Source organism: Rhinopithecus roxellana, chromosome 9 (assembly GCF_007565055.1).
Source record: "Rhinopithecus roxellana isolate Shanxi Qingling chromosome 9, ASM756505v1, whole genome shotgun sequence".
Taxonomy (NCBI): domain Eukaryota; kingdom Metazoa; phylum Chordata; class Mammalia; order Primates; family Cercopithecidae; genus Rhinopithecus; species Rhinopithecus roxellana.
The window spans coordinates 5,081,812-5,370,169 of record NC_044557.1 but is presented as its reverse complement, the minus strand read 5'-3'; positions in this window follow the sequence as shown (position 1 = coordinate 5,370,169).

Sequence of the window (288,358 nt, the reverse complement as noted above, 5' to 3'; positions counted from 1 at the left end):
GCTTTTTGAGAGATTGCTTTCTGATGTGTGACTTCATCACACAGAGTTCTACCCTTCCCTTCTTGGAACAGTTTGTTAACACTGTTGTCATTTGATTCTGCAAAGTGATATTTGGGAGCCCATAAGGGCCCATGGTGGAAAAGGAGATATCCTCACTTACTAACTAGAGAGAAGCTTTCTTTGAAACTGCACTGCCATGTGTGAATGCAACTCACAGAGTTACACGTTTCTCTTCAGTGATCAGTTTGTTAACACAGTTTTCTAGAAATCTGCAATTAGATACTTCATAGCGCATGGAAGCCTACGGTGACAAAGGAAATATTCTCAGATGAAAACTAGAAAGAAGCTTTCTTAGAAACTTCTTGGTGATGTGTGAATTCATCTCACAGAGTTACACTTATGTTTCGTGGAGCAGTCCATTAACACTGTCTTTGAGGAACCTGACAAGGGCTTCTTTGATTCGCATTGAGGTCTACGCTGATAAAGGAAATTTCATCAGTTCAAAACGTGAAAGAAGCTTTCTGAGAAACTTCTTTCTGATCAGTGAGTTCATGTCACAGACTTACAACGTACAGCTCAGGAAGCAGTTTGCTAAAACTCTTTTCGTGGACACTGCAAAGTGATACTTGCTAGCCCTTAGGGGCACATGGTGAAAAAGGAGGTATCCTCACATAATAACTAGAGAGAAGCTTTTTGAGAGATTGCTTTCTGATGTGTGACTTCATCACCCAGATTTCCACCCTTCCCTTCTTGGAACACTTTGATCACAGTGTTCTCGTGGATTCACCAAAGTGATATTTGGGAGCTCATTGAGGGCTATGGTGAAAAAGGAGATATCCTCACATAATAACTAGAGAGAAGCTTTCTGAGAAACTGCACTGCCATATGTGAATGCAACTCACAGAGTTACACGTTTCTCTTTAGTGATCAGTTTGTTAACACAGTTTTCTGGAAATCTGCAATTGGATACTTCATAGCGCAATGAAGGTTATGCTGACAAAGGAAATATTCTCAGATGAAAAGTAGAAAGAAGCTTTCTTAGAAACTTCTTGGTGATGTGTGAATTCATCTCACTGAGTTACACTTATGTTTCGTGGAGCAGTCCATTAACACTGTTTTTGAGGAACCTGAGAAGGGCTTCTTTGGATGGCATTGAGGGCTACGGTGATAAAGGAAATTTCATCAGTTCAAAACGTGAAAGAAGCTTTCTGAGAAACTTCTTTCTGATCAGTGAGTTCATGTCACAGACTTACAACGTACACCTCAGGAAGCAGTTTGCTCACACTCTTTTCGTGGAAACTGCAAAGTGATATTTGGTAGCCCATAGGGGCCCATGGTGAGAAAGGATATATCCTCACATAATAACTAGAGAGAAGATTTCTGAGAAGCTGCACTGCCATGTGTGAATGCAACTCACAGAGTTACACGTTCCTCTTCAGTGATCAGTTTGTTAACACAGTTTTCTAGAAATCTGCAAATAGATACTTCATAGCGCAATGAAGCTTATGGTGACAAAGGAAATATTCTCAGATGAAAACTAGAAAGAAGCTTTCTTAGAAACTTCTTGGTGATGTGTGAATTCATCTCACAGAATTACACTTATGTTTCGTGGAGCAGTCCATTAACACTGTTTTTGAATAACCTGAGAAGGGCTTCTTTGGATGGCATTGAGGCCTACGCTGATAAAGGAAATTTCATCAGTTGAAAACGTGAAAGAAGCTTTCTGAGAAACTTCTTTCTGATCAGTGAGTTCATCTCACAGACTTACAACTTAAATCTCAGGACGCAGTTTACTCACACTCTTTTCGTGGAAACTGCAAAGTGATATTTGGGAGCCCATGGGGCCCATGGTGAAAAAGGAAATATCCTCACATAATAACTAGAGAGAAGCTTTTTGAGAGATTGCTATCTGATGTGTGACTTCATCACATAGAGTTCCACCCTTCCCTTCTTGGAACAGATTGCTAACACTGTTGTCGTTTGATTCTGCAAAGTGATGTTTGGGATCCCTGAAGGGGCCATGGTGAAAAAGGAGATATCCTCACATAATAACCAGAGAGAATCTTTCGGAGAAACTGCACAGCCATGTGTGAATGCAACTCCCAGAGATACACGTTTCTCTTCAGTGATCAGTTTGTTAACACAGTTTTCTGGAAATCTGCAATTAGATACTTCATAGCGCAATGAAGCCTACAGTGACAAAGGCAATATCTTCCGATGAAAACTAGAAAGAAGCTTTCTTAGAAACTTCTTGGTGATGTGTGAATTCATCTCACAGAGTCACACTTCTGTTTCGTGGAGCAGTCCATTAACACTGTCTTTGAGGAATCTGACAAGGGCTGCTTTGAATGGCATTGAGGTCTACGCTGATAAAGGAAATTTCATCAGTTCAAAACGTGAAAGAATCTTTCTGAGAAACTTCTTTCTGATCAGTGAGTTCATGTCACAGACTTACAACCTAAACCTCAGGAAGCAGTTTGCTCACACTCTTTTCGTGGAAACTGCAAAGTGATATTTGGGAGCCCTTAGGGGCCCATGGTGAAAAAGGAGATATCCTCACATAATAACTAGAGAGAAGATTTTTGAGAGATTGCTATCTGATATGTGACTTCATCACCCAGATTTCCACCCTTCCCTTCTTGGAACACTTTGATAACTGTGTTCTCGTGGATTCAGCAAAGTGATATTTGGAAACTCTTTGAGGGCTATGGTGAAAACGGAGATATCCTCACATAATAACGAGAGAGAAGCTTTCTGAGAAACTGCACTGCCATGTGTGAATGCAACTCACAGAGTTACACGTTTCTCTTCAGTGATCAGTTTCTGAAAACAGATTTCTGGAAATCTGCAATTAGATACTTCATAGCGCAATGAAGCTTATGGTGACAAAGGAAATATCCTCAGATGAAAACTAGAAAGAAGCTTTCTTAGAAACTTCTTGGTGATGTGTGAATTCATCTCACAGAGTTACACTTATGTTTTGTGGAGCAGTCCATTAACCCTTTTTTTGAGGAATCTGAGAAGGGCTTCTTTGGATGGCATTGAGGCCTACGCTGATAAAGGAAGTTTCATCAGTTCAAAACGTGAAAGAAGCTTTCTGAGAAACTTCTTTCTGATCAGTGAGTTCATCTCACAGACTTACAACTTAAACCTCAGGAAGCATTTTGCACACTCTTTTCGTGGAAACTGCAAAGTGATATTTGGGAGCCCATAGGGGCCCATGGTGAAAAAGGAAATATCCTCACACAATAACTAGAGAGAAGCCTTTTGAGAGATTGCTTTCTGATGTGTGACTTCATCACACAGAATTCCACCCTTCCCTTCTTGGAACAGTTTGCTAACACTGTTGTCTTTTGATTCTGCAACGTGATATTTGGGAGCCCATAAGGGCCGATGGTGAAAAAGAAGATATACTAACATAAAAACTAGTGAGAAGCTTTCTGAGAAACTGCACTGCCATGTGAGAATGCAACTCACAGAGTTACACGTTTCTCTTCAGTGATCAGTTTGTTAACACAGTTTTCTGGAAATCTGCAATTAGATACTTCATAGCGCAGTGAAGCTAATGGTGACAAAGCAAATATTCTCAGATGAAAACTAGAAAGAAGCTTTCTTAGAAACTTCTTGGTGATGTGTGAATTCATCTCACAGAGTTACACTTATGTTTTGTGGAGCAGTCCATTCACACTGTGTTTGAGGAACCTGACAAGGGCTTCTTTGAATCGCATTGAGGTCTACGCTGATAAAGGAAATTTCATCAGTTCAAAACGTGAAAGAAGCTTTCTGAGAAACTTCTTTCTGATCAGTGAGTTCATGTCACAGACTTACAACGTACACCTCAGGAAGCAGTTTGCTAACACTCTTTTCGTGGAAACTGCAAAGTGATATTTGGGAGCCCATAGGGGCCCATGGTGAAAAAGGAGATATCCTTACATAATAACTAGAGAGAAGCTTTTTGAGAGATTGCTTTCTGATGTGTGTCTTCATCACCCAGATTTCCACCCTTCCCTTCTTGGAACACTTTGATAACAGTGTTCTCTTGGATTCAGCAAAGTGATATTTGGGAGCTCATTGAGGGCTATGGTGAAAAAGGAGATATCCTCACATCATAACTAGAGAGAAGGTTTCTGAGAAACTGCACTGCTATGTGTGAATGCAACTCACAGAGTTACACGATTCTCTTCAGTGATCAGTTTGTTAACACAGTTTTCTGGAAATCTGCAATTAGATACTTCATAGCGCAATGAAGCATATGCTGACAAACGAAATATTCTCAGATGAAAACTAGAAAGAAGCTTTCTTAGAAACTTCTTGGTGGTGTGTGAATTCATCTCAAAGAGTTACACTTATGTTTCGTGGAGCAGTCCATTCACACTGTTTTTGAGGAACCTGAGAAGGGCTTCTTTGGATGGCATTGAGGCCTACGCGGATAAAGAAAAATTTCATCAGTTCAAAACGTGAAAGAAGCTTTCTGAGAAACTTCTTTCTGATCAATGAGTTCATCTCACAGACTTACAACTTAAACCTTTCGTGGAAACTGCAAAGTGATATTTGGGAGCCCTTAGGGGCCCATGGTGAAAAAGGAAATATTCTCACAAAATAACTAGAGAGAAGCCTTTTGAGAGATTGCTTTCTGATGTGTGACTTCATCACACAGAGTTCCACCCTTCCCTTCTTGGAACAGTTTGCTAACACTGTTGTCGTTTGATTCTGCAAAGTGATATTTGGGAGCCCATAAGGGCCCCTGGAGAAATAGGGGATATACTCACATAATAACTAGAGAGAAGCTTTCGGAGAAATTGCATTGCCATGTGTGAATGCAACTCACAAAGTTACACGTTGCTCTTCAGTGAACACTTTGTTAACACAGTTTTCTGGAAATCTGCAATTAGATACTTCATAGCGGAATGAAGCCTACGGTGAGAAAGGAAATATCTTCAGATGAAAACTAGAAAGAAGCTTTCTTAGAAACTTCTTGGTGATGTGTGAATTCATCTCACAGAGTTACACTTATGTTTCGTGGAGCAGTCCATTAACACTGTCTTTGAGGTACCTGACAAGAGCTTCCTTGAATCACATTGAGGTCTACGCTGATAAAGGAAATTTCATCACTTCAAAACGTGAAAGAAGCTTTCTGAGAAACTTCTTTCTGATCAGTGAGTTCATGTCACGGACTTACAACTTAAACCTCAGGAAGCAGTTTGCTCACACTCTTCGTGGAAACTGCAGTGTGATATTTGGGACCCCATAGGGGCCCATGGTGAAAAAGGAAATATCCTCACATAATAACTAGAGAGAGGCTTTTTGAGAGATTGCTTTCTGATGTGTGACTTCATCACACAGACTTCCACCCTTTCCTTCTTGGAACAGTTTGCAAATACTGTTGTCGTTTGATTCTGAAAAGTGATATTTGGGAGCCCTTAAGGGCCCATGGTGGAAAAGGAGATATACTCACATAATAACTAGAGAGAAGCTTTTGGAGAAATTGCATTGCCATGTGTGAATGCAACTCACAGAGTTACACGTTTCTCTTCAGTGATCATTTTGTTAACACAGTTTTCTGGAAATCTGCAATTAGATAATTCATAGCGCAATGAAGCCTACTGTGACAATGGAAATATCTTCAGATGAAAACTAGAAAGAAGCTTTCGTAGAAACTTCTTGGTGATGTGTGAATTCATCTCACAGAGTTACACTTATGTTTCGTGGAGCAGTCCATTATCACTGTTTTTGAGGAACCTGAGAAGGGCTTCTTAGGATGGCATTGAGGCCTACGCTGATAAAGAAAACTTCATCAGTTCAAAACGTGAAAGAAGCTTTCGGAGAAACTTCTTTCTGATCAGTGAGTTCATCTCACAGACTTACAACTTAAACCTCAGGAAGCAGTTTGGTCACAATCTTATCGTGGAAACTGCAAAGTGATATTTGTTAGCCCATAGGGCCGCATGGTGAAAAAGGAGATATCCTCACTTAATAACTATAGAGAGGTTTTGAGAGATTGCTTTCTGATGTGTGACTTCATCACCCAGATTTCCACCCTTCCCTTCTTGGAAAACTTTGATAACAGCGTTCTTGTGGATTCAGAAAACTGATATTTGCGAGCTCATTGAGGGCTATGGTGAAAAAGGAAATATCCTCACATAATAACTAGAGAGAAGCTTTCTGAGAAACTGCACTGCCATGTGTGAATGCAACTCACAGAGTTACACGTTTCTCTTCAGTGATCAGTTTGTTAACACAGTTTTCTTGAAATCTGCAATTAGATACTTCATAGTGCCATGAAGCCTACGGTGAGAAAGGAAATATCTTCAGATGAAAACTAGAAAGAAGCTTTCTTAGATACTTCTTGGTGATGGGTGAATTCATCTCACAGAGTTACACTTATGTTTCGTGGAGCAGTTCATTAACACTGTCTTTGAGGAACCTGACAAGGACTTCTTTGGATGGCATTGAGGCCAACGCTGATAAAGGAAATTTCATCAGTTCAAAACGTGAAAGAAGCTTTCTGAGAAACTTCTTTCAGATAAGTGGGTTCATCTCACAGACTTACAACTTAAACCTCAGGAAGCAGTTTGCTCACACTCTTTTCGTGGAAACTGCAAAGTGATATTTGGGAGCCCATAGGGGCCCATGGTGAAAAAGGAAATATCCTCACATAATAACTAGAGAGAAGCTTTTTGAGAGATTGCTTCCTGATGTGTGGCTTCATCACAGAGAGTTCCACCCTTCCCTTCTTGCAACAGTTTGCTTACACTGTTGTCGTTTGATTCTGCAAAGTGATATTTGGGAGCCCATAAAGGTCCATGGTGAAAAAGGAAATATCCTCACATAATAACTAGAGAGAAGCTTTTTGAGAGACTGCTTTCTGATGTGTGACTTCATCACCCTGATTTCCACCCTTCCCTTCTTGGAACACTTTGATAACAGTGTTCTCGTGGATTCAGCAAAGTGATATTTGGGAGCTCTTTGAGGGCTATGGTGAAAAAGGAGATATCCTCACATAATAACTAGAGAGAAGCTTTTGGAGAAATTGCATTGCCATGTGTGAATGCAACTCACAGAGTTACACGTTTCTCTCCAGTGATCAGTTTGTTAACACAGTTTTCTGGAAATCGGCAATTAGATACTTCATAGCGCAATGAAGCCTACGGTGACAAAGTAAATATCTTCAGATGAAAACTAGAAAAAGCTTTTTTAGAAACTTCTTCGTGATGTGTGAATTCAGCTCACAGAGTTACACTTATGTTTCGTGGAGCAGTCCATACACACTGTCTTTGAGGAACCTGACAAGGGCTTCTTTGAATCGCCTTGAGGTTACGCTGATAAAGGAACTTTCATCAGTTGAAAACGTGAAAGAAGCTTTCTGAGAAACTTCTTTCTGATCAGTGAGTTCATCTCACAGACTTACAACTTACACCTCAGGAAGCAGTTTGCTAAAACTCTTTTCGTGGAAAATTCAAAGTGATATTTGGGAGCCCATAGGGGCCCATGGTGAAAAGGGAAATATCCTCACATAAAAAGTAGACAGAAGCTTTTTGAGAGATTGCTTTCTGTTGTGTGACTTCATCACAAAGATTTCCACCCTTCCCTTCTTGGAACACTTTGATAACAGTGTTCTCGTGGATTCAGCAAACTGATATTTGAGAGCTCATGGAGGGCTATGGTGAAACAGGAAATATCCTCATATAATAACTAGAGTGAAGCTTTCTGAGAAACTGCACTGCCATGTGAGAATGCAACTCACAGAGTTACACGTTTCTCTTCAGTGATCAGTTTGTTAACACAGTTTTCTGGAAATCTACAATTAGATACTTCATAGCGCAATGAAGGTTATGGTGACAAAGGAAATATTCTCAGATGAAAACTAGAAAGAAGCTTTCTTAGAAACTTCTTGGTGATGTGTGAATCCATCTCACAGAGTTACACTTATGTTACGTGGAACAGTCCATTAACACTGTCTTTGACTAACCTCAGAAGGGCTTCTTTGGATGGCATTGAGGCCTATGCTGATAAAGGAAATTTCATCAGTTCAAAACGTGAAAGAAGATTTCAGAGAAACTTCTTTCTAATCAGTGAGTTCATCTCACAGACTTACAACTTAAACCTCAGGAAGCAGTTTGCTCACACTCTTTTCGTGAAACTTCAAAGTGATATTTGGGAGCCCATAGGGGCCAAAGGTGAAAAAGGAAATATCCTCACATAATAACTAGAGAGAAGCTTTTTGAGAGATTGCTTTCTGATATGGGACTTCATCACCCAGATTTCCACCCTTCCAATCTTGGAACACTTTGATAACAGTGTTCTCTTGGATTCAGCAAAGTGATATTTGGGAGCTCACTGAGGGCTATGGTGAAAAAGGAAATATCCTCACATAATAACTAGAGAGAAGCTTTTTTAGAGATTGTTTTCTGATGGGTGACTTCATCACACAGAATTCTACCCTTTCCTTCTTGGAACAGTTTGCTAACACTGTTGTCGTGGATTCTGCAAAGTGATATTTGGGAGCTCATTGAGTTCTATGGTGAAAAAGGAAATATCCTCATATAATAACTAGAGAGAAGCTCTCTGAGAAACTGCATTGCCATGTGTGAATGCAACTCACAGTGTTACACGTTTCTCTTCAGTGATCAGTTTGTTAACACAGATTTCTTTAAATCTGCAATTAGATACTTCATAGCGCAATGAAGCTTACGGTGAAAAAGGAAACATCCTCAGAAGAAAACTAGAAAGAAGCTTTCTTAGTAACTTCTTTGTGATGTGTGAATTCATCTCACAGAGTTACCCTTATGTTTCGTGGAGAATTCCATTAACACTGTCTTTGAGGAACCTGAGAAGGGCTTCCTTTGATAGCTTTGAGGCCTACGCTGATAAAGGAAATTTCATCCGTTCAAAACGTGAAAGAAGCTTTCTGAGGAACTTCTTTCTGATCAGAGAGTTCATCTCTCAGACTTACTATTTAAACCTCAGGAAGCAGTTTGCTAACAATCTTTTCGTGGAAACTGCCAAGTGATATCTGGGAGCCCATAGGGGTCCATGGTGAAAAAGGAAGTATCCTCACATAATAACTAGGGAAAAGCTTTTTGAGAGATTGTTTCTGATGTGTGACTATATCACACAGGGTTCCACCCTTTCCTCCTTGGAACACTTTGCTAACACTGTTCTGCTGAATTCAGCACGTGATATTTGGGACCTCATTGCGGGCTATGCTGAAAAAGGAAATATCCTCACATAATAACTAGAGAGAAGCTTTCTGAAAGATTGCTTTCGGATGTGTGACTTCATCACACAGAGTTCCACCCTTCCCTTCTTGGAACAGTTTCCTAACACTGTTGTCGTGGATTCTGCAAAATGATGTTTGGGAGATCATTGAGGGCTATGGTGAAAAAGGAATTATCCTCACATATTAACTGGAGAGAAGCTTTCTGAGAAACTGCATTGCCGTATGTGAATGCAACTCACAGAGTTACACGTTTCTCTTCAGTGATCAGTTTGTTAACACAGATTTCTGGAAATCTGCAATTAGATACTTCATAGCGCAATGAAGCCTACGGTGACAAAGGACATATCCTCAGATGAAAACTAGAAGGAAGCTTTCATAGAAACTTTTTGGTGATGTGTGAATTCATCTCACAGAGTTACACTTATGTTTCGTGGAGAAGTCCATTAACACTGTCTTTGAGGAACATGAGAAGGGCTTCTTTGGATGGCATTGAGGCCTACGCTGATAAAGGAAATTTCATCAGTTCAAAACGTGAAAGAAGCTTTCTGAGAAACTTCTTTCTGATCAGTGAGTTTATGTCACAGACTTACAACTTACACCTCAGGAAGCAGTTTGCTAACACTCTTTTCGTGGAAACTGCAAAGTGATATTGGGAGCCCATAGGGGCCCATGGTGAAAAAGGAAATATCCTCACATAATAACTAGAGAGAAGCTTTCTGAAAGATTGCTTTCGGATGTGTGACTTCATCACACAGAGTTCCACCCTTCCCTTCTTGGAACAGGTTGCTAACACTGTTCTCGTGGATTCGGCAAAGTGATATTTCGGAGCTCATGGAGGGCTATGGTGATAAATCAAATATCCTCACATAACAACTAGAGAGAAGCTTTCTGAGAAACTGCACTGCCATGTGTGAATGCAACTCACAGAGTTAAACGTAACTCTTCAGTGATCAGTTTGTTATCACAGTTTTCTGGAAATCTGCAGTTAGGTACTTCATAGTGCAATGAAGCTTATGGTGACAAAGGAAATATTCTCAGATGAAAACTAGAAAGAAGCTTTCTTAGAAACTTCTTGGTGATACGTGAATTCATCTCAAAGAGTTACACTTGTGTTTCGTGGAGCAGTCCATTAACAATGTTTTTGAGGAACCTGAGAACTTCTTCTTTGGATAGCATTGAGGCCTACGCTGATAAAGGAAATTTCATGAGTTCAAAACCTGAAAGAAGCTTTCTGAGACACTTCTTTCTGATCAGTGAGTTCATCTCACAGACTTACAGCTTAACCCTCAGGAAGCTGTTTGCTGACACTCATTTCGTGGAAACTGCAAAGTGATATTTGGGAGCCCAGAGGGGCCCATGGTGATAAAGGAAATATCCACACAGAATATCTAGAGAGAGGCTTTTTGAGGGATTGCTTTCTGATGTGTGGCTTCATCACACAGAATTCCACCCTTCCCTTCTTGGAACAGTTTGCTAACACTGTTGTCGTGGATTCTGCAAAGTGATATTTGGGAGCCCATAGGGGCCCATGGTGAAAAAGGAAATATCCTCACATAACAACTAGAGAGAAGCTTTCTGAGAAACTGCACTGCCATGTGTGAATGCAATTCACAGTTACACGTTTCTCTTCAGTGATCACTTTGTTAACACGGTTTTCTGGAATACGGCAATTACATAATTCATAGTGCAATGAAGCTTACGGTGACAAAGAAAATATCCTAAGATGAAAATTAGAAGGAAGCATTCTTAGAAATTTCTTGCTGATGTTTTAATTCATCTCACAGAGTTACACTTATGTTTTATGGAGTAGTCCATTAACACTGTATTTGAGGAACCTGAGAAGGGCTTCTTTGGATGGCATTGAGGCCTATGCTGATAAAGGAAATTTCATCAGTTCAAAACGTGAAAGAAGCTTTCTGAGAAACTTCTTTCTTATCAGTGAGTTCATCTCCAGGCACACAACTGAAACCTAGGAAACAGTTTGCTAACATTCTTTTCGTGGAAACTGCAAAGTGATATTTGGGATCCCTTAGGGGCCCATGGTGAAAAAGGAAATATCCTCACATAATAACTAGAGAGAAGCTTTTTGAGAGATTGCTTTCTGATGTGTGACTTCATCTCCCAGATTTCCACCCTTCCCTTCTTGGAACAGTTTGCTAACACTGTTGTCGTTTGATTCTGCAAAGTGATATTTGGGAGCCCATAAGGGCCCATGGTGAAAAAGGAAATATCCTCACAAAATTACTAGAGAGAAGCTTTCTGAGAAACTGCACTGCCATGTGTGAATGCAACTCACAGAGTTACATGTTTCTCTTCAGTGATCGGTTTGTTAACACTGTTTTCTGGAAATCTGCAATTAGATACTTCATAGCGCAATGAAGCTTATGCTGACGAAGGAAATATTCTCAGATGAAAAATACAAAGAAGCTTTTTTAGAAACTTCTTGGTGATGCGTGAATTCATCTCACAGAGTTCCACTTATGTTACGTGGAGCAGTCCATTAACACTGTTTTTGAGGAACCTGACAAGTGCTTCTTTGGATGACATTGAGGCCTACGCTCATAAAGGAAATTTCATCAGTTCAAAACGTCAAAGAAGCTTTCTGAGAAATTTCTTTCTGATCAGTGAGTTCATCCCACAGACTTACAACTTAAACCTCAGGAAGCAGTTTGCTCACACTCTTTTCGTGGAAACTGCAAAGTGATATTTGGGAGCCCATAGGGGCCCATGGTGAAAAAGGAAATATCCTCACATAATAACTAGAGAGAAGCTTTTTGAGAGATTGCTTTCTGATGTGTGACTCCATCACCCAGATTTCCACCCTTCCCTTCTTGGAACACTTTGATAACAGTGTTCTCGTGGATTCAGCAAAGTGATATTTGAGAGCTGATTGAGGGCTATGGTGAAAAAGGAAATATCCTCACATAATAACTAGAGAGAAGCTTTCTGTGATTCTGCACTGCCATGAAAAATGCAACTCACAGAGTTACACGTTTCTCTTCAGTGATCAGTTTGTTAACACAGATTTCTGGAAATCTGCAATTAGACACTTCATAACGCAATGAAGCCTACGTTGACAAAGGACATATCCTCAGATGAAAACTAGAAGGAAGCTTTCATAGAAACTTTTTCGTGATGTGTGAATTCATCTCACAGAGTTAAACTTATGTTTCGTGGAGAAGTCCATTAACACTGTCTTTGAGGAACATGAGAAGGGCTTCTTTGGATGGCATTGAGGCCTACGCTGATAAAGGATAATTTCATCAGTTCAAAACGTGAAAGAAGCTTTCTGAGAAACTTCTTTCTGATCAGTGAGTTCATCTCACAGACTTACAACTTAGACCTCAGGAAGCAGTTTGCTAACACTCTTTTCGTGGAAACTGCAAAGTGATATTGGGAGCCCATAGGGGCCAATGGTGAAAAAGGAAATATCCTCACATAATAACTAGAGAGAAGCTTTTTGAGAGACTGCTTTCTGAGGTGTGACTTCATCACCCAGATTTCCAATGTTCCCTTCTTGGAACACTTTGATAACAGTGTTCTCGTGGATTCAGCAAAGTGATGTTTGGGATCTCATTGAGGGCTACGGTTAAATAGGAAATATCCTCACATAATAATTAGAAAGAAGCTTTCTGAGAAAATGCATTGCCATGTGTGAATGCAACTCACAGAGTTACACGTTTCTCTTCAGTGATCAGTTTGTTAACACAGTTTTCTGGAAATCTGCAATTAGATACTTCATAGCGCAATGAAGCCTACGGGGACAAAGGAAATGTCCTCAGTTGAAAACTAGAAAGAAGGTTTCCTAGAAACATCTTAGTAATGTGTGAATTCATCTCACAGAGTTACACTTATGTTTCGTGGAGCAGTCCATTAACACTGTCTTAGAGGAACCTGACAAGGGCTTCTTTGAATCGCATTGAGGCCTACGCTGATAAACGAAATTTCATCAGTTCAAAACGTGAAAGAAGCTTTCTGAGAAACTTCTTTCTGATCTGTGAGTTCATGTCACAGACTTACAACTTACACCTCTGGAAGCAGTTTGCTAACACTCTTTTCGTGAAAACTGCAAAGTGATATTTGGGAGCCCAAAGGGGACCATGGTGAAAAAGGAAATATCCTCACATAATAACTAGAGAGAAGCTTTTTGAGAGATTGCTTTCTGATGTGTGACTTCATCACACAGAGTTCCACCCTTCCCTTCTTGGAACAGTTTGCTAACACTGTTGTCGTTTGATTCTGCAAAGTGATATTTGGGAGCCCATAAGGGCCCATGGTGAAAAAGGAAATATCCTCACAAAATTACTAGAGAGAAGCTTTCTGAGAAACTGCACTGCCATGTGTGAATGCAACTCACAGAGTTACATGTTTCTCTTCAGTGATCGGTTTGTTAACACTGTTTTCTGGAAAACTGCAATTAGATACTTCATAGCGCAATGAAGCTTATGGTGACGAAGGAAATATTCTCAGATGAAAACTACTAAGAAGCTTTTTTAGAAACTTCTTGGTGATGCGTGAATTCATCTCACAGAGTTCCACTTATGTTACGTGTAGCAGTCCATTAACACTGTTTTTGAGGAACCTGAGAAGGGCTTCTTTGGATGACATTGAGGCCTACGCTTATAAAGGAAATTTCATCAGTTCAAAACGTCAAAGAAGCTTTCTGAGAAATTTCTTTCTGATCAGTGAGTTCATCTCACAGACTTACAACTTAAACCTCAGGAAGCAGTTTGCTCACACTCTTTTCGTGGAAACTGCAAAGTGATATTTTGGAGCCCATTGGGGCCCATGGTGAAAAAGGAAATATCCTCACATAATAACTAGAGAGAAGCTTTTTGAGAGATTGCTTTCTGATGTGTGACTCCATCACCCAGATTTCCACCCTTCCCTTCTTTGAACACTTTGATAACAGTGTTCTCGTGGATTCAGCAAGGTGATATTTGAGAGCTGATTGAGGGCTATGGTGAAAAAGGAAATATCCTCATATAATTACTAGAGAGAAGCTTTCTGTGATACTGCACTGCCATGAAAAATGCAACTGACAGAGTTACACCTTTCTCTTCAGTGATCAGTTTGTTAACACAGAATTCTTTAAATCTGCAATTAGATACTTCATAGCGTAATGAAGCTTACGGTGAAAAAGGAAACATCTTCAGAAGAAAACTAGAAAGAAGCTTTCTTAGAAACTTCTTGGTGATGTGTGAATTCATCTCACAGAGTTACACTTATGTTTCGTGGAGAATTCCATTAACACTGTCTTTGAGGAACCTGAGAAGGGCTTCCTTAGATAGCTTTGAGGCCTACGCTGATAAAGGAAATTTCATCCGTTCAAAACGTGAAAGAAGCTTTCTGAGGAACTTCTTTCTGATCAGTGAGTTCATCTCACAGACTTACTACTTAAACCTCAGGAAGCAGTTTGCTAACACTCTTTTCGTGGAAACTGCAAAGTGATATCTGGGAGCCCATAGGGGTCCATGGTGAAAAAGGAAGTATCCTCACATAATAACTAGGGAGAAGCTTTTTAAGAGATTGTTTCTGATGTGTGACTTCATCACACAGAGTTCCACCCTTTCCTCCTTGGAACATTTTGCTAACACTGTTCTGCTGGATTCAGCACGTGATATTTGGGACCTCATGGCGGGCTATGGTGAAAAAGGAAATATCCTCACATAATAACTAGAGAGAAGCTTTCTGAAAGATTCCTTTCGGATGTGTGACTTCATCACACAGAGTTCCACCCTTCCCTTCTTGGAACAGTTTCCTAACACTGTTGTCGTGGATTCTGCAAAATGATGTTTGGGAGCCCATAAGGGCCCATGGTGAAAAAGGAGTTATACTCACATAATAACTAGAGAGAAGCTTTCTGAGAGATTGCTCTCTGTGTGTGACTTCATCACACAGAATTCTACCCTTTCCTTCTTGGAACAGTTTGCTAACACTGTTGTCGTGGATTCTACACAGTGATATTTGGGACCTCATTGAGGGCTATGGTGAAAAAGGAAATAACCTCAAATAATAACCAGAGAGAAGCTTTTTTAGAGACTGCTTTCTGATGTGTTACTTCATCACACAGAATTCTACCCTTTCCTTCTTGGAACAGTTTGCTAACACTGTTCTCGTGGATTCGGCAAAGTGATATTTGGGAGCTCATTGAGGTCTATGGTGAAAAAGTAAATATCCTCACATAACAACTAGAGAGAAGCTTTCTGAGAAACTGCACTGCCATGTGTGAATGCAACTCACAGAGTTAAACGTAACTCTTCAGTGATCAGTTTGTTATCACAGTTTTCTGGAAATCTGCAGTTAGGTACTTCACAGCGCAATGAAGCTTATGGTGACAAAGGAAATATTCTCAGATGAAAACTAGAAAGAAGCTTTCTTAGAAACTTCTTGGTTATGTGTGAATTCATCTCACAGAGTTACACATATGTTTCGTGGAGCAGTCCATTAACACTGTCTTTGAAGAACCTGAGAAGGGCTTTTTTGGATCGCACTGGGGCCTACGCTGATAAAGGAAATTTCATCAGTTCAAAACGTGAAAGAAGCTTTATGGGAAACTTCTTCCTGATCAGTGAGTTCATCTCACAGACACACAACTTAAACCTCAGGAAGCAGTTTGCTAACACTCTTTTCGTGGAAACTGCAAAGTGATATTTGGGAGCCCATAGGGGCCCATGGTGAAAAAGGAAATATCCACACATAATACCTAGAGAGAAGCTTTTTCAGAGATTGCTTTCTGATATGTGACTTCACCACACAGAGTTCCACAATTCCCTCCTTGGAACAGTTTTCTAACACTGTTGTCGTGGATTCTCCAAAGCGATATTTGGGAGCCCATAGGGGCCCATGGTGAAAAAGAAAATATCCTCACATAATAACTAGAGAGAAGCTTTTTGAGAGATTGCTTGCTGATGTGTGACTTCATCACAAATAGATCCACACTTCCCTTCTTGGAACAGTTTGTTAACACTGTTGTCGTTTGATTCTGCAAAGTGATATTTGGGAGCCCATAGGGTCCCATATTGAAAAAGGAAATATCCTCACATAGTAACTAGAGGGAAGCTTTCTCAGAGATTGCTTTCTGATTTGTGACTTCATCACACAGAGTTCCACCCTTCCATACTTGGAACAGTTTGCTAACACTGTTGTCGTGGATTCCGCAAGGTGATATTTGGGAGCTCATTGAGGGCTATGGTGAAAAAGGAAATGTCCTCACGTATTAACTAGAGAGAAGTTTTCTGAGAAACTGCATTGCCATGTGTGAATGAAACTCACAGAGTTACACGTTTCTCTTCAGTGATCATTTTGTGAAAACAGTTTTCTGGAAATCTGCAATTAGATACTTCATAGCGCAATGAAGCTTACGGTGACAAAGGAAATATCCTCAGATGAAAACTAGAAAGAAGCTTTTTTCAAAACTTCTTGGAGATGTGTGAATTCATCTCACACAGTTACAGTTATGTTTCGCGGAGCAGTCAATTAACACTGTCTTTGAGGAACCTGAGAAGGGCTTCTTTGGATCGCATTGAGGCCTACGCTGATAAACGAAATTTCATGAGTTCAAAACGTGAAAGAAGCTTTCTGAGAAACTTCTTTCTGATCAGTGAGTTCATCTCACAGACTTACAACTTATACCTCAGGAAGCAGTTTGCTAACTCTCTTTTTGTGGAAACTGCAAAGTGATATATGGGAGCCCATATTGCCCATGGTGAAAAAGGAAATATCCTCACATAATAAGTAGAGAGAAGCTTTTTGAGAGATTGCTTTCTCATGTGTGACTTCATCACACAGAGTTCCACACTTCCCTTTTTGGAACAGTTTGCTATCACAGTTGTCGTGGATTCTGCAATGTGATATTTGGGATCCCTTATGGGCCCATGGTGAAAAAGGAAATATCCTCACATAATAACCAGAGAGAAGCTTTCTGAGAAACTGCATTGCCATGTGTGAATGCAACTCACTGGGGTACAGTGGCCGGATCTCAGCTCATTGGAAGCTCCGCCTCCCGGGTTCACGCCATTCTTCTGCCTCAGCCTCCCGAGTAGCTGGGACTACAGGCGCCCACCACCTCACCCGGCTATCTTTTTGTACTTTTTTTTTAGTAAAGACGGGGTTTCACCATGTTAGCCAGGATGGTCTTGATCTCCTGACCTCGTGATCCACCCGTCTCGGCCTCCCAAAGTGCTGGGATAACAGGCTTGAGCCACCGCACCCGGCCCGGAGGAGTCCATTAACATTGTCTCTGAGGATCCTGAGAAGGGCTTCTTTGGATCGCATTGAGGCCTATACTGATAAAGGAAATTTCATCAGTTCAAAACGTGAAAGAAGCTTTCTGAGAAACTTCTTTCTGATCTGTGAGTTCATCTCACAGACTTACAACTTAAACCTCAGGAAGCAGTTTGCTAACACTCTTTTCGTGGAAACTGCAAAGTGATATTTGGGAGCCCATAGGGGCTCATGGTGAAAAAGGAAATATCCTCACATAACAACTAGAGAGAAGCATTCTGAGAGTTTGCTTTATGATGTGTGACTTCATCACACAGAGTTTCACCCTTCCCTTCTTGGAACAGTTTGCTAACACTGTTGTCGTGGATTCTGCAAAGTGATATTTGGGAGCTCATTGAGGCCTATGGTGAAAAAGGAAATAACCTCACATAATAACTAGAGAGAAGCTTTCCTTGAAACTGCATTGATATGTGCGAATGCAACTCACAGAGTTACACGTTTCTCCTCAGTGATCAGTTTGTTAACACAGTTTTCTGGAAATCTGCAATTAGATACTTCATAGCGCAATGAAGCTTTCGGTGACAAAGGAAATATCCTCAGATGAAAAAAAGAAAGAAGCTTTCTGAGAAACTTCTTGGTGATGTGTGAATTCATCTCACAGAGTTACACTTATGTTTCGTGGAGCAGTCCATTAACACTGTCTTTGAGGAACCTGAGAATGGCTTCTTTGGATCGCATTGAGGAATACGCTGATAAAGGAAATTTCATCAGTTCAAAACTTGAAAGAAGCTTTCTGAGGAACTTCTTTCTGATCAGTGAGTTCGTCTCACAGACTTAAAACTTAAACTTCAGGAAGCAGTTTGCTTACACTCTTTTCGTGGAAACTGCTATGTGATATTTGGGAGCCCGTAGGGCCCCATGGTGAAAAAGGAAATATCCTCACATTATAACAAGAGAGAACCTTTCTGAGAGATTGCTTTCTGATGTGTGAATTCTACACAGGGTTCCACCCTTCCCTTCTTGGAACAGTTTGCTAACACTGGTGTCGTGGATTCTGCAAAGTGATATTTGGGAGCCCATAGGGGCCCATGGTGAAAAAGGAAATATCCTCACATAATAACTAGAGAGAAGCTTTCTGAGAGATTGCCTTCTGATGTGTGACTTCATCACACAGAGTTCCACCCTTCCCTACTTGGAACAGTTTGCTAACACTGTTGTCGTGGATTCTGCAAAGTGATATTTGGGAGCTCTTTGAGGGCTATGGTGAAAGAGGAAATATCTTCAGATAAAAACTGGAAAGAAGACCTCTGGGAAAATGCACTTCGATGTATGAATTGAACTCACAGAGTTACACGTTTCTCTTCAGTGATCAGTTTGCTAACACAGTTTTCTTGAAATCACAATGCGATAATTCTTTGCGCAGTGAAGCCTACGGTGACAAGGAAATATCCTCAGATGAAAACTAGAAAGAACCTTTCTTAGAAACTTCTTGGTGATGTGTGAATTCATCTCACAGGGTTACACTTATGTTTCGTGGAGCAGTCCATTAACACTGTCTTTGAGGAACCTGACAAGGGCTTCTTTGGATGGCATTGAGGCCTACGCTGAGAAAGGAAATATCATCAGTTCAAAACGTGAAAGAAGCGTTCTGAGAAACTTCTTTGTGATCTGTGAATTCACACAGATTTACAACCTAGTCCTAAGGAAGCAGTTTGCTCACACCCTTTTCGTGGAATATGCAAGGTGATATTTGGGAGCCCATTGGGGCCCATGGTGAAAGAGGAAATATCCTCAGAGAATAACCAGAGAGAAACTTTCTGAGAGATTGCTTTCTGATGTGTGACTTCATCACACAGAGTTCCACCCTTCCCTTCTTGGAACAGTTTGCTAACGCTGTTGTCGTGGATTCTGCAAAGTGATATTTGGGAGTTCATTGGGGGCTATGGTTAAAAAGGAATTATCCTCAGAAAAAAACTGGAAAGAAGCCTTCTGAGAAACTGCATTGCGATGTGTGAATTCAACTCACAGAGTTACAGGTTTCTGTTCAGTGTCAGTTTGCTAACACAGTTTTCTGGAAATATGCAATGGGATACTTCTTAGCGCAATGAAGCTTATGGTGACAAAGGAAATATCCTCAGATGAAAACTAGAAAGAAGCTTTCTAAGAAACTTCTTGGTGATGGGTGAATTCATCTCACAGAGTTACACTTTCGTTTCATGGAGCAGTTCAGTAACACTGTCTTTGAGGACCCTGGGAAAGGTTATATTGGGTCGCATTGAGGCCTACGATGATAAAGGAAATATCATCAGTTCAAACCTGAAAGAAGCTTTCTGAGAAACTTCTTTGTGACCTGTGAATTAATCTCACAGAGTTACACTGACATTTCCTGGAGCAGTCCATTCACGCTCTCTTTGAGGAACCTGAGAAGGGCTACTTTCCATCGCATTGAGGCCTACGCTGAGAAATGAAATATCATCCGTTCAAAACGTGAAAGAAGCATTCTGAGAAACTTCTTTATGATCTGTGAATTCATCTCACCGAGTTACCACTTAGTCCTCATGAAGCAGTTTGCTAACAGTCTTTTCGTGGAATCTGCAAAGTGATATTTGGGAGCCCATTGGGGCCCATTGTGAAAAAGGAAATATCATCAGAGAGTAACTAGAGAGAAGCTTTCTGAGAGATTGCTTTCTGATGTGTGACTTCATCACACAGAGTTCCACCCTTCCCTTCTTGGAACAGTTTGCAAACACTGTTGTCGCGGATTCAGCAAAGTGATATTTGGGAGCTCATTGAGGGCTACGGTGAAAAAGGAAATATCTTCAGATAAAAACTGGAAAGAAGCCTTCTGGGAAAATGCACTTCGATGTATGAATGCAACTCACAGAGTTACACGTTTCTCCACAGTGATCAGTTTGCTAACACAGTTTTCTTGAAATCTGCAATGCGATACTTCTTAGCGCAGTGAAGCCTACGGTGACAAGGAAATATCCTCAGATGAAAACTAGAAAGAAGCTTTCTTAGAAACTTCTTGGTGATGTGTGAATTCATCTCACAGAGTTACACTTATGCTTCGTGGAGCAGTCCATTAACACTGTCTTTGAGGAACGTGAGAAGGGCTTCTCTCCATCGCATTGAGGCCTACGCTGAGATAGGAAATATCACTTCAAAACGTGAAAGAAGCTTTCTGAGAAACTTCTTTGTGATCTCTGAATTCATCTCACAGAGTTACAACCTAGTACTCAGGAAGCAGTTTGCTAACACGCTTTCGTGGAATCTGCAAAATGATATTTGGGAGCCATAGGGGCCCATTGTGAAAAGGAAATATCCTCAGAGAATAACTAGAGAGAAGCTTTCTGAGAGATTGCTTTCTGATGTGTGACTTCATCACACAGAGTTCCACCTCTCCCTTCTTGAAACAGTTTGCTAACACTGTTGTCGTGGATTCTGCAAAGTGATATTTGTGAGCTCATGGAGGGCTATGGTGAAAAAGGAAATATCCTCAGATCAAAACTGGAAAGAAGCCTTCTGAGAAACTGCATTGAGATGTGTGAATGTAAGTCACATAATTACACGTTTCTCTTCAGTAATCAGTTTTCTAACACAGTTTTTTGGAAATCTGCCATGGGATACTTCTTATTGCAATGAAGCTTACGGTGACAAAGAAAATATCCTCACATGAAAACTACTAAGAAGCTTCCTTAGAAACTTCTTGTTGATGTGTGAATTCATCTCACAGAGTTACACTTATGTTTCATGGAGAAGTCCATTAACACTTTCTTTGAGGAACCTGAGAAGGGCTTCTTTCGACCTCATTGAGGCCTATGCTAATGTAGGAAATATCATCAGTTCAAGAGTTGAAAGAAGCTTTCTGAGAAACTTCTTTGTGATCGTTGAGATCATCTCACAGAGTTACAGCTTAGCACTCAGGAAGCAGTTTGCTAACACGCTTTCGTGGAATCTGCAAAGTGATATTTGGGAGCCCATAGGGGCCCATGGTGAAAAAGGAAATATCCTCAGATAATAACTTGATAGAAGCTTTCTGAGAGATTGCTTTCTGATGTGTGACTTCATCACACAGAGTTCCAACCTTCCCTTCTTGGAACAGTTTGCAAACACTGTGGCTGTGGATTCTGCACAGTGATATTTGGTAGATCATTGAGGGCTATGGTGAAAAAGGAAATATCCTCAGATCAAAACTGGAAAGAAGCCTTCGGAGAAACTGCATTGCGATGTGTGAATGCAACTCACAGAATTACAGGTTTCTCTTCAGTGATCAGTTTGCTAACACAGTTATCTGGAAATCTGCAATGGGATACTTTTAGCGCATGAAGCTACGGTGAAAGAGAAAATATCCTCACATGAAAACTATTAAGAAGCCTTCTTAGAAACTTCTTGGTGATGTGTGAATTCATCTCAAAGAGTTACACTTATATTTCATGGAGCAGTCCATTAACACTGTCTTAGAGGAGTCTCAGAAGGGCTTCTATGGATCGCATTGAGGCCTACGCTCATGAAGGAAATATCATCAGTTCAAAAGGTGAAAGAAGCTTTCTGAGAAACATCTTTGTGATCTGTGAATTCATCTCACAGAGTTACAGTTTAGTCCTCAGGAAGCAGTTTGCTAACACTCTTTCGTGGAATCTGCAAAGTGATATTGGGCAGCCCATAGGGGCCCATGGTGACAAAGGAAATATCCTCAGATGAAAACTAGAAAGAAGCTTTCTTAGAAACTTCTTGGTGTTAGCAAACTGCTTCCTTAGGACTAAGTTGTAACACTGTGAGATGAATTCAAAGATCACAAAGCAGTGTCTGAGAAAGCTTCTTTCACCTTTTGAACTGATGACATTTCCTTTATCAACGTACGCCTCAATGAGATCCTAAGAAGCCCTTCTCAGGTTCCTCAAAGATAGTGTTAATGGACTCCTCCACGAAACATAAATGTAACTCTGTGAGATGAATTCACCTATCACCAAGAAGTTTCTCAGAAAGCTTCTTTCTAGTTTTCATCTCAGGATATTTCCTTTGTCACCGTAAGCTTCATTGCGCTAAGAAGTATCCCATTGCAGATTTCCAGAAAACTGTTTTAGCAAACTGATCACTGAAGAGAAACGTGTAACTCTGTGAGTTGCATTCACACATCGCAATGCAGTTTCTCAGAAGGCTTGTTTCCAGTTTTGATCTGAGGATATTCCCTTTTTCACCACAGCCCTCCATTAGCTACCAAATGTCACTTTGCAGAATCCACGACAACAGTGTTAGCAAACTGTTCCAAGAAGGGAAGGGTGGACCTCTGTGTGATGAAATCACACATCAGAAAGCAATCTCTCAGAAAGCTTCTCTCTAGTTATTGTTTGAGGATATTTCCATTTTCACCATGGGCCCTATGCACTCCCCAATATCACTTTGCGTATTCCACGAAAAGAGGGTTAGCACACTGCTTCCTGAGGACTAAGCTGTAACTCTGTGAGATGAATTCACAGATCACAAAGCAGTTTCTCAGAAGGCTTCTTTAACCTTTTGAACTGATGATATTTCCCTTATCAGCGTAGGCCTCAATGAGATCCAAAGAAGCCCTTGTCTGGTTCCTCAAAGACAGTGTTAATGGATTGCTCCATGAAACATAAATGTAACTCTGTGAGATGAATTCACATATCACCAAGAAGTTTCTCAGAAAGCTTCTTTCTAGTTTTCATCTGAGGATATTTCCTTTGTCACCGTAATCTTCCTTGCGCTAAGAAGTATCCCATTGCAGATGTAACTCTGTAAGATGAATTCACACATCACCAAGAAGTTTCTTAATAGTTTTCATGTGAGGATATTTTCTTTGTCACCGTCAGCTTCATTGCGATAGGAAGTATCCCATTGCCGACTTCCAGAAAACTGTGTTAGCAAACTGATTACTGAAGAGAAACGTGTAATTATGTGAGTTGCATGCACACATCGCAATGCAGTTTCTCAGAAGGCTTCTTTACAGTTTTGATCTGAGGATATTTCCTTTTTCAACATAGCCCTCCATGAGCTACCAAATGTCACTCTGCAGAATCCACGACAACAGTGTTAGAAAACTGTTCCAAGAAGGGAAGGGTGGAACTCTGTGTGATGAAATCACACATCAGAAAGCAATCTCTCAGAAAGCTTCTCTCTAGTTATTGTCTGAGGATATTTCTTCTTTCAACATGGGCCCCTATCGGCTCCCCAATATCACTTTGCAGATTCCACGAAAAGAGTGTTAGCAACTTGCTTCTGAGGACTAAGCTGTAACTCTGTGAGATGAATTCACAGATTACAAAGAAGTCTGTCACAAAGCTTCTTTCACGTTTTGAACTGATGGTATTTCCTTTACCAGGGTAGGCCTCAATGTGTTCCGAAGAAGCCCTTCTCAGGTTCTCAAAGACAGTGTTAATGGACCGCTCCAGAAAACATAAATGTAACTCTGTGAGATGAATTCACATATCACCAAGATGTTTCCAAGAAAGCTTCTTTCTTGTTTTCATATGAGGATATTTCCTTTGTCACCGTAAGCTTCATTGCACTAAGAACTGTCCCATTGCAGATTTCCAGAAAACTGTGTTAGCAAACTGAACACTGAAGAGAAACGTATAACTCTGTGAGTTGCATTCACACATCGCAATGAAGTTTCTCAGAAGGCTTCTTTCCAGTTTTGATCTGAGGATATTTCCTTTTTCAAAATAGCCCTTCATGAATGCCCAAATATCACTGTGCAGAATCCACGACAAAAGTGTTAGCAAACTGTTCCAAGAAGGGAAGGGTTGAACTCTGTGTGATGAAATCACACATCAGAAAGCAATCTTTCAGAAAGCTTCTCTCTAGTTTTTGTCTGAGGATAGTTCCTTTTTCACCATGGGCCTCTATGTGCTCCCCAATATCACTTTGCAGATTCCAAGAAGAGTGTGTTAGCAAGCTGCTTCCTGAGGAGTAAGCTGTAACTCTGTGAGATGAATTCACAGATCACAAAGAAGTTTCTCAGAACGCTTCTTTCACCTTTTGAATTGATTATATATCCTTTATTAGCGTAGGCCTCAATGTGTTCCGAAGAAGCCCTTCTCAGGTTCCTCAAAGACAGTGTTAATGGAATGCTCCACGAAATATAAATGTAACTCTGTGAGATGAATTCACACATCAAGAAGAAGTTTCTAAGAAAGCTTCTTTCTAGTTTTCATCTCAGGATATTTACTTTGTCACCGTAACTTCATTGCGCTAAGAACTATCCCATTGCAGATTTCCAGAAAACTGTGTTAGCAAACTGAACATGAAAAAGAAACGTGTAACTCTGTGAGTTGCATTCACACATCACAAAGAAGTTTCTCAGAAGGCTGGTTTCAGGTTTTGATCTGAGGATATTTCCGTTTTCACCATAGCCCTCCATGAGCTCCCAAATATCACTTTGCAGAATCCATGACAAAAGTGTTAGCAAACTGTTCTAAGATGGGAAGGATTGAACTCTGTGTGATGAAGTCCCACATAAGAAAGCAATCTCTCAGAAAGCTTCTCTCTAGTTATTGTCTGAGGATATTTCCATTTTCACCATGGGCCCCTATGGGCTCCTCAATATCACTTTGCACATTCCACTAAAGAGTGTTAGCAAACGGTTTCCTGAGGACTAAGCTGTAACTCTGTGAGATGAATTCACAGATCACAAAGAAGTTTCTCAGAAAGCTTCTTTCACCTTTTGAACTGATGATATTTCCTTTATCAGCGTAGGCCTCAATGTGTTCCCAAGAAGCCCATCTCTGTTTCCTCAAAGACAGTGTTAATGGACTGCTCCACGAAACATAAATGTAATCTGTGAGATGAATTCACATATCACCAAGAAGTTTCTCAGAAAGCTTCTTTCTAGTTTTCATCTGAGGATATTTCCTTTGTCACCGTAATCTTCCTTGCGCTAAGAAGTATCCCATTGCAGATGTAACCTTGTAAGATGAATTCACACATCACCAAGAAGTTTCTTAATAGTTTTCATGTGAGGATATTTTCTTTGTCACCGTCAGCTTCATTGCGATAGGAAGTATCCCATTGCCGACTTCCAGAAAAATGTGTTAGCAAACTGATCACTGAAGAGAAACGTGTAACTCTGTGAGTTGCATTCACACATCGCCATGCAGTTTCTCAGAAGGCTTCTTTCCAGTTCTGACCTGAGGATATTTCCTTTTTCAGCATAGCACTCCATGAGATCCCAAGTATCATTTTGCAAAATCTACGACAACAGTGTTAGGAAACTGTTTCACGTAGGAAAGGTGGAACTCTGTTTGATGACGTCACACATCAGAAAGCAATCTCTCAGAAAGCTTCTCTCTAGTTCTTATCTGAGGATATTTCCTTTTTCACCATGGGCCCCTATTGGCTCGCCCTTCTCAGCTTCCTCAAAGACAGTGTTAATGGACTGATCCATGAAACATAAATGTAACTCTGTGAGATGAAATCACACATCATCAAGAAGTTTCTTTTTTTTTTCTTTATTATACTTTAAGTTCTAGGGTACATGTGCATAACGTGCAGGTTTGTTACATATGTATACTTATGCCATGTTGGTGTGCTTCACCCATAAACTTGTCAGCTCCCATCAATTCATCATTTATATCATGTATAACTCCCCACTGCAATCCCTCCCTCCTCCCCCCTCCCCATGATAGGCCCAGTGTGTGATGTTCCCCTTCCCAAGTCCAAGTGATCTCATTGTTCAGTTCCCACCTATGAGTGAGAACATGCGGTGTTTGGTTTTCTCGTCTTGCGACAGTTTGCTAAGAATGATGGTTTCCAGCTGAATCCATGTCCCTACAAAGGACGCAAACTCCTCTTTTTTTATGGATGCATAGTATTCCATGGTGTATATGTGCCACATTTTCTTAATCCAGTCTGTCACAGATGGACATTTGGGTTGATTCCAAGTCTTTGCTATTGTGAGTAGTGCTGCAATAAACATACGTGTGCATGTGTCTTTGAAGTAGAATAATAAGTGTAACTCTGTGAGATGAATTCACACATCACCAAGAAGTTTCTAAGAAAGCTTCTTTCTAGTTTTCATCTGAGGATATTTCCTCTGTCACCGTAAGCTTCATTGCGCTAAGAAGTATCCCATTGCAGATTTCCAGAAAACTGTGTTAGCAGACTGATCAGTGAAGAGAAATGCTTAGCCTTCATGAAGCAGTTTGCTAACACTCTTTTCGTGGAATCTGCAAAGTGATATTGGAGAGTCCGTAGGGGCCCATTTTGAAAAAGGAAATATCCTCAGATAATAACTAGACAGAAGCTTTCTGAGAGATTACTTTCTGATGTGTAACTTCATCACACAGAGTTCCACCCTTCCCTTCTTGGAACAGTATGCTAACACTGTTGTCGTCGATTCTGCAAGGTGACATTTGTTAGCTCATGGAGGGCTATGGTGAAAAAGGAAATATCCTCAGATCAAAACTGGAAAGAAGACTTCTGAGAAACTGCATTCCGATGTGTGAATGCAACTCACAGAATTACACGTTTCTCTTCAGTGATCAGTTTGCAAACACAGTTTTCTGGAAATCTGCAATGGGATACTTCTTAGTGCATTGAAGCTTACGGTTACAAAGCAAATATCCTCAGAAGAAAATTAGAAAGAACCTTTCTGAGAAACTTCATTGTGATCTGTTAATTCATCTCACAAAGTTGAACCTTAGTCCTCAGGAAGCAGTTTGCTAACACTCTTTTCGTGGAATCTGCAAAGTGATATTTGGGAGCCCATAGGGGCCCATGGTGAAAAAGGAAATATCCTCAGATAATAATCAGAGAGAAGCTTTCTGACAGATTGCGTTCTGATGTGTGACTTCATCACACAGAGTTCCACCCTTCCCTTCTTGGAACAGTTTGCTAACACTGTTGTCGTGGGTTCGGCAATGTTATATTTGGGATCTCATTGAGGGCTCTGGTGAAAAAGGAAATATCCTCAGATCAAAACTTATAAGAAGCCGTCTGAGAAACTACACTGCGCTATGTGAATGCAATGCACAGATTTACAGGTTTCTCTTCAATGATGAGGTTGCTAACAGTTTTCTTGAAATCTGCAATGGGATACTTCTCAGCGCAATGAAGCTTATGGTGACAAAGGAAATATCTTCAGAAGAAAACTAGATAGAAGCTTTCTTAGAAATTCCTTGGTGATGTGTGAATTCAACTCACAGAGTTACACTGGTTTTTCCTGAAGCAGTACATTAACACTGTCTTTGAGGAACCTGAGAAGGGCTACATTGGATCACATTGAGGCCTACGCTGATAAGGGAAATATCATTAGTTCAAAACGGGGAAGAATCTTTCTGAGAAACTTCTATGTGATCTGTGAATTCATCTCTCAGTGTTACAACTCAGTCCTCATGAAGCAGTTTGCTAACACTCTTCTCGTGGAATCTACAATGTGATATTTGGGAGTCCTTTGTGGCCCACAGTGAAAAAAAGGAAATCTCCTCAGATTATAACTAGAGAGAAACCTTCTGAGAGATTGGTTTCTGATGTGTGAGTTCATCAGACAGCGTTCCACCCTTCCCTTCTTGGAACAGTTTGCTAACACTGTTGTCGTGAATTCTGCAAAGTGATATTAGGGAGTTCATTGAGGGCTATGGTGAAAAAGAGAATATCCTCAGATCAAAACTGGATAGAAGCCTTTTGAGAATCTGCACCGCAATGTGGGAATGCAACTCACAGAGTTTCACGTTTCTCTTCAGTGATGAGTTTGCTAACACAGTTTTCTGGAAATCTGCAATGGGATACTTCTTAGTGCAATGAAGCCTACGGTGACAAAGGAAATATCCTAAGATGAAAACCGGAAGGAAGCTTTCTTAGAACTTTCTTGTTGATGTGTGCATTCATATCACAGACTTACACTTATGTTTCGTGGAGCAGTCCATTAACACTGTCTTTGAGGAACTTGAGAAGGGCTACTTTGGATCGCATTGAGTCCTATGCTGATAAAGGAAATATCATCCTATCAAAACGTGAAAGAAGCTTTCTGAGAAATTCCTTTGTGGTCTGTGAATGTATCTCAGAGTGTTACAACTTAGTCCTCATGAAGCACTTTGCTAACACTCTTTTCTTGGAATTTGCAAAGTGGTATTTGGGAGCCCATTGGGGCCCATGTTGAAAAGGGAAATATCCTCAGATTATAACTAGAGAGAAGCTTTCTGAGAGCTTGCTGTCTGATGTGTGAATTCATCACACAGGTTTCCACCCTTCCCTTCTTGGAACACTTTGCTAACACTGTTGCCGTGGATACTGCATAGTGATATTGGGGAGCTCATTGAGGGCTATGGTGACAAAGGAAATATCCTCGGATCAAAACCTGAAAGAAACCTTCTGAGAAACTGAATTGCGATGTGTGAATGCAACTCAGAGAGTTACAGGTTACTCTCAGTGATCAGTTTACTAACACAGTTTTCTTGAATTCTGCAATGGGATACTTCTTAGCGCAAAGAAGCTCGTTGTGACAAAGGAAATATCCTCAGATGAAAACTAGAAAGAAGCTTTCTTAGAAACTTCTTCGTGATGTGTGAATTCATCTCACAGAGTTACACTTGTGCTTTCTGTAGCTCTCCATTAACACTGTCTTTGAGGAACCTGAGAAGGGCTTCTTTGGATCTCCTTGAGGACTATGCTGATAAAGGAAATATCATCAGTTCTAAACGTGAAAGAAGCTATCTGAGAAACTTCTTTGTGATCTGTGATTTCATCTCACAGAGCTACAGGTTAGTCCTCAGGAAGCAGTTTGCTAACACTCTTTTGTGGAATCTGCAAAGTTATATTTGGGAGCCCATTTGGGCCCATGGTGAAAAAGGAAATATCCTCAGATAATAACTCGAGAGAAGCTTTCAGAAAGATTGCTTTCTGATGTGTGACTTCACCACACAGTGTTCCACCCTTCCCTTCTTGGAGCAGTTTGCTAACACTGTTGTCGTGGACTCTGCAAAGTGATATTTGGGAGCTCATGGAGGGCTATGGTGAAAAAGAAAATATCCTCAGATCAAAACCGGAAAGATGCCTTCTGAGAAACTGAACTGCGATGTGTAAATGCAACTCTGAAAGTTACAGGTTTCTCTTCAGTTATCAGTTTTCTAAGACAGTTTTCTTGAAATCTGCAATGGGATACTTAGTGCAATGAAGCTTATGGTGACAAAGCAAATATCCTCGGATGAAAACTAGAAAGAAGCTTTCTAAGAAACTTCTTGGTGATGTGTGAATTCATCTCACAGAGTTACACTTAAGCACCTTGGATCAGTGCATTAACAATGTTTTAGGAGAATCTGAGAAGGGCTACTTTGGATCGCATTGAGACCTACGCAGATAAAGGAAATATCATCAGTTCAAAACGGGAAAGAATCTTTCAGAGAAATTTCTTTGTGATCTGTGATTCATCTCACAGACTTACAACTTAGTTCTCCTGAAGCAGTTTGCTAACACTCTTTTCGTGGAATCTGCAAAGTGATATTTGGGAGCCCATTGGGGTCCATGGTTAAAACGGAAACATCTTGAGATAATAAATAGTGAGAAGCGTTCTGAGAGTTTGCTTTCTGATGTGTGACTTCATCACACAGAGTTCCACCCTTCTTTTTGGAACAATTTGTTAACACTGTTGTCGTGCTTTCTGCAAAGTGATATTTGGAAACTCATTGAGGGCTATGATGTAAAAGGAAATATTCTCAGATCAAAACTGGAAAGAAGCCCTCTGAGAAACTGGACTTCGATGTGTGAATGCAACTCACACAGTTACACGTTTCTCTTCAGTGATCAATTTGCTAACACAGTTTTCTTGAAATCTGCAGTGGATACTTTAGCGCAATGAACCTTACAATGACAAAAGAAATATCCTCAGATGAACACTAGAAGGAATCTTTTTTAGAAACTTCTGGGTGATGTGTGAATTCATCTCACAGAGCTACACAGAAGTACCTTGGATCAGTGCTGTAACACTGTTTTTGGGGAACTCCAGAAGAGCTATTTGGGATCGCATTGAGGCCTACGCTGATAAAGGAAATATCATCAGATCAAAACGTGAAAGACGCGTTCTGAAAATCTTCTTAGTGATCTATGAATTCTTCTCACAGAGTTACAACTTAGTCCTCAGGAATCAGTTTGCTAACAGTCTTTCCGTGGAATCTGCAAAGTGATATTTGGGCGCCCATTGGGGTCCACGGTTAAAAATGAAATATCCTGAGATAATAACTAAAGAGAAGCTTTCTGAGAGATTGCTTTCTGATGTGGGACTTCATCACTCAGAGTTCCACCCTTCCCTTCTAGGAACATTTTGCTGACACTGTTGTCGTGGATTCTGCAAAGTGATATTTGAGAGCTCATTGAGGGCTGTGGTGAAAAAGGAAATATCCTCAGATCAAAACTGGAAAGAAGCCTTCTGAGAAACTGCACTGCGATGTGTGAATGCCACTAACAGAGCTTCACGTTTCTCTTCAGTGATCAGTTTGCTAACACAGTTTTGTGGAAATCTGCAATGGGATACTTCTTAGCGCAATGAAGCCTATGGTGATAAAGGAAATATCTTCAGATGAAAACGAGAAAGAAGCTTTCTTAGAAATTTCTTGGTTATGTGTGAATTCATCTCACAGAGTTACACTTACGTTTCGTTGAGCAGTGCATTAACACTGTCTTTGAGGAACCTGAGAAGGGCTAGTTTGAATCGCATTGAGGCCTGCGCTGATAAAGGAAATATCATCAGTTCAAAACCTGAAAGAAGCTTTCTGAGAAACTTCTTTGTGATCTGTGAATTCATCTCACCGACTTACACCTTAGACCTCAGGAAGCAGTTTTCTAACACTCTTTTCGTGGAATGTGCAAAGTGATATTTGGGAGCCCATTGTTGCCCATGGTGAGAAAGGAAATATTCTCAGATAATAACTAGAGAGAAGCTTTCTGAGAGCCTGCTTTCTCGTGTGTGAGTTCATCACACAGGGTTCCTCCCTTCCCTTCTTCCAACAGTTTGCTTACACTGTTGTCGTGGATTTTGCAATGCGATATTTGTGAAGTCATTGAGGGCTACAGTGAAAAAGGAAATATCCACAGATTAAAACTGGAAAGAAGTCTTCTGAGAAACTGAATTGCGATGTGTGAAAGCAACTCACAGTGTTACCCGTTTCTCTTCAGTGATCAGTTTGCTAAAATAGTTTTCTTGAAATCTGCCATTGTATACTTCTTAGCACAATAAAGCTTAACGGTGCAACGAAAATATCCTCAGATGAAAACTAGAAAGAAGCTTTCTTAGAAACTTCTTGGTGATGTGTGAATTCATCTCACAGAGTTACACTTACATTTCATGGAGCAGTCAATTAACACTGTCTTTGAGGAACCTGAAAAGGGCTACCTTGGATTGCATTGTGGCCTAGGCTTTTACAGGAAATATCATCAGTTCAAAACGTGAACGAAGCTTTGTGGCAAACTTCTTTGTGATATGTGAATTCATCTCACAGTGTAACAGCTTGGTCTTCAGGAAGCAGTTTGCTAACAGTGTTTTCATGAAATCTGCAATGTGATATATGGGAATGCATTGAGGCCTGTGGTGAAAATGAAAACATTCTCAGATAATAACTAGAAAGAAATTTTCTCAGAAGTTGCTTTCTCATTTGTGAATTCATTACACAGATATTCACTTTTCTCTTCTTGCAGCAGTTTCCTAACACTCTTGTTGTGGATTCTGTCAATTGATATTTGGGAGCTCATTGATGGCTATGGTTAAAAAGGAAATATCCTCCGAGAAAAACCGGAATGAAGCTTTCTGAGAAACTGCTTTGTGATGTGTGCGTTCATTTCAAAGTGTTACACCACTCTTTCATGGAGGAGTCTGCTGGCACTGACTTTGTGGAAGCTCAGAACTGATGTCTTGTATATCGTTGAATCCCATAGTGAATAATGAAATATCTTAAGAGAAATCTGCAGAGAAGCCTTCTCAGAAACTTCTTTGTTGTGGGTGAATTCAGCTCACAGTGTTAGATGATTGTTTTCATTCAGAAAATTGCTAACAGTGCTTCCTCAGAAGTTGCTTTCTGATGTATGAATACATAACACAGAGATTCACTTTTCCCTTCTTGCAGCAGTTTCCTAACACTGTTGTCGTGGATTCTGCCAAGTGATATTTGGGAGCTCTTTGAGGGCTATGGTGAAAAAGGAAATATCCTCAGATAAAAACTGGAAAGAAGGATTGTGAGAAACTGCATTGTGACATGTGGATGCACCTCACAGAGTTACACTCTCCTTTTCATTGATCCGTTGCTAAGACTCTTTTCTTGCAATCTGCATTGGGATATTTCTTAGCACAATGAAGCTGACAGTGACAAAGGAAATATCCTCAAACAAAAACTAAAAGTAGCTTTCTGAGAAACTTCTTCGTGACACGTGAATTCATCTCACCGAGTTACAACTTTGTCTTCACGAAGCAGTTTGCTAACACTGTTGTCGTGGAATCTGCCAAGTGATATTTGGGAGCTCATTGAGGGCTATGGTAAAAAAGGAATATCCTCAGATAAAAACTGGAAAGAAGCGTTCTGAGAAACTGCATTATGATGTGTGAATGCAACTCACAGAGTTACACTTTTCTCTTCATAGATCAGTTTGCTAACATAGTTTTCTTGAAATCGGCACCTGGATACTTCTGCATGCAATGAGACTTACGGTGACAAAGGAAATATCCTCAGACAAAAACTAGAAAGAAGCTTTCTTAGAAAGTTCTTGGTGATGTGTGAATTCATCTCACAGAGTTACACTTACGTTTCATGGAGCAGTCGATTAACACTGTCTTTGAGGATCCTGAGAAGGGCTACCTTGGATCGCATTGAGGCCTAGGCTGTTACAGGAAATATCCTCAATTAAAAACGTGAAAGGAACTTTGTGGCAAACTTCTTTTTGATATGTGAATTCATCTCACAGAGTTACAGCTTAGTCTTCATGAAGCAGTTTGCTAACAGTGTTTTCGTGGAATCTGCAAAGTGATATTTGGGAGCGCATTGAGGCCTATGGTGAAAACGGAAATATCCTCAGATAATAACTAGAAAGAAGCTTTCTCAGAAGTTGCTTTCTGATGTGTGAATTCATAACACAGAGATTCACTTTTCCCTTCTTGCAGCAGTTTTCTAACACTGTTGTCTTGGATTCTGCCAAGTGATATTTGGGAGCTGATTGAGGGCTACGTTGAAAAAGGAAATATCCACCGAGAAACACGCAATGAAGCTTTCTGAGAAACTGCTTTATGATGTGTGGATTCATTTCAACGTGTTACACCACTCTTTCATGGAGGAGTCTGCTAGCACTGACTTTGTGGAAGGTCAGAAGTGATGTCTTGGATATCATTGAATCCCATAGTGAATAATGAAATATCTTCAGAGAAATCTGCAGAGAAGCCTTCTTAGAAACTTCTTTCTTGTGGGTGAATTCAGCTCACAGTGTTAGATGATTCTTTTCATTCAGAAGCTTGCTAATAGTGTTTTCACAGAAACTGCAATAAGACACACGGTGGCACTCCGAGACCACAAATAACCTCAGCTCAAACAAGAAAGAAGCTTTCTGAGAAACTGCTCTGTGATGTGTGAATCCAACTCACTGAGTTACTCCTGTGTTTCGTGGAGCCGTTGGCTAGCCCTGTTTTTGTGGAATCTGAGAACTGATATTTCGGATCCCTTTGAAGACTATAGGGCCAAAGGAAATATCCTCCGTTAAAAATGAGAAAGAAGCTTTCTGAGATACTTCAATGTGATCTGTGAATTCATCTCACAGAGTTACACCTTTCTCCTCATGAAGCCGTTTGCTAAGACTGTTCTTACAGAATTTGCAAAGTGATATTTGGGAGACCAGTGAGGTTATTGGTGAAAAAGGAAATAACCTCAGATGAAAACTGGAAAGAAGGGTTCTGAGAAACTGCATTGTGACCTGTGAATACAACTCACAGAGTTACACTGTCCTTTTCATTGATCCGTTTGCTAACACTCTTTTCTTGCAATCTGCATTGGGATATTTCTTAGCGCAACGAAGCTGACAGAGACAAAGGAAATATCCTCAAATAAAAACTAGAAAGTAGCTTTCTGAGAAACTTCTTCGTAACATGTGAATTCATCTCACCGAGTTACAACTTTGTCCTCAGGAAGCAGTTTGCTAACACTGTTGTTGTGGAATCTGCCAAGTGACATTTGAGAGCTCATAGAGGGCTATGCTGAAAAGGGAAATATCCTCAGATCAAAACTGGAAAGAAGCATTCTGAGAAACTGCATTATGATGTGTGAATGCAACTCACAGTTACACTTTTCTCTTCAGAGATCAGTTTGCTAACACAGTTTTCTTGAAATCTGCAATTCCATACTTCTGAGCACAATGAGGCTGACGACGACAAAGGAACTATCCTCAGACAAAAACTAGAAAGAAGCTTTCTTAGATACTTCTTTGTGATGTGTGAATTCATCTCACAGAGTTACACTTACGTTTCATGGAGCAGTCGATTAACATTGTCTTTGAGGAACCTGAGAAGGGCTACCTTGGATCGCATTGAGGCCTAGGCTGTTACAGGAAATATCCTCAATTAAAAACGTGAAAGAAGCTTTGTGATAAACTTCTTTGTGATATATGAATTCATCTCACAGAGTAACAACTTAGTCTTCATGAAGCAGTTTGCTAACAGTGTTTTCGTGTAATCTGCAGAGTGATATTTCGGAGCGCATTGAGGCCTATGGTGAAAACGGAAATATCCTGAGATAATAACTAGAAAGAAGCTTTCTCAGAAGTTGCTTTCTGATGTGTGAATTCATAACACAGAGATTCACTTTTCCCTTCTTGCAACAGTTTGCTAACATTGTTGTCGTGGATTCTGTAAAGTGATATTTGGGAGCTCATTGAGGGCTATGGTGAAAAATGATATATCCTCAGGAAAAAACTGGAAAGTAGCGTTCTGAGAAACTGCATTGTGACTAGTGGATGCAACTTAGAGAGTTGCACTTTTCTGTTCATTGATCCGTTGCTAAGACTCTTTTCTTGAAATCTGCATTGGGATATTTCTTAGCACAATGAAGCTGACGGTGACAAAGCAAATATCCTCATATAAAAACTAGAAAGTAGCTTTCTGAGAAACTTCTTTGTGACATGTGAATTCATCTCACCGAGTTACAACTTTGTCTTCACGAAGCAGTTTGCTAACACTGTTGTGGAATCTTCAACGTGATATTTGGGAGCACATTGAGGACCATGGTGAAAACGGAAATATCCTCAGGTAAAAATCAGAAAGAAGCTTTCGGAGAAATTGCCTTCTGATATGTGAATTTATCACACAGAGATTCAAATTCCTCTTCTTGTAGCAGTTTGCTAAAACTGTTTTCGTGGACTCTGCAAAGCGATATTTGGGAGCTCATTGAGGGCTATGGTGAAAATGGAAATATCCTCAGGTAAAAACTGGAAAGAAGGCTTCTGAGAAATTGTTTACTTAATGCGGAATCCCTTTTGAAGAAAAAGTTACCAAAAGGCGTTAGGGAGTATAGGGACGTCTCATTTGGAAACGCTCTTTAGAATATCCTGAAAAAGAAATAACCTCTGAGAGAAACCAGAAGGAAGCTTTCTGTGAAACTGCTGTGTGTCATGTGAATTCCCCTCAGACAGCTAAGGTTCTCTTTTCATTGATCAGTATCGTAACACTGTTTTTGTTTAGTCTGCGAAGGGATATTCTGGAGTGCTTTGAGGCTTACTGTGAGAAAGGTAACTTCTTTGGACAGAATCTGGAGAGAAGCTTTCTGTGGTGCTGCTTGGTGATATGTGCATTCCACTCAGGGAGCTATAACTTTCTTCTCGTAAGGCACAGTTTGAACACTGTTCCTGTAAAACCAAAAGAGTGATATTCGGAGCACATTGAAGACTAAGGCAAAAAGTGAAATGTCATCCAATAAAAAACAGAAAAAAGCACTCAAAGAAACTGCTCTCTGACATGTCCATTCTTTTCACACGGTTAAAACTTACTCTACATCTCCCCGTTTGAATGTCGTTCTCTGAGGGTTCCGCGAAGGGATAGTAAAACTATCAGAAAGTAGTTTTTTCTATAGTAAAACTATCAGAAAACCTTTCTGAGAAAGTGCTTTGTGATATGTGTATTCGTCTCATAGAGTTAAACCATTCTTTGGATTGAGCAGCTTGAAATCACTGTTTTTGTGGAATCTGAGGAAGAACATTTGGGAACGTTCCTTACATTATGGAGAAAGAAATATCCTCAGGAAATGGCGAGAAAGAAGCTTTCTGTGAAACTGCTCTGTGTCGTCTTATCGTCTTAATTCCTCTCGCTCAGTTAAGCCTCTCTTTTCATTGAGCAGTTTTCTAACCCTGTGATTGTTTAGAGTGTGATGGGATATTCTGGAGCACTTTGAGGCTTTCATTGAAAAAGGAAATATGTTCAGAACGAAACTGGAGAGAAGCTTTCCGAGGAACTGCTATGTGACGTGTGCATTCCACTCACAGTGTTACACCTCTCTTCTCATACAGCGTCGAGGAAACCCTTTTGGAGAAATATGTACCCAGTGATATTCGGGAGCATGTTGATGCCAATGGTGAAAAGGGAAATAGCCTCAGACAAAGACCAGAAAGAAGCTTTCTAGGAAACGTCTCTGTGATATGGAAATCATCTCACATAGATAAAGCTTTCTTTACATTAGAGAGCTTGGAAACTGTCATAGACCTTGCCACGAAGGGACTTTCAGGAGCACATTCAGTTCTATGGAAAAAAAGGAAGTATCTTCAGATAAAAACTGGAAAGAAGCTTCCTTTGAATCCACTTTTTGCTATATTTAATCATCTCACATAGTTGAAGCTTTCTTTACATTACGCAGCTTGGAAACTCCCACGTGGATGGATCTGCGAAGGGATATTTGGGATCACATTCGGGCCTATGGTGAAATGGGAAATATAGTCAGATAAAAACTGGAGAGAAGCTTTCTGATTAACTCCTTGGTGATGTGAGCATTCCACTCAGGGAGTTATAACTTTCTTCTCATAAGGCACAATTTGAACACTGTTCCTGTAAAAACAAAAGAGTGATATTCGGAGCACATTGAAGACTATGGCAAAAAGTGAAATGTCGTCCAATAAAAAACAGAAAGAAGCACTCAAAGAAACTGCTCTCTGACATGTCCATTCTTTTCACAGGGTTAAAGCTTACTCTACATTTCCGAGATTGAAAGTCGATCTTTGAGGGTTCTGCGAAGGGATAGTAAGTGGCAACCGGAGGCTGGTGTCGAGCAAGGAAAAGTCTGCCATTAAAAATGGGAGAGAAGCTTTCTGCGCAACTCTTTTGTGATGTTTGTATTCATCTCATAGAGTTAAATCATTCTTTGGATTGAGCATTTTGAAATCACTGCGTCTGTGTAATCTGAGAAAAGACATATTGAAATGCTCTTTAGACTATCCTGAAAAAGAAATAACCTCAGTGAGAAACCAGAAGGAAGCTTTCTGTGAAACTGCTCTGTGTCACGTGAATTTCGCTCACACTGTTAAGCTTCTCTTTTCATTAAGCAGTATCGTAACACTGTTTTTGTTTAGTCTGTGCAGGGATATTCTGGAGTTATTTGAGGTTTATGGTGAGAAAGGAAACTTCTTTATACAGAAACTGGAGAGAAGCTTTCTGTGGAGTTGCTTTGTTATGTGTGAATTCCACTCACAAAAATATACCTCTCTTCCCCTAGAGGATTCCAGAATCCCTTTTGGAGAAAAAGCAACCAAGAGACATTCAGGAGTATAGGGACGGCTAAGGTTGAAAAGGAAATAATCCCGGATAAAAACTGGAAAGAAGATTTCTGTGAAACTGCTTTGTGTTAGATATATTTACTCGTCTCGTATAGTTAAATCTTTTCTTATATTACGCACTTTGGAAACTCCGTCATGCACGGTTCCACAAAGGGACGTTCGGGAGCACATTCAGACCTACGGTGAAAGAGGAGATATCTTCAGATAGAAACTGGATAGAAGCTTTCTGAGAAACGATTTTGTGATGTATGCATTCCACTCAGGGAGTTATACCTCTTTTCTCACAAGGCATTGTTTGAACACTGTTCCTGAGAAACGGAAAAAGTGATATTTCGGATCGCATTGAGGACTATGGCGAATAGTGAAATATACTGAAATAAAATCGAGGAAGAAGCGTTCCAAGAATCTGCTCTCTGATATATGCATTCACTTCACAGAGTTAATGTTTACTCTATGTTGCCCAGTTTTGAAACTCTGTCTTTGAATAATCTGTGAAGGGATATATAGTGACGCCCGGATGATTGTGGTGAGCGAGGAAACGTCTTCCAATGAAACGTGCAGAGAAACTTTGTCAGCAACTGCTTTGCAATGTGTGTATTTGTTTCATAGAGTTAAACCATTCTTTTGATTGAGCAGCTTGAAATCACTGTTTTTGTGGAATCTGAGGAAGGACATTTGGGAACCATCCTTAGCTTATGAAGAAAGAAATATCCTCAGGAAATATACAGTAGGAAGCTTTCTGTGAAACTACTCTGAGTCGTCTTAATTCCTCTTGCTCAGCTAAGCCTCTCTTTTCATTGAGCAGTTTTCTAACCCTGTGTATGTTTAGCGTGTGATGGGATATTCGGGAGCACTTTGAGGCTTATAGTAAAAAAGGAAATATGTTCAGACCGAAACTGGAGAGAAGCTTTCCGAGGAACTGCTTTGTGAGATGTGCATTCCACTCACAGTGTTATACCTCTCTTTTCATACAGCGTCGAGGAAGCCCTTTTGGAGAAACAGGTACCAAGTGATATTCGGGAGCATGTTGCTGCTGATGGTGAAAAGGGAAATAACCTCAGGCAAAAACTGGAAGGAAGCTTTCTAGGAAACTACCCTGTGATATGTGTAATCTTCTCACATAGATAAAGCTTTCTTTACATTACCCAGCTTGGAAACTCTCATGGATGGATCCAGGAAGAGACCTTCGGGAGCAGATTCAGGACTACGGTGAAAAAGGAAGTATCTTCAGATAAAAACTGTTAAGAAGCTTTCTGTGAATCTGCTTTTTGCTATGTTTATTCATCTCACATAGTTGAAGCTTTCTTTACATTACGTGGCTTGGAAACTCACTCGTGGATGGGTCCGCAAAGGGATATTTGGGATCACATTCGGGCCTATGGTGAAATGGGAAATATAGTCAGATAAAAGCTGGAGAGAAGCTTTTTGAGAAACTGCTTAGTGATGTGAACATTCCACTCAGGGAGTCAAAACTTTCTTCTCATAATGCACAGTTTGAAAAGTTTTCCTGTAAAACCAAAAGAGTGATATTCGGAGCACATTGAAGACTATGGCAGAAAGTGAAATGTCGTCCAATAAAAAAAAAGAAAGAAGCACTCGAAGAAACTTCTCTCTGACATGTCCATTCTTTTCACAGGGTTAAAACTTACTGTACATTTCCCAGTTTGAAACTCGGTCTCTGAGGGTTCTGTGAAGGGATAGTAAGTGGTAACCAGAGGCCTGTGTCGTGCAAGGAAATGTCTTCCATTGAAAATTGGAGAGAAGCTTTCTGAGCAACACTTTTGTGATGTTTGTATTCATCTCATAGAGTTAAATCATTCTTTGGATTGAGCAGTTTGAAATCACTGTTTCTGTGGAATCTGAGAAAGGACATTTGGAAACCCTCTTTAGAATATCCTGAAAAAGAAATAACTCAGAGAGAAACCAGAAGGAAGCTTTCTGTGAAACAGCTCTGTGTCACGTGAATTCCGCTCACACAGTTAAGCTTCTCTTTTCACTGAGCAGTATCATAACACTCTTTTTGTTTAGTCTGTGAAGGGATATTCTAGAGTGCTTTGAGGCTTACGGTGAGAGAGGAAACGTCTTCAGCTAGAAACTGCAGAGAAGATTTCTGAGGAGCTGCTTTGTGACGTGTGAATTCCACTCACAGAAATATACTTTTCTTCTCATAGAGGATTCCGGAATCCCTTTTGGAGTAAGAGCTACCAAGAGACATTAGGGATTATATAAACGGCTATGGTGAAAAAGGAAATATCCTCAGAAAAAACTGGAAAGATTTCTGTGAGACTGCTTTTTGTTAGATATATTTATTCATCTCGCATAGTTAAAACTTCTCTCATATTACGCAGTTTGGAAACTTCATCATGCATGGATCCGCAAAGGGACATTTGGGAACACATTCAGGCGTATGGTGAAAGAGGAGATATCTTCAGATAAAACAGGATAGAAGCTTTCTGAGAAACTACATTGTGACGTATGCATTCCACTCAGGGAGTTATAACGCTTTTCTCTCAAGGCAGCGTTTGAACACTGTTCCTGTGAAACCAAAAAGTGATATTTTGGAGCGCATTGAGGACTATGGCAAATAGTGAAATATACTGAAATAAAATCCAGGAAGAAGCGTTAAAAGAATCTCTTTCTGATATGGGCATTCACCTCACAGAGTTAATGCTTACTCTGTGTTGCCCAGTTTCGAAACTCTGTCTTTGAAGAATCTGTGAAGGGATATTTAGTGACGCCCGGAGGCTTGTGGTGAGCAAAGAAACGTCTTCCGTTGAAACCTGTAGAGAAAATATCTGAGCAACTGCTTTGCGATGTGTGTATTCGTCTCATAGAGTTAAACCAATCTTTGGATTGAGCAGCTTGAAATCACTGTTTTTGTGGAATCTGAGGAGGGACATTTGGGAATGATCCTTACAATTTGGAGAAAGAAATATCCTCAGATAGAATCCAGAAGGAAGCTTTCTGTGAAACAGCTCTGTGTCGTCTTAATTCCTCTCACTCAGTTAAGCTTCTCTTCTCATTGAGTAGTTTTCTAACTCTGTGTATGTTTAGTGTGTGATGGGATATTCTGGAGCACTTTGAGGCTTATGTTGAAAAAGGAAATATCTTTAGACCAAAACTGGAGAGAAGCCTTGCGAGGAATTGCTTTGTGACGTATGCATTCCACTCACAGTGTTATACCTCTCTTCTTACACAGTGTCGGGGAAACCCTTTTGGAGAAACAGGTATCAAGTCATATTCTGGAGCATGTTGATGCCGATGGTGAAAAGGGTAATAAGCTCAGACAAAAACAGGAAAGATGCTTTCTAGGAAACTGCTTTGTGATATGTGTTATCGTCTCACATAGATAAAGCTTTGTTTGCATTACTCAGATTGGAAACTATCATGGACGGATCCAGGAAGGGACCTTCGGGAGCACATTCAGGACTATGGTGAAAAAGGAAATATCTTCAGATAAAACCTGGAAAGAAGCTTTCTGTGAATGTGCTTTTTGCTATGTTTATTCATCTCACATCGATGAAGCTTTCTTTACATTACACAGCTTGGAAACTCCTTCGTGGATGGATCTGCGAAGGGATATTTGGGATCACATTGGGACCTATGGTGAAATAGGAAATATAGTCAGATAAAAACTGGAGAGAAGCTTTTTGAGAAACTGCTTGGTGATGTGAACATTCCACTCAGGGAGTTATAACTTTCTTCTCATAAGGCACAGTTTGAACTCTGTTCCTGAAAAACCAAAAGAGTGATATTCGGAGCACATTGAAGACTATGGCAAAAAGTGAAATGGCGTCCAATAAAAAACAGAAAGAAGCACTCAAAGAAACTGCTCTCTGACATGTCCATTCTTTACTCACGGTTAAAGCTTACTCTACATTTCCCAGTTTGAAAGTCGGTCTTTCAGGTTCTGCGAAGGGATACTAAGTGGCAACCGGAGGCCTGTGTCGAGCAAGGAAATGTCTTCCATCGTAAAGTGGAGAGAAGCTTTCTGCGCAACTCTTTTGTGATGTTTGTATTCATCTCATAGAGTTAAATCATTCTTTGGATTGAGCAGTCTGAAATCACTGTTTCTGTGGAATCTGAGACAGCACATTTGGAAACGCTCCTTAGAATATCTTGAAAAAGAAATAACCTGAGAGAGAAACCAGAAGGAAGCTTTCTGTGAAACTGCTCTGTGTCACGTGAATTTCGCTCACACTGTTAAGCTTCTCTTTTCATTGAGCGGTATTGTAACACTTTGTTTAGTCTGCGCAGGGATATTCTGGAGTTCTTTGAGGCTTACGATGAGAAAGGAAACTTCTTTATACAGAAACTGGAGAGAAGCTTTCTGTGGAGCTGCTTTGTTATGTGTGCATTCCACTCACAGAAATATACCTTTCTTCTCCTAGAGGATTCCGGAATCCCTTTTGGAGAAAAAGCAACCAAGAGACATTCGGGAGTATAGGGATGGCTAAAGTTGAAAAGAAAATAATCCCAGATAAAAACTGGAAAGAAGATATCTGTGAAACTGCTTCGTGTTAGATATATTTACTCATCTCGTATAGTTAAATCTTTTCTTATATTACGCACTTTGGAAACTCCGTCATGCACGGTTCCACAAAGGGACGTTCGGGAGCACATTCAGACCTACAGTGAAAGAGGAGATATCTTCAGATAGAAACTGGATAGAAGCTTTCTGAGAAACGACTTTGTGATGTATGCATTCCACTCAGGGAGTTATACCTCTTTTCTCACAAGGCAGTGTTTGAACACTGTTCCTGAGAAATGGAAAAAGTGATATTTTGGATCGCATTGAGGACTATGGCGAATAGTGAAATATACTGAAATAAAATCGAGGAAGAAGCATTCCAAGAATCTGCTCTCTGATATGTGCATTCACTTCACAGAGTTAATGTTTACTCTATGTTGCCCAGTTTCGAAACTCTGTCTTTGAATAATCTGTGAAGGGATATATAGTGATGCCCGGATGATTGTGGTGAGCGAGGAAACGTCTTCCGATGAAACGTGCAGAGAAACTTTGTCAGCAACTGCTTTGTGATGTGTGTATTTGTTTTATAGAGTTAAACCATTCTTTTGATTGAGCAGCTTGAAATCACTGTTTTTGTGGAATCTGAGGAAGGACATTTGGGAACGATCCTTAGCTTATGAAGAAAGAAATATCCTCAGGAAATATCCAGTAGGAAGCTTTCTGTGAAACTACTCTGATTCGTCTTAATTCCTCTCGCTCAGTTAAGCCTCTCTTTTCCTTGAGCAGTTTTCTAACCCTGTGTATGTTTAGCGTGTGATGGGATATTCGGGAGCACCTTGAGGTCTGTGGTGTGAAAGGAAATATGTTCAGACCAAAACTGGAGAGAAGCTTTCCAAAGATCTCCTTTGTGAGATGTGCATTCCACTCACAGTGTTATACGTCTCTTCTCATACAGCATCTTTGAAACCCTTTTGGAGAAGCAGGTATCAAGTGATATTCGGGAGCTTGTTGCTGCTGATGGTGAAAATGAAAATAGCGTCAGACTAAAATTGCAAAGAAGCTTTCTAGGAAACTACTCTGTGATATATGTAATCATCTCACATAGATAAAGCTTTCTTTACATTACACAGCTTGGAAACTGTCATGGATGGATCCAGGAAGGGACCTTCAGGAGCACATTCAGGACTATGGTGAAAAAGGAAATATCTTCCGATAAAACCTGGAAAGAAGCTTTCTGTGAATCTGTTTTTGCTATGTTTATTCATCTCACATAGGTGAAGCTTTCTTTACATTATGCAGCTTGGAATCTCCCTCGTGGATGGATCCTCGAAGGGATATTTGGGATCACATTGAGATCTATGGTGAAATAGGAAATATGGTAAGATAAAAACTGGAGAGAAGCTTTCTGATAAACTGCTTGGTGATGTGAGCATTCCACTCAGGGAGTTATAACTTTCTTCTCATAAGGCACAGTTTGAACTCCGTTCCTGAAAAACCAAAAGAGTGTTATTCGGAGCACATTGAAGACTATGGCAAAAAGGGAAATGTCATCCAATATAAAGCAGAAAGAAGCACTCAAAGAAAGTGCTCTCTGACATGTCCTATCTTTTCACAGGGTTAAAGCTAGGTTTCTGTGAAACTGCTCTGTGACACGTGAATTCTGCTCACATAGTTAAGCTTCTCTTTTCATTGAGCAGTATCATAACACTGTTTTTGTTTAGTCTGTGAAGGGATATTCTGGAGTGCTTTGAGGCTTACGGTGAGAAAGGAAACGTCTACAAATAGAAACTGGAGAGAAGCTTTCTGAGGAGCTGCTGTGTGACGTTTGCATTTCACTCACAGAAATATACCTTTCTTCTCCTAGAGGATTGTGGAATCCCTTTTGGAGAAAGAGCTACCAAGAGACATTCAGCTGCATAGGGAGAGCTATGGTGAAAAAGGAAATATCCTCAGACAAAAACTGGAAAGAAGATTTCTGTGAAACTACTTTTTGTTAGATATGTTTATTCATCTCGCATAGTTAAAACTTTACTTATATTACGCAGTTTGGAAACTCCGTCATGCACGGATCCATGAAGGGACATTCGGGAGTACATTCAGGCCTACGGTGAAAGAGGAGATATCTTCAGATAAAGCCTGGATAGAAGCTTTCTGAGAAACTACTTTGTGATGTATGCATACCACTCAGGGAGTTATACCTCCTTTCTCACAAGGCAGTGTTTAAACAATGTTCCTGTGAGACGGAAAAAGTGATATTTCAAAGCGCATTGAGTACTATGGTGAATTGTGAAATATACTGAAATAAAATCGAGGAAGAAGCGTTCCAAGAATCTGCTCTCTGATATGTGCTTCACTTCACGGAGTTAATGTTTACTCTATGTTGCCCAGTTTTGAAACTCTGTCTTTGAATAATCTGTGAAGGGATATTTAGTGATGCCCGGACACTTGTGGTGAGCAAGGAAACGTCTAGTGATGAAACCTGCACAGAAACTTTCTGAGCAATTGCTTGATTATATGTGTATTCATCTCATACAGTTAAATCATTCTTTGGATTGAGCAGGTTGAAATCACTGTTTTTGTGGAATCTGAGGAAGGACATTTGGGAACGGTCCTTAGAATATGGAGAAAGAAATATCCTCATGTAAAATCCAGAGGAAGCTTTCTGAGAAACTGCTCTGTGTCATCTTAATTTTTCTCACTCTGTTAAGCGTCTCTTTTCATTGAGCAGTCTTCTACCCCTGTGTATGTTTGCCATGTGATGGGATATTCAGGAGCACCTTGAGGCTTGTGGTGTGAAAGGAAATATGTGCAGACCGAAACTGGAGAGAAGCTTTCCTAAGAACTACTTTGTGACCTGTGCATTCCTCTCACAATGTTATACCTCTCTTCCATACAGCGTCGGTGAAACCCTTTTGGAAAAACAGGTACCAAGTGATATTCGGGAGCACGTTGCTGCTGATGGTGAAAAGGGAAATAATCTCAGACAAAAACTGGAAAGAAGCTTTCTAGGAAAGTACTCCATGATATGTTTAATCACCTCACATAGATAAAGCTTTCTTTACATTATGCAGCTTAGAAACTGTCACGGACGGATCCAGGAAAGGACGTTGGGGAGCACATTCAGGACTATGGTGAAAATGGAAATATCTTCAGATAAAGACTGTAAAGAAACTTTCTGTGAATCTGTTTTTGCTATGTTTATTCATCTCACATAGATGAAGTTTTCTTTACAGTACACAGCTTGGAAACTCCCTCGTATATGGATCCGCAAAGGGATATTTGGGATCACATTCGGGCCGATGGTGAAATAGGAAATGTAGTCAGATAAAAACTGGAGAGAAGCCTTCTGAGAAATGACTTGGGGATGTGAGCATTCCACTCAGGGAGTTATAGCTTTCTCCTCATAAGGCACAGTTTGAACACAGTTAGTGTAAAACCAAAAGAGTATTATTCGGAACACATTGAAGCCTATGGCAAAAAGTGAAATGTCCAATAAAAAACAGAAAGAAGCACTCGAAGAAACTGGTCTCTGACATGTCCATTATTTTCACAGGGTTAAAACTTACTCTACAATTCCCAGTTTGAAAGTCGGTCTTTGAGGGTTCTGCAAAGGGATAGTAAGTGGCAAGCAGAGGCCTGTGTCGAGCAAGGGAATGTCTTCCATCGAAAATTGGAGAGAACCTTTCTGCTCAACTCTTTTGTGATGTTTATATTCATCTCATAGAGTTAAATCATTCTTTGGATTGAGCATTTTGAAATCACCATTTCTGTGGAATCTGAGGAAGGACATTTGGAAACGCTCTTCAGAATATACTGAAAAAGAGATAAACTCAGAGAGAAACCAGAAGGAAGCTTTCTGGAAACTTCTGTGTGTCACTTGAATTCTGCTCACACCGTTAAGCTTCTCTTTTCATTGAGCGGTATCATAACACTGTTTTTGTTTAGTGTGCAAAGGGATATTCAGGAGCTCTTTTAGGCTTTTGGTGAAAAAAGAAACGTCTTTAGATAGAAACTGCAGAGAAGCTTTCTGAGGAGCTGCTTTGTGACGTGTGTATTCCACTCACAGAAATATACCAATCCTCTCATAGAGGTTTCTGGAACCCCTTTTGTAGAAAAAGCTCCCAAGAGACAATCGGGAGTATGGGAGTATAGGGTCGGCTATGGTGAAAAAGGAAATATCCTCAGACAAAAACTGGAAAGAATATTTCTGTGAAACCACTTTGCATTAGATATATGTATTCATCTCGCATAGTTAAAACTTTACTTATATTATGCAGTTTGGAATCTCCGTCATGCACTAATCTGCGAAGGGACATTCGGGAGCACATTCAGGCCTACAGAGAAAGAGGAGATATCTTCAGATAAAAACTGGATATAAGCTTTCTGAGAAACTACTTTGTGATGTATACATTCCACTCAGGGAGTTACACCTCCTTTCTCACAAGGCAGCATTTGAACACTGTTCCTGTGAAACGGAAAAAGTGATATTTCAGATTGCATTGAGGATTATGGCAAATAGTGAAATATACTGAAATAAAATCGAGGAAGAAGCGTTTCTGTGAAACTGCTCTGTGTCACGTGAATTCCGCTCACACAGTTAAGCTTCTCTTTTCATTGAGCAGTATCATAACAATGTTTTGGTTTAGTCTGTGAAAGGGATATTCAGGAGCGCTTTGCGTCTGTTGGTGAGAAAGGAAACGTCTTCAGCTAGAAACTGGAGAGAAGCTTTCTGAGGAGCTGCTTTGTGACGTGTGCATTCCACTCACAGAAATATATCTTTCTTCTCATAGAGGATTCTGGAACCCCTTTTGGAGAAAAAGCTACCAAGAGAGACTCGGGAGTATAGGGACGGCTATGGTGAAAAAGGAAATATCCTCAGACAAAAACTGGGAAGAAGATTTCTGTGAAACTACTTTGTGTTTGATATATTGATTCATCATGCATAGTTAAAACTTTTCTTACATTACGCAGTTTGGAATCTCCATCATGGACGGATCCGTGAAGGGACATTCGAGAGCACATTCAGGCCTAAGGGAAAAAGGAGATATCTTCAGATAAAAACTGTATAGATGCTTTCTGAGAAAATACTTTGTGATGTATGCATTCCACTCAGGGAGTTTTACCTCTTTTCTTACAAGGCAGTGTTTGAGCACAGTTCCTCTGACACAGAAAAAGTGACATTTTGAAGCGCATTGAGGACTATGTCAAATAGTGAAATGTACTGAAATAAAATCGAGGAAGAAGCATTCCAAGAATCTGCTCTCTGATATGTGCATTCACTTCACAGAGTTAATGCTTACTCTATGTTGCCCAGTTTTGAAACTCTGTCTTTGAAGAATCTGTGAAGGGATATTTAGTGACGCCCAGAAGCTTGTGGTGAGCAAGAAAACGTCTTCTGATGAAACCTGCAGAGAAACGTCCTGAGCAACTGCTTTGCGATGTGTGTATTCGCCTCATAGAGTTAAACCATTATTTGGGTTGAGCAGCTTGAAACCACTGTTTTTGTGCCATCTGAGGAAAGACATTTTGGAACGATACTTAGAATGTGCATTAAAGAAATATCATCAAGAAAAATGCAGAAGAAAGCTTTCTGTGAAACTGCTCTGTGTCGTCTTAATTCCTCTCACTCAGTTTAAGCCTCTCTTTTCATTGAGAAGTTTTCTAACCCTGTGTATGTTTAGCATGTGATGGGATATTCGGGAGCCCTTTGATGCTTACAGTGAAAAAGCAAATATGTTCAGACCGAAACTGGAGAGAAGCTCTCTGAGGAACTGCTTTGTGATGGGTGCATTGAACTCACAGTGTTATAGCTCTCATGTCATACAGCATCGGGGAGACCCTGTTGGAGAAAGAGGTACCAAGTGGTATTCAGAAGCATGTTGATGCCAATGGTGAAAAGGGAAATACTCAGACAAAAATTTGAAAGAAGCTTTCTAGGAAACTACTCTGTGATATGTGTAATCATCTCACATAGATAAAGATTTCTTTACATTACACAGCTTGGTAACTGTCATGGACGGATCCACGAAGGGACCTTCGGGAGCTCATTCAGGACTATGGTGAAAAAGGAAATATCTTCAGAGAAAAACTGGAAGGAAGGTTTCTGTGATCTGCTTTTGGCTACTTCTATTCATCTCACATAGATGAAGCTTTCTTTACATTAGACAGCTTGGAAACTCCCTCATGGATGGATCCGTGAAGGGATATTTGGGATCACATTTGGGCCTATGGTGAAATAGGAAATATAGTCAGATAAAAACTCTAGAGAAGCTTTCTGAGAAACTGCTTCATAATGTGTGCTTTCCACTCAGGGAGTTATAACTTTCCTCTCATAAGTCACAGTTTGAACACTTTACCTGTAAAGCCAAAAGAGTGATATTCAGAGCATATTGAAGACTATGGCAAAAAGTGAAATGTTGTCCAATAAAAACAGAAGGAAGCACTTGAAGAAACTGCTTTCTGACATGTCCATTCTTTTCACAGGGTTAAAGCTTACTCTTCATTTACCAGCTTGAAAGTCGGTCTTTGAGGGTTCAGCAAAGGGATAGTAAGTGGCAACCAGATGGAGGTCTGTGTCGAGCAAGGAAATGTCTTCCATTGAAAATTGGAGAGAAGCTTTCTGTGCAACTCTTTTGTGATGTTTGTATTCATCTCATAGAGTTATATCATTCTTTAGATTGAGCAGTTTGAAAGCACTGTTTCTGTGGAATCTGAGAATGGACATTTTGAAATGCTCTTTAGAATATCCTGAAAAAGAAATAACCTCAGACAGAAACCAGAAGGAAGCTTTCTGTGAAACTGCTCGGTGTCACGTGAATTCCGCTCACACAGTTAATCTTCTTTTCTCATTGACCAGTATCTTAACACTGTTCTTGTTTCATTTGCTAAGGGACATTCAGGAGCGCTTTGAGGATTGTGGTGAGAGAGGAAACGTCTTCTGATAGAAACTGGAGATAAGCTTTCTGAGGAGCTGCTTTGTGACGTGTTCATTGCACTCACAGAAATATACCTTTCTTCTCCTAGAGGATTCCGGAATCCCTTTTGCAGGAAAAGCCACCAAGAGAAAATCGGGAGCATAGGGACAGATATGGTGAAAAAGGAAATATCAGACAAAAACTGGAAAGAAGATTTCTGTGAAACTGCTTTGTTTTAGATATATTTATTCATCTCACATACTTAGAACTTTTATTATGGCATGCAGTTTGGAAACTCCATCATGCACGGATCCGCGAATGGACATTCGGTAGCACATTCAGGCCTATGGTGAAAGACGAGATATCTTCAGATAAAAACTGGATAGAAGCTTTCTGAGAAACTACTTTGTGATGTATGCATTACACTCAGGGAGTTATACATCTTTTCTCACAAGGCAGTGTTTGAACACTGTTCCTGTGAAACCGAAAAAGTGATATTTCAGAGTGCATTGAGGACTATGGCAAATAGTGAAATATACTGAAGTAAAATCGAGGAAGAAGCCTTCCAAGAATCTGCGCTCTGATATGTACATTCACTTCACAGAGTTAATGCTTACTCTATGTTGCCCAGTTCCGAACCTCTGTCTTTGAAGAATCTCTGAAGAGATATTTATTGACGCCCAGGGGCTTGTGGTGAGCAAGGAAACGTCTTCCGATGAAACCTGCAGAGAATCTTAGTGAGCAACTGCTTTGTGATGTGTGTATTCGTCTCATAGAGTTAAACCATTCTTTGGATTGATCAGCTTGAAACACTGTTTTTGTGGAAACTGAGGAAGGACATCTGGGAACGATCTTTAGAATATGGAGAAAGAAATATCCTCAGGTAAAATACAAAAGGAAGCTTTCTGTGAAACTACTCTGTGTCATCTTAATTCCTCTTGCTCAGTTAAGCCTCTCTTTTCATTGAGCAATTTTCTAACCCTGTGTATGTTTATCAGTGTAATGGAATATTCGGGAGCACTTTGAGGCTTATGGTGAAAAAGGAAATATGTTCAGACCGAAACTGGAGAGAAGCTTTCCAAGGAACTGCTTTGTGACGTGTGCATTCCAGTCACAATGTTATACTTCTCTTCTCATACAGCGTCGGGGTAACCCTTTTGGAGACACAGGTACCAAGTGATATTCGGTAGCATGTTGATGCCGATGGTGAAAAGGGAAATGGCCTCAGACAAAAACTGGAAAGATGCTTTCTAGGAAACTACCTTGTGACATGTGTAATCATCTCACATAGATAAAGCTTTCTTTATATTAAGCAGCTTGGAAACTGTCTTGGACAGATCCACGAAGGGACCTTCGAGAGCACATTCAGGACTATGCTGAAAAAGGAAATATTCTCAGATGAAAACCTGGAAAGAAGCTTTCTGTGAATCTGCTTTTTGCTATGTTTATTCATCTCACATAGAAGAATCTTTCTTAACAATATGCAGCTTAGAAACTCCCTCGTGGATGGGTCTGCGAAGGGATATTTGGGATCACATTGGGGCCTATGGTGAAATGGGAAATATAGTCAGATAAAAACTGGAGAGAAGCTTTCTGATTAACTCCTTGGTGATGTGAGCATTCCACTCAGGGAGTTATAACTTTCTTCTCATAAGTCAAAATTTGAACACTGTTCCTGTAAAACCAAAAGAGTGATATTCGGAGCACATTGATGACTATGGCAAAAAGTGAAATGTCGTCCAATAAAAAAAAGAAAGAAGCACTCGAAGAAACTTCTCTCTGACATGTCCATTCTTTTCACAGGGTTAAAGTTTACTCTACATTTCCCAGTTTGAAAGTTGATCTTTGAGGGTTCTGCAAAGGAATCGTAAGTGGCAACCGGAGGCCTGTGTCAAGCATGGAAATGACTTCCATCGAAAATTGGAGAGAAGCTTTCTGTGCAACTCTTTTGTGATGTTTGTATTCATCTTATAGAGTTAAATCATCCTTTAGAATGAGCAGTTTGAAAGCACTGTTTCTGTGGAATCTGAGAAAGGACATTTGGAAACCCTCTTTAGAATATCCTGAAAAAGAAATAACTCAGAGAGAAACCAGAAGGAAGCTTTCTGTGAAACAGCTCTGTGTCACTTGAATTCCGCTCACACAGTTAAGCTTCTCTTTTCACTGAGCAGTATCATAACACTCTTTTTGTTTAGTCTGTGAAGGGATATTCTAGAGTGCTTTGAGGCTTACGGTGAGAAAGGAAACTTCTTCAGCTAGAAATTGCAGAGAAGATTTCTGAGGAGCTGCTTTGTGACGTGTGAATTCCACTCACAGAAATATACTTTTCTTCTCATAGAGGATTCCGGAATCCCTTTTGGAGTAAGAGCTACCAAGAGACATTAGGGAGTATACAAATGGCTATGGTGAAAAAGGAAATTTCCTCAGACAAAAACTGGAAAGAAGATTTCTGTGAGACTGCTTTTTGTTAGATATATTTATTCATCTCGCATAGTTAAAACTTCTCTCATATTACGCAGTTTGGAAACTTCATCATGCACGGATCCGCAAAGGGACTTTTGGGAACACATTCAGGCGTACGGTGAAAGAGGAGCTATCTTCAGATAAAACAGGATAGAAGCTTTCTGAGAAACTACATTGTGACGTATACATTCCACTCAGGGAGTTGTAATGCTTTTCTCTCAAGGCAGCGTTTGAACACTGTTCCTGTGAAACCAAAAAAGTGATATTTTGGAGCGCATTGAGGACTATGGCAAATAGTGAAATATACTGAAATAAAATCCAGGAAGAAGCGTTAAAAGAATGTGCTCTCTGATATGGGCATTCACCTCACAGAGTTAATGCTTACTCTATGTTGCCCAGTTTCGAAACTCTGTCTTTGAAGAATCTGTGAAGGGATATTTAGTGACGCCCGGAGGCCTGTGGTGAACAAAGAAACGTCTTCCGTTGAAACCTGCAGAGAAAATTTCTGAGCAACTGCTTTGCGATGTGTGTATTCATCTCATAGAGTTAAACCAATCTTTGGATTGAGCAGCTTGAAATCACTGTTTTTGTGGAATCTGAGGAAGCACTTTTGGGAACGATCCTTACAATATTGAGAAAGAAATATCCTCAGATAGAATCCTGAAGGAAGCTTTCTGTGAAACTGCTCTGTGTCGTCTTAATTCCTCTCGCTCAGTTAAGCCTCTCTTTTCATTGAGCAGTTTTCTAACCCTGTGTATCTTCAGCGTGTGATTGGATATTCGGGAGCACTTTGAGGCTTACGGTGAAAAAGGAAATATGTTCAGACCGAAACTGGAGAGAAGCTTTCCGAGGAACTGCTTTGTGACGTATGCATTCCACTCACAGTGTTATACCTCTCTTCTCACACAGTGTCGGGGAAACCCTTTTGGAGAAACAGGTACCAAGAGATATTCGGGAGGATGCTGATGCTGATGGCAAAAAGGGAGATGGCCTCAGACAAAAACTGGAAGGAAGCTTTCTAGGAAAGTACTCTGTGACATGTGTAATCATCTCACATAGATAAAACTTTTTTTATATTATGCAGCTTGGAATCTGTCATGGTCATATCCATGAAGGGAACTTAGGCATCGCATTCAGGATTATGGAGAAAAAGGAAATATCCTCAGATAAAAAATAGAAAAAATCTTTCTGGGAATCTGCCTTTTGCTATATTTATTCATCTCACATAGTTTAAGTTATCTTTACATTACGCGGCTTGGAAACTCCTGCGTGGATGGATCCGAGAAGGGATATTTGGGATCACACTCTGGCCTATGGTGAAAGAGGAAATATGGTCAGATGAAAACTGGAGAGAAGCTTTTTGAGAAACTGCTTGGTGATGTGTGCATTCCACTCAGGGAGTTATAAATTTCTTCTCATACGGCACAGTTTGAACACTTTTCCTGTAAAAGCAAAAGAGTGATATTCGGAGCTCATTGAAGACTATGGCAAAAAGTGACATGTTGTCCAATAAAAAACAGAAAGAAGCACTAGAAGACACTGCTTTCTGACATGTCCATTCTTTTCACAGGGTTAAAGCATACTCTACATGTCCCAGTTTGAAAGTTGGTCTTTGAGGGTTCTGCGAAGGGATAGTAAGTGGCATCTGGAGGCCTGTGTCGAGCAAGGAAATATCGTCCATCGAAAATTGAAGAGAAGCTTTCTGCGTAACTCTTTTGTGATGTTTGTATTCATTTCATAGAGTTAAATCATTCTTTGGATTGAGCAGTTTGAAATCACTGTTTCTGTGGAATCTGAGAAACGACATTTGGAAAAGCTCTTTAGAATAGCCTGAAAAAGAAATAGCCTCAGACAGAAACCAGAAGGAAGCTTTCTGTGAAACTGCTCGGTGTCACGTGAATTCCGCTCAAACAGTTTAGCTTCTCTTTCATTGAGCAGTATCATAACACTGTTTTTGTTTAGTCTGCGAAGGGATATTCAGGAGCACTTTGAGGCTTACAGTGAGAAAGGAAAAGTTTCAGATAGAAACTGGAGAGAAGTTTCCTGAGGAGCTGCTTTGTGCCATATGCATTCCACTCACAGAAATACACCTCTCTTCTCCTAGAGGATTCCAGAATCCCTTTTGGAGAAAAAGCTACCAAGAGACACTTGGGAGTATAGGGACGGCTATGGTGAAAAGGAAATATCCTAGGACAAAAACTGGAAAGAAGATTTCTGTGAAACTGCTTTGTGTTAGATATATTTATTCATCTTGCATCGTTAAAACTTTTCTTATATTTCACAGTTTGGAAACTCCGTCATGTGCGGATCCGCAAAGGGACATTGGGGAGCACATTCAGGTCTATGGTGAAAGAGGAGATATCTTCAGATAAAATGTGGATGGAAGCTTTCTGAGAAACTACTTTGTTATATATGCATTCCACTCGGAGTTATACCTCTTTTCGCACAAGGCAGCAGTTTGAACATTTTTCCTCTGAAACTGAAAAGGTGATATTTCAGACCGCATTGAGGACTCTGGTGAATAGTGAAATATACTGAAATAAAATCGAGGTAGAAGCGTTCCAAGAGTCGGCTCTCTGATATGTGCATTCAATTCACAGAATTTGTGCTCACTCTATGTTGCCCAGTTTCGAAACTCTGTCTTTGAAGAAACTGTGAAGGGATATTTAGTGATGCCTGGAGGCTTGTTGTGAGCATGGAAACTTCTTCCAATGAAACCTGCAGAAAAACTTTCTGTGCAACTGCTTTTCGATGTGTATGTTCGTCTCATAGAGTTAAACCATTCTTTGGATTGAGCAGCTTGAAATTACTGTTTTTGTGGGATCTGAGGAAAGACATTTGGCAATGATCCTTAGAATATGTAGAAAGAAATAACTTCAGGTAAAAGACCGAAGGAAGCTTTCTGTGAAACTGCTCCATGTCATCTTAATTCCTTTCTCTCAGTTAAGCCTCTCCTTTCATTGAGCGGTTTTCTAACCCTGTGTATGTTTAGCGTGTGATGGGATATTCAGGAACACTTTAATTCTTACGTGAAAAAGGAAATATGTTCAGACTGCAAGTGGAGAGAAGCATTCCCAGGAACTGCTTTGTGACGTGTGCATTCCACTCACAGTGTTATACCCCTCTTCTCATACAGCATCAGGGCAACACTTTTGGAGAAACAGGTACCAAGTGATATTCGGGAGCATGTTGATGCCGATGGTGAAAAGGGAAATACCCTCAGACAAAAACTGGAAAGAAGCTTTCTAGAAAACTACTCTGTGATATGTGTGATCATCTCATATATATAAAGATTTCTTTACATTACGAGCTTGGAAACTGTCATGGACGGATCCACGAAGGGACCTTCGGGAGCTCATTCAGGACTATGGATAAAAAGGATATATCTTCACATAAAAACCGGAAAAAAGCTTTCTGTGAATTCTGCTTGTTGCTATGTTTATTCATCTCACAAAGATGAAGCTTTCTTTACATTACACAGCTTGGAAACTCCCTCGTGGATGTACCCGCGAAGGAATATTTGGGATCACATTGAGTTCTATGGTGAAATAGGAAATATAGTCAGGTACTCTATGTTGCCCAGTTTCGAAATTCTGTCTTTGAAGAATCTGTGAAGGGATATTTAGTGACACCCGGAGGCTTGTGGTGAGCAAGGAAACAACTTCTGATGAAACCTGCAGAGTAACACTCTGAGCAACTGCTTTGCGATGTGTGTATTCGTCTCCTAGATTTAAACTGTTCTTTGGATTGAGCAGATTGAAATCACTATTTTTGTGGAATCTGAGGAAGGACATTTGGGAACGATCCTTAGAACATGGAGAAAGAAATATCCTCAGGTAAAATCCAGAAGGAAGCTTTCTGTGAAACTACTCTGTGTCTTCTTAATTCCTCTCACTTAGTTAAGCCTCTCCTTATGTTGAATACTTTTATTACCCTGCGTATGTTTAGCGTGTGATGGGTCATTCGGGAGCACGTTGAGGTTCACTTTGAAAAAGGAAATATGTTCAGAACGAAACTGCAGAGAAGCTTTCTGAGGAACTGCTTTGTGACGTGTGCATTCCACTCACAGTGTTATACCTCTCTTCTCATACAGCGTCGGGCAAAGCCTTTTGGAAAAACAGGTACCAAGTGATATTCGGGAGCATGTTGATGCCGATGATGAAAAGGGAAATAGCCTCAGACAAAAGCTGGAAAGAAGCTTTCTAGGAAACTACTCTGTGATATGTGTAATCATCTCACAGAGATAAATGTTTCCTTACATTACACGGCTTGAAACCTGTCATGGACGAATCCACGAAGGGACTTTTGGGAGCACACTCAGGACTATGGTGTAAAAGGAAATATCTTCAGATAAAAACTGGAAAGAAGCTTTCTGTGAACCTGCTTTTTTCTATGTTTCTTCTTCTCACAAAGATTAAGCTTTCTTTACATTACACAGCTTGGAAACTCCCTTGTGGATGGATCCACGAAGGGATATTTGGGATCACATTCGGGTCTATGGTCAAATAAGAGATAGAGTCAGATAAAAACTGGAGAGAAGCTTTCTGAGAAACTGCTTGGTGATGTGTGCATTCCACTCAGGGAGTTGTAATGTTCTTCTCATAAGTCACAGTTTGAACTCTGTTCCTGAAAACCAAAACAGTGATATTCGGAGCCCATTGAAGACTATGGCAAAAAGTGAAATGTCGTCCAAAAAAAAACAGAAAGAAGCACTCATAGAAACTGTTCTCTGACATGCCCATTCTTTTCACAGGGTTAAAGCTTACTGTACAATTCCCAGTTTGAAGGTCGGCCTCTGAGGGTTCTGCAAAGGGATAGTAAGTGGCAACCGGAGGCCTGTTTCGAGCAAGGATATGTCTCCCATCGAAAATTGGAGAGAAGCTTTCTGCGCAACCCTTTTGTGAAGTTTGTATTCAGTCTCAGAGAGTTAAATAATACTTTGGATTGAGCAGTTTGAAATCACTGTTTCTGTGGAATCTCAGAAAGGACATTTGGAGACGCTCTTTAGAATACCCTGAAAAAGAAATAACCTCAGAGAGAAACCACAAGGAAGCGTTCTGTGAACCTGCTCTGTGTCACGTGAATTCCACTCACACAGTTAAGCTTCTCTTTTCCCTGAGCAGTATCATAACACTGTTCTTGTTTAGGCTGTGAAGGGATATTCAGGAGGGATTTGAGGGTTACGGTGAGAAAGGAAACGTCTTCAGATAGAAACTGGAGAGAAGCTTTCTGCAGAGCTGCTTTATGATGTGTGCATTCCACTCACAGAAATATACCTTTCTTCTCCTAGAGGATTCCGGAATCCCTTTCGGTGTAAAAGCTCCCAAGAGACATTCGGGTATATAGGGATGGTAATGGTGAAAAAGCAAATATCCTCAGACAAATACTGTAAAGAAGATTTCTTTGAAACTGCTTCGTGTTAGATATATCTATTCATCTCGCATAGTTAAAACTTTTTTATATTACACAGGTTGCAAAATCCGTCATGCACGGATCCATGAAGGGACACTCGGCAGCACATTCAGGCTTGCGGTGAAAGAGGAGATATCATCAGATAAAAACTGGAAAGAAGTTTTCTGAGAAACTATTTTGTGATTTATGCATCCCGCTCAGGGAGTTATACCTCTTTTCTCACAAGGCCTTGTTTAAACACTGTTCCTGTGTAACCGAAAAAGTGATATTTCACAGCGCACTGAGGACTATGGCAAATAGTGAAATATACTGAAATAAAATCGAGAAGGAAGCGTTCCAAGAATCTGCTCTCTAATATGTGCATTCACTTCACAGAATTTATGCTTACTCTACGTTGCTCAGTTTCGAAATTCTGTCTTTGAAGAATCTGTGAAGGGATATTTAGTGACGCCCGGAGGCTTTTGGTGAGCAAGGAAACAACTTCCGATGAAACCTGCAGAGTAACACTCTGAGCAACTGCTTTGCGATGTGTGTATTCGTCTCCTAGATTTAAACTGTTCTTTGGATTGAGCAGATTGAAATCACTATTTTTGTGGAATCTGAGGAAGGACATTTGGGAACGATCCTTAGAACATGGAGAAAGAAATATCCTCAGGTAAAATCCAGAAGGAAGCTTTCTGTGAACCTACTCTGTGTCTTCTTAATTCCTCTCACTTAGTTAAGCCTCTCCTTATGTTGAATACTTTTATTACCCTGCGTATGTTTAGCGTGTGATGGGTCATTCGGGAGCACATTGAGGCTCACGTTGAAAAAGGAAATATGTTCAGAACGAAACTGGAGAGAAGCTTTACGAGGAACTGCTTTGTGATGTGTGCATTCCACTCACAGTGTTATACCTCTCTTCTCATACAGCGTCGGGCAAAGCCTTTTGGAAAAACAGGTACCAAGTGATATTCGGGAGCATGTTGATGCCGATGATGAAAAGGGAAATAGCCTCAGACAAAAGCTGGAAAGAAGCTTTCTAGGAAACTACTCTGTGATATGTGTAATCATCTCACAGAGATAAATGTTTCCTTACATTACACGGCTTGAAACCTGTCATGGACGAATCCACGAAGGGACTTTTGGGAGCACACTCAGGACTATGGTGTAAAAGGAAATATCTTCAGATAAAAACTGGAAAGAAGCTTTATGTGAATCTGCTTTTTTCTATGTTTATTCTTCTCACATAGATAAGGCTTTCTTTACATTACAGAGCTTGGAAACTGCCTCGTGGATGGATCCACGAAGACATATTTGGGATCACATTCGGGCCTATGGTCAAATAGGAAATAGAGTCAGATAAAAACTAGATAGAAGCTTTCTGAGAAACTGCTTGGTGATAAGTGCATTACACTCAGGAAGTTTTAATGTTCTTCTCATAGGCACAGTTTGAACTCTGTTCCTGAAAACCAAAACAGTGATATTCGGAGCACATTGAAGACAATGGCTAAAAGTGAAATGTTATCCAATAAAAAACAGAAAGAAACACTCAAAGAAACTGCTCTCTGACATGCCCATTCTTTTCACAGGGTTAAAGCTTACTCTACATTTCCCAGTTTGAAAGTCGGCCTCTGAGGGTTCTGCAACGGGATAGTAAGTGGCAACCGGAGGCCTGTGTCGAACAAGGAAATGTCTCCCATCGAAAATTGGAGAGAAGCTTTCTGCGCAACTCTTTTGTGATGTTTGTATTCATCTCAGAGAGTTAAATCATTCTTTGGATTGAGCAGTTTGGAGTCACTCTTTCTGTGGAATCTGAGAAAGGACATTTGGATTCACTCTTTAGGATACCCTGAAAAAGAAATAACCTCAGAGAGAAACCAGAAGGAAGCTTTCTGTGAACCTGCTCTGTGTCACATGAATACACTCACACAGTTAAGCTTCTCTTTTCATTGAGCAGTATCATAACACTGTTTTTGTTTAGACTGCGAGGGATATTCAGGAGCCATTTGAGGGTCACGTTGAGAAAGGAAACGTCTTCAGATAAAACTGGAGAGAAGCTTTCTGAGGAGCTGCTTTCTGACATGTGCATTCCACTCACAGAAATATACCTTTTTCTCTGAGAGGATTCCGGAATCCCTTTTGTTGAAAAAGCTACCAAGGGACATTCGGGAGTATAGGGACGGCTATGGTCAGAAAGGAAATATCCTCAGACAGAAACTGTAAAGAAGATTTCTGTGAAACACCGTTCCTGTAAAAGTGAAAGAGAGATATTTTGCAGCGTATTCAAGACTACGGCCAAAATGGAAATATCCGGAAATAAAACCTAGAGAAAAGCGTTAAAAAAAACTGCTCTCTGACGTGTACATTCATTTCAGAGTGTTAAAGCTTACACTAAGTCTCCCAGTTTGGAAACTCTGTCTTTGAGGAAATTGTGAAGGGATATTAAGTGACACCCGGAGGCTTGTGGTGAGAAAGGAAACGTCTTCCAATGAAAACTGGAGAGAAACTTTCGGAGCAACTGCTTTGTGATGTGTGTATTCATCTCATAGATTTAAAGTGTTTTTGGATTGAGCAGTTTTAAATCGCTGTTTCTCTGATACCTGAGAAAGGACATTTGGGAACACGCTGAATAATATGCTGAAAAAGAAATACCATCCGATAAACGCCAGAAGAAAACTGCCTGTGAAACTTCTCTAGGTTGCTTAAATTCCACTTGCACAGTTAAGCTTCTGTTTTCATTGAGCAGTATTCTATCAATGTTTCAGGTTAATCAGCTAAGGGATACTGGGGAGCGATTTGAGGCTTCTGGTGAAAACGGAAATATCTTTAGATAGATACTGCAGTAAAATTTCCGAGAAGCGACTTTGTGACGTGTGCATTCTACTCACAGAGATATACTTTTCTTCTCATAGAGGAATGGGAAATCCCATTTGGAGAAAAAGCGACCAGGGGACATTCGGGAGTATATGAAAGGCTATGGTGAAAAAGGAACTATCCTCAGACAAAAACTGGAAAGAAGATTTCTGTGAAACTGCTTTGTGATAGATATGTCTATTCATTTCACATGGATAAAACTTTCTTTCTATTACACAGTTTTGAAATTCTGTCATGGACGGATTCGCGAAGGGACGTTCGGCAGGACATGCAGGGGTACAGTGAAAAGGGAGTTATCTTCTGATACAAACTGGAGAGAAGCTTCTTAGAAAGTGCTTGGAGATGTGTGCATTGCACTGAGGAATTTATACCTCTTTTCTCATAAGGCAGTGTTTGAACACTGTTCCTGTGAAACTGAAAAAGTGGTATTTTGCAGCACATTGAAGGCTATAGCAAAAAGTGAAATATCCTGAAATGAAACACAGAAAGAAGAATTCCAAGAAACTCCTCTCTGACGTGTGCATTCATTTCAGACAGTTAAAGCTTACACTACGTTGCCCAGTTTGGAAGCTCTGTCTTTGAGTAATTTGTGAGGGGATATTAAGTGGTTCCCCTGGGCTTGTGGTGACAAAGAAAATGTCTTCCGCTGAAAATTGCAGAGAGGCTTTCAGAGGAACTGCTTTGTGATGTGTGTAATCATCTCATAGAGTTAAATCATTCTTTGGATTGAGCAGCTTGATATCTCTGCTTCTGTGACACCTAGCAAGGACATTTGGGAATGTTCTCAAGAATATGTGAAAAAGAAATACCCTCCAATGAAAGAGAAGGAAACACTCTGTGATACTACTCTAGGTCACGGGACTTCCACTCGCTCAGTAAAGCTTCGGTTTTCATTGAGCAGTATCCTAACACTGTTTTACGTCAGTCAGCTCAGGGATAATCTGGTGTGCTTTCAGGCTAACAGTGCAAACAGAAATATCTTCAGATAGATACTCGAGAGGAGATTAATGAAGAAATGTTTTGTGACGTAAGCATTTCCCACACAGAGTGAAACTTCTCTTCTCATAGGGGTTTATGGAATCCCATTGGGAGAAATAGCTACCGGGGACATTCAGGAGTATATTTCCTGCTATGGTGAAAAAGGAAATATCCTCAGACAAAAAATGGAAAGAGATTTTCTGTGAAACTGTTTTGTGACACATATATCTATTCATCTCACATAAATGAAACTGTCTTTCTATTATGCAGTTTAGAAACTGCATAATGGACAGATTCGCGAAGGCAAATTTGGGAGAACATACATGCTGGTGGTGAAACAGGAGACATCCTCAGATAAAAATTGGAGAAAAACTTTCTGAGAAACTGCTTTGTGATGTCTGCATTCCACTCAGGGTGTTATACCTCTTTTCTCATAAGGCAGTGTTTGAACACTGTTCCTGTAAAAGTGAAAAAGAGATATTTTGCAGCGTATTGAAGACTATGGTGAAAATGGAAATATCCGGAAACAAAACCCAGAAAAAAGCCTTCCAAGAAACTTCTTTCTAACGTGTACATTCATTTCGGAGTGCTAAAGCTTACACTAAGTCGCCCAGGTTGGAAACTCTGTCTTTCAGGAAATTGTGAAGGGATATTAAGTGACACCTGGAGGCTTGTGGTGAAAAAGGAAACCTCTTCCGATGAAAACTGGAGAGAAACTCTCAGAACAACTGATTTGTGATGGGTGTATTCATCTCATAGAGTTAAGTCATTCTTGGATTGAGCAGTTTTAAATTGCTGTTTCAGTGATACCTGAGAAAGGACATTTGGGAACACTCTTAATAATATGCTGAGAAAGAAATACCATCCGATAAAAGTCAGAAGGAAACTGCCTGTGAAACTTCTCTAGGTTGCTTGAATTCTACACGCACAGTTAAGCTTCTGTTTTCATTGAGCAGTATTCTAACAATGTTTTAGGTTAATCAGCTAAGGGATACTCGGGAGCGATTTGAGGCTTCCGGTGACAACGGAAATATCTTTAGATAGATACTGGAGGAAGATTTCTCAGGAGCGGCTTTGTGACGCGTGCATTCTACTCACAGAGATATACATTTCTTTTCATAGAGGAATGGGAAATCCCGTTTGGAGAAAAAGCAACCAGGGGACATTCGGGAGTATAAAAAAAGTTATGTGAAAAAGGAACTATCCTCAGACAAAAACTGGAAAGAAGCTTTCTGTGAAACTGCTTTGTGATAGATATGTCTATTCATTTAACATGGATAAAAGTTTCTATTATGCAGTTTTGAAAGTCTGCCATGGACGGATTCACAAAGGGACATTCGGCAGGCCATTCGAGGAATATATGGAATGCTAAGGTGAAAAAGGAAATATCATCAGACATAAACTGGAAAGAAGCTTTCTGTGAAACTGCGTTGTGGTAGATATGTCTATTCACCTCCCATAGATAAAACTTTTTTCTATTATGCAGTTTTGAAACTGTGTAATGGACAAAAACACGAATTGACATTAGGGAGCACATTCAGGCCTGTGGGGAAATAGGAGATATCTTCACATAAATACTGGTGAGAAGCTTTCTGAGAAACTGCTTTGTGATGTGTGCATTCCACTCAAGGATTTATGCCTCTTTTCTCATAAGGCAGTTTTTGAACACTGTTCCTGTAAAACTGAGAAGTTTGGAAGCTCTTTCTTTGAGGAATTTGTGAAGGGATATTAAGTGGTTACCCTCGGGTTGTGGTGAGTAAGGAAACGTCTTCCGATGAAAACTGCAGAGAAGCTTTCAGAGCAACTGCTTTGTGATGTGTGTGATCATCTCATAGAGTTAAATCGTTCTTTGGATTGAGCAGTTTGATATCTCTGTTTCTGTGGAACCTGAGCAAGGACATTTGAAAACGAACTCAAGAATATGTGAAAAAGAAATACGCACCAATAAAAAAGAGAAGGAAACACTCTGTGATACTACTCTAGGTCGCGTGAAGTCCACTCGCACAGTTAAGCTTCGGTTTTCATTGAGCAGTATTCTAACACTGTTTTTGTTTAGTCTGTGAAGTGATATGCTGGAGCGCTCTGAGGCTTTCGGTGAAAAAGGAAACATCTTCAGATACATACCGGAGAGAAGATTTCCGAGGAGCTGCTTTGTGACATGTGCATTCCACTCACAGGGTTATACTTTTTTTCTCCTAGAAGATTGGGGAATCCCGTTTGGAGAAAAAGCTACAAGGGGACATTCGGGAATATATGGACTGCTATGGTGAAAAAGGAAATATCATCAGACAAAAACTGGAAAGAAGCTTTCTGTGAAACTGCGTTGTGGTAGATATGTCTATTCACCTCCCATAGATAAAACTTTTTTCTATTACGCAGTTTTGAAACTGCGTAAAGGACGGAAATGCAAAGGGATATTAGGGAACACATTCAGGCCTGTGGGGAAATAGGAGATATCTTCACATAAAAACTGGAGAGAAGCTTTCTGAGAAACTGCTTTGTGATGTGCGCATTCCACTCAGGGAATTATACCTCTTTTCTCATAAGGCAGTTTTTGAACACTGTTCCTGTAAAACGGAAAAAGGGATATTTTGCAGTGAATTGAAGACTTTGGTGAAATGTGAAATATCCTGAATTAAAACCAGGAAAGAAGTGTTCTAAGAAACTCCTCTCTGACGTGTGCATTCATTTCAGAGAGTTAAAGCTTCCACTATGTGGCCCAGTTTGGAAGCTCTTTCTCTGAGGAATTTGTGAAGGGATATTAAGTGGTTCCCCTGAGCTTGTGATGAGAAAGGAAACATCTTTTGATCAAAACTACAGAGAAGCTTTCAGAGCAACTGCTTTGTGATGTGTGTAATCATCTCATATAGTTAAATCATTCTTCGGATTGAGTAGTTTGATATCTCTGTTTCTGTGGCACCTGAGCAAGGACATTTGGGAATGATCTCAAGAATGTGTGAAAAAGAAATATCCTCCAACAAAAAAGAGAAGGAAACACTCTGTGATGCTACTCTAGGTCAAGTGAATTTCACTCGCACAGCTAAGTTTCCGTTTTCAGCCGGGCGTGGTGGCTCAAGTCTGTAATCCCAGCACTTTGGGAGGCTGAGATGGGCGGATCACGAGGTCAGGAGATCGAGACCATCCTGGCTAACATGGTGAAACCCCGTCTCTACTAAAAAATACAAAAAACTAGCCCGGCGAGGTGGCGGGCACCTGTATTCCCAGTTACTCAGGAGGCTGAGGCAGGAGAATGGTGTGAACCCGGGAGGTGGAGCTTGCAGTGAGATCATGCCACTGCACTCCAGCCTGGGTGACAGAGCAAGACTCCGTCTCAAAAAAAAAAAAAAAAGCTTCTGTTTTCATTGAGCAGTATTCTAACACTCTTTTAGGTGAGTCAGCTAAGGGATACTCGGGAGTGCTTTGAGGCTTACGGTGAAAACGAAAATATCTTCAGACAGATACTGGAGAGAAGATATCTGAGGAGCTGCTTTGTGACGTGTGAATTCCACTCATAGAGTTATAGTTTTCTTCTCATAGAGTATTGTGAAATCCCGTTTGGAGAAAACGCTACCGAGGACATTCGAGAGTATATGGACGGCTATGGTGAAAAAGGAAATATGCTCTTAAAATAACTGGAAAGATTATTTCTATGAAACTGCAGTGTGATAGATATGTGTATTCATCTCACATAGAGAATATTTTCTTTATATTACGCAGTTTTGAAACTATGTCATGGACAGATTCGCGAAGGGACGTTTGGGAGCACATTCAGGTGTACGGTGTAAAAGGAGATATCATCAGAAAAAATCTGGAGAGAAGCTTTCTGAGAAACTGCATTGTGGTGTGTGCATTCCACTGAGGGAGTTATACCTCTTTCATCATAAGTCAGTGTTTGAACAAGGTTCTTCTAAAAGTGAAAAAGTGATATTTTGCAGCACATTGAAAGCTATCGAGAAAAGTGCAATATCCTGAAATGAAACCCAGAAAGAAGCATTCCAAGAAAATTCTCTCTAATGATTGCATTCATTTCCTACAGTTAAAGCTGACACTCCATTGCGCAGTTTGGAAACTCTGTCTTTGATGAATCTTTGCGATGTTATTAAGAGGCACCCCTGGGCTTGTGGAGAGTAAGGAAATGACTTTCGATGAAAACTAGAGAGAAGCTTTCGGGACAGCTGCTTTGTGATGTGTGTATTCATCTCCTAGAGTTACATCATTCTCTGGATTGAGCAGTTTGACATCGCTGTTTCTGTGGAATCTGAGAAGAATATTTGGGAACACTTTTAAGAATATGCTGAAAAAGAAATATTCTTCGATAAAAACCAGAAGGAATCATTCTGTGAAACCGCTCTAGGTCATATCATGTCCACTTGCACAGTTAAGCTTCTGTTTTCATTGAGCAGTATCCTAACACTGTTTTACGTGTGAGAGATAAGGAATAATCAGGAGCGCTTTGAGGCTAACGGTGAAAATGGAAATATCTTCAGATAGATACTCAAGAGAAGATTTATGAAGAAATGCTTTCTGACGTATGCATTTCCCACACAAAGTTAAACTTTTCTCTCATAGACGTTCATGGAATCCCGTTGGGAGAAATAGACACTGGGGACATTCAGGAGTATATTTACTGCTATGGTAGAAAAGGAAATATCCTCAGACAAAAACTGGAAAGAAACTTTCTGTGAAACTGCTTTGTGACAGATATGTCTATTCATCTCACATAGATGAAACTGTCTTTCTATTATGCAGTTTTGAAACTGCATCATGGACGGATTCACAAAGGGACATTCAGGAGCACATATAGGCTAGTGGGGAAACAGGAGATATCTTCAGATAAAAATTGGAGAGAAACTTTCGGAGAAACTGCTTTGTGATGTCTGCATTCCACTCAGGGAGTTATACTTCTTTTCTCACAAGGCAGTGTTTGAACACTGTTCCTGTAAAAGTGAAAAAGGAATATTTTGCAGGGTATTGAAGACTATGACGAAAATTGAAATATCTGGAAATGAAACCCAGAAAAAAGCGTTCCAAGAAACTGCTCTGTGACGTGTACATTCGTTTCAGAGTGTAATGCTTACACTAAGTCGCCCAGTTTGGAAACTCTGTCTTTGAGGAAATTGTGAAGGGATATTCAGTGACACCCAGAGGCTTGCGGTGAGAAAGGAAACGTATTCCGATGAAAACTGGAGAGAAACGTTCGGAGCAACTGCTTTCTGATGTGTCTATTCATCTCATAGAGTTAAATCGTTTGGTGGATTGAGCAGTTTTAAATCGCTGTTTCTGTGATACCTGAGAAAGGACATTTGAGAAAGCTCTTAATAATATGCTGAGAAAGAAATACCATGCAATAAACGCAGAAGAAAACTGTCTGTGAAACTTCTCTAGGTCGCTTGAATTCCACTTGCACAGTTAAGCTTCTGTTTTCATTGAGCAGTATTCTAACAATGTTTTAGGTTAATCAGCTAAGGGATACTCGGGAGCGATTTGAGGCTTCTGGTGAAAACGGAAATATCTTTAGATAGATACTGGAGGAAGATTTCCGAGGAGTGGCCTTGTGACGTGTGCATTCTACTCACAGAGATATACTTTTCTTCTCATAGAGGAATGGGAAATCCCGTTTGGAGAAAAAGTGACCAGGGGACATTCAGGAGTATATGAAAGGCTATGGTGAAAAAGGAACTATCCTCAGACAAAAACTGGAAAGAAGCTTTCTGTGAAACTGCTTTGTGATAGATATGTCTATTCACCTCCTATAGATAAAATTTTTTCTAATACACAGTTACCAAACTGCGTAATGGATGGAAACGCGAAGGGACATTAGGGAGCACATTCAGGCCTGTGGGGAAATACGAGATATCTTCACATAAAAACTGGAGGAAGCTTTCTGAGAAACTGCTTTGTGGTGTGTTCATTCCACTCAGAGAATTATATCTGTTTTCTCCTAAGGTAGTTTTTCAACACTGTTTATGTAAAACTGAAAAGTTTGAAAGCTCTGTTTTGAGGAATTTGTGAAGGGATATTATGTGTTGCCCCTGGGGTTGTAGTGAGAAAGGAAACGTCATCTGATGAAAACTGCAGAGAAACTTTCAGAGCAACTGCTTTGTGATGCGTGTAATCATCTCATAGAGTTAAATTATTCTTTGGATTGAGTAGTTCGATATCTCTGTCTCTGTGGAACCTCAGCAACGACGTTTGTGAACGCAACTCTGTGATGCTGCTCTAGATCACGTGAATTCCACTTGCACAGCGAAGCTTCTGTTTTCATTGAGCAGTATTCTAACACTCATTTAGGTGACTCAGCTAAGGGATACTCGGGAGCGCTTTGAGGCTTACGGTGAAAACGATAATATCTTCAGACAGATACTGGAGAGGATATATTTGAGGAGCCGCTTTGTGATGAGTGAATTCCACTGATAGAATTATGGTTTCCTTCTCAAAGTGATATTGTGCAGCATGTTGAAAACTATCGCGAAAAGTGCAATATCCTGAAATGAAACTCAGAAAGAAGCGTTCCAAGAAAATGCTCTCTAAAGTGTGCATTCATTTCAGAGAGTTAAAGCTTACACTACATTGCCCAGTTTGGAAGCTCTGTCTTTGAGGAATCTTTGAGGTGTTATTAAGAGGCGCCCCTGGGCTTGTGGTGAGTAAGGAAACGACTTCCGATGAATACTGGAGAGAAGCTTTCGGAGCAACTGCTTTGTTATGTGTGTATTCATCTCGTAGAGTTACATCATTCTTTGGGTTGAACAGTTTGAAATCACTGTTTCTGTGGAACCTGAGAAAGAACATTTGGGAACGCTCTTAAGAATATGCTGAAAAAGAAATATCCTACAATAAAAATCAGGAGGAAACATTCTGTGAAACCGCTCTACATCATACCAAGACCACTCATACAATTAAGCTTCCATTTTCATTGAGCTGTATCCTAACACTGTTTTATGTGAGTCAGCTAAGGGATAATTGGGAGCTCTTTGAGGCTAACGTTGACAACGGAAATATCTTCAGATAGATACTCGAGAGGAGATTTATGAAGAAATGCTTTCTGACGTATGCATGTCCCACAAAGAGCTAAACTTTTCTTCTCATAGAGGTTTGTGGAATCCCGTTGGGAGAAATAGCTACCAGGGACATTCAGGAGTATATCTACTGCTATCGTGGAAAAGGAAATGTCCTCAGAAAAAAGCTTGAAAGAAACTTTCTGTGAAACTGCTTTGTGACAGATATGTCTATTCATCTCACATAGATGAAATCGTCTTCTATTACACAGTTTTGAAACTGCATCATGGACGGTTTCGCAAAGGGACATTCAGGAGCAAATACAGCCTGGTGGGGAAACAGGAGATATCTTCAGATAAAAATTGGAGAGAACCTTACTGAGAAACTGCTTTGTGATGTCTGCATTCCACTCAGGGAGTTATACCTCTTTTCTCACAAGGCATTGTTTGAACACTGTTCCTGTAAAAGTGAAAAAGAGATATTTTGCAGCGTATTGATGACTATGGCAAAAATTGAAACATGCAGAAATAAAAGCCAGAAAAAAGCATTCCAAGAAATGGCTCTCTGACCTGTACATTACTTTCAGAGTGTTCAAGCTTACACTAAGTTGCCCAGTTTGGAAAGTCTGTCTTTGAGGAAATTGTGAAGGGATATTAAGTTTCAACTGGAGGCTTGTGGTGAGAAAGGAAATGTCTTCCGATGAAAACTGGAGAGAAACTTTCGGAGCAACTGCTTTGTGATGTGTGTATTCATCTCATGGAGTTAAATCCTTCTGTGGATTGAGCAGTTTTAAATCACTGTTTCTGTGATACCTGAGAAAGGACATTTGGGAAGGCTCTTAATAATATGCTGAAAAAGAAATACTATCCAATAATCGCCAGAATGAAACTGTCTGTCAAACTTCTCTAGGATGCTGGAATTCGACTCGCACAGTTAAGCTTCTGTTTTCATTGAGCAGTATTCTAACAATGTATTAGGTTAATCAGCTAAGAGATACTCGGCAGCAATTTGAGGCTTGTGATGAAAACGGAAATATCTTTAGATAGGTACTGGATGAAGATTTCCGAGGAGTGGCTTTGGGAGTTGTGCATTCTACTCACAGAGATATACTTTTCTTCTCATAGAGGAATGGGAAAACCCGTTTGGAGATAAATCGACCAGGGGATATTCGGGAGTGTAAGAAAGGCTATGGTGAAAAAGGAACTATCCTCAGACAAAAACTGGAAAGAAGCTTTCTGTGAAACTGCTTTGTGATAGATATGTCTATTCATTTCACATGGATAAAACTTTCTTTCTATTACACAGTTTTGAAAGTCTGCCATGGACGGATTCGTGAAGGGACGTTCGGCAGGACATTCAGGCGTACGGTGAAAAGGGAGTTATCTTCAGATAAAAACTGGAGAGAAGCTGTCTGAGAAAGTGCTTTGAGATGTGTGCATTCCACTCAGGGATTTATACCTCTTTTCTCATAAGGCAGTGTTTGAACACTGTTCCTGTAAAACTGAAAAAGTGACATTTTGCAGTGCATTGAAGACTAGGGCGAAAAGTGAAATATCCTGAAAGAAAACCCAGAAAGAAGGATTCCAAGAAACAGCGCTCTGAAGTGTGCTTTCATTTCAGAGACTTAAAATTTACGCTGCATTGCCCCATTTGGAAACTCTCTCTTTGAAGAATCTGTGAAGGGATATTAAGTGGCGCCCGGAGGCTTGTGGTGAGAAAGGAAACGCCTTCCGATGAAAACTGGACAGAATCTTTCAGAGTAACTGCTTTGTAATGTGTGTATGCATCACATAAAATTAAATCATTCTTTGGATTGAGCAGTTTGAACTCACTGTTTCTGTGGAACCTCAAAAAGGACATTTGGGAACGTTCTTAAGAATATGCTGAAAAAGAATTACCCTCCGATAAAAAAAAAGAAGAAAACTTTCTGTTAAACTGCTCTTCACCACATGAAGTACACTCTCACAGTTCAGCTTCTGTTTTCATTGAGTGGTATTCTAACACTGTTTTTGTTTAGTCTGTGAAGTGATATGCGGGAGCGCTGTGAGGCTTTTGGTGAAAAAGGAAACATCTTCAGAAACATACTGGAGAGAAGATTTCCAAGGAACTGCTTTGTGACATGTGCATTCCACTCACAGAGTTATACTTTTTTTCTCCTAGAAGATTGGGAAATCCCGTTTGGAGAAAAAGCTATAAGGGGACATTTGGGAATATATGGACTGCTATGGTGAAAAAGGAAATATCATCAAACAAAAACTGGAAAGAAGCTTTCTGTGAAACAGCGTTGTGCTACATATGCCTATTCACCTCCCATAGATAAATCTTTTTTCTATTACCCAGTTCTGAAACTGCGTAATGGATGGAAACGCGAAGGGACATTAGGGAGCACATTCAGGCCTGTGGGGAAATAGGAGATATCTTCACATAAAAACTGGAGAGAAGCTTTCTGAGAAACTGCTTTGTGATGTGTGCATTCCACTCAGGGAATTATACCTCTTCTCTTATAAGGCAGTTTTTGAGCATTGCTCCTGTAAAACTTAAAAAGTGATATTTTGCTGAGAATTGAAGACTTTGGCGAAACGTGAAATATCCTGAATCAAACCAGGAAAGAAGCATTCTAAGAAACTCCTCTCTGACGTGTGTATTAATTACAGAGAGTTAAAGCTTCCACTACGTTGCCCAGTTTGGAAGCTCTGTCTTGAGGAATTTGTGAAGGGATATTAAGTGGTTCCCCTGGGCTTGTGGTGAGAAAGGAAACGTCTTCCGATGAAAACTGCAGAGAAGCTTTCAGAGCAACTGCTTTGTGATGTGTGTAATCATCTCATAGAGTTAAATCATTCTTTGGATTGAGCAGTTTGATATCTCTGTTTCTGTGGAACCTGAGCAAGGACATTTGGGAACGCTCTCAAGAATATGTGAAAAAGAAATACCCTCCAATAAAAAAGAGAAGGAAACACTCTGTGATACTGCTCTAGGTCACGTGAATTCCACTCTCAAAGTTAAGCTTCTGTTTTCATTGAGCAGTATTCTAACACTCTTTTAGGTGAGTCAGCTAAGGGATACTCGGGAGCACTTTGAGGCTTATGGTGAAAACGAAAATACCTTCAAACAGATACTGGAGAGAAGATATCTGTGGAGCTGCTTTGTGACGTGTGAATTCCACTCATAGAGTTATAGTTTTCTTCTCATAGAGTATTGTGGAATCCCGTTTGGAGAAAACGCTACCAGGGGACATTCAAGAGTATATGGACGGCTATGGTGAAAAAGGAAATATACTCAGAAAAAAACTGGAAAGAAGCTTTCTGTGAAACTGCTATGTGATAGATATGTCTATTCATTTCACATAGAGAAAATTTTCTTTATATTACGCAGTTTTGAAACTGTGTCATGGACAGATTCCTGAAGTGACATTTGGGAGCACATTCAGGCGTATGGTGTAAAAGGAGATGTCGTCAGAAAAAAAAATGGAGAGAAGCTTTCTGAGAAACTGCTTTCAGGTGTGTGCATTCCACTGAGGTAGTTATACCTCTCTCATCATAAGGCAGTGTTTGAACAAATTTCTCCTGAAAGTGAAAAAGTGATATATTGCAGCGCATTGAAAGCTATGGCAAAAAGTGAAATATCATGAAATGAAACCCAGAAAGAAGTGTTCCAAGAAACTGCTCTCTAACGTGTGCATTCATTTCAGAGAGTTAAAGCTTACACTACATTGCCCAGTTTGGAAGCGCTGTCTTTGAGGAACCTTTGAGGAGTTATTAAGAGACTCCCTGGGATTGTGGTGAGTAAGGAAATGACTTCCGATGAAAACTGGAGAGAAGCTTTTGGAGCAGCTGCTTTGTGATGTGTGTATTCATCTCGTAGTTACATCATTCTTTGGATTGAGCAGTTTGAAATCACTGTTTCTGTGGAACCTGAGAAAGAACATTTGGGAATGCTCTTCAGAATATGCTGAAAAAGAAACATCCTCTGATAAAAACCAGAAGGAAACATTCTGTGAAACCACTCCAGGTCATATCAAGTCCACTCGCACAGTTAAGCTTCCGTTTTCATTGAGCAGTATCCTAACACTGTTTTACGTGAGTCAGCTAAGGGATAATCGGGAGCGCTTTGAGGCTAACGGTGAAAATGGAAATATCTTCAGATAGATACTCGAGAGGAGATTGATGAAGAAATGCTTTGTGACATATGCATTTCCCACACAGAATTAAACATTTCTTCCTATAGGGGTTTATGGAATCCCGTTGGAAGAAATAGCTACCGGGGACACTCAGGAATTATATTTACTGCTATGATGGAAAAGGAAATATCCTCAGACAAAAATTGGAAAGAAACTTTCTGTGAAACTGCTTTGTGACAGATATATCTATTCATCTCACATAGATGAAACCGTCTTTCTATTTCTCCGTTTTGAAACTGCATCATGGACGGATTTGCGAAGGAACTTTAGGGAGCACATACAGGCTGCTGGGGAAACAGGAGATATCTTCAGATAAAAATTGGAGAGAAACTTTCTGAGAAACTGCGTTGATGTCTGCATCCATTCAGGGAGTATACCTCTTTTCTCACAAGGCAGGTTGAACACTATTCCTGTAAAAGTGAAAAGCAGATATTTGCAGTGTATGAAGACTATGAAAATTGAAATATCCGGAAATAAAACCCAGAAAAAAGCATTCCAAGAAACTGCTCTCTGCCGTGTACATTCATCAGAGTGTTAAAGCTTACGCTAAGTTGCCCAGTTTGGAAACTCTGTCTTTGAGGAAATTGTGAAGGGATATTAAGTGACACCTGGAGGCTTGCAGTGAGAAAGGAAACGTCTTCTGATGAAAACTGGAGAGAAACTTTTGGAGCAACTGCTTTGTGATGTGTCTATTCATCTCATAGAGTTAAATAGTCCTTTGGATTGAGCAGTTTTAAATCACTGTTTCTGTGCTACCTGAGAAAGGACGTTTGGGAACGCTCTCAATAATATGCTGAAAAAGAAATGCCATCCAATAAACGCCAGAAGGAAACTATGAAACTTCTGTAGGTCATGTGAATTCCACACACACAGTTAAGCTTCAGTTTTCATTGAGCAGTATTCCAACAATGTTTTAGGTTAATCAGCTAAGGGATACTCAGGAATGATTTGAGGCTTCCGGTGAAAACGGAAATATCTTTAGATAGATACTGGAGGAAGATTTCCAAGGAGCGGCCTTGTGACATGTGCATTCTACTCACAGAGATATACTTTTCTTCTCATAGAGGAATGGGAAATCCCGTTTGGAGAAAAAGCGACCAGGGGACATTCGGGAGTATATGAAAGGCTGTGGTGAAAAAGGAACTATCCTCAGACAAAAACTGGAAAGAAGCTTTCTGTGAAACTGCTTTGTGATAGATATGTCTATTCATTTCACATGGATAAAACTTTCTTTCTATTACGCAGTTTTGAAAGTCTGCCATGGACAGATTCGTGAAGGGACGTTCGGCAGGACATTCGGGGGTACGCTGAAATGGGAGTTATCTTCAGATAAAAACTAGAGAGAAGCTGTCTGAGAGAGTACTTTGAGATGTGTGCATTCCACTCAGGGAGTTATACCTCCTTTCTCACAAGGCAGTGTTTGAATATTGTTCCTGTAAAAGAGAAAAACAGATATTTTGCAGTGTATTGAAGACTGTGGCAAAAACTGAAATATGCGTAAATAAAACCCAGAAAAAAGTGTTCCAAGAAACTGCTCTCTGACGTGTACATTCATTTCAGAGTGTTAAACCTTATACTAACTCTCCCAGTTTGGAAACTCTGTCTTTGAGGAAATTGTGAAGGGATATTAAGTGACACCCGGAGGCTTGCGGTGAGAAAGGAAACGTCCTCCGATGAAAACTGGAGAGAAACGTTCAGAGCAACTGCTTTGTGATGTGTGTATTCATCTCATAGAGTTAAATCGATCCTTGGATTTAGCAGTTTCAAATCGCCGTTTCTGTATCAGTTTTAGTTGAGCAGTATTCTAACAATGTTTTAGGTTATTCAGCTAAGGGGTACTCGGGAGCGATTTGAGGCTTCCGGTGAAAACGGAAATATCTTTAGATAGATACTGGAGGAAGATTTCCGAGGAGCGGCTTTGTGACGTGTGCATTCTGCTCAGAGAGATACTACTTTTCTTCTCATAGAGGAATGGGAAATCCCGTTTGGAGAAAAAGCCACAAGGGGTCATTCAGGAATATATGGAATGCTATGGAGAAAAAGGAACTATCCTCAGACAAAAACTGGAAAGAAGCTTTCTGTGAAACTGCGTTGTGGTAGATATGTCTCTTCACCTCACATAGATAAAACTTTTTTCTAATACTGCAGTTTTGAAACTTCGTAATGGATGGAAACACGAAGGCGACCTTAGGGAGCACCTTCAGGCCTGTGGGGATAAAGGAGATAATCTACACATAAAAACTGGAGAGAATCTTTCTGAGAAACTTCTTTGTGATGTGTGCATTCCACTCAGGGAAGTACACCTCTTTTCTCTTAAGGCAGTTTTTGAACACTGTTCCTATAAATCTGAAAAACTGATATTTTGCAGGGAATTGAAGACTTTGGCCAAAGGTGAAATATCCTGAATTAAAACCAGGAAAGAAGAGTTCTAAGAAAATCCTCTCTGACGTGTGCATTCATTTCAGAGAGTTAAAGCTTTCACTACGTTGCCCATTTTGGAAGCTCTGTCTTTGATGAATTTGTGAAGGGATATTAAGTGGTTCCCCTGGGCTTCTGGTGAGAAAAGAAACGTCTTCCGATGAAAACGTCAGAGAAGCTTTCAGAGCAACTGCTTTGTGATGTGTGTAATCATTTCATAGGGTTAAATCATTCTTTGGATTGAGCAGTTTTAAATCTCTGTTTCTGTGATACCTGAGAAAGGACATTTGGGAACACTCTTAATAATATGCTGAAAAAGAAATAGCATCCAATAAACACCAGAAGGAAACTGTCTGTGACACTTTTCTAGGTCGCTTGAATTCCACTCGCACAGTTAAGCTTCTGTTTTCAGTGGGCAGTATTCTAACAATGTTTTAGGTTAATCAGCTAAGGGATACTTGGGAGCGATTTGAGGCTTCCGGTGAAAACGGAAATATCTTTAGATAGATACTGGAGGAAGATTCCCGAGGAGCGGCTTTGTGACGTGTGCATTCTACTCACAGAGATATACTTTTCTTCTCATAGAGGAATGGGAAATCCCATTGGGAGAAAGAGCGACCAGGGGACATTCGGGAGTATATGAAAGGCTATGGTGAAAAAGGAACTATCCTCAGACAAAAACCGGAAAGAAGCTTTTAGTGATACTGCTTTGTGATAGATATGTCCATTCATTTCACATGGATAAAACTTTCTTTCTATTACGCCGTTTTGAAAGTCTGCCATGGATGGATTCACGAAGGGACAGTTGGCAGGACATTCAGGGGATACAGGTAAAAGGGAGTTATCTTCAGATAAAACTGGAGAGAAGTTGTCTGAGAAGGTGCTTTGAGATGTGTGCAATCCACTCAGGTATTTATACCTCTTTTCTCATAAGGCAGTGTTTGAACACTGTACCTGTGAAACCGAAAAAGTAATATTTTGCAGCGCATTGAAGACTGTTGGTGAAAAGTGAAATATCCTGAAAGAAAACCCAGAAAGAAGGATTCCAAAAAACTGTGCTCTGATGTGTTCATTCATTTCAGAGAGTTAAGGTTTGTGCTACGTTGCCCCGTTTGGAAACTCTCTCTTTGAAGAATCTGTGAAGGGATGTTAAGTGGTGCCCGGAGGCTTGTGGTGAGAAAAGGAAACGACTTCCGATGAAAACTGGATAGAATCTTTCAGAGTAACTGCTTTGTAATGTGTGTACGCATCTCATATAATTAAATCATCCTTTGGATTGAGCATGTTTGAACTCACTGTTTCTGTGGAAGCTCAGAAAGTACCTTTGGGAATGCTCCTAAGACTATGCTGAAAAGAAATATTCTCCGATAAAAAGCAGAAGAAAACTTTCTGTCAAACTTCTTGTCACAGTGAAGTCCACTCGCTCAGCTAGACTTCTGTTTTCATTGAAGCAGTATTCTAACACTGTTTTTGTTTAGCCTGTGAAGTGATATGCTGGAGCGCTCTGAGGCTTTCGATGAAAAGGAAACATCTTTAGATACATACCGGAGAGAAGATTTCTGAGGAGCTGCTTTGTGACATGTGCATTCCCCTCATAGGGTTATACATTTTTTCTTCTAGAAGATTGGGGAATCCCGTTTGGAGAAAAAGCTACAAGGGGACATTCGGGAATATATGGACTGCTATGGTGAAAAATGAAATATCATCAGACAAAAACTGGAAAGAAGCTTTCTATGAAACTGTGTTGTGCTACATATGTCTATTCACCTCCCATAGATAAAACGTTTTTCTATTACGCAGTTTTGAAACTGCGTAATGGACAGAAACTGCGAAGGGACATTAGAGAGCACATTCAGCCCTAAGGGAAATAGGAGATATCTTCATATAAAAACTGGAGAGAAGCTTTCTGAGAAACTGCTTTGTGATGTGTGCATTCCACTCAGGGAATTATACCTCTTCTCTCATAAGGCAGTTTTTGAACACTGTTCCTGTAAAACTGAAAAAGTGATATTTTGCTGCGAATTGAAGACTTTGGCGAAATGTGAAATATCGTGAGTGAAAACCAGGAAAGAAGCGTTCTCAGATACTCCTCTCTGACGTGTGCATTCATTTCAGAGAGTTAAAGCTTGCACTACGTTGCTCAGTTTGGAAGCTCTGTCTTGAGGAATTTGTGAAGGGATATTAAATGGTTCCCCTGGTCTTGTGGTGAGAAAGAAAACGTCTTCCGATGAAAACTGCAAAGAAGCTTTCAGAGCAACTGCTTTGTGATGTGTGTAATCATGTCATAGAGTTAAATCATTCTTTGTATTGAGCAGTTTGATATCTCTGTTTCTGTGGAACCTGAGCAAGGACATTTGGGAACGCTCTCAAGAATATGTGAAAAATAAATATCCTCCAATTAAAAAGAGAAGGAAACACCTCTGGATACTGCTGTGTATCACGTGAATTCCCCTGGCAGAGTTAAACCTCTGTTTTCATTGAGCAGTATTCTAACACTCTTTTAGGTGAGTCAGCTAAGGTATACTCAGGAGCGCTTTGAGGCTTACGGTGAAAACGAATATATCTTCAGACAAATACCGGAGAGAAAATATCTGTGGAGCTGCGTTGTGACAAGAGAATTCCACTCATAGAGTTATAGTTTCCTTCTCAAAGAGTATTGCAGAACCCCGTTTGGAGAAAATGCTACCAGGGGACATTCGAGAGTATATGGACGGTTATGTTGAAAAAGGAAATGTATTCTGAAAAAAACTGGAAAGAAGCTTTCTATGAAACTGCTATGTGATAGATATGTCTATTCATCTCACATAGAGAAAATTTTCTTTATATTACACAGTTTTGAAACTGCGTCATGGACAGATTCACAAAGGGACATTTGGGAGCACATTCAGGCATACGGTGTAAAAGGAGATATCATCAGAAAAAAACTGGAGAGAAGCTTTCTGAGAAACTGCTTTGTGGTGTGTGCATTCCACTGAGGGAGTTATACCTCTTTCATCATAAGGCAGTGTTTGAACAAGGTTCTTCTGAAAGTGAAAAAGTGATATTTTGCAACGCGTTGAAAACTATCGTGAAAAGTGAAATATCCTGAAATAAAACCCAGAAAGAAGCGTTCCAAGAAAATGCTCTCTAACGTATGCATTCATTTCAGAGAGTTAAAGCTTACACTACATTTCCCAGTTTGGAAACTCTGTATTTGAGTAATCTTTGAGGTGTTATTAAGAGGCGCCCCTCGGCTTGTGGTGAGTAAGGAAATGACTTCCGATGAAAACTGGAGAGAAGCTTTCGGAGCAGCTGCTTTGTGATGTGTGTATTCATCTCATAGAGTGACATCATTCTTTGGATTGAGCAGTTTGAAATCGCTGTTTCTGTAAAACCTGAGAAAGAACATTTGGGAACGCTCTTAAGAATATGCTGAAAAAGTAATATCCTCCGACAAAAACCCAAGTAAACATTCTGTGAAACTGCTCTAGATCATATCAAGATCACTCGCACAGTTAAGCTTCCCTTTTCATCGAGAAGTATCCTAACATTGTTTTACGTAAATCAGCTAAGGGAAAATCTGGAGCGCTCTGAGGCTGACAGTGAAAACGGAAATATCTTCAGATAGATACTTGAGAGGAGATTTATGAAGAAATGTTTTGTGATGTATGCATTTCACACACAGAGTTAAACTTTTCTTCTCAAAGGGGTTTATGGAATCCCGTTGGGAGAAATAGCTACCGGGGACATTCAGGAGTGTATTTAATGCTATGATGGAAAAGGAAATATCCTCAGACAAAAACTGGAAAGAAAGTTTCTGTGAATCTGCTTTGTGACAGTTATGTCTATTCGTCTCACATAGATGAAACTGTTTTTCTATTACGCAGTTTTTAAACTGCATCATGAACGAATTCTGGAAGGACATTCAGGAGCACATACAGGCTGGTGGGGAAACAGGAGATATCTTCAGATAAAAATGGAGAGAAACTTTCTGAGAAACTGCTTTGTAATGTCTGCATTCCATTCAGGGATTTATATCTCTTTTCTCACAAGGCAGTGTTTGAACACTCTTCCTGTAAAAGTGAAAAAGAGATATTTTACAGCGTATTGAAGACTACAACGAAAATGGAAATATTTGGAAATAAAAGCCAGAAAAAAGCATTCTAAGAAACTGCTCTCTGACGTGTACATTCGTTTCAGAGTGTTAAAGCTTACACTAAGTCACCCAGTTTCTAAACTCTGTCTTTGAGGAAATTGTGAAGGGATATTAAGTGACACCTGGAGGCTTGAGGTGAGAAAGGAAACGTCTTCCGATGAAAACTGGAGAGAAACTTTCAGAGCAACTGCTTTGTGATGTCTCTACTCCTCTCATAGATTTAAATCGTCCTTTGGATTGAGCAGTTTTAAATCGCTTTTTCTGTGATACCTGAGAAAGGACATTTGGGAACGCTCTTAATAATATGCTGAAAAAGAAATACCATCCGATAAACGCCAGAATGAAACTGTCTGTGAAACTTCTCTGGGTCGCTTGAATTCCAGTCGCACAGCTAAGCTTCTGTTTTCATTGAGAAGTATTCTAACAATGTTTTAGGTTAATCAGCTAAGAGATACTTGGGAGCGATTTCAGGCTTCCGGTGAAAAGGGAAATATCTTTAGATAGATACTGGAGGAAGATTTCCGAGGGGTGGCTTTGTGATGTGTGCATTCTACTCACAGAGATGTACTTTTCTTCTCATAGAGGAAAGGGAAATCCCATTTGGAGAAAATGTGACCTGGGGACATTCAGGAGTGTAAGAAAGGTTGTGGTGAAAAAGGAACTGTCCTCAAAAAAAAAACTGGAAAGAAGCTTTCTGTGAAACTGCTTTGTGATAGATATGTCTATTCATTTCACATGGATAAAACTTTCTTTCTATTACGCAGTTTTGAAAGTCTGCCATGGACGGATTCGCGAAGGGACTTTCGGCAGGACATTTAGGCGTACAGTGAAAAGGGAGTTATCTTCAGATAAAAACTGGAGAGAAGCTGTCTGAGAAAGTGCTTTGAGATGTGTGTATTCCACTCAGGGATTTATACCTCTTTTCTCATAAGGCAGTGTTTGAACACTGTTCCTGTAAAACTGAAAATGTGATATTTTCAGTGCATTGAAGACTATGGGGAAAAGTGAAATATCCTGAAATAAAACCCAGAAAGAAGGATTCCAAGAAACTGTGCTCTGACGTGTGCATTCATTTCAGAGAGTTAAAGTTTACACTACGTTGCCCCGTTTGGAAACTCTGTCTTTGAAGAATCTGTGAAGGGATATTAAGTGGCGCCCGGAGGCTTGTGGTGAGAAAGGAAATGCCTTCTGATGAAAACTGGACAGAATCTTTCGGAGTAACTGCTTTGTAATGTGTGTACGCATCTCATAGAATTAAATCATTCTTTGGATTGAGCAGTTTGAACTCACTGTTTCTGTGGAACCTGAGAAAGGTCATTTCGGAACGCTCTTAAGAATACTCTGAAAAAGAATTACCCTCCGATAGTAAAACAGAAGAAAACTTTCTGTGAAACTGCTCTTCACCACGTGAAGTCCACTAGCACAGTTAAGCTTCTGTTTTCATTGAGCAGTATTCTAACACTCTTTTTGTTTAGTCTGTGAAGTGATATGCTGGAGCGCTCTGAGGCTTTCAGTGAAAAAGGAAACATCTTCAGATACATACCAGAGAGAAGATTTCTGAGGAGATGCTTTGTGACATGTGCATTCCACTCACAGGGTTATACTTTTTTTCTCCTAGAAGATTGGGGAATCCCGTTTGGAGAAAAAGCTACAAGGGGACATTCAGGAATATATGGACTGCTATGGTGAAAAAGGAAATATCATCAGACAAAAACTGGAAAGAAGCTTTCTGTGAAACTGCGTTGTGGTAGATATGTCTATTCACCTCCCATAGATAAAACTTTTTTCTATTACGCAGTTTTGAAACTGCGTAATGGACGGAAACGCGAAGGGACATTAGGGAGCACATTCAGGCCTGTGGGGAAATAGGAGTTGTCTTCACATAAATACTCGAGAGAAGCTTCCTGAGAAACTGTTTTGTGATGTGTGCATTCCACTCAGGGAATTATACCTCTTCTCTCATAAGGCTGTTTTTGAACACTGTTCCTGTAAAAGTGAAAAATTGATATTTTACTGCGAATTGAAGACTTTTGTGAAATGTGAAATATCCTGAATTAAAATCAGAAAAGAAGCTTTCTAAGAAACTCCTCTCTGACGTGTGCATTCGTTTCAGAGAGTTAAAGCTTACACTACGTTGCCCAGTTTGGAAGCTCTGTCTTTGAGGAATTTGTGAAGGGATATTAAGTGCTTCCCCTGGGCTTGTGGTGAGAAAGGAAACGTCTTCCAATGAAAACTGCAGAGAAGCTTTCAGAGCAACTGCTTTGTGATGTGTGTAATCATCTCATAGAATTAAATCATTCTTTGGATTGAGCAGTTTCATATCTGTTTCTGTGGAACCTGAGAAAGGACGTTTGGGAACGCTCTTAAGAATATGCTGAAAAAGAAATACCCTCCAATAAAAAACAGAAGACACTTTCTGTGAATCGGCTCTTTGCCACGTGAATTCCACTCACACAGTTAAGCTTCTGTTTTCATTGACCACTATTCTAACACTCTTTTAGGTGAGTCAGCTAAGGGATACTCGGGAGTGCTTTGAGGCTTATGGTGAAAACGAAAATATCTTCAGATAGATCCTGGAGAGAAGATATCTGAGGAGCTGCTTTGTGACGTGTGAATTCCCCTCATAGAGTTATAGTTTTCTTCTCATAGAGTATTGTGTAATCCCGTTTGGAGAAAACGCTACCAGGGGACATTCGAGAGTATATGGATGGCTATGGTGAAAAACGAAATATACTCAGAAAAAAATTGGAAAGAAGCTTTCTGTGAAACTGCTATGTGATAGATATGTGTATTCATCTCACATAGAGAAAATTTTCTTTATATTACGCGGTTTTGAAACTGCGTCATGGACAAATTTGCGAAGGCACATTTGGGAGCACATTCAGGTGTACAGTGTAAAAGGAGGTATCATCAGAAAAAGCTGTAGAGAAGCTTTCTGAGAAACTGCTTTCAGGTGTGTGCATTCCACTGAGGGAGTTATACCTCTTTTGTCATAAGGCAGTGTTTGAACAAGGTTCTTCTAAAAGTGAAAAAGTGATATTTTGCAGCGCCTTGAAAATTATTGCGAAAAGTGAAATATCCTGAAATAAAACCCAGAAAGAAGCGTTCCAAGAAAATGCTCTCTAACATTTGCATTCATTTCAGAGAGTTAAAGCTTACACTACATTGCCCAGTTTAGAAACTCTGTGTTTGACGAATCTTTGCAGTGTTATTAAGAGGTGTCCCTGGGCTTGTGGTGAGTAAGGAAACTGACTTCCGATGAAAACTGGAGAGAAGCTTTCGGAGCAGCTGCTCTGTGATGTGTGTATTCATCTCTTAGAGTTACATCATTCTTTGGATTCAGCAGTTTGAAATCGCTGTTTCTGTGGAACCTGAGAAAGAACATTTGGTAACGCTCTTATGAATATGCTGAAAAAGAAATATCCTTTGATAAAAACCAAAAGGAAATATTCTGTGAAACTGCTCTAGGTCACGTGAAGTCCACTCGCACAGTTAAGCTTCTGTTTTCATTGAGCAGTATCCTAACTACTATTTTACGTGAGTCAGCTAACGGATAATCGGGAGCACTTTGAGGTGAAAACGGAAATATGTTCAGATAGCTACTCGAAAGGAGATTTATGAAGAAATGCTTTGTGACATATGCATTTCCCACACAGAGTTAGACTTTTCTTCTCATGGGGTTTACGGAATCCCGTTGGGAGAAATAGCTACCGGGGACATTCAGGAGTATATTTACTGCTATGGTGAAAAAGGAAATATCCTCAGACAAAAACTGGAAAGAAAGTTTCTGTGAATCTGCTTTGTGACAGTTATGTCTATTCGTCTCACATAGATGAAAGTGTGTTTCTATTATGCAGTTTTTAAACTGCATCATGAATGAATTCTCGAAGGACATTCAGGAGCACATACAGGCTGGTGGGGAAACAGGAGATATCTTCAGATAAAAATTGGAGAGAAACTTTCTGAGAAACTGCTTTGTGATGTCTGCATTCCACTCAGGGATTTATACCTCTTTTCTCACAAGGCAATGCTTGAACACTGTTCCTGAAAAAGTGAAAAAGAGATATTTTGCAGCGTATTGAAGACTATGGTGAAAATTGAAATATCCGGAAATGAAACCCAGAAAAATGCGTTCCAAGAAACTGCTCTCTGACGTATACATTCATTTCAGAGTGTTAAAGCTTACACTAAGTCGCCCAGTTTGGAAACTCTGTCTTTGAGGAAATTGTGAAGGGATATTAAGTGACACCCGGAGGCTTGTGGTGAGAAAGGAAACGTCTTCCGATGAAAACTGGAGAGAAACTTTCAGAGCAACTGCTTTGTGATGTGTGTATTCATCTCATAGAGTTAAATCGTTCTTTGGATTGAGCAGTTTTAAATCGCTGTTTCTGTGATACCTGAGAAAGGACATTTGGGAATGCTCTTAATAATATGCTGAAAAAGAAATACCATCCGATAAACGCCAGAAGGAAACTGTCTGTGAAACTTCTCTAGGTCGCTTGAATTCCACTTGCACAGTTAAGCTTCTGTTTTCATTGAGCAGTATTCTAACAATGTTTTAGGTTAATCAGCTAAGGGATACTCAGGATCAATTTGAGGCTTCCTAGTGAAAATGGAATTATCTTTAGATAGATACTGGAGGAATATTCCTGAGGAGCGGCTTTGGGACGTGTGCATTCTACTCACAGAGATACGCTTTTCTTCTCATAGAGGAATGGGACATCCCGTTTGGAGAAAAAGCGAGCAGGGGACATTCGGGAGAATATGAAAGGCTGTGGTGAAAAAGAAACTCTCCTCAGACAGAAACTGGAAAGAAGCTTTCTGTGAAACTGCTTTGTGATACATATGTCTGTTCATTTCACATGGATAAAACTTTCTTTCTATTATGCAGTTTTGAAAGTCTGCCATGGACGGATTCGCTGAAGGGACGTTTGGAAGTACCTTCAGGCGTATGGTGAAAGGGAGTTATCTTCAGATAAAAACTGGAGAGAAGCTGTCTGAAAAAGTGCTTTGAGATGTGTGCATTCCACTCAGGGATTTATATCTCTTTTCTCATAAGGCAGTGTTTGAACACTGTTCCTGTAAATCTGAAAAAGTGATATTTTGCAGCCCATTGAAAACTGTGGCGAAAAGTGAAATATCCTGGAATATAACCCAGAAAAAAGGATTCCAAGTAACTGCGCTCTGACGGTGTGCATTCATTTCAGAGAGTTAAAGTTAACACTACGTTGACCCGTTTGGAAACTCTGTCTTTGAAGAATCTGTGAAGGAATATTAAGTGACTGCCCAGAGGCTCGTGGTGAGAAAGAAGTATCCTCAGATATGAAAGAGAAGGAAGCTTTCTGTGAAACTATTATGTGTTGTGTGAATTCCTCTCACTCAGTGAAGCTTCTCTTTTCATTTTGCAGTTTTCTAACACTGTGTTTGTTTAGCGTGTGAAGGGATATTTGGGAGCGCTTTGAGGTTTACGTTGAAAGAGGAAATATGTTCAGATAGAAACTGAAGAGAAGCTTTCTGAGTAGCTGCATTGTGATGTATGCATTCCACTTACAGGATTATACCTCTCTTCTCACACAGCATCAGGCAAATCCTTTTGGAAAAAAGAGCACCAAGAGATATTCGGGGCATATTAACGCCTATGATGAAAAGGGAAATAGCCTCAGACAGAAACTGGGAGTAAACTTTCTTTGAAACTGCTCTGTGTTATGTGTATTCGTCTCACATAGATAAAGCTTTCTTTACATTTCGCAGCTTGGAATCTCTGCCATGGATGGATCCGCGAAGGGACATTCTAGAGCACATTTAGAACTATGGTGAAAAAGGAAATATCTTCAGATAAAAACTGGAAGGAAGATTTCTGTGAACCTGTTTTTTGCAATGTTTATTCATCTCACATCGATAAATCTTCCTTTACATTACACAGCCTGGAAACTCCATCATGGACGGATCAGTGAAGGCTCATTTGGGAGCACATTCAGGCCTATGGTGAAAAAGAAAATATCTTCAGATAAAAACAGCAGAGAAGCTTTCTGAGAAACTGCTTTATGATGCGTGCATTCCACTCAGGGAGTTATACCTCTTTTCTCATAAGGCAGTGTTTGAACACTATTTCTGTAACACTGAAAAGTGATATTTCAGAGTGCTTTGAAGACTATGATGAAAAGTGAAATACCCTCATATAAAATCCAGAAAGAAGCATTTCAAGAAAGTGCTCTGATATGTAGCATTCATTTCACAGAGTTGAATCTTACTCTACATTGTCCAGTTTGGAAACTCTGTCTTGGAGGAATCAGTGAAGGGATATTAAGTGGCGCCCAGAGGCCTGTGTGAGCAAGGAAAGGTCTTCTATTGAAAACTGGATAGAAGCTTTCTGAGCAACTGCTTTGTGATGTGTGTATTCATCTCATAGTGTTAAATCATTCTTTGGGTTGAGCAGTTTGAAATCACTGTTTCTGTGAAACCTGAGAAAGGACATTTAGGAACGCTTTTTAGAATATGCTAAAAAAGAAATACCCTCAGATAAAAACCAGATGGAAGCTTTCTCTGAAACTGCTCTGTGTCGTGAGAATTTCACTCGCACAGTTCAGCTTCTCTTTTCATTGAGCAGTATTCTCACACTGTATTTAGTCTTTGAAGGGATATTCAGGAGCACTATGAGACTTATGGTGAAAAGGGAAATATCTTCAGATAGAGACTGGAGAGAAACTTTCAGAGGAGCTGCTTTGTGACCTGTGCATTCCACTCACAGAGTTATGCCTTTCTTCTCATAGAGGATTGGGGAATCCCTTTTGGAGAAAATGCTACCAAGGGACAATTGGGAGTATATAGATGGCTATTGTGAAAAAGGAAATATCCTCAGACAAAACTTGGAAAGAAGCTTTCTGTGAAACTGCTTTGTGATAGATATATTTATTCATCTCACATAGATAAAACCTTCTTTATTTACACAGTTTGGAAACTCTGTCATGGATGGAGCCACAAAGGGACATTCAGGAGCACTTTCAGGTCTATGGTGAAAAAGGAAGTATCTTCAGAAAAAACTGGAGAGAAGCTTTCTGACAAACTGCTTTGTGATGTGTGCATTCCCCTCAGGGAGTAATACTTCTTTTCCATAAGGCAGTGTTTGAACACCATTCCTGTAAAACTGAAAAAGTAATACTTTGGAGTGCATTGAAGACCAAAGCAGAAAGTGAAATATCCTCTAATAAAACCCAGAAAGAAGCACTTCCAAAAATTCTCTCTGATATGTGCATTGTTTTCACAGAGTTAAAGCTTTCACTATGGTGCCCAGTTTGGAAACACTGTCTATGTAACAATCTGCGAAGGGATATTATGTGGCGCCAGGAGGCCTGTGGTGAACAAGGAAATGTCTTCCATTGAAAACTGGAGAAAAGCTTTCTGAGCAACTGCTTTGTGATCTCTGTATTCTTCTCATAGAATTAAACTATTCTTTGCATGGAACAGTTTGAAATCACTGTTTTTGTGTAATATGAGGAAGGACATTTGGGAATACTCTTTATAATATGGAGAAAGAAATATCCTCAGATAAAAAGAGAAAGAAGCTTTCTGTCAAACTATTATGTGTCGTGTGAATTCCACTCACTCAGTTAAGCTTCTCTTTTCATTGAGCAATTTTCTAACATTGTTTGTGTTTAGCGTGTGAAGGGTTATTCGGGAGCGCTTTGAGGATTTGGTGAAATAGGGAATATGTTCAGATAGAAATTGGAGAGAAGTTTTCCGAGGAGCTGCTCTGTGACTTGTGCATTCCACTCATAGTGTTATACCTCTGTTCTCATACAGCATCAGGGAAACCCTTTGGAAGAAAAAGTTACCAAGGTATATTTGGGAGCATATTGACGCCTATCAGTGAAAAGGGAAATAGCCCCAGACAAAAACTGGAAAGAAACTTTCTGTGAAACTGCTCTGTGATATGTGTATTCATCTCACACAGATAAAGCTTTCTTTACATTACGCAGCTTGGAAACACTGTCAGTGGAATGATCCACGAAGGAACATTCGGGAGCACATTCAGGACTAGGTTAAAAAAGGAAGCATCATTAGATAAAAACTGGAAAGAAACTTTCTGTGAATTTGTTTTTGCTATGTTTATTCAGCTCACGTAAGTAAAGATTTCTTTACATTATGCAACTTGGCAACTCTGTCATTGTGTGGTCTGTGATGGGACATTTGGGACATTCAGGCCTATGGGACATTCAGGCCATAGGACATTCAGGCCTATGGTGTAAACGGAAATATCTTCAGATAAAAACTGGAGAGAAGCTTTCTGAGAAACTGCTTTGTGATGTGTGCATTTCACACAGGGAGTTATACCTCTTTTCTCGAATGCAGTTTTTGAACACTTTTCCTGTAAAACCTGAAAAAGTGATATTTCGGAGTGCTTTGAAGACTATGGCGAAAATTGAACCATCCTCAAATAAAACCCAGAAAGAAGCGTTCCAAGAAACTGCTCTCTGATATGTGCACTCATTTCACAGAGTTAAAGCTCTCTCTATGTTGCCCAGTTTGGAAACTCTGTCTTTGAGGAATCTGCTAAGGGCTATGTAGTGGCGCCCGGAGGCCTGTGGTGAGCAATGACATGTCTTCCGATGAAAACTGGAAAGAAGATTTCTGCTGTAACTGCTTTGTGATGTGTATTCTTCTCAGAGAGTTAAACCATTCTTTGGATTAAGCACTTTGAAATCAGTGTTTCTGTGAGATCTGAGGAAGGACATTTGGAACGCTTTTAGAATATGGAGAAAGAAATACACTCAGATAAAAAACACAAGGAAGCCTCTGTGAAACTGCTCTCTGTCGTGTGATTTACACTCACACTGTTACGCTGCTCTTTTCATTGAGCAGTTTTCTAACATTGTTTATGTTTAGCATGCGAAGGGATATTCCGGAGGGCTTTGAGACTTCCAGTTAAAAAGAAAATATGTGCAAATAGAAACTGGAGGGTAGCTTTCTGAGAGGTGCTTTGTGACGTGTGTATTCCACTCACTGAGTTATACCTTTCTTCTCATACAGCATCAGGAGAAACTCTTGGAGAAAAAGGTACCAAGGGATGTCTGGGAGCATATTGACACCTATGGTGAAAAGGGAAATAGCCTAGACAGAAACTGGAAAGAAGACTTTTGTGAAAAAGCTATGTGCTATGTGTAGTCATCCTCCATAGATAAAGCTTCCTTTACATTACGCAGCTTGGAAACTCTGTCATGGATGGATACATGAAGGGACATTTGGGAGCACTTTCAGGACTATGGTGAAAAAAGAAATATTCTCAGACAAAAACTGGAAGGAAGTTTTCTGTGAATGCGCTTTTTGTTATGTTTATTCATCTGACATATATAAAACTTTCCTTATATTACGCTGTTTGGAAACTCCATTATGGGTGTATCCGTGAAGAGACATTCAGGAGGACATTCTGGCCTATGGTGAAAAAGGAAATATCTTCAGATAAAAACTGGTGAGAAGCTTTCTGAGAAACTGCTTTGTGATGTGTGTATTCATCTGATAGAGTTAAACCATTCTTTTTATTGAGCAGTTTCAAATCACTGTGTCTGTGGAATGTGAGGAAGGACATTTTGGAACGCACTTTAGAATATAGAGAAAGAAATATCCTCCAATAAAAACCAGAAGGAAGATTTCTGTGAAACTGTTCTGTGTCATGTGAATTCCACTAGCACAATTTGGCTTCTCTTTTCATTGAGCAGCATTCTAACACTGTTTTTGTTCAGTCTGTGAAGGGATATTCATTATCAGTTTGAGGCTTATGGTGAAAACGGAAATAACTTCAGAGAGAAACTGAAGAGAAGACTTCTGTGGATCTGCTTTGTGTACGTGTGCATTCCAATCACAAAGTTATACCTTTCTTCTCATAGAGGATTGGGGAAACACTTTTGGAGGAAAAGCTACCAAGGGACATTTGGGAGTATATGGACGGCTATGGTGAAAAAGGAAATATCGTCACACCAAAACTGGAAAGAAGCTTTCTGTGAAACTGCTTAGTGATAAATATGTTCATTCATCTCACATAGATAAATCTTTGTTTATACTGCGCAGTTTGGAAACTCCGCCACGGATGGATCCACGAAGGGACATTTGGGAACACATTCTTGCTTATGGTGAAAAAGGAAATATCTACAGATAAAAACTGGAGAGGAACTTTCTGAGAAACTGCTTTGTGATGTGCGCATTTCACTCAGGGAGTTATACCTCTTTTCCCATAAGGCAGTGTTTGAACAGTATTCCTGTAAAACCGAAAAAGGGATATTTCAGAGCACGTTGAAGACTATGGCGAAAAGTAAAATATACTCACATAAAACCCAGAAAGAAACGTTCCAAGAAACTGCTCTTTGATATGTGCATTCATTTCATAGAGGTAAAGCTTATTCTACGTTGTCCCAGTTTGAAAACTCTGTCTTTGAGGAATCTGCGAAGGGATATTACGTGGCTCCTGGAGGCTTGTGGTGAGCAAGGAAATGTCTTCCGATGAAAATTGGATAGAGGCTCTCTGAGCAACTGCTTTGTGATGTGTGTATTCATCTCATAGTATTAAAGCATTTTTCGATTCAGCAGTTTGAAATCACTGTTTCTGTGGAATCTGAGGAAGGACATTTGGGAACACTCTTTATAATATGGAGAAAGATATATCCTCAGATAAAAACCAGAAGGAATCTTTCTGTGAAACTGCTATGTGTCGTGTGAATTCCTCTTGCTCAGTTAAGCTTATCTTTTTATTGAGCACATTTCTAACACTGTTAATGTTTGGCATTTGAAGGGATATTCGGGAGAGCTTTTAGGCTTATGGTCAAAAAGGAAATATGTTCAGATAGAAACTGGAGAGAAGGTTTCCAAGGAATTGCTTTGTGATGTGTGCATTCCACTCACAGTGTAATACCTCTCTTCTCATACAGCATTGGGGAAACCTTTCTGTGTAACTGTTCTGTGATATGTGTATTCATCTCACATAGATAAAACTTTCTTTATATTATGCAGTTTGGAAACTCTCTCATGGACTGATCCGCTATGGGACATTCCGGATCAAATTCAGGCCTGTGGTGAAAAAGGAAATATCTTCAGATAAAAACTGGAGACAAGCTTTCTGAGAAACTACTTTGTGATGTCTGCATTCCACATTGGGAGTTATACCTCTTTGCTCATAAGGCAGTGTTTGAACACTGTTCCTGTAAAATCCAAAAAGTGATATTTCGGAAGCACATTGAAGACTATGGTGAAAAGTGAAATATCCTCAAATAAAACCCAGAAAGAATCGTTCCAGGAATCTGCTCTCTGATATGTGCAATCATTTCACAGAGTTAAAGCTTACTGTACATTGCACAGTTTGGAAACTCTGTCCTTGAGGAATCTGTAAAGGGATATTAAGTGGTGCCCGGAGGCCTGTGGTGAGCAAGCAAATGTCTTCCGTTGAAAACTGTAGAGAAGCTTTCTGAGCAACTACTTTTTGATCTGTGTATTCATCTCATAGAATTAATTCATTCTTTGGATTCAGCAGGTTGAAGTCACAGTTTCTGTGGATTCTGAGAAAGGACATTTGGGAACGCTCTTTAGAATATGGTGAAAAAGAAATACCCTCAGATAAAAACCAGAAGGAAGCTTTCTGTGAAACTGCTCTGTATTGTGTGAATTCCACTCACTCAGTTCAGCTTCTCTTTTCATTGAGCAGTATTTTAACACTGTTTTTGTTTAGTCTGTGAAGGGATATTCGGGAGTACCTTGAGGCTTATGGTGAAAACGGAAATATCTTCAGATAGAAAATGGAAAGAAGCTTTCTGAGGAGCTGCTTTGTGACGTGTGCATTCCACTCACAGAGTTATACCTTTCTTCTCATAGAGGATTGGGGAATCCCTTTTGGGGGAAAAGCTACCAAGGGACAAAAACAGGAAAGAAGCTTTCTGTAAAACTGTTTTGTGAGAGATATGTTTATTCATCTCACATAGATAAAACTTTCTATATATTACAGCAGTTTGGAAACTCCATCATGGACAGATCCGCAAAGGGACATTTGGAAGCACATTCCGTACTATGGTGAAAAACGAAATATCATCAGATAATAACTGGGGAGCAGCTTTCTGAGAAACTGCTTTGTGATATGTGCATTCCACTCGTGGAGTTATACCTCTTTTTTCAGAAGGCAGTGTTTGAACACGGTTCCTTTAAAACTGAAAACGTGATATTTCGGAGTGCATTGAAGACTATGGCAAAAAGTGAAGTATCCTCAAATAAAAACCAGAAAGAAGCATTGCAAGAAACTGCTCTCTGATATGTGCATTCATTTCACAGAGCTAAGCTTACTCCACATTACCCAGTTTGTAAACTCTGTCTTGAGGAAACTGCTAAGGGTTATTAAGTGGCGCTGGGAGACCTGTGGAGAGCTAGAAAATGTCTTCCTGTTGAAACTGAAGAGAAGTTTTCTGAGCAACTGCTTTGTGACGTGTGTATTCATCTTATAGAGTTAAATCATTCTTTGGATTGAGCAGTTTGAAATCACTGTTTCTGTGGAATCTGAGGAAGGACATTTGGGAACACTTTTCAGAATATAGAGAAAGAAACATCCTCACAGAAACAAGAAGGAAGCTTTCTGTTAAACTGCTATGTGCCGTGTGAATTCCTTTCACTGAGTTAAGCTTCTCTATTCATTGAGCAGTTTTCTTACACTGTTTATGTTTAGCATGTGAAGGGATATTCGGGAGCTCTTTGAGACTTACGGTTGAAAAGAAAATATATTCATATAGAAACTGGAGAGAAGCTTTCCGAGGAACTGCTTTTTGACTTGTGCATTCCACTCAGATTGTTATACCTCTCTTTTCATATAGCATCAGGAAACCCTTTCTGTGAAACTCTTCTGTAATATGCATATTCATCTCACAAAGATAATGCTTTCTTTACAATACACAGCTTGGGAACTCTTTCATTGATGGATCTGCGAAGGAATGTTTGGGAGCACACTCAGGACTATCATGAAAAAGGAAATATCTTCAGATAAAAACTGGAAAGAAACTTTCTGTGAATCTGCTTGTTGCTATGTATATTCATCTCACATAGATAAAACATTCTTTATATTATGCAGTTTGGAAACTCCATCATGGACGTATTCACGAAGGGATATTCAGGAGCACATTCAGGCCTAGCCTCAGACAATACTGGAAAAAAGCTTTTTGTGAAACTGCTCTATGATATGTGTATTTATCTCATATAGATAAAGCTTTCTTTACATTATGCAGCTTGGAAACTCTGTCATGGACGGATCCATGAAGGGATGTTTGGAAGCACATTCAGGACTACTGTCAAAAAAGAAATATCTTCAGATAGAAACTGAAAAGAAGCTTTATGTGAGACTGCTTTTTGCTATGTTTATTCATCTCACATAAGTAAAACATTTCTTATATTATGCAGTTTGGAAACTCCAGTCTTGGACGGAACCCCGTAGGGAAATTCAGGAGCAAATTCAGGCCTATGGTGAAAAAGGAAATATCTTCAGATAAAAATTGGAGAGAAGCTTTCTGAGAAACTGCTTTGTTATGTGTGTCATTCACCTCATAGTGTTAAACCATTCTTTGGATTGAGCAGTTTGAAATCACTGTTTCTGTGCAATCTGAGGAAGGACATTTGGGAGTCTCTTTAGAATCTGGAAAAAGAAACATCCTCAGATAAAAACCAGAAGGAAGCTTTCTGTGAAACAGCTACGTGTCGTGTGAATTCCTCTCACTCAGTTAAGTGTCTCACTCCGTTAACTCTGTGTATGTTTAGCATGGGAAGGGATACTCGGGAGCACTTGGAGGCTTACGGTGAAAAAGGAAATATATTCAGATAGAAACTGGAGAGAAGCTTTCCGAGGAACTGCTTTGTGACGTGTGCATTCCACTCACAGTGTTATACTTCTCTTCTCATACAGCATCCGGGAAACACTTTTGGAGGAAAAGGTAACAAGGGATATTCGGGAGCACATTCAGGACTATGATGAAAAGGGAAACAGCCTCAGACAAAAACTGGAAAGAAGTTCTCTGTGAAACAACTCGGTGATATATGTATTCATCTCACATAGATAAAGCCTTCTTTACATTACTCAGCTTGGAAACTCTGTCATGGACTGATCCAGGAATGTACTTTCGACAGCACATTCAGGACTATGGTGAAAAAGGAAATTTCTTCAGATAAAAACTGGAAAAAATCTTTCTGTGAATCTGTTTTTTGCTATGTTTACTCATCTCACGTAGATAAAGCTTTCCTTACATTAGGCAGCTTGGAAACTCTGTCAAGGACGGATCCATGAAGGAATATTTGGGAGCACATTCAGGCCTATGGTGAAAAAGGAAATATCTTCAGATAAAAACTGGAGATAATCTTTCTGAGAAATTGCTTTATGATGTGTACATTTCACTCAGGGAGTTTTACCTCTTTTCTCCAAAGGCAGAGTTTGAACACTGTTTCTGTAAAACCGAAAAGGTGATATTTTGGAGCATTTAGAAGACTATTGTGAAAAGTGAAATATCCTCAAATAAAACTCAGAAAGAAGCGTTCCAAGAAACTGCTCTCTGATATGTGCATTCACCTCAAAAAGTTAAAGCTTACTCTACATTGCCCAGTTTGGAAACTCTGTCTTTGAGTAATCTGCAAAAGGATATTAAGTGGCGCCCAGAGGCCTGTGGTGAGCAAGGAAATATCTTCTGATGAAAACTGAAAGGAAGCTTTCTCAGCATCTACTTTGTGATGTGTGTATTCATCTCATACGGGTAAATCATTCTGTGGATTGAGCAATTTGAAATCACAGTTTCTGAGAAATCTTAGGAAGGACATTTGGGAACACTCTTTAGAATATGGAGAAAGAAATATCCTCAGATAAAAACCTGAAGGAAGCTTTCTGTGAAACTGCTGTGTGTTGTGTGAATTCCTCTCTCTCAGTTGAGCTTCTCTTTTCATTGAGCAGTTCTCTAGCAGTGTTTATGTCTAGTGTGTGACTGGATATTCGGGAGAGCTTTGAGGCTTACAGTGAAAAAGGAAATATGTTCAGATAGAAACTGGAGAGAAGCTTTCCTAGGAACTGCTTTGTGATGTGTGCATTCCATTCACAATATTATATCTCTCTTCTCATACAGCATCAATGAAACCCTTTCTGTGAAACTGTTCTGTGAAATGTGTATTCACCTCACATAAATACAACTTTTTATACATTACATAGCTTGGAAACATAGTCATGGACTGAACCACGAACTGATGCACAGGAGCACATTCAGGACTATCATGAAAAAGGAAATATCTTCAGATAAAAACTGGATAGAAACTCTCTGTGAATCTGTTTTTGCTGTTTATTCATCTCACGTAGATAAAACTGTCCTTATATTACGCAGTTTGGACACTCCATGATAGACGGACCCGTGAAGGGACATTCGCAAGCACATTCAGGTCTATAGTGAAAAAGAAAATATCTTCAGATAAAAACCAGAGAGAAACTTTCTCAAAAACTGCTTTGTGATGTGGGTATTCGTCTCATAGAGTTAAACCATTCTTTGGATTGAGCAGTTTGAAATCACTGTTTCTGTGGAATCTGCGGAAAGACATTTGAGAATGCTCTTTAGAATGTGGAGAAAGAAATATCTTCAGATAAAAACCAGAAGGAAGTTTTCTGTGAAACTGTTACACATCCTGTGAATTCCTCGTGCTAGTTAAGCTTCTCTTTTCATTCAGCAGTTTTCTAGCACTGTTTATATTTAGAATGTGAAGAGATATTCAGGAGCGCATTGAGGCTTATGGTGAAAAAGGAAATATGTTCAGATAGAAGTTGGAGAGAGGCTTTCCGAGGAACTGCTTTGTGACGTGTGCATTCCACTCACAGTGTTACATCTCTCTTTTCATACAGCATCTGGGAAACCCTTTCTGTGAAACTGTTCTGTGATATGTGTATTCACATCTTAAGATAAATATTTCTTTACATTATGCAGTTTGAAGATTCTGTCATGAACGGATCTGCAAAGGGATGTTTGGGAGCAAACTCAGGACTACGGTGAAAAAGGAAATATCTTCAATTAAAAACTGGAAAGAAGTTTTCTGTGAATCTGATTTTTGCTATATTTATTCATCTCACATAGATACAACTTTCCTTATATTACCCAGTGTGGAAACTGCATCACGGACGTATCCGCAAAGAGATATTTGGGAGCACATTCAGGTATATTGTGAAAAAGGAAATATCTTCAGATAAAAACTGGAGAGAAGCTTTCTGAGGAAATGCTTTGTGATGTGTGTATTCATCTCATAGAGTTAAACCATTCTTTGTATTGAGCAATTTCAAATCAATGTTTCTGTGGAATCTGAGGAAGGACAATTTGGAATGCTCTTTAGAATATGGAGAAAGAAATATCCTCTTTTAAAAACCAGAAGGAAGCTTTCTGTGAAACAGCTATGTGTCAGGTGAATTCCTCTCACTCAGTTAACGTTCTCATTTCATTGAGCAGTTTTCTAACACTGTTTATGTTTAGCATACAAAGGAATATTAGGGAGCACTTTGAGGCTTATGATGAAAAAGGAAATATGCTCGGATAGAAAATGGAGAGAAGCTCTACGAGGAACTGCTTTGTGACGTGTGCGTTCCACTCACAGTGTTATACCTCTCTTCTCACACAACATCGGTGAAACCCTTTCTGTGAAACTGTTCTGTGACATGTGTATTCATCTCACAAAGATAAAGCTTTCTTTACATTACGCAGCTTGAAATCTCTGTCATGGATGGATCTGTGAAGGGATGTTTGGGAGCACATTCAGCACTATGGTGAAAAAGGAAATATCTTCAGATAAAAACTGGAAAGAAGCTTTCTGTGAATCTGCTTTTTGCTATATTTATTCATCTCACAGAGATAAAACTTTTCTTATATTACGCAGTTTGGAAACTCCATCATGGACGTATCTGAGAAAGACATTCGGGAGCACATTCAGGCCTATGGTGAAAAAGGAAATATCTTCAGATAAAAACTGGAGAGAAGGTATCTAAGGAACAGCTTTGTTATGTGTGTATTCATCTCAGAGAGTTATACCATTCTTTGTATTGAGCAGTTTCAAATCACTGTTTCTGTGGAATCTGAGGAAGGACATTTTGTAACTCTCTTTAAAACATAGAGAAAGAAATATCCTCCTATAAGACCAGAAGGAAGCTTTCTGTGAAACTGCACTGAGTCGTGTGAATTCCACTGGCACAATTCAGCTTCTCTTTCCATTGAGCAGCATTCTAACACTGTGTTTGTTTAGTCTGTGAAGGGATATTCAGGACCACTTTGAGGCTTATGGTGAAAACGGAAATATCTTCAGATAGAAACTGGGAGAAGCTTTCAGAGGAGCTGCTTTGTGACGTGTGCATTCCAATCACAGAATTATAACTTGCTTTTCATAGAGGATTGGGGAAACCCTTTTGGAGGAAAAGCAACCAAGCGACATTCAGGGTGTATATGGACAGCTATGGTGAAAAAGGAAATATCGCCAGAGAAAAACCGGAAAGAAGCTTTCTGTGAAACTGCTTTGTGATAGATATGTTTATTCATCTCACATAGATAAAACATTCTTTACATTATGCAGTTTGGAAACTCCGTCATGGATGGATCCGCAAAGGGACATTTGGGAGCACATTCAGACTTATGGTGAAAAAGAAAATATCTTCAGATAAAAACTGGAGAGAAACTTTTTGAGAAACAGCTTTGTGATGTGTGCATTACACTCAGGGAGTTACACCTCTTTTCTCATAAGGCAGTGCTTGAAAACTGTTCCTGTAAAACCAAAAAAGGGATATTTCAGAGCGCATTGAAGACTATGACAAAAAGTGAAGTATCCTCACATAAAACCCAGAAAGAAGCATTCCAGGAAACTGCTCTCGATATGTGCATTCATTTCCAGAGTTAAAGTTTACTCTACATTGCCCTGTTTGGCCCAGAGGCCTGTGGTGAGCAAGGAAATGTCTTCCGTTGAAAACAGGAGAGAAACTTTCTGAGCAACTACTTTGTGATGTGTGTATTCATCTCATAGAGTTAAATCATTCTTTGGATTGAGCAGTTTGAAATCACTGTTTGAAAAACTGCTCTCTGCTATGTGTAGCTCATCTCACATAGATAAAGCTTTCTTAACATTACAGCAGCTTGGAAACTCTGTCATGGACGGATCCACGAGGGGACATTTGAGAGCACCTTCAGGACTATAGTGAAAAAGGACATATCCTCAGACAAAAACTGGAAAGATGATTCTGTGAAACTGCTTTGTGATAGATATGCTTATTCATGTCACATAGATAAATCTTTCTTTATATTACGCAGTTTGGAAACTCCATCATGGATGGATCCGCGAACAGACGTTCGGGAGTCCATTCAGGTCTTTGGTGAAAAGGAAATATCTTCAAATAAAAACTGGAGAGAAGCATTCTGAGAAACTGCTTTGTGATGTTTGCATTCCACACAGGGAGTTATATCTCTTTTCTCATGAGGCAGTGTTTGAACACTGTTCCTGTAAAACCTGATAAAGGGATATTTCCAAGCGCATTGAAGACTATGGAAAAAAGTGAAATATCGTCAAATAAAACCAGAAAGAAGCGTTCCAAGAAACTACTCTCTAATATATGCATTCATTTCACAGAGTTAAAGCTTACTCTACGTTGCCCAGTTTGGAAACTCTGTCTTTGAAGAGTCTGTGAAGGAATATTAAGTGGCACCCAGAGGCCTGTGGTGAGCAAGGAAATGTCTTTCGATGCAAACCGGAGAGAAGCTTTGTGAGCAGCTGCTTTGTGATGTGTGTATTAATCTCATAGAGTTAAACCATTCTTTGGATTGAGCATTTTGAAATCAGTGCTTCTGTGAAATCTGAGGAAGGACATTTGGGAACACTCTTAGAATATGGAGAAAGAAAGTATCCTCAGATAAAAACCAGAAGGAAGCTTTCTGTGAAACTGCTATGTCTCGTGTGTATTCCTCTCACTCAGTTAAGCTTCTGTTTTCATTCAGCAGTTTTCTAACACTGTTTATGTTTAGCTTGCTTAGATATATTCCAGGAGTACTTTGAGGCTTACGGTGAAAGGAAATATGTTCAGATAGAGATGGGAGAGAAACTTCCCAAGGAACTGCTTTGTGACGTGCACATTCATATTACAGAGTTTTACTACTCTTCTCATATAGCATCTGGAAAACACTTTTGGAGAAAAAGATACCAAGGGATATCCGGTGTATATTGATACCCATGATGAAAAGGGAAATAGCCTCAGACAAAAACTGGTGAGGAGCTTTCTGTGCATGTGCTTTTTGTTATGTTTATTCATCGCACATAGATAAAGCTTTCTTTACATTACACAGCTTGGAAACTCCATTGTGGACGCATCCACGAAGCAATATTTGGGATCACATTCGGGCCTATGGTGATAAAGGAAATATCTTCAGATGAAAACAGGAGAGAAGCTATCTGAGAAATTGCTTTTTGATGTGCGCATTCCACTCATGGAGTTATACCTCTTTACTCATAAGGCAGTGTTTGAACACTGTTCCTGCAAAAACTGAAAAAGTGATATTTCGGAGCGCCATGAAGACTATGTCAAAAAGTGAAACATCATCATATAAAACGCAGAAAGAAGCATTCCAAGAAACTGCTCTGTGATACGTGCATTCATTTCACACAGTTAAACTTACTCTAAATTGCTCAGTTTGGAAACTGTGTCCTTCAGCCATCTGCGAAGAGGATAATAATTGGTGCCCAGAGACCTGTGGTGAGCAAGGAAATGACGTTCGTTGAAAACTGGAGAGAAGTTTTTGAGTAACTGCTTTGTGATGTTTGTATTCATCTCATAGAGTTAAATCATTCTTTGGATTGAGTAGTTTGAAATCACTGTTTCTGTGGAACCTGAGAAAGGACATTTGGGAATGCTTTTAAGAATATGCTGAAAAATAAATACCCTCCGATAAAAACCAGAAAGAAGAATTTTGTGAAACTGCTCTGTGTCATGTGAATTTCACTCAGCAAAATGAAGCTTCTCTTTTCATTGAGCAGTATTCTAACACTGTTTTAGTTTAGTCTGCTAAGGGATATCCAGAAGCTCTTTGAATCTTATGGTGAAAACGAAAGTATCTTCAGATAGAAACTGGAGAGAAGCTTTCCGAGGAGCTGCTTTATGACGTGTGCATTCCACTCACAGAGTTATACTTTTCTTCTCATAGAATATTGGGGAATCCCTTTTGGAGAAAAAGCTACCGAGGGACATTCGGGAAGATAAGGATGGGTACAATGAAAAAGGAAATATCCTCAGACAAAAATTGGAAAGAGATTTCTCTGAAACTGCTTTGTGATACATATGTTTATTCATGTCACATAGATAAAACTTTCTTTCTATTACGCAGTTTTGAAACTCCATCATGGACGGATTCGCGAATGGAGATTCGGGAGCAAATTCAGTCCTGTGGTGAGATAGGAAATATCTTCAGATAAATACTGGAGAGGAGTTTTCTGACAAACTGCATCATGATATGTGCATTCCACTCAGTGAGTTACACCTCTTTTCTCATAGTGTTTGAACACTATTTCTGTAAAACCGAAAAAGTGATATTTCCGAGCGCATTGAAGACTATGACAAAAAATGCAATATCCTCAAATAAAACCCAGAAAGAAATGTTCCAAGAACCTGCTCTCTGATATGTGCATTCGTTTCATACAGTTAGAGCTTACTCTACATTGCTTATTTTCGAAAATCTGTCTTTGAGGAATATGTGAAGGGATATTTAGTGGTGCCTGGAGGCCTACAGTGAGAAAGGAAAAGTCTTCCGATAAAAAATGGAGAGAAGCTTTCTTAGCAACTGCTTTGTGATGTGTGTATTCATCTCATAGAGTTAAACCATCCTTTGGATTCAGCAGTTTGAAATCAGTGCTTCTGAGGAATCTGGCGAAGGACATTTGGGAACACTTTTTAGAATGTGGGGAAAGAAATATCCTCAGATAAAAACCAGAAGGAAGTTTTCTGTGAAACTGCTATGTGTCGTGGGAATTCTTCTCTCTAAGTTAAGCTTCAGTTTTCATTCAGCTGTTTTCTAACACTGCTTATGTTTAGCTTGCGAAGGGATATTCGGGAGCATTTTGAGGCTTACGATGAAAAAGGAAATATGTTGGGATAGAAACTGGAGAGAAGCTTTCTGAGGAACTGCTTTGTGACGTGTGCATTCCACTCAAGGTGTTATACCTCTCTTATCATACAGCATTGGGGAAATCCTTTTAGAGAAAAAGTTACCAAGGTATATCTGGGAGCATATTGACGCCTATGGTGAAAAGAGAAATAGGCTCAGGAAAAACTGGAAAGAAGCTTTCTGTGAAACTGCTCTGTGATATGTGTATTCATCTCATTTAACTAAAGCTTTCTTTACATTACGCAGCTTGGAAACTCTGCCATGGACGGATCCGCAAAGGTACATCCGGGAACACATTTAGGACTATGGTGAAAAAGGAAATATCCTCAGATAAAAACGGGAAAGAAGCTTTCTGCGAATCTGCTTTTTGCTATGTTTATTCATCTCGTATAAATAAAGCTTTGATTACATTACGCATCTTTGAAATTCCGTCTTAGTCAGATCCACGAAGGGATATTAGGGATCACATTCAGGCCTATGGTGTAAAAGGAAATATCTTCAGATAAAAACTGGAGAGAAGCTTTCTGAGAAACTGCTTTATGATGTGTACATTCCACTCAGGGAGTTATACCTCTTTTCTCATAAGGCAGTGTTTGAACACTGATACTGTAAAATCAAAAAAGGGATATTTCGGAGCGCATGGAAGATTATGGCAAAAATTGAACTATCCTCAAATAAAACCCAGAAAGAAGCATTCCAAGAAACTTCTCTCTGATATGTGCATTCATTTCACAGAGTTTAAGCTTACTCTACAATGTCCAGTTTGGAAACTCTGTCTTTCTGGAATCTGCGAAGGGATAGTAAGTGGCGCCCAGAGGCCTATGGTGAGCAAGGAAATGTCTTCCGATGAAAACTGGAGAGAAGCTTTCTGAGCAACTGCTCTGTGATGTGTGTATTCATCTCATAGAGTTAAATTGTTCTTTGGATTGAGCAGTTTGAAATCACTCTCTATGGAACCTGAAAATGGACATTTGGAATGCGTTTAAGAATATGCTGAAAAACAAATACCCTCGGATAAATCCAGAAGGAAGCTTTCTGTAAAACTGCTCTATGTCATGTGAATTCCACTCGCACACTTAAGCTTCTGTTTTCATTGAGCAGTATTCTTTTTTTTGTCTTTTTTTTTTCCTTTTTGTGGAGAACAGGGTCTCGCTGTATTACCCAGGCAGGTCTCGAACTCCTGGGCTCAAGCTATCCTCCCGCCTCTGCCTCCCTGAGAGCTGGGATTACAGGCGTGAGCCACTGTGCCTGGCATTTGAGCAGTATTCTAACACTGTTTTTGTTTAGTCTGCAATGGGATATTTTGGAGCGCTTTGAGGCTTATGTTGCAATCGAAAATATCTTCAGATAGAAACTGGACAGAAGTTTTCTGAGGAGCTGCTTTGTGACGTATGCATTCTACTCTCAGAGTTATCGCTTTCTTCTCATAGAGGATTGGGGAATCCGTTTTGAAGAAAAAAAATACCAAGGAAAATTCAGGAGTATATGGACGACTATGGTGAAAAAGGAAATATCTTCAGACAAAAACTGGAAAGAAGCTTTCTGTGAAACTGCTCTGTGATAGATATATTTCTTCATCTCACATTGAAAAAAACTTTCTTTATATTACTCAGTTTGGAATCTCCGTCACGGATGGATCTGCAAACGGACATTCTGGAGCACATTCAGACCTATGGTGAAAAAGGAAATATCTTTAGATAAAACTTGGAGAGTAGCTTTCTGAGCAACTGCTTTGTGATGTGTGTATTCATCTCATAGAGTTAAATCATTCTTTGGATTGAGCAGTTTGAAATCACTGTTTCTGTGGAATCTGTGGAACGATATTTGGTAACGGTCTTTAGATTATGGAGATATTCTCAGATAAAAACCAGAAGGAAACTTTCTGTGAAACTCCTCTGTGTCGTGTGAATTCCATTCACTAAGTTCAGCTTCTCTTTTCATTGAGCAGTATTCTGACACCGTTTTTGTTTAGTGTGTGTAGGGATATTCGGGAGCACTTTGACGCTTATGGTGAAAATGCAACAATCTTCAGATAGAAAATGGAGAGATGCTTTCCGAGAAGTTGCTTTGTGATATGTGAATTCCAATCACAGAGTTATACCTTTCTTTTCATAGAGGATTGGGGAATCCGTTTTGGAGGAAAAGCTACCAAGGGACATTTGGGAGTACATGGATGGCTATGGTGAAAAAGGAAATATCCTCAGACAAAAAGAGGAAAGAAGCTTTCTGTAAAACTGCTTTGTGTTATATATGTTTATTTATCTCACATAGATAAAACTTTCTTTACATTACACTGTTTGGAAACTCCGTCATGGATGGATCCGCAAAGGGACATTCGGAAGCACATTCTGTACTATGGCAAAAAAGGAGATATCTTCATCTAAAAACTGGAAAAATGTTTTCTGAGAAACTGCTATGTGATGTGTGCATTCCACTCAGGAAGATATACCTCTTTTTTCATAAGGCAGTGTTTGAACACTGTCCCTGTAAAACCGAAAAAGTGATATTTTGGAGCGCATTAAAGAATATGGCAAAAAGTGAAATATCCTCAATTAAAACCCAGAAAGAATCGTTCCAAGAAACTGCTCTCTGGTATGTGCATTCACTTCACAGAGATAAAGGTGACACTACGTTGCCCTGTTTGGATACTTTGTCTTTGAGGAATCTGCGAAGGGATATGAAGTGGCGTCTGTATGCCGTGGTGAATCCTGTGGTGAGCAAGGAAATGTTTTCCGTTGACAAATGGAGAGAAGCGTTCTGAGCAACTACTTTGTGATGTGTGTATTCATCTCATAGACTTAAACTATTCTTTGGATTGAGCAGTTTAAAATAACTGTTTCTGTGGAATCTGAGGAGGGACTTCGGGAATGCTCTTTAGAATATGGAGAAAGAAATATCCTCAGATAAAAACCAGAAGGAAGGTTACTGTGAAACTGCTATGTGTCATGTGAATTGCTCTCGCTCATTTAAGCTTCCCTTTTCATTAAGAAGTTTTCTAATACTGATTATGTTTAGTGTGCAAAGGGATATTTGGGAGTGTGTTGAGGCTTACGTTGAAAAAGGAAATATGTTCAGATAGAAACTGGAGAGAAGCTTTCCGAGGAACTGCTTTGTGACGTGTGCATTCCACTCATAGTGTGATGCGTCTCTTCTCAAACAGCATCGGGGAAAACCTTTTGGAGGAAGAGTTACCAGGGGATATCCGGGAACATGTGGATGCCTATGGTGAAAACGGAAATAGCCACAGACAAAAATTCAATAGAAGCTTTCTGTGAAATTGCTCTGTACTATGTGTATTCATTTCACATATAAAAGATTTCTTTACATTCCTCAGCTTGGAAACTCTGTCATGGATGGATCCGAGAGGGACATTCTGGAGCATATTCAGGAATATTGTGTGTGAAAGGAAACATCTTCAGATGAAAACTGGAAAGAAATTTTATGTGAATCTGTTTTTTGCTACGTTTATTCCTCTCATATACATAAAACTTTCCTTACATTAGGCAGTTTAGAAACTCCGTCATGGACAGATTCACGAAAGTACATTCTGGAGCATTTTCTGGACTATGGCAAAAAGGGAAATATCTTCAGATGAGAATTGGAGAGAAGTTTGTGAACAACTGCTTTGTGATGTTTGTATTCATCTCATAGAGTTAAACCATTCTTTGGATTGAGCAGTTTGAAATAACTGTTTCTGTGGAATCTGAGGAAGGACATTTGGGAACATTCTATAGAATATGGAGAAAGAAATATCCTCAGATAAAAACCAGAAGGAAGCTTTCTGTGAAACTGCTATTTGTCGTGTGAATTCCACTCACCCATTTAAGCTTCTCTTTTCATAGAGCAGTTTTATAACACTGTTTCTATTTAGAGTGTGAAGGGATATTCAGGAGCGCTTTGAGGCTTATGGTGAAAAAGGAAATATATTCGGATAGAAACTGGAGAGAATCTTTCCGAGGCACTGCTTTGTGACATGTGCATTCCACTCATAGTGTTTTACCTCTCTTGTCATACAGCATCGTGGAAACCCTTTTGGAGAAATAGGTGCCAAGGGATATTCAGTAGCATATTGACGCCTACGGTGAAAAGGGAAATAGTCTCAGGCAAAAACTGGAAAGAAGCTTTCTGTGAATCTGCTTTTTGCCATGTTTGTTCATCTCATATAGATAAGCCTTTCTTTACATTACACAGCTTGTAAACTCTGTCATGGACGGATCCGTGAAGGGCATTCGGGAGCACATTCAGGACTACGGTGAAAAGGGAAATATCTTCAGATAAAAACCAGAAGGAAGCTTTCTGTGAAACTGCTAGTTGTTGTATGAATTCCTCTCACTCAGTTAAGCTTCTCTTTTCATTGAGCAGCTTTCTCACAGTTTATGTTTAGCGTGTGAAGTGATATTTGGGAGCGCTTTGAGGTTTACGGTGGAAAAGGAAATATGTTTGGATAGAACCTGTGGAGAAGCTCTCTGAGAAACTGCTTTGTGATGTGTGCATTCCATTCAGGGATTTATAACTCCTTTCTCATAAGGCAGTGTTTGAACACTATTCCTGTAAAACGAAAAAGTGATATTTCGGAGCGCATTGAAGACTATGGTGAAAAGTGATATATCCTCAAATAAAACCCAGAAAGAAGCATTCCAAGAAACTGCTCTCAGATATGTGCTATCATTACACTGAGTTAAAGTTTAGTCTACATTACCCAGTTAGGAAACTCTGTCTTTGAGGAATCTGTGAAGGGATATTAAGTGGCGCCCGGAGGCCTGTGGTGAGCAAGGAAATGTCTTAAGATGAAAACTGAAGAGAAGGTTTCTGAGCAACTGCTTTGTGACGTGTGTATTCATCTCATAGACGTAAATCATTCTTTGGATTGAGGAATTTGAAATCACTGTTTCTGTGAAACATTTGGGAATGCTCTTTAGAATATGCTAAAAAAAGAAATACCCTCTGATAAAAACCAGAAGGAAGCTTTCTGTGAAACTGCTCTGTGTCTTGTGAATTCCACTCACATTGTTCAGCTTCCCTTTTCATTGAGCAGTATTCTAACATTGTTTCTGTTTTGTCTGTGAAGGGATATTAGGGAGTACTTTGAGGTTTACGGTGAAAACGGAAATATCATCAGATAGACACTGGAGAGAAGCTTTCAGAGGAGCTACTTCGTGACGTGTGCTTTCCACTCACAGACTTATACCTTTCTTCTCATAGAGGATTGGCTAATTCCTTTTGGAGAAAAATCTACCAAGGTACATTCGGGAGTATATGGACAGCTATGGTGAAAAAGGAAATATTCTCAGACAAAAACTGGAAAGAAGTTTTTTGTGAAAGTTCTTTGTGATAGATTTGTTTATTCATCACACTTATATAAATTTCTTTTTTTTAATTTATTACCAACTGTTTTATTTATGTCAGTAAAAAAGATTACAATTCACAATACTTTCATTTTTTCTTATATATTATATATATGATAGAAATATATATACATATACATGATAGAAATATACACACACATATATATGTATGTATGTACATATGAGATATATAGACAGATAGAAATATATATACATATACATGATAGAAATATACACACACATATATATGTATGTATGTACATATGAGATATATAGACAGATACACACAGAAATGTAACTGGTAATTCTAATAGAACTGCTTATGAGAAATTTACTTTTTTAAAGGGTGAATGAAAGAAGTCTTCTTGCCCAAGCTAATCATACCTCTTGCTTTGTGTAAGATACTTTTTACAATGGTGAATGATAATCTTTCAAACTGTACACTATGTTTCCTATCACAAACATGTATTTGTATGAAAAGTAATACAGGCACATGTTATAAGATTAAATATTAAAAAACTACACAGTGGAGAAAATAAATGCCTTTCATTTCAAAATTGAAAATCATCAACTATCAGTAATTCAGTATATACTTTTTATTTTTTTTCATTACACATATACTTTTGGCTAATATTCTTAATATTTTAATTTGAGATTCTCGTACACTCACTGTTCATTGATAATCCACTATATCTATCAATCATTGCAACATTTTCTCCAGTTACTTTAACCAACAACACTAAATTAACCTGAAACTCACTAGATATAATTTTTTTTTGTTTTTTGTTTTTTTGTTTTTGTTTATGTTTTTTTCTATTTCTAGATTCTTTATTCTGTTCCATATTTATTTATTCATTTATTTATTTATTTCTATTATACTTCAAGTTCTAGCGTACATGTGTATAATGTGCAGGTTTGTTACATATGTATACTTGTGCCATGTTGGTGTGCGTATGTTTATTGCGGCACTATTCACAATAGCAAAGACTTGGAATCAACCCAAATGTCCATCTGTGACAGACTGGATTAGGAAAATGTGGCACATATACACCATGGAATACTATGCAGCCATAAAAAAGGATGAGTTTGCGTCCTTTGTAGGGACATGGATGCAGCTGGAAACCACCATTCTTAGCAAACTATCACAAGAAGAGAAAACCAAACTCCGCATGTTCTCACTCATAGGTGGGAACTGAACAATGAGATCACTTGGACTCGGGAAGGGGAACATCACACACTGGGGCCTATCATGGGGAGGGGGAGGGGGAGGGATTGCATTGGGGAGTTGTACATGATATAAATGATGAATTGATGGCTGCTGACGAGTTGATGGGTGCAGCACACCAATATAAATTTCTTTATATTACTCAGTTTTAAAACTCTGTCATGGATGGATACACGAAGGGATATTCGGGAGCATGTTCAGGCTTATGGTGGAAAAGGAAATATCAAAGAGAAGTTTCACAGAAAGCTTCTTTCCAATTTTAGTTTGAGACTATTTCCCTTTTCATCATAGGCATCAATATACTCCCAGATATCCTTGGTACGTTTTTCTCCAAAGGGTTTCCCCGATGCTCTATCAGAAGAGAGGTATAACACTGTGAGTGTTATACACACGTCACAAAGCAGTTGCTCGGAAAGCTTCTCTTCAGTTTCTATCTGAACATATTTCCTTTTTCACCATAAGCCTCAAAGCGCTCCTGAATATCCCTTTGCTCACTAAACATAAACAGTATGAGAAAACTACTCAATGAAAAGGGAAGCTTAACTGAGTGAGAGGAATTCACACGACACATAGCAGTTTCACAGAAAACTTCCTTCTTGTTTTTATCTGAGGAAATTTCTTTCTCCATATTCTAAAGAGCGTTCCCAAATGTCCTTCTTCAGATTCCACAGAAACAGTGATTTCAAACTGCTCAATCAAAAGAATGGTTTAACTCTATGATAAGAATATACGCATCACAAAGCAGCTGCTCCAAAAAGGTCTCTCCAGTTTTCACCAGAAGACATTTCCTTGTTCACCACAGGCATCCAGGTGCCAAATAATATCCCTTCCTGTAAAAAGGAAAAACTGATATTTCAGAGCGCATTGAAGACTATGGCAAAAAGTTATACCTCTTTACTCATAAGGCCATGTTTGAACAGTTCTTGTAAAAACAAAAAAAGTGGTGTTTTGGAGCACATTGAAGACTATGGCGAAAAGAGAAATATCCTCAAATAAATCCCAGAAAGAAGCATTCCGAGACACTGTTCTGTGATATGTGCATTCATTTCAGAGAGATAAAGTTTGCTCTACATTGCCCAGTTTGGAAACTCTGTCTTTGAGGAATCTGCGAAGAGATATTAAGTGGCACCCGGCGACCTGTGGTGAGCAAGGAAATGTCTTCCGTTGACACCTGGAGAGAAGCTTTCTGAGCAACTGCTTTGTGATGTGTGTATTCATCTCATGGAGTTAAATCATTCTCTGTGTTCAGCAGTTAGATATCACTGTTTCTATGGAACCTGAGAAAGGACATTGGGAACACTCTTTAGAATATGCTGAAATAGGAATACCCTCAGATAAAAACCAGAAGGAAGCGTTCTGTGAAATGGCTCTGTGTCGTATGCATTCCACTCACACAGTTCAGCTTCCCTTTTCATTGAGCAGTATTCTAACACTGTTTTTGTTTAGTCTTCAAAGGGATATTCATGATTGATTTGAGGCTTATGGTGAAAAAGGAAGTATCTTCAGATACAAACTTGAGAGATGCTTTCCGAGGAGCTGCACTGTGATGTGCTCATTCCACTCACACAGTTATACCTTTCTTATCATAGAGCATTGGGGAATCTCTTTTAGAGAAAAAGCTACCAAGGTACATATAGGTCAATATGGGTGGCGATGGTGAGAAAGGAAATATCCTCAGAAAAAAAAATTGAAAGGAGCTTTCTGTGGAACTGCTGTGTGATAGGCATGTTTATTCTTCTCACATAGATAAAAGTTTCTTTCCATTATGCAGTTTGGATACTCCATCATGGACGGATCCGCGAAGGGACATTTGGGAACCCTTTCAAGCCTGTGGCGAGCAAGGAAATGTCTTCTGATGAAAACTGGAGAGAAGCTTTCTGAGCAAATGCTTTGTGATGTGTGTATTCAGCTCATAGAGTTAAACCATTCTTTGGACTGAGCAGTTTGAAATCACTGCTTCTGTGGAGTCTGAGGAAGGACATTTGGGAACGCTCTTTAGAACACTGAGAAAGAAATATCCTGAGATAAAACCAGAAGGAAGCTTTCTGTGAAACTGCTATGTGTCGTGTGAATTCCTCTCACTCAGTTAAGCTTCTCTATTCATTGAGCAGTTTTCTAACACTATTTATGTTTAGATTGAGAAGGGATATTCGGGAGCGCTTTGAGGCTTATGGTGAAAAAGGAAATATATTCAGACAGAAACTGGAGAGAAGCTTTCCGAGGAACTACTTTGTGACGTGTGCATTCCACTCACAGTGTTATACCTCCCTACTCATACAGCATAGGAAAAATCCTTTGGGAGAAAAAGTTACCAAGGCATATTCGGGGGTATATTGACCCATGTGGTGAAAAGGGAAATAGCCTCAGACAAAAACTGGAAATAAGATTTCTGTGAAACTGCTCTGTGCTATGTGTATTCATCTCACATAGATAAAACTTTGTTTACATTTCCCAGCTTGGAAACTCTGTCAGGGACGGATCTGTGAAGGGCCCTTCAGGAGCACATTAAAACTATGGTGAAAAGAGAAATATATTCAGATAAAAACCGGAAAGAAGCTTTCTGTGAATCTGCTTTCTGCTATGTTTACTCATTTCACATAGATAAGGCTTTCTTTAGATTATGCAGCTTTAAAACTCTGTCATGGACAGATCCCTGAAGGGATATTCGGAAATACCTTCAGCCCTATGGTGAAAAAGGAAATGTCTTCAGATAAAAACTGGAGAGAAGTTTTCTGAGAAACTGCTTTGTGATGTGTGCATTCCACTCAGGGAGTTATTCTTCTTCTCTCATAAGGCAGTGTTTGAACACTGTTCTTGTAAAACTGAAAAGGGGATATTTCGGAGGGCATTTGAGACTATGGTGAAAAGTGAACTCTCCTCAAATAAAACCCAGAAAGAAGCATTCCAAGAAACTGTTCTCAGATATGTGCTTTCACTTCACAGAGTTAAAGCTTACTCTACGTTGCCCAGTTTTGAAACTCTGTCTTTGAGGAATCTGCAAAGCGATATTAAGTGGCAGTCGGATGCCTGTGGTGAGCAAGCAAATGTCTTCCGTTGAAAACTGGAGAGAAGCTTTCTGAGCAACTGCTTAGTGACGTGTGTATTCATCTCATAGAGTTAAACCATTCTTTGGATTGAGCAGTTTGAAATCACTGTTTCTGTGGAAACTGAGGAAGAACATTTGGGAACGCTCTTTAGAATATGGAGAAAGAAATATCCTCAGATAAAAACCAGGAGGAAACTTTCTGTGAAACTGCTATCTGTCGCGTGAATTCCTCTCACTCAGTTAAGCTTCTCTTTTCACTGAGCAGTTTTCTAACACTGTTTTTGTTTAGCATGTGAAGGGATATTCGGGAGCACTTTGAGGCTTATGATGAAAAAGGAAATATGTTCAGACAGAAACTGGAGAGAAGCTTTCCGAGGAACTGCTTTGTGACATGTGTATTCTACTCACAGTGTTATACCTCTCTTCTCATAGAAGATTGGGGAATCCCTTTTGGAGGAAAAGCTACCAAGAGATATTCGGGAGTATGTGGACGGCAGTGAGGAAAAAGGAAATATCCTCACATTAAAAAAGGAAAGAAGTTTCTGTGAAACTGTTTTGTGATAGATATGTTTATTCATGTCACATAGAAAAACTTTCTTTATATTATGCAGTTTGTAAACTCGGTCATGGACAGATATGCGAGGGGACATTCAGGAGCACATTCAGGCCTATGGTGAAAAGGGAAATATTTTCAGATAAAAGCTGGAGAGAAGCTTTCGTAGAAACTACTTTGTCATGTGTGCATTCAACTCAGGGAGTTGTACCTTTCTTCTCATAAGGCAGTGTTTTAACATCGCTCCAGTAAAACCAAAAAGTGATATTTCGGACCGCATTTAAGACTATGGCAAAAAGTGAAATATACTCAAATAAAACCCAGAAAGAATCACTCCTAGAAACTTCTCTCTGATATGTGCATTCATTTCAGAGAGATAAAGCTTGCTCAACGTTGCTGAGTTTGGAAACTCCGTCTTTGAGGAATCTGCGAAGGGATATTAAGTGGCGCCCAGAGACCTGTGGTGAGCAAGGAAATGACTACCAATGAAAACTGCAGAGAAGCTTTCTGAGCAACTGCTTTGTGATGTGTGTATTCATCTCATAGAGTTAAACCATTCTTTGGATTGAGCAGGTTGAAATCACTGTCTCTGTGGAATCTGAGGAAGGACATTTTCCACCGCTCTTTAGAATATGGAGAAGGAAGTATCCTCAGATGAAAACGAGAGGAAACTTTCTGTGAAACTGCTATGTGTCGTGTGAATTCCTCTCTCTCAGTTAAGCTTCTCTTTTGATTCAGCAGTTTTCTAGCGCTGTTAATGTTTAGCGTGTGAAGGGATATTCAGGAGTGCTTAGAGGCTTATGGTGAAAAATTAAATATGTTCAGATAGAAACTGGAGAGAAGCTTCCCGAGGTACTGCTTTTTGACGTGTGCATTCCACTCAAAGTGTTTTACCTCTCTTATCATACAGAATCGGGGAAACCCTTTTGGAGAAAAAGGTACCAAGGGATATTTGGGGGTATATTGATTGATACCTATGGTGAAAATGGAAATAGCCTCAGACAAAAAATGAAAAGAAGCTTTTTGTGAAACTCCTCTGTGCTATGTGTACTCATCTCACATAGATAAAGCTTTCTTAATATTATGCAGCTAAGAAACTGTCATGGACGGATCCACGAAGAGACTATTGGGAACACATTCAGGCCTATGGAGAAAAAGGAAATATCTTCAGATAAAAACTGGAAATAAGTTTCTATGAATCTAATTTTTGCTGTGTATATTCACCTCACATAGATAAAGCTTTATTTACGTTACACAGTTTGGAAACTCTGCCATGGACAGATCCACGAACTGACATTAGGGAGCACATTCAGAACTATGGTGAAAATGGAAAAATCTTCAGATCAAAACTGGAGAGAAGCTTTCTGAGAAACTGCTTTGTAATGTGTGCAATCAACTAAAGGAGTTGTACCACTTTTCTCATAAGGCAGTGTTTGAACACCATTCCTGTAAAATCAAAAAGTGATAATGTGGAGCACATTTGAAGACTATAGCGAAAAGTGAAATATCCTCTGATAAAACTGAGAAGGAAGCATCCCAAGAAATTGCTCTCTGATATGTCCATTCATTTCACAGACTTAAAGCTTACTCTACATTGCCCAGTTTGGAAACTGTGTCCTTGAGGAATCTGCAAAGTTCTATTTAGTGGCACCCGGAGGCCTGTGGTGAGCAACGAAATGTCTTCTGATGAAAATTAGACAGAAGCTTTCTGAGCAACTGCTTTGTGATGTGTGTATTCATCTCATAGTGTAAAACCATTTCTTGGAAGGAGCAGTTTGAAATCACTCCTTCTGTGGAATCTGAAAAAGGACATTTGGGAACGCTGTTTAGAATATGCTAAAAAAGAAGTACCTTCAGATAAAAACCAGTAGAAAGCTTTCTCTGAAACTGCTCTGTGTCGTGCAAATTTCACTCACACAGTTCAGCTTCTCTTTTCATTGAGCAGTGTTCTAAAACTGTGTTTAGTCTGCAAAGGGATATTCAGGAGAGCTATGAGGCTTATGGTGAAAACGGAAATATCTTCAGATAGAGACTGGAGAGAAGCTTTCAGAGGAGCTGCTTTGTGACGTGTACATTCCACTCACAGAGTTATACCTTTCTTTTAATAGAGGATTTGGGAATCCCTTTTGGAGAAAAAGCTACCAAGGGACATTCGGGAGTATATGTATGGTTATGGTGAAAAAGGAAATATCCTCAGACAAAAACTGGAAAGACGTTTTCTATGAAACTGCTTTGTGATAGATATCTTTATTCATCTCACATAGATAAAACTTTCTTTATAATACACAGGTTGGGACCTCCGTCACGGATGGATCAGTGAAGGGAAATTCGGGAGCACATTCAGGCCTAAGGTGAAAAAGGAAATATCTTCAGATAAAAATCGGAGAGAGGCTTTCTTAGAAAGTGTTTTGTGATATGTTCATTCCCCTCAGGGAGTTATACCTCTTTTCCATAAGGCAGTGTATGAACACCATTCCCATAAAACCGAAAAAGTGCTATTTCAGAGCGTATTGAAAAATATCACGAAAAGTGAAATATCCTCAAATAAAACCCAGAAAGAAGCATTCCAAGAAACTCCTCTCTGATATGTGCATTCATTTCACAGAGTTAAAGCTTTCTCTATGTTTCCCCGTTTGGAAACTCTGTCTTTGAGGAATCTGCAAAGCGATATTATGAGGCGCCCAGAGGCCTGTGGTGAGCAAGGAAATCTCTTCCAATGAAAACTGGAGAGAAGCTTTCTGAGCAACTGCTTTGTGGTCTGTGTATTCTCATAGAATTGAAAAATTCTTTGGATTTAGCAGTTTGAAATCACTGCTTCTGTGGAATCTGAGGAAGGATAGTTGGGAATGCTCTTTAGAATATGGAGGAAAAATATCCTCAGATAAAAATCAGAAGGAAACTTTCTATGAAACTCCTACGTGTCATGTGAATTCCCCTCGCTCTGTTAAGCTTCTCTTCTCATTAAGCAATCTTCTGATACAGTTTATGTTTAGCGTGCGAAGGGATATTCGGGAGTGCTTTGATGCTTTCAGTGGAAAAGAAAATATGTTCAGATAGAAACAGGAGGGAATTTTTTGGAGGAACTGCTTTGTGACATGCCCATTCCACTCACAGTGTTATACCTCTCTTCACATACAGCATAGGGAAATCATTTTGAAGAAAAAGGTACCAATACTTCTGGGAGCATATTGACACCAACGTGAAAAGGGAAATACCTCAGACAATAACAGGAAAGAAGCTTTCTGTGAAACTGCTCTGTGTTATGTGTATTCATCTCACATACATAAAGCTTTCTTTACATTAAGCAGCTTGTAAATTCTGTCATGGATGGATCCGCGAAGGGACATTTGGGAGCACATTAAGGACTATGGTGAAAATGGAAATATTTTCACATAAATACTGAAGTGAAGCTTTCTGAGAAACCGTTTTGTGATGTGTGTATTCTTCTCATAGAATTAAACCGTTCTTTGGATTCAGAAGTTTGATATCACTGTTTCTGTGGAATCTGAGGAAAGACATTTGGGAATGCTCTTAGAATATGGAGAAAGAAATATCCTCAGATAAAAATCAGAAGGAAGCTTTCTGTGAAACTACCATGTGTCGTGTGAATTCCCCTTGCTCAGTTAAACTTCTCTTTTCATTGAGCAGTTTTCTAACACTGTTGGTGTTTAGCAGGCAAAGTGATATTCCAGAGCGATTTGAGGCTTACGGTGAAAAGAGAAATATGTTCAGATAGAAATTGGAGAGAAGTTTTCCGAAGAACTGCTTTGTGACGTGTGCATTCCACTCAAAGTGTTATACCTCTCTTATCATACAGCATCAGGGAAACACTTTTGGAGAAAAAGGTACTGAGGGTAATTCGGGGGCATATTGCTGCCTATAGTGAAAATGGAAATAGCCTCAGACAAAAACTGGAAAGAAGCTTTCTGTGAAACTGCTCTGTGATATGTGTACTCATCTCACATAGATAAAGCTTTCTTTACATTATGCAGCTCTCAAACTCTCTCATGGACGGATCCGCGAAGGGACATTAGGGAGCACATTCAGGACTGTGGAGAAAAAGGAAATATATTCAGATAAAAACTGGAAAGAAGCTTTCTGTGAATCTGCTTTTTGCTATGTTTATTCATCTCACATAGAAAAAGGTTTCTTTACCTTACAGAGCTTGGAAACTTCCTCATGGATGGATCCGTGAAGGGATATTTGGGATCACATTCAGGCCTATGATGAAAAAGAAAATATCTTCAGATAAAAACTGGAGAGAATCTTTCTGAGAAACTCCTTTGTGATGTGTGCATTCCACTCAGGGAGTTATACCTCTTTTCTCAAAAGGCAATGTTTGAATTCTGTTCCTATAAAACTGAAAAAGTGATATTTCAGAGCGCATTGAGGACTATGGAGAAAAGAAAAATATCCTCAAATAAAATCCAGAAAGACGTTTTCCAAGAAACTACTCGCTGACAATGTGCATTCATTTCACAAAGTAAAAGTTTACAGTACATTGTCCAGTTTGGAAACTCTGTCTTTGAGGAATCTGCCAAAGGATGTTAAGTGGCGCCCGGAGGCCTGTGGTGAGCAAGGAAACGTCTTCTGTTGAAAACTGGAGAGAAACTTTCTGAGCAACTGCTTTTTGACGTGTGTATTCATCTCATAGAGTTAAATCATTCTTTGCATTAAGCAGTTTGAAATAACTGTTTCTCTGGAATCTGAGGAAAGACATTTGGGAATGGTCTTTAAAATATGGAGAAATACTCAGACAAAAACCAGAAGGAAGTTTTCTTCGAAACGGCTATGTGCCATGTGAATTCCTCTCTCTCAGTTAAGCTTCTCTTTTCATTGAACAGTTTTCTAACACTCTTTATGTTTAGCGTGCTAAGGGATTTTCTGGAATGCATTGAGGCTTACGGTGAAAAAAGAAATATGTTCAGATAGAAACTGGAGAGAAACTTTCTGAGGAACTGCTTTTTGACGTGTGCGTTCCACTCACGGTGTTATCCTTCTCTTCTAATACAGCATCAGGGAAACCTCTTTGGGAAAAAAATTACCAAGGTATATCCGGGAGCATATTGATGCCTATGGTGAAAAGAGAAATAGAAAAAAAAAATGGAAAGAAGCTTTCTGTGAAACTGCTCTGTGATATGTGTATTCATGTCACATAGGTAAAGTTTTCGTTACATTACAGAGCTTGGAAACTCTGTCATGGACAGATCCATGATAGGACATTCGGGAGCACAGTCAGAGCTATGGTGAAAAAGGAAATGTATTCAGATAAAAACTGGATAGAAGCTTTCTGTGAATCTGTTTTTAGCTCTGTTTATTCATCTCACATAGATAGAGCTTTCTTTACATTACACAGCTTTCAAATTCCGTCATGGACGGATCTGCAAAGGGATATTTGGGATCACATTCAGGGTTATGATGAAAAGGAAATATCTTCAGATAAAAACTGGACAGAAACTTTCTGAGAGACTGCTTTGTGATGTGTGAATTATACTCAGGGAGATATACCTCTTTTCTCATAAGGCAGTGTTTGAACAGTGTTCCTGTTAAACCAAAAATGTTATATTTTGGAGCGCATTGAAGACTATAATGAAAAGTGAAATAACCTCAATTAAAATCCAGAAAGAAGCATTTCAAGAAACTGCTGTCTGATAATTGCATTCATTTCACAGAGTTAAAGCATACTCTATGTTGCCCAGTTTGGAGACTCTGTCTTTGAGGAATCTGTAAAGGGATATTAAGTGATGCCTGGAGGTCTGTGGTGAGCAAGGAAATGTCTTCCATTGAAAACAAGAGAAGCTTTCCAAGCAACTGCTTTGTGATGTGTGTCTCCATCTCATGGAGTTAAATCATTCTTTGAATTGAGCAGTTTGAAATAACTGTTTCTGTAGAACCTGAGAAGGGATATTTGGGAATGCTCTTTAGAATACGCTGTAAACGAAATACCCTCAGATAAAAAAAGAAGTAAGCTTTCTGTGAAACTGCTAAGTGTCGTGTGAATTCCTCTCACTCAGTTAAACTTCTCTTTTCATTGATCAGTTTTCTTACACTGTTTTTGTTTAGTGTGCAAAGGGATATTCGGGAGCACTGAGAGGCTACGGTGGAAAAGGAAATATGATCATATAGAAACTGGAGAGAAGCTTTCCGAGGAACTGTTGTGATGTGTGCATTCCTCTCACAGTGTTATACCTCTCTTCTCATATGGCATCGGGGAAACACTTTTGGAGAAAAATGTACGAAGGTATATTCGGGAGCATATTGACACCTATTTTGAAAAAAGAAATAGCCTCAGACAAAAAGTGAAAAGAACCATTCTGTGAAACTGCTGTGTGATATGTGTATTCATCTCACATAGGTAAAGTTTCCTTTACATTATGCAGCTTGGAAACTCTGTCATGGATGGATCTGTGAAGGGACATTCGGGAGCACATTCAGGCCTATGTTTAAAAAATAAATATCTTCAGATAAAAACTGGAGAGAAGATTTCTGAGAAACTGCTTTGTGATAGATATGTTTATCCATCTCACTTAGATAAAATTTTCTATATATTACACAGTTTGGAAACTCCATCATGGAAGGATACGTGAAGGGACATTCAGGAGCAAATTCAAGCCTATGGTGAAAAAGCAAATATTTTCAGATAAAAACTGGAGAGAAGCTTTCTGAGCAACTGCTTTGTGATGTGTGTATTCATCTCAAAGGGTTAAACCATCTTTGAATTGAGCAGTTTGATATCACTGCTTCTGTGGAATCTGAGAAAGGACATTTGGGAACGCTCTTAGAATATGGAGAAAGAAATATCCTCAGATAAAAATCAGAAGGAAGCTTTCTGTGAAACTCTTATGTGTCGTTTGAATTCCTCTCACTCAGTTAAATTTCTCTTTTCATTCAGCAGTTTTCTAACACTCTTTATGTTTAGCAAGTGAAGGGATATTTGGCAGCGCTTTGAGGCTTATGGTGAAAAAGGAAATATATTCTGATAGAACCTGGAGAGAAGCTTTCCGTGGAACTGCTTTGTGACGTGCGCGTTCCACTCACAGTGTTATACATCTCTTCATATACAACATTGGGAAAGCCTTTTCTGTGAAAGTTTTCTGTGATATGTGTATTCATCTCACATAGATAAACTCTTCTCTACATTATGCAGCTTGGAAACTCTGTCATGGACATATCCGTGAAGGGATACTTGGGAGCACATTCAGGACTATGGTGAAAAAGTAAATATCTTCAGATAATAACTGGAAAGAAGCTTTCTGTGAATCTCCTTTCTGCTATGTTATTGATCTCACATAGATAAAACTTCCTTTATATCACACAGTTTGGAAACTGTCATGGATGGATCTGCAAAGGGACATTTGGGAACACATTCAGGCATATGGTGAAAAAGGAAATCTCTTCAGATAAAAACTGAAGAGAAGTTTTCTGGAAACTGGTTTGTGATGAGTGTATTCATCTCATAGAGTTAAATCACTCTTTGAAATGAGCAGTTTGAAATCACGTCTTCTGTGGAATCTGAAGAAAGACATTTGGGAACGGTATTTACAATATGGAGAAAGAAATATCCTCAGATAAAAACCAGAGGAAGCTTTTTGTGAAACTGCTGTGTGTCATTTGAATTCCTCTCACTCAGTTAAACTTCTCCTTTCATTCAGCAGTTTTCTAACACTGTTTATGTTTAGCAAAGGAAGGATATTCGGGAGGGCTTTAAGGCTTATGGTGAAAAAGGAAATATATTCTAAGAGAACCTGGAGAGAAGCTTTCCGTGGAACTACTTCGTGATGTGAGCCTTCCACTCACAGTGTTATACATCTCTTCACATACAACATGGGGGAAGCCCTTTCTGTGAAAGTTTTCTGTGATATGTGCATTCATCTTACATACATAAACCCTTCGTTACACAGTTTGGAAACTCTGTCATGGACATATCCGTGAACGGATATTTGGGAGCACATTCAGGACTATGGTGAAAAAGTAAATATCTTCAGATAAAAACTGGAAAGAAGCTTTGTGTGAATCTCCTTTCTGCTATGTTTATTCATCTCACATAGATAAAACTTCCTTTATATTACACAGTTTGGAAACTCTGTCATGGATGGATCTGCAAAGGGTCATTCGGGAGCACATTCAGGCCTATGATGAAAAAGGAAATATCTTCAGATAAAAACTGAAGAGAAGTTTTCTGGAAACTGGTTTGTGAGTGTATTCATCTCATAGTGTTAAACCACTCTTTGAATTGAGCAGTTTGAAAACACGTCTTCTGTGGAATCTCAGGAAAGACATTTGGGAACGGTATTTACAATATGGAGAAAGAAATATCCTCAGATAAAAAACAGAGGAAGCTTTTTGTGAAACTGCTGTGTGTCATGTGAATTCCTCTCACTCAGTTAAGCTTTTCATAAAACAGTTTTTTAACACTGTTTATATTTAGAGTGCAAAGGGATATTCGGGAGCGCTTTGAGGCTTATGGTGAAAAAGTAAGTATGTTCAGATAGAAACTGGAGAGAATCTTTCCGAGGCACTGCTTTGTGATGTGTGCATTCCACTCACAGCGTTATACCTCTCTTCTCATACAGCATCGGGGAAACCATTTTAGAGAAATAGGTACCAAGGAATATTGGGGCAGCATATTGACACCTATGTTGAAAAGGGAAATAGCCTCACGCAAAAACTGGAAAGAAGCTTTCCGTGAAACTGCTTGTTGATATGTGTATTCATCTCACATAGGTAAAGGTTTCTTTACATTACGCAGCTTGGAAACTCTGTCATGACGGATCCATGAAGGAACATTCATGAGCACATGCAGGACTATGGGGAAAAAGGAAATATCTTCAAATAAAATCTGGAAAGAAGTTTTCTGTGAATCGTTTTTTGCCATGTTTGTTCATCTCACATAGATAAACCTTTCTTTACGTTATGCTGCTTGGAAACTCTGTCATGAATGGGTCCACGAAGGGCATTCGGGAGCACATTCAGGACTATGGTGAAAAGGGAAATATCTTCAGATAAAAACCAGAAGGAAGCTTTCTGTGAAACTGCTATGTGTCGTGCGTATTCCTCTCACTCAGTTAAGCTTCTCTTTTCATTGAGCACTTTTCTAACACTGTTTATGTTTACGGTGCAAAGTGATATTCGGGAGTGCTTTGAGGCTTATGGTGAAAAAGGAAATATGTTCAGATAGAAACTGGAGAAAAGCTTTCTGAGAAACTGCTTTGTGATGTGTGCTTTCTACGCAGGAATTTATACCTCTTTTGCCATAAGGAAGTGTTTGAACACTGTTCCTATAAAAGGAAAAAGTGATATTTGGGAGCGCATTGAAGACTCCGTCAAAAAGTGATATATCCCCAAATAAAACCCAGAAAGAAGCTTTCCAAGAAACTGCTATCGGATGTGCATTCATTTCACAGAGATAAAGCTTACTCTACATTGCTCAGTTTGGAAATTCCGTCTTTGAAGAATCTGTGAAGGAATATTCGTGGTACCAGAAGGCCTGGGGTGAGCAAGAAAATGTCTTCCATTGAAAACTGGAGAAAAGCTTTCTGAGCATAGGGTTAAATCATTCTTTGTATTTAGCAGTTTGAAATCACTGCTCCTGTGGATACTGAGAAAGGACATTTGTGAATGCTCTTTAGAATATGCTTAAAAAGAAATACCCTCAGATAAAAACCAGAAGGAAGCTTTCCGTGAAACTGCTCTGTGTTATGTGAATTCCACTCGCACAGTTAAGCTTCTATTTTCATTGAGCAGTTTTCTAACACTGTTTTTGTTTAGTCTGTGAAGGGATATTCGGGAGCGCTTTGAGGCTTATGGTGAAAACGTAAATATCTTCAAATAGAAACTGGGAGAAGCTTTCCGAGGAGCCTCTTTTTGACGTGCGCATTCCACTCACAGAGATATACCTTTCTTCTCATAGAGGATTGGGGAATCCCTTTTGGAGGAAAAGCTACCAAGGGACGTTCAGGAGTATATGGACAGCTATGGTGAAAAAGGAAATATCCTCAGACAAAAACTGGAAAGAAGCTTTCTGTGAATCTGCTTTGTGATAGATATGTTTATTCATCACACATAGAGCAAACTTTCTTAATATTATGCCGTTCGGAAGCTCCATCATAGATGGATCTGCGAAGGGACATTTTGGAGAACACTCAGGCCTCTGGTGAAAAAGGAAATCTCTTCAAATAAAAACTGGAGAGAAGGTTTCTGAGAAACTGCTTTGTGATGTGTGCATTCCACTCAGGGAGTTATACCTCTTGTCTCGTAAGGAAGCGTTTGAAAACTGGTTCCTCTAAAATCGAAAAAGTGATATTTCAGTGCACATTGAAGACTATGGCGAGAAGTGAAATATCCTCAAATAAAACCCAGGAAGAAGCGTTCCAAGAAACTGCTCTCTGATATGTGCATTTATTTCACAGAGATAAAGGTTACTCTACGTTTCCCAGTTTGGATACTTTGTCTTTGAGGAATCTGCAAAGGAATATGAAGTGGTGCCTGGATGCCTGTGGTGAACAAGAAAATGTCTTCCAGGGAAAGCTGGAGAAAAGCTTTCTAAGCAACTGCTTTGTAATGTGTGTATTCATCTCATAGAGTTAAACCACACTTTGGATTGAGCAGTTTCAAATCACTGCTTCTGTGGAATCTGAGGAAGGACAATTGGAATGCTCTTTAGAACATGGAGAAAGAAAGATCCTCAGAAAAAAAACAGATGGAATCTTTGTGTGAAACTGTTATGTGTCGTGTGAATTTCTCTCGCTCAGTTAAGCTGCCCTTTTCATTGAGCAGTTTTCTAACACTGTTTATATTTAGGATGCGAAGGGATATTCGGGAGCACTTTTGAGGCTTACAGTGAAAAAGAAAATATGTTCAGATAGTAACTGGAGAGCAGTTTTCCGAGGAACTGCTTTGTGACGTGTGCATTCCGCTCACAGTGTTATACCTCTCTTCTCATACAGCATCGGGGAAACCCTTTTGGAGAAAAAGGTACCAAGGGATATTTGGGAGCACATTGAGGACTATGGTGAAAAAGGAAATAGCCTCAGAAAAAAACTGGAAAGAAGCTTTCTGTGAAACTACTGTGTGATATGTGAATTCATGTCACATAGATAAAGCTTTCTTAACATTATGGAGCTTGGAAATTTCGTCATGAACGGATCCACGAAGGGACATTCGGGAGCACATTCAGGACTATGGTGAAAAAGGAAATATCTTCAGATAAAAACTAGCAAGAAGCTTTCTGTGAATCCGCTTTTTGCTAGTTCATTGATTTCACATAGATAAAACTTTCTTTATATTACACAGCTTGGAAACTCTGTCAGGGACAGATCTGCGATGGGACATTCAGGAGCACATTCAGGACTATGGTGAAAAAGGAAATATTTTCAAATAAAAACCGGAGAGAAGCGTTCTGAGAAACTGCTTTGTGATGTGTGCATTCCACTCAGGGAGTTTCACCTCTTTTCTCATAAGGCAGTGTTTGAACACTGTTCCCGTAAAACCGAAAATATGATATTTCGGAGTGCATTGAAGACTGTTTCAAAAAGTGAACTATCATCAAATAAAACCCAGAAAGAAGTGTTCCAAGAAACTTTTTTCTGATATGTGCATTCATTTCACAGAGTTACAGCTTATTCTACACTGCTCAGTTTGGAAACTCTGTCTTTGAGGTATCTCCGAAGGGATATTAAGTGGCGCCTGGAGGCCTGTGGTGAGCAAGGAAATGTCTTCTGTTGAAAACTGGAGAGATGCTTACTGAGGAACTGCTTTCTGACGTGTGTATTCATCTCATAGAGTTAAAGCATTCTTTGGATTTAGCAGTTTGAAATCACTGTTTCTATGGAACCTGAGAAAGGACATTTGGGAATGCTCCTTAGAATATGTTCAAAAACAAATACCCTCAGATAAAAACCAGAAGGAAACTTTCTGTGAAACTGCTCTGTGTCGTGTGAATTCCAATCATACAGTTCAGCTTCACCTTCAATGAGCAATATTCTGACACTGTGTTTAGTCCTGGAAGGGATATTTGGAGGGCTTTGAGGCTTATGGTGAGAACGGAAATATCTTCAGATAGAAACTGGAGAGAAGCTTTCTGAGAACCTGCTCTGTGACGTGTGCATTCCACTCACAGAGTTATACCTTTCTTCTCATGGAGGATTGAGTAATCCCTTTTGGAGAAAAAGTGACCAATGGACATTCGCAAGTATATGGACGGTTATGATAAAAAAGGAAATATCCTCAGACAATAAATGTAAAGAAGCTTTCTGAGAAACTGCTTTGTGATGTGTGCATTCCACTCAGGGAGTTACACGTCTTTTCTCAAAAGACAGTGTTTGAACACTGTTCCTGTAAAACTGAAAAAGTGATATTTCAGGGCACATTGAAGACTATGGCCAAAGGTGAAATATCCTCAAATAAAACTCGGAAAGAAGTATTTCAAGAAGCTGCTCTCTGATACGTGCATTCATTTCACAGAGTTAAAGCTAACTACATTGCCCACTTTATAAACACTCTCTTTGAGGAATCTACGAGGGGATATTAAGTGACACCCAGAGGCCTCTGGTGAGCAAGGAAATGTCTGTTGATGAAAACTGGAGAGAAACCTTCTAAGCAACTGCTTTGTGATGTGTGTATTAATCTCATAGAGTTAAACCATTCTTTGGATTGAGCAGTTTGAAATCACTGTTTCCATGGAATCTGACTAAGGATATTTGGGAACGCTCTTTAGAATATGGAGAAAGAAATATGCTCAGATAAAAACCAGAAGGAAGTTTTCTGTGAAACTGCTGTGTGTCATGTGAATTCCGCTCACTCAGTTAAGGTTCTCTTTTCATTGTGCAGTTTTCTAACACAGTTTATGTTTAGCGTGCGAAGGGATAATCAGGAGCGCTTTGAGGCTCACGGTGAAAAACGAAATATGTTCAGTGAAAAACTGGAGAGAAGCTTTCTGAGGACCTGCTTTGTGACATGTGCATTCCACTCACAGTATTCTACCACTCTTCTCATACAGCATCAGGGATACCCTTTTGGAGAAAATGTTACCAGGAGACAATCGAGAGCATATTGATGCCTATGGTGAAAAGGGAAATAGCTTTAGACAAAAACTGGAAAGAAGCTTTCTGTGAAACTGCTCTGTGTTATGTGTATTCATCTCACATAGATAAAGCATTCTTTACATTATGCAGCTTGGAAACTCTGTCATGGATGGATCCACCAAGGAACATTCGGGAGCACATTCAGGACTATGGTAATAAAGGAAATATCCTCAAACAAAAACTGGAAAAAAGCTTTCTGTGAATCTGCTTCTTACTATGTTTATTCATCTCACATAGATAAAGCTTTCTTTACATAACACAGTCTGGAAACTCCACCATGGATGAATCTGTGAAGGGACATTTGGGAGCACATTCAGGACTATGGTGAAAAAGGAAATATCATTAGATAAAAACTAGAGAGAAGCTTTCTGAGAAACTGATTTGTGATATGTGCATTCCACTCACGGTGTTATACCTCTTTTCTCATAAAGCAGTGTTTGAACACTGTTCCTGTAAAACCGAAAATGTGATATTTCCGAGTGCACTGAAGACTATGGTGAAAAGTGAAATATCCTCAAATAAAACCCAGAAAGAAACGTTCCAAGAAACTGCTCTCTGACACGTGCATTGATTTCACAGAGTTAAAGCTTACTCTACATTGCCCAGTTTGGAGACTCTGTCTTTGAGGAATCTGCGAAGGGATATTAAGTGGTGCCTGGAGGATTGTGATGAGCAAGAAAATGTCTTCAGATGAAACCTGGAGAGAACCTTTCTGAGCAACTGCTTTGTGACGTGTGTATTCATCTCAAAAATTTAATTCCTTCTTTAAATTGAATAGTTTGATATCTCTGTTTCTGTGGAATCTGAGGAAGGACATTTGGGAACAGTCTTTAGAATACGGAGGAAGAAATATTCTCAGATAAAAACCAGAAGGAAGCTTTCTTTGAAACTCTTATGTGTCGTGTTAATTCCTCTTGCTCAGTTAAGCTTTTCTTTTTATTGAGAAGTTATCTAACACTGTTTATGTTTTGCATGCAAAGGGATATTCGAGAGCACTTTGAGGCTACGGTGACAAAGGAAATATATTCAGATAGAAACTAGAGAGAAGCTTTCCATGGAAGTGCTTTGTGACTGTTCATTCAACTCACAGTGTTATACCACTCTTCTCATACGACATAAGGGAAACCCTTTTGGAGAAAAAGTTACCAAGGGATAATCGGGAGCATGTTGACACCTATGCTGAAAAGGGAAATAGCCGTAAACAACATCTGGAAACAAGCTTTCTGTGAAACTGCTCTATATTATATGTATTCATCTTACAAAGATAAAGCATTCTTTATATGACGCAGCTTGGAAACTCTCATGGACAGATCTTCGAAGGGACATTTTGGAGCACATTCACGACTATGGTGAGAAAGGAATTCTCTTAAGATAAAAAATGGAAGGAAGTTTTTGGTGAATGTGCTTTTTGCTATGTTTATTCATCTCACATAGATAAAACTTCCTTTACATTACACAGCCTGGATATTCTGTCATGGACAGATCTGCGAAGGGACATTAGGGTCACATTCAGGCCTGTGGTGAAAAAGGGAATATCTTCAGATAAAAACTGGAGAGAGGCTTCCTGAGAAACAGCTTTTAGATGTGTGCATTACACTCAGGGAGATATACCTCTTTTCTCATAAGGCACTGTTTGAACACTGTTCCTGTAAAACTGAAAAAGTGATATTTCAGAGGGCATTGAAGTCTATGGCGAAAAGTGAAATATCCTCAAATAAAACTCAGCAAGAAGCATTCCAAGAAGCTGCTCTCTGATATGTGCACTCATTTCACAGAGTTAAAGCTAACTCTACATTGCTCAGTTAAGAATGCTGTCTATGAGAAATCTGTGAAGGGATATTTAGTGACGCCCAGAGGCCTGTGGTGAGCAAGGAAATGTCTTCTGATGAAAACTGGAGAGAAGCTTTCTGAGCAACTGCTTTGTGACATGTATATTCATCTCATAGAGTTAAATCATTCCTTGGATGGAGCAATTTGAAAACACTGTTTCTGTTTATTCTGAGGAAGGACATTTGGGAACTTTCTTTAGAATATGCTGAAAAAGAAATACCCTCAGATAAAAAGCAGAAGGAATGTTTCTGTGAAACTGCTCTGTGTTGTGTGAATTCCACTTGCACATTTAAGCTTCCCTTTTCATTGAGCAGTATTCTAACACTGTTTTTGTTTAGCCTGCAAAGGGATATTCAGAAGTGCTTTGAGGCTTATATGAAAACGGAAATGTCTTCAGATAGAAACTGGAGAGGAGTTTGCCGAGGAGATGCTTTGTGACGTGTGCATTCCACTAACAGTGTTATACCTTTCTTCTCATAGAGGATTGGGCAATCCCCTTTGGAGAAAAAGCTACCAAGCAATATTCAAGAGCATATTGATGCCTACGATGTAAAGGGAAATAGCCTCAGACAAAAACAGGAGAGAAGACTTCTGTGAAACTGCTCTGTGCTATGTGTATTCATCTCACATAGATAAAGCCTTCTTTACATTATGCAGCTTGGAAACTCTGTCTTGGACGTATCTGCAAAGGGACATTCAGAAGCACACTCAGGACTATGGTGAAAAAGGAAATATCTTTAGATAAAACTAGAAAGAAGCTTTCTGTGAATATGTTTCTCTCTATTTTTATTTATCTCACATAGATAAACCTTTCTTTACATTACACAGCTTGGAAACTCTGTCATGGACGGGTCTGCGAAGGGACATCCGGGTGCAAATTCAGGACTATAGTGAAAAGGGAAATATCTTCAGATAAAAAGGTGAAAGAAGCTTTCTGTGAATCTGCTTTTTGCTATGTTTATTCATGTCACTTAGATAAAGCTTTTTTTACATTACACAGGTTGAAAATTCCGTCATGGATGGATCTGCGAAGGTATATTAGGGATCATATTCAGACCTATGGTGAAAAAGGAATTGTCTTCAGATAAAAACTGGAAAGAAACTTTCTGTAAATCCTTTTTGCTATATTTATTCACCTCACATAGATAAAACTTTCTTTATACTACACAGTTTGGAAACTCCGTCATGAACAGATCCGTGAAGGAATATTCAGGAGGACAATCAGGACTATGATGAAAATGGCAATATCTTCAGATCAAAATTGGAGAGAAGCTTTCTGAGAAACTGCTTTGTAACGTGTGCATTCCTTTTAGAGAATTATACCTTTCTTCTCATGGAGGATTGGGGAATCCCTTTTGGAGAAAAAGCTACCAAGGGACATTTGGGAGTATGTGGACGGCTATGGTGAAAAACTAAATATCCTCAGACAAAAACTGGAAAGAAGTTTTCTGTGAAACCGCTTTGTGATAGATATGTTTATTGATCTCACATAGATAAAACTTTCTTTATATTATGCATTTAGGACACTCCGTCATGGACGGATCCATGAAGGGACATTCGGGAGCACATTCAGGTCTACGGTGAAAAACGAAATCTCTTCCAATAAAAGCTAGAGAAAAGCTTTCTGTGAATCTGCTTTTTGCTATGTTTATTCATCTCACATAGATAGAGCTTTCTTTACATTACACAGCCTTGAAACTCCGTCATGGATGGATCTGCAAAGGGATATTAGGGATCACTTTCAGATCGATGGTGAAAAACTAAATATATTCAGATAAAAAATGGAGAGAAGCTTCTGAGAAACTTCTTTGTGATGTGTGCCTTAAACGCAGGGAGCCATTCTTCTTTTCTCATAAAACTGTGTGAACACTGTTCTTGTAAAACTGAAAAAGTGATATTTCAGAGCACATTGAAGACAATGGCGAAAAGTAAGATATCCTCAAATAAAACCCAGAAAGAAGCATTTCCGAGAAACTACTCTCTGATATGTGCATTCACTTCACAAAGTTAAACCTTACTCTACATTGCCCATGTCGGAAACTCTGTCTTTGGCGAATCTGCGAATGGATATTAAGTGGTGCCAGAAGCCTGTGGAGAGCAAGGAAATGTCTTCCAATGAAAACTGGAGAGAAGCTTTCTGAGCAACTGCTTTGTGATGTGTGTATTCACCTTATAGAGTTAAACCATTCTTTGGATTGGGCAGTTTGAAATCACTGCTTCTGTGGAATCTCAAGAAGGAATTTTGGGAATGCTTTTTAGAATATAGAGAAAGAAATATCCTCAGATAAAAACCAGAAGGAAGCCTTCTGTGAAACTACTATGTGTCGTGTGAATTCTTTAATTCAGTTAAGCTTCTCTTTTCGTTGAGCAGTTTTCTAACACTGTTTATGTATAGCTTGCGAAGGGGTGTTCATTAGAACTTTGAGGCTTATGGTGAAAAGGGAAATAAGTTCAGATAGAAACTGGAGAGAAGCTTTCCAAGGAACTGCTTTGTGATGTTTGCATTCCACTCACAGTGTTATACCTCTTTTCTCATACAGCACTGGGAAAACCCTTTTGGAGAAAAATGTACCAAGGGATATTTGGGAGCATATTGACACCTGTGGTGAAAAGGGAAATAGCTCAGAAAACTACTGGAAAGAAGCTTTCTGTGAAACTGCTCTGTTCTATGAGTATTCATCTCACATAGATAAAACTTCCTTTACATTATGCTGCTTGAAAACTCTGTCAGGGATGGGTCTGTGAAGGGGCATTCGAGAGCCCATTCAGGACTATGGTGAAAAAGGAAATATCCTCAGATAAGCACTGGAAATAAGCTTTCTGTGAATCTGTTTTTGGCTATGTTTATCATCTCACATAGGTAAAGCTTTCTTTACATTGCACAGCTTGGAAACTTCGTCGTGGATGGATCCATGAAGCGATATTCAGAATCACGTTCAGGCCTATGGTGAAAAAGGAAATATCTACAGATAAAAACTGGAGGAAGCTTTCTCAGAAACTGCATTGTGATATGTTCATTCAACTGAGGGAGTTATGCTCCTTTTCTCATAAGAGAGTGTTTGAACACTGTTCCTGTAAACCCAAAAATTGATATTTTGGAGCACACTGAAGACTATGGTGTATAGTGAAATATTGTCAAATAAAACCAGAAAGAACTGTTCCAAGAAACTGCTCTCTGATATGTGCATTCATGTGACAAAGGAAATGCTTACTCTATATTGCCCAGTTTGGAAAACCTGTCTTTGAGGAATCTGCGAAGGGAGATTAAGTAACGCTGGGAAGCCAGTGGTGATCAAGGAAATGTCTTCCTTTGAAAACTGGAGAGAAGCTTTCTGAGCAACTGCTTTGTGATGTGTGTATTCATCTCATAGAGTTGAATCATTCTTTGGATTGAGCAGATTGAAATCACTGTTTCTGTGGAACCTGAGAATGGACATTTGGGAAAGCTCTTTAGAATAAGCTGAAAAATAAATACCCTCAGATAAAAACCAGAAGGAAGCTCTCTGTGAAACTGCTCTGTGTCACGTGAATTCCACTCACACAGTTCAGATTCTCATTTCATTGAGCAGTATTCTAACACTGTTTTTGTTTAGTCTGTGAGGGGATACTCGGGAGCAACTTGAGGCTTACGGTGAAAAAGGAAATATGGTCAGATAGAAACTGGATAGAAGTTTTCTGAGGAACTGCTTTGTGACGTGTGCATTCCACTCACAATGTTATACCTCTCTTCTCATACAGTATCAGGGAAACCCTTTTGGAGAAAAGGTAACAAGGGATATTCTGCGGCATATTGTCACCTATGGTGAAAAGGGAAATAGCCTCAGACAAAAACTGGAAAGAAGCTTTCTGTGAAACTGTTCCATAATATGTGTATACAACTCACATAGATAAAGCTTTCTTTACATTGCACAGCCTGGTAACTCTGTCATGGGTGGATCCACGAAGGAACATTCAGGAACACATTCAGGACTATGGGGAAAAGGAAATATCTTCAGATAAAAAAAAGAAAGAAGCTTTCTGTGAATCTACTTTTTGCTATGTTTATTCATCTCACATAGATAAAGCTTTCTTTACATTACACAGCTTGGAAACTCTGTCATGGATTGATCCGTGGAGGGATATTCGGGAGCCCATTCATGACAATGTTGAAAATGTAAATATATTCAGATAAAAAATGGAGAGAAGCTTTTTGAGAAACTGCTTTGTGATGTCCAGATTCCAGTCAGGGAGTCATAACATTTTTCTCATAAGACAGTGTTTCAACACTGTTCCTGCAAAATCGAAAAAGTGATAATTTGGAGTTCATTGAAGACCATGGTGAAAATTGAAATATCATCAAATAAAACCCAGAAAGAAGCGTTCCAAGAAACTTCTCCCTGATACGTGCATTCATGTGACAGAGGAAAAGCTTACTCTTCATTGTCCAGTTTGGAAAACTTGTCTTTGAGGAATCTGCGAAGGGATATTAAGTAGCGCCCGGAGGCCTGTGGTGAACAAGGAAATGTCTTCCGTTGAAAACTGGAGAGAAGATTTGTGAGCAACTGCTTTGTGATGTGTGTATTCATCTCATAGAGTTGAATCATTCTTTGGATTGAGCAGTTTGAAATCACTGTTTCTGTGGAATCTGAGAATGGACATTTGGGAACGCTCTTTAGAATATGCTGAAAAAGAAATTATCTCAGATATAAACCAGAAGGAAGCTTTCAGTGAAACTACTCAGTGTCATGTGAATTCCACTCACACAGTTCAGATTCTCATTTCATTGAACAGTATTCTAACACTGTTTTTGTTTAGTCTGTGAGGGGATACTCAGGAGCAACTTGAGGCTTACAGTGAAAAAGGAAATATGGTCAGATAGAAACTGGATAGAAGTTATCCGAGGAACTGCTTGGTGACGTGTGCATTCCACACACAGTGTTATACCTCACTTCTCATACAGCATCGGGGAAACCATTTTGGAGAAAAGATACCAAGTGATACTCGGTGGCATATTGTCACCTATGATGAAAAGGAAAATAGCCTCAGACAAAAACTGGAAAGAAGCTTTCTGTGAAACTGTTCCATGATATGTGCATTCATCTACATAGATAAAGCTTTCTCTACATTATGCAGCTTGGAAACTCTGTCATGGGCGGATCCATGAAGGGACATTCAGCAACACATTCAGGACTATGGGGAAAAGGAAATATCTTCAGATAAAAACTAGAAGGAAGCTTTTGGGGGGAGGAAGCGAGATGGCTGAATAGGAACAGCTCCAGGATCCAACTCCCAGCGTGAGCAAAACAGAAGACTGGTGATTTCTGCATTTTCAACTGTGGTACTGGGGTCATGTCACTAGGGAGGGCCAGACAATCGGTGCTGGTTAGCTGCTGCAGCCCAACCAGGGAGAACTGAAGCAGGGCGAGGCATTGCCTCACCTGGAAAACGCAAGGGGGAAGGGAATCCCTTTTCCTAGCCAGGGGAACTGAGACACACAACACCTGGAAAATTGCGTAATTCCCACCCCAATACTGCGCTTTAAGCAAATGGGTACACCAGGAGATTGTACCCACACCTGGCCGGGAGGGTCCCACAGCCACAGAGCCTCCCTCATCGCTAGCACAGCAGTCTGCGATCTAACCGCAAGGCAGCACCGAGTCTGGGGGAGGGGCGCCCACCACTGCTGAGGCTTTAGTAGGTAAACAAAGCCACTGGGAAGCTCGAACTGGGTGGAGCTCACAGCAGCTCAAGGAAACCTGCCTGGCTCTGTAGACTCCACCTCTGGGGACAGGGCACAGGTAAATAACAACAACAAAAAAAGCAGCAGAAACCCGTGCAGATGTAAATGACTCTGTCTGACAGCTTTGCAGAGAGCAGTGGATCTCCCAACACGGAGGTTGAGATCTGAGAAGGGACAGACTGCCTGCTCAAGTGGGTCACTGACCCCTGAGTAGCCTAACTGGGAGACATGCCCCACTAGGGGCAGTCTGATACCCCACACCTCACAGGGTGGAGTACTCCCCTGAGAGGAAGCTTCCAAAGTAAGAATCAGACAGGTACACTCGCTGTTCAGCAATATTCTATCTTCTGCAACCTCCACTGCTGATACCCAGGCAAACAGGGTCAGGAGTGGACCTCAAGCAATCTCCAACAGACCTACAGCTGAGGGTCCTGACTGTTAGAAGGAAAATTATCCAACAGGAAGAACACCTATACCAAAACCCCATCAGTACGTCACCATTATCAAAGACCAGAGACAGATAAAACCACAAAGATGGGGAAGAAGCAGGGCAGAAAGGCTGGAAATTCAAAAAATAAGAGTGCACCTCCCCCTGCAAAGGAGCGCAGCTCATCTCCAGCAACGGATCAAAGCTGGTCAGAGAATGAGTTTGACTAGATGAGAGAAGAAGGCTTCAGTCCATCAAACTTCTCAGAGCTAAAGGAGGAATTACGTACCCAGCGCAAAGAAACTAAAAATCTTGGAAAAAGAGTGGAAGAATTGATAGCTAGAATAATTAATGCAGAGAAGGTCATAAACGAAATGACAGAGATGAAAACCATGACAGGAGAAATACGTGACAAATCCACAAGCTTCAGTAACTAACTCGATCAACTGGAAGAAAGAGTATCAGCGATTGAAGATCAAATGAATGAAATGAAGCGAGAAGAGAAACCAAAAGAAAAAAAGAAGAAAAAGAAATGAACAAAGCCTGCAAGAAGTATGGGATTATATAAAAAGACCATATCTACGTCTGATTAGGGTGCCTGAAAGTGAGGGTGAAAATGGAACCAAGTTGGAAAACACTCTTCACGATATCATCCAGGAGACCTTCTCCAACCCAGTAGGGCAGGCCAACATTCAAATTCAGGAAATGCAGAGAACACCACAAAGATACACCTCGAGAAGAGCAACCCTAAGACACATAATAGCCAGATTCACCAAAGTTGAAATGAAGGAAAAAATCTTAAGCACAGCCAGAGAGAAAGGTCGGGTTACCCACAAAGGGAAGCCCATCAGAATAACAGCAGGTTTCTCAGCAGAAACACTACAAGCCAGAAGACAGTGGGGGCCAATATTCAACATTCTTAAAGAAAACAATTTTAAACCCAGAATTTCATATCCAGCCAAACCAAGTTCCATAAGTGAAGGAGAAATAAAATCCTTACAGATCAGCAAATGCTTAGAGATTTTGTCACCACCAGGCCTGCCTTACAAGAGACCCTGAAGGAAGCCCTGAACATGGAAAGGACCAACCAGTACCAGCCATTGGAAAAACATGCCAAAATGTAAAGACCATCGAGGCTAGGAAGAAACTGCATCAACTAACGAGCAAAATAACCAGTTAATATCATAATGGCATGATCAAGTTCACACATAACAATATTAACCTTAAATGTTAATGGACTAAATGCTCCAATTAAAAGACACAGACTGGCAAACTGGATAAAGAGTCAACACCCATCAGTCTGCTGTGTTCAGGAGACCCATCTCACATGCAGAGACGTACATAGGCTCAAAATAAAGGGATGGAGGAAGATCTACGAAGCAAATGGAGAAGAAAAAAAAAGCAGGGGTTGCAATCCTAGTCTCTGATAAAATAGACTTTATACCATCAAAGATCAAAAGAGACAAATGCGGCCATTACATAATGGTAAAGGGTTCAATTCAACAGGAAGAGCTAACTATCCTAAATACATATGCACCCAATACAGGAGCACTCAAATTCATAAAGCAAGTCCTTAGAGACTTACAAAGAGACGTAGACTCCCATAAAATAATAATGGGAGACTTCAACACTCCACTGTGAACATTAGACAGATCAACGAGACAGAAAGTTAACAAGGATATCCAGGAATTGAACTCATCTCTGCACCAAGTGGACTTAATAGACATCTATAGAACTCTCCACCCCAAATCAACAGAATATACATTCTTCTCAGCACCACATCACACTTATTCCAAAATTGACCACATAATTGGAAGTAAAGCACTCCTTAGCAAATGTAAAAGAACAGAAAATATAACAAACTGTCTCTCAGACCACAGTACAATCAAACTAGAGCTCAGGACTAAGAAACTCAATCAAAACTGCTCAACTACATGGAAACTGAACAACCTGCTCCTGAATGACTACTGGGTACATAAGGAAATGAAGGCAAAAATAAAGATGTTCTTTGAAACCAGTGAGAACAAAGATACAACATACCAGAATCTCTGGGACACATTTAAAGCAGTGTGTAGAGGTAAATTTATAGCACTAAATGCCCACAAGAGAAAGCTGGAAAGATCTAAAATTGACACTCTAACATCACAATTAAAAGAACTGGAGAAGCAAGAGCAAACACATTCAAAAGCTAGCAGAAGGCAAGAAATAACTAAGATCAGAGCAGAACTGAAGGAGATAGAGACACAAAAAACCCTCCAAAAAATCAATGAATCCAGGAGTTGGTTTTTTGAAAAAATCAACAAAATTGACAGACCGCTAGCAAGACTAATAAAGAAGAAAAGAGAGAAGAATCAAATAGACGCAATAAAAAATGATAAAGGGGATATCACCACCAACCCCACAGAAATACAAACTAACATCAGAGAATACTATAAACGCCTCTACGCAAATCAACCAGAAAATCTAGAAGAAATGGATAACTTTCTGGACACTTACACTCTCCCAAGACTAAACCAGGACGAAGTTGAATCCTTGAATAGACGAATAGCAGGCTATGAAATTGAGGCAATAATTAATAGCCTACCAACCAAAAACAGTCCAGGACCAGATGGATTCACAGCTGAATTCTACCAGAGGTACAAGGAGGAGCTGGTACCATTCCTTCTGAAACTATTCCAATTAATAGAAAAAGAGGGAATCCTCCCTAACTCATTTTAGGAGGCCAACATCATCCTGATACCAAAGCCTGGCAAAGACACAACAAAAAAAGAAAATTTTTGACCAATATTCCTGATGAACATTGATGCAAAAATCCTCAATAAAATACTGGCAAACCAGATTCAGCAGCATATCAAAAAGCTTATCCACCATGATCAAGTGGGCTTCATCCCTGGGATGCAAGGCTGGTTCAACATTCGCAAATCAATAAACGAAATCCAGCATATAAACAGAACCAAAGACAAGAACCACATGATTATCTCAATAGATGCAGAAAAAGGCTTTTGACAAAATTCAACAGCCCTTCATGCTAAAAACACTCAATAAATTCGGTATTGATGGAACGTACCTCAAAATAATAAGAGCTGTTTATGACAAACCCACAGCCAATATCATACTGAATGGGCAAAAACTGGAAAAATTCCCTTTGAAAACTGGCACAAGACAGGGATGCCCTCTCTCATCACTCCTATTCAACATAGTGTTGGAAGTTTTGGCTAGAGCAATCAGGCACGAGAAACAAATAAAGTGTATTCAGTTAGGAAAAGAAGAAGTCAAATTGTCCCTGTTTGCAGATGACATGATTGTATATTTAGAAAACCCCATTGTCTCAGCCCAAAATCTCCTTAAGCTGATAAGCAACTTCAGCAAAGTCTCAGGATACAAAATTAATGTGCAAAAATCACAAGCATTCTTATACACCAGTAACAGACAAACACAGAGCCAAATCAGGAATGAACTTCCATTCATAATTGCTTCAAAGAGAATAAAATACCTAGGAATCCAACTTACAAGGGATGTAAAGGACCTCTTCAAGGAGAACTACAAACCACTGCTCAGTGAAATCAAAGAGGACACAAACAAATGGAAGAACATATCATGCTCATGGAGAGGAAGAATTAATATCATGAAAATGGCCATACTGCCCAAGGTTATTTATAGATTCAATGCCATCCCCATCAAGCTACCAATGAGTTTCTTCACAGAATTTAAAAAACTGCTTTAAAGTTCATCTGGAACCAGAAAGGAGCCTGCATTGCCAAGGCAATACTAAGGCAAAAGAACAAAGCTGGAGGCATCACGCTACCTGACTTCAAACTATACTACAAGGCTGCAGTAACCAAAACAGCATGGTACTGGTACCAAAACAGAGCTATAGACCAACGGAACAGAACAGAGTCCTCAGAAATATTACCACACATCTACAGCCATCTGATCTTTGACAAACCTGAGAGAAACAAGAAATGGGGAAAGGATTCCCTATTTAATAAATGGTGCTGGGAAAATTGGCTAGCCATAAGTAGAATGCTGAAACTGGATCCTTTCCTTACTCCTTATACGAAGATTAATTCAAGATGGATTAGAGACTTAAATGTTAGACCTAATACCATAAAAACCCTAGAAGAAAACCTAGGTAGTACCATTCAGGGCATAGGCATGGGCAAGGACTTCATGTCTAAAACACCAAAAGCAACGGCAACAAAAGCCAAAATTGTCAAGTGGGATCTAATGAAACTAAAGAGCTTCTGCACAGCAAAAGAACCTACCATCAGAGTGAGCAGACAACCTACAGAATGAGAGAAAATTTTTGCAATCTACTCATCTGACAAAGGGCTAATATCCAGAATCTACAAAGAACTCAAACAAATATACAAGAAAAAAACAACCCCATCAAAAGTGGGCAAAGGATGTGAACAGACATTTCTCAAAAGAAGACATTCATACAGCCAACAGACACATGAAAAAATGCTCATCATCACTCGCCATCAGAGAAATGCAAATCAAAACCACAATGAGATACCATCTCACACCAGTTAGAATGGCAATCATTAAAAAGTCAGGAAACAACAGGTGCTGGAGAGGATGTGGAGAAATAGGAACACTTTTACACTGTTGGTGGGATTGTAAACTAGTTCAACCATTATGGAAAACAGTATGGCGATGCCTCAAGGATCTAGAACTAGATGTACCATATGACCCAGCCATCCCACTACTGGGTATATACCCAAAGGATTATAAATCATGCTGCTATAAAGACACATGCACATGTATGTTTATTGCAGCACTATTCACAATAGCAAAGACTTGGAATCAACCCAAATGTCCACCTGTGACAGACTGGATTAAGAAAATGTGGCACATATACACCATGGAATATTATGCAGCCATAAAAAAGGATGAGTTTGCGTCCTTTGTAGGGACATGGATGCAGCTGGAAACCATCATTCTTAGCAAACTATCACAAGAAGAGAAAACCAAACACCGCGTGTTCTCACTCATAGGTGGGAACTGAACAATGAGAGCACTTGGACTCTGGAAGGGGAACATCACACACCAGGGCCTATCATGGGGAGGGAGGATGGGGGAGGGATTGCATTGGGAGTTATACCTGATATAAATGATGAATTGAGGGGTGTTGACGAGTTGATGGGTGCAGCACACCAACATGGCACAAGTATACATATGTAACAAACCTGCACGTTATGCACATGTAACCTAGAACTTAAAGTATAATGAAAAAAAAAAAGAAAACTGGAAAGAAGCTTTCTGAGCAACTGCTTTATGACGCATGTATTCATCTCATAGAGTTTAGTCATTCTTTGGATTGAGGAGATTGAAATCACTGTTTCTGGGGAATCTGTGGAAGGACATATGGGAATGCTCTTTAGAATATGGAGAAAGAAGTATCCTCAGATTAAAACCAGAAAGAAGAATTCTGTGAAACTGCTTTGAGTCATGTGAATTCCTCTTGCTCAATTAAGCTTTTCTTTTCATGGAGCGGTTTTCTAACACTGTTTATGATTAGCCTGCGACGGACATTCGGGAACAATTTGAGGCTCATGATGAAAAAGGAAATATGTTCAGATAGAAACTAGAGTTAAGGTTTCCAAGGAAATGCTTTGTGACATATGCATTCCACTAACAGAGTTATACCTTTCTTCTCATAGAAAATTGGGGAATCCCTTTTGGAGAAAAAGCTACCAAGGGACAGTCAGGAGTATATGGACAGCTCTGTTGAAAAGGAAGTATGCTCAGACAAAATCTGGAAAGAAGCTTTCTTTGAAACGACTTTGTGATAGATATATTCATTCATCTCACATAGACAAATCTTTCTTTATATTAGGCATTTTGGAAACTGTCATGGATTGATCTGCGAAGGGACATTCAGGAGTACATTCAGGCCTGTGGTGAAAAGGAAATGTCTTCAGATAAAAACAGGAGAGAAGCTTTCTGAGCAACTACTTTGTGATGTGTACATTCCACTCAGGGAGTTATACCTCTTTTCTCATAAGGCAGTGTTTGAACGCCATTCCTGTAAAACCGAAAAAATGATATTTCGGATTGCATCGAAGACTATGGCGAAAAGTGAAATATCATCAAATAAAACCCAGAAGGAATCATTCCAGGAAACTGCTCTCTGATATGTGCATTCATTTCACAGAGTTAAGGCTACTTTACATTGAGCAGTTTGGAAACTCTGTCTTTGAGGAAGCTGTGATTGGATATTAAATGGCGTCCAGAGGCCTGTGGTGAGCAACGAAATGTCTTCTGATGAAAATTGGAGAGAACCTTTCTGAGCAACTGCTTTGTGATGTGTGTATTCATCTCATAGAGTTTAGCCATTCTTTGTATTGAGCAGTTTGAAATCACTGCTCCTGTGATTCTGAGGAGGGACATTTGGAAACTATCTTTAGAATATGGAAAAAAAATTATCCTCAGATAAAAACCAGAAGGAAGCTTTCTGTGAAACTGCCTATGTGTCGTGTGAATTCCTCTCTCTCAGTTAAGCTTCTCTTCATGGAGGAGTTTTCTAACACTGTTTATGTTTAGCGTGTGAAAGGATATTTGGGAGCGCTTTGAGGCTTATGGTGAAAAAGGAATTATATTCAGAGAGAAACAGTAGGGAAGTTTCTAGGAACTGCTTTGTTCGTGTGCATTCCACTCACAGTGTTATACCTCTCTTCTCATACAGCATCGGGAAAACCTTTCTGTGAAACTGTTCTGTGATATGAGTATTCATCACACATAGATAAAGCTTTCTCTACATTATGGAACTTGGAAACTCTGTCATGGAGATATCTGTGAAGGGTATTCAGGAGCACATTCAGGACTATGGTGAAAAAGCAAATATCTTCAGATAAAAACTGGAAAGAAGCTTTCTGGGAATCTGCTTTTTTCTGTTATTACTCATCTCACGTATATAAAACTTTCTTTATATTACTCAGCTTGGGAACTCTTTCATGGATGGATCCACGAATGGACATTCAGGAGCACATTCAGGCCTATGGTGAAAAAGGAAATATCTTCAGATAAAAACTGGAGAGAAGCTTTCTGAGAAAATGCTTTGTGATGTGTGCATTCCATTCAGCGTGTTATACCTCTTTTCTCATAAGGCAGTGTTTGAACACTGTTCCTGTAAATCAAAAAAGTGATATTTCAGAGCACATTGAAGACTCTGGCGAAAAGTGAAATATCCTCAAATAAATCCAGAAAGAAGCATTCCAAAAAACTGCTCTCCAAGCATTCATTTCACAGAGTTAAAGCTTACTCCACATTGTACGCAGTTTGGAAACTCTGTCTTTGAGGAGTCTGCGAAGGGATATTAAGTGGCACCCGGAGGCCTATGGTTAGCAAGAAAAGGTCTTCCATTGAAAACTGGAGAGAAGCTTTCTGAGCAACTGCTTTGTGATGTGTGTATTCATCTCATAGAGTTAAATCATTCTTGGGATTGAGCAGCTTGAAATCACTGTTTCTGTGGAATCTGAGAAAGGACAATTGGAATGCTCTCTAGAATATGCTAAAAAATAAATAACTTCTTATAAAACCAGAAGGACTTTAAGGCTTGTGGTTCAAACGGAAATATCTTCAGATAGAAACTGGAGTGAAGTTTTCCGAGGAGCTGCTTTGTGACGTGTGCATTTAAATCACAACGTTATATCTGTCTTTCATAGAGGATTGGAGAAACCCTTTTGTAGGAAAAGCTACCAAAGGACATTCGGCAGTATTTGGACAGCTATAGGTGACAAAGGAAATATCCTCAGACAAAAACTGGAAAGAAGCTTACTCTGAAACTGCTTTGGGATAAATATGATTATCATCTCACATACATAAAACGTTCTTTATAGTATGTAGCCTGGAAACTTTGTCATGGACGGATCCGTGAATTGACATTCAGGATCACATTCAGGCCTATGGTGAAAAAGGAAATATCTGCAGATAAAAAGTAGAGAGAAGCTTTCTGAGAAACTGCTTTGAGTTGTGTGCATTCCACTCATGGTGTTACAACTCTTTTCTTATAAGGCAGTGTTTGAACACTGTTTCTGTAAATTCAAAAAGTGATATTTCGGAGCGCATTGAAGACTATGGCAAAAAATGAAATACCCTCAAATAAAATCCAGAAAGAAGTGTTCCAAGAAACTGTTCTCCCATATGGACATTCAATTCACAGAGTTAAAGCTTACTCTACATTTCCCAGTTTGGAAACTCCTGTCCTTGAGGAATCTATGAAGGGATATTACGTGGTGCCTGGAGGCCTGTGGTGAGCAAGAAAATGTCTTCTGATGAAAACCAGAGAGAAGCTTTCTGAGCAATTGCATTGTGATGTGTTTATTCATCTAATAGAGTTAAACTATTCTTTGGGTTGAGCAGTTTGAAATCACTCTTTCTATGGAATTGCGGAAGGAGATTTGGGAACACTCTATAGAATATGTAGAAACAAACATCCTCAGATAAAAACCAGAAGGAAGCTCTGTGAAATTGCTCTGTGTTGTGTGAATTCCTCTCGCTCAGTTAAACTTCTCTTTTCATTGAGCAGTTTTCTAACACTGTTTATGTTTGGCGTGCGTAGGTGTATTTGGGAGCACTTTGAGGCTTGCAAGTGAAAAAGTAAATATGTTCAGATAGAAACTGGACAGAAGCTTTCCGAGGAACTGCTTTGTGACGTGTGCATTCAACTCACAGTGTTATACCTCTCTTCTCATACAGCATTGGGGAAATCTTTTTGAAGAAAAAGTTACAAAGGGATATTCGGGAGCATATTCAAGTTTATGGTGAAAAGAGAAACAGCCTCAGACAAAAACTGGAAAGAAGCTTTCTGCGAAACTGCTTTGTGACGTGTATTCATCTCAAATAGATAAAGTTTTCTTTACATTATGCAGCTGGGAACCTCTGTCATGCACATATCCGCGAAGGGACGTTCGGGGGCACCTACAGGACTATGGGGATAAAGGAAACATCTTCAGATAAAAACTGGAATGAAGCTTTCTGTGAATCTGCTTTTTGCTATATTTATTCATCTGAAATAAATAAAGCTTTCTTTACATTATGCAGCTTGGAAACTCTGTCATATATATATCCACAAAGGGACTTTCAGGAGCACATTCAGGACTATGGTGAAAAAGGAACCATCTGCAGATAAAAACTGGAAAGAAGCTTTCTGTGAATCTGCTTTTTGCTATGTTTATTCATCTCACATAGATAAAGCTTTCTTTACATTACGCAGCTTGGAAACTCCATCATGGTCGGATCGGCAAAGGGACATTCGAGAGCACATTCAGGACAGTGGTGAAGAAGGAAATATCTTCAGATAAAAACCGAAGAGAAGATTTCTGAGATACTGCTTTGTTATGTGTGCATTCCATTCAGGGAGTTATACCTTTTTACTCACAAGGCTATGTTTGAACACTGTTCCCGTAAATGTGAAAAAGTGATATTTCGAAGCACATTGGATACTGTGGCAAAAAGTGAAACATCCTCAAATAAAACCCAGAAAGATGCATTCCAAGAAACTGCTCTCTGATATGTGCATTCATTTCGGAGAGTTAAAGTTTACTCTACATTGCCCAGTTTGGAAACTCTGTCCTTGTGGAATCTGCTGAAGGGATATTAAGTGGTGCCCAGAGGCCTGTGGTAAGCAAGCAAATGTCTTCCTTTGAAAACTGGAGAGAAGCTTTCTGAGCAACTGCTTTGTTATGTGTGTACTCATCTCATAGAGATTAAATCATTCTTTGGATTGAGCAGTTTGAAATCACTGTTTCTGTGGAACCTGAGAATGGACAATTGGGAACTGCTTTTTAGAATATGCTTAAAAAAGTAATACCTTCTGATAAAAACCAGATGGAAGCTTGCTGTGAAACTCCTCTGTGTTGTGTGAATTCCACCTACACAGTTCAGCTTCTCTTTTCATTGAGGAGTATTCTAACACTGTTTATGTTTCTTCTCCAAAGGGATATTCGCGAGTGCTTTGAAGCTTTTGGAGAAAACGAAAATATCTTCAGATAGAAACTATAGAGAAGCTGTCCAAGGAGTGCTTTGTGACGTGTGCATTCCACTCAGAGAGTTGTACCTTTCTTCTCAAAGAGGGTTGGGTATCCCTTTTGCAGAAGTAGGTACCAAGAGACATTAAGGAGTACATGGGTGGCTATGGTGGAAAAGGAAATATCCTCAGACAAAAACTGGAAGGAAGCTTTCTACAAAACTGCTTTGTGATGTGTGTATTCATCTCATAGACTTAAGCCATTGTTTGGATTGAGCGGTTTGAAATCACTGTTTCTGTGGAACCTGAGAAAGGACATTTGGGAACGCTCCTTAGAATATACTCAAAATGAAATATCTTCAGATAAAAAGCAGAAGGAAGCTTTATGTGAAATTATTCTGTGTCGTGTGAATTCCATTCACACAGTTAAGCTTCTCTTTTCATTGAGCAGTATTGTACACCCTTTTTGTTTAGTCTGTGAACGGATATTCAGGAGTGCTTTGAGGCTTATAGTGAAAACGGAAATATCTACAGATAGAAACTGAAGAGCAGCTTTCCGAGGAGTTGCTTTGTGATGTGTGAATTCCACTGACAGAGTTATACCTTTCTTCTCATAGAGGATTGGGAAATTCATTTTGGAAAAAAACATATCAACGGACATTTGGGAGAATATGGACAGCTATGATAAAAGAGGAAATCTCCTCAGAGAGTAAGTGGAAAGAAGCTTTCTGAGAAAGTGCTTTGTGATGTGTGCATTCCACTCAGGGAGTTATACCTCTTTTCTCATAAGGCAGTGTTTGAACACTGTTCCTAGTGAAACTGAAAAAGTGATATTTCGGAGCGCATTGAAGACTCTGGCTACAAGTGAATTATCCTAAAATAAAACCCAGAAAGAAACTGCTCTCTGGTATGTACATTCATTTCAGAGAGTTAAAGTTTACTCTACATTGCTCAGTTTGGAAACTCTGTCTTTGAGCATTCTGCGACGGGATATTAAGTGGCCTCTGAGGCCTGTGTTGAGCAGGGAAATGTCTTCCCTTGAAAACTGGAGAGTAGCTTTCTGAGGAACAGCTTTGTGATGTGTGTATTCATCTCATATTTTTAAATCAATCATTGAAATTGAGCACTTTGAAATCACTGTTTGTTTGGAACCTGAGAAAGGACATTTGGGAATGCTCTTTTGAATGTGCTGAAGAAGAAATACCTTCAGATAAAAACCAGAAGGAAGCTTTCTGTGAAACTGCTCTGTATCATGTGAATTCTACTCACACAGTTCAGCTTCACTTTTCATTGAGCAATATTCTAACATTATGTTTAGTCTGTGAAGGGAAATTCGGGAGCACTTTGAGGCTTATGGTCCAAACGAAAGTATCCTCAGATATAAACTGGAGAGAAGCTTTCTGAGGAGTCACATGTGACATGTGCATTCCACTCACAGAGTTATAACTTTCTTCTCATAGTGGATTGGGGAATCCCTTTTGGAGAAAAAGCTACCAAGGGACATTAGGGAGCATATGGACGGCTATGGTGAAAAAGGAAATATCCTCAGACAAAAACCAGAAAGAAGCATTCTGTGAAACTGCTTAGTGATAGATATGTTTATTCATCTCACATAGATAAAACTTTCTTTATATTACGCAGTTTGGAAACTCTGACATGGACGGATCCAAAAAGGGACATTCGGGAGCATATTCACGCCTATGGTGAAAAAGGAAATATCTTCAGATAAAAACTGGAGAAGTGTTTTCTGAGAGACTGCTTTGTGATGTGTGCATTCTACTCAGAGAGTTAAACCTCTTTTCTCATATAGCAGTGTTTGAATACTGTTTCTGTAAAACCAAAATTGATATTTCAGAGCGCATTGAAGACTATGGCGAAAGGGAAAATACCTTCAAATAAAACCCGGAAAGAAGGGTTCCAAGAAACTGCTCTCTAATGTGTGCATTCATTTCACACAGCTAAAGCGTACTCTACACTGCCCAGTTTGAAATTTCTGTCTCTGAGGAATCTACAAAAGGATATTAAATGGCGTCCTGGATGCCTGTGGTGAGCAAGGAAATGTCTTCTGATGATAACTGGAGAGAAGTTTTCTCAGCAACTGCTTTGTGATACGTGATTTCCTCTCACAGTGTGATACTTCTCTTCTCATACAGCATCAGGGAAACCCTTTTGAAGAAAAAGGTACCAGGGGATATTTGGGAGCATATTGATGCCTACGGTGAAAAGTGAAATAGTCTCAGACAAAAACTGGAAAGAAGTTTTCTGTGAAACTCCTCTGTGATATGTGTATTCATCTCACAGAGATAAAGCTTTCTTTCCATTACGTAGCCTGGAAATTCCACCATGGACGGATCCACGAATGAACATTCAGGTCACATTCAGGCCTATGGTGAAAAAGGAAAAATCTTCAGATAAAAACTGGAGAGACGCTTTCTGAGAAACTGCTTTCTGATGTGCGCATTCGACTCAGGGAGTTATACCTCTTTTCTCATAAAGCAGTATTTGAACACTGGTCCTTTAAAACTGAAAAAGTGATATTTTGGAGCTCATTGAAGACTATTACGAAAAGTGAAATATGCTCAAATAAAATCCAGAAAGAAGCAGTCCAGGAAACTGTTCTCTGATATGTTCATTCACCTCACAGAGTTAAAACTTACTGTACATTGCCAAGTTGAGAAATTCTCTCTTGTAGTAAGCAAGGAAATGTCTTCCGAAGAAAACTGGAGAGAAGCTCTCTCAGCAACTGCTTTGTAATGTGTGTATTCGTCTCATAGAGTTAAACTATTCTTTGGATTGACCAGTTTGAAATCACTGCTTCTGTGGAATCTGAGGAAGGACATTTGGGAATGCTTTTGGAATATGGAGAAAGAAATATCCTCAGATAAAAACCAGAAGGAAGACTTCTGTGAAAGTGCCGTGTGTCGTGAGAATTCCTCTCACTCAGTTAAGCTTCTCTTTTTATTGAGCAGTTTTCTAACACTGTTTATGTTTAGCGTGCCAAAGGATATTCGGAATTGCTTTGAGTCTTAGGGTGAAAAAGGAAGTATGTTCAGAAAGAAACTAGAGAAAAGCTTTCCGAGGAAACTGTTTTGTGACATGTGCATTCCACTCACAGTGTTATACCTCTCTTCTCATACAGCATTGCGGAAGCCCTTTTGGAGAAAAAGGTACCAAGGAATATTCGGGAGAATATTGACACCTATCTTGAAAACAGAAATAGTCTCAGACAAAAACTGGAAAGAAGCTTTCTGTGAAACTACACTGTGATATGTGTATTCATCTCACATAGATAAAGCTCTCTTTACATTACACAGCTTGCAAACTCTGTCAAGGAAGGATCCGTGAGTGTACATTTGGGAGCACATTCAGGCTTATGGTGAAAAAGGAAACGTCTTCAGATAGAAACTGGAGAGAAGCTTTCTGTGATTCTACTTTTGGCAATGTTTATTTATCTCACATAGATAAAACTTTTTTTATATTACGCAGTTTGGAAACTCCGTCATGGACGGATATGCGAAGGGACATTTGGGAGCACATTCAGGCCTATGGTGAAAATGGACATCTCTTCAGTTAAAAACTGGAAAGAAGCTTTCTGAGAAACTGCTTTGTGATGTGTGCATTCCACTCAGGGAGTAATACCTCTTTTCTCTTAAGGCAGTGTTTGAACACCGTTACTGTAAACCCGAAAAAGTGATAATTCAGAGCGCAATGAAGACTATGGCATAAAGTGAAATATCCACAGATAAAACCCAGAAAGAAGCAGTTCCAAGAAACGGCTCTGTGATATGTACACTCATTTCACAAACTTAAAACTTAATCAATGTTGTGCAGTTTGGAAACTCTGTATTTGAGGAATCTGTGGAGGGATATTAAGTAGCATCCGTAGGCCTGTGGTGAGCAAGAAAATGATTTCCGATGAAAACTGAAGAGACGCTTTCTGTAAAACTGCTTTGTGATGTCTGTATTCATCTCATAGAGTTAAATCATTCTTTGGATTGAGCAGTTTGAAATCACTGTTTCTCTGGAATCTGAGGAAGTACATTTGGGAACATTCTGTAGAATATGAAAAAAGAAATATCCTTAGATAAAAACCAGAAGGAAACTTTCTGTGAAACTGCTATGTGTTGTGTGAATTCCTCTCACTCAGTTAGGCTTCTCTTTTCATTGAGCAGTATTCTAACACTGTTAATGATTAGCATGCGAAAGGGATATTCTGAAGTGCTTTGAGGCTTATAGTGATAAAGGAAACATATTCATATAGAAACTGGAAAAAAGCCTTCTGAGGAACTACTTTGTGACGTGTGTATTCCACTTACAGTGTTATAACTCTCTTCTCATACAGCATTGGGGAAATTCTTTTGGAGAATAAGGTACAAAGAAATATCCGGGAGCATACTGAAGCCTGTGGTGAAAAGGGAAAAACACTCAGATAAAAACTGGAAAGAAGTTTTCTGTGAATCTGCTTTTTGCTATGAGTATTCATCTCACATAGATAAAGCTTTCTTTACATTTCGCAGTTTGGAAACTCTGTCATGGACGGATCCACAAAGGGACATTCGGGAGCACATTCAGGACTATGGTGAAAAGGGAAATGTCTTCAGATAAAAACCTTAGAGAAGCTTTCTGAGAAACTGTTTTGTGTTGTGGCCATTCCACTCAGGGAGTTATACCTCTTGTCTCATAAGGCAGTGTTTGAACACTGTTCCTGTAAAATTGAAAACGTGGTATTTCAGAACGCAATGAAGACTATGGTGAAAAGTGAAATATTCTCAAATAAATCCCAGTAAAAAGCATTCCAAGAAACTGCTCTCTGATCGGTGCATTGAGTTCTCAGAGTTAAAGCTTACTCTATATTGCCCAGTTTGGAAACTCTGTCTTTGAGGAATCTGGGAAGGGATATTAAGTGGAAAAGGATGCCTGTGGTGAGCAAGAAAATATCTTCCATTGAAAACTGGAGAGTAGCTTTCTGAGAAACTGCTTTGTGATATGTGCATTCCACTCAGGGAGTTATACCTATTTTCTCATAGGGCAGTATTTGAACACTGTTCCTATAAAATGGAAAAAGTGATATTTCAGAACGCATTGTAGACTATGGCGAAAAGCAAAATATCCTCAAATAAAACACAGAAAGAAGCATTCCAAGAAACTTCTCTCTGATATGTGCATTCATTTCACAGAGTTAAAGCTTACTCTACGCTGCCCACTTTGGCAACTCTATCTCTGAGGAATCTGCAAAGCGATATTAAGTGGCACACCAAGGCCTGTGGTGAGTGAGTAAATGTCTTCTGATGAAAACTGGAGAGAAGCTTTCTGAGCAACTGCTTTGTGATGTGTGTATTCATCTCATAGAGTTAAACCATTCTTTGGATTGAGCAGTTTGAAATCACTGTTTCTGTGAAATCTGAGGAAAGACATTTGGGAATGCTCTTTAGAATATGGAGAAAGAAATAGCCTCAGAAAAAACCAGAAGGAAACTTTCTGTGAAACTGCTATGTGTCAATGGATATTCGGTAGTGCTTTGAGGTTTACGGTAAAGAAGGAAATATGTTCAGATAGAAACTGGAGACAAACATTCCAAGGAATTGCTTTGTGACGTGTGCATTCCACTCACAATGTTATACCTCTCTTCTCATACAGCATCGGAGAAACCCCTTCTGTGACATGTGTATTGATCTCACATAGATAAAGCGTTTCTTACAATAACGCAGCTTGGAAACTCTGTCATCTATGGATCCATAAAGGGATATTTGGGAACACATTCAGGACTATGTTGAAAGAGGAAATATCTTCAGAAAAAAGCTGGAAAGAATCTTTCTGTGAAACTGCTTCCTGTTATTCTTATTCATCTCACATAGATAAAACTTTCCTTATATCACGCAGTTTGGAAACTATATCAGGGATGCTTCCACGAAGGGACATTCGGGAGCATATTCAGGCCTGTGGTGAAAAAGGAAATACCTACAGATAAAAACCGGAGAGAAGCTTTCTGAGAAACTGCTTTGTGATAGATATGTATATTCATCTCACACAGATAAAACTTTCTTCATAGTACGAAGTTTGGAAACTTCGTCATGGACGTATCCACGAAGACACATTTGGGAGCACATTCAGGCCAACAGTGAAAAAGAAGATGTCTTCAGATAAAAACTGGAGACAAGCTTTCTGAGAGACTGAGTTGTGATGTGTGCATTCCACTCAGGCAGTTATACATCTTTTCACATAAGGCAGTGTTTAAACCTTGTTATTGTAAAAACTGAGAAATTGATATTTCAGAGCGCATTGAAGACTATGGCGAAAAGCAAAATATCCTGAAATACAACTTAGAAAGAGGCGTTCCAAGACGCTGTCTCGGATATGTGCATTCATTTCACAGAGTTAAAGCTTGATCTACATTGCCCAGTTGGGAAACTCTGTCTTTGAGGAGTCTGCGAAGGGATATTAAGTGGCGCCTGGAGGCCTGTGATGAGCAAGGAAATATCTTCCGATGAAAACTGGAGTGAAGCATTCTGAGCAACTGTGTTGTGATGTGTGTATTCATCTCATAGAGTTAAATAATTCTTTGTATTGAGCAGTTTGAAATCACTGTTTCTGTGGAATCTGAGGAAGGACATTTGGGAACGCTCTTAAAAATGTGGAGAAAGAAAAATCCTCAGATAAAAACCAGAAGAAAGCTTTCTGTGAAACTGCTATCTGTCGTGTGAATTCCTGTCACTCAGTTAAGCCTCTCTTTTCATTGACCAGTTTTCTAACACTGTTTATGTTTAGCTTGTGAAGGTATATTAGGGAGCGCTTTGAGGCTTATGGTGAAAAAGGAAATATATTGAGATAGAAACGAGATAGAAACATTCTGAGGAACTCCTTTGTGAATTGTGAATTCCATTCACATTGTTATACCTCTCTTCTCATAGAGGATTATCACATCGATAAAACTTCCTTTCTATTATGCAGTTTGGAAACTTCATCGTGGACAGATCCACGAAGTGATATTCAGGAGCACATTGAGGCCCATGGTGAAAAAGGATATATCTTCAGATAAAAACTGGAGAGAAGTTTTCTGAGAAACTGCTTTGTGATGTGGGCATTCCACTAAGGAAGTTATACCTCTATTCTCGTAAGGCAGTGTTTGAACACTGTTCCTGTAAAACCGAAAAAGTGATATTTAGGTGCACATTGAAGACTATGGCGAAAACTGAAATATCCTCTAATAGTACCCAGAAAGAAGCACTCCAAAAAACTGCTCTCTGATATGTGCATTCATCTCACAGAGTTAATGCTTACTCTACTTTGCCCAGTTTGGAAACTCTGTCTTTGAGGAATCTGCGAAGTGATATTTAGTGGTGTGCCGGAAGCCTGTGGTGAGCAAGGAAATGGCTTCTGATGAACAATGGAGAGAAGGTTTCTGAGCAACTCCTTTGTGATGTGTGTATTCATTTCATCGGGTTAAACCATTCTTTTAATTGAGCAGTTTGAAATCACTGTTTCTGTGGAATCTGAAGAAGGACATTTGGGAACGCTCTTTAGAATATGGAGAAAGAAATATCCTCAGATAAAAAACAGAAGGAAGCTTTCTGTGAAACTGCTATGTGTCGTGTGAATTCTTCTGGCTCATTTAAGCTTCTCTTTTCATTGAACAGTTTTCTAACACTCTTTATGTTTACCTGTGCAAAGGGATATTCGGGAGCGCTTTGAGGCTCATGATGAAAAAGGAAATATGTTCAGACAGAAACTGGAGAGAAGCTTTCTGAGAAACTGCTTGGTGACGGACTTGTGTATTCCACTCACAGTGTTATATTTCTCTTTTCATAAGTCATTGGATGAAACCTTTTGGAGAAAGAGGTACCAAGGGATGTTCTGTAGCATACTGACGCCTGTGGAGAAAAAAAAAATAGCCTCAGACAAAAACTGGAAAGAAGCTTTCTATGAAACTGCTCTGTGCTATGTGTATCATCTCACATAGATAAAACTTTCTTTACATTACACAGCATGGAAACTTTGCCCTGGACGGTTCTGCGAAGGGACATTCGGGAGCACAAACAGGATTATGTTGAAAAATGAGATATCTTCAGATAAAAACTGGTAAGAAACTTTCTATGAGTCTGCTTTTTGCTATGTTTATTCATCTCACATAGATAAAGCTTTCTTTACATTACACAGATTGGAAAATCCGTCATGGACGAACCGCGAAGGGATAATTCGAGAGCAGATTCCAGCCTATGGTGAAAATGGTAATATCTTCAGATAAAAACCAGAGAGAAGCTTTCTGAGAAATCGCTTTGTGATGTGTGCCTTCTACTCAAGGAGTTATTCCTCTTTTCTCATAAGGCAGTGTTTGAACACTGTTCCTGTAAAATCGAAAACCTGATATTTCAGATCGCATTGAAGACTATGGCGAATAGTGAACTGCTCCTCAAATTAAACCCAGAAAGAAGCATGCCAAGAAACTGCTCTCTGATATGGGCATTCATTTCACAGTGTTAAAGCTTACTCTACATTGCCCAGTTTGGAACCTCTGTCTTTGGGGAATCTACGAAGAGATATTAAGTGGCGTCTGGAGGCCTGTGGTGAGCAAGGAAATGTCTTCCAGTGAAAACTGGAAAGAAGATTTCTGAGCAACTTCTTTGTAATGTGTGTATTCATCTCATAGAGTTAAACCATTCTTTGTACTGAGGAGTTTGAAATCATTGTTTCTGTGTAACCTGAGAAAGGACATTTGGGAACGCTCTTTAGAATATGCTAAAAAATAAATACCCTCAGATAAAAACCAGAAGGAAGCTTTCTCTGGAACTCCTCTGTGTCATGTGAATTCCACTAGGACAATTCAGCTTCTCTTTTCATTGAGCGGTATTCTAACACGGGTGTTTAGTCTGTGATGGGATATTTGGGAGCACTTTGAGTCTTATGGTGAGAACGAAAATATCTTCAGATAGAAACTGGAAATAAGATTTCAGAGGAGCTGCTTTGTGACGTTTGACTTCCACTTTCAGAGCTATAACTTTCTTCTCATAGAGGATTGGGGAAAAATCTACCCATTTTTAGAGAAATGCTTTTGGAGATGCTCTGAGCTTTTGGAGAGAAAGCTACCAAGGGACATTCGGGAATATATGGATGGCTATTATGAAAAAGGAAATATGCTCAGACGAAAACCAGAAGAAGATTTCTGTGAATCTGTTTTTGCTATGTTTATTCATATCACGAAGATAAAACTTTCTTTATATTACACAGCTTGGAGACTCTGTCATGAACTGTTCTGCAAAGCGATATTCGGGTGCACACTCAGGACTATGGTGGAAAAGGAGATATCTTCAGATAAAAACTGGAAAGAAGCTTTCTGTGAATCTGCTATTGCCTATGTTTTTTCATTTCACATAGATAAAGTTTTCTTTACATTACACAGCTTGGAAACTCCGTCATGGACGGATCCTCAAAGGGATATTCTGGAGCACATTCAGGACTATGGTGAAAAAGGAAAAAACTTCAGAAAAATCTGGAGAGAAGTTTTCTGAGGAACTACTTTGTGACGTGTGGATCCCACTCACAGTGTTATACCTCTCTTCTCATAGAGGATTGGTTCATCTCTTTAGGAGAAAAAGCTACCAAGGGATATTTGGGAGTATGTGGACGGCTGTGGTGAAAAAGGAATTATCCTCAGACAAAAACTAGAAAGACGTTTCTATGAAACTGCTTTGTGATAGATATGTTTACTCATCCCACATAGATAAAATTTTCTTTATATTACACAGTTTGGAAACTCCATCAAGGACAGATCCAGGAAGGGACATTTGGGAGCACATTCAGTCTTATGGTGAAAAAGGAAATATCTTCAGATAAAAATTTGGAGAGAAGCATTCTGAGAAACTGCTTTGCAATCTGTACATTCCACTCAGGGAGTTTTACCTCTCTTCCCATGGGACAGTGTTTTAACACCGCTCCTGTAAAGCCGAAAAAGTGATACTTCAGAGCACATTGAAGACAACAGCAAAAAGGGAAATATCCTGAAATAAAACCCAGAGATAAGCGTTCCAAGAAACTTCTCTCTGATATATGTTTTCATTTCACAGAGCTAATGCTTACTCTACGTTGCCCAGTTTGGAAACTCTGTCTTTGAGAAATCTGCAAAGGGATATTAAGTGGCGCCTGGAGGCTTGTGGTGAGCAAGGAAATGACTTCCGAGGAAAACTGGAGAGAATGTTTCTGAGCAACTGCTTTGTGATGTGTGCATTCATCTCATAGTGTTAAACCATTCTTTGGATTGAGCAGGTTGAAATCACTGTTTCTGTGGAATCTGAGGAAGGACATTTGGGAACGCTCTTTAGAATATGGAGAAAGAAATATCCTCACATAAAAACCAGAAGGAAGCATTCTTTGAAATTGCTATGTGTCATGTGAATTCATCTCGCTTAGTTAAGCCACTCTATTCATTGAGCAGTTTTCTAACACTGTTTAGGTTTAGCATGAGAAGGGATATACGGGAGTGCTCTGAGGCTTATGGTGAAAAAGGAAATATGTTCAGATAGAAACTGGAGAGAAGCTTTCCCAGGAACTGGTTTGTGACGTGTACATTCCACTCACAGTGTTATACTTCTCTTCTCATACAGCATCGGGGAAATACCTTTGGGGAAAAAGGTACCAAGGTATATCAGGGAGCATGCTCACGGCTATGGTGAAAAGGGAAATAGTCCTCAGACAAAAACTGGAAAGAAGCTTTCTGTGAAACTGCTGTGTGATATGTGTATTCATCTCATATAGATAAAGCTTTCTTTACATTATGCAGCTTGGAAACTCTGTCATGGACAGATTCGTGAAGGGACATTCAGGAGCACATTCAGGCCCATGGTGAAAAATGAAACATCCTCAGATAAAAACTGGAAAGAAGCTTTCTGTGAATCTGCTTTTTACTGTGTTTATTCACTTCACATAGATAAAGCTTTCTTTGCATTATGCAGCCTGGAATCTCCTTCATGGATGGTTCTGCGAAGGGATATTCAGGAGCACATTCAGACCTATGGTGAAAAAAGAAATATCTTCAGATAAAAACTGGAGAGAAGCTTTCTGAAAAACTTCTTTGTGATGTGTGCATTCAACTCAGGGCGTTATACCTCTTTTCTCATAAGGAAGTGTTTGAACAGTCTTCCTGTAAAACCGAAAAAGTGATATTTCAGAGCACATTGAAGACTATGGCCAAAAGTGAAATATCTTCAAATAAAACCCAGAAGAAGCATTCCAAGAAACTGATCTCTGATATGTGAATTCATTTCACAGAGATAAAGCTTGCTCTACATTGCCCAGTTTGTAAACTCTGTCTTTGAGGAATCTGCGAGGGCTGTATAGTGGCACCCGGAGGCCTGTGGTGAGCAACGACATGTCTTCCAATGTAAACTGTAGAGAAGCCTTCTGAGCAACTGCTTTGTGATGTGTGTATTCTTCTCATAGTGTTAAACCATGCTTCGGATTGAGCAGTTTAAAATCACTGTTTCTGTGGAACTGTGAGAAAGGACATTTGGGAACATTCATAGAATATGGAGAAAGAAATATCCTCAGATAAAAACCAGAAGGAAGCTTTGTGTGAAACTGCTATGTGTCATGTGAATTCCTCTCACTCAGTTAAGCTTCTCTTTTCATTGAGCATTTTTCTAACACTGTTTATGTTTAACGTGCAAAGGGATATTCAGGAGCACTTAGAGGCTTCTGGTGATAAAGGAAATATTGTCAGATATAAACTGGAGTGAAGCTTTCCGAGGAACTGCTTTGTGACGTGTGCATTCCACTTACAGTGTTTTACGTCTCTTCTCATACAGCATCTGGGAAACCCGTTTGAAGAAAAAGATACCAAGGAATATTGGGGAGCATATTGACGCCTATGGTGAATAGGGAAATAGCCTCAGACAAAAACGGGACAGAAGCTTTCTGTGAAACTGCTCTGTGATATGTGTATTTATCTCACATAGATAAAGCTTTTCTTAAATTACACAGCTTGGAAGCTGTCATGAACGGATCTGCGAAGGGTCATTCGGAAGCACATTCAGGGCTATGATGAAAAGGGAAATATCTTCAGATGAAAACTGAAAAGAAGCTTTCTGTGAACCTGCTCTTTGCTACTTTTACTCACCTCACATAGATTAAGCTTAATTTACATTAGGCAGCTTGGAAACTCCGTCATGTACGGATCCGCCAAGGGATATTCGGGAACACATTCAGGCCAATGGTGAAAAAGGAAATATTTTCAGATAAAAACCAGAGAGAAGCTTTCTGAGAAACTGCTTTGTGATGTGTGCATTTCACTCAGGGAGTTATACCTCTTTTATCATAAAGCAGTGCATGAACACTGTTCCTGTAAAACTGAAAATGTGATATTTCGGAGTACATTGAACACTATGGCGAAAAGTGAACTATCCTCAAATAAAACCCAGAAAGAAGCATTCCAAGAAACTGCTCTCTGATATGTGCATTCATTTCACAGAGTTAAACCTTACTGTACATTGCCCAGTTTGGAAACACTGTCTTTGAGGAATCTGCAAAGGGATATTAAGTGGCGCCCGAAGGTCTGTGGTGAGCAAGGAAATGTCTTCCTATGAAACTGGGGAGTAGCTTTCTAAGCAACTGCTTTGTGATGTGTGTATTCATCTCAAAGAGTTAAATCATTCTTTGTATTGAGCAGTTTGAAATCACTGTTTCTGTGGAACCTGAAAAAGGACATTTGGAACGCTCTTTAAAATATGCTGAAAAAGAAATACCCTCAGATAAAAACCACAAAGAAGTTTTCTGTGAAACTGCTCTGTGTCGTGTGAATTCCACTCACACAGTTATGGTTCCCTTTTCATGGAGCAGTTTTGTAAAACTGTTTATGTTAACGTACGAAGGGATATTCATGAGTGCTTTGAAGCTTAGGGTGAAAAAGGAAATAAGTTCAGATACAAACTGGAGAGAAGCTTTCCGAGGAACAGCCTTTGACGTGTACATTCCACTCACAATGTTATACCTCTCTTCTCATACAGCATCGGGGAAACCCTTTTAGAGAAAAAGGTACGATGGGATATTCGGGAGCATATTGACGCCTGTGGTGAAAAGTGAAATAGACTCACCCAAAAACTTAAAAGAATCTTTCTGTGAAACTGCTCTGTGATATATGTATTCATCTTACATACATAAAGCTTTGTTTACATTAAACAGCTTGGAAACTCTGTCATGAATGGATCCGTGAAGGGACATTCAGGAGCACATTCAGAACTATGGTGTAAAAGGAAATATCCTCAGACAAAAACTGGAAAGAAGCTTTCTGTGAATCTACTGTTGCTATGTTTATTCATTTCATAGAGATAAAACCTTCCTTACATTACGAAGCTTGGCAACTCTGTCATTGACAGATCCACAAAGGGACATTCAGGAGCACATTCAGGACTATGGTGAAAATGGAAATATCTTCAGATAAAAACTGGAGAAAGCTTCCTGAGAAACTGCTTTTTGATGTGTGCATTCCACTCAGGGAGTTATGCGCCTTTTCTCAGAAGGCAGTGTTGGAACAGTGTTCCTGTAAAACTGAAAAGCTGATATTTCGGAGCACATTGAAGACTGGGTTGAAAAGTGAAATATCCTCAAATAAAAACCAGAAAGAAGCGTTCCAGGATACTGTTCTCTGATATGTGCATTCATTTCACAGATTTAAAGCTTACTCTACATTGTCCAGTTTAGAAACTCTGTCTTTGAGGAATCTGTGAAGGGATATTAAGTGGCACCTGGGGACCTGTGGTAAAAAAGAAAATGTATTCGGTTGAAAACTGGAGAGAAGTTTTCTGAGCACCTGCTTTGTGATGTGTATATTCGTCTCATAGAGTTAAATCATCTTTTGGTTGGAGCAGTTTGAAATCACTGTTTCTGTGGAACCTAAGAAAGGACACTTGGGAATGCTCTTTAGAAAATGCTAATAAAGAAATAACCTCTGATAATAACCAGAAGGAAGCTTTCTGTGAAACTCCTCTGTGTCATGTGAATTCCACTCACACAGTTCAGTTTCTCTTTTCATTGAACAGTATTCAAACACTGTTTTTGTGTAGTTTGCGAAGGGATATTTGGGAGCAATTTGGTGCTTATGGTGAAAAAGGAAATATCTTCAGATAGAACCTGGAGAGAAGCTTTCCGAGGAGCTGTTTTGTGATGTGTGCATTCCACTCACAGAGTTATACCTTTCCTCTCATAGAGGATTGGGGAATAGGCTTTCGAGAAAAAGCTATGAAGGGACATTCGAGAGTATATGGACAGCTCTGGTGAAAAAAGAAATATTCTGATAAAAACTGGAAAGAAGCTTTCTTTGAAACTGCTTTGTGATAGATATGTGTATTCATCTGACATAGATAAAACTTTTTTATATTATGCAGTTTGGAAACTCCGTCATGGACAGATCCGCGAAAGGACATTTGGGACACCTTCAGGCCTATATTGAAAAAGGAAATCTCTTCAGATAAAAACTGGAGAAAAGCTTTCTGAGAAACTGCTTTGTGATGTGTGCATTCCACTCTGGGAGTTATACCTCTTTTCTCATAAGGCAGTGTTTGAACACTGTCCTGTAATACCAAAAAATTGGTATTTCGGAGCGCATTGAAGACAATGGAGAAAATTGATATATCCTCAGATAAAACCCATAAAGAAGCATTTCAAGAAACTGCTCTCTGATCTGTGCATTCATTTCACAGAGTTAAGCTTACTCTACTATATCCAGTTTGGAAACTCAGTCTTTGAGGAATCTGTGAAGGGACAGTAAGTGGTGCCTGGAGGCCTGTGGTAAGCAAGGAAATGTCCTCCCTTAAAAACTGGAGAGGAGCTTCCTCAGCAACTGCTTTGTGATGTGTGTATTCATCTCATAGAATTAAGTCATTCTTTGGATTGAACAGTTTGAAATCAGTGTTTCTGTGGAACCTGAGAAAGGATATTTGGGAACACTGTTTAGTATATGCCGAAAAAGAAATACCCTCAGATAAAAACCAGAAGGAAGCTTTCTGTGAAACTGCTCTATGTTGTGTGAATTCACTCTCACAGTTCAGCGTCTCTTTTCATTGAGCCACATTCTAACACTGTGTTTAGGCTTTGAAGGGATATTCGGGACTGCTTTGAGGCTTATGGTGAAAACGAAATATCTTCAGATAGAAACTGAAGAGAAGCTTTCAGAGGAGCGGCTTTGTGATGTGTGCATTGCACTCACAGAGTTATTCCTTTTTTATCATAGAGGATTGAGAAATTCCTTTTGGAGAAAAAGCTACCAAGGGACATTCTGGAGTACATGGATGGTTACGGTGAAAAAGGAAATATCCTCAGACAAAAACTGAAAAGAAGCTTTCTGTGTAAATGCGTTGTGATAAATATGTTTATTCATCTCACATAGATAAAACTTTCTTTATATTATGCAGTTTGGAAACTCTGTCATGGATGGATCCACGATAGGACATTTGGAAGCAAATTCAGGCCTATGGTAAAAAAGGAAATATCTTTAGATAAAAACCGGAAGGAAGTTTTTGTGAATCTGCTTTTTGCTATGTTTATTCATCTCACATATATAAAGCTTTCTTTATGTTACCCAGCCTGGAAACTCCATCATGGATGTATCTGCAAAAGGACATTCAGGATCATATTCAGGCCTATGGTAAAAAAGGAAATACCTTCAGTTAAAAACTGGAGAGAACCTTTCTGTGCATCTACTTTTTGCTGTTTATTCATCTCATGAAGATAAAGCTTGATTTACATTACTTCGCATGGAAACTCTTTCATGGACGGATCCACAAAGGGACATTCGGGAACACATTCAGGCCTATGGTGAAAAAGGAAATATCTTCAGATAAATACTGAAGAGAAACTTTCTAAGAAACTGCTTTGTAATGTGTGCATTCCACTCAGAGAGTTTCACCTCTTTTCTCATAAGGCAGTGTTTGAACACTGTTCCTGTAAAACCGAAGAAGTGGCATTTCAGAGCACATTGAAGACTATGGCGAAAGTGAAATATCCTCAAATAAAACCCAGAAAGATGTGTTCCAAGAAACTGCTCTCTGATATGTTCATTCATTACACAGAGTTAAAGCTTACTCTACATTGTCCAGTTTGGAAACTCTGTCTTTGAGGAAAATGTGAAGCGATATTAAGTGGCGCCTGGAGGGTTGTGGTGAGCAAAGAAATGTCTTCCATTGAAAACTGGAGAGAAATTTTCTGAGCAACTGCTTTGTGATGTGTGTATTTATCCCATAGAGTTAAATAATTCTTTGGATTGAGTAGTTTGAAATCACTGTTTCTGTGGAACCTGAGAAAGTACATTTGGGAACGCTCTTTAGAGTATGCTAAAAAAGAAATACTCTCTGATTAAAATCAGAAGGAAGCTTTCGATGAAACTGCTCTGTGTCATGTGAATTCCACTCGCACAGTTAAGCTTCTGTTTTCATTGAGTGGTATTCTAACACTGTTTTAGTTTAGTCTGCTAAAGGATATTCGGGAGTGCTTTGAGGTTTATGGTGAAAACGGAAATATCTTCTGATAGAAAGTGGAGAGAAGATTTCTGAGGGGCTGCTTTGTGACGTGTGTATTCCACTCATAGAGTTATACCCCTCTTCTCATAGAGGATTTGGGAATCCCTTTTGGAAAAAAAGCTACAAAAGTACATGCAGGAGTATATGGACGTCTATGTTGAAAAAGGAAGTATCCTCAGACAAAAAAATGGAAAGCAGCTTTCTGTGAAACTGCTTTGTGATACATATGTTTATTCATCTCACATAGATAAAGCTTTCTTTATATTCTGCAGTTTGGAAACTCCATCATGGAAGGATCCATGAAGGGACATTCGGGAACACATTCAGGCTTATGGTGAAAAAGGAAATATCTTCAGGTAAAAGCAGGAGAGAAGCTTTCTGAACAACTGATTTGTGATGTTTACACTCATCTCATAAAGTTAAATCACTCTTTGGATTGAGCAGTTTGAAAACACTGCTTGTGTAGAATCTGAGGAAGGACATTTGGGAACGCTCTTTAGAATATGGAGAAAGAATTACCCTCAGATAAAAACCAGAAGGAAAGTTTCTGTGAAACTGCTATGTGTTGTGTGAATTCCTCCCACTCAGTTAAGCTTCTCTTTTCATTCAGCAGTTTTCTAAAACTGTTTATGTTTAGCGTGTGGAGGGATATTCAGGAGTGCTTTGAGGCTTACGGTGAAAAAGAATATATGTTCAGATACAAACTGGAGAGAAACTTTACGAGGAACTGTTTGTCATGTGTGCATTCCACTGACAGTGTTATACATCTCTTCTCATACAACATCGGGGAAACCCTTTCTGTGAAACAGTTCGGTGATAGGTGTATTCATCTCACATAGATAAACCCTTCTCTACATTACACAGCTTGGAAACACTGTCATGGACATATCTGCAAAGGGTTATTCGGGAGCACATTCCTGCCTATGGTGAAAAAGAAAATATCTTCAGATAAAAACTGGAGAGAAGCTTTCTAAGAAATTGCTTTGTGATGTGTGTATTCATCTCATAGGGCTAAATTATTCTTTGGACTGAGCAGTTTGAAATCACTGTTTCTGTGGAATCTCAGGAAGGACATTTGGGAACGCTCTTTAGAATATGGAGAAAGAAATATCCTCAGATAAAAATGAGAGGGAAGCTTTCTGTAAAACTGCAATGTATCGGGTGAATTCCTCTCACTCAGTTAAGCTTCTCTTTTCTTTGAGCAGTCTTCTAACAGTGTTTATCTTTAGCGTGCGAAGATATATTCGGGAGTGCTTTGACGATTATGGTGAAAAGGAAATATGTTCAGACAGAAACTGGAGAGAAGCTTTCCAAAGAACTGCTTTGTGACGTGTGCATTCCACTCACAGTGTTATACCTCTCGCCTCAGACAGCATCAGGGAAGCCATTTTGGAGAGAAAGGTACCAAGGAATATCCAGGATGATATTGACCCCTATTGTGAAAAGGGAAATAGCCTCAGACAAAAAGTGAAAAAAAAGCTTTGTGTGAAACTGCTCTATGCTATGTGTATTTATCTCACATAGATAAAGCTTTCTTTACATTATGCAGCTTGGAAACTCTGTCATGGACAGATCTGTGAAAGGACATTCAGGAGCACATTCAGGACTAGGTTAAAAAAGGAAATATCATCAGATAAAAACTGGAAAGGAGCTTTCCATGAACCTGCTTTTTGCTATGCGTACTAATCTCACATAGATAAAGCTTTCTTTACATTACGCAGCTTGGAAACTCTGTCATGGACTGATCCGCGAAGGGACATTCAGGGTCACATTCAGGACTATGGTAAAAAAGGAAATATCTTCAGATAAAAACTAGAAAAAAGCATTCTGTGAATCTGCTTTTTGCTATGTTTATTCATCTCACATAGATAAATCTTTCTTTACATTATGCAGCTGGGAAATTCCGTCATGGACCGATCCGCAAAGTGATATTCGTGATCACATTCACGCCTATGGAGAAAAACAAAATATCTTCAGATAAAAACTGGAGGGAAGCTTTCTGAGAAACTACTTTGTGATGTGTGCATTCCACTCAGGGAGTTTTACCTCTTTCTGAGCAACTGTTTTGTGATGTGTGTATTCACCTCATAGAGTTAAATCATTCTTTGGATTGAGCAATTTTAAATCACTGTTTCTTTGGAACCTGAGAAAGGACTTTGGGGAATGCTCTTTAGAATATGCTAAAAAAGAAATACACTCTGATAAAAAAAATAGGATACTTTCGGTGAAACTACACTGTGTCGTGTGAACTCCATTCACACAGTTCAGCTTCTCTTTTCATTGAGCAGTATTTTAACACTATTTTTGTTTAGTCTGCAAAGGGACATTTGGGAATGCTTTGAGGCTTATGGTGTATTTCTATCAGAAATATCTTCAGATAGAAACTAGAGAGAACCTTTCTGAGGAGCTGCTTTGTGACAAATGCATTCCACTCACAGAGTTATCCCTTCCTTCTCATAGAGGATTGGGGAATCCATTTTGGAGAATAAGCTACCATGGGACATTCGGGAGTATATAGATGGCTATGGTGAAGAAGGAAATATCCTCAGACAAAAACTGGAAAGAAGCTTTCTATGAAACTGCCTTGTGATAGATATATTTATTCATCTCACATAGATAAACTTTCTTTATACTACACAGTTTGGAAACTCTGTCATGGATGGATCCGCGAAGGGACATTCGGGAGCACATTCAGGTCTATGGTGAAAAAGGAAATATCTTCAGATAAAAACTGGAAAGAAGCTTTCTGAGATACTGTTTTGTGATGTGTGCCTTCCATTCAGGTAGTTATATTTCTTTTCTCATAAGGCAGTGTTTGCACACTATTCCTGTAAAACCGAAAAAGTGATATTTCAGAGCATAGTGAAGACTATAGCAAAAAGTGAAATATACTCAAATAAAACCAGAAAGAAGCATTCCAAGAAACTGCTCTCTGATATGTGCATTCATTTCACAGAGTTAAAGCTTACTCTACATTGCCCACTTTGGAATCTCTGTCTTTGAGGAATCTGCAAAAGGATATTAAGTGGCACCGGGTGGTGTGTGGTGAGCAAGGAAATGTATTCCAATGAAACCTGGAGAGAAGCTTTCTGAGCAACTCCTTTGTGATAGATATGTTTATTCATCTCATATAGATAAAAATTTCCTTATATTACACAGTTTGGATACTTCCTCATGGACAGAACTGCAAAGGGACATTCTTGAGCACACTCAGGCCTATGGTGTAAAAGCAAATATCTTCAGATAAAAACTGGAGAGAAGCTTTCTGAGAAACTCTTTTGTGATTTGTGCATTCCACTCAGGGAGTTATACCTCTTTTCTCATTAGGCAGTGTTTGATCACCTTCCTGTAAAAATGAAAATGTGTTATTTCGTAGCTCATTGAAGACTATGGCAAAAAGTGAAATATCCTCAAATAAGCCCAGAAAGAAGTGTTCCAAGTAACTGCTCTCTGATATGTGCATTCATTTCTCAGAGTGAAAGATGGCTCTACACTGCCCAGTTTGGAAACTCTGTCTTTGAGGAATCTACGAAGGGATATTAAGTGGCGCCGGGAGCCTGTGATGAGCGAGGAAATGACTTCCGTTGTAAACTGGAGAGCAACTTTCTGAGCAACTGCTTTGTGATGTGTGTATTCATCTCATAGAGTTAAATAATTCTTTGGATAGAGCAGTTTGAAATCACTGTTTCCGTGGAACCTGAAAGAGGACATTTGGGAATGCTCTTTAGAATATGCTGAAAAAGAAATACCCTCAGATAAAAAGCAGATGGAAGCTTTCTGTGAAACTGCTATATGTCGTGTGAATTCCACTCACACAGTTTAGCTTCACTTTTCAATAAGCCATATTCTAACAGTGTGTTTAATCTACGAAGGGATATTTGGGACTGCTTTGAGGCTTACGGTGAAAATGGAAATATCTTCAGTTAGAAACTGGAGAGAAGCTTTTCAAGGAACTGCTTTGTGAAGTGTGCATTCCACTCACAGATTTACACCTTCCTTTACAGAGAGAATTGGGGAATCTCTTTTGGAGAGAAACTACCAAGGGACATTCAGGAGTACATGGACGGCTATGGTGGAAAACTAAATATCCTCAGACAAAAACTGGAGAGAAGCTTTCTGTGACACTGTTTTGTGATAGATATGTTTATTCATCTCAAATAGATAAACCTTTCCTTATATTACGCAGTTTGGATACTCCCCCATGGACAGCTCCGCAAAGGGACAGTCTTGAGCACATTCAGGCCTATGGTGAAAAAGAAATTATCTTCAGATAAATACTGGAGAGATGCTTTCTGAGAAACTGCTTTGTGATGTGTGCATTCTACTCAGGGAGTTATACATCTTTCCTCATAAGGCAGTGTTTAAGCACCATTCCTGTAAAAATGAAAAAGTGTTATTTCGGAGCCATTGAAGACTATGGTGAAAAGTGAAATATCCTCACATAAAACCCAGAAAGAAGCGTTCCAAGAAACTGCTGTCTGATATGTGCCTTTATTTCACAGAGTTAAAGCATACTCTACGTTGCCCAGTTTGGAAACTCTGTCTCTGAGGAAACTGCAAAAGGATATTAAGGGGCGCCCGGAAGTCTGTGGTGAGCAAGAAAATGTCTTCTGTTGAAAACTGGAGAGGAGCTTTCTGAGCAACTGCTTTGTGATGTATGTCTTCATCTCATGGAGTTAAATCATTCTTTGAATTCAGCAGTTTGAAATCACTGTTTCTGTGGAACCTGAGAAGGTACATTTGGGAACGCTTTTTAGAATATCCTGAAAAAGTAACGCCCTCAGATAAAAACCAGAAGTAAGCTTTCTGTGATACTGCTAGGTGTCATGTGAATTCCTCTCACTCAGTTAAGCTTCTCTTTTCATTGAGCTGTGTTCTTACACTGTTTGTGTTTAGCGTGCCAAGGGATATTCGGAAGGACTCTGAGGCTTACTGTCAAAAAGGAAATATGTTTCTCTCAGGTTTGTCAAAGATCAGATGGCTGTAGATGTGCGGTATTATTTCTGAGGACTCTGTTTTGTTCCATTGGTCTATAGCTCTGTTTTGGTACCAGTACCATGCTGTTTTGGTTACTGTAGCCTTGTAGTATAGTTTGAAGTCAGGTAGCGTGACGCCTCCAGCTTTGTCCTTTTGACTTAGGATTGTCTTGGCAATGCGGGCTCTTTTTTGGTTCCATATGAACTTTAAAGCAGTTTTTTCCAATTCTGTGAAGAAACTCATTGGTAGCTTGATGGGGATGGCATTGAATCTATAAATAACCTTGGGCAGTATGGCCATTTTCACGATATTGATTCTTCCTATCCATGAGCATGGTATGTTCTTCCATTTGTTTGTGTCCTCTTTGATTTCACTGAGCAGTGGTTTGTAGTTCTCCTTGAAGAGGTCCTTTACATCCCTTGTAAGCTGGATTCCTAGGTATTTTATTCTCTTTGAAGCAATTGTGAATGGAAGTTCATTCCTGATTTGGCTCTCTGCTTCTCTGTTACTGGTGTATAAGAATGCTTGTGATTTTTGCACATTAATTTTGTATCCTGAGACTTTGCTGAAGTTGCTTATCAGCTTAATGGGGAAAGGATTCCCTATTTAATAAATGGTGCTGGGAAAATTGGCTAGCCATAAGTAGAAAGCTGAAACTGGATCCTTTCCTTACCCCTTATACGAAGATTAATTCAAGATGGATTAGAGACTTAAATGTTAGACCTAATACCATAAAAACCCTAGAAGAAAATCTAGGTAGTACCATTCAGGACATAGGCATGGGCAAGGACTTCATGTCTAAAACACCAAAAGCAACGGCAGCAAAAGCCAAAATTGACAAATGGGATCTAATTAAACTAAAGAGCTTTTGCACAGCAAAAGAAACTACCATCAGAGTGAACAGGCAACCTACAGAATGGGAGAAAATTTTTGCAACCTGCTCATCTGACAAAGGGCTAATATCCAGAATCTACAAAGAACTCAAACAAATATACGAGAAAAAAACAAACAACCCCATCAAAAAGTGGGGAAAGGATATGAACAGACATTTCTCAAAAGAAGATATTCATACAGCCAACAGACACATGAAAAAATGCTCATCGTCACTCGCCATCAGAGAAATGCAAATCAAAACCACAATGAGATACCATCTCACACCAGTTAGAATGGCAATCATTAAGAAGTCAGGAAACAACAGGTGTTGGAGAGGATGTGGAGAAATAGGAACACTTTTACACTGTTGGTGGGATTGTAAACTAGTTCAACCATTATGGAAAACAGTATGGCAATTCCTCAAGGATCTAGAACTAGATGTACCATATGACCCAGCCATCCCACTACTGGGTATATACCCAAAGGATTATAAATTATTCTACTACAAAGACACATGCACACGTATGTTTATTGCGGCACTATTCACAATAGCAAAGACTTGGAATCAACCCAAATGTCCATCTGCGACAGACTGGATTAAGAAAATGTGGCACATATACACCATGGAATACTATGCAGCCATAAAAAAGGATGAGTTTGCGTCCTTTGTAGGGACATGGATGCAGCTGGAAACCATCATTCTTAGCAAACTATCACAAGAACAGAAAATCAAACACCGCATGTTCTCACTCATAGGTGGGAACTGAACAATGAGATCACTTGGACTCGGGAAGGGGAACATCACGCACTGGGGCCTATCATGGGGAGGGGGGAGGGGGGAGGAGGGAGGGATTGCATTGGGGAGTTATACATGATATAAATGATGAATTGATGGGTGCTGAGGAGTTGATGGGTGCAGCACACCAACATGGCATAAGTATACATATGTAACAAACCTGCACGTTATGCACATGTACCCTAGAACTTAAAGTATAAAAAAAAAAAAAAAAAAACAAAAAGGAAATATGATCAGATAGAAGCTGGAGAGAAGCTTTCCGAGGAACTGTTGTGACGTGTGCATTCCACTCACAGTGTTATAAACCTCTCTTCTCATATGGCATCAGGGAAACACTTTTGGAGAAAAAGGTACCAAGGGATATTCGGGAGCATATTGACGCCTATGGTGAAAATGGAAATAGCCTCAGACAAAAAGTGAAAAGAACATTTCTGTGAAACTTCTCTGTGATATGTGTATTGAACTCACATAGGTAAAGCTTCCTTTACATTATGCAGCTTGGAAACTATGTCATGGACGGATCCGCAAAAGGATATTCAGGATCACATTCAGGGCTATGGCAAAAGGGAAATATCTTCATATAAACACTGGAGAGAAGCATTCTGAGAAACTACTTTGTGATGTGTCCATTCCACTCAGGGAGTTATGCCTCTTTTCTTGTAATGCAGTGTTTGAATAAATTTAATGTAAAACCGAAAAAGTGATATTTCAGAGCGCATTGAAGACTATGGCAAAAAGTGAAATATCCTCAAATAAAACCCAGAAAGAAACATTCCAAGAAACTGCTCTCTGACGTGTGCAGTAAATTCACAGAGTTAAAGCACACTCCACGTTGCCCAGTTTGGAAACTCTGTCTTTGAGGAATCTGTGAAGGTATATTAAGTGGAGCCCAGAGATCTGTGGTGAGCAAGGAAATGTCTTCCATTGAAAACTCGAGAGAAGATTTCTGAGCAAGTGCTTTGTGATATGTGTATTCATCTCATGGAGTTAAACCATTCTTTGTATTGAGCAGTTTGAAATCACTGTTTCAGTGGAACCTGAGGAAATAAATTTGGGAACACTCTTCAGAATATGGAGAAAGAAATATTGTCAGATAAAAACCAGAAGGAAGGTTTCTGTGAAACTGCTCTGTGTCTTGTGAATTCCACTCGCTCAGTTCAGCTTCTCTTATTTTGAGGAGTATTATAACACTGTTTTGTTTAGCACGTGAAGGGATATTGGGAAGCTCTTTGAGGCTTACGGTGAGAAAGAAATATATTCATATAGAAACTGGAGAGAAGATTTCCGAGGAACTGCTTTGTGACGTGTGCATTCTACTCACAGTGTTATACCTCTCTTCTCATACAGCATCGGGGAAACCCTTTCTGTGAAACTGCTCTGTGATATATGTATTCATCTCACACAGATAATGCTTTCTTTACAACACACAGCTTGGAAATTCTGTCATGGACGGATCTGCGAAGGAATGTTTGAGAGCACTTTCAGGACTATGGTGAAAAGGGAAATATCTTCAGATAAAACCTGGAAAGAAGCTTTCTGTGAATCTGCTTTTTGCTATGTTTTTTTCATCTCACATAGATAAAACATTCTTTATATTACGCAGTTTGGAAATTCCATCATGGACGTATCTGTGAAGGGACATTCGAGAGCACATTCAGTCCTTATGGTGAAAAAGGAAATATCTTCAGATTAAAACTGGAGAGAAGATTTCTGAGAAACTGCTCTGTGATGTGTGCGTTTCACTCAGGGAGTTACGCCTCTTTTCTCATAAGGCAATGTTTGGACACTGTTCCTGTAAAATCGAAAAAGGGATATTTTGGAACGCATTGAAGATTATGGTGAAAAGAGAAATATCTTGAAATGAATACCAGAAAGAAGCATTCCAAGAAACTACTCTCTGATATGTGCATTCACTCCACAGAGTTAAAATTTATTCTACTGTTGCTCAGTTTGGAAACTCTGTCTTTGAGGAATCTGTGAAGGGATATTATAAGTGGCAGCCGGAGGCCTGTGGTGAGAAAGAAAATATCTTCCCATGAAAACTGGAGAGAAGCTCTCTGAGCAACTGCTATGTGATGTGTGTATTCATGTCATAGAGTTAAATCATTCTTTGTATTGAGCAGTTTGAAATCACTGTTTCTGTGGAATCTAAGGAAGGATATTTGAGAATGCTCTTCAGAATGTGGAGAAAGAAATACTCACTGATAAAAACCAGAAGGAAGCTTTCTGTGAAACTGCTGTGTGTCATGTGAATTCCTCTTGCTCATTTAAACTTCTGTATTCATTGAGCAGTTTTCTAACTCTGTTCATGTTTGATGTATGAAGAGATATTCGGGAGCGCTTTGAGGCTTACAGTGAAAAAGGAAATATGTTCAGATAGAAACTGGAGAGAAGATTTCCGAGAAATGGCTTTGTGACGTGTGCATTCCACTCACAGTGTTATACATCTCTTCTCATTCAGCATCGGGGAAACCCTTTCTGTGAAACTGTTCTGTGATATGTGTATTCATCTCACATAGATAAAACGTTCTTTATATTACACAGTTTGGAAACTCTGTCATGGACAAAGCCACGAAGGGACATTCGGGAGCACATTCAGGCCTGTGGTGAAAAAGGAAATATCTTCAGATAAAAAATGCAGAGAAGCTTTCTGAGAAACTGCCTTGTGATGTCTGCATGCCACACAGGGAGTTATAAATCTTTTCTCATAAGGCAGTGTTTGAACACTGTTCCTATAAAACCGAAAAACAGGTATTTCGGAGCGCATTGAAGACTATGATGAAAAATGATATATCCTCAAAAAACACCCAGAAAGAAGTGCTCCAAGAAAATTTTCTCTGATATGTACATTCATTTCACAGAGTCAAACTTACTCTATATTGCCCAGTTTGGAAACTCTGTCTTTGAAGAATCTGCAAAGGAATGTTAAGTTTCGCCCGGAGGCCTGAAGTGAGCATGGAAATGTCCTCCGTTAAAAACTGGAGAGAAGGTTTCTGAGCAACTGCTTTGTGATATGTGTATTCATCTCATAGAGTTAAACCATTCTTTGGAGTGAGCAGTTTGAAATCACTGTTTCTGTGAAATCTGAGGAAGGACATTTGGGAATGCTCCTTAGAATATGGAGAAGAAATATCCTCAGGTAAAATCCAGAAGGAAGCTTTCTGTGAAAATGCTCTGTGTCGTCTTAATCCTCTCACTCAGTTAAGCCTCTCTTTTCATTGAGCAGTTTTCTAAACCTGTTTATGTTTAGCATGTGAAGGGACATTCGGGAACACTTTGAGGCTTACTGGTGTAAAAGGAAATATGTTCAGATCAAAACTGGAGAGAAGCTTTCCTAGGAACTGTTTTGTGACGTGTGCATTCCACTCACAGTGTTTTACCTCTCTTCTCATACAGCATCAGGGAAGCCCTTTTAGAGAAAAAGGTACTAACTGATATTCAGGCATCATGTTGACTGCTTTGGTGAAAAGGGAAATAAACTCAGACAAAAACTACAAAGAAGCTTTCTATGAAAGTGCTCTGTGCTATCTGTATTCATCTCACATAGATAAACCTTTGTTTACATTAAGCAGCTTGGAAACTCTGTCATGGACGGATCTGCTGAAGAGGACATTCGGAACCACATTCAGGACTTTGGTGAAAAAGGAAACATCTTCAGATAAAAACTGGAAAAAAGACTTCTGTGAATCTGCTTTTTTTCTATTTTTTCTATTTTTTTTTGTCTCACATACATAAAACTTCCTTTACATTACGCAGCTTGGAAACTCCGTCATGGACAGATCTGCGAAGGGATATTCGGGATCACATTCGAGCCTATGGTGAAAAATGAAATATTGTCAGATAAAAACTGGAGAGAAGCTTTCTGAGAAACTGCTTTGTGATGTGTGCATTCCACTCATGGAGTTTTACCTCTTTTCTCATAAGGCAGTGTTTGAACACTGTTCCTGTATAACCAAAAAAGTGTTATTTTGGAGCACATTGAAGACTATGGCGAAAAGTGAAATGTCCTCAAATAAAACCCAGAAAGAAGCATTCCAAAAAACTGCTCTCTGACGTGTCCATTCATTTCACAGCGTTAAAGCTTACTCTACACTTCCCAGTTTGGAAAGTCTGTCTTTGAGGATTCTGCAAAGGGATATTAAATAGCGCCCAGAAGCCTGTGGTGAGCAAGGAGACATCTTCCGGTGAAAATTGGAGAGAAGTTTATTGAGCAACTGCTTTGTGATAGATATGTCTATTCCTCTGACATAGATAAAGCTTTCTTTATATTATGCAGTTTTGAAACTCCGTCATGGACGGATTCACGAAGCGATATTCGGGAACACCTTCAGGCCTATGGTGAAAAAGGAAATCTCTTCAGATAAAAACTGTAGAGGAACGTTCTGAGAAACTGCATTGTGATGTGTGCATTTCACTCAGGGAGTTATCACTCTTTCTTCTTAAGGAAGTGTTTGAACACTGTTCCTGTAAAACCAAAAAAGTGATATTTTGGAGTGCTTTGAAGAATATGGAGAAAACTGAAATATCCTCACATAAAACCCAGAAAGAAGCATTCCAAGAATCTGCTCTCTGATATATGCATTCAATTCACAGAGTTCAAGCTGACTCTACATTGCCCAGTTTGGAAACTCTGTCTTGGAGGATTCTGCAAAAGGCTATATAGGGGCACCCAGAGGCCTGTGGTGAGCAATGACATGTCTTCCGATGAAAACTGAAAAGAATCTTTCTGAGCAACTGCTTTGTGATGTGTGTATTCATCTCATAAAGGTAAATAATTCTTTGGATTGTGCAGTTTGAAATCACTGTTTCTGTGGAATCTGAGGAAGGACATTTGGGAACGCTCTTTAGAATATGGAGAAAGAAATACCCTTAGATAAAAACCAGAAGGAAGCTTTTTGTGAAACTGCTATGTGTCATGTGAATTCCTCTCTCTCAGTTAATCTTCTCTTTTCATTAAGCAGTTCTCTAGCACTGTTATGTCTAGTATGTGACTGAATATAAGGGAGCACTTTGAGGCTTACAGTGAAAAAGGAAATATGTTCAGATGGAAACTGGAGAGAAGCTTACCATTCCGAGAAATGGCTTTGTGACATGTGCATTCCACTCACAGTATTTTACCTCTCTTCTTATACAGCATCGGGGGAAACCTTTCTGTGAAACTGTTTTGTGATATGTGTATTCACCTCACATAGATACAGCTTTGTTTACATTACCCAGTTTGATAACACTGTCATGGACGGATCTGAGACCCGATATACAGGAGCACATTCAGGACTATGTTGAGAAAGGAAATATCTTCAGATAAAAACTGGAATGAAGCTCTCAGTGAATTTGCTTTTTGCTTTGTTTATTAATCTCACCTAGATAAAACATTCCTTATATTACACAGTTTGGATACTCCGTCATGGATGGAAATGCGAAGGGACAGTTCGGAAGCACATTCAAGTCAATGGTGAAAAAGAAAATATCTTCAGATAGAAAACAGAGAGAAACTTTCTGAGAAACTGCTTTGTGATGTGGGTATTCATCTCATACAATTAGACCATTCTTTGGACTGAGCAGTTTGAAATCACTGAAACGGCTACACGCCTTGTGAATTCCTCGTGCTCAGTTAAGCTTCTCTTTTCATTCAACGATTTTCTAACACTGTTTATGTTTAGTGTGTGAAGGGGTATTCGGGAGTGCTTTGAGGTTTATGGTGAAAAAGGAAATATGTTCAGATAGAAACTAGAGAGAAGCTTTCTGAGGAACTGCTTTGTGATGTGTGCATTCCACTCACAGTGTTATACATTTCTTCTCATACAGCATTGGGGAAACCCTTTCTGTGAAACTGTTCTGTGATATGTGTATTTATCTCACAAATATAAAACTTTCTTTACATTATGCAGCTTGAAAACTCTGTCATGGATGGATCTGTGAAGGGATGTTTGGGAGCACAATCAGGACTATAGTGAAAAGGAAATATCTTCAGATAAAAACTGGAAAGAAGCGTTCTGTGAATCTGATTTTTGCTATATTTATTCATCTCACATAGATACAACAGTTTGGAAACTCCATCATGGACGTATCTGTGAACACACATTTGGGAGCACATTCAGGCCTATGGTGAAAAAGAAAACATTTTCAGATAAAAGCCAGAGAGAAACTATCTGAGAAACTGCTTTGTGATGTGTGTACTCATCTCTTAGAATTAAACTATGCTTTGTATTGAGCAGTTTCAAATCACTGTTTCTGTGGAATCTCAGAAAGGACATTTTGGAACGCTCTTTAGAATATGGAGAAAGAAATATCCTCCTATAAAAACCAGAAGGAACCTTTCTGTGAAACTGCTACGTGTCGTGTGAATTACTCTCGCTCAGTTAACGTTCTCTTTCCATTGAGCAGTTTTCTAACACTCTTTATGCTTACCATATGAAGGGATATTAGGGAGCGCTTTGAGGCTTACGGTGAAGAAGGAAATATGTTCAGATAGAAACTGGAGAGAAGCTTTCCGACGAACTCTTTCGTGACATGTGCGTTCCACTCACAGTGTTATACCTCTCTTCTCATACAGCATCGGGGAAACCCATTCTGTGAAACTGCTCTGTTATATATGTATTTATCTCACAAAGATAAAGCTTTTTTTACACTAGGCAGCTTGAAAACTCTGTCATGGACGGATTTGCCAAGGGATGTTCGGGAGCACATTCAGGACTATGGTGAAAAAGGAAATATCTTCAGATAAAAACTGGAAAGAAGCTTTTTGTGAATCTGCTTTTTGCTATATTTATTCATCTCACATAGATAAAACTTTCCTTATATTACGCAGTTTGGAAACTCCATCATGGACATATCCACGAAGAGACATTCGGGTGCACATTCAGGCCTATGGTGAAAAAGGAAATATCTTCAGATAAAAACTGGAGAGAAGCTTTCTGAGAAACTGCTTTGTGATGTGTGTATTCATCTCATAGAGTTAAACCATTCTTTATATTGAGCAGTTTCAAATCACTGTTTCTGTGGTATCGGAGGAAGGACATTTTGGAACGTTTTTAGAACATGGAGAAGGAAATATCTTCCTATAAAATCCAGAAGGAAGCTTTCTGTGAGACTACTCTGTGTCATATGAATTCCACTCGCACAGTTCAGCTTCTCTTTCCATGGAGCAGCATTCTAACACTGTTTTTGTTTAGTCTGTGAAGGGATATTCAGGAGCACTTTGAGGCTTGTGGAGAAAACTGAAGTATCTTCAGATAGAAACTGGGAGAAGCTTTCCGATTAGCTGCTTTGTGAAGTGTGCATTCCAATGACAAAGTTATACCTTTCTTCTCATAAAGGATTGAGGAAACCCTTTTGGAGGAAAAGTTACCAAGGGACATTTGGGAGTATAAGGATGGCTATGGTGAAAAAGAAAATATCGTCAGACAAACCTGGAAAGAAGCTTTCTATGAAAGTGCTTTGTGATAGATACGTTTATTCATCTCACAAAGATAAAACTTTCTTTATATTATGCAGTTGGGAAACTCTGTCATGGACGGATCCACGAATGCATATTCGGGAGCACATTCAGGCTTATGGTGAAGAAGGAAATACCTTCAGATAAAAACTGGAGAGAAACTTTCTGAGAAACAGCTTTGTGATGTGTGCAGTACACTCAGGGAGTTATACCTCTTTTCTCATAAGGCACTGTTTGAACACTGTTCCTGTAAAACCGAAAAAGTGATATTTCAAGTGCATTGAAGCCTATGGCGAGAAGTGAAATATCCTCACATAAAACCAAGAAAGAAGCATTTCAAGAAATTGCTCCTCTGATATGTGCATTCATTTCACAGAGCTAAAGCCTATTCCACGTTGCCCAGTTTGGAAACTCTGTCTTTGAGGAATCTGTGAAGGGATATTACGTGGCTCCTGGCGACTTGTGGGGAGCAAGGAAATGTCTTCTGATGAAAACTGGAGAGAAGCTCTCTGAGCAACCGCTTTGTGATGTGTGTATTCATCTCATAGTGTTAAACCATTTTGGATTGAGCAATTTGAAATCACTTTTTCTGTGGAATCTGAGAAAGGACATTTGGAAACGCTCTTTAGAATATGGAGAAAGAAATATCCTCAGATAAAAACATGAAGGAAGCTTTCTGTGAAACTACTAAGTGTCGTGTGAATTCCTCTTGCTCAGGTAAGCTTCTCTTTTCATTGAGCAGTTTTCTAACACTGTTTATATTCAGTGTGTGAATGGATATTCGAGAGCGTTTTGAGGCTTATGATAAAAAAGGAAATATGTTCAGATAGAAGCCGGAGAGAGGCTTACTGTGGAGCTGCTTTGTAACGTGTACATTCCACTCACAGAGTTACACCTTTCGTCTCATAGAAGATTGGCGAATCCATTTTGAGATAACGCTACAAAGCGACATTCGGGAGTTTATGGACGGCTATGGTGAAAAAGGAAAACTCCTCAGACAAAAACTGGAAAGAAGCTTTCTGTGAAACTGCTTTGTGATAGATATGTTTATTCATCTCACATAGATAAATTTTTCTTAAAATTGAGCAGTTTGACAATTCTTTCATGGAGTGATACGTGAAAGTACATTCGGGAGCACATTCAGGCCTATGGTGAAAAAGGGAATATCTTCAGATAAAAACTGGAAAGAAGATTTCTGTGAATCTGCTTTTTGCTCTGTGTATTCATCTCACATAGATAAAGCTATCTTTACATTACACATCTTGGAAACACTGCATGAATGGATCCGCGAAGGGACATTTGGGAGCACATTCAGCCCTGGTGAAAAAGGAAATATCTTCAGATTAAAAACTGGAGAGTAACTTTCTGAGAAACTGCTTTGTGATATGGACATTCCATTCAGAGAGTTATACCTCTTTTCTCATAAGGCAATTATTAGACACTTCCTGTAAAACCGAAAAGGTGATATTTTGGAGCTCATTGAAGACTATGTTGAAAAGTGAAATATCCTCAAATAAAACCCAGAAAGAAGTGTTCCAAGATCCTGCTCTCTGATATGTGCTTTCATTTCATACACGTTGAAGCTTACTCTACATTGCTCATTTTCGAAACTCTGTCTTTGAGGTATCTGTGAAGGGATATTTAGTGGTGCCCAGAGGCTTACAGTGAGAAAGGAAACGTCTTCCGATGAAAACTGGAGAGAAGTTTTCTGAGCAACTGCTTTGTGATGTGTGTATTCATCTCATAGAGTTAAACCATTCTTTGGATTCAGCATTTTGAAATCACTGCTTCTGCGGAATCTGAGGAAAGACATTTGGGAACTCTTTTTAGAATATGGAGAAAGAAACATCCTCAGATAAAAACCAGAAGGAAGCTTTCTGTGAAACTGCTATGTATCACGTGAAAGCTTCTCACTCAGTTAGCCTTCTCTTCTCATTCTGCAGTTTTCTAACACTGTTTATGTTTAGCATGCATAGGGATATTTGGGAATGCTTTGACACTTATGGTGAAAAAGGAAATATGTGCAGAAACTGGAGAGAAGCTTTCCGAGAAACTGCTTCATGACGTGTGCATTCCACTCACAGTGTTATACCTCTCTTCTCATAGAGCGTTGGGGAAACACTTTTGGAGAAAAAGGTACCAAGGGATATTTGGGAGCATACAGACGCCTATGGTGAAAAGAGGAAATCGCCTCAGACAAAAACTGAAAAGAAGTTTTCTGTGAAACTGCTCTATGCTACGTGTATTAATCTCATATAGATAAAGCATTCTTTACATAGCACAGCTTGGAAACTCTGTTATGGAAGGATCTGCGAAGGGACATTCAGGAGCACATTCAGGACTTTGATGAAAAAGTTAGTATCTTCAGATAAAAAATGGAAAGAAGCTTTCTGTGATTCTGCTTTTTGCTATGTTTATTTATCTCACATAGATAAAGCTTTCTTTACATTATACAGCTTGGAAACTCTGCCATGGACTGATCCGAAAGGGAAATTCGGGAGCACATCCATGACTATTGTGAAAATGAAACTATCTTCAGATGAAAACTGGAGAGAAGCTTTCTGAGTAACTGCTTTGTGACGTGTTTACTAATCTCATAGAGTTAAATCATTCTTTCTGTTGAGCAGTTTGAAATCACTATTTCTCTGGAACCTGAGAAAGTACATTTCGGAACACTCTTTAGATTATGGAGAAAGAAATATCCTCAGATAAAAACGAGAAGGAAGCTTTCTGTGAAACTGCTATGTGTTGTGTGAATTTCTCTCACTCAGTTAAGCTTCTTTTTCATTGAATAGTTTTCCTACACTGTTTATACTTAGCGTGTGAAGGGATATTCGGGAGGGCTTGGAGGCTTACGGTGGAAAAGGAAATATGTTCAGAAAGAAACAGGAGAGAAGCTTTCTGAGAAACTGCTTTGTGACGTATGCATTCCACTCACAGTGTTATACCTCTCTTCTCATATAGCATCGGGGAAACCCTTTTGGAGAAAGAGATGCCAGGGGATATTCGGGAACATATTGACGCCTATGATAAAAAGGGAAATAGCCACAGACAAAAACTGGAGAGAAGCTTTCTGTGATACTGCTCTGTGCTATGTTTATTCATCTCACATCGATAAAGATTTCTTAGCATTATGAAGTTTGGAAACTCTTTCATGGACAGAGCAGTATTGTATCACTCTTTTTGTTTAGTCTGCGTACAGATATTCTGGAGTGCTTTGAGGTTTATGGTAAAAACGGAACTGTCTTCAGATAGAAACTGGAGAGAAACTGACATATATAAAGCTTTCTTTATATTATGCAGTTTTGAAACTCTGTCATGGACGGATTCGCGAAGGGATATTCGGGAACACCTTCAGGCCTATGGTGAAAAAGGAAATCTCTTCAGATAAAAACTGTAGAGGAACGTTCTGAGAAACTGCATTGTGATGTGTGCATTTCACTCAGGGAGTTATAACTCTTTTTTCTTTTTCTTTTTTTTATTATACTTTACGTTCTAGGGTACATGTGCATAACGTGCAGGTTTGTTACATATGTATATTTGTACCATGTTGGTGTGCTGCACCCATCAACTCGTCAGCACCCATCAATTCATCATCTATATCACGTATAACTCCCCAATGCAATCCCTCCTCCCTCCCCCCTCCCCATGATACGCCCCGGTGTGTGATGTTCCCCTTCCCGAGTCCAAGTGATCTCATTGTTCAGTTCCCACCTATGAGTGAGAATAGGCGGTGTTTGGTTTTCTCTTCTTGTGATAGTTTGCTAAGAATGATGGTTTCCAGCTGCATCCATGTCCCTACAAAGGACACAAACTCATCCTTTTTTATGGCTGCATAATATTCCATGGTGTATATGTGCCACATTTTCTTAATCCAGTCTGTCACAGATGGATATTTGGGTTGATTCCAAGTCTTTGCTATTGTGAATAGTGCCTGCAATAAACATACGTGTACATGTGTCTTTGTAGTAGAATAATTTATAATCCTTCGGGTATATACCCAGTAGTGGGATGGCTGGGTCATATGGTACATCTAGTTCTAGATCCTTGAGGAATCGCCATACTGTTTTCCATAATGGTTGAACTAGTTTACAATCCCACCAACAGTGTAAAAGTGTTCCTATTTCTCCACATCCTCTCCAGCAACTGTTGTTTCCTGATTTTTTAATGATTGCCATTCTAACTGGTGTGAGATGGTATCTCATTGTGGTTTTGATTTGCATTTCTCTGATGGCGAGTGATGATGAGCATTTTTTCATGTGTCTGTTGGCTGTATGAATGTCTTCTTTTGAGAAATGTCTGTTCATATCCTTTGCCCACTTTTTGATGGGGTTGTTTGTTTTTTTCTTGTATATTTGTTTGAGTTCTTTGTAGCTTCCGGATATTAGCCCTTTGTCAGATGAGTAGATTGCAAACATTTTCTCCCATTCTGTAGGTTGCCTGTTCACTCTGATGGTAGTTTCTTTTGCTGTGCAGAAGCTCTTTAGTTTAACTAGATCCCATTTGTCAATTTTGGCTTTTGCTGCCGTTGCTTTTGGTGTTTTAGACATGAAGTCCTTGCCCATGCCTATGTCCTGAATGGTACCACCTAGATTTTCTTCTAGGGTTTTTATGGTATTAGGTCTAACATTTAAGTCTCTAATCCATCTTGAATTAACTTTTGTATAAGGAGTAAGGAAAGGATCCAGTTTCAGCATTTCTACTTATGGCTAGCCAATTTTCCCATCACCATTGATTAAATAGGGAATCCTTTCCCCATTTCTTGTTTCTCTCAGGTTTGTCAAAGATCAGATGGCTGTAGATGTGTGGTATTATTTCTGAGGACTCTGTTCTGTTCCATTGGTCTATATCTCTGTTTTGGTACCAGTACCATGCTGTTTTGGTTACTGTAGCCTTGTAGTATAGTTTGAAGTCAGGTAGTGTGACGCCTCCAGCTTTGTCCTTTTGACTTAGGATTGTCTTAGCAATGCGGGCTCTTTTTTGGTTCCATATGAACTTTAAAGCATGTTTTTTCCAATTCTGTGAAGAAACTCATTGGTAGCTTGATGGGAATGGCATTGAATCTATAAATAACCTTGGGCAGTATGGCCATTTTCACGATATTGATTCTTCCTATCCATGAGCATGGTATGTTCTTCCATTTGTTAGTGTCCTCTTCGATTTCACTGAGCAGTGGTTTGTAGTTCTCCTTGAAGAGGTCCTTGACATCCCTTGTAAGTTGGATTTCTAGGTATTTTATTCTCTTTGAAGCAATTGTGAATGGAAGTTCATTCCTGACTTGGCTCTCTGCTTGTCTACTACTGGTGTATAAGAATGCTTGTGATTTTTGCACATTAATTTTGTATCCTGAGACTTTGCTGAAGTTGCTTATCAGCTTAAGGAGATTTTGGGCTGAGACAATGGGGTTTTCTAAATATACAATCATGTCATCTGCAAACAGGGACAATTTGACTTCTTCTTTTCCTAACTGAATACCTTTGATTTCTTCTCTTGCCTGATTGCCCTAGCCAGAATTTCCAACACTATGTTGAAAAGGAGTGGTGAGAGAGGGCATCCCTGTCTTGTATCAGGTTTCAAAGGGAATTTTTCCAGTTTTTGCCCATTCAGTATGATATTAGCAGTGGGTTTGTCATAAATAGCTCTTATTATTTTGAGGTACGTTCCATCAATACCGAATTTATTGAGCGTTTTTAGCATGAAGGGCTGTTGAATTTTGTCAAAAGCCTTTTCTGAATCTATTGAGATAATCATGTGGTTCTTGTCGTTGGTTCTGTTTATATGCTGGATTACGTTTATTGATTTGCGAATGTTGAACCAGCCTTGCATCCCAGGGATGAAGCCCATTTGATCATGGTGGATAAGCTTTTTGATGTGCTGCTGAATCCGGTTTGCCAGTATTTTATTGAGAATTTTTGCATCGATGTTCATCAGGGATATTGGTCTAAAATTCTCTTTTTTGTTGTGTCTCTGCCAGGCTTTGGTATCAGGATGATGTTGGCCTCATAAAATGAGTTAGGGAGGATTCCCTCTTTTTCTATTGATTGGAATAGTTTCAGAAGGAATGGTACCAGCTCCTCCTTGTACCTCTGGTAGAATTCAGCTGTGAATCCATCTGGTCCTGGACTGTTTTTGGTGGGTAGGCTATTAATTGTTGCCTCAATTTCAGAGCCTGCTATTGGTCTATTCAGGGATTCAACTTCTTCCTGGTTTAGTCTTGGGAGAGTGTAAGTGTCCAGGAAATTATCCATTTCTTCAAGATTTTCTAGTTGATTTGCATAGAGCTGTTTATAGTATTCTCTGATGGTAGTTTGTATTTCTGTGGAGTCGGTGGTGATATCCCCTTTATCAGTTTTTATTGCGTCTATTTGATTCCTCTCTCTTTTCTTCTTTATTAGTCTTGCCAGCGGTCTGTCAATTTTGTTGATCTTTTCAAAAAACCAACTCCTGGATTCATTGATTTTTTGGAGGGTTTTTAGTGTCTCTATCTCCTCCAGTTCTGCTCTGATCTTAGTTATTTCTTGCCTTCTGCTAGCTTTTGAATGTGTTTGCTCTGGCCTCTCTAGTTCTTTTAATTGTGATGTTAGAGAGTGTCAATTTAGGTCTTTCCTGCTTTCTCTTGTGGGCATTTAGTGCTATAAATTTCCCTCTACACACTGCTTTAAATGTGTCCCAGAGATTCTGGTATGTTGTATCTTTGTTCTCATTGGTTTCAAAGAACATCTTTATTTCTGCCTTCATTTCCTTATCTACCCAGTAGTCATTCAGGAGCAGGTTGTTCAGTTTCCATGTAGTTGAGCGGTTTTGATTGTGTTTCTTAGTCCTGAGTTCTAGTTTGATTGCACTGTGGTCTGAGAGACAGTTTGTTATGATTTCTGTTCTTTTGCATTTGCTGAGGAGTGCTTTACTTCCAATTATTGGTCAATTTTGGAATAAGTGTGATGTGGTGCTTAGAAGAATGAATATTCTGTTGATTTGGGGTGGAGAGTTCTATAGATGTCTATTCGGTCCACTTGGTGCAGAGATGAGGTTTCTGTGAAACTGCTTTGTGATAGATATGTTTATTCAACCCACATAGATAAAACTTTCTTTACATTACATAACTTGGAAACTCTGTCATGGACGGATCTGCGAAGTGACATTCAGGAAGCACTTTAAGGCCTATGGTGAAAAAGGAAATCTCTTCAGATAAAAACTGGAGAGAAGCTGTCTGAGACACTGCTTTGTGATGTGTGCATTCCACTCAGGGTATTATGCCTCTTTTCTCATAAGGCAGTCTTTGAACACTGTTTCTGTAAAACCGGAAAAAATGATATTTTGGAGCGCATTGAAGACTATGGTGAAAAGTGAAATATCCTCAAATAAAACCAAGAAAGAAGTGTTCCATGAAACTGCTCTCTGATATGTGCTTTTCTTTCACAGAGGTAAAGCTTTCTCTACATTGCCCAGTTTGGAAACTCTGTCTTCGTGAAATCAGCAAAGGGATATTAAGTGGCGTCCGGAGACCTGTGGTGATCAAGGAAATGTCTTCTGATGAAAACTGGAGAGAAGCTTTCTGAGCAAGTGCTTTGTGATGTGTGTGTTCATCTCGTAGAGTTAAACCATTCTTTGGATTGAGCAGTTTCAAATCACTGTTTCTGTGGAACCTGAGGAAGTACATTCTGGAACACTCTTTAGAATATGGAGAAAGAAATATCGTCAGATAAAAACCAGAAGGAAACTTTCTGTGAAACTGCTATGTGTCGTGTGAATTACTCTCGCTCAGTTAACGTTTTCTTTCCATTGAGCAGTTTTCTAACACTGTTTATGTGTACCATACGAAGGGATATTTGGGAGTGCTTTGAGGTTTATGGTGAAAAAGGTAATATGTTCAGATAGAAACTGGAGAGAAACTTTCTGAGGAACTGCTTTGTGACATGTGCGTTCCACTTACAGTGTTATACCTCTCTTCTCATACAGCATCAGGGAAGCCCTTTTGGAGAAAAAGGTACCAAGGGATATTCCGAGAGCATATTGACACAAAAGGTGAAAAGTGAAATAGCGTCAGACAAAAACTGGAAAGAGGCTTTCTGTGAAACTGCTTTGTGATATTTGTATTCATCTCACATAAGTAAACTTTCTTTACATTGCACAGCTTGGAATCTCTTTCATGGACGGATCAGCAAAGAGACTTTCGGGAGCACATTCAGGACTATGTTGAAAAAGGAAATATCTTTGGATAAACACTGGAAAGAAGCTTTCTGTGAATCTTCCTTTTACTATGTTTATTTATCTCACATAGAAAAAGTTTCCTTTACTTAATGTAGCTTGGAAACTCTGTCATAGACTGATCCACAAAGGGACATTAGGGAGCACATTCAGTCCTATGGTGATAAAGGAAATATCTTCAGATAAAAACTAGAGAGAAGCTTTCTTAGAAACTTCTTTGTGATGTGTGCATTCCACTCAGGGAGTTATAACTCTTTTCTTGTAAGGCAGTGTTTGAACACTGTTCTTGTAAAACCGAAAATGTGATATTTCGGAGTGCATTGAAGACTATGGTGAAAGGTGAAATATCCTCAATAAAATCCAGAAAGAAGCATTCCAAGAAGCTACTCTCTGATATGTACATCATTTCACAGCGCTAAAGCTTACTCTACGTTGCCCAGTTTGGAAACTGTGTCTTTGAGGAATCTGTGAAGGGATATTAAGTGGCTCCCAGAAGCCTGTGGTGAGCAAGAAAATATCTTTGTTTGAAAATTGGTGAGAAGTTTTCTGAGCAGGTGCTTTGTGATGTGTGTATTTATCTCACAGTCAAATCATTCTTTGGATTGAGCAGTTTAAAATCACTGTTTCTGTGGAACCTGAGGAAGGAAGTTTGGGAACACTCTTATGATATGCTGAAAAATAAATACTGTCAGATAAATACCAGAAGGAACCTTTCCGTGAAAGTGTTCTCTGTCGTGTGAATTCAGTTCACACTGTTCTCTTTTATTCTCTTTTCATTGGCCAGTATTCTAACACTGGTTTTGTTTAGTCTGAGAAGGGATATTTGGGAGCACTTTGAGACTTATGGCGAAAACGGAAGTATCTTCTGATAGAAACTGAAGAAAAGCTTTCCGAGGAGTTGCTTTGTGATGTGTGCATTCCAGTCACAGAGTTATAGCTTTCTTCTCATAGAGGATTGGGGAATCCCTTTTGGAGAAAATGCTACCAAGGGACATTCGGGAGTATATGGACGGATATGGTGAAAAAGGAAATATCCTGAGACAAAATGTGAAAAGAAGATTTGTGTGAAACTGCTTTGAGATAGATATGTTTATTGGTCTCACATAGATAAAACTTTCTTTATATTAAGCACTTTGGAAACTCCATCATGGACAGACCCGTGAAGGAACATTTGGGAGAACATTCAGGCCTATGATGAAGAAGGAAATATCTTCTGATAAAAACTGGAGAGAAGGCATCTGAGAAACTGCTTTGTGATGTGTACATTACACTCAGGGAGTTATACCTCTTTTCTCATAAGGCAGTGTTTGAACACCGTTCCTGTGAAACCGTGAAAGTGATATTCGGAATGCATTGAAGAGTATGGCAAAAAGTGGAATACCCTCAAGTAAAACCCAGAAAGAAGCGTTCCAAAAAACAGCTCTCTGTTGTGTGTATTCATTTCAGAGAGATAAAGCGTACTCTACATTGCCCAGTTTGGAAGCTCAGTCTTTCAGGAATCTGCGAAGGGATAGTATGTGGCACCCGGACGTCTGTGGTGAGCAAGGGAATGCCTTCCGTTGAAAACTAGAGAGAAGCTTTCTGAGCAACTGTTTTGTGATGTGTGTATTCCTCGCATAGAGTTAAATCATTCTTTGGATTGAGCAATTTGAAATCACTGTTTCTGTGGAACCTGAGAAAGGACATTTAGGAATGCTTTTAGAATATGCTGAAAATGGAATACTCACAGATAAAAACGAAAAGGAAGTTTTCCGTGAAACTGCTCTGTGTCGTGTGAATTCCACTTGCATTGTTCAGCTTCTCTTTTCATTTAGCAGTATTCTAACACTGTGTTTAGTCTGCGAAGGCATATTTGGGAGCGCTTTAAGGCTTATTGTGAAAACGGAAATATCTGTAGATAGAAACTGGAAAGAAGCTTTCCGATTAGCTGCTTTGTGACTTATGCATTCTACTCACACAGTTATATCTTTCTTTTCATAGAGTATTAGGGAATCCCTTTCTGAGAAAAAGTTACCAAGGGACATTCAACATATGGACGGCTATGGTGAAAGAGGAAATATCCTCAGACAAAAACTGGAGAGAAGCTTTCTGTGAAACTGCTTCGTGATAGATATATTTATTCATCTTACATAGTTAAAGCTTTTTTATATTACACAGTGTGGAAACTCCATCATGGAATGATCTGTGAAGGGACATTCGGGAGCACATTCAGGCCTATGGTGAAAAAGGAAGTATCTTCAGATAAACACTGGAGAAAAGCATTCTGCGAAACTGCTTTGTGATGTGTTCACTCCACTCAGGGAATTATACCTCTCTTCTCATAAGACAGTGTTTGAACACTGTTCCTGTAAACCAAAAAGTGATATTTCGGGGTGCATTTCAGACTATGGCGAAAAGTGAAATATCCACAAATAAAACACAAAAAGAAGCGTTCCAAGAATCTGCTCGCTGATATGTGCATTTATTTCACAGAGTTAAAGCTTACTCTACATTGCCCAGTTTGGAAACTCTGTCTTTCAGGAATCTGCAAAGGGATATTAAGTGGGGCCCGGAGCCCTCTGGTGAGCAAGGAAACGTCTTCCAATGAAACTTAGAGAGAAGCTTTTGAGCAACTGCTTGTGATGTGTGTATTCATCTCATAGAGTTAAACCATTCTTTGGACTGAGCAGTTTGAAGTCACTGTTCCTGTGGAATCTTAGGAAGGACATTTGGGATCGCTCTTTGGAATATGGAGAAAGAAATATCCTCAGTAAAAACCAGAAGGAAGCTTTCTGTGAAACTACTACATGTCATCTTAATTCCTCTCGCTCAGTTAAGCCTCTCTTTTCATTGAGCAGTTTTCCAACCTGTTTAAGTTGGCGTGTGAAGGGATTTTCAAGGAGCTCTTTGAGGCCTATGGTGAAAAATGAAATATGTTCAGATAGAAACTGGAGAGAAGTCTTCCGATGAACAGCTTTGTGATGTATGCTTTTCACTCACAGTGTTTTATCTTTCTTCACATACAGCATCAGGGAAACCCTTTTGGAAAAAAAGTTACCAAGTGATATTCGGGAACATATTGATGCCTATGGTGAAAAGGGAAATAGCCTCAGACAAAAACTGGAAAGAAGACTTCTGTGAAACTGCTCTGTGATATTTGTATTCATCTCACATAGATAAAGCTTTCTTTACATTGCGCAGCTTGGAAACTCTTTCATGGACGGATCTGCGAAGAGACTTTTGGGAGCACTTTCAGGACTATGGTGAAAAAGGAAATCTCTTTGGATAAACACTGGAAAGAAGATTTCTGTGTATCTGATTTTTGCTATTTTTATTCATCTCACATAGATAAAACTTTCTTTATATTACACAGTTTGGAAACTCTCTCATGGACTGATCTGCTATTGGACATTCCGGATGAAATTCAGGCCTGTGAAGAAAAATGAAATATCTTCAGATAAAAACTTGAGAGAATCTTTCTGAGAACGTTCTTTGTGATGTGTGCATTCCACTCAGGGAGTTATAACTCTTTTCTCATAAGACAGTGTTCGAACACTGTTCCTGTAAAACCGAAAAGTGACATTTCAGATCGCTTTGAAGAGTATGGTGAAAAGTGAATTATCTTCAAATAAAATCCAGAAAGAAGCATTACAAGAAACTGCTCTCTGATATGTGCTTTCATTTCATAGAGCTAAAGCTTACTCTACGTTGACTAGCTTGGAAACTGGGTCTTTGAGTTATCTGTGAAGGGATATTAAGTGGCGCCCGGAGGTCTGGGGTGAGCAAGGAAATGTCTTCTGTTGAAAACTAGAGAGAATTTTTCTGAGCATGTGCTTTGTGATGTGTGTATTTATCTCATAGTGTTAAATCATTCATTGGATTCAACAGTTTAAAATCACTGTTTCTGTGGAACCTGAGGAAGGAAGTTTGGGAACACTATTCTAATATGCTGAAAAAGAAATACCCTCAGATAAATACCAGAAGGAAGCTTTCTGTGAAACTGCTCTCTGTCAGTTTCTGTGAGTTCAACTTACACAGTTAAGCTTCTCTTTTCGTTGAGCAGTATTCAAACACTGTTTTTGTTTAGTCTGCTAAGGGATATTTTTGAGCGCTTTGAGGCTTATGGTGAAAAAGGAGATATCTTCAGATAAAAAGTGGAGAGAAGCTTTCTGAGGAGCTGCATGTGACGAGTGCATTCCACACACAGAGTTATACCATTCTTCTCATGGAGGATTGGGGAATCCCTTTTGGAGAAAAAGCTACCAAGGGACGTTCAGGAGTATATGGAGGGCTATGGTGGAAAGGTAAATATCCTCAGACAAAAACTGGAGGGAAGTGTTCTGTGAAACTGTTTTGTGATAGATGCGTTTATTCATCTCAAATAGATAAAACTTTCCTTATATTACGCAGTTTGGATACTCCCTCATGGACAGATCTGCAAAGGGACATTCTGGAGCACATTCAGGACTATGGTGAATAAGGAAACATCTTCAGATGAAAACTAGAAAGAAGCATTCTGTGAATTTGCTTTTTGCTATGTTTATTCACCTCACATAGATAAAGCTTTCTTTACAAAACACAGCCTGGAAACTCCGTCATGAACTGATCCACGAAGGGACATTCGGGAGCACTTTCAGGACTATGGTGAAAAGTGAAATATCTTCACATAAAAACCAGAGAGAAGCTTTCTGAGAAACTGCTTTGTGATGTGTGCATTCCACTCAGGGAGTTATACCTCTTTTCTCATAAGGCAGTGTTTGAGCACCGTTCTTGTAAAAACGAAAAAGAGTTCCTTTGGAGCGAATTGAAGACTATGGCGAAAAGTGACATACCCTCAAATAAAACCAAGAAAGAAGCGTTCCAAGAAACTTCTCTCCGATGTGTGCATTCATTTCACAGAGTTAAAGCTTACACTACATTGCCCAGTTTGGAAACTCTGTCTTCGTGGAATCTGCGAAGGGATATTAAGTGGCGTCCGGAGACCTGTGGTGAGCAAGGAAATGTCTTCTGATGAAAACTAGAGAGAAGCTTTCTGAGCAACTGCTTTGTGATGTGTGTATTCATCTCGTAGAGTTAAACCAATCTTTCGATGGAGCAGTTTGTAATCAACGTTTCTGTGGAATCTGAGGAAGCACATTTTGGAACGCTCTTTAGAATATGGAGAAAGAAATATCCTCAGACGAAAATCAGAAAGAAGCTTTCTGTGAAACTGCTATCTGTCTTGTGAATTCCTCTCACTCAGTTAAGCTTCTCTTTTCATTTAACAGTTTTCTAACAATGTTTATGTTTAGCGTGCGAAGGGATATTCGAGGGTGCTTTGAAGCTTACGGTGAAAAAGGAAATATGTTCAGATAGATACTGCAGAGAAGCTATCCGAGGAACTGCTTTGTGACGTTTCCATTCCCCTCACAGTGCTATACCTTTCTTCTCATACAGCATCGGGATTACCCTTTTGGAGAAAAATGAACAAAGCGATATCCTGGAGCATAATGACCCCTTTGGTGAAAAGAAAAATAGCCTCAGACAAAAACTGGGTAGAAGCTTTCTGTGAATCTGCTCTGTGCTATCTGAATTCAACTCATATAGATAAACCATTCTTTACATTACGCAGCTTGGAAACTCCGTCATGGATGGATCTGTGATGGGACATTCGGGAGCACATTCAGGCCTATGGACAAATAGGAAATATCTTCATATAAAAACCGGAGACAAGCTTTCTGAGAAACTGCTTTGAGATGTGTGCATTCCACTCAGGGAGTTATACCTCTTTTCTCATAAGGCAGTGTTTGAACACTGTTCCTGTAAAACCGAAAACGTGATATTTCAGAGTGCATTGAAGACTATGGCAAAAAGTGAACTACCCTCAAATAAAACACAGAAAGAAGCATTCCAAGAAATTGCTCTCTGATATGTGCATTCATTTCACAGAGTTAAAACTTACCCTATGTTGCTCAGTTTGGAAACTCTGTCTTTGAGGAATTTGTGAAGGGATATTAAGTGGCAACCAGAGGCCTGTGGCGATCAAGGATATGTCTTCCATTGAAAGTTGGAGAGAAGATTTCTGAGCAACTCCTTTGTGATGTTTGCATTCATCTCATAGAATTAAATCATTCTTTGGATTCAGCAGTTTGAAATCACTGTTTCTGGGGAATCTGAGAAAGGACATTTGGGAACGCTCTTTAGAATATCCTGAAAAAGAAATAACCTCAGAAACCAGTTGGAAGCTTTCTGTGAAACTGCCCTGTGTCACGTGAATTCCACTCACACAGTTAAGCTTCTCTTTTCATTGAGCAGTATTCTCACACTGTTTTTGTTTAGCCTGCGAAGGGATATTTGGGAGTGCTTTGAAGCTTGCAGTGTAAAAGGAAATATCTTCAGATAGAAACTGCAGAGAAGCTTTCCGAGGAGCTGCTTTGTGACATGTGGATTTCACTCACAGAATTATACCTCTCTTCTCATAGAGGATAAGAAGAATCCCTTTTGGAGAAAAAGCTACCAAGGGACATTTATGAGTATATGGACGACTAAAGTGAAAAAGGAAATATACTCAGAGTAAAACTGGAAAGAAAATTTCTGTGAAATGGCTCTGTGATAAATATGTTTATACAGGTCACATAGATAAAGCTTTCTTTACTTTACACAGTGTGGAATCTCTGTCATGGACAGATATGCAAGGGACATTGAGGAGCACATTCAGGACTATGGTGAAAAGGAAATATATTCAGATAAAAACTCGATAGAAACTTTCTGTGAATCTGATTTTTGCTATGTTTATTCATCTCACATAGATAAAGCTTTCTTTACATTATGCAGCTTTCAAATTCCGTCATTGAAGGATCCATAAAGGGATATTCAGGATCACATTCAGGGTTATGGTGAAAAAGGAATTATCTTCAGATAAAAACTGGAGAGAAGCTTTCTGAGAAACTGCTTTGTGATGTGTGCATTCCACTCAGGGAGTTATACCTCTTTTCTCCTAAGGCAGTGTTTGAACACTGTCCCTGTGAAACCGAAAAAGTGATATTTCGGAGTGCATTGATGAATATGGTGATAAGTGAAATACCCTCAATTAAAATCCTGAAAGAAGCATTCCAAGAATCTACTCTCTGGTATGTGCATTCATTTTACAGAGTTAAAGCTTACTCTACATTGCACAGTTTGGAAACTCTGTCTTTGAGGAATCTGCGAGGGGATATTAAGTGGCACCCAAAGGCCTGTGGTGAGCAAGGAAATGTCTTCTGATGAAAACTAGAGAGAATCTTTCTGAGCAATTTCTTTGTGATGTGTGTTTTCATTACATAGTGTAAAACCATTCTTTAGATGGAGCCGTTTGAAATCACTACTTCTGTAGAATCTGAGGAAGGACATTTGGGAACGTTCTTTAGAATATGGAGAAAGAGATATCCTCAGATAAAAAGCAGGACACTTTTGTGAAACTGCTATGTGTCATGTGAATTCCTCTCACTTAAGCTTCTCTTTTCGTTGAGCAGTTTTCTAACACTGTTTATGTTTAGCGTGCAAAGGGATATTCGGGAGCTCTTTAACCTTACAGTGAAAAAGGAAATATTTTCAGATAGAAACCGTATAGAAGCTTTCTGACGAACTGCTTTGAGACGTGTCCATTCCACTCACAGAGTTATACCTAACTTCTCATAGAGTATTTGGGAAACCCTTTTGGAGAAAAAGCTACCAAGGGACATTCAGGACTGTATGGATGGCTATGGTGGAAAAGGAAATATCCTCAGACAAATACTGGAAAGAAACTTTCTGTGAAACTGTTTTGTGATAGTTATGATTATTCATCTCACATAGATAAAGCTTTCTTTACATTACACACTTTGGAAAATCTGTCATTGACGAATCCACGAAGGCACGTTCGGGCACATAGTCAGGACTATGGTGAAAAATGAATTATCATCAGATAAAAAATGGAGAGAAGCTTTCTGTGAAAATGCTTTGTGATGTGTGTATTCATCGCATAGAGTTAAATCTTTCTTTGCATTGAGCAGTTTGAAATCACTGTTTATGTGTAACCTGAGAAAGGACATTTGGGGATGCTCTTTAGAACATGCTGAAAAAGAAATACCCTCAGATAAAAACCAGAAGGACTCTTTCTGTGAAAATACTATGTATCATGTGAATTCCTCTCACTCAGTAATGCTTCTCTTTTCATTGAGCAGTTTTCCAACACTCTATGTTTAGCAAGCGAAGGGATATTCAGGAGCGCTTTGAGGCTTACGGTGAAAAAGAAAATATGTTCAGATAGAAACTAGAGAAGCTTTCCGAGGAACTGCTTTGTGACGTGTGAATTTCACTCACAGTGTTACACCTCTCTGCTCGTACAGCATCAGGGAAACCCTTTTGGAGAAGAAGGTACCAAGGGATATCCGGGAGAATATTGACTCCTATGGTGAAAAGGATAATAGCCTCAGTCTAAAACTGGAAAGAAGCTTTCTGTGAAACTGCTCTGTGATATGTGTATTCATCTCACATATATAAAGCTTCCTTTACATTACACAGCTTGGAAACTCTGTCATGGACTAATCCGTGAAGGGACATTCAGGAGCACATTCAGGAGTATGGTGAAAAAGGAAATATCCTCAGATAAAAACTGTAAAGAAGCTGTCTGTGAATCTGCTTTTTGCTATGTTTATTCATCTCACATAAATAAAACTTTATTTACTTTACACAGCTTGGAAACTCTGTCATGGACAGATACACGAAGGGACATTCGGGAGCATATTGAGGATTATGGTAAAAATTGAAATATCTTCAGATAAAAACTGGAGAGAAATTTTCTGAGAAACTGCTTTGTGATGTGTGCATTCTGCTCAGGGTGTTATACCTCTTTTCTCATAAGGTAGCAATTGAGCACGGTTCCTGTAAAACCAAAAAAGTGATTATTTTGGAACCCATTGAAGACTATGGCGAAAAGTGAACTATCCTCAAACAAAACCCAGAAAGAAGTGTTCCAAGAAACTACTCTCTGATATGTGCATTCATTTCACACTGTTAAAGTTTGCTCTACATTTCCCACTTTGGAAATTATGTCTTGGAGGATTCTGCGAAGGGATGTGAAGTGGCGACTGGAGACCTGTAGTGAGCAAGGATATGTATTCAGTTGAAATGAAAATTGGAGAGAAGCTTTCTGAGCAACTTCTCTGTGATATGTGTATTCACCTCATAGAGTTAAATCATTCTTTGGATTGAGGAGTTTCAAATCACTGTTTCTGTGGAATTTGAGATGGGACATTTGGGAACGTTCATTAGAATATGCTTAAAAAGAAATACCCTCAGATGAAAACCAGAAGGAAGCTTTCTGTGAAACTACTTTGTGTCGTGTGAATTCAAATCGCACAGTTGAATTTCTGCTTTCATTGAGCAGTATTCTAACACTGTTTTTGTTTAGTCTGTGAAGTGATATTCTGTACCACTTTGAGGCTTATGGTGAAAACGGAAATATCTTCGTATAGAAACTGGAGAGAAACCTTATGATGAGCTGCTTTGTGACGTGGGCATTCCTCTCAGAGAGTTATACCTATCATCTCATAGAGGATTGGGGAATCCCTTTTGGAGAGAAAGCTACCAAGCGACATTCAGAAATATATGAACAGCTATGATGGAAATGGAAATATCCTCAAACAAAAACTGGAAAGAAGCTGTGTGTGAAACTGCTTTGTGATAGATATGTTTACTCATCTCACGTGTTTAAAACTTTCTTTACATTACGCAGCTTGGAAACTAGGACATGGACACTTCCACGAAGGGACATTTGTGAACACTTTCAGGACTATATTGAAAATTGAAATACCTTCAGATAAAACTGGAGAGAAGCTTTCTGAGAAACTGCTTTGTGGTGTGTGCATTCCACTAAGTGGTTATACCTCTTTTCTCATAAGGCAGTGTTTGAACACTGTTCCTGCAAAACCAAAAAAGTGGTATTTCAGAGCTCATTGAAGACTACAGAGAAAGTGAAATATCATCAAATAAAACCACAAAGAAATGTTCCAAAAAACTGTTCCCTGGTATGTGCATTCATTTCAGACAGCTAAAGCTTACTGCACATTGCCCAATTTGGAAACTCTGTCTTTGAGGAATCTGCAAAGGGACATAAAGTGGCCCCCAGAGGCCTGTGGTGAGCAAGGAAATGTCTTCCATTGAAAACTGGAGGTTAGCTTTCTGAGCACCTGCTTTGTGATGAGTGTATTCATTTCATAGAGTTAAATCATCCTTGGGATTGAGCAGTTTTAAATCACTGTTTCTGTGGAACCTGACAAAGTATATTTGAGAACGCTCTTTAGAAAATGCTTAAAAAGAAATATCCTTTGATAAAAACCAGCAGGAAGCTTTCTGCAAAACTTCTCTGTGTCGTGTGAATTCCACTCACACAGTTCAGCTTCCCTTTTCATTGAGCAGTATTCTAACACTGTTTTTGTGTAGTGTGAGAAGGGATATTCGGGAGCACTTTGAGGCTTATGGTGAAAAAGGAAATACATTCAGATAGAAACTGGAGAGAAGATTTCTGAGGAACAGCTTTGTGACGTGTGCATTCCACTCACAGCGTGATACATCTTTTCTCATACAGCTTTGAGGAAACCCTTTTGGAGAAATAGGTACCAAGGGATATTCTGGAGCATATTGACGCCTGTGGTGAAAAGGGAAATAGCCTCAGACAAAAACTGGAAAGAAGCCTTCTGTGAAACTACTCTGTGATATGCGTATTCATCTCACACAGATACAACTTTCTTTACATTACGCAGCTTGGAAACCCTGTCATGAAAGGATCCGTGAGGGAGCATTCGGGAGCACATTCAGAACTATGGTGAAAATGGAAATATCTTCAGATAAAAACCGAAGAGAAGCTTTCTGAGAAACTGTTTTGTGATGTGTGCATTCCACTCAGGGAGTTATACCTCTTTCTCAAAAGGCAGTGTTTGAACACTGTTCCTGTAAAACAGAAAAAGTGATATTTCAGAGCACATTGAGGAGTACAGCGAAAAGTGAAATATCCTCAAATAAAACCCAGAAAGCAACTTTCGAAGAAACTGCTCTGTGATATATGCATTCATTTCACAGAGTTAAAGCTTACTCTACATTGCCCAGTTTGGTAAAGCCATCTTTGAGGAAACTGCGAAGGAATATTAAGTGGTGCCCGGAGGTCTGTGGTGTGCCAGGAAATAACTTCCGTTGAAAACTGGAGAGAAGTTTTCTGAGCAACTGCTTTGTGATGTGTGTATTCATCTCATTGAGTTAAATCATTGTTTGGATTGAGCAGTCTGGAATCACTGTTTCTCTGGCACCTGAGAAAGGACATTTGGGAACACTCTTTAGAAAATGATGAAAAAGAAATACCCTCAGATAAAAACCAGAAGGAAGCTTTCTGTGAAACTGCTCTGTGTCCTGTGAATTCCACTCACACAGTTAAGCTTCTCTTTTCATTGAGCCGTATTCTAACACTGTGTTAAGTCTTCGAAGGGCTATTCAGGAGCACTTTGAGGCTTATGTTGAAAACGGAAATATGCTCAGATAAAAACTGGAGAGAAGCTTTCTGATGAGCTGCTTTGTGAGGTGTGCATTCCACTCACAAAGTTATACCTTTCTTTTCATAGAAGATTGGGGAATCCCTTTTGGAGAAAAAGCTACCAAGGGACATTCGGGAGTATATGAACGGCTATGTTGAAAATGGAAATATCCTCAGATAAAAACTGGAAAGAAGCTTTCTGTGAAACTGTTTTGTGATAGATATGTTTATTCATCTGACATAGATAAACTTTCTTTATATTACGGATTTTGGAAACTGTCATAGACGGATCCACGAAGGGACATTTGGGACACCTTCAGGCCTATGGAAAAAAGGAAATTTCTTCTGATGAAAACAGGAGAGAAGCTGTCCGAGGAACTGTTGTGACATGTGCATTCCACTCACAGTGTTAAACCTCTCTTCTCATACAGCATTGGAGAAACCCTTTTGGAGAAAAAGTTACCAAGGTATATTCGGGAGTATATTGACACCTATGGTGAAAAGGGTAATAGCATCAGACAAAAACTGGAAAGAAGCTTTCTGTGAAACTGCTCTGTGCTATGTGTGGTCATCTCAGATAGAAAAATATTTCTTTACATTACTCAGAGTGGAAAATCTGTAATAGATGGATCCACGAAGGGATATTCAGGATCACTTTCAGGTCTACGGTGAGAAAGGAAATATCTTCAGAAAAAAACTGAAGATAAGCTTTATGAGAAACTGCTTTGTGATGTGTGCATTTCACTCAAGGAATCATGCCTCTTTTGTCATAAGGCAGTGTTTCAACACCGTTCCTTTAAAACCGGAAATGTGATATTTTGGAACGCATTGAAGACTATGGTGAAAAGTGAAATATCCCAAAATAAAACCTAGAAAGAAGCGTTTCAAGAAACCTCTCTCTGATATGTGCATTCATATCACAGAGATAAAGCTTACTCTACATTGCCCAGTGTGGAAACTCTGTCTTTGAGGAATCTGCGAAGGGATATTAAGTGGTGCCCGGAGGTCAGTGGTGAGCAAGGGAATGACTTCCGTTGAAAAGTGGAGAAAAGCTTTCTGAGCAACTGCTTTGTGATGTGTGTATTTATCTCATGAAGTTAAATCATTCTTTGGATAGAGCAGTTTGAAATCACGGTTTCTGTGGAATATGAGGGAGGACATTTGGGAATGCTCTTTAGAATATGGAGAAGGAAATATCCTCAGATAAAAACCAGAAGGAAACTTTCTGTGACACTGCTATGTGTTATATGAATTCCTATCACTTAGTTAAGCTTCTCTTTTCATTTTGCAGTTTTCTAACACTGTTTATGTTCATCGTGCATAGGGATATTTGGGAGTGCTTTGAGGCTTGTGGTCAAAAAGGAAATATGTTAGGATAGAAACTAGAGAGAAGCTTTCCAAGGATCTGCTTTGAGATGTGTGCATTCCACTCACAGTGTTATGCCTCTCTTCTCATACAGCATTGGGAAACCCTTTAGGAGAAAAGGGTATCAAGGAATATTCGGGAGCATATTGACGCCTAAAGTGAAAAGCGAAATAGTTTCAGACAAAACTGCTTTTTGATGTGTGTATTCCACTCAAACAGTTATACCTCTTTTCTCATAAGGCAGCGTATGAACACTGTTCCTGTAAAATCGAAAAAGGGATATTTCAGAGCACGTTGAAGACTATCGTGAAAAGTGAACTATCCTCAAATAAAACCCAGAAAAAAGTGTTCCAAGAAACTTCTCTCCGATGTGTGCATTCATTTCACCGAGTTAAAGCTTACTCTAAAATGCCCTGTTTCAAACTCTGTCTTTCAGGAATCTGTGAAGGGATAGGAAGTGTCATCGGGAGGCCTGTGGTGAGCAAGGAAATGTCTTCTGATGAAAACTGGAGAGAATCTTTCTGAGCACCAGCTTTGCGATGTGTGTATTCATCTCATAGATTTAAATCATTCTTTGGATTGAGCAGTTTGAAATCACTCTCTTTGGAACCTGAAAATGGACATTTGGGAATGTTCTTAAGAGTACGCTGAAAAAGAAATACCCTCAGATAAAAACCAGAAGGAAGCTTTCTGTGAAACTGCCCTGTGTCGTGTGAATTCCACTCACACAGTTAAGCTTCTGTTTTCATTGAGCAGTATTCTAACACTGTTTTTGCTCAGTCTGAAAAGGGATATTTGGGAGCGCTATGAGGATTATATTGAAATCGAAAATATCTTCAGATAAAAATTGGAGGCAAGCTTTCCAAAGAGCTGCTTTGTGACGTATGCATTCCACTCACAAAGTTATCCCTTTCTTCTCATAGAGGATTGGGGAATCCCCTTTGGAGAAAAATTTACCAAGGAAAATTCAGGAATATATGTACGACTATGGTGAAAAAGGAATTATCCTCAGACAAAAACTGGAAAGAAGCTTTCTGTGAAATTGCTTTGTGATAAATATATTTATTCATCTCACATAGACAAAATTTTCTTTATATTATGCAGTTTGGAATCTCCATCATGGACGGATCCGCGAAGGGACATTCGGGAGCACATGCAGGCCTACGGTGAAAAAGGAAATATCTTTAGATAAAACCTGGAGAGAAGCTTTTTGAGATACTGCTTTGTGATGTGTGCCATCCACTCAGGGAGTTATACTTCTTTTCTCATAATACAAAGTTTGAACACTGCTCCTGTAAAACCGAAAAGTGATTATTTCGGAGCACAGGAAAGACTGTAGTGAAAAGTGAAATATCCTCAAATAAAAGCCAGAAAGAAGTGTTCCAAGAAACTGCTCTCTGATATACGCATTAATTTCACAGATGTAAAGCTTACTCTACATTGCCCAGTTTGGAATCTCTTTCTTTGAGGAATCTGCAAAAGGATATTAAGTGTCACCGGGTGATCTCTGGTGAGCAAGGAAATGTCTTCTGATGAAAACTGTAGAGAAGATTTCTGAGCAACTGCTTTGTTATGTGTGTATTCATCTCATAGAGTTAAATCATTCTGTGGATTGAGCAGTTTGCAATCACTGTTTCTGTGGAATCTGTGGAAGGATATTTGGTAACGGTCTTTAGATTATGGAGATATCCTCAGATAAAAACCAGAAGGAGGCTTTCGGTGAAGCTACTCTGCATTGTGTGATTCTACTCGCTCAGTTCAGCTTCTCTTTTCATTGAGCAGTGTTCTAACAGGGTTTTTGCTTAGTCTGTGAAGGAATATTCGGGAGCACTTTGAGGCTTATGGTGAAAACGGAAGTATCTTCAGATAGAAAATGGAGAGAAGCTTTCTGAGGAACTGCTTTGTGACGTGTGCATTCCAATCACAGATTTATACCTTTCTTCTCATAGAGGATTGGGGAATCTGTTTTTGAGAAAAAGCTACCCAGGGACATTCGAGAGTATACGGATGGCTATGGTGAAAAAGAAAATATTCTCAGAGGAAAAACTGGAAAGAAGCTTTCTGTAAAACTACTTTGTGTTAGATATGTTTATTCATTTCACATAGATAAAACTTTCTTTATATTATGAAATTTGGAAACTCCGTCATGGATGGATTCGTGAAGGGACATTCAGAAGCACATTCTGTACTATGGAGAAAAAGGAGATATCTTCATCTAAAAACTGGAGAGAAGCTTTCGGAGAAACTGCTATGTGATGTGTGCATTCCACTCAGGGAGTTATACCTCTTTTCTCATAAGGCAGTGTTTCAACACTATTCCTGTAAAACGGAAAAAATGATATTTCGGAGCGCATTGAGGAATGTGGTGAAAAGCTAATATCCTCAAATAAAACCCACAAAGGAAGGTTCCAAGAAACTGCTCTCTGAAATGCACATCGATTTCACAGCATCAAAGGTTACTCTACGTTGCCCAGTTTGGAAACTCTGTCTTTGAGGAATCTGCGAAAGGATATTTAGTTTCGACTGGAAGCTTGTGGTGAGCAAGGAAATATCTTCCGATGAAAACTAGAGAGAAACTTTCTGAGCAACTGCTTTGTGATGTGTGTATTCATCTCATAGAGTTAAACCATTCTTTGGATTGAGCAGTTTAAAATCACTGTTTCTGTGGAATCTGAGGAAGGACATTTGGGAACGCTCTTTAGAATATGGAGAAAGAAATATCCTCAGATAAAAACCAGAAAGAAGCTTTCTGTGAAACTGCTGTATGTCATGTGAATTCCTCTCACTCATTTAAGTTTCCCTTTTCATTCAGCAGTTTTCGAACACTGTTTATGTTTAGCATGCAAAGAGTTATTCAGGAGCGCTTTGAGGCTTATGTGGAAAAAGGAAATATGTTTAGATAGAAACTGGAGGGAAGCTTTCCGAGGAACTGCTTTGTGATGTGTGCATTCCACTCATAGTGTTATACCTCTCTTCTCAAACAGCATCGGTGAAACCCTTTTGGAGAAATAGATACCAAGGGATATCTGGGAGCATATTGACGCCTATGGTGAAAAGGGAAATAGCCACAGACAAAATCTCAATAGAAGCTTTCTGTGATACTGCTCTGTGTTGTGTGTATTCATCTCACATAAGAAAGCTTTCTTTACATTCCTCAGCTTGGAAACTCTGTCGTGGATGGATCCGAGAGGGACATTCTGGAGCACATTCAGGAATATGGTGAAAAAGGAAACATCTTCAGATGAAAACTGGAAAGAAATTTTATGTGAATCTGCTTTTTGCTACGTTTATTGCTCTTATATACGTAGAAGGAATTTCCTTTACCTTACATTGCTTAGAAACTCCATCATGGACGGATTCACGAAGGTACATTCGGGAGCACTTTCTGGACTATGGTGGAAAAAGAAGTATCTTCAGATAAGAACCAGAGAGAAACATTCTAAGAAATCACTTTCTGATGTATGCATTCCTCTCACAGAGTTATACCTCTTTTCTCATAAGGCAGTGTTTGAACACTGTTCCTTCAAAACCGGAAATGTGATATTTTGGAGCGCATTGAAGACTATGGCAAAAAGTGAAATATCCTGAAATAACACCCAGAAAAAAGCGTTCCAAGAAACTACTCTCTGACATGTGCATTCATTTCAAAGATTTAAAGTTTACTGTACATTGCTCAGTTTGGAAACTCTGTCTTTGAGTAATCTGCGAAGGAATATTAAGTCTCGCCCGAAGGCCTGTGGTGAGCAAGGAAATATCTTCCGTTGAAAACTGGAGAGAAGCTTTTGGAGCAACTGCTTTGTGATTGGTGTATTCATCTCATAGAGTTAAATCATTCTTTGGAAGATCAGTTTCAAATCACTGTTTCTGTGAAACCTGAGAAGGGACAACTGGAAACGCTCTTTAGAAAATGCTAAAAAAGGAATATCTTCTGATAAAAACCAGAAGGAAACTTTCTGTGAAACTGCCCTGTGTCTTGTGAATTCCACTCACACAGTTAAGCTTCTCATTTCATTGACCACTATTCTAACAATTTTTTTCTTTAGTCTGCAAATGGATATTCAGAAGCTACTGAGGCTTATGGTGATAACGGAAATATCTTCAGATATAAACTGGAGAGAAGCTTTCTGAGGAGTTGCTTTGTGATGTGTGCATTCCATTAAAAGAGTTTCACCTTTCCTCTCATTGAGGATTGGGACATGCCTTTAGGAGAAAATGCTACCAAGGGACATTCAGGAGTATATGGACAGCTATGGTGAAAAATGAAATATCCTCAGACCACAACTGGAAAGAAGCTTTCTGTGAAACTGCTTTGTGATACATATGTCTATTCATTTCACATGAATCAAACTTTCTTTATATTGCACATTTTGAAACTCTGTCACGGACGGATCTGCGAAGAGACCTTCGGGAGCACATTCAGGCCTATGGTGAAGAAGGATATATCTTCAGATAAAAACTGCAGAGAAGCTTTCTGAGAAACTGCTTTGCAATGCGTGCATTCCACTCAGGGAATTATATGCCTTTTCTCAGAAGGCAGTGTTGGAACAGTGTTCCTGTAAAACCGAAAAAGTGATATTTCAGAGCGCATTGAAGATTACGATGAAAAGTGAAGTATCCTCAAATAAAACACAGAAAGAAGAGTTCCAAGAAACTGCTCTCTTATGCATGCATTCATTTCACAGACTTAAAGCTTACTCTACTTGCCCAGTTTGGAAACTCTGTCTTTGAGGAATCTGCAGAGGGATATTAAATGGCTCCCGGAGGCCTGTGGTGAGCAATGAAATGTCTTCCGATGAAAACTGGAGAGAAGCTTTCTGAGCAACTTCTCTGTGATGTGTGTACTCATCTCATGGAGATAAACCATTCTTTGGATTGACCAGTTTGAAATCACTGTTTCTGTGGAATCTGAGGAAGGATAATTGAGAGCACTCTTTAGAATATGGAGAAAGAAATATCTTCAGATAACAACCAAAAGGAAGCTTTCTGTGAAACTGCTATGTGTTGTGTGAATTCCTCTTACTCAGCTAAGCTTCTCTTTTCATTGAGAAGTTTTAAAAAACTGTTTATGTTTAGCGTGCGAAGGGATTTCAGGAACGCTTTGAGGCTTACGCTGAAAAAGGAAATATGTTCAGATAGTAACTGGAGAGAAGCTTTCCGAGGAACTGTTTTGTGACGTGTGTATTCCACTCACAGTGTTATAACTCTCTTCTCATACAGCATCAGGGAGACTCTTTTGGTGAAAAAGATATCAATTGATATCTGGGGGCATATTAATGCTTATGATTTAAAAAGATATATCTTCAGATAAAATCTGGAAAAAAGTTTTCTGTGAATCTGCTTTTCGCTATGTTTATTCATCTCACATAGATAAAGCTTTCTTTACATTACACAACCTGGAAACTCTTTCATGCACAGACTCGTGAAGGGACATTAGGGAGCACATTCAGGACTATGGTGAAAAAAGAAATATCTTCAGGTAAAAACTAGAAAGAAGCTTTCTGTGAATCTGCTTTTTGCTATATTTATTCATGTCACATAGATAAAGCTTTCTTTACATTACGCAGCTGGAAACTCCGTCATGGATGGATCTGCGAAGGGATATTCTGGATCACATTCAGGCCTATGGTGAAAAAGGAAATATCTTCACATAAAAACTGGAGAGAAGGTTTCTGAGAAACTGCTTTGTGATATGTGCATTCCATTCAGGGAGATACACCTCTTTTCTCATAAGGCAATGTTAGAATACTGTTCCTTTAAAACTGAAAAAGTGATATTTCGGAGCGCCATGAAGACTATGGTGAAAAGTGAAATATAATCATAAAAAACCCAGAAAGAAGCATTCCAAGAAACTGTTCTGTGATATATGCATTCATTTCACAGATTTAAAGCTTACTCTATGTTGTTCAGTTTGGAAACTCTGTCTTTCAGGAATCTGCGAAGGGATAGTAATTGGCTCCCAGAGGCCTGTGGTGAGCAAGGAAATGTCTTCCATTGAAAACAGGAGAGAAGCTTTCTGAGCAACTGGTTTGTGATGTTTTTATTCATCTCATAGAGTCATATCATTCTTTGGATTGAACACTTTGAAATCACTCTTTCTGTGGTACCTGAGAAGGTCTTTTGGGAATGCTCTTAAGAATATGCTGAAAAAGAAATACCCTCCGATAAAAACCAGAAGAAAGCTTTCTGTGAAAGTACTCTGTGTCAAGAGAATTCCACTCACAAAGTTAAGCTTCTCTTTTCATTCAGCAGTATTCTAACACTGTTTTAGTTTAGTCTGCTAAGGGATATTTGGGAGCGCTTTGAGGCTTATGGTGAAAAGGGAAATATCTTCAGATAGTAACTGGAGAGAAGCTTTCCGAGGAACTGCATTGTGACGTGTGCATTCCACTCACAGAGTTACACTTTTCTTCTCATAGAAGATTGGGGAATCCCTTTTGGAGACAAAACTAGCAAGGGACATTCGAGAGTACATGCACAGCTATGGTGAAAAAGGAAATATCCTCATACTAAAACTGGAAAGAAGCTTTGTGTGAAACTGCTTTGTAATAGATAAGTTTATTCACCTCACATAGATAAAACATTCTTTACAGTACGCAGTTTTGAAACTCTATCATGGAAGGATTCATGAAGAGAGATTTGGGAGCACATTCAGTCCTATGGTGAAATAGGAAATATCTTCAGATAAAACTTTTGAGAAGCTTTCTGAGAAACTGCTTTGTGATATGTGCATTCCTCGCAGGGAGTTAGACCTCTTTTCTCATAAGGCAGTGTTTGAACCCTGTTCCTGTAGAGCTGGAAAGGTGATTTTCCAAGCGCATTGAAGACTATGGTGAAAATGCAATATCCTCAAATAAAATCCAGAAAGAAACGTTCCAAGAACCTATTCTCTGATATGTGCATTCATTTCACAGAGTTAAAGCTTTCTCTAAAATGCCCAGTTTGGAAACTCTGTCTTTGAGGAATCTTCGAAGGGATATTAAGTGGTGCCCGGAGGCCTACGGTGAGAAAGGAAACGTCTTCTGATGAAAACTGGAGAGAAGCTTTCTGAGCAACTGCTTTGTGAAGTGTGTATTCATTTCATAGAGATAAATGCTTCTTTGGATTGAGCAGTTTCAAAACACTGTTTCTGTGGAATCTGAGGAAGGACATTTGGGAACACTCCTTAGAATATGGAGAAAGAAATGTCCTCAGATAAAAACCAGAAAGAAGCTTTCTGTGAAACTTCTACATGTCGTGTGAATTCCACTCACTCTGTTAAGCTTCTCTTTTCATTGAAAAGTTTTTTAACACTGTTTATGTTTAGCATGCAAAGGGATATTCGGGAGTGCTTTGAGGCTTACGTTGAAAGCTGAAATACGTTCAGATAGAAACTGGAGAGAAGCTCTCCGAGGAACAGCTTTGTAACGCGTGCATTCCACTCACAGTGTTATACCTCTCTTCTCATACAGCATCGTGGAAACCCTTTTGGAGAAAAAGATACCAAGGGATATCCGGGGGCATATGGATGCCTATGGTCAAGAAGTTTATATCTTCAGATAAAAACTGAAAAGAAGTTTACTGTGAAACTGTTCTGTGATATGTGTATTCATCTCACATAGATAAAGCTTTCTTTACATTACACAACTTGGAAACTCACTTATGGACGGATTCCAGAAGGGACATTCAGGAGTACATTCAGACTATGGTGAAAAAGGAAATATTTTCAGGTAAAAAATAGAAAGAAGATTTCTGTGAATCTGTTTTTCCTATGTTTATTCATCACACATAGATAAAGCTTTCTTTACATTACACAGCCTGGAAACTCGGTCATAGACAAATCCCCGAAGGGATATTAGGAATCACACTCAGGCTGATGGTGAAAAAGTAAATATCTTCAGATAAAAACTGGAGAGAAGCTTTCTGAGAAACTGTTTTGTGATGTGTGCCTTCCACTCAGGGAGTTATGCCTCTTTGCTCATAAGGCAGTGTTTGAACACTGTTCCTGTAAAAATGAAGAAGTGATATTTCGGAGTGCCATGAAGACTATGGCAAAAACTGAAATATAATCAAATAAAACCCAGAAAGAAGCATTCCAATAAACTGTTCTGTGATAAGTGTATTCATTTCACAGAGTTAAAGCTTACTCTACATTACTCAGTTTGGAAACTCTGTCTTTCTGGAATCTGCGAAAGGATAGTAATTGGCGCCCAGAGGCCTTTGGTGAGTAAGAAAATGTCTTCCGTTGAAAACAGGAGATAATTTTTCTGAGCAGCTGCTTTGTGATGTGTGTATTCATCTCATAGAGTTAAACCATTCTTTGGATTGAGCAGTTTGAAATCACTGTTTGAAAAACTGCTCTGTGCTATGTGTACTCATCTCACATAGATAAAGCTTTCTTAACATTATGCAGCTTAGAAACTCTGTCATGGACGGATCCACGAAGGGACATCAGGAGCACATTCAGGACTATGGTGAAAGAGGAAATATCCTCAGACAAAAACTGGAAAGAAGATTTCTGTGAAACTGCATTGTGATAGATATGTTTATTCGTAGCACATACATAAAACTTTATTTATATTATGCAGTTTGTAAACTCCATCATGGATGGATCTGCGAAGGGACATTCGGGAGCACATTCAGGCCTATGGTGAAAAAGGAAACATCTTCAGATAAAAACTGGGGAGAAACTTTCTGAGAAAATGCTTTGTGATGAGTGCATTCCACTCAGGGTGTTACACCTCTTTTTTCATAAGGCAGTGCTTGAACACCGTTTCTGTAAAACCGAAAAAGTGATATTTCGGAGTGCCTTGAAGACTACAGCAGAAAGTGAAATATCCTCAAATAAAACCCAGAAAGAAGTGTTCCAAGAAACTGCTCTCTGATATGTGCATTCATTTCACAGAGTTAAAGCTTACTCTACGTTGCAAAGTTTGGAAACTCTGTTTTTGAGGAATCTGCAAAGGGATATTAAGTGGCGCCCGGAGGCCTGTGGTGAGCAGGGAAACATCTTCCGATGAAAACTAGAGAGAAGCTTTCTGAGCAACTGCTTTGTGATGTGTGTATTCATCTCATAGAGTTAAACCATTCTTTTGATCAAGCAGTTTGAAATCACTGTGTGGAATCTGAGGAAGGACATTTGGCAACACTCTTTAGAATATGAAGAGAAAAATATACTCAGATAAAAATGAGAAGGAAGCTTTCTGTGAAAGTGCTATGTGTCAAGTGAATTCCTCTCACTCGTTAAGATTCTCATTTCATTGAGCAGTTTTCTAACACTGTTTGTATTTATTCTGCGAAGGGATATTCGGGAGCACTTTGAGGCTTATGGTGAAAACGGAAATATCTTCAGTTAGAAACTGGAGAGAAACTTTCTGAGGAGCTGCTTTGTGACGTGTACATTTCACTCACAGATTTATACCTTTTATCCATTAGAGGATTGGGGAATCTCTTTTGGAGGAAAAGCTACCAAAGGACATTCATGATTATATGTATGGCTATGGTGAAAAAGGAAATATCCTCAGACAAAAACTGGAAAGAAGCTTTCTGTGAAACTGCTTTGTGATGGATATGTTTATTCATCTCACATAGATAAAACTTTCTTAATATTACACAGTTTGGAAACTCTGTCATGGAAGAATCCGTGAAGGGACATTCGGGAGCACATTAAGGTCTATGGTGAAAAAGGAAATATCTTCAGATAAAAACTGGAAAGATGATTTCTGTGAATCTGCTTTTTGCTATGTTTATTCATCTTAAATAGATAAAGCTTTCTTTACATTACGCACCTTGGAAACACTGCATGGAGGGATCCGCAAATGGACATTTGGGAGCACATTCAGGCCTATGGCGAAAAAGGAAATATTTTCAGATAAAAAGTGCAGAGAAGCTTTCTGAGAAACTGCTTTGTGATGTGCATTCCACTCAGAGAATTTTGCCTCTTTTCTCTTAAGGCAGTGTTTGAAAACTGTTCCTGTAAAACTGTAAAAGTGGTATTTCAGAGCGCATTGAAGACTATGGCAAAAAGTGAAATATCCACAAATAACACCCAGGAAAAAACGTTCCAAGAGACTGCTGTCTGATATGTGCATTCATCTCACAGAGTTAAAGCGTACTCTACATTGCCCAGTTTGGAAACTCTGGTTTTGAGGAATCCGTGAAGGGATATCAAGTGGTGCCCAGAATCCTGTGGTGAGCAAGGATATGTCTCCTGTTGAAAACTGGAGAGATGTTTTCTGAGCAACTGCTTTGTGATGTGTGTATTCATCTCATGGAGTTAAAACATTCTTTGAATTGAGCAGTTTGTAATCACTGTTTCTGTGGAACCCAAGAAAAAAAATTAGGGAACGCTCTTTGGAATATACTAAAAAAGAAATACCCTCTGATAAAAAGCAGAAGAAGTTTTCTGTGAAACTGTTCTGCGTCAAGTGAATTCCACTCACATAGTACAGCTTCTCTTTTAATTGAGCAGCATTCTAACACTGCTTTTGTTTAGTCTGTGAAAGGATATTTGAGACTGCTTTCAGGCTTTCAGTCAAAACGGAAATATCTTCAGATAAAAACTGTAGAGAACCTTTCCAAGGATCTATTTTGTGACGTGTGAATTCCACTCACAGAGTTATCCCTTTCTTCTCAGAGAGATTTGGGGAATCCCTTTTGGAGAAGAAACTACCAAGGGACATTCAGGATTATATAGACGGCTAAGGTGAAAAAAGAAATATCTTCAGACAAAAACTGGAAAGAAGCTTTCTGTGAAACAGCTTTGTGATAGATATCTTTATTCATCTCACATTGATAAATCTTTCTTTACATTACACAGCTTAGAAACTCTGTCATGGATGGATCTGCTGAAGGGACATTCGGGAGCACATTCAGGACTATGGTGAAAAAGGAAATATCTTCAGATAAAAACTGGAAGAAAGCATTCTGTGAATCCGTTTTTTGCTATATTTTTTCATCTAATATAGATAAAGCTTTCTTTACATTACATAGCTTGGAAACTCCATTGCAGACGGCTCTGCGAAGGGACATTCGGAAGCATAGTCAGGCCTAAGGTGGAAAAGGAAATCTCTTCAGATAAAAACTGGAGAGAAGCTTTCTGAGATACTGCTTTGTGATGTGTACATTCCAATCAGGGAGTTATACCTCTTTGCTCATAAGGCAGTATTAGAACACAGTTCCTGTAAAACCGAAACACTGATATTTAGGAGTGCATTGAAGTTTACGACGAAAAGTGAAATATCCTCAAATAAAACCCAGAAAGAACCATTCCAAGAAACCGCTCTCTGATATGTACATTCACCTCACAGAGTTAAAGCTTACTCTACATTGCCCAGTTAGGAAACTCTGTCTTTGAGGAATCTGCGAAGGGACATTAAGTGGCACCAGGAGGCTTGTGGTGAGTAAGGAAATGTCTTCCATTGAAAACTGAAGAGAAGCTCCCTGAGTAACTGCTTTCTGATGTGTGTATTCATCTCACAGAGTTAAATCATTCTTTGGATTGAGCAGTTTGGAATCACTCTTTCTGTGGAACCTGAGAAAGGACATTTGGGAACGCTCTTTAGAATATGCTGAAAAAGAAACACCCTCAGATATAAACCAGATGGAAGCTTTCTGTGAAACTGCTCTGTGTCATGTGAGTTCCACTCACACAGTTAAGCTCCTCTTTTCATTGAGCAGTATTCTCACACTGTGTTTAGTCTGTGAAGGGATATTCGGTAGCGCTTTGACTCTTATGGTGAAAAAGGAAATATCTTCAGATAGAAACTAGAGAGAATTTTTCCGAGGAGCTGTTTTTGTGACTTATGAATTTCACTCACAGATGTATACCTTTCTGCTTATAGAGGATTGGGGAATCCCTTTGGAGAAAAAGCTACCAAGGGACATTCGGGAGTACATGCCTGGCTATGGTGAAAAAGGAAATATCCTCAGACCAAAACTGGAAAGAAGCTTTCTGTGAAACTGCTTTGTGATAGATATGTGTTTTCATCTCTCATAGATAAAACTTTCTTTATATTACGCAGTTTAGAAACTCCGTCATGGATCAGATGTGCAAAGGGACATTCGGGAGCATATTCAGATCTACGGTGAAAAAGGAAATATCTTCAGGTAAAAACTGGAGAGAAGCTTCTGAGAAACTGCTTTGTGATGTGTGATGTGTGCTTTCCACTCAGGGAGTTATACTTCTTTTCTCATTAGGCAGTGTTTGAACACTGTTCCTGTGAACTGAAAAAACGATATTTCAGCATGCATTGAATACTATAGCGAAAAGTGAAATATCCTCATATAAAACTCAGAAAGAAGCATTCCAAGAAACTGTTCTCTGATATGCACATTCATTTCACAGAGCTAAATCTTACTCTATGTTGCCCAGTTTAGAATCTCTGTCTTTGAGGAATCTGCAAAAGGATAGTAAGTGGTGCCTGACGGTCTGCAGTGAGCAAGGAAATGTCTTCTGATGAAAACTGGAGAGAAACTTTCTGAGCAACTACCTTGTGATGTGTGTGTGTATTCATCTCATAGAGTTATATCATTCTTTGGATTGAGCAGTTTGAAAGTACTGTTTCTGTGGATTCTGAGGAAGGACATTTCGATACAGTCTTTAAAATATGAAGAAATCTTCAGATACATACCAGAAGGAAGCTTTCTGTGAAACTGCTATGTGTCGTGTGAATTCCGCTCACTCAGTTAAGCTTCTCTTTTCATTGAGCAGTTTTCTAACACTGTTAATGTTTAGCATGCAAAGGGAGATTTGGAAGCACTTTGAGGCTTACAGTGAAAAAGGAAATATGTTTAGATAGAAACTGGATAGAAGCTTTTCGAGGAACTGCTTTGTGATGTGTGCATTCCACTCAGTGTTATACCTCTCTTCTCATACAGCATCTGGGAAACCATTTTGGAGAAAAAGGTACCAAGAGATATTCGGGAGCACATTCAGGACTATGGTGAAAAGGGAAACAGCCTCAGACAAAAACTGGAAAGAAGCTTTCTGTACAACTGCTCTGTGATACTTCTTTTCATGTCACATAGATAAAGCTTTTTTTACATTACGCAGTTTGGAATCTCTGTCATGGGCGGATCCGCAAAGGGTCATTCGATTGCACATTCAGGACTGTGGTGAAAAAGGAAATATTTTCGGATAAAAATGGAAAGAGGCTTTGTGTGAATCTGCTTTTTGCTATGTTTATTCAACTTACATAGATAAAGTTTAGTTTATATTACCTACCTTGGAAACCCCATCATGGACGGATCCATGAATGGACATTCGGGATCACATTCAGGCCTATGGTGAAAAGGAAATATCTTCAGATAAAAACTGGAGAGAAGTTTTCTGAGAAACTGCTTTGTGATGTGTGCATTCCACTCAGGGAGTTATACATCTTTCCTCATAAGGCAGTGTTTGAAAATTGTTCCTGTAAACCTGAAAGTGATATTTCGGAACACTTTGAGGACTATGGTGAAAAGTGAAATATAATCAAAGAAAACACAGAAGGAAGCATTTCCAGAAACTGCTCTCTGATATGTGCATTCATTTCACAGAGTTAAAGCTTACTATACGTTACCAGTTTGGAAAGTCTGTCTTTCCGGAATCTGCGAAGGGATAGTAAGTGGCGCCCGGAGACCTGTGGTGAGCAAGGAAATGTCCTCCGTTTAAACCTGGAGAGAAGTTTTCTCAGAAACTGCTTTGTCATGTGTGTATTCATCTCATAGAGTTAAATCATTCTTTGGGTTGAGCAGTTTGAAATAACTGTTTCTGTGGAACCAGGGAAAGAACATTTGGGAACACTCTTAAGATTATGCAGAAAAAACATATACCCACAATAAAAGACAGAACGAAGCTTTCTGTGAAACAGCTCTGTGTCGTGTGATTTCCACTCACACAATTAAGCTTTTCTTTTCATTGAGCAGAATCCTAACACTGTTTTGGTTTAGTCTGTTAAGGATATTCGTGATCGCTTTGCGGCTTATGGTGAAAAAGGAAATATCTTCAGATAAAAACTGGAGAGAAGCTTTCTGGAAACTGTTTTGTGATGAGTGTCTTCATCTAATAGTATTAAACCACTCTTTGGGTTGAGAAGCTTGAAATCACTGTTTCTGCATAATCTGTGGAAGGATATTTGGGAACGCTCTTTAGAATATGGACAAAGAAGTAACTTCAGATAAAAACCAGAACGAAGCTTTCTGTGAAAATGCTGTGTGTCGTGTGAATTCCACTCACACAGCAGGCTTCTCTTTTCATTGAGCAGTATTCTAACACTGTTTTTGTTTAGTCTGCAAAGGGATATTCGGGAGCTATTGTGGCTTATGGTGATAACGGAAATATCTTCAGATAGAAACTGAAGAGAAACTTTCCAAAGAGCTACTTTGTGACGTGTGCATTCCACTCAAAGAGTTACACCTTGCTTCTCTTTGAGGACTGGGGCATCCCTTTCAGAGAAAAAGCTACCAAGGGACATTCGGAAGTATATGGATGGCTACGGTGAAAATCGAAGTATCCTCAGAACAAAACTGGAAAGAAGCTTTCTGTGAAACTGCTTTGTGATACATACATTTATTCATCTCACATAGATAAAACTTGCTTTATATTACGCAGTTTGGAAACTTCATCATGGACGAATCCATGAAGGAATATTCGGGATCACATTCGGGCCTATGGTGAGAAAGAAAATATCGTCAGATAAAAACTGGAGAGAAGTTTTCTGAGAAACTGCTTTGTGATGTGTGCATTCCACTCAGGGAGTATTACATCTTTGCTCATGCGACAGTGTTAGAACACAGTTCCTGTAAAACCGAAAAAGTGATATTTAGGAGCGCATTGAAGTCTGTGGCAAAAAGTGAAATATCCTGAAATAAAACCCAGAAAAAAGCGTTCCAAGAAACTGCTGTCTGATATGTGCATTCACTTCACAGAGTTAAAGCTTACTCTATGTTACCCAGTTTAGAAACTCTGTCTTTGAGGAATCTGCAAAGGGATATTAAGTGGCGCCCGGAGGCCTGTGATGAGCAAGGAAATGTCTTTCATTGAAAACTGGAGAGAAGCTTTCTGAGCAACTGCTTTGTGCCGTGTATATTCATCTCATACAGTTAAATCATTTTTTAGATTGAGCAGTTTGAAATCACTGTTTCTGTGGAATCTGAGGAAGGACATTTGAGAACGCTCTTTAGAATACGGAGAAAGAAATATCCTCAGATAAAAACCAGAAGGAAGCTTTCTGTGAAACTGCTCTGTGCGTGTGAATTCCTCTCGCTCAGTTAAGCTTCTTTTTTCATTGAGCAGTTTTCTAACACTGTTTATGTTTAGTGTGCAAAACGATATTCGGGAGCACTTTGAGGCTTACAGTTAAAAAGGAAATATGTTTGGATAGAAACTGGAGAGAAGCTTTCCAACGAACTGCTTTGAGACGTGTGCATTCCACTCAAAGTGTTATGCTTCTCTTCTCATACAGCATCAGGAAATCCTTTTGGAGAAAAAGGTACCAAGGGATATTCAGGAGCATATTGAATCCTAAGGTGAAAAGGAAATAGCCTCAGACAAAACCTGGAAAGAAGCTTTTTGTGAAACTGTTCTGTGCTATGTGTATTCATCTCACATATATAAAGCTTTCTTTACATGACGCAGCTTGGAAACTCTGTCATGGACGGATCCGAGAAGGGACATTCGGGAGCACATTCAAGACTAAGGTGAAAACGGAAACATCCTCAGATGAAACAGCAAAGAAAATTTCTCGGAATCTGCTTTTTGCTACGTTTATTCATCTCACATAGGTAAAGCTTTCTTTACATTAAGCAGTTTGGAAACTCCGTCATGGATGGATTTGCGAAGGTACATTCGGGAGCACATTCTGGACTATGGTGAAAAAGGAAATATCTTCGGATAAGAATAGGAGAGAAGCTTTCTGAGAAACTGTTTTGTGATGTGTGCATTCCACTCAGGGAGTTTTACTTCTTTTGTCGTAAGGCAGTGTTTGTATTTTTTTTTTTTTAAGTGGAGATGGGGTTTCACCATGTTAACCAGGATGGTCTCGATCTCCTGACCTCGTGATCTGCCCGTCTCGGCCTCCCAAAGTGCTGGGATTACAGGCTTGAGCCACCGCGCCCGGCCATAAGGCAGTGTTTGAACACTGTTCCTTGACAACCGATAAAGTGATATTTCAGAGCACATTGAAGACTATGGTGAAAAGTTAAATATCCTCAAACAAAAACCAGAAAGAAGTGCTCCAAGAAACTGCTCTCTGATATGTTCATTCATTTCACAGAGTTAAAGCTTACTCTACTGTGCACAGTTTGGAAACTCTGTCTTTGAGAAATCTGCGAAGGATATTTAGTGGCGCCCAGAGGCCTGTGGTGAGCAACATGTCTTCTGATGAAAATTGGGGAGAAGCTTTCTGAGCAACTGCTTTGAGATGTGTGTATTCATCTGATAGAGTTAAATCATTCTTTGTACTGAGCAGTTTGAAATCACTGTTTCTGTGGAATCTGAGAAAGGACATTTGGGAATGCTCTTTAGAATATGATGAAAAACAAATACACTCAGAGAGAGACCAGAAGGAATTTTTCTGTGAAGCTGCTCTGTGTCGTGTGAATTCCATTCACACAGGTAAGCTTCTCTTTTCATTGAGCAGTATTCTAACACTGTTTTTGTTTAGTCTGCGAAGGCATATTCGGGAGTGCTTTGAGGCTTACAGTGAAAACGGAAAGTATCTTCAGATAGAAACTGGAGAGGAACTTTCCGAGGAGCTCATTTGTGACCTGTGTTTTCCACTCCCATAGTTACACCTTTCTTTTCACGTAGAATTGGGGAATCCTTGTTGGGGAAAAAGCTACCAAGGGACATTTGGGAATATATAGATGGCTACGGTGAAAAAAGAAATATCCTCACACAAAAACTGGAAAGAAGCTTTCTGTGAAACTGCTTTCTGATAGATATGTTTATTCATCTGACATAGATAAACTTTCTTTATATTACGCAGCTTGGAAACTCTGTCATGGGTGGATACATGAAGGGATATTCGGGAGCACATTCAGGCCTATGGTGGTAAAGGAAATATCACATAGTAGGCCTATGGAGAAAAAGGAAGTGTCTTCAGATAAAAACTGGAGAGAAGCTTTCTGAGAAACTGCTTTGTGATGTGTGCATTCCACTCAGGGAGTTTACACCTCTTTTCTCATAAGGCAATGTTTCAACACTGATCCTGTAAAGTGAAATATCCTCAGATAAAACCCAGAAAGAAACGTTCCAAGAAACTGCTCTCTGATATGTGCATTCATTTCACAGAGTTAAAGCTTATTCTACTGTGCCCAGTTTGGAAACACTGTCTTTGAGGAATTTGCAAAGGGCTGTTTAGTGGCGCTCAGAGGCCTGTGGTGAGCAACGACCTGTCTTCAGATGAAAACTGAGAGAAGCTTTCTGAGCAACTGCTTGGTGATGAGTGTAATCTTCTCAGAGACTTAAAAGATTCTTTGGATTGAGCAGTTTGAAATCACTGTTTCTGTTGGATCTGAGGAAGGACATTTGGGAATGCTCTTTAGAAAATGGAGAAAAAAAATCCTCAGATAAAAACCAGAAGGAAGGTTTCTGTGAAACTGCTGTGCATCGTGTGAATTCCTCTTGCTCATTTAAGCTGCTTTTTTCATTGAGCAGTTTTGTAACACTGCTTATGTTTAGTGTGCGAAGGGATAATAGGGAGTGCTTTGAGGCTTATGGTGAAAAAGGAAATATGTTCAGACAGAAACTGGAGAGAAGCTTTCCGAGGAGCTGCTTTGTGACATGTGCATTCCATGGACAGAGATATACCTTTCTTCTCATAGAGGATTGGGGAATCCCTTTTGGATAAAAAGCTATCAAGGGACATTCAGGAGTATAAGGATGGCTTTGGTGAAAAAGGAAATATCCTCAGACAAAAATTGGAAAGAAGCATCCTGTGAAACTACTTTGTGAGAATTTGGTTTATTCATCTCACATAGATAAAACTTTCTTTATATTACGCAGTTTGGAAACTCCATCATGGATGGATCCAGGAAGGGATATTCAGGAGCACATTGAGGCCTATGGTGAAAAAGGATATATCTTCATATAAAAACTGGAGAGAATTTTTCTGAGAAACTACTTTGTGATGTGCACATTTCACTCAGGAAGTTATACCTCTTTTCTCATAAGGCAGTGTTGGAACACTGTTCCTGTGAAACTGAAAAAGCTGATATTTCGGTGTGCACTTGAAGACCGATGGCTAAAAGTGAAATATCCTCAAGTAAAACCCAGAGAGAAGCATTCCAAGAAACTACTGTCTGATATGTGCATTCATTTCTCAGAGTTAAAGCATACTCCACATTGCCCAGTTTGGAAACTCTGTCTTTAAGGAATCTGCAAAGAGATATTATGTGGCTCCCAGTGGTCTGTGGTGAGCAAGGAAATGTCTTCCGTTGAAAACTGGAGAGAAGCTTTCTGAGCAACTACTTTGTGATGTGTGTCTTCATCTCATGGAGTTAAATCATTCTGTGAATTGAGCAGTTTGATATCACTGTTTCTGTGGAATCTGAGGAAGGACATTTGGGAACAAACACTCTTTAAAATATGGAGAAAGAAATATCCTCAGATAAAAAAATAAAGAAGTTTTCTGTCAAACTACTATGTGTCGTGTGAATTCTTCTCGCTCAGTTAAGCTTCCCTTTTTATTGAGCAATTTTCTTTTTTTTTTTTTTTGAGACGGAGTCCCGCTCTGTGCTCTGTCACCCAGGCTGGAGTACAGTGGCTGGATCTCAGCTCACTGCAAGCTCCGCCTCCCGGGTTTGCGCTATTCTGCCTCAGCCTCCAGAGTAGCTGGGACTACAGGCACCTGCCACCTCGCCTGGCTAGTTTTTTGTATTTTAAGTAGAGACGGGGTTTCACTGTTAGCCAAGATGGTCTCGATCTCCAGACCTCGTGATCCGCCCGTCTCGGCCTCCCAAAGTGCTGGGATTACAGGCTTGAGCCACCGCACACTGTCTTATTGAGCAATTATCTAACAGTTTATGTTTAGTGTGTGAAGGGATATTCAGGAGCGCTTTGAGACTTACGGTGAAAAAGGAAATACGTTCAGATAGAAACTGAAGAGAAGTTTTCTGAGGAGCTGCTTTATGACGCGTGCAGTTCCAATCACAGAGGTATACCTTTCTTCTCATAGAGGATTGTGGAATCCCTTTTGGAGTAAAAGCTATCAAGGGACATTTGGGAGTATATGGACTGCTTGGTGAAAACGGAAATATCCTCAGACTAAAACAGGAAAGAAGCTTTCTGTAAAACTGCTTAGTGAGAGATATGTTTATTCATCTCACATAGATAAAACTTTATGTTATGCAGTTTGGAAACTCTGTCATGGATGGATTCGCAAAGGGACATTCAGGGAGCACATTCTATACTATGGTGAAAAAGGAAATATCTTCAGATAAACTTGGAGAGAAGCTTTCTGAGAAACTGCTTTGTGATGTGTGCATTCCACGTAGGGAGTTATACTTTCTCTCCTATAAGGCAGTGTTTGAACACTGTTCCTGTAAAACCGAAAAAATGATATTTTGGAGTGCCTTGAATAATGTGGTGAAAAGTTAATATCCTCAAATAAAACCCAGGAAGAAGTGTTCCAAGAAACTGCTTTCTTATATGCACATCAATTTAACAGAGTTAAAGGTTACCTCTACGTTGCCCACTTTGGAAGCTGTGTCTTCCAGGTATCTGCGAAAGGATATTAAGTGGTGACCGGAAGCCTGTGGTGAGCAAGGAAAACTGGAGAGATGTTTTCTGAGTAACTGATTGTGATGTGTGTATTCATCTCACAGACAGCATCGGCAAAACCCTTTTGGAGAAAAAGATACCAAGGGACATCTGGGAGCATATTGATGCCTATGGTGAAAAGGGAAATAGCCTCAGACAAAAACTGGAAAGAAGCTTTCTCTGAAACTGCTCTGTGATATGTGTATTCATGTCACATAGATACAACTTTGTTTACATTATGCAGCTTGGAAACTCTGTCATGCACGGATCTGCGAAGGGACATTTGACAGCACATTCAGGACTATGGTGAAAAAGAAAATATCTTCAGATAAAAACTGGAAAGAGGCTTTCTGTGAATCTGCTTTTTGCTAAGATTCTTCATCTCATGTAGATAAAGCTTTCTTCTCATAGAGGATTGGGGAATCCCTTTTGGAGGAAAAGCTATCAAGGGACATTCGGGAGTATATGGATGGCTTGGTGAAAAAGGAAATATTCTCAGACTAAAACAGGAAAGAAGCTTTATGTAAAACTGCTTAGTGAGAGATATGTTTATTCATCTCACATAGATAAAACTTTCTTTACGTTATGCGGTTTGGAAACTCCATCATGGACGGATCCATGAAGGGACACTCGAGAAGACATTCAGGCCTAAGGTGAAAAAGGATTTATCGTTAGATAATAACTGGAGAGAAGATTTCTGAGAAACTGCTATGTGATGTGTGCATTCCACTCAGGGAGTTATAGCTCTTTTCTCATAAGGCAGTGTTTGAACACTGTTCCTGTAAAACTGACAACAGTGATATTTCAGAGCGCATTGAAGACTATGACAAAAAGTGAAATATCCTCAAATAAAAACCAGAAAGAAAGGTTCCAAGAAACTGCTCTCTGATATGTGGATTCATTTCACAGAGTCAAAGCTTACTCTACATTACCCAGTTTGGAAAGTCTGTCTTTGAGGAATCTGCAAAGGATTATTAAGTGGCACCGGGAGGCCTGTGGAAAACGAGGAAATGCCTTCTGTTGAAAACTGAAGAGAAGCTTTCTGAGCAACTGCTTTGTGACGTGTGTATTCATCTCATAGTGTTAAATCACTCTTTGCATTGAGCAGTTTGAAATAACTGTTTGTGTGGAATCTGAGGAAGGACATTTGGGAACGCTTTTTAGAATATGGAGAAAGAAACATCCTCAGATAGAAACCACAAGGAAGCTTTCTGTGAAACTGCTATGTGTCGTGTGAATTCCTTTCACTCAGTTGAGCTTCTCTTTTCATTGAGCAGTTTTCTAACACTGTTTATGTTTAGCACATGAAGGGATATTCAGGAGTGCTTTGAGACTTACGGTTGAAAATGAAACATATTCAGATAGAAACTGGAGAGAAGCTTTCCAAGGAACTGCTTGGTGGCATGTGCATTTCACTCAGAGTGTTATACCTCTCTTCTCATACAGCATCGGGGAAATCCTTTCTATGAAACTATTCTGTGATATGCGTATTCATTTCACATAGAAAATGCTTTCTTTACAGTACGCAGCTTGGAAACTCTGTCATTGATGGATCTCCGAAGGAATGTTTGGGAGCACACTCAGGACTATGGTGAAAAAAGAAATATCTTCAGATTAAAACTTGAAAGAAGTTTTCTGTGAGTCTCCTTTTTGCTATGTTTATTCATCTCACATAGATAAAGCTTTCTTTACATTACACAGCCTGGAAATTCCGTCATGGACAGATCCATGAAGGGACATTTGGGAACACATTCAGGCCTATGGTGAAAAAGGAAATACCTTCAGATTAAAACTGGAGTGAATTTTTCTGAGAAAATGATTTGTGATGTGTGCATTCCACTCAGCGAGTTATTCCTCTTTTTTCACAAGGCAGTGTTTGAACACGGTTCCTGTTAAACCTGAAAAAGTGATATTTCTGAGTGCACTGAAGACTATGGCGAAAAGTGAAATATCCTCAAATAAAATCCAGAAAAAAGCATTCCAAGAAACTGCTCTCTGGTTTGTGCACTCACTTCAAAGTAGTTAAAACTTACTCTACGCTGTCCAGGTCTGGAAACTCTGTCATTGAGGAATCTGCAAAGGGATATTTAGTTGCACCAAGAGGCCTGTGGTAAGCAAGGAAATGTCTTCCATTAAAACTGGAAATAACCTTTCTGAGCAACTGCTTTGTGATGTCTGTATTCATCTCATAGAGTAAAATCGTTCTTTGCTTTGAATAGATTGAAATGACTCTTTCTGTGGAATCTGAGGAAGGACATTTGGGAATGCAGTTTAGAATATAGATAAAGAAATATCCTCAGATAAAATCCAGAAGGAAGCTTTCTGTGATACTCTTATATTTCATGTGAATTCCTCTTGCTCAGTTAAGCTTCTCTTTTCATTGAGCAGTCTTCTAACACTGTTTATGTTTAGTGTGCGAAGGGATATTCGGGAGCGCATTGAGGCTGTCGGTGAAAAAGGAAATATGTTCAGATAGAATCTAGAGAGACGCTTTCCGAGGAACTGCTTTGTGACGTGTGCATCCAACTCACAGTGTTATACCTCACTCTCATACAGCATCGGGGAAACCCTTTTGAAGAAAAAGGAACCAAGGGATATTCGGGAGCATATTGACGCCTATGGTGAAAAGGGAAATAGCCTCAGGCAAAACTGGAAGGAAGCTTTCCGTGAAACTTCTCTGCACTATGTGTATTCATGTCACATAGATAAAGCTTTCTTTACATAACTGCAATTTGGAAACTCCATCATGCTCGGATCCACGAAGGAGTATTTGGGAGCACATTCAGGATAATGGTGAAAAGGAAATATCTTCAGATAAAAACTGGAAAGAAGCTTTCTGTGAATCTATTTTTTGCTATGTTTATTCATCTCACATAGATAAAGCTTTCGTTACACTACGTAGCTTGGAAACTGTCATGGATGGATCTGCAAAGGGACATTTGGGAGCATATTCAGGACTATGGTGAAAATGGAAATATCTTCAGATAAAAACTGGAAAGAAGCTTTCAGAGGAACTGCTTTGTGACATGTGTATTTCACTCACAGAGTTATACCTTTCTTCTCATAGAGGATTGGGGAATTCCTTTGGAGAAAAAGCCCCCAAGGGACTTTTGGTAGTATATGGACAACTATGGTGAAAAAGGAAATATCCTCAGACAAAAACTGGAAAGAAGCTTTCTGTGAAACTGCTTTGTGATAGATATATTTATTCATCTCACATAGACAAAACTTTCTTTATACTATGCAGTTTGGAAACTCCGTCATGGACAGATGCATGAAGGGACATTCGGGAGCATATTCAGGCCTATGGTGAAAAGGAAATATCTTCAGATAAAAACTTGAGAGAAGATTTCTGAGAAACTGCTTTGTGATGTACACAGTCCACTCAGGGTGTTACATCTCTTTTCCTCATAACGCAGTGTTTGAACACTGTTCCTGTAAAAACGAAAAGGTGATATTTTGGAACGCATTGAAGACTATGTCAAAAAGTGAAATATCCTCAAACAAAACCCAGAAAGAAATGTTCCAAGAAACTGTTCTCTGATCTGTGCATTCATTCACAGAGTTAAAGCTTACTCTACTGTTGCACAGTTTGGAACTCTGTCTTTGAGGAGTCTGTGAAGGGATATTAAGTGGTGCCCAGAGGCCTGTGGTGAGCAACAAAATGACTTAAGTTGAAAACTGGACAGAAGTATTCTAAGCAACTGCTTCGTGATGAGTGTATTCATGTCACAGAGTTAAATAATTTTTTGGATTGAGAAGTTTGAAATCACTGCTTGTGTGGAAACTGAGGAAGGACATTTGGGAACTGATCTTCAGAATATGGAGAAAGAAATATCCTCAGATAAAAACCAGAAGGAAGCTTTCTGTGAAACAGCTATTTGTCGTGTGAATTCCTCTCGCTCAGTTAAGCTTCTCTTTTTATTGAGCAGTTTTCTAACATTGTTGTTGTTTAGCATACGAAGGGATATACGGGACCACTTTGAGGCTTATGGTGAAAAAGAAAATCTGTTCCGATAGAAACTGGAGAGAAGCTTTCCGAGGAACTGCTTTGTGACGTGTGCATTCCACTCACAGTGTTATACCTCTCTTCTCATACAGCATCAGGGAAACACTTTCTGTGATACTGTTCTGTGATATGTATATTAATCTCACATAAATAAAGCTTTCTCTCCATTACGCACCTTGGAAACTCTATCATGGGTGAATTCACGAAGGGATACTTGAGAGCACATTCAGGACACTGTTGAAAAAGGAAATATATTCAGATAAAAACTGGAAAGAATATTTCTGTGAATCTGCTTTTTGCTATGTTTATTCATCTCATATAGATAAACTTTCTTTATATTACACAGTTTGGAAACTCTGTCATGGATGGATCTGTGATGAGATATTCGAAAACACATTCAGGCCTATGGTAAAAAAAGAACATATCTTCAAATAAAAACTGGAGAGAAGCTTTCTGAGAAACTGCTTTGTGATGTGTGCAGTTCCACTCAGGGAGTTATACCTCTTTGCTCATTGGGCAGTGATTGACACTGTTCTTCTAAAATGAAAAAGTGATATTTCTGAGTGCATTGAAGACTATGGCGAAAAGTGATATATCCTCAAATAAAACCCAGGAAGATGCATTCCAAGAAGCTGCTCTCAGATATGTGCATTCATTTCACTGAGGTAAGCTTACTCTACATTGCCCAGTTTGGAAATTCTGTCTTTCAGAAATCTGCGAAGGGATATTTAGTGGCACCCCAAGGCCTGTGGTGAGCAAGGAAATGTCTTCCGATGAAAACTGGAGAGAAACTTTCTGAGTCACTGCTTTGTGATGTATGTATTCATCTCATAGAGTTAAATCATTCTTTGGATTGAGCAGTTTGAAATCACTGTTTCTGTGGAATCTGAGGAAGGACATTTGATAACAGGTCTTTACATTATTGAGAAATACTCAGTTAAATGCCAGAAGGAAGCATTCTGTGAAACTGCTCTGTGTCGTGTGAATTCCTCTCACTCAGTTAGCTTCTCTTTTCATTGAGCAGTTTTCTAACATTGTTCATGATTAGCGTACAAAAGGATATACGGGAGGACTTTCAGGCTTACGGTGAAAAAGAAAATATGTTCAGATAGAAACTGGAGAGAAGCTTTCCAAGGAACTGCTTTGTGACGTGTGAATTCCACTCACAGTGCTATACCCCTCTTCTCATACAGCAACTGCGAAACCCTTTCTGTGATATTGTTCTGTGAGAGGTACATTCATCTCACATAGATAAAGCTTTCTTTACATTACGCAGCTTGGAAACTCTACCTTGGATGGATCTGTGAGCGGATATTCGGGAGCACATTCAGGACTAGGTGGAAAAAGGAAATATCTTCAGATAAAAATTGCAAAGAAGCTATCTGTGAATCTGTTTTTTTGCTGTGTTTATTCATCTGACATAAATAAAGCTTTCTTTACACTACCCAGCTTGGAAACTCTGTCATCTGTGGATCCACGAAGGGACATTCTGGAGCACATTCAGGCCTATGGAGAAAAATGAAATATCTTACGATAAAATTGGAGAGAAGCTTTCTGAGAAACTGCTTTGTGTTGTGTGCATTCCACTCAGGGAGTTATACCTCTTTTCTCATAAGGCAGTTTTTGAACACTGTTCATGTAAAACCGAAAACGTGATATTTCTGAGCGCAGTGAAGACTATAGCGAAACTTGAATTATCTTCAAATAAACGCCAGAAAGAAGTGTTCCAAGAAACTGCTCTCTGATATAGGCATTAATTTTGCAGACGTAAAGCTTACTCTACATTGCCCAGTTTGGAATGTCTGTCTTTGAGGAATCTGCAAAAGGATATTAAATGGCACTGGGCGAGTTGTGGTAAGCAAGGAAATGTCTTCTGATGAAAACTGGAGAGAAGCTTTCTGAGCAACTGCTTTGTGATGTGTGTATTCATCTCATAGAGTTAAATCATTCTTTGGATTGAACAGTTTGAAATCACTGTTTCTGTGGAATATGTGGAAGGATATTTGGTAACGGTGTTTAGATTATGGAGATATACTCAGATAAAATCCAGACGGAAGCTTTCTGTGAAACTGCTCTATGTCATGTGAATTCCACATGCTCAGTTCAGATTCTCTTTTCATTGAGCAGTATTCTAACATGGTTTTTGTTTAGTCTGTGAAGGGATATTCGGGAGCACTTTGAGGCTTATGGTGAAAACGGAAATATCTTCAGATAGCAAATGGAGAGAAGCTTTCTGAGGAACTGCTTTGTGACGTGTGCATTCCAATCACAGAGTTATACCTTTCTTCTCATAGAGGATTGGGGAATCCGTTTTGGAGGAAAAGCTACCAAGGAAAATTCGGGAGTATATGGACAGCTTTGAGGAATCTGTGCAGGGATATTAAGTGGTGTCCCGAAACCTGTGGTGAGAAAGGAAACGTCTCCCGATGAAAACTAGAGATAAGCTTTCTGAGCAACTTCTTTGTGATGTGTGTGTTCATCTCATAGGAGTTAAACCGTTCCTTGGATTGCGCAGTTTGAAATCAATTTTTCTGTGGAATCTGAGGAATCATCTTTGGGAATGCTCAATAGAATATGGAGAAAGAAATATCCTCAGATAAAAGCCAGAAGGAAGCTTTCTGTGAAACTACAATGTGTCGTGTGAGTTACTCTCACTCAGTTTAGCTACCCTTTTCATTTAGCAGTTTTCTAACATATTTATGTTTAGTGTAGGAGAGCTTTGAGGCTTACAGTGAAAAAGGAAAATAGATTTTGATAGAAACTGGAGAGAAGCTTTCGAAGGAACTGCTTTGTGACGTGTGCATTCCACTCACAGTTTTTTTTTTTTTTTTTTTTTGAGACGGAGTCTCGCTCTGTAGCCCAGGCTGGAGTGAAGTGGCTGGATCTCAGCTCACTGCAAGCTCCGCCTCTCGGGTTTATGCCATTCTCCTGCCTCAGGCTCCCAAGTAGCTGAGACTACAGGGGCCCGCCCGCCACCTCGCCTGGCTAGTTTTTTGTATTTTTTAGTGGAGACGGGGTTTCACCGTGTTTGCCAGGATGGTCTCGATCTCCTGACCTCGTGATCTGCCCATCTCGGCCTCCCAAAGTGCTGGGATTACAGGCTTGAGCTACCGCGCCTGGCCTCACTCACAGTGTTATACATCTCTTCTCATACATCATCAAGGAAACCCTTTTGGAGTAAAAGGTACCAAGGGATACTAGGGAACATATTGATGCATATTGTGAGAAGGAAATACCTCAGACAAAAACTGGAAAGATGCTTTCTGTGAAACTGCTCTGTGCTCTGTCTATTCATCTCACATAGATAAAGCTTTCTTTACATTATGCAGATTGGAAACTCCATCATGCACAGGAAACACGAAGGGACATTAGGGAGCACATTCAGGCCTATGGTGAAGAAGGAAATATCTTCAGACAAAAACTGGAGAGAAGGTTTCTGAGAAACTGCTTACTGATGTGTGCATTCTACTCAGGGAATTATACCTCTTTCCCATTAGGCAGTGTATGAACACTGTTCTTGTACAACCGAAAAGTGATATTTTGTAGTGCATTGAAGACTATTGAAGTGGCGCCCAGGAGGCCTGTGGTGAGCAAGAAAATGTCTTCCAATGAAAACTGGAGAGAAATTTTCTGAGAAACTTTTTAGTGATGTGTGTATTCATCTCATAGAGTTAAATCATTCTATGGATTGAGCAGTTTGAAATCACTGCACTGTGGAACCTGAGAAAAGGACATTTGGGAAAGCTCTTTAGAATATGCTGAAACAGAAATACCCTCAGATAAAAACCAGAAGGAAGCTTTCATTGAAACTGCTCTGTGTCATGTGAATTTCACTCGCACAGTTCAGCTTCTCATTACATTGAAAAGTATTCTAACACTGTTTTTCTTTAGTCTGTGAGGGATATTCCGGAGCACTTTGAGGCTTATGTGAAAACGGAAATATCTTTAGATAGAAAATGGAGCGAAGCTTTCTGTAGAGCTGCTTTGTGATGTTTGCATTCCACTCACAGAGTTATACCTTTCTTCTCATAGAGGGATGGGGAATTCCTTTGGAGAAAAAGCTACCAAGGGACATTTGGGAGTATATGGACCATTATGGTGAAAAAGGAAATATCCTCAGACAAAAACCGGAAATAAGCTTTCTGTGAAAATTCTTTGTGATAGATATGTTTATTCATCTCAGATAAATAAAACGTTCTTTATATTAAACAGTTTGGAAACTCCGTCATGGACGGATCCACGAAGGGACATTCGAGAGCACATTCAAGTCTATGGTAAAAAGGAAATATCTTAGGATAAAAACTGTAAAGAAGCTTTCTGTGAATCTGCTTTTCACTATGTTTATTCTTCTCATGTAGATAAAGCTTTCTTTACATTATGCTGCTGGGAAACTCTGTCATGAATGGATCCGTGAAGGGACATTCGGGTGCACATTCAGGACTGTGGTGAAAAAGTAAATATCTCCAGATAAAAACTGGAAAGAAGCTTTTTGTGAATCTTATTTTTGTGAGGTTTATTCATCTCACATAGATAAAGTTTTCTTTACATTACACAGTTTGCAAACTCCGTCACGAATAGATCCATGAAGGGAAATTCGGGAGCACATTTAGGTCTATGGTGAAAAAGGAGATATCTTCAGATAAATACTGGATAGAAGTTTTCTGAGAAACTGCGTAGTGATGTCTGCATTCCCCTCAGGGAGTTATAGCTCTTTTCCATAAGGCAGTGTATGAACACCGTTTTTGTACAACCTGAAAAAATGTTATTTCAGAGTGCATTGAAGACTATCATGAAAAGTGAAATATCCTAAAATAAAACCCAGAAAGAAGCGTTCCAAGAAACTGCTCTGTGATATGTGCATTCATTTCACAGAGTTAAAGCTTACTCTATATTGCCCAGTTTGGAAACTCTGTCTTTGAGGAATCTGCAAAGCGATGTTAAGTGGCGCCTGGAGGTCTGTGGTGAGCAAGGAAATGTCTTCCGTTGAAAACTGGAAAGCAGCTTTCTGAGAAACTGCTTTGTCACGTGTGTATTCATCTCATAGAGTTAAATCATTCTTTGGATTGAGTAGTTTGAAATCACTGTTTCTCTGCAATCTGAGGAAGGACATTTGAGAATGCTCCTTAGAACATGCAGAAAGAAATATCCTAAGATAAATCCAGGAGGAAGCTTTCTGTGAAACTATCTATCGTGTGAATTCCTCTTGCTCAGTTAAGCTTCTCTTTTCATTGAGCAGTTTTCTAACACTGTTTATGCTTAGCGTGTGAAGGGACATTCGGGAGTGCTTTGAGGCTTATGGTGAAAAAGGGAATATGTTCAGATAGAAACTGGAGAGATGCTTTCCATGGAACTGCTTTGTGACGTGTGCATTCCACTCACACTGTTATACCTCTCTTCTCATAGAGGATTGGGGAATTCCTTTTGGAGAAAAAGCTACCAAGGGATATTAGGGAGTATGTGGATTGCAGTGGAGAAAAAGGAAATATCCTCACATAAGAAATGGAAAGAAGTTTCTGTGAAACTGCTTTGTGATAGATACGTCTGTTCATCTCACATAGATAAAACTTTATATTACGCAGTTTGGAAACTCCGTCATGGACAGATCTGTGAAGGGACACTCAGGGGCACATTCAGGCCTATGGTGAAAATGGAAATATCTTCAGATAAAAGCTGGAGAGAAGATTTCTGAGCAACTGCTTTGTTATGTGTGCATTTAACTCAGGGAGTTATACCTCTTTCTCATAGGGCAGTGTTATAACACTGCTCCAGTAAAACTGAAAAAGTGATATTTCAGAGCATTTAAGACTATGGCGAAAAGTGAAATATACTCAAAAACCCGGAAAGAAGCGTTCCAAGAAACTTCTCTCTGATATGTGCATTCATTTCACAGAGATAAAGCTTACTCTACATTGCTCAGTTTGGAAACTCTGTCTTTGAGGAATCTGCGAAGGGATATTAAGTGGCGCCTGGAGGCCTGTGGTGAGCAAGGAAATGACTTCCAAGGAAAACTGCCAAGAACCTTTCTGACCAACTGCTTTGTGATGCGTGTACTCATCTCATAGAGGTAAACCATTCTTTGGATCGAGCAGGTCGAAATCACTGTCTCTGTGGAATCTGAGGAAGGACATTTTCCAATGCTCTTTAGAATATGGGGAAGGAAATATCCTCAGATGAAAGCGAAAAGGAAGCTTTCTGTGAAACTGCTTTCTGTCATGTGAATTCCTCTCGCTCAGTTAAGCTTCTCTTTTCATTGAGCAGTTTTCTAACATTATTTATGTTTAGCATGTGAAGCGATATCGGAAGCACTTTGAATCTTATGGTGAAAAAGGAAATATGTTCAGATAGAAACTGGAGAGAAGCTTTCCGAGGAACTGCTTTCTGACGTGTGCATTCCACTCAAAGCATTACACCTCTCTTCTCATACAGCATCAGGGAAACCCTTTTGGAGAAAAAGGTACCAAGGGATATTTGGGGATATATTGATGCCTATGGTGAAAATGGATATTGCCTCAGACAAAAACTGGAAAGAAGCTTTTTGTGAAACTGCTCTGTGCTATGTGTACTCATCTCACATAGATAAAGTTTTCTTAATATTATGCAGCTCAGAAACTCTGTCATGAACGGATCCATGAAGGGACATTCGGGAGCATATTCAGGCCTATAGAGAAAAAGAAACTATCTTCAGATAAAAACTGGAAAGACATTTCTATGAATCTGCTTTTTGCTATTTATATTCATCTCACATAGATAAAGCTTTATTTACACTACACAGCTTGGAAACTCTGTCATGGATGGATCTGCGAAATGACATTGGGGAGCACATTCAGAACTATGGTGAAAATGGAAATATCTTAAGATCAAAACAGGAGAGGTGATTTCTGAGAAACTACTTTGTGATGTGTGCATACAACTCAGGGAGTTATACCATTTTTCTCATAAGGCAGTATTTGAACATGGTTCCTGTAAACCAAGAGTGATATTTCGGAATGCATTGAAGACTATGGCAAAAAGTGAAATATCCTCAAATAGTACACAGAATATCTGCGAAGGGATATTTAGTGGCGCCCAGAGGCCTGTGGTGAGCAAGGAAATGTCATCTGTTGAAAAGTGGAGGGAAGCTTTCTGAGCACCTGCTTTGTGATGTGTGTATTCATCTCATAGAGTGAAATCATCCCTTGGATTGAGCAGTTTGAAATCACTGTTTCTGTGGAAACTGAGAAAGGACATTTGCAAACGCTCTTTAGAAAATGCTAAAAAAGAAATATCCTCTGATAAAAACCCGCAGAAAGCTTTCTGTGAAACTGTTCTGTGTCATGTGAATTGCACTCACACAGTTCATCTTCTCTTTTCATTGCTCAGTAGTCTAACACTGTTCTGTTTAGTGTGCAAAGGGATATTCGGGAGTGCTTTGTGGCTTACGGTGAAAAAGAGAATATGTTCAGATAGAAACTGGAGAGAAGATTTCCGAGGAACTGCTTTGTGATGTGTGCTTTCCACTCAGTGTTATACCTCTTTTCTCAGACAGCATCTGGGAAACGCTTTTGAAGAAAAAGGTGCCAAGGGATATTGGGGAGCATATTGACACCCTTGATGAAAAGTGTAATAGCCTCAGACAAATACTGAAAAGAAGCTTTCTGTGAAACTGCTCTGTGCTATGTGTATTCGTCTCACACACATAAATCTTTCTTTACATTACGCAGACTGTAAACTCTGTCATGGACGGATCCACAAAGGGATATTCGGGATCACATTCAGGTCTATGGTGGAAAAGGAAATATCTTCAGAAAAAAAGTGAAGAGAAGCTTTCTGAGAAAATGCTTTGTGATGTGTGCATTCCACTCAGGGAATTATTCATCTTTTCTCATAAGGCAGTGTTTGAACACCGTTCCTGTAAAACCGAAAATGTGATATTTTGGAGCACATTGAAGACTGTGGTGAAACGTGAAATATCCTCAAATAAAACCTAAAGAAGCATTCCAAGAAACTGCTCTGTGATATGCGCATTCATATCACAGAGATAAAGTTTACTCTAGCTTTGCCCAGTTTGGAAACTCTCTCTATGAGGAATCTACGAAGGGATATTAAGTGGCACAAGGAGGTCTGTGGTGAGCAAGGGAATGTCTTCCGTTGAAAACTGAAGAGAAGCTTTTTGAGCAACTGCTTTGGGATGTGTGTATTCATTTCATGGTGTTAAATCATTCTTTCGATAGAGCAGTTTGAAATCACTGTTTCTGTGGAACCTGAGAAAGGACATTTGGGAACGTTCTGTAGAATATGCTGAAAAATAAACACTCTCAGATAAAAACCAGAAGAAAGCTTTCTATGAAACTACTCTGTGCCTGTGAATTTCTCTCGCTCAGTTAAGCTTCTTTTTTCATTGAGCAGTTTTCTACCACTGTCTATGTAAAGTGTGCGTGGGGACGTTTGGGAGTGCTTTGAGGTGTACGGTCAAAAAGGAATTCTATTCGGATAGAAACTGGAGAGACACTTTCTGAGGAACTGCTTTGAGATGTGTGCATTCCTCTCACAGTGCTTTGCCTCCTTTCTCATACAGCATCAAGAAATCCCTTTTGGAGAAAATAGTACCAAGAGACATTCGGGAGCATATTGATGCCTATGGTGAAAAGGAAAATAGCCTCAGACAAAACCTGGAAAGAAGCTTTTTGTGAAACTGCTCTGTGCTATGTGTATTCACCTCATATAGATAAAGCTTTCTTTACATTATGCAGCTTGGAAACTCTGTCATGGACGGATCTGCAAAGAGACACTCGGAAGCACATTCAGGATATGGTGAAAAAGGAAATATCTTCAGATAAAAAATGGAAGAAGTTTTCTATGAATCTGCTTTTTGCTATGTTCATTCATCCCACGTTGATAAAGCTTTGTTTACATTACACAGCCTGGAAACTCCATCATGGACTGATCTGCAAAGGAACATTCTGGAGCAAATTCAGGACTATGGTGAAAAAGAAATGTTTTCAGATTAACACCAGAGAGAAGGTTTCTGAGAAACTGCTTTGTGATGTGTGCATACCATTCAGGGAGTTACACCTCTTTTCTCATAAGGCAGTGTTTGAACACTGTTCCTGTAAAACCGAAAAGGTGATATTTCAGAACGCATTGAAGACTATGACAAAAATTTAACTATCCTCAAATAAAACGCAGGAAGAAGCACTCAAGAAACTGCTCTCTAATATGTGCATTCATTTCACAGAATTAAAGCTTACTCTACGTAGCCCAGTTTGGAAACTGTCTTTGAGGAATCTGCGAAGGGATAGTAAGTGGCGCCCGGTGGCCTGTGGAGAGCAAGGAAATGTCTTCCGTTGGGAGACAAGTGTTCTGAGCAACTGCCTTGTGATGTGTGTATTCATCTCACAGAGTTAAATCATTCTTTGGATTGAGCAGTTTGAAATCACTGTTTCTGTGGAACCTGAGAAAGGACATTTGGGAATGCTCTTTAGAATATGCAGAAAAAAAAATACTTTGAGATAAAAACTAGAAGGAAGCTTTCTCTGAAACCTGCTCTGTGGTGTGTGAATTCCACTCACACAGTTCAGCTTCTCTTGTCATTGAGCAGTATTATAACACTGTGTTTAGTCTGCGAAATGATATTCAGGAGCGCTATGGGGCTTATGGTGAAAACGGAAACATCTTCAGATAGAGACTGCAGAGAAGCTTCAGAGGAGCTTCTTTGTGAGGTGTGCATTCCACTCAGAATTATACCTTCCATAGAGGATTTGGGAATTCCTTTCAGAGAAAAAGTTACCAAGGGACATTCGAGAGTATATGTATGGTCATTGAGAAAAAGGAAATACACTCAGACAAAATCTGGAAAGAAGTTTTCTGTGAAAATCCTTTGTGATAGATATATTTATTCATCTCACATGGATAAAACCTTCTTTATATTACACATTTTAGAAACTCCGTCATGGACAGATCCGCGAAGGGAAATTCGGGAGCACATTCAGGTCCTTTGGTGAAAAAGGAGATATCTTCAGATAAAAACTTGATAAAAGCTTTGTGAGAAACCACTTAGTGATGTGTGCATTCCCCTCAGGGAGTTATACCTCTTTTCCATAAGGCAGTGTGTGAACACCATTCTTGTAAACCCAAAAAGGTGATATTTCAGAGCATGTTGAAGACTATTGCAAAAAGTGAAATATCCTCAAATGAAACCCAGAAAGAAGTATTCCAAGAAACTACTCTCTGATATGTGTATTGATTTCACAGAGTTAAAGCTTTCTCTATGTTGCCCAATTTGGGATATTTCAGGAGCATATGCAGGACTATGGTGAAAAAGGACATATCTTCAGATAAAAACTGGAGAGAAACTTTCTGAGAAACTGCTTTGTGATGTGTGCATTCCACTGAGGGAGTTATATCTCTTTTCTCATAAGGCATTGTTTGAACACTGTTCCTGTAAAATCGAAAAAGTGATATTTCAGAGAGCATTGAAGACTATGATGAAAAGTGAAGTTTCCTCAAATAAAACCCAAAGGAAGCATTTCAATAAACTGCTGTCTGTTACGTGCATTCATTTCACAGAGTTAAAGCTTACTCTACATTGTCCAGTTTGGAAACTCTGTCTTTGAGGAATCTGCGAAGGGATATTAAGTGTCACCTGGAGTCCTCTGGTGAGCAAGGGAAAGTCTTCCGTTGAAAACTGCAGAGAAGCTTTCTGAGCAACTGCTTTGTGATGTGTGTATCCATTTCATAGAGATAAATCATCCTTAGGATTGATCAGTTTGAAATCACTGTTTCTGTGGGGACTGAGAGGGGACATTTGGGAACGGTTTTTAGAAAATGCTAAAAAAGAAATACCCTCTGATAAAAACGAAAAGGAAGCTTTCTGTGAAACTGCTCTGTGTCGTGTGAATTCCACTCACACAGTTCAGCTTCACCTTTCATTGAGCAGTATTCTAACAGTGTTTATCTTTAGCGTGTGAAGGGCTATTCGGGAGCACTTCGAGGCTTGTGGTGAAAAAGAAAATATGTTCAGATAGAAACAGGAGAGAAGCTTTCTGAGAAACTGCTTTGTGACATGTGCATTCCACTCACAGTGTTATACCTAACCTCTCATACAGCATCATGGAAACCCTTTTGGAGAAAAAGGTACCAAGGGATATTCGGGAGCATATTGACTCCTATGGTGAAAAGGGAAATAGCTTCAGACGAATACTGGAAAGAAGCTTTCTGTAGAACTGCTCTGAGCTATGTGTATTCATCTCACATACATAAAGCTTTCTTTACATTACAAAGCTTGGAAACTCTGTCATGGATGGATCCGCGAATGGACATTCGGAAGCACATTCAGGCCTATGGTGAAAAAGGAAATATCTTCAGATAAAAAGTGAAGAGAAGATTTCTGAGAAAATGCTTTGTGACGTGTGCATTTCACTCACAGTGTTATACTTCTTTTCTCATACAGTATCGGTTAAGCCCTTTTGGAGAAAAAGGTACCAATTGATAATCAAGAGCATATGAAGCCTATGGAGAAAAGGGAAATGACCTCACACAAAAACCGGAAAGAAGCTTTCTGTGAAACTGCTCTATGTTATGTGTATTCATCTCACATATATAAAGCTTTCTTTACATTACACTGCTTGGAAACTCTGTCATGGACAGATCCGTAAAGGGACATTCTGTAGCCCATTCAGGACTATGGTCAAAAAGGAAATATCTTCAGATAAAAACTAGAGAGAGGCTTTCTGAGAAACTATTTTGTGATGTGTGCATTCCACTCAGGGAATTATACTTCTTTTCTCATAAGGCAGTGTTTGAACACTGTTCCTGTAAAACCGAAAAAGTGATATTTCGTAGCGCATTGAAGACTATGGTGAAAAGTGAAATGTCCTCAAATAAAACACAGAAAGAAGCGTTCCAAGAAACTTTTCTCTGATATGTGCATTCATTTCACAGAATTAAAGGCCTGTGGTGAGCAAGGAAATGTCTTCCAGTGAAGACTGGAAAGAAGATTTATGAGCAACTGCTTTGTGATGTGCTGTACTCATCTCATAGAGTTAAACCATTCTTTGGATTGAGCAGTTTGAAATCACTGCTTCTGTGGAATCTGAAGAAGGACATTTGGGAATGCTCTTTAGAATATGGAGAAATATCCTCAGATAAAAAGCCAGAAGGAAGCTTTCTGTAAAACTGCTATGTGTCAAGTGAATTACTCTCATTCAGTTTAGCTTCTCCTTTCATTCAGCAGTTTTCTAACACTGTTTTTGTTTAGCATGCGAAGAGCTTTGCGGGAGTACTTTGAGGCTTATGGTGAAAAAGGAAATATGATCAGATAGAAACTGGAGTGTAGCTTTCCAAGGAGCTGCTTCATGACGTAGTGCATTCCACTCACAGAGTTATACCTTTCTTCTCGTAGAGGATTGAGGACACCCTTTTGGAGAAAATGCTACTAAGGGTCATTCGGTAGTATATGGATAGCTATTGTGAAAAAGTAAATAGTCTCAGACAAAAACCGGAAAGATTATTTCTGTGAAAATGCTTTGTGATATATATGTTTATTTATCTCACATAGATAAAACTTCCCTTATGTTACACAGTTTAGAAACTCTGTCATGGACAGATCTGTGAAGGGCCATTAAAAAGCACATTCAGGACTGCGGTGAATAAGAAAATATCTTCAGATAAAAACTGGAAAGAAGCTTTCTGTGAATCTGTTTTTGCTATGTTTATTCATTTTACATAGATAAAGCTTTCTTTACATTACACGGCCTGGAATCTCCAGTCATGGACAAATCCACAAAAGGACATTCAGGACCACATTCAGGACTATGGTGAAAATGGAAATAATTTCAGATAAAAACTGGAGAAAAGCTTTCTGAGAAAGTGCTTTGTGATGTGTGCATTCCCCTCAGGGAGTAGTTATACCTCTTTTCTCATAAGGCAGTGTATGAACACTGTTCGTGGAAAACCGAAAAACTGCTATTTCGGAGTGCATTGAAGACTATGGTGAAAAGAGAAATATCCTCAAACAAAAAACAGAAAAAAGAGTTCCATGAAACTGCTCTCTGATATGTGCATTCATTTCACAGAGTTAAAGCTTGCTCTGCATTGCCCAGTTTGGAAACTGTCTTTGAGGAATCTGCAAGGGCATAAATGGCGCCCGGGGGCCTGTGGTGAACAAGGAAAACTCTTCCATTAAAACTGTGGAGAAGCTTTCTGAGCAACAGCTTGTGATGTGTGTTTTCATCTCACAGAGTTGAATCATTCTTTGGATTGAGCAGTTTGAAATCACTGTTTCTGTGGAACCTGAGAAAGGACATTTGGTAATGCTCATTAGAATATGCAGAAAAAGAAATACCCTCAGATAAATATCAGAAGGAAGCTTTCTGTGAAATGGCTCTGTGTCATGTGAATTCCACTCAACAGTTCAGCTTCTTTTTTCATTTAGCAGTATTCTGACACTGTTTTTGTTTAGTCTGTGAAGGCATATTTGGAAGCACTTTGAGGCTTATGGTGAAAAGCGAAATATCTTCATATAGAATCTGGAGAGAAGCTTTCCAAGGAGCTGCTTTGTGAAGTGTGCACTGCACTCACAGAGTTATAACTTTCTTCTCATAGAGGATTGGGGAATCCTTTTTGGAAAAAAAAGCTACCAAGGGACATTCGGGAGTACATGGACGGATATGGTGAAAAAGGAAATATCCTCAGACAAAAACTGGAAAGACGCTTTCTGTGAAATTGCTCTGTGACAGATATGTATATTCATCTCACACAGATAAAACTTTCTTTATAGTATGCAGTTTGGAAACTCCGTCATGGACGGATCCATGAAGGGACATTCGGGAGCACATTCAGGCCTACGGTGAAAAAGGAGATATCTTCAGATAAAAACTGGAGAGAAGCTTTCCGAGAAACTGAGTTGTGATGTGTGCATTCCACTCAAGGAGTTTTACCTCTTTTCTCGTAAGGCAGTGTTTAAACACTGTTCCTGTAAAACCGAGAAATTGTTATTTTGGAGCACATTGAATACTATGGCGAAAGTGAAATATCCTGAAATAAAACCTAGAAAGAAGAATTGCAAGAAGCTGATGTCTGATATGTGCATTCAGTTCACAGAGGTAAAGCTTACTCTACATTGCCCAGTTTGGAAACTCTGTCATAGAGGAATCTGCGAAGGGATATTAAGTGGCGCCCAGATGCCTGTAGTGAACAAGGAAATAACTTCCATTGAAAACTGGAGAGAAGCTTTCTGAGAAACTGCTTTCTGAGGTGTGGATTCCACTCAGGGAGTGGAAATCACTGTTTCTGTGGAACCTGAGAAAGGACATTTGGGAACGCTCTTCAGAACACGCTGAAAAAGCAATACCCAGAGATAAAAACCAGAAGAGAGCTTTCTGTGAAACTGCTCTGTGTTGTGTGAATTTCTCTCACACAGTTAAGCTTCTCTTTTCTTGGAGCAGTATTCTAATGCTTTGTTTAGTCTGTGAAGAAAATTCGGGAGCATTTTGAGGCTTAGGGTGAAAACGGAAATATGTTCAGATAGAGACTGAAGAGAAGCTTTCTGACGTGTGTATTCCACTCACAGAGTTTTTTGACGTGTGTATTCCACTCACAGAATTATACCTTTCTTCTTATAGAGGATTGGGGAATCCTTTTTGGAGAAAAAGCTACCAAAGGACGTTTGGGAGTATATGAATGGCTATGGTGAAAAAGGAATCATCCTCAGACAAAAACTGGAAAGAAGCTTTCTGTGAAACGGCTTTGTGATAGATATGTTTATTCTTCTCACATTGATAAAACTTTCCATACATTACGCAGCTTGAAAAATCTGTCATGGATGGATCCGAGAAGGGACATTCAATATCACATTCAGGACTATGGTGAAAAAAGAAAGATCTTCATATGAAAACCTGAAAGAAATTTTCTGTGTATCTGCTTTTTGCCACGTTTATTAATCTCACATAGGTAAAGCTTTCTTTACATTAGACAGCTTGGAAACTCAGTCAGGGATGGCTTTGTGAAGGTACATTCGGGAGCACATTCTGGACTATGGTGAAAAAGGAAATATATTCAGATAAGAACCGGAGAGAATCTTTCCGAGAAAGAGCTTTGTGATGTGGGCATTCCACTCAGGGAGTTTTACCTCTTTTCTCAAAAGGCAGTGTTTAAACAATGTGCCTTCAAAACCGAAAAAGTGATCTTTCAGAGCGCATTGAATACTATGGTGAAAAGTGAAATATCCTCAGATAAAACCCAGAAAGAGGCATTCCAAGAAACTGCTCTCTGATATATGTATTCATTTCACAGAGTTAAATCTTACTCTATGTTGCCCGGATTGGAATCTTTGTCTTTTAGGAATCTGCAAAGCGATATTAAGTGGCGCCTGGTGGCGTATGGTGAGAAAGAAAATGTCATCCAATGAAAACTGGAGAGAAATGTTCTGAGCAACTGCTTTGGGGTGTGTGTATTCGTTTCATAGAGTTAAATCATTCTTTGGACAGAGCAGTTTGTGATTTGCTTTCTAGGAAACTGATTTGCTTTCCAGGAAACTGATTTGCTTTCCAGGAAACTGATTTGCTTTCCAGGAAACTGATTTGCTTTCCTGGCTCACCAGGGCAAGTATTAAAGGACCAATGAGTAGGCAAGGCTAGGAGCAAAACTGCAAATTTATTTTTCTTGGTCACCTAGCTTCAGGGAAGAAGGTGTGGAGGGTGAGGTCTGTCGGTCTCCAGCAAAGAAGGCCGAGAGAGTCGCCCGGTGGAGCTCTCGGCCAGAGTTCCTGCAGTCCCGACAGGAGTGGGGGCTGAGGAAGTGTGCGCCGCGCGCCCGCCGAGAGTGGCTTTTATGTCCTCGGCCTGGGAGTGGGAGGGCAGTGGGCGGGACATAGGCGGGTCGGGGGCCGGGCGGTAGGCGTGGCTAGGTGGGTTCCGGTTTTTCTCCGTCGGAGGTCGGGTTGCCCCTGCGCAGTCGACCTGTGTCTTTCCCGGGCACGGGAAAGTTGACGGCGAAGAAACTGAAACTGTGCCATCTTGCCTCCGTTCGTCCAAACAGTCCAACCTTTTATTGATAATAGTGATAAAGGGTGCCGTAGTCTGTCTGGCTACTTCCTGCTGTTAAGGGACGTCGTTAAGGTTGGGGTCTATGGTTGGTATTTGGACGTATGGATGAAGAAGCATCTGGTTGAAGGTGACGCACGTGATCTCTTGAACTTTGGCTCGGAGAAATTTGATTAAAACAGGAGCAAGACATAAGACAAAACAGAGGATTAGTATGGGAATTAGGAATGGGAGCATCTGCTGTATTATGGGCAGCAGCCATACTGGTGGTCCGGGGGTGAAGGGGGTATTGTAGGTTTTTAATTCTGCTTTAATCCTGTTTAGGGTTTGAGTGTTAGTGTCTACCAGGCCTGACTCGTTTATGTAATAGCACTATTATTCTCCTAAGAAGAGACATGTTCCTCCTTTTTCAGCAGTAAGTAAATCTAATGCTCGCCTATTTTGTGCTGCTACTTGGGTCACTGAGGTAATTTGACACTGTAGAGAGGCCAGGCTTTCAGCTGAAGCCTCTATGGCCTCTCAAATTTGAGCTGTTAGAGATCGGGTGGACTGTACCGAGTAGGCAAGTGCCCCAGTTCCAAGCCTGATGCCACTAGGGAGGAGGCCAGGGAGACTCCGATGACTAGGGGAAGGAAGACAGCCCGTTTTTGGAGATCATTAGAAGGAGGGTTAAATTGTATGACAAGTTCAGCTATATCTGCTTTGCTATATAAGGTTAAACTAGGTACTAGGGACACTGGGACACAGAGGGATTGACCAATGGATGTGTGATTAAGGACCTTGAAGAGGATTTTGTTGCACCAGAAATAACCTCCGATGGGAGCCGTCTGGGTCTTAGCTGGTGGCTGGGTATAATTACACCAGGAGGTGTTTGGAGTAGAGTAGCAGAAAGGAAGGATTGGACTTTCTGCGTTTTGGTATAGTGGGACTTGGAGTAAGAACGGTTTTTGGGAGGTGCTTGTAGAGTTAGTTGTAGCCTTGAAAGCAGTAGGTAAAGGGACTGCCACTAAGGGGGCTCTTTCAAGGGCCGCACAGAGAAAACAGTGGAGAGAATTGTTATGTTGGCTGCCTGTGTTAGGTTTAACCCTTGATGGACTAATTTTAACCATGAGAAGGGGTCTTTATTGGAGGAGTGTAATTGATCTTGTAAGGCCTGTTCTTGTGATTGTATGGCTAAGGTTAAATTCTGTAGGACTTGTATGTTTTGAGGAAAGGATCTTTGCTGGACAAGTGTTCTTTTTATCAGGAGAGTAGCCATGGGAAATGAACTAAGAATTGTGTAGCCTGTGTAGAGTCCACCTTTGACTCCATCTGCCCATTGGGGGTCCCATGGGTCTTTGATATATAAATGGTATTGAAGGGGGGTTCGTTGATTCACAACAGTGAAGAGAGCAGTGGTTTTCTCCTGTCTCAAGGTTGCATAATGGATCTTACAATAAATATAAGGGCATCCTAGGTTCTTTTGTTTCCAGTAAGTCTTACAATTGTAATGTGTCTGATCGTGCAGGAAGCAGAGAGCCTTAGCTCTGGCCGCAGTGCAACACGATAGGGTGAAATTTATAGTAAGATGGGGTTGGCAGCCTGAAGGGGGGCAGTTAGCGGTGCCTTATAGCTGTGAGTGCTGCTTATTTTTGCGTGACCAGGTTTCAACTATGGAGAATCTCCATATGAAAGTTGGGTTAGGCCGGGCGCGGTGGCTCAAGCCTGTAATCCCAGCACTTTGGGAGGCCGAGAAGGGTGGATCACGAGGTCAGGAGATCAAGACCATCCTGGCTAACATGGTGAAACCCATCTCTACTAAAAATACAAAAAAAAAAAAAACTAGCCAGGCGACCTGGCGGGCGCCTGTAGTCCCAGCTACTAGGGAGGCTGAGGCAGAAGAATGGCGTGAACCCGGGAGGCGGAGCTTGCAGTGAGCTGAGATCCGGCCACTGCACTCCAGCCTGGGCGACAGAGCGAGACTCCGTCTCAAAAAAAAAAAAAAAAAAAAGAAAGTTGGGTTAGTAATAGAGATTGAAATGCAAGAAAAAGATAGTTCTATAAATATGAAATAGGACTTCATCTTCAGTGTAATTGCCGAGTACACCTTGCCACTGAAGATGTTCTATAAAGGTAAGCGGGAAAACCACAGTGATGGGCTATTATCTGGAGGCAAGTAGGGATCTGGGGTAATATATTGGAATTCTGTTATGTTTATATAGAGTATGGCAAGAAATCAGGATAAGAGTAAGAGGTCAGGGAACATGTGGTGGTTTGGAGAGTTTGTTGAATTTGAGACGGGTAGGGGTAAGTCTAGTAGATGTCCACTGATTGTCTTCTATGGGGGCTTTTTTAAATTGTGATATATGGACCTATATATCCTATAGGTGTGTGTGTCCTAGAAGTTTGGCTGCTGTGTATGTGGATAGGAGGACAGTATAGGGACCTTTGCACCTGGGTTGAAGATCTTTGGCTTAGATATCTTTTAAGTATACTTGGTCTCCTAGGGCTGAGAGAGAGATGTGGGCTATAGGTGTCTGTTGGAGGGGGGTGTGCTAGTTCTGCATGTTGTCTCAGGAGTTGTCTCAAGAGGGTGAGGTATGGAAGATAAGTTGCCAGTGGGGAAGAAAGGATGGCTAACTGCTGGAGGGTGAGTGGCCGGCCGTAAACTAATTCAAACAGACTGAGGCCTGTTGGACTCCGTGGGGCTGCTCGCAGCTGGGTTAGGGCTAAAGGAAGGAGAGTTACCCACGATTGTTGGGTCTCGAGGGAGAGTTTGGTGAGCTGTTGTTTGATGAGTCTGTTAGCCTTTTCTACCTTACCAGAAGACTGAAGTCTATAAGGGATGTGGAGTTTCTAGGTGATGTGTAGGAGGGCTGCCACCTGTTGGACTACCTCGGAGATGAATGCTGGACCGTTGTCGGACTGAAGGGTGACCGGGAGGCCAAACCTAGGGATAATATGTTCAGTGAGTATTGAAGCAACAACGTTAGCGGTTTCTCCTGTAGTGGGATAGTCCTCTATCCACCCTGAAAAGGTGTCCACAAGGGTTAAGTAGGTATTTGAATTTTTTATGTTTTGGCATATGTGTGAAATCAATTTGCCAGTCTTCGCCTGGTTGGTGTCCTCTGAGTTGGTGGCTGGGATGGGGATTATGCAATGTGCATTGAGGGTTTGTCTTTAGGCAGATAGAGCACTGCTGGTTGATTATAAGTAAGTGTTTTTGTAGTGTTGGACAGTGGAGGAGGGGATTTAGAAAATTGTATAAGGCTTTGGGTCCTATATGTAAAGAATTATGTATGTCTGTTAGAATGGTATGGAGTTGTGTTTCAGGAATAACTAATTTGTTATCAATATACATCCAGTCGTCTGTAGTTAGTTTGGCTGTTGGATTTTGTAATAGTTTGGCCTTTTCCTCTTGGGTGCAAATAGGGGTATATTGAGGATAGAGAAAACAAATAGAGGGAAGCGTGGGGGTGGAGAATCTGGCAGCCGATTTGGCAGTGGTGTCGGCAAAACTATTGCCAGCTGCAACCGGGTTAGATGGAGTTTGGTGGCCTTTACAATGTATAATGGCTACCTTGGAAGGTGCCGACAGTGCATCCAGTAGTTTGAGTATTTGTTTTTTGTTGATAATAAGAGTTCCGCAGGTGGTTAAAAACCCTCTCTGTTTCCAGATGACTGAATGGGTGTGTGCAATTAGGAAAGCCTATTTAGAATTTGTGTATATGTTTACTGTTTTCCCTTTTGATAGTAGGAGTGCCTTGGTTAGTGCAGTGAGTTCAGCCTGCTGTGATGTGGTCCCGTGTGGTAGGGGCTTTGCCTCTCAAACTGTGGAGGAGGTAACTACTGCATATCCTGCCTGTCTGTTTTCTTGAGGGTTGATAAAGGAGCTGCCATCCACAAATAGGGTTATTTGTGCATTCTGAAGGGGCCAGTCATGCAAGTGTAGGTGGCTGGGGGGTTGAGCCTCCAGGACTTCAGGACAAGAATGTTTAGTGTGGGGTGGTTTAAGAGGGTCTGGCTGTAAAGTGGCTGGATTTAGAGAGGAGCAAACTTCTAAAGTAACAGTGGGTTCTTCTATGAATAAGAGATTGGAAAGTTGGAGCCAGGATGGAGTTAAGTGGCTAATACTTTTATGAGAGATGAGATCCTGAAGACGGTGTGTGGAGAGGACTGTTAAATTACTGCCTCTAATGAGTTTTTTCGCTTCCTGGGTCAGGCAGGCTGCCGCTGGCAATGCACACAGACAGGGTTGCCAGGCTTGTACAGTTGGGTCTAGTTGTTTGGGTAGATAGGCCACAGGGCGGTGGGTGCTGCCGACAGGCTGGGCTAAAAGACCAACTGCCACTTTCTGCCTTTCATCTGTAAAGAGTTGGAAGGGACGCTGGAAATCAGGCAGTGAGAGAGTGGGTTGTGAGAGAAGGCAAGCTTTCAAGTGGGTGAAATGAGTCGAGATTAACTTGGGGTTGGACAAAGGCCCTTGTGGGGTTTCTTTAACTGCGGCGTATAAAGGTTTGGCTAAGATTCCAAAGTTGGGGATCCAATCTCTGAAGAAGCCTATTAGACCTAGGAAGGATTGAATTTCTTTTGCATCTTGAGGGGGAAGAAGGTTTCGTATTAGGGCCACATGGTCGGTAGTTAGTGACCGGGTTGTTGGGGTGATTTCAATTCCCAAGTATGTGACGGTTTGGCGAGAAATTTGGGCCTTGTGTTTAGATACCCTATAACTTAGTGAGCCTACATGGTTGAGGAGAGTTGCAGTGTCTAGAAGAGAGTCTTGTTTGGTAAGGCTACAGATAAGGAGATCATCTATATATTGCAGAACTTTGCTATTAGTGAGGGGTCAGGAGGCCAGGTCTTTTGCTAAGGCCTGACCAAAGAAGTGGGGGCTGTCCCGGAACCCTTGTGGGAGGACTTTCCACGTCAGTTGAGTGGAGGTGTGTGTGTCTGGGTCTCCCCATGTGAAAGCAAAAAGGAACTGGCAGTCTGTGTGTAAGGGTATGGTAAAGAAAGCATCCTTAAGGTCTAGCACAGTAAAATAAGTAGAATTGGTAGGGATATGGGACAGAAGGGTTGGGATACCATTTGCATACCAGCCAACAGGCACTGGACCATGATTGGGATAAGGGTTGGGAACTACAGGGTGCATTGGATGGATAGCCTCATTGACTAGCCGAAGATCCTGTACTAACCTACACGTTCCGTCTGCCTTTTTGACTGGAAGTATTGGAGTATTACAGGGGGAATGGGTGCGGACAAGAATATGTTGACTAATTAGCCGCGTGATAATTAGCTTTAAACCTTGTAGATGTGTCAGAGAGAGAGAATTGGGGGCAGTTTGGGAAACGAGCGGGGTCTTTGAGCTTGACAAGAACTGGTGGGTGGTGGGCCGCTATGACCGGGATGGAAGTGTCCCACACTTGAGGGTGTACAAAAATAGGGAAGGTGGGGGGTGGGGGTGGCATAGGAGGAACGTGTGTGCATGCACAAAGCATGAACAACAGGTCGTGAGGGGATTGAAGGGGAGTAGATGAGTTGGTGGGAATGGATATGGAGGCCTTTAAGGTGCTCAAGATGTCTCGGCCTAATAAGGGGGTAGGGAATGAGGGTATAATGAGGAACTAGTGCGCAAAGTAGTTGTTGGCCAGGCAGCAATTAAGGAGAGGAGTTTTAAGTGGAGTGGACGGCCTTCCGTTTACTCCTACTACGGAGATATTGGATGGAAGGCTAGGCCCAGAGAAGGATGGCAAAACAGAATAGGTAGCCCCACTGTCGATCAAAAAATTAATTGTCTTACCCACTACCAGGAGAGTTACCCGCGACTTGGAGAGGGAGATGGGGATCCCGAGTCTCGGCACCTTCAGTTATCGTTGTCCAGATGTAGGAGCTGAAAGGAGCTCCCAGGATCCTGGGAAAGGGTGTCACGTTGAGATGTGGCACCTGTTCTCAGGGTGGGGCAATCAGACTTCCAGTGTCCTTCCTGTTGGCAAGCAAGGCAGGGTGTTGCTGGTGGACGAGGGTTAGGACATTCGCTGGCCCAGTGTCCTGACGCCTTGCACTTATAGCAAGGCTGCACTGGGGCTCGGGGGCCTTGTGGACACCTGTTGGCATAGTGTCCTACCTCGCCGCATTTATAGCAGGCTCCTTTTTTAGCCTTGGAGTCTGCGGGGTGTGTGCTCTCTGGTTTGGGGTTATGACTGGGCTGTAAAGCCGGCGCTAGGAGCTGTACCTTCTGTTTGAGGCGAGCCTGCCACTGTGCCTCAGCCATTTCCTTTCTGGAGTTATAGACCTTAAAGGCTAGTTTAACTAGGTCTTGTATTGGTGTCTCGGGACCATTTTCCACCTTTTGGAGTTTTTTGCGAATGTCAGGAGCTGATTGGGAAATGAAATGAGATACCAAAATGGTGGACCCTGTCGGGGAGGCCAGATCTAGCCGGGTATATTGGGTTAGAGTCTCAGTTAGCCTATTTAGGAATGCGGCTGGATTTTCTTCCGGATTTTGAGAAATTCCTTTAATTTGTTAAAATTTATGGCTTTGTTTGAAGCCATTTGCATACCAGCCAACAGGCACTGGACCATGATGTCTCTCCTACGGCACCCAGGCTGGCCTACTTGGTAGTCCCAGTCTGGGTCTGCCGAGGGGACTGCTTGCTCCCCTAGTGGAATGGTGGTGTCAGTTAAATGTTGCTTGGAGTGCTGCCTGGCGGCCGCTAGGATGCGCTCTTGCTCCTCAGGGTTTAGGGTAGAGGTTAGGATAAACTGGAGGTCATGCCAAGTTAAGTCATAGGCCTGACAAAGGTATCTAAATTCCTTTATGTATACAGTGGGATTAGCTGAGAAATCCCCTAAACACTTCTCAATTTTGGAAAGGTCAGCCAGTGAAAAAGGGACATGTACTCTGACTACCCCCTCCGCCCAAGCTACCACTCGCAAAGGAGCTAACACTGTAGGAGCGTGTGGGGCAGGAGTGGGGGTGTCAGAAAGGCACTTAGAGCGGGTGTGGGCAGAGATAGGGGATCCCAGGCAGCCGGTTGAGGTCATGGAAGGGGGCACGGGAGAGAGTGGGCCACCACTCAATGAGGAGGAAGGAAGAGGAGTCTGGGCAGGAAGAGAGGGGGTGGAGAGAGGGGGGAGAGAAGGAGGAGTATAGGCCAGGGAGTGAGGGTGCAGAGGCGGAAGGAAACCCTAGGTCCTCCAGCTGAACAGAAAGGAATGAAGACTCCTCTTTTTTGGGTTTCTGTGAACCGGCGTGCTTGGCTAACATAACTTGGGCCAAAGAGCACTGGCTACACAGATCGGGGCGAGAGCGTAGGTCCCAAAAACCTTGGATGTAATTGATTTCAGACCACTTGCCTTGTTGCTGGCAGAAATTGCTGAGGTCGGTTAAGACGTTGTGGTCTAGGGTGTCCCTCTGGTGGCCATTGAGACTGATTGTCTAGTTTGTATTGGGGCCACGCCACAGTGGAGAGGAAAATTAACAGCTTTCTTTTGAGGTCTTGTTCGAGTTGTAGGGTTTTTAGATTGGCTAGGAGGCACCCTAAAGGGGTGCTCTTTGGAAATTTGTACTGGGGGTTTCCCATTTGTTTCCTCTTTACTTACACAATGGACACAATGGAAATGGAAGTGGATCTCTGCCTGGCTTCAAAGCGTCCTTTGGAACCAGCAGAGACAGACTGGAGGCTCTGGGAGCCAAGGTGGAGATTACCTTCAGGCAGATATCTCCGTCTGAGCGGGTCTCCGGAGCCACTTGGTGGCTCAACAGTGGGCCTCGTACCTGCGCAGGATTTTTGGCTGAGGGAGGTAAAGAGGAGACATGGGCACTTACCCCAGAGAGGCCATGAGAGTGAGGGAAGTGGGTCTCAGGTCCTGGTCCGTCCACAGCGTGGAAGCAGGAGGAGGTTCCTCAATCCTTAGAGGCCTGAGGAGGGGGGTCTCCTCCCGGGTTTCGGCACCAACTGATTTGTTTTCTAGAAAACTGATTTGCTTTCCAGGAAACTGATTTGCTTTCCAGGAAACTGATTTGCTTTCCAGGTTCACCAGGGCGAGTATTAAAGGACGAGCGAGTAGGCAAGGCTAGGAGCAAAACTGCAAATTTATTTTTCTTGGTCACCTAGCTTCAGGAAGGAAGGTGTGGAGAGTGAGGTCTGTCAGCCTCTGGCAAAGGAGGCCGAAAGAGTCGCCCGTAGGAGCTCTCCGGCGGAGTTCCTGCAGTCCCGACAGGAGTGGGGGCTGAGGAAGTGCCTGCCTCATACCCACCGGGAGCGGCTTTTATGTCCTGGGCCTGGGAGTGGGAGGGCAGTGGGCGGGACATAGGCGGGTCGCGGGCTGGGCGGTAGGCAAGGCTAGGCGGGTTCCGGTTTTTCTCCATCAGAAGTCGGGTTGTGCCTGCGCAGTCAACCTGTGTCTTTCCCAGGCATGGGAAAGTTGATGGTGAAGAACCCGGAATGGCACCATCTTGCCTCCGTTCGTCCAAACAGTTTGAAATCACAGTTTCTGTGGAACCTGAGAAAGGACTTTTGGGAACGCTCTTTAGAATATGCTGAAAAAGAATTACCCTTGGGTGTAAATCAGCAGGAAGCTTTCTATGAGACTGCTATATGTCGTGTGAATTCCTCACGCTCAGTTAAGCTTCTTTTTTCGTTGAGGAGTTTTCTAACACTGTTTATGTTTAGTGTGCGAAGGGATATTCGGAGGGCTTTGAGGCTTATGGTTAAAAAGGAAATATGTTCAGATAGAAACTGGAGAGAAGCTTTCAGAGGAACTGTTTTGTGATGTGTGCATTCCACTCAGTGTTATACGTCTCTCCTTAAACAGCATCAGGGAAACCCTTTCTGTGATACTGTTCTGTGATATGTGTATTCATCTCACATAGAAAAAGCTTTCTCTATATTACGCAGCTTGGAAACTCTGTCATGAGTGAATTCATGAAGGGATATTTGGGAACACATTCAGAACCGTGTTGAAAAAGGAAAATTTTTAGGTAAAAACTGAAAGAATATTTCTGTGAATCTGTTTCTTGCTATGTTTATTCATCTCACATAGGCAAACTTTCTTTATATTACGCAGTTTGGAAACTCTGTCATGGATGGATCTGTGACGAGATATTCGAAAATGCATTCAGGCCTATAGTGAAAAAGAAAATATCTTCAGATAAAAACTGGAGAGAAGCTTTTTGAGAAACTGCTTTGTGATGTGTGCATTCCACTCAGGGAGTTACACCTCTTTTCTCATAAAGCAGTATTTGAACACTGTTCCTGTAAAACTGAAAAAGTGATATTTCGGAGCGCCGTGAAGACTATGGTGAAAAGTGAAATATAATCAAATAAAACCCAGAAAGAAGCGTTCCAAGAAACTGCTCTGTGATATGTGCATTCATTTCACAGATTTAAACTTACTTTACATTGCTCAGTTTGGAAACTCTGTCTTTCAGGAATCTCTCAAGGGATCGTATTGGCGCCCCGAGGCCTGAGGTGAGCAAGGAAATGTCTTCCGTTGAAAACTGGAGAGAAGCTCTCTGAGCAACTGCTTTGTGATGTGTGTATTCATTTCATAGAGTTAAATCATTCTTTGGATTGAGCAGTTTGAAATCACTGTTTCTGTGGAACCTGAAAAAGGACATTTGGGAATGCTCTTAAGAATATGCTGAAAAATAAATACCCCAGTATAAAAACCAGTAGGAATCTTTCTGTGAAACTGCTCTGTGTCATGTGAATTCCACTTGCAATATTAACCTTTTCATTTCATTGAGCAGTATTCTAACACTATTTTAATTTAGTCTACAAAGGGATATTCGGGAGCGCTTTGAGGCTTATGGTGAAAATAGAAATATCTTCAGATACAAACTGGAGAAAGGCTTGCCAACGAGTTGCTTTTTGACATGTGCATTCCACTCACAGGGTTATACTTTTCTTCTCAGAGAAGATTGAGGAATCACTTTTGAAGAAAAAGCTACCAAGGGATATTAGGGAGTATATGGATGGCTATGGTGAAAAAGGAAATATCCTCAGACAAAAAATGGAAAGAAGCTTTCTGTGAAACTGATTTGTGATAGATATGTTTATTCACGTCACATAGATAAAACTTTCTTTCTATTATGCAGTTTAAATATTCCGTCACGGACGGATCTGCGAAGGGACATTCGGGAACACCTTCAAGCCTATGATGAAAAAGGAAATATCTTCAGATTAAAACTGGATAGAAGCTTTCTGAGAAAATGCTTTGTGACGTGTGCATTCCACTCAGGGAGTTATACCTATCTTCTCAAAGAGGACTGGGGAATCCCTTTTGGAGAGAAAGTTACCAAGGGACATTCGGGAGTATATTGACAGCTATGATGGAGATGGAAATATCCTCAGACAAAAACTGTAAAGAAGCTGCCTGTGAAACTCCTTTGTGATAGATTTGTTTATTCATCTCACATTTTTAAAACTTTCTTTACATTATGCAGCTTGGAAACTAGGTCATGGATGGATCCGCAAAGGGACATTTGGGAGTACCTTCAGAACTATAGTGAAAATGGAAATATCTTCAGATAAAACTGGACAGAAGTTTTCTAAGAAACTGCTTTGTGATGTGTGCATTCCACTCAGGGGTTATGCCCCTTTTCTCATAAGGCAGTGCTTGAACACTGTTCCTGTGAAACTGAAAAAGTGGTATTTTGGAGCTCATTGAAGACTATGGCAAAAGTGAAATATCCTGAAATAAAACCCAGAAAGAAACGTTCCAAAAAACTGCTCTCTGGTATGTGCATTCATTTGACAGATGTAAAGCTTACTCTACATTGCCCAGTTTGAAAACTCTGTCTTTGAGGAATCTGCGAAGGGACATAAAGTGGCCCTCCAGAAGCCTGTGGTGAGCAAGGAAATGTCTTCCATTGAAAACTGGAGGGTAGCTTTCTGAGCACCTGCTTTGTAATGTGTGTATTCATCTCATAGAGTTAAATCATCCTTAAGATTGAGGCATTTTGAAATCACTGTTTCTGTGGAAACTGAGAAAGAACATTTGGGAATGCTATTTAGAAAATGCTAAAAACGAACTATCCTTTGATAAAAACCAGAAGGAAGCTTTCTGTGAAACTGCTCCGTGTCGTGTGAATTCCACTCAAACAGTTAAGCCTCTCTTTTCAATGAGCAGTTTTCTATCACTGTTTAGGTTTAGCGTGTGAAGGGATATTCAGGAACGTTTTGAAGCTTACAGTAATAAAGGAAATATGTCCTGACAGAAACTGGAGAGAACCTTTCCGAGGTGCTGCTTTGTGACGTGTGCATTTCACTCACAGAATCATACCTTTCTTCTCATAGAGGATTGGAGAATCCCTTTTGGAGAAAAAGCTACCAAGAGACATTCAGGGAGTGTATGGACGGCTATGGTGAAAAAGGGAATATCCTTAGACAAAAACTGGAAAGAAGCTTTCTGTGAAACTGCTTTGTGATATATATGTTTATTCCTCTCACATAGATAAAACTTTCTTTACACTATGCAGTTTGGAAACTCTGTCATGGACGGATCCGCGAAGGGACATTCCACAGCCCATTCAGGTCTATGGTGAAAAAGGAAATATCTTCAGAGAAAAACTGGAGAAAGGCTTTCTGAGAAACTGCTTTGTGATGTGTGCATTCCACTCAGGGAGATATACCTCGTTTCTCATAAGGCAGTGTTTGAACACTTTTCCTGTAAAACCAAAAAAGTGGTTTTCCAGAGCGCATTGAAGACCATGGTGAAAAGTGAAATATTCTCAAATAAAACCCAGAAAGAAGCGTTCCAAGAAACTGCTCTCTGATATGTGCATTCAATTCACAGAGTTAAAGCTTACTCTACATTGTCCAGTTTGGAAACTCTGTCTTTGAGGAATCTCCAAAGGGATATTAATTGGTCCCCGAACGCCTGTAATGAACAAGGAAATGTCTTCCGTTGAAAACTGGAGAGAAGCTTTCTGAGAAACTGCTTTGTGAGGTGTGGATTCCACTCAGGTAGTTATACCTCTTTTCTCATAAGGTAGTGTTTGAACTCTGTTCCTGTAAAACCGAGAAATTGATATTTCAGAGCACATTGAAGACTATGGCAAAAGGCGAAATTCCTGAAATAAAACCTAGAAAGAAGCGTTGCAAGAAGCTGTTCTCTGATATGTGCATTCATTTCACAGAGTTAAAGTGTACTCTACGTTGCCAAGTTTGGAAACTCTGTAATTGAGGAATCTGTGAAGGGATATTAAGTGGCGCCCAGATGCCTGTGATGAGCAAGGAAATGTCTTCCAATGAAAACTGGAAAGAAACTTGCTGAGCAACTGTGTTGTGATGTGGGTATTCATCTCATAGAGTTAAATAATTCCTTGTGTTGAGCAGTTTGAAATCACTGTTTCTGTGGAATCTGGGGAAGGATATTTGGGAACGCTCTTTAGAATATGGAGAAAGAAAAATCCTCAGATAAAAACCAGAAGAAAGCTTTCAGTGAAACTGCAATGTGTTGTGTGAATTCCTCTCGCTCAGTTAAGCCTCTATTTTCATTGAGCAGTTTTCTAACACTGTTTATGTTTAGCATGCGAAGGGATATTCGGAAGCACTTTAAGTCTTTGGTGAAAAAGAAAATATGTTCAGATAGAAATTGGGGAGAAGCTTTCTGAGGAACTGCTTTGTGACATGTGCATTCTATTCATAGTGTTATACCTCTGTTATTATAGAGCATCAGGGAAACCCTTTTGAAGAAAAAGGTACCAAAGTATGTTTGGGAGCATATTGATGCCTATAGTGAAAAGGGAAATAGCCCCAGATAAAAACTGGAAAGAAACTTACTGTGAAACTGCTCCGTGATATGTGTATTCATCTCACATAGATAAAGTTTTTTTTATATTACACACCTTGAAAAATCCGTCATGGACGGATCCACAATGGGATATTCAGGAGCACATTCAGGACTAGGTTAAAAAAGGAAGTATCATCAGATAAAAACAAGAAAGAAGCTTTCTGTGAATCTGTTTTTTGCTATGTTTATTCAGTTCACATGAATAAAGATTTCTTTACATTACGCAGCTTGGAAACTCTGTCATTGTGAGATCCGCAATGGGACATTTGGGAGCACATTCAGGGACTATAGGTGAAAAAGGAAATATCTGCAGATAAAAACTGGAAAGAAGCTATCTGTGAACCTGTTTATGTTATATTTATTCATCTTACATAGATAAAACTTTCTTTATATTATGCAGTTTTGAAACTGCGTCATGGACAGATTCACGAAGGGACATTTGGGAGCACATTCAGGCCTATGGTGGAAAAGGAAATATACTCAGATAACAACTGGAGAGAAGCTTTCTGAGAAACTCCTTTGTGATGTGTGCATTCCACACAGTGAGTTATACCTCTTTTCTCAAAGGCAGTTTTTGAAAACCGTTCCTGTATAAATGAAAAAGTGTTATTTTGGAGCGCATTGAACACTATGGCGAAAAGTGAAATATCCTCAAATATAACCCAGAAAGAAGCGTTCCAAGAAACTGCTCTCTGATATGTGCATTCATTTCACAGAATTAAAGCTTACTCTACATTGTCCAGTTTGGAAACTCTGTCTTTGAGGAATCTGCAAAGAGATAATAAGTGGCGCCCGGAGGTCTGTGGTGACCAAAGAAATGTCTTCCTTTGAAAATTGGAGAAAAGCTTTCTGAGCAACTGCTTTGCCATAGATATGTCTATTCATCTGACATAGATAAAACTTTCTTTATATTATGCAGTTTGGAAACTCCGTCATGGATGGATCCGCGAACTGACATTTGGGAACACCTTCAGGTCTATGATGAAAAAGGAAGTCTCTACAGATAAACACTGGAGAGAAGCTTTCTGAAAAACTGCTTTGTGATGTGTGCATTCCACTCAGGGAGTTTTACCTCTTTTCTCATAAGGCCAGTGTTTGAACACTGTTCCTGTAAAACCGAAAAAGTATTATTTTGGAACGCATTGAAGACTATGGTGAAAAGTGAATTATCCTCAGATAAAACCCAGAAAGAAGCATTTCAAGAAACTGCTCTCTGATATATGCATTCATTTCACAGAGTTAAAGCTTACTCTACATTGCCAAGTTTGGAAACTGTCTTTGATGAATCTGCGAAGGGCTCTGTTGTGGTGCCTGGAGGCCTGTGGTGAGCAATGACATGTCTTCCGAGGAAAACTGGAGTGAAGCTTCTGAGTAACTGATTTGTGATGTGAGTATTCTTTTCAGAGAGTTAAACTATCCTTTGGATTCAGCAGTTTGAAATCACTGTTTCTGTGGAATCTGAGGAAGGACATTTTGGAATGCTCTTAGAATGCGGAGAAAGAAATAACCTCAGATAACAAAAAAAGGAAGCCTCTGTGAAACTGCTCTGTGTCTTGTGAATTACACTCACACAGTTAAGCTGCTCTTTTCATTGAGCCATTTTCTAACACTGTTTATGTTTAGCGTGTGAAGGGATATTCCAAGGACTTTGAGGCTTCTGGTAAGAAAGAAAATACGTTCAGGTAGAAACTGGAGGGAAGCTTTCCAAGAAGGTGCTTTGTGACGTGTGTATTCCACTCACTGAGTTATACCTTTCTTCTCATACAGCATCGGAGAAACCCTTTTGGAGAAAAAGGTACCAAGGGATTTCTGGGAGCATATTGACGCCTATGCTGAAAAGGAAAATAGCCTCAGTCAAAAAATGGAAAGAAGCTTTTTGTGAAAAAGCTCTGTGCTATGTGTACTCATCTCACATAGATAAAGCTTACTTTACATTATGCAGCTTGGAAACACTGTCATGGATGGATCCATGAAGGGACATACGGGAGCACTTTCAGGACTATGGTGAAAAATGAAATATCCTCAGACAAAAACTGGAAAGAAGCTTTCTGTGAATCTACTTTTTGCTATGTTTATTCATCTCACATACATAAAACTTTCCTTATATTACGCAGTTTGGAAACTCCATCATGGACGTATCTGTGAAGAGACATTCAGGAGAACATTCAGGCCTATGGTGAAAAACAAAATATCTTCATATCAAAACTGGAGAGAAGCTTTCTGAGAAACTGCTTTATGATGTGTGTATTCATCTGATAGAGTTAAACCATTCTTTGTATTGTGCAGTTTCAAATCACTGTGTCTGTGGAATCTGAGGGAGGAAATTTTGGAATGGTCTTTAGAATATAGGAGAAAGAAATGTCCTCCGATAAAAACTAGAAGGAAGATTTCTTTGAAACTGCTTTGTGTCGTGTGAATTTCAGTCACACAGTTAACTTTCTCTTTTCATTGAGCAGCATTCTAACACTTTTTGTTTAGTCTGTGAAGGGATATTCATCAGCACTTTGAGGCTTATGGTGAAAACGGAAATATCTTCAGATAGAAACTGCAGAGAAAATTTCCAAGGAGCTGCTTTGTGACGTGTGCATACCAATCACAAAGTTATACCTTTCTTCTCATAGAGCATTGGGGAATCCCTTTTGGAGGAAAAGCTACCAAGGGACATTCGGGAGTATATGGATGGCCATGGTGAAAAAGGAAATATCGTCACACATTAACTGAAAAGAAGCTTTCTGCGAAACTGCTTGTGATAAATATGTTTATTCATCTCACACAGATAAAACTTTCTTTATATTATGCAGTTTGGAAACTCTGTCATGGATGGATCTGTGAAGGGACATTCGGGAGCACATTCTGCCATATGGTGAAAAAGGAAATATCTTCAGATAAAACCTGGAGAGAAATTTTCTGAGAAACTACTTTGTGATGTGTGCATTCCACTCAGGGAGTTATACCTCTTTTCCCATAAGGCAGTGTATGAACACTGTTCCTGTAAAACCGAAAAAGGGATATTTCAGAACGCGTGGAAGACTATGGCAAAAAGTGAAATATCCTCACATAAAACCCAGAGAGAAGCGTTCCAAGAAACTGCTCTCTGATATGTGCATTCATTTCATAGAGTTAAAGCTTATTCTATGTTGTCCAGTTTGGAAACTCTGTCTTTGAGTAATCTGCAAAGGGGTATTATGTGGCTCCCGGAGGCTTGTAGTGAGCAAGGAAATGTCTTGCGATGAAAATTGGATAGAAGCTCTCTAAGCAACAGCTTTGTGATGTGTGTATTCATGTCATAGTGTTAAAGCATATTTGGATTCAGCAGTTTGAAATCACTGTTTCTGTGGAATCTGAGAGAGGACATTTGGGAACTCTCTTTATAATATGGAGAAAGGAATATCCTCAGATAAAAACCAGAAGGAAGCTTCCTGTGAAATTGCTATGTGTCCTGTGAATTCCTCTTGCACAGTTAAGCTTCTCTTTTCATTGAGCACATTTCTAACACTGTTAATGTTTGGCATTTGAAGGGATATTCGGGAGCGCTTTGGGGCTTATGATCAGAAAGGAAATATGTTCAGATAGAAACTGGAGAGAATCTTTCCGAGGAATTGCTTTGTGACTTTTGCATTCCACTCACAGTGTTATACCTCTCTTCTCATACAGCATTGGGGAAACCTTTTCTGTGAAACTCTTCTGTGATATGTGTATTCATCTCACATAGATAAAACTTTCATTATATTACGCAGTTTGGAAACTCTCTCATGGACTGATCTGCTAAGGGATATTCCAGATCACATTCAGGCCTGTGGTAAAAAAGTAAATATCTTCAGATAAAAACTGGAGAGAAGCTTTCTGGGCAACTGCTTTGTGATGTGTGAATTCATCTCATAGAGTTAATTCATTCTTTGGATTGAGCAGGTTGAAGTCACTGTTTCTGTGGAATCTGAGAAATGACATTTGGGAACACTCTTTAGAATATGGTGAAAAAGAAATGCCCTCAGAAAAAAACCAGAAGGAAGCTTTCTGTGAAACTGCTCTGTGTCATATGAATTCCACTCGCTCAGCTCAGCTTCTCTTTTCATTGAGCAGTATTCTAACACTGTTTTTGTTTAGTCTGTGAAGGGATATTGCGGAACACCTTGAGACTTATGGTGAAAACGGAAGTATCTTCAGATAGAAAATGGAGAGAAGCTTTCCGAGGAGCTTCTTTGTGACGTGTGCATTCCAATCACAGAGTTATACCTTTCTTCTCGTAGAGGATTGGGGAATCCCTTTGGGCGGAAAAGCTACCAAGGGACATTAGAGTATATGGACGGATATGGTGAAAAATGAAATATCCTCGGACAAAAGCAGGAAAGAAGCTTCCTGTAAAACTGCTTAGTGAGAGATATGTTTATTCATCTCATATAGATAAAACTTTCTTTATATTACGCAGTTTGATAACTCTGTCATGGTCAGATCTGTGAAGGGACATTTGGGAGCACATTCCATCCTATGGTGAAAAAGGAAATGTCTTCAGATAAAAACTGGAAAAAGCTCTCTGTGAATCTGATTTTTGCTATGTTTATTCATTTCACATAGATAAAACTGTCCTTATATTATGCAGTTTGGAGACTCCATCATGGACAGACCCGCGAAGGGACATTCGGAAGCACATTCAGGTCTATGGTGAAAAAGAAAATATCTTCAGATAAAAACCAGAGAGAAGCTTTCTGAAAATCTGCTTTGTGACGTGAGTATTCATCTCATAGGGTTAAACCATTCTTTGAATTGAGCAGTTTGAAATCATTGTACCTGTGGAAACTGAGAAAGGACCTTTCGGAATGCTCTTTAGAATATGGAGAAAGAAATATCCTCAAATAAAAAGCAGAAGTAAACTTTCTGTGAAACTGCTACACATCGTGTGAATTACTCGTGCTCAGTTAAGCTTCTCTTTTCATTCATTGGTTTTCTAACATTATTTATGTTTAGCATGCGAAGGGATATTTGGGAGCGCATTGAGGCTTACGGTGAAAAAGGAAATATGTTCAGATAGAAAATGGAAAGAAGCATTACAAGGAACTGCTTTGTGACATGTGCATTTGACTCATAGTGTTATAACTCTCTTCTCATACAGCATTGGGAAACTCTTTCTGTGAAACTGTTCTGTGATATGTGTATTCATCCCACAAAAATAAAAATTTCTTTACATTATGCAGCTTGAAAACTCTGTCATGGATGGATCTGCGAAGGGATGATGGGTAGCACATTCAGGACTATGGGAAAAAAGGAAATATCTTCAGATAAAAACTGGAAAGAAGCTTTCTGTGAATCTGATTTTTGCTATATTTTTTCATCTCACATAGACACAATTTTCCTTATATTACACAGTTTGGAAACTCCATCATGGACGTATCTGTGAAGAGACATTCAGGATCACATTCAGGTCTATGGTGAAAAAGGAAATAACTTCAGATAAAAACTGGAGAGAAGCTTTCTGAGAAACTGCTTTGTGATGTGTGTATTCATCTCATAGAGTTAAACCATTCCTTGTATTGAACAATTTCAAATCACTGGTTCTGTGGAATCTGAGGAAGGACATTTTGAAACGCTCTTTAGAATATGGAGAAAGAAATATCCTCCTATAAAAAGCAGATGGAAGCTTTCTGTGAAACTGCTGTGTGTCGTGTGAATTCCTCTCACACAGTTAACTTTCTCTTTTCATTGAGCTGTTTTCTAACACTGTTTATGTTTAGCATACGAACTGATATTAGGGAGTGCTTTGAGGCTTATGGTGAAAAAGGAAAAATGTTCAGATAGAAACTGGAGAAAAGCTCTCCAAGGAACTGCTTTGTTAGGTGTGCATTCCACTCACAGTGTTATATCTCTCTTCTCATACAGCATCGGGGAAACCCTTTCTGTGAAACTGTTCTGTGATATGTATATTCATCTCACAAAGGTAAAGTTTTCTTTACATTTCGCAGCTTGAAAACACGGTCATGGACAGATCTGCGAAGGGATGTTTGGGAGCACATTCAGGACTCTGGTGAAAGAGAAAATATCTTCAGATAAAAACTGGAAAGGGCTGGGCGCGGTGGCTCAAGCCTGTAATCCCAGCACTTTGGGAGGCCAAGACGGGTGGATCACGAGGTCAGGAGATTGAGACCATCCTGGCTAATACGGTGAAACCCCATCTCTATTAAAAAAATACAAAAAACTAGCCGGGCGAGGTGGCGGGCGCCTGTAGTCCCAGCTACTCCGGAGGCTGAGGCAGGAGAATGGCGGGAACCCGGGAGGCGGAGCTTGCGGTGAGCTGAGATCTGGCCACTGCACTCCAGCCTGGGAGACAGAGCAAGACTCCGTCTCAAAAAAAAAAAAAAAAAAACTGGAAAGAAGCTTTCTGTGAATCTGATTTTTGCTTTATTTATTCATCTCACATAGATAAAACTTTTCTTATATTAGGCAGTTTGGAAATTCCGTCATGGATGTATACACGAAAAGACAATCGGGAGCACAATCAAGCCTATGGTGAAAAAGAAAATATCTTCAGATAAAAAGTGGAGAGAAGCTTTCTAAGAAACTGCTTTGTGATGTGTGCATTCATCTCACAGAGTTAAACCATTCTTTGTAGTGAGTAGTTACAAATCACTGTTTCTGTGGAATCTGAAGAAGGACATTTTGGAACGGTCTTTAGAACATGGAGAAAGAAATATCCTCCTATAAAAACCAGAAGGAAGCTTTCTGTGAAACTGCACTGTGTCGTATGAATTTCACTCGCACAGTTCAGCTTCTCTTTTCAATGAGCAGCATTCTAACACTCTTTTTGTTTAGTCTGTGAAGGAATATTCAGGAGCACTTTAAGGCTTATGGTGGAAACGGAAATATCTTCAGATAGAAACTGGAGTGAAGTTTTCCGAGGAGCTGCTTTGTGACGTGTGCATTCCAATCACAAAGTTATACCTGTCTTTCATAGAGGATTGGGGAAATCCTTTTGGAGGAAAAGCTACAAAAGGACCTTTGGGAGTATATGGACGGCTATGGTGAAAAAGGAAATATCGTCAGACAAAAACTGGAAAGAAGCTTTCTGTGAAACTGCTTTGTGATAGATCTGTTTATTCATCTCACATAGATAAAACTTTCTTTATATTATGCAGTTTGGAAACTCCGTCATCGACGGATCCACGAAGGGGCATTCAGGAGCACATTCAGGCTGATGGTGAAAAAGAAGATATCTTCTGATAAAAACAGGATGAAGCTTTTTGAGAAACTGCTTTGTGATGTGTGCATTCCACTCAGGGAGTTATACCTCTTTTCTCAAAAGGCAGAGTTTGAACACTGTTTCTGTAAAACCGAAAAAGGAATATTTCGGAGCACATTGAAGACTATGGCGAAAAGTGAAATATTCTCAAATAAAACCCAGAAAGAAGCATGCCAGGAAACTGCTCTCTGATATGTGCATTCATTTCACAGATCTAAAGCTAAATCTACGTTACCCAGTTTGGAAACTTTGAGCAATCTGCAAAGGGATATTACGTGACTCCCAGAGGTTTTTGATGAGCAAGGAAATGTCTTCCGATGAAAACTGGAGAGAAGCCCTCTGAGCAACTGCTTTGTGATGTATGTATTCATCTCATAGTGTTAAACCATTTTTGGATTGACAGTTTGAAATCACTTTCTGTGGAATCTGAGGAAGGACTTTTGGGAACACTCTTTAGAATATGGAGAAAGAAATGTCCTCAGATAAAAACAAGAAAGAAGCTTTTGTGACACTTCTAAGTTTCGTGTGAATTCTTCTTATGCAGTTAAGCTTCTCTTTTCATTGAGCAGTTTTCTAACACTGTTTATGTTTAGCATGTGAAGGGATATTCGGAAGCGCATTGAGGCTTGTGGTAAAAAAGCAAATATGTTCCGATAGAAACTGGAGAGAAGCTTTCTGAGGAACTGCTTTGTGACGTGTGCATTCCACTGACAGTGTTATACCTCTCTTCTCATATGGCATCAGGGAAACCCTTTTGGAGAAAAAGGTACCAAGGGATATTTGGGAGCATATTGACACAAATGGTGAAAAGGGAAATAGCCTCAGACAAAAACTGGAAAGAAGCATTCAGTGAAACGACTGTGTGCTACGTGTATTCATCTCATATAGATAAAGTTTTGTTTACATTACACAGTTTAGAATCTCTGTCATGCAGGGATCCGCGAAGGGACAGTCAGGAATATATTCAGGCCTATGGTGAAAAAGGAAATATCTTCAGATAAAAACTGGAAAAAAGCTTTCTGTGAATCTGTTTTTTGCTATGTTTATTCATCTCACATAGATAAAGCCTTCTTTACATTACGCAGCTTGCAAACTCTGTCATGAATGTATCCGCTAAGGGAATTAGGGATCACATTCAGGACTCTAGTGAAAAAGGAAATATCTTCAGATAAAAACTGGAAAGAAGCTTTCTGTGAATCTTCTTTTTGCTATGATTATTCATCTCACATAAATAAACTTTTCTTTACATTACGTAGCTTGGAAACACAGTCATGGACGGATCTGCAAAGTTACATTTGGGAGCACCTTCAGGACTGTGGTGAAAAAGGGAATATCCTCAAATGAGAACCGGAAAGAAGCTTTCTGAGAAACAGCTTTGTGATGTGTGCATTCCACTCAAGGAGTTATACTTCTTTTCTCATAAGACAGTGTTTGAACACTCTTCCTGTAAAACCGAAAATGTGATATTTCGGAGCACATTTAGGACTATGGAGAAAAGTGAAATATCCTCAAATAAAACCCAGAAAGACGGGTTCCAAGAAATGTGTGTATTCATCTCATAGAGTTAAATCATTCTTTGGATTAAGCAGTTTGAAATCACTGTTTCCATTGAATGAGAGGAAAGACATTTGGGAATAGTCTTTAGAATATGGAGAAATCCTCAGATAAAAACCAGATGGAAGCTTTCTGTGAAACGGCTATGTGTCGTGTTAATTCCTCTCACTCAGTTAAGCTTCCCTTTTCATTGAGCAGTTTTCTAACACTGTTTATGTTTAGCATACAAACTGATATTAGGGAGTGCTTTGAGGCTTATGGTTAAAAAGGAATTATGTTCAGATAGAAACTGGAGAGAAGCTTTTCTGGGAAGTGCTTTGTGACGTGTGCATTCCACTCACAGTGTTATACCTCTCTTCTCATACAGCAAGGGGAAACCTCTTTGGGGAAAAATTTACCAAGGTATATCCGGGAGAATATTGATGTCTTTGGTGAAAAGGGAAATAGCCTAAGACAAAAACTGTAAAGAAGCTTTCTGTGAAACTGCTCTGTGATATGTGTATTCATGTCACATAGATAAAGCTTTCCTTACATTACACAGCTTGGAAACTCTGTCATGGAAAGATCCGTGAAGGGATATTCGGGAGCACATTCAGGACTATGGTGAAAAAGAAAATACATTCAGATAAAAACTGGATAGAAGCTTTCTGTGAATCTGCTTTTTGCTATGTTTATTCATCTCACAGAGATAAAGCTTTCTTACTTTACACAGCTTTCAAATTTCGTCATGTATGGATCCGTGAAGGGATATTCAGGATCACATTCAGGCCTATGGTGAAAAAGGAAATATCTTCAAATAAAATCTGGAGAGAAACTGTATGAGAAACTGCTTTGTGATGTGTGCATTCCACTCAGGGAGTTATACCTCTTTTCTCCTAAGGCTGTGTTTGAACACTGTTCCTGTAAAACCAAAAATGTGATATTTCAGAGCGCATTGAAGAATATGGTGAAAAGTGAAATATTCTCAATTAAAATCCAGAAAGAAGTGTTCCAAGCAGCTACTCGCTGATATGTGCATTCATTTCACAGAGTTAAAGCTTACTCTACATTGCCAAGTTTGGAAAATCAGTCTTTGAGGAATCTGCGAGGGGATATTAAGTGACGCCCGGAGGCCTCTGCTGAGCAAGGAAATCTCCTCCATTGAAAACTGCAGAGAAGCTTTCTGAGCAACTGCCTGTGATATGTATTTTCATCTCATAGATTTAAATCATTCTTTGGATTTAGCAGTTTGAAATCACTGTTTCTGTGGTATCTGAGAAAGTACATTTGGGAATATTCTTTAGAATATGGAGAAAGAAACACCTCAGATAGGAACCAGAAAGAAGCTTTCTGTGAAACTGCTTTGTGGTGTGTGAATACCTCTCCCTCAGTTAAGCTTCTCTTTTCATTGAGCAGTTTTCTAACATTGTTTGTGTTTAGCGTGCGAGGGGATATTCGGCAGCACTTTGAGGCTTACGGTGAAAAAGGAAATATGTTCAGATAGAAAGTGGAAAGAAGCTTTCCGTGGAACTACTTTGTGACGTGTGCATTCCACTCATAGTGTTATACCCCTCTTCTAATACAGCATCGGGGAAACCCTTTTGGAGAAAATGGCACCAAGGGATAAACAGAGGCATATTGATGCCTACAGTGAAAACGGAAATAGCCTCACAAAAACTGGAAAGAAGCTTTCTGTGAAACTGCTCTGAGATATGTGTACCCATCTCACATAGAGAAAGCTTTCTTTATATTATGCAGCTCAGAAACTCTGTCATGGACGAATCCACGAAGGGACGTTCGGGAGCACATTCAGGACTATGGAGAAAAAGGAAATATCTTCAGATAAAAACTGGAAAGAAGTTTCTATAAATCTGCTTTTTGCTATGTTTATTCATCTCACATAGATAAAGTTTTCCTTACCTTACGCAGCTTGGAAACTTTCTCATGGTTGGATCCATGAAGGGATATTCAGGATCACAGTCAGGTCTATGGTGAAAAAGAAAATATCTTCAGATAACAACTGGAGAGAAGCTTTCTGAGAAACTGCTTTGTGATGTGTGCATTCATCTCATTGAGTTAAATCATTCTTTGGATTTAGCAGTTTGAAATCACTGTTTCTGTGGAACCTGAGAAAGGACATTTGGGAGCGCTCTTTAGAATATGGTGAAAAAGAAATACCCTCAGATAAAATCCAGAAGGAAGCCTTCTATGAAACTGCTCAGTGTCGTGTGAATTCCACTCACACTGTTAAGCTTCTCTTTTCATTGAGTGGTATTCTAACACTGTTTTTGTTTAGTCTGTGAAGGGATATTAAGGAGCACTTTGAGGTTTATGGTGAAAACGGAAATATCTTCAGATAGATACTGGAGAGAAGGTTTCAAAGGAGCTACTTTGTGACATGGGCAATTCACTCACTGAGTTATATGTTTCTTCTCATAGAGGGTCAGGGAATCCCTTTTGGAGAAAAAGCTACCAAGGGACATTCAGGAGTACATAGACGGCTATGGTGAAAAAGGATCTATCCTCAGAAAAAACGGGAAAGAAACATTCTGTGAAACTGCTTCATGATAGATATGTTTATTCATCTCACATAGATAAAATTTTCTTTATATTGCAGTTTGGAAACTCCATCATGGATGGATCCGTGAAGGGACATTCGAGAGCACATTCAGGTCTCTGGTGAAAAAGGAAATATCTTCCGATAATAACTGGAGAGAAGTTTTCTGAGAAACTGCTTTGTGATGTGTGCATTCCACTCTTGGAATTATACCTCTTTTCTCTAAGGCAGTGATTGAACACTGTTCCTTTAAACCAGAAAATGAGATATTGAAGCACATTGAAGATTATGGCGAAAAGTGAAATATCCTCAAATAAAACCCAGAAAGAAGCATTTCAAGAAACTGTTCTCGGATATGTGCATTCATGTCACAGAGTTAAAGCTTTCTTTACGTTGCCCAGTTTGGAACTCTGTCTTTCACGAATCTGTGAAGGGATATTTGGTGGTGTCCGGAGGCCTGTGGTGAGCAACGAAATGTCTTTCAATGAAAACTAAAGAGAATCTTTCTGAGCAACTGCTTTGTGATGTGTGTATTCATCTCATAGTGTAAAACCATTCTTTGGATGGAACAGCTTGAAATCACTGCTTCTGTGGAATCTGATTAAGGACATTTGGGAATGCTCTTTAGAATATGGAGAAAGCACTCTCCTGAGATAAAAACCAGAAGGAAGCTTTCTGTGAAACTGCTACGTGTCGTGTGAATTCCTCTCACTCAGTAAGCTTCTCTTTTCATTGAACAGTTTTCTAACACTGTTTATCTTTAGCGTGCGAAGGGATATTAGGGAGTGCTTTGAGCCTTATGGTGAAAACGGAAATATCTTCAGATAGAAACTGGAGAGAAGCTTTCTGAGGAGCTGCTTTGTGACGTGTGCATTCCACTCACTGAGTTATTCCTTTCTTCTCATAGAGGATTGGGGAATGCCTTTTGAAGAAAAAGCTATCAAGGGACATTCCTGAGTATTTGGACGGCTATGGTGAAAAAGGAGATATCCTAGGCCAAAACCGGAAAGAAGCTTTCTGTGAATCTTCTATTTGTTATGTTTATTCATTTCACATAGATAAAGTTTTCTTTACATTACATAGCTTGGAAACTCCGTTATGGACGGATCCACGAAGGGATATTCAGGAGCACATTCAGGACTATGGTGAAAAAGGAAATAACTTCAGACAAAAACTGGAGAAAAGCTTTCCAAGGAAATGCTTTATGAAGTGTGCATTCCACTCACAGTGTTATACCTCTCTTCTCATAGAGGATTGGTTCATCCCTTTTGGAGAAAAAGCTACCAAAGGACATTCGGGAGTATATGGACAGATATGGTGAAAAAGGAAATATCCTCAGACAAAAACTGGAAAGAAGCTTCCTGTGAAACTGCTTTGTGATAGATATGCTTATTGGACTCACATAGATAAAACTTTCTTTATATTATGCAGTTTGAAAACTCCGTCATGGACTGATCCGCGAAGGGACATTCGGGAGCACATTCAGGCGTATGGTGGAAAATGAAGTGTCTCCAGTTAAAACCTGGAGAGAATCTTTCCGAGAAACTCCTTTGTGATGTGTGCATTTTACTCAGGGAGTTATACCTCTTTTCTCATAAGACAGTGTTTGAACCCTGTTCCTGGAAAACCGAAAAAATGATATTTCGGAATGCATTGAAGACTGTGGCGAAAAGTGAAGTATCCTCAAATAAAACCCACAAAGAAACATTCCAAGAAACTCTTCTCTGACATGTCTATACATTTCACAGAGTTAAAACTTACTCTACATTTCTCACTTGGGAAACTCTGCCTTTGAGGAATCTGCGAAGGGAAATTCAGTGGCGCCCGGAGGTCTGTGGTCAGCAAGGAAATGTCTTCGGTTGAAAACTGGAGAGAAGCTTTCTGAGCAACTACTTTGTGACGTATGTATTCATTTCATAGAGTTAAATCATTCTTTCGATTGAGCAGTTTGAAATCACTGTTTCTGTGGAATCTGATGAAGGACATTTGGGAACTCTCTTTAGAATATGCTGAAAAAGAATTACCCTAAGATAAATACCAAAAGGAAACTGTGAAACTGCTTTGTGTCGTGTGAATTCCACTCACACAGTTAAGCTGCTCTTTTCATTGAGCAGTTTTCTAGCACTGTTTATGTTTAACGTGCAAAGGAATATTCAGGAGGGCTTTGAGGCTTCTGGTAAAAAAGAAAATATATTCAGATAGAAACTGGAGAGAAGCTTTCCGAGGAGCTGCTTTGTGATGTGTGCATTCCACTCACAGAGTTACACTTTTCTTCTCATAGAGGATTGGGGAATCTCTCTTCAAGAAAAAGCTACCAAAGGACATTCGGGAGTATATGGACAGCTATGGTGAAAAAGGAAATATCCTCAGACAAAAACTGGAAAGAAGCTTTCTGTGAAATTGTTTTGTGAGAAGTATGTTTATTCATCTCACATAGATAAAACTGTCTTTATATTACGCAGTTTGGAAACTCCATCATCGATAGATATGTGAAGGGACATTCAGGAGCACATCGAGGCCAATGGGAAAAAGGAAATATCTTCCGATAAAAACCAGGAGAGAAGATTTCTGAGAAACAGCTTTGTGATGTGTGCCTTTCACTCAGGGAGTTATACCTCTTTTCTCATAAGGCAGTGTATGAACACTGTTCCTGTAAACTGAAAAACTGATATTTCGCAGTGCATTGAAGACTATAGCGAAAAGTGAACTATCCTCAAATAAAACCCAGAAAGAAGCATTCCAAGAAACTGCTCTCTGGTATGCGCATTCATTTCACACAGTTAAACCTTACTCTACGTTGCCTAGTTTGGAAAATCTGTCTTTGAGGAATCTGCAAAGGGATATTAAGTCTGTGGTGAGCAAGGAAATGTCTTCCGATGAAACTGGGGAGCAGCTTTCTGAGCAACTGCTTTGTGGTGTGTGCATTCATCTCATAGAGTTAAATCTTTCTTAGTATTGAGCAGTTTGAAATCACTGTGTCTGTGGAACCTGAAAAAGGACATTTGGAACGCTCTTTAGAATATGCTGAAAAAGGAATACCCTCAGATAAAAACCAGAATGAAGCTTTCTGTGAAACTGCTCTGTGCCATGTGAATTCCAATCACACAGTTAAGCTTCCCTTTTCATGGATCAGTTTTCTAACACTGTTTACATTTAGCGTACGAAGGGATATTCAGGAGTGCATTGAAGCTTACAGTGAAAAAGGAAGTAAGTTCAGATAGAAACTGGAGAAAAGCTTTCCAAGAAACAGCTTTTGAAGTGTGCATTCCACTCACAGTGTTATACCTCTCTTCTCATACAGCATCGGGGAAACCCTTTTAGAGAAAAAGGTACGATGGGATATTCGGGAGCATATTGACGCCTATGGTGAAAAGTGAAATAGACTCATACAAAAACAGAAAATAATCTTTCTGTGAAACTGCTCTGTGATATGTGTATTCATCTCACATAGATAAAGCTTTCTTTACATTGAACAGCTTGGAAATTCTGTCATGGACGGATCCTCGAAGGGACATTCCAGAACACACTCAGGACTACGGTGAAAAAGGAAATATCCTCAGACAAAAACTGGAAACAAGCTTTCCATGAATCAACTGTTGCTATGTTTATTCATCTCACAGAGATAAAACTTCCTTTACATTACGCAGCTTGGCATCTCTGTCATGGAGAGATCCGGAAAGGGACATTCAGGAGCACATTCAGGACTATGGTGAAAATGGAAATATCTTCAGATAAAAACTGGAGAAAACTTCCTGAGAAACTGCTTTGTGATGTGTGCATTCCACTCAGGGAGTTATACCTCTTTTCTCATAAGGCAGTGATGTAACACTGTTTTTGTATAACCAAATAACTGATACTTCAGTGCGCATTGAAGACTGGTGAAAAGTAAAATATCCACAAATAAAACCCAGAAAGAGGCATTTAATGAAACTGCTCTCTGATATGTGCGTTCAATTCACAGAGTTAAAGGTTACTCTACATTGCCCAGTTTGGAAACTCTGTCTTTGAGGAATCTGCGAAGGGATATTAAGTGGCGCCCTGAGGACTGTGGTGAGCAAGAAAATGTCTTCCGTTGAAAACTGGAGAGAAGCTTTCTGAGCAACTGCTTTGTGATGTTTGTATTCATCTCATAGAGTTAAATCATCCCTTGGATTGAGAAATTTGAAATCACTGTTTCTGTGGAATCCGAGAAAGGACATTTGGGAATGCTCTTTAGAAAATGCTAAAAGAAATACCCTCTGATAAAACCCAGAAGGAAGGTTTCTGTGAAACTCTTCTGTGTCATGTGAATTGCACTAACACAGTTTATCTTCTCTTTTCATTGAGCAGTATTCAAACACTGTTTTTGTTTAGTTTGTGAAGGGATATTCGGGAGCAATTTGGTGGTTATGGTGAAAATGGAAATATGTTCAGATAGAAACTGGAGAGAAGCTTTATGAGGAGCTGCTTTGTGACATGTGCATTCCTCTCGTAGAGGATTGGGGAATAGCCTTTCGAGAAAAAGCTACCAAGGAACATTCGGGAGTATATGGACGACTATGGTGAAAAAAGAAATATACTCAGATAAAAACTGGAAAGAAGCATTCTGTGAAACTGCTTTGTGATAGATATGTGTATTCATCTCACGTATATAAAACTTTCTTCATGAGGGTGGAGCAAGATGGCCGAATATGAACAGCTCCAGTCTCCAATTCCAGTGCAAGCGACACAGAAGACTGGTGATTTCTGCTTTTTCAACTGAGGTACTAGGTTCATTTCACTAGGGAGTGCCAGACAATTGTTGCTGGTCAGCCGCTGCAGCTCGACCAGCGAGAGTTGAAGCAGGGCGAGGCATCACCTCACCTGGGAAGTGCAAGGCGGAAGAGAATCCCTTTTCCTAGCCAGGGGAACTGAGACACAACACCTGGAAAATCGGGTAACATCCACCTCAATACTGCACTTTAAGGAAACGAGCACACCAGGAGATTATATCCCACACCTGTCCAGGAGGGTCCCACGCCCACAGAGCCTCCCTCATTGCTAGCACAGCAGTCTGCGATCTAACCGCAAGGCAGCAGTGAGGCTGGGGGAGGGGCGCCTGACATTGCTGAGGCTTAAGCAGGTAAACAAATGCTCCAATTAAAAGACAGACTGGCAAATTGGATAAAGAGTTAAGACCCATCAGTCTGCTGTAGTCAGGAGACCCATCTCACATGCAGAGACATACATAGGCTCAAAATAAAGGGATGGAGAAAGATCTACCAAGCAAATGGAGAATAAAAAAAAGCAGGGGTTGCAATACTAGTCTCTGATAAAACAGACTTTAAACCATCAATGTTCAAAAGAGACAAAGAAGGCCATTACATAAGGGTAAAGGGATCAATTCAACAGGAAGAGCTAACTCTCCTAAATATATGCACACCCAATACAGGAGCACGCAAATTCATAAAGCAAGTCCTTAGAGACTTACAAAGAGACTTAGACTCCCATACAATAATAATGGGAGACTTCAACACCCCACTCTCAACATTAGACAGATCAACGAGACAGAAAGTTAACAAGGATATCCAGGAATTGAACTCATCTCTGCACCAAGCGGACCTAATAGACATCTATAGAACTCTCCACCCAAATCTACAGAATACACATTCTTCTCAGTACCACATCACACTTATTCCAAAATTGACCACATAATTGGAAGTAAAGCACTCCTCAGCAAATGTAAAAGAACAGAAATGATAACAAACTGTCTCTCAGACCACAGTGCAATCAAACTAGAACTCAGGACTAAGAAACTCAATCAAAACTGCTCAACTACAGGGAAACTGAACAACCTGCTCCTGAATGACTACTAGGTATATAACAAAATGAAGGCAGAAATAAAGATGTTCTTTGAAACCAATGAGAACAAAGGTACAACATACCAGAATCTCTGGGACACATTTAAAGCTGTGTGTAGAGGGAAATTTATAGCACTAAATGCCCACAAGAGAAAGCAGGAAAGATCTAAAATTGACACTCTAACATCACAATTAAAAGAACTAGAGAAGCAAGAGCAAATACATTCAAAAGCTAGCAGAAGTCAAGAAATAACTAAGATCAGAGCACAACTGAAGGAGATAGAGACACAAAAACCCTCCAAAAAATCAATGAATCCAGGAGTTGGTTTTTTGAAAAGATCAACAAAATTGATAGACCGCTAGCAAGACTAATAAAGAAGAAAAGAGAGAAGAATCAAATAGACGCAATAAAAAATGACAAAGGAGTTACCACCACTGACGCCACAGAAATACAAACAACCATCAGAGAATACTATAAACACCTCTATGCAAATCAACTAGATAATCTAGAAGAAATGGTTAATTTCCTGAACACTTACACTCTCCCAAGACTAAACCAGGAAGAAGTTGAATCCCTGAATAGACCAATAGCAGGCTCTGAAATTGAGGCAACAATCAATAGCCTACCCACCAAAAAAAGTCCAGGACCAGATGGATTCACAGCTGAATTCTACCAGAGGTACAAGGAGGAGCTGGTACCATTCCTTCTGAAACTATTCCAATCAATAGAAAAAGAGGGAATCCTCCCTAACTCATTTTATGAGGCCAACATCATCCTGATACCAAAGCCTGGCAGAGACACAACAAAAAAAGAGAATTTTAGACCAATATCCCTGATGAACATCGATGCAAAAATCCTCAATAAAATACTGGCAAACCGGATCCAGCAGCACATCAAAAAGCTTATCCACCGTGATCAAGTGGGCTTCATCCCTGGGATGCAAGGCTGGTTCAACATTCACAAATCAATAAATGCAATCCAGCATATAAACAGAACCAAAGACAAGAACTACATGATTATCTCAATAGATGCAGAAAAGGCCTTTGAAAAAATTCAACAGCCCTTCATGCTAAAAACGCTCAATAAATTTGCTATTGATGGAACGTACCTCAAAATAATAAGAGCTGTTTATGACAAACCCACAGCCAATATCATACTGAATGGGCAAAACCTGGAAAAATTCCCTTTGAAATCTGGCACAAGACAGGGATGCCCTCTCTCACCACTCCTATTCAACATAGTGTTGGAAGTTCTGGCTAGGGCAATCAGGCAAGAGAAAGAAATCAAGAACTGAACAGAGTTAGGAAAAGAAGAAGTCAAATTGTCCCTCTTTGCAGATGACATGATTGTATATTTGAAAAACCCCATTGTCTCAGCCCAAAATCTCCTTAAGCTGATAAGCAACTTCAGCAAAGTCTCAGGACACAAAATTAATGTGTAAAAATCAAAAGCATTCTTACACACCAGTAACAGACAAACAGAGAGCCAAATCATGAATGAACTTCCATTCACAATTGCTTTCAAAGGGAATAAAGTACCTAGGAATCCAACTTACAAGGGATGTAAAGGACCTCTTCAAGGAGAACTACAAAGCACTGCTCAGTGAAATCAAAGAGGACACAAACAAATGGAAGAACATACCATGCTCATGAATAGCAAGAATCAATATTGTGAAAATGGCCATACTGACCAAGGTAATTTATAGATTCAATGCCATCCCCATCAAGCTACCAATGAGTTTCTTCACAGAATTGGAAAAAACTGCTTTAAAGTTCATATGGAACCAAAAAAGACCCTGCATTGCCAAGACAATCTTAAGTCAAAAGAACCAAGCTGGAGGCATCACGCTACCTGACTTCAAACTATACTACAAGACTACAGTAAGCAAAAAAGCATGGTACTGGTACCAAAACAGAGATATAGACCAATGGAACAGAACAGAGTCCTCAGAAATAATACCACACATCTACAGCCATCTGATCTTTGACAAACCTGAGAGAAAGAGGAAATGGAGAAAGGATTCCCTATTTAATATATGGTGCTGGGAAAATTGGCTAGCCATAAATAGAAAGCTGAAACTGGATCCTTTCCTTACTCCTTATACGAAAATTAATTCAAGATGGATTAGAGACTTAAATGTTAGACCTAATACCATAAAAACCCTAGAAGAAAACCTAGGTAGTACCATTCAGGGTACATAGGCATGGGCAAGGACTTCATGTCTAAAACCCAAAAGCAACGGCAGCAAAAGCCAAAATTGACAGATGGGATCCAGTTAAGCTAAAGAGCTTCTGCACAGCAAAAGAAACTACCATCAGAGTGAACAGGCAACCTACAGAATGGGAGAAAATTGTTGCAATCTACTAATCTGACAAAGGGCTAATATCCAGAACCTACAAAGAACTCAAACAAATTTACAAGAAAAAAACAAACAACCCCATCAAAAAGTGGGCAAAGGATATGAACAGACATTTCTCAAAAGAAGACATTCATACAGACAACAGACACATGAAAAAATGCTCAACATCACTCGCCATCAGAGAAATGCAAATCAAAACCACAATGAGATACCATCTCACACCAGTTAGAATGGCAATCATTAAAAAGTCAGGAAACAATAGGTGCTGGAGAGGATGTGGAGGAATAGGAACACTTTTACACTGTTGGTGGGATTGTAAACTAGTTCAACCATTATGGAAAACGGTATGGCGATTCCTCAAAGATCTAGAACTAGATGTACCATATGACCCAGCCATCCTAATACTGGGTATATACCCAAAGGATCATAAATCATGCTGCTATAAAGACCCATGCACACGTATGTTTATTGCAGCACTATTCACAATAGCAAAGACTTGGAATCAACCCAAATGTCCATCAGTAGCAGACAGGATTAAGAAAATGTGGCACGTATACACCATGGAATATTATGCAGCCATAAAAAAGGATGAATTTGTGTCCTCTGTAGGGACATGGGTGCAGCTGGAAACCATCATTCTTAGCAAACTATCACAAGAACAGAAAACGAAACACGGCATGTTCTCACTCATAGGTGGGAACTGAACAATGAGATCACTTGGACTTGGGAAGGGGACCATCACACATCGGGGCCTATCATGGGGAGGGGGCGGAGGGAGGGATTGCACTGGCAGTTATACCTGATGTAAATGACGAGTTGATGGGTGCTGACGAGTTGATGGGTGCAGCACACCAACATGGCACAACTATACATATGTAACAAACCTGTACGTTATGCACATGTACCCTAGAACATAAAGTATAATAATAATAATTAAACATAAAAAACTTTCTTTATATTATGCAGTTTGGAAACCCGTCATGGACAGATCCTGTGAAGGGACATTCGGGACACTTTCAGGCCAATGGTGAAAAAGGAGATCTCTTCAGATAAAACCTGGAGAGAAGCTTTCTGAGAAACTGCTTTATAATGCTCAATTCATGTCACAGAGTTAAAATTTCACTTCATGGAGCATACTGTTACCACTGTTTATGGGGAACTTGTGACGTGATATTATGGATCGCATTGAAACCTATGTTGCCAAAGGATATCTCCTCAGGTAAAAACTAGAAAGAAGTTTTCTGAGAAACTTCTTTGGGATATGTGAATTCATCTCACAGACTTACACCTTTCTCTCAATGAAACAGTTTGCTAACATGTATTCATGGAATCTGCAAAGTGTTATTTGGGATTGCATTGAGTTCTATGGTGAAAAAGGAAATACCTTCAGATAAAAACTGGAAAGAAGCTTTCTGAGAAACTGTTTTCTGATATCTGAATTCATCTCACAGAGTTACACTTTCATGTCATGAAGCCGTCTCTTACCATTGTTTCTGCGGAATCTGAAAGGGATATATTTGATCGCATTGAGCCTACGATGATGAAGTATCTTGAAATAAAAACGAGAAAGAAGCGTTCTGAGAAACTGCATAGTGATGTGTGACTGCAACTTGGAGAGTTACATCTGTCTTTTCATTGATCAGTTTGCTAACACTGCTTTCTTGAAATCTGCAATGGGATATTTCTTAGCGCAGTGAAGCTTATGGTGACAAAGGAAATCTCCTCAGATAAAAATGAGAAAGAAACTTTCTGAGAAACTGCTTTGTGGTGTGAGAAAGCACAGAGTTACACCTGTGTTTCGAGGAGCCGTTTGCTAGAACTGTTTTTGTGGAATCTGAGAAGTGTTAATTTCCATCGCTATGAAGACTCTATGGACAAAAGATATATGTTCAGATAAAAACCAGAATGAAACTTTCAGAGAAACTGGTTTGTGATGTGTGAATTCATTTCACAGTGACATCACTCGTTCATGGAGGAGTTTGCTAGCACTGATCTTGTGGAATTTCAGAAGTGATAGCTTGGATATCGTTGAATCCCAGTGTGGAAAAGGAAATATCCTCAGATAAAATCTGCAGAGAAGCCTTTTGAGAAACTGCTTTGTTGAAGTTGAATTCAGCTCACAGAGTTACAGCTTTGTTTTCATTGAGAAGCTTGTTAAGAGTGTTTTCCGCAGAATCTGCAATAAGACACACGGGGGCGCTCTGAGACAAGAAGTAAACTAAGATGACACAGGAAAGAAGCTTTCTGAGAAACTGGTTTATGATGTGTGAATTCATCTCGCCTATTTACACCATTCTTTCGGGGAGGAGTTTGCTAGCACTTTTTTGTGAAATCTCAGAAGTGATATTTTGGATAACATTGAATCCCATGGTGAAAAATTAAATATCCTCAGATAAAAAATGGAGTGAAGCCTTCTCAGAAATGGCTATGTGATGTGTGAATCCGTCTGACAGAGCTACATCTTTGTCTTCATGTCTTCATGTTTGCTAACACAGTTTTCGAGGAATCCACAAAATGATATTTGGGAATGCAATGAGGTCTATGGTGAGAAAGGAAATATTCTCAGATAAAAAATGGAAAGAAGCGTTCTGAGAAACTGCATTGTGATGTGTGAATGCAACTCACAGAGTTACACATATCTTTTCATTGATCAGCTTGCTAACACTATTTTCTTGAAATCTGCGGTGGAATATTTCTCAGCGCCATGAAGCTTATGGTGACAAAGGAAATGTCATCAGATAAAAACTAGAAACAAGCTTTCTGAGAAACTCTTTTGTGATGTGTGATTTCATCTCGCAGAGTTACACCTTTCTATCAACGAAGCACTTTGCTAACAATGCTTTCGTGTAATCTGCAAAGTGATATTTGGGAACGCATTGAGTTATACTGTGAAAAAGGAAATATCCTCAGATAAACTAGAAAGAAGCTTTCTGAGAAACTAATTTATGATGTGTGAATTCATCTCAAAGAGATAAACCTTTCTCTTCTTGGAGCAGTTGGTTAACACAGATTTCGTGGTATCCGTAAAGTGATATTTGGTAACGCTGAGGCCTAAGATGACAAAGGAAATATTCTCAGATAAAAACTAGAAAGAAGCTTTCTGAGAAACTGCTTTATGATGTGTGAATTCATCTCACACAGTTAAAGTTTCACTTCATGGAGCAGTCTGTTACCACTGTTTTTGGGGAATTTGTGACTGCAGTATTTTGTATCGCATTGAAACCTATGTTGACATAGGAAATCTCCTCAGTTAAAAACTAGAAAGAAGTTTTCTGAGAAACTTCTTTGTGATGTGTGAATTCATCTCACAGAGTTACACCTTTCTCTCAATGAAGCAGTTTGCTAACACTGTTTTCGTGGTATCTGCAATGTGATATTTGGGAGTGCATTTAGTGTTATTGTGAAAAATTAAATATCCCCACATAAAAGCTAGAAAGAAGCTTTCCGAGACACTGTTTTCTGATATCTGAATTCATCTCACAGAGTTAAATTTTCGTTTCACGGAGCAGTATCTTACCATTGTTTTTGGGGAATCTGAAAGGGATATTTTGGATCGCATTGAAGCCTACATTGACGAAGGAAGTATCTTCAAATATAAACGAGAAAGAAGCGTTCTGACGAACTGCGTTGTGATGTGTGACTGCAACTCCGAGAGTTACACCTTTCTTTTCATTGATCAGTTTGTTAACACCGTTTTCATGAAATCTGCAATGGCATATTTCTTAGCCCAGTGAAGCTTACAGTGACAAAGGAAATCTCCTCAGATAAAAACGAGACAGAAGGCTTTCTGAGAAACTTCTTTGTGATGTGTGAATTCATCTCACAGCATTAAAATTTCACTTCATGGAGCAATCAGATACCACTGTTTTTGGGGAATTTGTGAGGCTATATATTGGAACGCATTGAAACCTATATTGACAAAGGAAATAACCTCAGATAAAAAATAGAAAGAAGCTTTCTGAGAAACTTCTTTGTGACCTGTGAATTCATCTCACAGAGTTACACCTTTCTCTCAATGAGGCAGTTTGCTAACAGTTTTAGTGGAATCCGTAACATGATATTTGGGAACACGTTGAGGCATATGGTGAAAAAGGAGAGGTCCTCAGATAAAAACTAGAAAGAAGATTTCTGAGAAACTGATTTATGACGTGTGAATTCATCTCAGAGAGTTAAAATGTTACTTTATGGAGCAGTCTGTTACTACTGTTTCTGGGGAATCTGAGAAGGGATATTATGGATCGCATTGAAGCCTACGAGGACAAAGGAAATATCTTCAAATCATAACAAGAAGGAATCTCTCTGAGAAACTTCTTTGTGACATGTGAATTCATCTCACAGAGGTACATATTTCTCTTCTTGAAGCAGTTTGCTAACACTGTTTTCGTGGACTCTGTAAAGTGATATTTGGGAGCACTTTGAGGCCTACGGTGAAAAACGAAATATTCTCAGATAAAAAGCAGAATGAAGCTTTCTGAGAAACTGGTTTGTCATGTGTGAATTCATTTCACAGTGACACCACTCTTTCATGGAGGAGTTTGCTAGCACTGATTTTGTGGAATCTCAGAAGTGATACCTTGGATATCGTTGAATCCCAGGGTGAAAAGGAAATATACTCAAATAAAAACTGCAGAGACGCCTTCGGAGAAACTGCTTTGTCGTAGGTGAATTCAGCTCACAGAGTTACAGCACTGTTTTCATTGAGAAGCTTGCTAATATCGGGGACTGTGCCGGGGGTGGTGGAGAATGAACAGACACAAGACACAAAGACAAACAGAGAACATGGCGGCCGTGCCTAGAGCCTCCACCTCACTTTATTTATACTCCATAAATCCCACGTCAGCAAAAATAACATAATGCAAAACAAACTTTCTGCACCCAGATGTAACCTTCTACTTAGTTCCTTGTCTCTAAATTCTTTCTTATTTGTCTGCCTTCTTGGTGCCTACTAGAGTTCATTAAAAGTTCAACTAGAGATACTGTCCTTGACTACTGGAGTTCATTGAAAGTGCAACTAGCTAGAGATACTGTCCTTGAGCCTTATCTATTCTTAATTATTATTATTATTTTCAATGGCTCCTGCATTTCCCCCTTTTTGTTTTGCCTCAATCCTAGAAAGGTAGCCCATACTTATTCCTGTTTTTTCCTTTGTGTTTGGATGCAATGGAGGTAGCATCGGATTACCAGGAGAAGTAGACTCAATCCAAGCGCCCAAAGCAATATACTTCCAGAGATTGTAGAAATCCATGTTTTCGTCTGGGTCCATGGGTTAAGGGCAGCAAAACTTTGACCCAGCTCCTGCAAGGTAGCGGCCCCAGACAATACATGGAACTGTTGTCGAAATGCTTCAGAAATGTTTTGAGTGAGTTCTTGGATGTCCAAACTGATATTTTTATGGCCTATCAATAATCTTCAGATTTTGGTCCAATTCTGAGAAACATTAAAAGGCACAGGTGTTACGCAAAATTGAGTGGAATTCCAATCACATTGCAATGTTATTCGAGTGCTGAGGACAGTGAGCTGATCTCCAAGCCACGTTAAGGCTTGCTCCACGATGTCCAATCTTTCAGCGAGTTGAGAGTCAATGTTCCGTTGTTGAAGCCACAACCAATGAGATTGCTCATGCCATTGCTGCACAAATTCAGCATTTTGTATGCTTTGATGTAGAGCGAGTCCTGCCACGGCTGCAGTGGAGGCGATGGCAACAAGGCCCATTACCGAGGCGACTATAAGTCCAAGGGCACGATGGGTCCGCTGGAGGGAAGTCCAAATATAAGTTTCAAGAGGTGATGCCCCCCACAGTCGCGTAAGGTTGACAGGTAGCCAAATTTCCTTACGAGCCCTGAGGATAGAAATATCCCCAGTCAAGTTGTGCCACCAGGAATGACTGAGGCAAGACAAAAATGTACACTATCTGTACAATTAACAATTCCCGTATCATTATCCCATGTTAAATTCCCCGCTAACACTAGGTAAGGCTTTCGGACACAAGCAATAATATATCGGGAGATATTCCGATGTAATTGAATATGAAAGGGGTTATTCGGGTTAGAAAGATTAAGGGACATATTTCCCACAAAAGTACTAATAGCATCACCTGCAGCTAATAACTTCCAAAGATGACTTTGTACTTGTAAAGAGTATCTAAGATGAGGCATAGGTGGCGACAAGCTTCCTTCACGCCATACCAAAGTTTCATTACCGTCAGCAGCAATACTTTTATTTACCCGGTGCCATTTCAAAGGTATGTGACTAAATTTTGTTTGAAAATCACCGTGCACACTCCAATCAATTACTTGCAGCCCATTATATTCTAATAAAATCCGGGGCTTAGTTCCCTGACAATGTTGCCACTCCAATACCTCAATATTAGGGGAAACCTCTGGAATAGGACAAAAAGGTAAGGAACTAGGAATAGTCTCATTAATATATTCAGTATGATTATAATGAAAACTTCTAGTTACAATAATAACAGTATTGGCAGCCACATGGCTATGATTATAGTGAACAGCCCAAGCTTCATGTGATTTCCGGAGACAATGAGGACTATTTCCCATGCAAATCGGAAGTCCTTCCACTCCAAATTGGTATGTGCTGTTTATTATTCCTGTTTCCCGTTCTATGTTGTCCTTGTCCATATAGGGGGACGGCATCCAAGTAGTGTCATTGGTGAAAACCTTAATTTCCGCCTCCCCCCAGGCGACTCCCTGATACAAGGGTGGAAAGGGAATATAAGTCCAATATTCATACAAAGCCTCACTAAGGGAAATAAGTCCCCCACTGAGGCACATCCAACAAAGGAAGAGATGCATGCTGAGTCCAGTTTTCTTTTCAACAGGGTTTCAATCGCCTTGTAGGAAACCACTCAGGTCCGCTCCCTGTAAGGACAAGAGCATAGCCCCGTCCCTGTTTCAGAACTTGCCCCTGAGCATACTTACCTTCTTCATTAGGATACCAAACCTTTAAATTGTCGGCGGGGACTATCGCTGAGGGAGGTGAGGAAAGATGAGTTACGGCAGTGGAGTCCTGCAATTGTCTCCATGGATTCAAAAAATTTAAGGTAAACAAAACCTTTAAAATCTGATTTCTGGGGGACTCATTTCCCCCTTTTTGTTTTAGCAGTTGAGTTTTTAAGGTTAAATTTGCACGCTCAATGATGGCTTGACCTTGACTGTTGCCCGGGATACCGGTGAGATGTTGAATATTGTATTGCTGTAAGAAAACTTGTAACTTACGAGAAACATAGGCAGGGGCATTATCAGTTTTAAGTATTAGAGGAATGCCCATGATGGCGAAACAAGCTAAGAGATGAGTAATAACAGAATCAGCTTTTTTAGATGGCAAAGGAGTTGCCCATTGAAAATGAGAGAAAGTATCAATGGCATGATAAACAGACTTTAATCGTTCAAAAGAAGGGACGTGTGTGACGTCCATTTGCCAAATCTGATTAACTTGAGTACCTCGCGGATTAACCCCAGGATGGAAAGATGGAATGCTCAAAGGAGCACAAGAAGGACAAGCTCAAATAAGAGAACGAGCTTGTTTACGAGTTAAATGAAATCGTCGTTGAAGGCCAGAACTATTAGTGTGATGTAGAGCATGTTCTTGTTCTGTAGCCTGTAGGTGGCCGATTAAAAGTGAATTAATCTGAGCATTACCATGAACTAACGGTCCAGGAAGTTGAGAATGAGAACGAAGATGAGTGATGAATAAAGGAGCTCAACATTGGCTCAAAGTAGAAGACAACAAAGAAAAGAGTTTTTGAAGAGAAGAATCACTAACAATGTTACAACTGGTGGAAGGGAAATCAAGTAAGACCATGAGAATAGCAAACATTTCACCCTGTTGCACCGAGGGATAAGGATAAACTGTAACTCGAGATTGATAAACACTCCAATATCCAGCTTTACCATTGCTACTAGCATCAGTAAAAAAGGTAGGGCCTTGAACACAAATAAAGATATTGGTGAGAAAGGCAACACAGAATGCTGTCTAAAAAATGAAAAGATCAGAGACTTAGGATATTGGGTAGAAAATTGTCCGACAAATGAGGCACAAGCAACTTGCCAAGAATCAGAAGTGGCAAGAAGATAAGTAATCTATGAGTGAATTGAGAGATAATGAAGGAAGGATCTCCTCCCCAGAGTTGTCTACAGCGATGCCGTCCTTTGATGATCAATTTAGCTAAATGATCGATATAAGTAGTCAAGCGTTTAGATGTTTTGTTGGATAAAAAAACCCATTTTAACGGCCAATTTGTTTGATGAATCATACCTGTAGGAGAATGTAAAGTATGAAATAAACAAAAGGAAAGGGGAACGTCGGGAAGAATATAATGTAGATGGGCCTTTTGAAGTTGTTCTTCTACAAGCTGGAGTTCCTGTAAAGCCAAAGGAGTTAAATGACGTGAGCTGTCCAAGTGACTGTCTCCTTCTAGAATAGAAAAAAGATGTTGTAACTGATACGTTGGTATTCCTAAAACAGAACATATCCAATTAATATCTCCTAAAAGCTTTTGAAAGTCATTTAATGTTTTTAAATGATCACGTCGAATTTGAATCTTTTGGGGTCAAATATTTCGCGCTCCCAAGGTATAACCTAAATATTGAATAGGAAAATCTATTTGAATTTTTTTCTGGGGCAATATTAAGTGAGTATAAAGAGAGTTGGGTTTGTAAGGATGTAAAAGCATCTTGCTGCTCTTTTTTAGTGGGTGCAGCAAGAAGAATGTCATCTATATAATGATATAAAAGAACAGAAGGATGACATTTTCGAACAGGATCCAGAGCTCGATGAACAAATTATTGACACAAGGTAGAGCTGTTTAACATACCTTGAGGTAAAACCTTCCCTTGACATTGAGAAAGTGGCTGAGAATTATTAAAAACAGGGACAGAGAAGGCAAAACGCTTACAATCATTTTGATCCAAAGGAATAGAAAAAAAAGTCTTTTAAATCAATAACCATAAGTAACCAATCTTGGGAAATCATAGAAGGGTTAGGAAGGCCAGGTTGTAAGGATCCCATGGGTTGAATACATGCATTAATAGCACGAAGATCTGTTAATAGTCTCCATTTACCGTTTTTTTTTCTTAATCACAAAGACAGGGGAATTCCATGGAGAAGTACTAAGTTCTATATGACCTAGGGATAATTGTTCCTGAACTAAGTTTTCCAAGGCATTAAGCTTTTCACGTGTTAAAGGCCACTGTTCAACCCATACAGGAATATTAGTTTTCCATGTTAAGGGAAGGGCTTGAGGCTGCTGAACAGTGGCTACATGTTTAAAGATTTTTTAAGGGGATTGTAGCCCATGCGGAACATCATATTTTTGGCAGAATTAGAGACATGAGGAATAGAAACAAAAGCACCAAATTGTTGCAATAAATCTCGCCCCCATAAATTTAGGGCAATAGGAGCAATATAAAACTGAACTTGGGCCACTTGACCATCCGGCCCTCGGCAATTTAAGGATTGAGAACTTTGATACACCTCAGAGGCGGAACCTAATCCTGTAAGAGAAACAGCAACAGGCTGTTTAGGCCACTGCAAAGGCCATTGATCAGAGGCAATAATGGAAACGTCAGATCCAGTGTCGACCAAGCCCTGAAAAATTTGTCCCTCTACTTCGAGGGGAAGCAAGGGTTTTTGTTGAGTTACTAAAGTTTCCCAAAAAATATGTTTACCCGTGTTTCCAAAACCTCCGGTTCTTTCTTGCCTCCGTGAAAGAAACTGAAAATAGGGTAGTACAAGGAGTTGTGCAATTCGCTGCCCCTCTTTCAGGGATATAGGTTTATGAGCCTGAGCCATAATTTGAATTTCCCCTTTATAATCAGAATCTATAACACCCAAATGAACTTGTAAACCCTGTAAAATGCTACTACTGCGTCCTATAAGCAATCCAACAGTATGTGGAGGTAATGGCCCAAAAACACCTGTAGCAAATTTAACAAATCCCATTTCTGGGGGGAGTTCAACAGCCTGAAAACCGTCACATCAGCAGCGGTGCTACCGGAAGTAGCAGAGAAAAGCTGAGCTAATGAAAATTGGAGGTTAACATTGGCTGACGGGCCTGCTGATGCTGGACCCCTGAGCTGACTGGAAATTGCAAATGAAGAGGGCTTGTATTGTTGTTGGAGCCCCAAGCTGAAGGGCTTCTCTGCAAGTTTCCCGATCCGGAGGTGAGAGAATTACCGTTTTTGTCCACTTTAGAGTGACATTCATTAGTCCAGTGTCGCCCTTTGCCACAACGACGACAGGGCTCAGTAGGAAGCTTTTTAAGTTCTACTTTGGAGGAGTCACTCCTATTAGATAACTTACGGCACTCCTTTTTAAAATGACCAGTCTTTCCACATTGGAAGCAAACTCCCTTTTTTCCCATGAATGCCTTAGATAAAGCTCCAGCAAGCAACTGAGCATTGTAGGCAGCCCCTCCCACTCCTGCACAGACTCTAATAAAATCTTCTATTTGTAAGTTTCCAGCAGCCTTTAGAGGACACAACAACCTCTGACATTCCTGATTAGCATTCTCAAAAGCTAGTGTGGTTACCAGAATTTGGCCTGCAGCCCCACTACCCACAGTCTTTATTACAGCATCTTGGAGCCGAGCCACAAAGTCAGGATAAGGTTCGTTTGTGCCCTGCAAAATCTTAACAAAAGACAAGGCAGTTTTCCCTGATGGTTCTACTTTACACCAGGCCTTTAAAAAAAGTGCTTTAACTTGCGATAATGCCACGTCCTTAAGTCCAGATTGAGCCGCTACGATAGCAAACTGACCAGTGCCTGTTAATTGCTCCTCTGTAGGTCCTGGAGGATTTCTAGTGGCATTGTGGCGGGCCTGCTCTTTGGCATCTTTCAGCCACCAACTGCATAGCTGAAGCCACTGAGAGTGGTCCAAAACAGCCTTCCCCAAAGTCTCCCAATCAAGAGGCAAAAACAAATTCTCAGAGGAGAAAAAATCTAGAAGCCCCATGACAAAAGGAGATTGAGGGCCATAATTAGCAACAGCTGCCTTCATTTCTTTAAGAAATTTAAATTGAAGAACATTATACTGCACATTTATACCCCCTTAAGGAAATTGGTCATTAGGACCAAAAGGTTGCCTAATAATGGGGAACAACTGTAGAGGATCCTCATCCTCTTGAGAATCCAATACCTTAATTACAGCTTTAGCAGTAGAAGCGGGGAGCAGCAAAAACCGTACCTGAACGAGGCAGCATTTCCACCGGTGGTGGTGGTGGTGGAAAACTATCCTCCTCCTCCACCTTAGGTACTGATGGGGGTAGGATGAATCATGGGAAAAGTAAAAACAGGAGTGGGTGGAGGAGAAGGTTGAGGGGGAGATAACTGCAATTGTAAAATTTGTTGTAACAATTGAACAACCGGCTGAAGCTCCTTTTGAATTTCTGATTCCTTTTCATGAGACATATTATCACACAAAGGACCTTCTCCTTCAGTTACAGAATTATCTAAAGGAGGGGAAATGGCTATCGGAGACTTCAAAGACTCCTCATCCCCACCTTCCCCCTTTTCAGATTCTGTCTCAAAGAGCTCCAAAGCCTGAGTAATAGAGGCACAAAGGGCCCACAAAGGTGCTGATATTACATCGCCGCACTGATGCGCTTGACGAAGGGTCTTAACAACCTGTTGCCACTCTTGCTTATTTAATTGTACTTCAGTTTGATATTGAAACCAAGAGCAATGTTGTTCCACATGAGCAAACAATTTCTGCAAAGTTCTCTCTTTTGCATCAACCCCAATTGAAAATAAAAGCCCTTGTAATAATCTTAACTATTCTGAGGCCAAGGAACTGGAATTCCCCATAATGAAAGCTTAAGAAGGTTCCCCTTAACAATTCCCGGGTTTTACCCGCTCCTAGGGGGTTCCCCTTCTTGTTCCCTACTACTCACCCTGTGCACCCTGCTTGCTGCGCCACTTATCGGGGACCGTGCCAGGGGTGGTGGAGAATGAACAGACACAAGAGACAAAGACAAACAGAGAACATGGCGGCAGCGCCTAGAGCCTCCGCCTCACTTTATTTATACTCCATAAATCCCACGTTAGCAAAAATAACACAATACAAAAAAAACTTTCTGCACCCAGATGTAACCTTCTACTTAGTTCCTTGTCTCTAAGCTCTTTCTTATTTGTCTGCCTTCTTGGTGCCTACTACAGTTCATTAAAAGTTCAACTAGAGATACTGTCCTTGACTACTGGAGTTCATTGAAAGTGCAACTAGCTAGAGATACTGTCCTTGAGCCTTATCTATTCTTAGCATATTATTTTCAATGGCCCCTGCATGCTAACAGTGTTTTCAGATAATCTGCAATGAGACACACAGGAGCACGTTGAGACGAGAATTAAACTCAGATGAAAAAGGAGAAAAGGTTTCTGAGAAATTGCTTTGTGATGTGTGAATTCGACTCACAGAAGCACACCTATCGTTCGTGGAGCTGTTTGATAGCCATGTTCTTGTGGAAAGGAGAACTGAAATTTCAGATGGCTTTGAAGACTACTCTGCCTAAGGAAATGTCCTCAGATAAAACCCAGAAGGAAGCTATCTGAGAAACTACATGTGATGTGTGAATTCATCTCACTGAGGTAAAGTATCACTTCATGGAGCAGTCTGTTATGACTGTTTTGGGGAATCTGAGAAGGGATATTTTGGATCGCATAAAGCCTATGCTGACAAAGAAAATATCCTCAAATAAAAACAAGAAAGTAGCTTTCTGAGAAACTCCTTTGTGACGTTTGAATTCATCTCACAGAGTTACACATTTCTCTTGATGAAGCAATTTGCTAACACTGTTTTTGTGCAATCTGCAAAGGGAAATTTGGGAGCAATTTGAGGTCTATGTTGAAAAAGGAAATATCCTCAGAAGATATCTAGAAAGAAGCTTTCTGAGATACTGCCTTGTGATGTGTAAATTCATCTCACAGAGTTACACCTTTCTCTCAGTGAAGCAGTTTGCTAACACTGTTTTCGTGGCACCTGGAAAGTGATATTTGGGAGTGCATTGAGGGCAATGATGAAAAAGAAATATCCTCAGATGAAAACTAGAAAGAAGCTTTCTGAGAAACTGCTTTATGATGTGTGAATTCATCTCACAGAGTTACACCTTTCTCTCCATGAAGCAGTTTTCTAACATAGTTTTTGTGGAATCCGTAAAGTGATATTTGGGAACGTATTGAGACCTATGGTGTAAAAGGAAATATCCTCAGATAAAAACCAGAATGAAGCTTTCTGAGAAACTGCTTTGTAATGTATGAATTCATCTCACAGAGCTACACCTTTGTCTTCATGAAGCAGTTTGCTAACACTGTTTTTGTGCAATCTGCATAGTCCGATATTTGGGAGTGCGTTGAGGTCTACAGTGAAAAAGGAAATGTTATCAGATAAAAACTAGAAAGAAGCATTCTGAGGAACTGCATTGTGATGTGTGAATGCAAGTCACAGAGTTACACATTTCTTTTCATTGATCAGCTTGCTAACACTGTTTTCTTGAAATCTGCAATGGGATACTTCTCAGTGCCAATAATCTTATGGTGACAAAGGAAATATCCTCAGATAAAAACTAGAAAGAAACTTTCTGAGAAACTGTTTTGTGGTGTGTGTATTCATCTCACAGAGTTACACCTTTGCCCCCAAGAAGCAGTTTGCTAACACTGTTTTGGTGGAATTGGCAAAATGTTATTTCGGAGCACTTTGAGGCCTGTGGTGAAAAAGGAAATATCCTCAAATAAAAACTAGAAGGAAGATTTCTGAGAAACTGCTTCGTGATGTGTGAATTGATCTCACACAGCTACACATTTGTCTTCATGAAGCAGTTTGCTAACATGCATTTGCTGAATCTGGAAAGTGATATTTGGAAACACATAGAGGCCTATGGTGAAAAAGCGAATATCCTCAGATAAAAACTAGAAAGAAGCTTTCTGAGAAACTGCTTTATGATGTGTTAATTCATCTCACAGAGTTAAAATTTCACTTCATGGGGCAGTCTGTTACCACTGTTTTTGGGGAATCTGAGATGGGATATTTTGGATCACATTGAAACATATGCTGACAAAGAAAATATCCTCAAATAAAAACGAGAAAGAAGCTGTGTGAGAAATGTCTTTGTGACTCGTGAATTCATCTCACAGAGTTACACATTTATCTTCATGAATAGGTTTCCAAACACTGTTTTCAGTGGAATCTGCAAAGTGATACTTGGGAGCGCTTTGAGGCCTATGGTGAAAAAGGAAATATCCTCAGATAAAAACCAGAAAGAAGCTTTCTGAGAAACTGCTTTTTTATGTGCTAATTCTTCTCACAGAGTTACATTTTCTTTTCATGGAGCATTCTATTACCACTGTTTCTGGGAAATTAATGAAGCAATATTTTGGATTGCATTGAAACCTATGTTGACAAAGGAAATATCCTCAGATAAAAAGTAGAAAGAAGCTTTCTGAGAAACTACTTTGTGATGTGAGAAATCATCTCACTGAGATAAAACTTTCTCCTCATGAAGCAGTTTGCTAACACAGTTTTGTGGAATCCGTAAAGTGATATTCGGGAATGCATTGAGACCTATGATGAAAAAAGAAATATCCTCAGAAAAAAACTGGAAAGAAGCTTTCTGAGAAACTGCTTTGTGATGTGTGAATTCATCTCACAGAGTTAAAATTTCGTCCATGGGGCAGTCTGCTACCACTGTTTTTGGGGAATCTGAAGAGGGATATTTTGGATCGCATTGAAGTTTATGCTGACAAAGGAAATATCCTCTAATAAAAAGGACGAGGAAGCTTTTTGAGAAACTTCTTTGTGACGTGTGACTTCATCTCATAGATTTACACATTTCTCTTCATGAAGCAGCTTGCTAACACTGTTTTCGTGGAATCTGCAAAGTGATATTTGGGAGCGCTTTGAGGCCTATAGTGAAAAAGGAAATATCCTCAGATAAAAACCACAAAGAAGCTTTCTGAGAAACTGCTTTTTGATGTGTGAATTCTTCTCACAGAAGTTACACTCTCATTTCATAGAGGAGTCTGTTACCACTGTTTCTGGGGAATTTGTGAAGCAATATTTTGGATCGCATTGAAACCTATGTTGACAAAAGAAATATCCTCAGATAAAAACTAAAAAGAAGCTTTCTGAGAAACTTGTTTGTGACGTGTGCCTTCATTTTACAAAGTTACACCTTTCTCTCAATGAAGCAGTTTTCTAACATAGTTTTCACGGAATTCAAAAAGTGATATTTGGGAACGCATTGAGGCTTATGATTAAAAAGGAAATATCCTCAAATAAAAACTAGAAAGGTGCTTTCTGAGAAGCAGTTTGCTAACATGTTTTTGTGCAACCTGCAAAATGATATTTGGGAGCTCTTTGAGGGCTATGGTGAAAAAGGAAATATCCTCAGATAAAAACATGAAAGACACTCTCTGAGAAACTGCTTTCTGATATCTGAATTCATCTCACAGAGTTACAGTTTCATTTCATGGAATTTTCTCTTACCATGTTTTTGAGGACTCTGAAAGGGATATTTTGGATCTCATTGAGCCTACACTGACAAAGGAAGTATCTTCAAATAAAAATGAGACAGAAGCGTTCAGAGAAACTGCACTGTGATGCGTGATTGCAATTCAGAGAGTTACATCTGTCTTTTCATTGATCAGTTGGAAAGGTGAAACTTTTCAGCTGATGGAGGGAAAGGTGTAACTCTGTGAGATGAATACACACACCACAAAATAGTTTCTCAGAAAGTTTCTTTCTAGTTTTTATCTGAGGATACTTCCTTTGTCACTGTAAGCTTCATGGCACTGAAAATATCCCATTGCAGATTTCAAGAAAACAGTGTTAGCAAGCTGATCAATCCAAAGAAATGTGTAACCCCGTGACTTACATTCAACATCACAATGCAGTTTCTCAGAACGCTTCTTTCCAGTTTTTATCTGGTAACATTTCCTTTTTCACCGTAGACCTCAACGCGCTACCAAATTTCACTATGTGGATTCCACGAAAACAGTGTTAGCAAAATGCTTCAAAGACAAAGGTGTAGCTCTGTGAGATGAATTCACACACCACCAAGCAGTTTCTGAGAAGGCTTCTCTCCAGGTTTTATCTGAGGATATTTCACTTTTCACCATGGGTTCAATGATATCCAAAATATCACCTCTAGGATTCCACAGAAAAAGTGCTATCAAACTCCTCCATGAAACAGTGATGTAACTCTGAGAGATAAATTCACACATCACAAAGCAGTTTCTCAGAATGCTTCTTTCTGGTTTTTATCTGAGTATATTTCCTTTGGCCATATAGTCTTCAAAGCAATCCGAAATATCAGTTCTTGGATTCCACAAAACAGGGCTATCAAACAGCTTCATGAAAGACAGGTGTATCTCTGTGAGTTGAATTCACACATCACAAAGCAGTTTCTCAGAAAGCTTCTTTCCTTTCTCATCTGAGTTTATTTCTGGTCTCAAAGTGCCCCCGTGTGTCTCATTGCAGATTCTGTGAAAACACTGTTAGCAAACTTCTCAATGAAAACAGTGCTGTAATTCGGTGAGCTGTATTCACGTACTACAAAGCCGTTTCTCAGAGGGCTTTTCTGCAGTTTTTATCTGAGGATATTTCATTTTCCACCCTGGGATTCAACGATATCCAAAATATCACTTCTGAGATTCCACAAAATCAGTGTCAGCAAACTACTCCATGAAAGAGTGGTGTCACTGTGAAATGAATTCACACATCTCAAACCAGCTTCTCAGAAAGCTTCATTCTGCTTTTTATCTGAGGACATTTCCTTTGTCCATAGAATCTTCATAGTGATCGAAATTATCACTTCTCAGATTCCACAGAAGCAGTGCTAGCAAACGGCTCCTTGAAACACAGGTATAACTCTAAGAGATGCATTCTCGCATCACAAAGCAGTTTCCCAGAAAGCTTCTTTCTGGTTTTTATCTGGGGAGATTTCCTTTGTCACCGTAAGCTTCATTGGCTAAGAAATATCCCATTGCAGATTTCAAGAACACAGTGTTAACAAACTGATCAACGAAAAGAAAGGTGTAACTCTGAGTTGCAGTCACAAATCACAATGCAGTTTCTCAGAACACTTCTTTCTCGTTTTTATTTGAAGATACTTCCTTTGTCAGTGTAGGTTTCAATGCGATCCAAAATATCACTTTCAGATTCCCCAAAAACAATGGTAAGAGATTGCTTCACGAAACCAAAGTGTATCTCTGTGAGATGAATTCAGATATCAGAAAGCAGTTTCTCAGAAAGCGTTTCTCTAGTTTTTATCTAAGGATATTTCCTTTTTCACCATAGCCCTCAATGTGCTCCCAAGTATTACTTTGCAGATTCCACAAAAACATATTAGCAAACTGCTTCATTGAAAGAAAGGTAAAACTCTGTGAGATGAATTCACACATCACAAAGAAATTTCTCAGAAAGTTTCTTTCTAGGTTTATCTGAGGATATTTCCTTTTTCACTATAGGCCTCAATGCGTTCTCAAATATCACCTTACGGATTCCATGAAAACCGTGTTAGCAAACTGCCTTATTGAGAGAAAGGTGTAACTCTGTGAGATGATTTCACACATCACAAAGAAGTTTCTCAGAAAGCTTATTTCTGGGTTTTATCTGAGGATATTTCCTTTGTGAACATAGGTTTCAATGAGATCAAATATATCACTTCACGAAGTGCCCAGAAACAGTGGTAACAGACTGTTCCATGAAACGAAAGTGTAACTCTGTGAGAAGAATTCCCACATCAAAAAGCGGTTTCTCAGAAAGCTTCTTTCTCGTTTTTATTTGAGGATATTTCCCTTTTTCACCATAGGCCTCAATGCATTCCCAAATATCACTTTGCCGATTCCACAAAACCTGTGTTAGCAAACTTCTTCATTGAGTGAAAGGTGTAACTCTGTGAGATGAACTCACACGTCACAAAGAAGTTTCTCAGAAAGCTTCCTTCTAGGTTTTATGAGATAATATTTCCTTTTTAACCATAGACCTTCATGCGTTCCCAAATATCACTGTGTGGATTCCACGGAAACAGTGTTAGCAAACTGCTTCATGAAGAGAAATGTGTAACTCTCTGCGTTGAATTCACACCTTACAAAGAAGTTTCTCAGAAAGCTTCTTTGTCGTTTTTATTTGAGGTTATTTCCTTTGTCATCGTAGGCTTCATGCGATCCAAAATATCCCTTCTCAGATTCCCCAAAAACAGTGGTAGCAGAGCATGAAGTGAAATTTTAACTCTGTGAGATGAATTCACACATCATAAAGCAGTTTCTCAGAAAGCTTCTTTCTATTTTTTATCTGAGGATATTTCCTTTTCCACTATAGGCCTCAATGCATTCCCAAATATCACTTTACGGATACCAGGAAAACTGTGTGAGTAAACTGCTCCATGAAGAGAAAAGTTCATCTCTGTGAGATGAATTCACACATCACAAATTAGTTTCTCAGAAATCTTCTTTCAAGTTTTTATCTGAGGTATTTCCTTTTTCACCATCGGACTCAAAGCACTCCCAAATACAACTTTACCCATTCCATGAAAACGGTGTTAGCAAACCGCCTCATGGAAAGAAAAGTATAACTCTGCGATATGAATTCACACATCACAAAACAGTTTCTCAGAAAGCTTCTTTCTAGTTTTTATCTGAGGATATTTCCTTTTTCACCATAGGCCTCAATGCATTCCCGAATATCAATTTGTCGATTCCACGAAAACTGTGTTAGTAAATTTCTTCATTGAGAGCAAGGTGTAACTCTGTAGAAGTTTCTCAGAAAGCTTCTTTCTAGTTGTTATGAGAGAATATTTCCTCTTTAACCATAGGCCTCAATGTATTCCCAAATATCACTTTGCAGATTCCACTAAAACAGTGTTAGCAAGCTATTTCATGAAGAGAAATGTGTAACTCTGTAAGTTGAATTCACATGTCACAAAGAAGTTTCTCAGAAAGCTTCCTTCTCATTTTTATTTGAGGATATTTCCTTTGTCAGTGTAGACTTCCATGCGATCCAAAATATTCCTTCTCAATTCCCCCAAAAACAGTGGTAACAGACTGCTACATGAAGTGAAATTTTAAATCTGTGAAATGAATTAACACATAATAAAGCGGTTTCTCAGGAAGCTTCTTTCTAGTTTTTATTTGAGGATATTTCTATTTTCCCCATAGGCTTCAATGAGTTCCCAAATATCACTTTATGGATTCCAGGAAAACTGTGTGCGTAAACTGCTCCATGAAGAGAAAAGTTTATCTCTGTGAGATGAATTCACACATCACAAAGTAGTTTCTCAGAAAGCCTCTTTCTAGTTTTTATCTGAGGATATTTACTTTGTCACCATAAGTTTCAATGCGATCCAAATTATCACTTCACAAATTACCCAGAAACAGTGGTAACAGACTGCTCCATCAAACGAAAGTGTAACTCTGTGAGAAGAATTTGCACATAAAAAGCAGTTTCTCAGAAAGCTTCTTTCTTGTTTTTATCTGAGGATATTTCCTTTTTCACCATAGGACTCAATGCCTTCTCAAATCTCACTTTGCTGATTCCAAGAAAATGTGTTAGCAAACTCCTTCATTGAGAGAAAGGTTTAACTCTGTGAGATGAATTCACACGACACAAAGAAGTTTCTCAGAAAGCTTTTCTCTAGTTTTCATGAGGGAATATTTCCTTTTTTACCATAGGCCTCAATATGTTCCCAAATATCTCTTTGCAGATTCCAATAAAACAGTGTTAGGAAACTACTTCATGAAGAGAAATGTGTAACTCTGTGAGATAAATTCACATGTCACAAAGTAATTTCTCAGAAAGCTTCCCTCTCGTTTTTATTTGAGGATATTTCCTTTGTCATCATAGGCTTCAATGCGATCCATAATATCCCTTCTCAGATTCCCCAAAAACAATGGTAACAGACTGCTCCACGAAGTGAAATTTTAACACTATGAGATGAATTCACACATCATAAAGCAGTTTCTCAGAAAGCTTCTTTCTAGATTTTATCTGTGGATATTTCTTTTTCACCATAGGGCAAAATGTGCTCCCCAATATCACTTTACGGATTCTAGGAAAACTGTTAACAAAAGGCTCCATGAAGAGAAAAGTTTACCTCTGTGAGATGAATTCACACATCACAAAGCAGTTTTTCAGAAAGTTTCTTTCTAGTTTTCATCTGAGGATATTTCCTTTTTCATGGCCGGGCTCAATGCGTTCCCAAATACAATTGGCCAATTCAATGAAAGCAGTGTTAGCAAACTGCTTCATGGAGTGTATGGTGTAACTCCGCGAGATGAATAAACACACCACATAGAAGTTTCTCAGAAAGCTTCTTTCTTATTTTTATGTGAGGACATTTGCCTCATCCCAGGAGTCTTCATAGCAATCCGAAATATCACTTCTCAGAGGCCACAAAAGGAGTGCTAGCAAACGACAACACGAAATACATTTGTAACTTTGTGAAATAAATTCACACAATACAAAGCAGTTTCTCAGAAAGCCTCTTTCTCATTTTTATTAGATCATATTTCCTTTGTCACAGTAAGCTTCACGGCGCTAAGAAATATCCCGTAGAAGATTTCAAGAAAGCAGTGTTGGCAAACTGATCAATAAAAAGAACAGTGTAAGTCTGTGAGTTGCATTCACACATCACAATGCGGTTTCTCAAAACGCTTTTTTACAATTTTCATCTGAGGATATTTCCTTTTAAACTACAGGCCTCAAAGCGCTCACAAATATAGCGTGGCAATTTCCATGAAAACAATGTTAGCAAACTGCTCCATGAAGACTAATGTGTAACTCTCTGAGATGAATTAACACATCACAAAGAAGTTTCTCAGAAAGCTTCTTTCACTTTTTTAATTGAGAATATTTCCTTTCTCAGCATAGGCCTCAATGCGATCCAATACATCCCTTCTCACATTCCCCAAAGACAGTGGAAATAGACTGTTCCATGATGTGAAAGTATAACTCTCTAAAATGAACTCACACATCATAAAGCGGTTTCTCAGAAAGCTTCATTCTATTTTTCGTCCAAGGATATTTCCTGTTTCACCATAGGCCTCAATGCGCACCCAAATATCACTTTGCAGATTCCAGGAAAACAGTGTTAGCAAACTGTTTCATGAGGAGAAAGGTATCACTCTGTGAGATGAATTCATGCATCACTAAGCAGTTTCTCTGAAAGTTTCTTTCTGTTTTCTTTCTGAGGATATTTCCTCTGCCTGAGGAGTCTTCATAGTGATCCAAAATATCACTTCCAAGATTCCACAAAAACAGGGCTAGCAAACGGCTCCACGAAATACATGTGTAACTCTGTGAGATGAATTCACACATCACAAGGCAGTTTCTCAAAAACCTTCATTTTGCTTTTTACTGAGGATACTTCCTTTGGCCTTATAGTCTTCAAAGCGATTTGAAAAATCCATTCTCAGATCCCTCAAAATCAGGACTAGGAAACGACGCCAAGAAATACAGGTGTAATTCAGTGAGTTGAATTCACATATAACAAACAGTTTCTGAGAAAGTTTCTTTATTTTTTCAGTTGCAGCTATTTGTGGTCTCAAAGCACCCCCGTGTGTCTCATTGCACATTCTGCGAAAACAGTTTGCAAGCTTCTCACTGAAAACAACGATCTCACTCTGAGTTGAATTCACCCACAACAAAGCAGTTTATAGGAAGGCCTCTCTGCAGTTTTTATCTGAGGATATTTCATTTTTCACCACGGGATTCAACAATATTCAAGATATCACTTCTGAGATTCCAAAAAAACAGCGCTAGTGAACTCCTCCATCAAAGGGTGGTTTAACTCTGTGAAATGAATTCACACAACACAGAACAGTTGTGCAGAAAGCTTCTTTCACGATTTTGACTGCGGATATTTTCTTTGTCCATATAGTCTTCATAGCGAACTCAAATATCCCTTCCCAGACTCAATAAAAATAGTAGTAACAGAATGCTCCATGAAAGGAAAGTGTATCTTTGTGAGATGAATTCACACATTAGATAGCAGTTTCTCAGAAACCTTCTTTCTAATTTACATCTGAGGATATTTCCTTTTTCACCACAGGCCTCAATGGGCTGCGAAAAATCACTTTGCAGATTCTACGAAAACTATGTTAGAAATCTGTTTCATGGAAAGAAACGTGTAAACATGTGAGATGTATTCACACATGACAAAGCAGTTTCTCAGAAAGCTGCTCTCTAGTTTTTATTGGAGGATATTTCCTTTGTCACCATAAGCTTCATGGCGCTAAGAAATATCCCATTGTAGATTTCAGGAAAGCAGTGTTAGCAAAGTGTTCAATGAAAAGAACACTGGAACTCTGTGAGTTGCATTCACGCATCACAATGCAGTTTCTCAGAACGCTGCTTTGAAGTTTTCATCTGAGGATATATCCTTTTTCACCATAGCTCTCAATGCGCTCCCAAATATGACTTTTCAAATTCCACGAAAACAGTGTTAGCAAACTGCTTCATGAAGAGAAAGGTGAAATTCTCTGAGATGAAATCACACATCACAGAGAAGTTTCTCAGAAAGCTGCTTTCTCATTCTTATGTGAGAACATTTCCTTCGTCCAAGGAGTCTTCACAGGGATCCAAACTGTCACTTCTCAGATGCACAAAAAGAGTGCTAGCAAATGACTCCACGAAATACATGTGTATCTCTTTGAGATGAATTCACACATCACAAAGCAGTTTCTCAGAAAGCTGCTCTCTAGTTTTTATCAGAGGATATTTCCTCTGTCACCGTAAGCTTCAAGGCACTAAGAAATATCCCATTGTAGAATTCAAGGAAAGAGTGTTAGCAAACTGATCAATGAAAACAACACTGTAACTCTGTAAGTTGTGTTCACACATCACAATGCAGTTTCTCAGAACGCTTCTATAAACTTTTCATCTGAGGATATTTCCTTTTTCACCGCAGGACTCAATGCTCTCCCAAATATCACTTTTCAGATTCCACGAGAACAGTGTTAGCAAACTGCTTCATGAGAAGAAAGGTGTAACTCTGTGAGATGAATTCACACATCGCAAAGCAGTTTTTCAGAAAGCTTCTTTCCCGTTTTCATCTGAGGATATTTCCTTTCTCACCACAGGCCTCAATGCGTTCCCATATATCACGATGCAGTTTCCTCGAAAATAGTTTTAGCAAACTGCTTTATGAAGACTAAGGTATAGCTCTCTGAGATGAATTAAAATATCACAAAAAACGTTTGCCAGAAAGCTTCTTTCACGTTTTTAATTGAGAATACTTCCTTTCTCAGCATAGGCCTCAATGCAATCCAATATATCCCTTCCCACATTCCCAAAAGACAGGGATAATAAACTGTTCCATGATGTGA